Genomic DNA, 288,358 nt, shown 5'->3' with positions numbered 1-288,358 from the left:
GCTCCCAGCCCCTCCGACCACGGCGCCTGGCTCGCCTCTCCCAGCATTCCCCAGCAGCACAGGCAGGCAGGGAGACAGTGGCGCCTCTCCTCCGCTAGGGGCGCCCTCGAGCTTCCCAGGGAGGGAGGGAGGGAGGGAGACGAAGGGACCCCGGGCCTTGGCAAGGCTGCCCTCTCCCTCAGCCCCAGGCCCCACCTGGAGAGAGGGAGGGAGGGGTTGGAAGGAAGGAGGGGATGGAGGGATGGACGAAGGAAGGGTTTAGGATGGGAAGGAGGGAGGGGTTTGGGAGAGGGAGGGGATGGAGGGATGTTGGAAGGAGAGAGGAAGGGGGATGGATGAGAGAGAGGGAGGGAGAGGGAGGGATGGAAGATGGAGGGATTTGGAGTTGGGGGAGGGATGAAGGAGGGGGATGATGGAGCAAGGAGGATGGATGGATGGATTTGGGATTTGAGGGAGGGAGGGAAGGAGGAAGGGAGGGAGGGAGAGGTTTGGGAGGGAGGGATATTGGAGGGAGGGATATTGGAGGGAGGGAGATGTAGGGATGAGGGAGGGATGGGGACAAGGGAGGGAGTTGGAGGGATGATGGAGGAAGGGGGGCTGAAGGGAAGGGAAGGAGGGGGATGGGCAGGTGAGGGTGGAGGGATGTTGGAGGGAGAGGGAGCAGGATAGAGGCATATTGGAGGGAGGGGGTAGAGGGATGATGGAAGGATTTGAGGTTGGAGGGAGGAGTGGGGTGATAAGGGAGGGAGGGATGTTGGAGAAAGGGGGATGGGTGGATGACCAAGGGATATTGGAGGGAGGGAGGGGTATGATGGAAGGACTGGGGTTGGAGGCAGGGGATGGATAAAAGAGGGATGATGGAGAAATGGAGGTGGATGAGGAGGAATATTGAAGGGAGGGGATGGATGGAAGATGGAGGGAGTTGGAGGGAGGGAGGGGAATGGATGAGGGAGGGAGGATGGAGAAAGGGGGATGGAGGGATGAGCGGGGATGGAGAGATGGATGATGAATGGAGATCTAGGGAGACGCAGAGGGAGGGGGATGATGTAAGGATATTTTGGTTGGAGGGAGGGCAGGAAGAAGGTAGATAGCAAGTACATTTCTGTACCTCAGCACTCTCTAAGGCTCTAAGCAGTTTATAATCTGTAAGTCAATTGCCCCTAACAAGCTGGGTACTCAGATGGTGTGAGGTGTGTGTTTGTGTAAGAAAGCCGCCAGAAAGCAACTCATTTGGGAAGTGGCGCTGTAGAAGAGTGTTGAGGATTCTGTGGATGGTCAGGAAGACAAAACAGTGGGTCCTTAAACAGGTCAAGCCTATAATCGTCCTAGAAGCCATGATGATGATATTGAGGCTGTCGTACTTTGGCCACATCATGAGAAGGCATATATCGTTAGAAAAGACAATAATGCTAGGAAAGGTAGAAGGTAAAAGAAAGAGAGGAAGATGGATGGATATACATAATGATGGAGTCCACAGGCCTGAATTGACAGCATCTAAGCAGAGCTGTGCAGTTTAGGGGTTGTGGAGATTTCTCATCCACAGGGTCACCATGAGTCAGGGTTCATTCAAAGGCAGTTAGCAACAAAACAACAACATGTATGTATATATGTATACGGGTTGAGTATCACTTATCCAAAGTTCTTGGGACCAGAAGTATCTTGGGGTTTTTTTTCAATTTTATTTTGCATATACATAATGAAATGCCATGGAAATGGAAGCCAAGTCTAAGCATACACCTTATATGCATAGTTGTTGTTCTATGCTTTCAAGTCGTTTTTTGACTTGTGGTATCCCTAAGGCAAGCAAAATCATGCTAAAATTCTACAGCATGGACTCCCACCATATATATGGAGAAAGAAATCCCAGCGGTCCAAGCAGGATTCAGGAAAGGAAGAGGAACTAGGTACCAAATTTCAAACATATGATGGTTAATGGAGCACATCAAAGAATTCCAGAAGAAAATCAGCAATGCTTTATAGTCTATAGCAAAGCCTTTGACTGCATAGATCACAACAAAAACTACGGATAGCAATGACATGGGAATGCCAACAGTTTTGATAGTCCTGATGAAGAATCTGTACTTCAGCTGTTAGAACATAATATGGAGAAACAGAATGGTTCCTAATTGGGAAAAAGGTCAGGCAGGGCTACAATTTATCACCCTACTTGTTCAACTTGCATCCAGAAAATAACGTAAGAAGAGCAGGTTTGGACTCAGAAGAAAGAGGAGTGAAGCCAGGAGGAAGGAACATCAATAAACTAAGATATGCATGCAGATAACACCATACTACTACCAGAAAACATCTCAGACTTGGAACAATTACTAAGGAAGCTAAACAAAGAAAGTGCAAAAGCAGGCTTAATGCTGAACATTAATAAAACAAAAATAACCACCACAGAGGAACTACACAAATTCAACCTAGACAATGAAGACATTGGTCCAACACACACTGCAGAAATAATCTAGTTTGAGACCACTTTAACTGCCCTGATAGGGAATTCTGGGAACTATAGTTTTGTGAGACGTTTAGCCTTCTCTCTCATAGAGCTCTGGTGCCACCATAAACTATAATCCCAGGATTTCCTAGCACTGAGTCAGGGTAGTTAAAGCGGTCTCAAACTGGATTATTTCTGGAGTATTTTTTGGACCCTTGAAATAGTTCAAGAGGTTCCTTGAATCCAACATTGATCAGAATGGACATTGCAGTCAAAAAATCCAAAGAGGGCTAGGAATGGGAAGGACAGCTATGAAAGAACTAAACAAGACCCTAAAATACAACTGAGCACTAAATTCAGAATCGTCTAAGCCATTGTATTCTCCATTGCTGTGTACAAATGTGAGAGCTGGACAGTAAAGAAAGCAGATAAGAGGAAAATCAACTCCATTCAGATGTGGTGCTGGAGAAGGGTGCTGAGGATAGCATGGATGGCCAAGAAGCCAAATAAATGAGTTCTAGAACACATAAAGTCAGAAATTTCCTTGGAAGCCAAGATGATCAAACTGAGACTCTTGTACTTTGGTCACATCATGAAAAGACACTATAATAATAATTGAAAACCATCTGGTTTTCATGCAGCCCCTGAAAATGGTGCGAGGGAAACTGTTCCCTTCCTCTTGCTATAAATCAAGGCAGATTAAGAATGTGTATGGTGAGAGATGTGGTGGCTTAGCAGTTACGATGACAACTCTGACGATCACAAGGTCGGCAGGCTGGGAGTTTGAGGCCCAGGCGTTGTGTGATGGAGTGAGCTCCCATCACTAGTCCCAGCTTCTGCCAACCTAGCAGTTCGAAAGCAAGTAAAAGTAGATAAAGAGGTACCACTTTGGTGGGAAGGTAACAACGTTCCATGCTCCTCGACAGTTAGTCATACTGGCCACATGACCACAGAGTTGTCTTCTGACAGCACCGGCTCCCTCGGTTTAGTAACAAAAATGAGCACTGCCCCCTACAGTCAGACACAACTAGACAATCGTGGCAAAAGGGAAACATTTACCTTTACCTTACCATCAGAGATTCTATGCCTCCCTATCTTGAAAGAGTTTTTTAAAAAATAAACAGTGGGCCTTAAAAAATGTATAGAGCAAATCATTTTTTTTTAATTTTTTTTGCATTATGTTATTTATTCTAGCTGTCGGGGTTTTTTCTATCAGTCTTTGTTTTTGTTATATAGTTATAAGCCACACTCAACACTTTTTTCACTGAAGAAAGGAAAGGAAAATAACAATGAATGTCCTAAATTTTTGTCTCAACAAGGGCAATCCCATTGAAACACTGTTGTCAAGTGATTCAGCCCAAATAATGGGTCTACTCTAGTTGAGACTATTCAAAAGGATTCAGGCCAGCAATAACAAACTGTACAGTATAGCAATATAATCTGACATAATGCATATGTACATAAGATGTGTCACCTGTATGAATTAGGTTGCGATCGTATGTGCCTTCAAATAGCCTGTCAGCACACATAACAACTAGCACACACATGAGTTTCATAGGGTGTTCTTAAGCAAGGAATATTGCAAGGTGACTTGCCATTGCCTTCCTCTAATATATAATAATGATATATATCATCCATAACACCTGGTATTTGTTGACAGTCTCCTATTCAAGTACTAACCAGGGCTGACCTTGCTTAGTTTCCAAAATCAGACACGATCTGGTGCCTTTATACTTCAGAATAAAAACATGTCAGATAAAACTCCTGGGCTCATAAGATTTGTATGATAGTTTTCTAAGCAGACCTATAGCACAATTTGCTCCCACGTGTAGGACCTTGATTCTTTTCAAAACCACATTTCCCCACAAAAATATGGACATTTAAACAAACAAACAAAATCTAATCTTTCCCTCCCCCAAAAAACCTACATGGTATGCCATTCCAATGCAAAGCAGTGTATAATTTATTTTGTTGTAGCTTGAATTCTCATGTAGCTTCTAGCACAAGATTACATCATTCTGCATCATAAAGATATCTAATAACTTATCAAAAAAGGGGAAAGGAAAGTGGTTTGACATCTTTAAGAATTTTTTTTAAAAAAATACATTATTTTAGTATGATATTGCATAGGAAAAATCTTGTTTGTTTTGTGGCTGGATATATGCATGGACCTGATGCTTTCATCATATACTGGGATGCCCCATCATTTAGCCCTCATATGTCCAAATGCCAGATATGTACACACATATCTTGTTGACAATATAATGTAAAAGTCAGTGTGGTGCAATGGTTTGAATGTTGGATTAGGAACTCAGGAAACCAGGGTTGGAATCCCCACTCAGCCATAAAAACCCAGTGTGTGACCTTGGGCAAGTTACATTTTTTCAGCCTCAGAAGGCAAAAGCAAATCCCATCTGAACAAATCTTTCCAAATATCCCCATGATAGGTTCAGCTTAGGAACCCATAAGTTGGAAATGACTCAAAGGCACACAACAACAATTCTATTGAGAAAGAATTTCTTTTACAAGGTGAGATTAAAAGATGACATCAGTATTCTGAAAAGAAGAGATACTATACATCAATCAGTTACTGTATGTTATGGTCTACTGAATCAAGTTTCAGTAACTTCTCTAGTACATGTAGTAAGCAGAAGAAGATTAGGATATAATGCTAAAAGGGTGGGTGAGGGTGATCTGAAATAAGATTTCTTGTTTTTCCCCCCACAATGGTAACGATAAAGTGGCGTGCACACACACTTAAATTATACAACTGCAATGAAGAAAACTACATGGCTATGGGCAAATTTTTGTGTTCAAATACTGACCATTCAGCTCTGTTACTCAGGAAAAAAAATCCTACACTCAGAATTCAAAGGACATGTCCTTTGCACCTGGTTTTGCCTTGTGGTATACCTTGTGGTTTCTAATGAAATGCAATTAAATCCTGCAAGCCTGAGGACTATCCATCCCTAGTCATTATATTTCCATCAGATCATTTTCCTTTGGGTATTTTGGTTTTATTTTTCTATCCTATCTTATCCAACATTCTTGACAGAATAATAGCATTAACTTTACAAATGTCAATTCTTTAGCACTACTCTTCCATCTCTGTTCGGAGATTTATTAAAGTTAAGTGGGTTTGCTGACTTCCTCATCTCAGGCCCTTTTGCATTTCCTCTTGCACCAAGAGACAAAGGAGGTCTCATTGCACCAAAGCAGTAAGCTAGTTCTCTCTGCCTACCCCTACTGTATTTCCAGCAAACTTCCCTCTCCATCCACCCTGATGTTGTCCTCATCCAATCACTGTTTTGTTATCCTAAAATTAAAGCCGTCAACTAGTTTGGAATCACTTTGTCAATTCCTGGAAATGCCATCATGTCTGTCATAACACAAGATAGCACCCCCACACCCCAGAGGCTTGTTTTCAGACTTAAATATTGATCCCAGAACCTAGCCTCTTAGCACACACACAGTTAGTCCCAATTTGCACACCAAGTATGTGCTGGGTTGCCTCCAGACCCCAGTCTGAGCCACTTCTGCTTTCTGTGTCCTGCTCTTTGGACAGGTAAATATCATTCTCTTCAAACCTCTCAAACTCGTCTACCCAATTTCTATGCTTCCATTTTGACTAGCTCTGTTTGAATTATTATTATGTGTCTGATTGCACACCTGCATATTTCTTAATAAAACCTTCATAATTCACCCAAACCTGGAGACCTCCTCAGTTATGACAAATACAGTGGGCCCTTCCTTTATGCAAGGGATCCATTCCGGACTCCGCCACATAAGGGAAATCCAGCGTATGCTGGAGCCCCATTAGAAATAATAGGGCTTGGGCATGTGGTGTGGTGCAGCATGCGCACTACAAGCATGCGCTCCATTACTACTTCTGTGGTGCACGAGAGCTTTTTCCAGAGCGGCTTTCAGCATATGCTGAAAGCTGCATAAGGCGTTCTGCATATGATGCAGACACACTGTATACACAGTTGACAACTGTCCTACCCAGCCTCTTGAAAGTGTAAGATAATTCCCCCAACATTTAAAGTGAAACCAACGGTTGGTGGGGACCCTCCATTCCCCGCATCTTTCTTTAGGTAACAACTATGCTCCTTTGGCATAGAGTCTTCTGTAAACAAAGCATGTGATCTACCACTGAACTATAGGCTCTTCAAATAAATGATATAGCCACCTTATCCTTCTGCCTTGGCACACCTAATTGAAGATTCAGTAAACTATTTTTATATCCTTCTTTTTCTTAAGTATTTAAATAACTGAACGTCTGTGATCATTTCTATTCATTTCTGTTTTCTGTACATATATTTCTGAAAAATCATCTTGCTGTCAATTGTAGACAAAGTCGATTTCAATGAATCAAATGGTGTTGTTATTTAATCCTATCAGTGATATATGATTTGCCCCAACTAAAGCCAGTTGAAATTGGTTACAATCATGAATAGTCCTTCCAGAGAATATTACCGACCAAAATTATTGTTGTTGAACCTTTGCCCATCTGTCCATATAACACAAAAGCAGACTTGGGTAGATATATTTTTATTTATCTGTATCAATCTTATCAACAGATATTTCTTTAGATACTAGGCAGGAGAAAGGGGAAGAAAGTCAGTCAAAGTCACACACAGTGATTTCTCAGAAGTGTATGTTTTGTGTGTGTGTGTGTGTGAGAGAGAGAGAGAGAGAGAGAGATAGCCTCATACATGCATACTTGCACAGAGATGCATGATGGCTTACAGAGATTTAAAATGCAGTTAGGCAGCTTTCAGACCTGAGGGGGTTGCCCTGCCCTTAGCTGAGCTGAGTCTGATATTGTTTACTAGAGGGCATGAAAACCCACTACCAGGGGGAAAAAAGTGAAAAACAGTAGTGAAAATGTGTTGTTTACTTTTAAGAGAAATGACTCTTTGAAAAAAAGGTGCATACCCTTTGCTCACTTTGTTGGCAACCAAATCAGTACTTCCAGGAAGCTTCCCAGAACACAGTTCCGCTTGTTAGGAAGCCATGCCAGAAGCAAAGAAAAAAGGACCTTCTTAAAGTAAAACACTGTTGTTGTTGTTGTTGTTGTTGTTGTTGTTTGCAATGGCCAAAATGAGGGAGCAGGAGATCTTTATGAGTCTGCAAAAGTAGACAGGGTACATGTTGCCTTTGCCATATTTAAAATAATGACTATTGTATAATTAAGCTGGCCCAAATAAAATCTCAATATAATGAGGTGACAGGAGAGCAATGCTGAAAATTCTTCTTAAGAATCATGCCAGCCCATCTAGATTAAAACTAATCAAGAAGTGCCTAAAGAAGTCTTAATGAAGAAGGGAATAGGGATAATAATATATATAGTAGACTTAGAATGTTGTACTATATAGTAGGATATATGATTGTTTTATGGAATTTTAATGTTTGTAGTGTTTGAAGATGTTATTAAAAAAAACTAATCAAGAAATGCTATGCAAAATAATTTTCAAAGGGTCCTTGAATCAAAGAGAGAAAGAGGCTTCCTCAATTTCTCAAGGCAAAGGCTTCCATAGTCTAAGTGCCACTGTGCAGTGGGAAAATATAGGAAACTAATCTGTACTGTTGAACTTTAAGATTCCTGCTTTGTTCTCCCTATTGACCCTAATCTAAAGTGACTGTTTTAATAACCTTTATCCATATTGGCATAACAAGTTCATAATTACTAATACTTACAGTATTGGTAATTGCAGGTATACCTAAGTTAACAAAGTAGATGTGCTCCTGAGCATTACATCTGTAACAGAAACTTTGGTACCAGAGATGGAAATAACATGGAAAGATTAAGGTAGGTTCCTACACCACAAACAAAGGAGAACAACTTGAACATGTTTTTGTTCAATAATAATTTCAATTTTGCTGGCCAAACTTATAGATCACTGCTGCTTCTGTTTTTTAACATGTCAGATGTAGTTCACGAAGCTTATTTGTTCTCCCTTTGCCTCTCTGTTTTGCTGTTCAAGCATGCTTAGTAAAGTATTCTAAAGGCAGCTGCTGTTTACCTTGCTGTTGTATTAATTTCATTGTTTACTTCAGACATACTTATACAACCCAATACTGAAAATATGCCTATATGAGGTATGTCTTTATACTTCAAATATATCATGACTTGGGTTAAGCATCTCAGAAAAATCCTTCTCCAGATACACTCTTCTGTATTATTCATTTTGGAAATTAATATAATCTCACAAATCAATTTTACCTATGTTGAATGAGAAAAATCTCCCCTGAATTTGTGCTTAGGACAGCAGCTTGTGCTCAGGTCAGATCAGTGCTTAGTGTTAAAAGTTGTGTATCATCTAAAAAGAAAACCACTCTCTGCCCACCCATTTCTCTCTCTTCCCACATCTTTCTTCAGTGCTAAAACTGCAGACATTGGCTTTGATCTCCCACGCTTTCCTTCACTTCTAGCTCTGCTTTTCCTCTGTAGCCAGCATGACGGTTTGGATATTGAGTATACAGTACTATGGGCTCCACTTTGGGAGAAAGGTGGGATAAAAATAAAATAAAATAAATTTGGGAGATCATGGTTTGAATCTCCACTCAGTCATGAAAACCCACTGGATGACCTTAGGCAAGTCAGCCTCTTTCATCCTCAGAGGAAGGCAAAGAAAAACCTGCTTCTAACAAATCTTACCAAGAAAATCCCAGGATAGGTTTGTCTTAGGGTTGCCATAAGTCAGAAACAACATAAGGGTACACAACAACCCCAGCTGTTTCTTCTGTCCTCCCACCTTGCTTGATGAGTTGACTATCTCTTTTCCTGAGCTAGTGTGACCCATGTGCCCTCTTGGTTACATTCCCTTGTAACTCCTTATTGCCAACTCTCCTACCATTTATATTTTCTCTCCATCACATAGCCAAGCCTTTTCCTTCCTTATACTACAAGTGTAGATTAAAGGTGAAAATACCCTCTCCTTTTTCTGAAGATGGAAGTCACTCCATGGGCAGGGAGCACGGGTTTGATTTTATTCTATGAGCTGGATTTAGATACTTGCCAGTATATCTGGTCTGGTAGAATCCTGTCTTCTGTCTTCCCATGTCATAGTCTACTCCCACTCCACCTAATGCTACCTTAAGCACTGTGATCCTGCTGAAATGGAGTTTGCTATAGCATGCATGAGGCTGAGGGAGAAAAAGGAGTGTCAGATTATAGGGTTAAACATTGTAGTTCCTATAGAAAATTCTGCTAGTATATTTTACATTTTATTTTGGGTTATGATACAGAATTTTATTGTGTAATATGCTCCCATTTATGAAAATAATGTTGCTATATATACTCAAAAATGGAAAGAGGTTATTTAATGTCTTTTTAAGAAAGGCAAGGTTGATGTTCAGATTACATAAAGAGCTGGCTGTGAAATCAGTTACTGAATGGGTACTTACTTTTTTTCACCTTGCTATGCAAATTTGCCTGAATTAAGAAACCAGTGATAAAATAATATTATGTTATATAATATGCTAAATGATTACATGTTATCACAGTATATTTGCATATATACACAACTTGCATGGACAGTATCATCATATACTAAACAAATATAGACTAACTTTGTGACCCATGCAATATATACAAACACCTCATGATTCATGAATAAGTGTATGAAGTCTAAACATACACACTTTTTTATTTTTTTCATTTATTTTAGCCACCTTTCAAGACCATAGTCATCCTGAGTCACTGTAGAGCATAAAGACAACACAGTTCAACACACATCAATAAAATCAATATGAATGTAAATAACTTTAAACAAAACAAGTTATAATAAAATACAATTTCAAAATGACACCAGCAAATCCAATTAAAATCAATTACAGTCCTCCCTCTGTTCTCGTGGTCTTCAGATTTGCATCCCTTGCTTATACATGAGGGATGACTTGAGGGGGAATGAACCATGCGCATGTCTGCACATCTATTCAAGCTAATGGGGCTTGAATATAAGAAAAGTTTTTGCAAGGGAGTCCGGAACAGATCCCCGTGAAAAAGGAGGGGCGATTGTAGAAGTTAGGGAAAGCAGCCACAGATGGCACTAGCCATATATTTCTCAGATGATAATTTCATAGAGTTGGCCCTACTTGAGAAGGCCCTCTTTCTAGTGCCTGTCAGCTTCACTGGTCTTGATGAAGCGCTGGACAGGGCCTCTGACAATGATCTTAAATCAATGACTCTCAAACTTTAGCCTTCCAGATATTTTAGACTTTAGGTCCAAGAATTCCTGACCACTGCCAAGCTGCCTGAGGGTTCTAGAGGGAAGTCCCAAACACATAGAAGAAAAAGGCAGAACATGCAAAAAGGATCTAGGAGTCTTGAGGATCACAGTCTGGACATGAGTCAGCAATGTGATGCAGCAGCTAAGAAAGCCAATGCAATTCCACTAAGACACCTACATCAATAAGAGTAAGGTGTCTAGATCAAGAGAAGTAATAGCACCACTCTATTCTGCTTTGGTCAGACCTCACCTGGAATATTATGTCCTGTTCTAGGCACCACAATTCAAGAAGGATGTGGACAAGCTGGAGTGTGTCCAGGGGAGGGCAATGAAAGTGGTGAAAGGTATGGAAACCAGGCCCTATGAGGAATGAGTTAGGAAGTGTTTCACCACCACTGACCATAATGGAGCAGGGCTATCTGCAGATGCTCCAATCTGTGGATGGCTAGCCCACCGATACAGAGTAGTCTTTTCTGGATTGGTATATGCGAGTATATATAACTTTTGGCAAGTCTGCATTCTCTAATAGGTTCACAGCAGATGCATCAACTGAATTTGATAACAGGCATTCCTGGCAACTGCTGCCATTTGGACATCCACAACAATGATGAATCCAGAAGGGTGCTCCAAGCTGCCACAATGATCATATAAATCTTAGCTTCTAACTATATATCATCAATCAACAGCTGATCTATGTCAAGGAGCAGACACAGCAAAAGCTTTCACTCAGGGTCTAGACACTGGATCCAATACATTTCTACTAATGCTGCCACTTTCTTGACATTTGCAACAGCTGCCAACATACTAGTAATAACATTAGCGGAGAGGTGAGTTCTCTGTCTAGATATTCAGTCGTTTTGATATTTTGCCATATTTACATAAGAAGCTCTTATGATAGTGTTTAATATTTAGTGTCTCCACTCAGCTCACTTTTTCATTGCAGAAATAAAAATCTTTGTAGCTTCAAGCTGCGATCTATCCCCACTCACCTGGGAATAACATCTATTGACCTCAGTGGGTCAATACACTGGCATGTATAAGACTGTAGTGTCAACACCTTATCTCTACTCACAAACCTTCAAGAGTTTGAAGAAAGAAAAAAAAAGGAAAAACTTTAAGATAATTAATGTGTCAGAACACTTTAACCAAACCCTTCAGAAACCACAAGAAAATTAGAGAAGCTTTCACCTTTATCCCTTCATCACAATTGATAAAATACCATAACATTTTAGCCATTTTTAAATAAGAAGCTGTATGAAGTCAACAAGGCTTTTAAATGCTTAACTTGGGTTAGTCTGTGTTCTGCATTGTTATCAGAAGCCTTAATCTATTTCTCCTTTCTGTACATTACGACAAATAAGTCTGATAGGAAATTCTACTTTTTATCTTCTGCTTTATCACCTGCTTTATGTTGCTGAGTTAAAAGATACAGAGACATGTTGTTAAAAATTTGCTTGCAACTGCTGATGTAGGATTGTTGCTTGCCTACAGTTAAATCATTTCTTTCGCACAAGATCTCCCTTTGCCTGTGCCAATTACCTTTTAGAAGCAGCTGGTCCTTTTCATATTTAATATTCAATTAAAATAGAAAATATTAGTGCTCCTTGACTTTTTTCCCCCCTAAATAGAAATTCAAACATAAATAGCACAGAGTCACTGTGCATCTGACAGTAGCAGCCATAGGTGCCTTCTTGAGAGCTGGAAAAAAAGATCATAAAAAGAAGAAAGGTTGTACTATGAACATTATGCCTATTAACTTGGGCCCATTCACACTACAGAATTACACTGCTATTATTCCACTCTTATTGCCTTGTTTCTATCCTATGGAGTCTTGGGATTAGCAGTTTAGGGAGGGATGTTCAGTATTCTCAGCCAGACAGCTCTACTGCCTACAATACCCAAGATTCCAAAGGATAGGATCATACAGATAAAGTGCAATAAGTCTGTACTATGGTTGGCACCTGGTCTCTTTTGCTTTTTTTTTTTCAGAGCTTGGAGTAGTTACTTTTTTGGACTGCAAAGTGCAGAACGAGCTCAGGCTTGCTAGAGAGGAAGATGGAGCAAATGATGGAGCATGGAAAATGCAGCACAGAATAGGTGGAATGGTAGTACACCTATTCAGGTAGAATACATGTTTACTCTAAATAAATTCAGGTCTCCAGGGCCAGATGAACATCCAAAGGAATTAAAAGAACTGGCAGTAGTAGTCTCAGAACCACTGGCAAAAATCTTTGGAAATTTCTGGAGAACAGGGGAAGAGCAAACAGTCTGGAGAAGGGCAAATGTTGGCTCCATCTTCAAAAAGGGGTGAAAACAGGACGCAAACAATAACCACCCAGCCAATCTGACATCAATACCAGGAAAGGTTCTAGAGTAGATTATGAAACAGACAGTTTGTAAACACTTGGGCCCAAAACAGACGGACATAAAAAGCCGGCTTCCGCATGACTTAGGGGCATGGTGTTCAGATGACACATAACTCAACCCATGCAGAAGCCATGTTGAGGCCTAAGGCAGCCCAAACCCAGTGCCAAAAAGAGTGGATCTTTTCTGCTCCTTGCTGTGGTCCATTGGGACCACAGCAGGGGATGGCATCAGGACCACAGCATGCAGTTGCCATGGCCCTGCAGTGCCCCAGCCAAGAGCAGCCTGTGACTGCTCCCTCCTGCCCACCTCATAGAAAAGAATTCCATGATCACTAAAAGTCAACATGGGTTTCTCAGAAACAAGCCATGCCACATTAATCTTCTCTCTCTTTTTTTTGATAGAGTTGCAAGCTTGGTAGATGAAGAGAATGCTGTAGATGTAGTGTATCTTGATTTCAGTAAGGCCTTTGACAAGATCCCTCATGATATTCTTACAAAAAAGTTCATAAAAGGTGAGCTATTACGTAGATTTGTAATTGGTTGACCAATCAGACCCAAAGGGTATTCACCAATGGCTCCTCCTTATCCTGTAGAGAAATGAGCAGTGGGGTGCCAGAGGGTTCTGCCCTGGGTTCAGTACAATTCAACATATTTATCAATGACTTGGATGATGGAATAGAAAGCCTACTTATCAAATTTGAAGATGACACCAAATTAGGAAGAGTAGCTAATACCCCAGAAGATAGGTTCAGAATTCAAAAAGACCATGACAAATTTGAAAGCTGGGACAAAACTAACAAAATTAATTTCAAAAGGGAAAAATGTAAGGTATTACATTGAGGGAGAACTAATGAAATGCACAGTTAGAGAATAGGTGATACCTGTCTTGACAACACTACATGTGTATGGAGCCCTGGCGACGCAGTGGTTAAATGCCTGAACTACAGCCACTCACTCACAAACCACAAGGTTGTGAGTTCAATACCAGCCAGGGGTCCCAGGTAGACTCAGCCTGGCATCCTTCCGTAGATCGTTAAAATGAGTACCTAGTTTGTTAGGGGCAATTAGCTTACACTTTGTAAACCACGTAGTACATCGGTAACCGGTATAAAAATGTACTTGCTATTGAAAGTGATCTGTAGACCACAACTTGAACAAGAGTCATCAGTGTGATGCAGCAGCTGAAAAAGCCAATGCAATTCTAGGCTGCATCAATAGCAGTATAGTTTCTAGACTGAATGAAGTAATAGTGCCAATTTATTCTATTTTGGTAAGACCTCACCTAGAATACTGCGTCCAGTTCTGGGTACCATAACTGAAGTAGGATGTTGACAAGCTGGAGCATGTCCAGAGGAGGGTGGCCAAAATGATGAAAGGTCTGGAAACCATGCCCCTTGAGGAACAACTTAGGGAAGGTTAAGGAGTGACATGAAAGCCATGTTTAAATATTTGAAGGGATGTCATATTGAGGAGGGAGCTAGCTTGTTTTCTGCTCCTCCAGAGACTAGGACATGTAGCAATGGTTTCAAACAACAGGAAAAGAGATTTCATCTAAATAACAGGAAGAACTTCCTGGTGGTGAGAGCTGTTCAATAGTGGAATAGACTGCCTCTGAGGTCGCTGGAGTGTTCTTCTTTTTAACAGAGGCTGGATGGCCATCTGTTGGGAGTGCTTTGATTGTGTCTTCCTGCATGGCAGAGAGTTGGACTGAATGGCCCTTTTGGTCTCTTCCAGTTCTATGATTCTGCGAACATCCAGACTCCTCAGCCTGGTCATGCTGACTGGAAAGTTCAAGGAGTTGTAACCTAAAAAGTAACTTTTCCAAGCTCTGCTTTTATCTAAATCTTAGTGGCAAAGCTGCACGGCTTTCTACTTCCACATTCAATTGAAAGAGCTTAAAGGGGGGCTTTAAACAGTAATTCTTTTTTGTGCTCTTTTTTGGTAGAAATTATATATTGAATACTTTGAAAAAATGACGCACACATTATATAAAGTTATGATTCACTAAAGTTTTTGGTCACTTTCTCACAGAACAAGCACAGCGTGAACAGGAACCATCTAGGGAAAGCCATGATGATGACTAAAAGAACACAAAGCATCTCTTCTAGTACAAAAACATTGTAATGCTTTAAAAGAAAACTGAAAGCAAAGGGATTGAATTAAAGTAATGGCTATAACAAAAATTGAGTAGAATATTATTCTATGTTCTCTGTCTCTTTTTTCCAAAGCCACAACTGGATATGTAATGAATGAAAAGACAGGCATTTCAAATAACTGTTCTAATGGTGCCTATTGCCAAAAATCTATAGGCAGTCATTCAGGAAAAGGTGGGGGTGATGGACCGGATTTGCAGTTTGGTAGATTGGCTCATTTGAGTTGTCATGTGATGCTATTTGCAAACTTCTTGCTACAATTCTTCTGTTCTCTGCTGTTCTCTTTCCTTTCAAAGGATAAATGGTCAGTTCTGCCCTGCATTGGGAGTGGAGCACAGATGTACTGGTTGGCATTTTGTTCCCTACCACTTCTATGGCTCTATGAATCAAAATAGAAAATTAAAGGTAGGCAAGAAAGAACTTCAGCCTTATGATGACTTATAACTACCAATGAAAGGGAAGAAGAAATTTTGCCTTTGAACAAATTTCTTGGAGAAGGTTGGATAGTTCACACTTCAGTCCTAAGTAAAGTCAAAGTTCTGCTGCCCTTTCAGACTACACAAATCCAATAGTGTGATTCTACTTTAACTGCCATCCTATGGCATCCTGGGATTTGTAATTTGGTGAGGTGCTCCTAGACCTCTCTGGCTGAAAATCTAAATTCTCCTCCGCTAGTGGCAAATTTAATCTTGGAATCCATAAAATGGAACTATGGCAGTAAAAGTGGGATCATGATGCTATAACTGTGTAATGTAAAAGGGCCTGATATTAGGAGATTATCACATTGACAAATAACGTGACTGCTCCCTAATGGGATGCAGTCAGGTTGTGGGATGCAGTTGGGTATTATTGCATGTAATTTGCCACTGCTGTTGCTGGACGGCTGCATCCCAGCTGCATCCCATGTCCCACCCGTGCTTTGGAGGCCGCTTTTCAAAGTTGGAAAGTTCCTGGCTTTGAAAAGCAGCCTCTGAAGCGTGACTGGGACCAGGGATGCAGCCAGGATGTAGTTGCCCAACGGCAGCAGCAATGAATTACATGCGATAATACTCGCCTGCATCCTGAAACCCAGCTGCATCCTGTTAGGGAGCAGTTGAGTTATTTGTCAATGCAATAATTTCCTTAGACAATAACCTAATTGCCAAGATCCTGCACTGAGGAAAAGAAGTGAAACATTCCACTCAAAGACTGCATCTGCACTGCGGAAATAACCAGTTCGACACCACTTTAATTAACATGGCTCAATGCTATGGAATTCTGGGAACTGTAGTTTGCTGTGGCACCAAAGCTCTCTGACAGAAAAGGCTAAATGTTTCACAAAACTATAGTTCCCAGAATTCCCTGGAGTGGCTGAGACTGGGAGGTCTGAGGCTGACACAGAACACACACAGTCATGTATGCTTGCTATGTATGCAGAGATTAGGTTTTGAAACCATATTTATATCTAAAAAATAGCCCTAAGCAATGGGTTATATAGCCAGGTAACAAAGTCATCAAGATGCCAGTGAATTTGTGAGAGGGAGAAAATCCATCCCCATCTAGGGCCACTGACTGTGCATAACATCTTATGTGTAATTTGTCATGTAAGAGATTAATGTCTTCATAGAAAATAAAAATTCTTTCAAAATATTTGTATGCACATACAATGTCACAAGATTAAATGTAGTAAGGATACTACTACTGTATAAATCTGTTTAATACCCAACTTGTTTATTTTTGCACATTACTGGCATCTGCATAATAAAAGCAGGATTATTTCTTAAAACCCCTTGCTTATGTTTGCTTCAGCTGTAAATGAGACTGTTCTGCCATGCATGAGATTGAAAATAAATGCTTTGCAATGAAGATAACCCCTTGGTGGTGTTCTTTCTAGTACTGTGTTCTGGAATCTTTAAGAAGCAGTCCCTTAACACATATAATTTAGCATTCACTGGAGAATATTGAGTTGGATTGTTTCAGAGCAGAGGTCAAAGACTGAATCAATAGAAATGGCCATATCTGTTTTAACAATACTACTTCAAAGGCAGAATTGATTGCTGATAGGATGCTAGTTCTACTCTTAGCAACTGATTGTTCACTTTGCTTTCACTTTGCTCCTGGCTATGTATTCTGAGCCAGGAGAAGACTTCTCCTCCCCTCTTCTCATCTTCCTGAGAGCCTTTGTTTCCACATACATGAAGAGGGACTGCTTTGTTTACAACTCTATTTCTTCTAGACTCAAAATAACATGATGTTAAATACAAGTTGAAATGTACTGCCTCCATTTTTAAAAGAAAATTTTCTTCATTTTTAATAATTTTATACAACATAAACCTAAAGAAAGACATAATAATAATTGGTACAATATACCACACACAAAGATTTTGAATTAAATTAACATCCAAGGAATACACCCAGAAATAATTCATCCAAAAGAGAGAGAATTATATTTTATTTTACAGGTATTAAATTGTTCTAAATGATCTAAATGAGATTGTGGAGGTGAGTATGTCTGTTTATTGGTGTTTACAAATAAAAGGACAACATGTATAAAATTCAAAGCTGACTGTATTGTTTCTTAACTCCTGAAGCTGGCAGGAAAGTTTTTCCATCAAAACTAAATACCACAACTTTTCCCCCCATTTCAGCAATGATAAATTGTTTACTTCTTTCCAGTTTTGCAACACATGGGCTTCATGAAAGGTGAATTTGTTATCAGTTTTCATATATGAAAGGACCAGACAAAAGTGATGTAATAAAACACATAGGAGAACAATTAAGATAGACTTGTTAGACTAATCCAGCTAATTTCCTAAGAAACATTCACAATGCAGTTGGGGGAATCTTCTAGGCAGGTCTTCTGTTGTAGGGGCAAGGCAGATCTTCCTTGCCTAACACTGGGAATTATGATCTTCATAGCAGGAGATCTGTCCACAGCAGTAAACCAAAATACTCATAAGGAAGGTTTATGATACCTATCCTAATTTTGGAAAGTTGCAGTTAAGAGACTTTCCTGATAATGCAGAGGTTTCTGAGGCATTCAGCCAAATGCGTTTACAATTTCCAGATCTTGGCACTGAAGTAAAAGTCTGAAAAGGAAGCTGTTCTTAGGGGGGTGCCAATATTTGGTGCTTGCATGATTGTCCTTGCTGCTTCACAGTTTTGGTCCACTCATATTTGGGGTTACAATGTGCTACAACCAATGTATATCAAGCTTTTGAAATATTGATCCATTCCCATATGTCATGAAGACCTTGACCATTCTCTCATATGACCCAGACAGCTAGGCACACCTTCTGTTCTGTTGTTTCATCTCTCTAAGAAGATGGATTCTACTTAATAAGATCACATAATGACAGAGTTTTATAGACTTCATCACTGCTGCATTGATTTATAAAAGTCAATTAATTATTCTTCATCGCCTGTGGCAATGCTGGTGGGGGATTATGCAAATTGTAGTAAAATTAAATTAAATGAAAAAATAGGTGGGCACAAAAATGTGATCCAATTAAAATCAGGTGCACCTGAAAGCCATGAAGTCACTAGGGTTATTGTAATTACTTGATTTGACTTAGTCCAGATGATAATTTCAAAGAGTTGAGGATGTTATTCTATAACCATCCTTGACCATGTACACAGATCTCACTGATACTGAAAGCCTGGAGCTAATAAAGCATCCTTTGAGGCACATATACTAGTAGTGCATGAAGTCAGCACCTGCTTAAGGCACAGCCTTAAATCATTTCCCTAGATGACCTGAGGAAGGGGCTGAAGGCTCCTGTTGGGTGCCCCACTCGGGTCCAAAACGCCCACTGTAATCCCCCAGGATCACAGGAACAGTAGCAAAGAAGGGCATACGCTAAAGACTGACGCTATAGACGCAGAGCCAGTTTGACAGCTTTTTTCTCTCTTATTCTTACTCAAGAGGAAGAAGCAAGTATCAGTCCATGCTTGGCCATAGACAGACAGGCAGAGTCATAATTCTGAGATCTGAGGAATCCAGCACAGAGAAGTTGGGTTGCAAGGAGTTTCTGGGCCAGATGATTCCCTCCCTGGATCTGAGAAGCTGGTGAGTACAGTATGTATTTAAGGGGGCTCCCTGTTCAGCAGGACTTTACAGAGGTTGACACCCCTAACATCTCAACCCTTTGAAGTCCAGCAAATAGAGAAGAAAAAATGTCTTGGAACCATCTGTCAAACAGAAATCCTTGTTTCATCATCTCACCATCCAGAAGCAGCCATCTCTAAATGTTCTAGCACCTGCAAGGAATCCTTGTTGTTGCAACAATTCAACCTCTTTGACAGGCCATGCTCTTGCTATTCCTGTATTTCCTGAAATTCTTAACCTCTGGATTGGCTAAATTTAACCAATATTTGTCTTATCCCTTTTTGGCTTTGAGTATCAGTACTGCTGGGTTTGTGCAATGACCTCTGTGACCCTGGCCCTGCACTTCAATTTCTTGGATTACCTGTGCATGACCCAGACTGGACTGATTTCCCAGTCACTTCTTCTCTTAGGAGAATCTGTTTGTTTGGACACTTGCTGCCCATAGCCATGGGAGAAATAAACAGATAAATGAAAGCTGCATGCAAATATGCTCACTGGGGAAATTTAATATACAATGTAAAATTTTGTGCAGATCATCTACAGAAACAAATTCAACTTGTGCATTTTCAAAAGATCACAGTCTGATACCAAAGTTAGACGGATGAATTTAATCTGTGAATATATGTGAAAGTTGACACATTTAAGTACAGCTCCCTTGTTGAGTTGTTGTAAAGCCATCCTTTCAGTCTTGGTTCTGCTGGACAGCTCCCTGCCTCCAGCTCAAGCATCTGCTTCTGCCGCTTCTGTTTTTGCCAGGCAAGGCTGGCGGATTCAAAGAACATTTATATTCAGGCTAAGCGCATGGTGGAAACAGATCTTTATGTTTAAACTGGGTCCACCAGAAAAACATCCTTCTTCTTCTCTATTTTCCCCCATGGTTTTTCCCTTTAGAAATGTTCATTTTAGGTTAATATTACATTGCTTTTTAGATAGAGGCCATTGTAAATATGTCAGGATTCAAGGGAATATCTGTTGACATAGGCAGAGTCATAAAACAATAGGAGAAAAATTACATATTCCAGTTAAAAAATGTAGGTGTAAAATATACCTAATATCTTGCTAACGTTACTCACAAAACTGTTCCTTTCAGGGAAATATAAGCAAAAATATAGAACAAAGACACAAAAATTACACAAACCATTTTTTAAAAGTCAAATTTAAAATAAATATTTAAACTCACTAAAATTATTAGCATTTGTGTCAGGGCACAACTAAGGGAAATGGTATGCTGGGGAACAGACAATGGGAAGATTAGCTATAGATGAGAGTTTATTGATGCTCCCGCCCATCTCTGTCCATATACCCAGTGTAAGACTCTTCAGGAGCCTAGGAAAAGCCAAATAAAGTGTTCGGGGCAATGCATGATTTTATTCAAATGATTTTATTAGTGATATGAGGTACAATTGGTATTACTAGCTTGATGTCACCACTTAGGAAATTTTCTTCTGCCATTCTGCACTGTCAAAGATAATAGGATAATTTTGCTGCTGTAGTAACAAATTCCTAATAGAATCCATTTCCTACCAGACAGAGGTAATTACCCTTTGCTAAACTACTCCAGAATAACATAATGTGCAAAACCCTTTGTTATCTCTTCTGTAGGAATTATTCAGGGATATTCAAAGACTTTATTTATTAGGTGCAGCTATATGGAGGTAAAACGAGAGCATTGCTCTCCTCCAAATTAGAATTCTGCCTCACCATGAACTTTTCTTTCCATTCCCAAATTTATAGTATGGAAGAGAAAGACACTAAAAATCACTCACATCTACAATTCGTACAAGTGCTGTATTTGTGTTCCCTTGGAAACTTTGCCTATGCCTTTTCTTTGGAAGCATAAATTCTATTTCTAAGTGCTCAACTGAAGTTTTAGGTCACTGCAATGTTAGAATTCAAAGGTACAGTATAGCCATGTTAGTCTGTGGAATCAATATGCAGAGAGATCCTGTAGCACCTTTGAAACTAACTGAAAGAAAGAAGTTGGCAGCATGAACTTTCATAGACTTAAGTCTACTTTCTCAGATGCAATGCTAGAAATTTGGGAACTGAAGGAAAATTTCATGTGAGGCAAAATTCTTATTTAGGAGGCAACACCACACACACAAACACAGAATAGATATACCCCTGTTCATTAAAGAGAGAATGACTTCAGCTGAATTCTAGTGAGAAGTGCCAAAATGCTAGAATGTTTGGGCTTTTATCATTCCTGATCAGTTTACTGGATTTGCTTGAGCTCAGATGAAACTCTTGTTTAAACTAAATATAGTATACATGAAGAGGACTATGGGACCAGGCACACATTCTTTCCCTCAGCACCTCCAGTGGAAACTCTCACACATAGACCTGAAAGGTAATCCCAAACCTTTTCAGATTAATACTTTTAGTATTCCCTCTGCAAATAGTAACCTTACACAGCTGTTGTTGTCAATCACCAAAATGTGCTATGAATTTCATCTTCAGACCTTTACTCACAAAGACAGAAAAACTGGGGAAAGCTTAGTTTTTCAAAGGCCCTCTCCTTCCTTCACTGGATTTATACCTTCATCAAGTCACCAGTGCTGTTAGCTTTGCCTCCACTTGCTATACAGCAATAATTCCCTTTAAACTGCCTTAGCCACATTTCATCTTCTTTTGATTTCACCTGGAAAACAAATTGTGTTCAGGTGATCCTGCAAAGTAATTCTTCTATGGGTAACCCATGGTAACCAAGAGAGAAAAGATGGGACTATATTGTACAGTTGGATAGTGGTATCTATGGTTGATTCAAGTAACTATGATATATGGAAACACGGTTTGTATTAATGCTGAGTGGAACACTCCCAGTTCTTCAGATATGCTAGGTTCATATGCTTTGTTTTATAAAAATTGCAGAGGTATACTTATATGCTAGATCATACCACTGATAATTTTTCTGATGCTAATGAAAGTGATATATGTTTCTTTTGTGTGTGTGTGTGTGTGTGTATACACATTGCTTTGATGTATGCCTATAAGTATCTGCATTGTAAAGATGTGATCAGTTGAATCTCCCTGATTTCGGTAATAATTTTTTAATGTGGATTGTAATATGTTTCCTTAGATACTGAAAATAAATTCTAGGGAATTTAATGCAGATATAATCCCATATAATTTTTTGGGTTGCAACATAAACAATTAGTCCATATCCCTATATCATCATCATCATCATCATCATCACCACCACCACCACCACCACCACCACCACTTATACCACATCTGCTCCCAAAACTAGGACTCAAGGTAGCATTGCAAGAAAGCAACATTAAAATGGAATTAAGTTATAAATTATTAACCCATTAAAAAGTTTATAAAATATAATTAAAATGTTTAAAAGCAGTACAATTAAAACAGTACAGCATAAATAAATAAATATTATTTTTATTTCTATCCCACTTTTTGCCAGGCAATCAAAGCGGCGTACAACAGGTTAAAATACATCCATATATACACAATACCCCCCCCCACCTTAAAACAAGATTAAACAATGTAAGATTAAAAACTACATATTAAAACTGACTAAGCTAAATAAAAATCATCATGGGCAGAGTTCACTGGATGGGAAGTCTTATTTGTGGCTGAGCATTTTATTCCAGGAAGGCCTGCTGGAAGAGATCTGTCTTAATGGCCTTTTTAAAGCTCTCTAGATTGGTAATTTGACGGATCTCATCCGGCAGGCCATTCCATAAGTTGCTCTTACAAACCCTTTCTTTAAATACCTTCATTTCTTGGGAAGCTTGTTGGAATAAAAAAAAGGGAGGTCTTTTTTCTGCTGACAGAAGGATAGGAAGAAGAATCTCCTCCTAGCCTCCCTAGGAAAGGAGCAGCCATTGAGGAGGCATCACCACTAACCACACTTGTCAAGTTGCTGGTTCTGAAAGAATGGCTTGTCCTGTGGATCTCAGGGCCCAGAAAGCTCAAATGAGGACTCTCTAGAAAATTATCTGCACATTCAAATAATCTCTGGATCCACAAATTCCTGTATAATTGTAATTGTTTCAGTATTTTGCCTAATAATATCTTCCCACCTACCCCCAAAAATACAGCACATGAAAAGAGCACATTTCAAGCTCTGGTTTTATCTGATTAATTGTAAACAATTAATAAAGAGAGAAGGACAGTAAGTAGATCTCTACCCTCGAGAAGAAAATGAAGTTGAGGCATTTAAGAATGGCAATTTAAGGAGCAATCAACAGGCTTGTCATCACTAATCCACTCCCCATGATCATCCATTAGTAAATCAAGGAGTGGAATGTTCCTACAGGAAGCATTTAATTAAAGGCAAAAGAGCCCTTCAAAGTCTCCATTCACATTAAGCAATGATTAAAATACATTTTGTTACCAAAGAAATGTGACAAAGGAGCTTTGGGGCGGGGGGGGGGGGGGCACAGTACAACATGCTAATTGTAGAGAAAACACAAAATGTTTGACTTGACAGAGTCAAAAGAAAGATAAAGTCTGGTAGGGTGGGCTTCATGTCCTGAGGAAGCAGATCCCTTGGGAGGCAATTGATACATTCCACACTCAAGAAGCAAATGGTTAAGAAGGAACCAACAAGACAAGCAGAGATCATTCTGTAATCCAGATTCCAGAGAATGAAGGCAGACTCAGCCCTCATTGTACCAGTCTACAAGCAAGGATGGGCAGAGACAACCTCTCAGGACCCTGGACAGCTCAGTGAGAATTGACTATTTGTTCCTCCTGTCACCTCCCAATGATATACATCCTGGGGTAGCTATATTAGCTAGCCAAATATAGCAAACTCAGATACACACAAATACATACACAAACGCTGCAGTGATACCTTTATTAGGTACAAAGTGCAATACATTACACCAGCTTTTGAAGTTCACAGATTTCTTCATCAGGTATTTTAAGTTGTTTTAGGGGAACAAATATGACAATGTGAGGTCACAGAGCTGCATCTTTCTTGACATGTTACGGCTGAGCTTAAGAGGGTAGCGTAGGGATGTTAAATTCAGTTTTAATGTCTCAAGCTTTAACAACTCCCATTGTCACAGTTCTTCCCCTAAAATTACTTTTAACACCCGTGCCTCATGAGGACGCCTGTGAGCTTTGAAAGCTTGCAAAATGTATTTTGCACCTTTGGGCTGGCCTAATAAAGGTGTTAGAGTGTGTGTGTGCGTGTGTGTGTGTGTTTGTTTGAATTTTCTATATTCAGCTCCCACTGAGTCCTTCTTACCTCTTGATTCAGACTGCTTCTCCATCACTCTACTTGCTCCTCCATCCCTAGCCATCTGAGGACTGGTGTGTCTTAAAGCACCAGCCACAATACCCCAAATGTATCATTATATTTATTTCTCCATATGTTCCCACCTATACATTGCTTGCACTAGTAAACAGGAAGCAGAGAGTCTGTACTCCCTGGAAATGAAGGTACTACAGGCTTACTTCAGTTAAGAAAGATTCTGACAAAGAAGCTCCTTTTTACAAAGTCTTTATATGGGAACCCAGTCCAGCCCTCCTCTTTTTTGTCTTCTGTCAAACTGGAACTTTTCTGGCATCATTGATATTGGCAGGGCCAGTTCTAGGTATTTGGCCACTCTAGGCGAGAAATATTTTGCCCCCCCCCCCCCCCGTCGCCCCTCATAATTATTTTCACCCCTTGATTTCTGCTGTTTTGTTTGTTAAAGCTAAACATGACATTAAACCTAGGTTCCAATTTCTCATCATAGTATTGAAAATTAGTCAAAAAGCCAATTAGGTTTCTGATTACGTAATGATAAAAGACATAGGATACAGGGCGGCTGTGAGCCCCCCCCCCCCCCCCCCGGGCTCTAAGATAATGTAATAATAAATAGAGTACTCACCTAAACAATTAAAACTTCCTCTTTACTTAGTTTAAACTTGCCATAAGAATGCAACACAGTATTAAATGTACTAGGCAAACATTCAAAATAAAATACAAACACTGAAACACTATTGCATGATCACTACCAAAAATGCAAGACATGAAAACAGACTAGTTTGTTTGTGGTAAACAGTAAAGTCAAGACGACTGGCGTTCCGTGTTGTGACACCAAGGGTAAGGCAGGTGGGCAGGGAGAGGAGAGGGGGCTGTTGACCTTAAGGTTACATTCAGGGTGCATGCAGAAGGCAGATGATGTACCATGTGACCATACCATGGACACAGGGGGGCGTACATTTATGTTTTGGCCATTGTACAAAGAAACCATCATATGGTAGCTTGCTTTTACTTTGCTTGCTGTAATGAGTTTTCGTACAAAAAAAGCCTCTGCACCGCCCCAAAATTTTGCCGCCCTAGGCAGCTGCCCAGTTCACCTATATGGATGAGCTGGTCTTGGGTATTGGAAGGATGCAGAAAGAGGACTGGAGAAAGACAGACTTTCAGTATGGTGTTGCAGCAGCATGTCTGCAGCAAACAAGGCAAAAAGGCTTGCATTGGGAAAGAAAAGGATTCTACTCCAGGTGGTCCTGCTGTATCTGTGTATGTTGACATACAGCAGACAAGATAAACAGCTTCCTCCACAATCACTTACCAAGCACAAGTGAAGAGCAAAACAGAAAGAAAAGGGAGAAAGTCAACTAGCTTGCCTCACCAGCTACCCCAGCATGTTGAAAAACATAGACCTGTAAGTTTGGCCACCAAAATAGAAATCATAAGAAAAATGGAGACTGTTGAAAGAAAGCAAAAACATCCCTGGATACATTTTGAAAGAAGCGTTCAAGTGATCCATATAAGATTCACACTGTTTTTGTTTACATATACAAGGCTTACCTGATCTGGCTCTTTCATTTCTTATGTGCATATTGTTAGTTTTGGGGTGGGGGGAAATTGCTGAAACATGTTGAACTGCTCTTATTCTTTGTGGTGTAGGAACATATCCCTGGTTTTCCCCCCTCCCATATTTCTACATCTGGCACCAAGGTTTGTGTTAAAAATAAAGCCAAGAAACACATCTACTTTGTTAACTTCTGCTGGGACAATTGGCACAAAGAGTAATATTTTGTGATATTTGGCTTTTGTTCTAAGCAGCCCTGCATGACAAAACAATGCTGACTACTCCCATATGCTTGATATTTAGGGTAGGGGAAGCAAAACGTTCCTATTTATTTGCAACTTTGGAGGTAAACTGCTGTTGTGCATCATAGAGCATATGTGTAAACACATTCATATGCACTCTACATTGTGATCTCATCAAGATTTTCCTGGAGATTTTATCAAGTTTTAATGGTGCTTATGCAATTTTAGATAACTTTGGAATGTGCTGCTGTTTGGTCTGGGCACTTTACATTAAATCAAAATTGAGATTTATTAAATTCTGCATAAATGAAACAAAGGTACCTAACAGCAAAATTCTGTTAAAAGTGGTACTTTAGGCTTTCTTACACTTGAGAAAAAAGAGAATGGTGTGGCCTTCTTAGCTGAAGCATTTCAGATTTTCAGCCTAACAAAAAAGCATATTATGTATTGCTAAAGAAATCCAATATAGGCCAAAGTATCAGTAGTTCATGTGAAAAGAAGGATGCTCTATTCACTGAAGAACAGCTCGATTAAAGATCTTCTAGGCTGCAAACACTCAGGTTGCACTATGGAGAGAATTATGATGTTTCCATTTCTAGGGAAAGCTGTGTCTAATGTATTGTTCCTGCAATGAGCACTGCTCATAAGAAATATGACTATGAATATGACAGCCAGAATTGCATTAAAATAAATCAAATTGCAACACCTTTTTACACTATACATAATTCTTTGTTGGATATCAGACACTGGGTATAAAATGCAATTTTCAATCTTTTTTAATGATGTGAAAATATGTATGTAGGAGCCTGAAGAAACACAGTAACAATGCAAAATATTTTGGTGAACTGTTCTCATTTATAGGAGGAGGTGCTGGAAAACGTTCCATTAAATCTACAGGGTACTGTGGCAAGCCTTCTACATAATATATGGTTTGTCTCCGCTCCACTGCAGGAGCAATGAGTGGCTACTGACTATTCAATGATTTGCCATCTACTTAGGAACCAAATGTCTTCCAGATCTAATCTCAAAGGGAAAATACTCTATTTTGATTCAGAAGCTAGCAGGAACTTCTTGGATTAAGTATCAGGGAACAAATACTGCAAAAGAAGGCTCAGCCAACTGGGATTCTCTAGCAGCGTCATTATCAGAAAGGGATTGTAAGTCTTTCCCCCTACTTCCAAATCCTCAACAAACAAGAAAGTGTTATAATTCTTTTCTCATCGCATAACAGGTGAGCAACAGCACTCTTTCCTACTGGGAAATCACAATGGAATTCTTAAAGCAAACTCTCTCTCTCTCTCTCTCTCTCTCTCTCTCTCTCTCTCTTACTAAATTGTGTTTTCTCCTTCATTCTTCCTTTTCAAATATACTCATTCTTCCCACATATTTTATTCTGATTTTCAAGGCATCTTCACAAACATGTTTGAAATAAGTACTGTACTGTTTTAACTGGGGAGTTTCCACATGTAGAGGCCCTGTTGGTAGTGACACACGTGTATAGGTTCCATTCCATAGTTGCTGAGAACAGGGCACTTTACACGTGACACCCAGTAAATGGATGACTCTTCCCTATGATATAAGATGGGGTTTGACCATTCTAATTTTTAAGCACCTCTGAAAAACATATCTGCTTTTGCAAGTCTTCTTGACGTAGCTCAGTTTGCCCTGTATTTTATCTATATGATTGCCCTAGATACAGCAGACTGATTTTATGTATGATTCTATACTGTATGTAGAATTCAAAGCCAAGTTAGGGGTGGATCAGTATGCAAAGGGATCTTGGAGCACCTTCAACACTGATAGAAAGAAACCAGCAGGATAAGACAGACATTTGATGCATTTGATGAAGTAGATGCATGCTGTTGCATCTGATGAAGTAGACATAGTCTATGAAAGCTTATGCTATCAACTTCTTTCTTTCAGTTAATCTCAAAGGTGCTACAAGACCACTTTCCATACTGAATGGATTGTGTCAGTTTTATGTCACTTTGAAAGTCTTAACTATAAGCTATGGTTAAATATAAATAGATAAGTAAATATGTCTTCAGGTTCTGACTAGCAAGGTGAAGGGGAGCACACAGTTTTAAAAATAGGTGGTATGATATCATCTGTTGAAGCAACAGTTAGCTGATAGCCCCACTACCCATCCAGATAAGAATCCTGATATATTTCTGGACAATTTGCAGTAGAACTGCAAAGATTTCTCACTCTTAGTTATGTAACAATAGCAATGTCAAAATAGCTTCTCTCCCACACATAACTAAATTTTACCACAGATATCAAGTAAGTTTGTGTGTGGAGCATGATGAGCTCTGCTCACCTTTGGTACTAAAATAACAAATACTAATTTTTTGTCCTCATAATGATATAGTTCTAAGTGTTGTGTCTTTTCCATATTATTCTGGCCAGTAGATCAGACCTAGCAGATCTTGAGTTTTACTCAAAATCAGAGTAGAACCTACAAGCCTGAAGTCAACTCACACTTGAATTAGGCAATCTCTGTATCTCCCCACAACCACCACCCATACAGTAAGCACAATAAATAATTACAGAGGAGTAATTTATTCTTGCCTGCACAATGTCTGGAAAGATAATAGAAGACAGCCGGCAGGTGAGAGCTTTCCTCTCACCTTTGTATCTTTATGTTGATAACCTGTAGGGTGGCACTCTGCTTCATAGGGACCATCAGCTTCTTTGCAGGGCCCCTGCAACATGACGTTCTAAAGTAGGAAAGGAGCATGTATTCTCTATTCTATCCTGCTGTCATCTTGTCATCATTCCTTTATGTGTATAAGCCAAAGTGGCTACAAACTGGGACACAGCCTACCCTTTTGTTCCAAAACAGAATAAGATTCTTTCTAACCACCTGGACACATTAGAGTGTTTTTGCTTTCTACTTTTTTTCCATCTTAAAAATAAAGGGGTTGGTGCTGTTAGTCACCTCCTGGCAAAGCTGTTGCAAAGCCATCAGAAGGACTATGAAAGCAGGAGTAGCAATTTTCTTCAGAAGTAAAAAATGAGTCTCTTAAGATAATACTTGCAATCAACATCCAAGTGTGTACAACAGCAGCTTTCTGAAGCCTAATTTGACTACTTCAATGTTCTCAGCATGAAACAGAATGTTAAGGTACAGTAAGTCCACATTCATCATATTTCTATGACATCTTATGCATTGATAAGTTTTGCAGGAATGGTTTTGTGTAGTCACGCTCAGTGATCAAAACAGGAGGAAAATGCATGCAGACATATTTGAGCATTAAACAAAATCCTGTGCTGTCATCAGAAATCTTGCCCTCTTACTTATTTTATTAATTGGATGTTGCCTAAAATATTCCAGCATGCAGGGACCACATCACAGACTTCCTACTCCTTCAATCAAAATCACACCTACATACAAAATAAAGTGGAAATGAAGCAGCTTATCAAGGCAACAGATTTCTTAAAGAATACTCGTACAATAATTAATAATAATAATAATAGGTTTTATTTATATACCGCCCAATCACTGGGAATCCGAGCGGTTTACAATAGAGGGGATAACAGACAGTTCCCTGCCCACAGGCTTACAATCTAAAAGACACGACACAAAAGGAGAAGGGAATGGTGAGGGGAGAGGGAATCAGGTCCAGCATTCTTCTCTCCCTCTGAGGCCTGGACCAAGGCAGATGGACCGGAGGGAGGGCTCTTCTTCTTCAGGCTAGCCCCTGAAAACACTAAACACTAAAGAGATTTCCCCAACCATCACCCCATGGATCTGAATAAGACAGAATTACAATGAAGTCTAGCAAATGCCACTATGATGAAGAGAACTAACTGCAAGTAGGACTTCATTTGCATGAGACCACATTATACAAAACTGTCACTGTGGCGGGGTACAGACGGGCAGGGGAAGACGTCTTGGAGGTGTATTCTGCTGAATACGGAGCCTCCAGACCGACCGCCCCGGGGGCGTGGCTCAGGTGTATGGGGCTTCCACATGGGGGCAGTGAAGACGCCTCACCTGGGGCCGTTTCTGACCCGCAGTTTCCATACCGCCGCCTCGGAGGACGCTGCAAAGAGAGAGGCAGCTTCTGCACGGGCGGCCAAAAACGGGGCTTTTTTTTTCTTTTGCCGGCTGGCGGATGCGCAGCTGCGCAGCTGCGGCGCTCAGCACCAGCGGCAGAAAGCCTATGTGCACATTTAAAGCGCCCAGGCCCCTTTAAACTTTTTCCCTCGCCCTGCCCAAGAACAATGGTGGTCTCCTGCCAGCTGGTGATCAGCTGGTGTTGGCATCCTTGTCTGCTTGCACGTTGGTAGTGTCACCAGCATCATGGATGCCTCCTCTCCTTTGGTCCCCACGCTCTTGCTGAATCTGCAATGCACAGCCACAGCTGTCGCCGCTGCCACCGCTGTCCCCCTGCCATCCCCCATCACCTCCCTTGTACATATGTAAATATTTAAAGTTTTAGGGGTTTTTTATTGTTAGGTGAAAATGGCACAGGAATGTGTGTAGGGGTTCACTTTAAATTCCAAACTTTCCCCAATTCTAGCAGCGCATGCGTACATGTTGCTCTAGGGTTGGGGTTAGGGTTACGAGCATTAAAATAGAGTGCAGCTGTACTGCAGCTTCCACATCTGCATGGCATCTGACGCTCTAATTAGAGCCTCGGTGCAAACTGCGCATGTTCCAGGACCCCGACTCATTATGCAACGCAGCAGACACGGAGCTTTCAAATGGGCAACTTAAATTAGCGGCGTAACAATTCTGGCGTACCGGTGCAGCAGCTTATAGATGGAGCTGCGCAGTTGCGCAGTATATAGAAAAGAAGAGGGGAAAAGCAGCACCTTTTTAATGCCGCTTCTTCCCGCTTGGGGCGTGCGGGCGGCGTGTTCATGGCGGCATTCAGGTAAGGGCCGTCTGAAGGCTATACCTTCATGATGTCATGAACACATCCCTTTTTGCCCGTCTGTATCCTGCCAAAGGCATTCCTGCCTTACCAGGAGTTTTATTTGTGACTTGCAGTGGCCAGCAAAACACAGTAGCCGCTAGGCTGGCACTGGCTTCTCCTTCTCTGGTTTGCATGAACTTGGCAAGGGTCAGGAAGGCCAGCCAGTCAGAAGTAGTTGGTTGGGGGTGATCCAGAAGAGGCCAAGTGAAGATTTTGCCCTGGTCTGTACCCTAGCTATATAAGCCACCCTCACCCCAGTGCTCTTAGCCTCAGCTTGTGCTTGGATGTAATTCCTATCCCCACCCACCCTTTTAATGTCTATTTCAGGTATTTTCATTATGGCTTACATTAGCTGAAACCATTTGCCATGACATTTGGTGGTTTTAGTATCGAGCCCAGGGTCAGCCTGATGGAGAGGGAGGACCAAAATGACTGTCATGCCCAGCTGGGTGTCCCCTTCTGGGATGTTATGACAGGGCAAATGGGAGCATACCCAGGTGGGGGGCAGGTGGCCCTAGTCTGCATGCATTCCACTGAGAAACCATCCAGTGGCTTCCATTCATATGAATTCCTACATCTGTCATTTTGGAGTACTCGGCAGGATAAAAACTTGGCAACCAATCCCTTGTATCCACAACCATGCTGGGACCAAGATTCTTCAGCTGTGCCTGTAACCAATATAACAGTAGCCTTTTACTGCCAAAAATACTGTTTGTGCTTATTTGCCATAAGTAGAACTTCAGTTGGCACTGAGTCTGCAACTGAGAAATAAGACAAGTTTTTGAAAGAACAATGGCAGAAACTGAAATGATTACATGCAGCCTGATTTCATCCATGTTTACTCACATTTATGTTCCACTGAGTTTACTCCCTTGTTCCTGCATAAATATGCATAGGATTCAAGCCTTAGGCCTTGAAAAATGACTTTGATTGAAAATTGATTAGATCCCACCCAAAAAGCTACCACAGCAATTTCCCCCCCTCCAAACTCAGTCCAGTTTGGACCAAGAAGTATATAGAGTGTCTCTTTTCTGTTTTTATCATATGGCTGTTTTAAATTTTTGCACTAACAAGCTGTAGTCAAAGTTGGATCTGTGCTCTTTCCCTGGAGTCAATCCTATTTGTTTTTAACTGATTTCAGTTACAACAAACCACAGTCCATAGGATTTAGAAACAACACTGAAATGTAGTTTGTACTCATGTTAAATTGGAAAAGCAACAAGGGAAGGGGGAACAGGAAGCACACAAACCCAGGGCTTACCATAGTTTTTATTGCAAGTCACTTAAACCATTGTTTAGGTCATAGTCTGAAAAGTCTGTCATGTTGCTCCAGAGCTGTGAGCAGAAACTGGATGGACTCAGCATTTTATTTTGTGACTCTTCCTCTGAATCCTTTTTGTAAAATGAATTACCTTCATTCTTTGGTTTTCAGTCAAGCAATATACAAGGCTTTCATGCATCTAGCATGCATGCCTTTTTTATATGTTCAGCTTTTGGGGGTATTTAATCATCAATGTATGCAAGCAGGAGGGAGAAACGTTGGCTGACCTCAGTGTATTATTTCCTAGAAATGATCTGATGAAATGAAAGCAAATTGCTGACAAAACAGGGTTTCATGAACAGTCCATATGAATGACATGTGCATCTAATTTCCTGTTAGAGGAGCAATGTAATTCAGTGTAGCTCATTTTTCCATGATAAAAATGAATTCTGTTTCTTTTAATAAGCATTGTGCACTGAAGTTAGCTTGACAGTTCTATGAGCGTTCAAACAAGGTGGGAAGTACTCCCATGCCTCATTACCAAAGTAAGATATGCAGTGCTACTTTGGAGCAATAGCATTTGTTTGATGGAAATAACTCCCTCGTTACATCACTGAGCTGGAACAAATCCATTCATTCTTAAGGAAACATAACCTTGGCAGATAGGAGCAGGACGGATATGATATAACTCCTCAAACCCATTTTATATACATCACCATGACCTGTCTGCGTGAGGTTTTCATGGAGGCTTAACATAAAGCCTGTGCTTTATGTGACATTGAAATGTGTGTTGTTATTCCCTGAATTCCTGTGTAATTTGCTTCCAGAAAATGTAAAGGTAGAAGCTGCAACCTTCATTGTAAGATAGGGACTGAGCCTTAAAAGTGAAGTTTTTGGATAACCACTGCCAGAATCCTCCAGCCAGCATGGCCACATCTCAAGTGCAATAATATCCCATCATGAGGGATTTTAAGAGTTATGGTTCAAAAGAGTCACTTTCTCAAGTTCTGGGCAGGCTTCTTAACAGTTCCCTCTTAACACTTTGGATAGCTTTAGCCCTCTTCATGTTGTAAATCACACACATGGAAACAGATATAAAGATCTGTGTTCAACCCTGACTCTGAGGTAGTTAATTGCCTTCCTTTAAGTTCAGGGTGAAACTGGGAGAAGGGCCAAATACACTCACCCCCATAAGGTGCTATGCATGTGTGTGTGCGCATGTGTGTGTGTGTGTACGCATTGTCTCTTTAATATGTAATATTTATCTGTGAAGAGATATGTGTCTGTATGTAGTCTGGAAACTAGCTCAGTTTGAAGTCCCTCACCTCTTTTCTTTCTTTCTTTCCTTTCTTTCTTTCTTTCTTGTTTTCAGCAATGAATTATAAAATTCTCTTTCTTCATATTACACTTGCTATATGAGAGATGGCACTCCAGCAGAGAGGTTTCCCTGCTAACAGCTCTGAAGTCTCACCAACAGCAGATAGAGAAGAAAAATAACACATACATGCGCAATGAAGATAGCTTGACAGGCTGTCTTTCTCTACTTGCTGTTTACCTCTCCTTGACTCTTTTCTCTTTCTTTTTTTTTTCTTTTTTCTTTTCTTTCTTTTTTTTCCTGCTCCACTCCTGGCTCTTAGGAAAAATTTAAGAAAAGAGACAAAAAGTCTGTTCCCCTCTATGTGCAGAGGTGGCTAGTGGTTTCTATCCTAGCAAAGTGGTGAATTTCTAGGTCAGCTTCTGGAGCACTTCTTGGGAAGCAGCTTCTTCTGGCTCTAAAATGGGCCCGGAAATAGGAATGGAAAATTGCCACCTACTATCTCAAGGGGAGGGATTGGAGTGTAAAACAATCCCCAAAAAGGTTTTATTTTTTTAAAAAAATAGGGATCTTGGATGGCCTGGGACAACAAAAAGAGCCCTGTGGGTACATGTGGCAAATGGCCTGCCCTTTTGCCACCCTTCCATTAAAGTCCACATTCATTATTGTTTTAAAATAGTATGAACTGCTTAGCTCCTTATTTCTCAGCAATGACAAGAGCAAGTGCAATTGATTGTGATACGCGTATAACAGATTTCTGACCATGGTGTATGCAGATCTCCAGATTTATACAAAATACAACAAAGAAAACAAAATGTCTACATTTCTAGTATAATGCAACTGCTGATTTTACAGTTAGTACTAAATCAGAGTTTGGGAAATCTCTTTTGGGGCAAAAATGCATGTTCAGAGGCTCTCTTGCAAAAGATGGTGGACACAAAAGATGTTTTTGAGTTGAGAGGTGTTTCCCACCATGTGGTTTCTTTGGCTTGTTGTCTTACTTTACAAGCTTTAGGTAAAAATATTGCTTCCCCCCAACTGCTGCTTGGGTTTCTTTTACAACATTTCAAGACGCCAATTCATTCTTCATTCTTCATTGTTTATTCTTCATTGTTGACTGCCCATTGGTTCACATTCCCAGTCTGTCTCCCAGTGGTTCAAGTTGATGTTTTTAGCCTCTGGACTTAATAAATGTACCAAAGGCTATATTATGTCACTTATTTCAATGTTTGGTAAATTAGGGACAGAACAGACCGGCCCAAAACTGCAGGTTGGAGTTGCCCGTTTTAACTGCAGAAGGACACCGCAGCCGCCGAACCGCGAGGCATCCCTCCGCAGTAAAAAGAACCCAGAGTCATCGTCATCATGGCGGCACGCATGTGGACAGGATGCTGCCATGATGCCGCCACCCATACGGACTAGAGTTCCAGAGCGTGCGGTTGCCGCATGCTCTGGAACCTTAGTTTCGGCGCCAGCACACCACTTTTGGCTGATGTGTCTTGGGCCTTAGCCTCACACTCATCCTGGTAAAATGAGACTCTGTTTTCTGCCTCAAGCTCTTGTCCTGCTGCCCACTGCATCCCATTTATACCCTTTCTTATTTCTCCACCAAAATGTCTGCTACAGTATTAGTTTTGTTGCTAAGGTTTGAATGAAATTGTATGTTTAGCACTTATTTAGAAGTGGCCTGTCAAGTGGTGAAGGAATTCTGTTTCTCATAGCATGTCATCAGCAATTGCATATCTTTCATTTCATTCTTTGAGGAAACCCCTCTGTGAGAGAGAAAATGTGTTAACCACAAGGAAATAAATCCTCCCTATTGTCCAGATTTCTGGGAATGCTATTCTACTCCTGGCATCCCTAGAACCATGTATCTTTTTGTGACCTATTGCCACTATTGAGGGCTGTCCTCAGTCTGAGACCAGACTAATTTGTGCTCAAGTGCTAAATCAGTATATTAGTTCAGACTGCAAGCAAGTACCCATAACAGTGAGTAGTACCTCATGCAGCTCAAAAAGTTTTCATACAGAGAGTCAGCACATTGGGTAGAAACCTCGGCTAAAATAATAGCTCTTCTTTCTTTTAAATCCAAATTAAAGACTTTCTTGTTCTCTAAAGCATTATGAACTGTGTTTTAATATTGTTTTATAATTTTATATTTGATTACATGTATTAGTTGTTTTTACAGTGTGTATTTTAACTGCATAACTTGCTTAATTTTGTATCGTTTATATTTTATTACTCTTAGATTGTATGCCATTGGCAGGTTATATGCTGTTTTGATGATGCCTATAAAGTGCCATGCAAATTTGTGGTGCTATATAAATAAACATTATTATTATTATTATTAATACATGTTTCTGTAGTTAACCATGTGGGTTCTTATCTGAAGGATAAGAGTCCAGACAGAATTGTAGCAGCTGAGGTCATTTTGGTGTGATACTGCACAGGAAAATTAATTAGTAAAGATCTCTTGTATATCATACTAAGATAAAGGGAGGGGAAATAATGAAGGAAAATACCAAATGAGATCTATAAGTGAGGATCATTACAAGATTTGCTCAGAAAGATTCTTCTGAGATCAATACAGCTATCTTCTCTCAATATATAGCTTAAATGAAGCTGACAAGAATCCCACGTAGGATTCACTAGAGTCTACTGCTGTTTTTTCATTCAGGAATTATAGTGCCATAATCTTCTTTCTACTGTAGTCTCTTAATATTTCCCTCCATAGGACTGCAGACAACTCTTGCTTTTGCACATAGTATATAAACATCCTTAAATATATATGGCACAAAATATAATTCATTACTCTGCAAAGTGGTTTCACCAGTTCCTCTTGGAAACATTTATAACATATTACTGGTGATCCTTCAGGATCTGGTGCTTTCCCTAGCTTCATTCTTTGAATTGCCTCTAATATTTCCTTGGTGGAGATTTCTTTATTTAATTTCTCCCTTTGTATTTCTGATAATTGTGGGATTTTTTTTTTGGAGGAAATATATTCTTCTAAGTGATCTTTTTCTATTCTTTGTTTTTTTATATAATATCTCAAAATAATTGTGGGGGGAAATTGCATCTCCTTTCCAGGACTGAAGACTATTCTTACTTTTACACATAGTATATAAACATCCTTAAATATATATGGCACAGCCAATATAATCTCATTCATTCTTGCAATTTTGAGTCTCTCCCTGCCAAAAAAAATTTACAAAGATAGTTTGGGCTATAGAGGCTAAGCAAGTAGTATTATATCCCAAAATATTACTATAAATTATGCTTATTAAGCATCAGGAAGACGATAGTGAATAATATATGTGGCCTAATACATTCTAGTATTTCTATACTCTCCAACATTTTACAGATGAAAACTGGGACACATGTGACCAAGCACCATCAGAGTGGAATCAAGATAGCAAGAATTATTAATGAGGAAGAACAGACAAGCTAGGATCCGCTGCAGCACAGTTTGCTTTTGCATGAGGCTACAGGGAAGGGCAAGATTATACTCCCACCTACTGAGTTAACTGAATACAAACTATCTTTGCACTTCTAATTCTATTTGCAGCATTTGAAGTCAGCTGAGGACAAAGGGGAAAGTGAAAGAAAGAGTGAGAAACTGGGGTATTTTTAAAGCAGCTGAAAATGTGTGACAACAAAGAATTAATAGGGACTGTCCTTGTCAAATTGGAACAGTTGGAGAGTAGGTGTTTCTGTTTACCTGAGCAAGAATTGTAACTAAATTCACAAAGGCACAATGGATTGCAAGATAGGGGCCCTGGGGCAGAAAGTATATTCGGGGCCCCTATAGTTCATTTTTAATTTTCTTGTATTCTCTTTGGGGGCCCCTTTGGCTGGGGGCCCCAGGGCATTACCCCCTTGCCCCAGCCTAGCTACAGGCTTGGATTTCTGTGCAACCTTTGCTTGTTAATGGCATTGGTGCTCTCGGAGAGCTTTGAGAAATTCAGAAAATAAATGCAATTGATTGCACATGAAACTAGGGAGATGACATGTCCTTGAGAAGAGAGCAAACCTATTGTTGCTAAAGATTGCAGTTTATCTGTGGTGTCAAGAAAATAGACATTACACTTAACACTGTACTGCACATTTGCAGGGAATACCATCATACAGGAACACATGGGCAGAACTGAAATGATCCATAGTTAACAGACGTAAGGCCTTCCCATGCGTGCCATCAAAATTTCAGTTTCTTCTTCGAGTTAGACAGATAAAGTCATTTTTTTCACAACACTTTATCTCTCCTGAGCCCTTCAACAAAGCTCTTTTGTCCATTCAAAAGGAATATCTTGCATTACAAGTGTCCCTATATATTTCTACTCAAACTCATGTAATTCAACAGCTCCAAGGTTTGAGGACTAACAAAAGAAAATAACATATATAACTGCCATGGCAGGGGAAAAAAAACAACTTTTTTGTAGTTTAGCAGACCCATGTGCCAGTACACTGTGAGTTTCAGACAGATTATTTTCTTAATTTCAAGAAAAAAAATGCTACAGTTGTAACTCGATATCATGGCTCCATACAGTTTGAAAAAGGATTAAGTGGATTTTAATCTTTGTGAAGTCAAAAACACAGTTTAAAAAAAGGTCCCAAACCCCAAAGAGCATTTCTGGAGGGGTAGATTGTTGTTGTTGTTGTTGTTGTTGTTGTTGTCAAGATTATTTCTGTGATAAATTCAAGGTGAAATCGAAAATGTATTAAAAATAGCAAATTATGGCCAACAAGCCTTTTTTAAAAATAAAAATAAAAACTCAACAAAAGTTAATGTGTAATGCAAGACACCAGAGACAACTTTACATATCAATGGGTTACTGTTGTTGTGTGCCTTCAAGTTGTTTCTGATTTATGATGATCCTAGGGCAAACCTATCATGAGGTCTGACTGATGCAGTGACCAGGGATGGCATCTCTCCTCTAGATGCCTGTCTGGAGTCAGTAATGGGATGGATGAGGGAAAACAGACTCAGGCTGAATCCAGAGAAAACGGAAGTACTTGTGATAGGTTCCCCAGGTCCAGGTTTGGAGGTTTGTCCACCTGTCCTTGACGGGGTCACGCTTCCCCTGAAGGACTCTGTTCGCAGTCTGGGGGTGCTCTTGGACTCGTCGCTCCACCTTACATCTCAGGTGGATGCGACGGTCAGGAGTACCTGCTATCAGCTTCGGTTGATACGCCAGCTGCGACCCTACCTGGGCCGGGGGGACCTTGAAACTGTAGTACACGCTCTGGTAACCTCTCGTTTGGATTTCTGTAATGCGCTCTACATGGGGCAACCCTTGTATCATACCTGGAAGCTTCAGTTGGTTCAGAACATGGCAGCAAGGCTAGTCTCTGGATCTTCCAGGGCTTGCCACATAACACCAGTGCTTGAAGATCTTCATTGGCTGCCTATTCGTTTCCGGGCGCAATACAAGGTGTTGGTCGTCACCTATAAAGCCCTAAATGGCTTGGGCCCAGGGTACGTAGAGGACCGCCTCTCTCCATATAATCCGCCCCGCACTCTCAGATCTGGGGATAAACATCTTTTAAAGGTTCCAGATGCGAGACGAGCTGTCACCACGCAAAGGGCCTTTTCAATTGCGGCCCCTAAGCTCTGGAACTTGATCCCCGACGAGATCCGCTCGACCCCCTCCCTACCCCAATTTAAAAAAGGGCTGAAAACGTATTTGTTCAAACAGGCTTACCCCCAATAGCCCTATTATGTTCCCCTCCCCCATTGCTAGCCTGGATGTTTGGAAATGCTATTGTGTATTGTTGTGCTTTTATGCTGATATTGTAACTGTTTTTACTGTATTTTATTTGTCATTGGGATGATAAATCCCATCATAGTACGCCGCCTTGATCCCTGGAAAGGCGGGATAGAAATAAAATTTTTATTTATTTATTTTATTTTTTGTTGCCAAAATTTGTTCAGAGGAGGTTTGCCTTTGTCTGAGACTGAGGGGCAAAACAGATGGCCCAAAAAACAGCAGCTTGACAGTGGCATTTCAGCACCGGATTGGGCCTGCAGCAACTGCACACCATGGGCCCAATCCAGTGCTTTGCCAGCCCTAAAAGAAGCTGTAAAGTGCCCCTCCTTTTGGAATCGGAAAAAGGTCAACTTTGCCACTATGGGGGCACGTTCTGGTGTTCCTTTTGGCGTGTGTCATCTGAATGCTTCATCAAAGGAGCACTGTAACGCCACCTGCTGTGTGGTCAGTTGGGTGGTGTGGCAGCAGTTTAGGGGTGGGGTCAGGGCATGTGTCATGCGACCACCACACCCCCACTCCACCGACTCCAGCCCTTTTAGCTGGTCTGTTTATCCCCTGACAGAATATGATTTGGCCAAAGTCACTCACTGGGTTTCTGTGGCAGAGCAGGTATTCAAACTCTAGCTTCTACACCATGCTGTCCCTCCTCCTCCTCCTCCTCCTCCATTATACTGCTTCACAATTTATTACTGCACATAGTTTAGTCACATGATTGCAAATGCAAAGCAGTCCAACACAAACATCTTATTTTCACCCATCCCTTTGCTGCACATTTGTGAATGTGAGTGCAGAACCAAAACATGCTTACCATTCTGGAGAAAATGAGTGTAACTTCATATCCATTTCACCAGTTCCAGGCCTCATGTAGCAAATAATGTATAGCTTCAGAAGTATTTGATAGCAATGGAAGATGGATATAATATGGCAAAAAGCTTTTCTGTTAAGAATATAAGCACATAGAAACTTTGTCAGATCACTCAACAATTCTGTTCACCTACTTCAGGAGAAGTCAAAGTGTGGCCTACCGCCATCTGCAGCCCTAGGGACCTCTAATTGTGGTCGTTGAAGCTCTCCAGAAGCCCACAAAGCCCTTTCTTAAAAAGAAAAAATGCCATACTTATTTGGGGACAATTTTAATGTCTGAAAACGAGTCAGAAGCCTTCAAAGCTATCAAAAAATACCAGCAGTTTGCTTCTGCTAACCCCCCCAGCCCCACAAACCTCCTCCTCCAAAAACCCAAAAGCTAAAAAAAAGCCCCCAAATTAGCTAAAATGACATCCAAAGGTGATGTTGCATCACTTTGTGGCTGCTGAAATGCACTGGTGTGGCCCATTGGGAAGGCGTGGAGGGGATGGTCTAGTCTATGGTTAATATCTATGCAAAGTCCACCAGCTAAACATGAGGGCAAGAACACCCTCCTCCCTTTCACAGTTCCCAGGAAGTGATGCACAGAGGCATACTGCACCAGATACAAGAAGTGATATTAAGCCATCCTGCCTAATAACCAAAGATGGCCCTAGCGTCCATCTACAGTATATCTTTAATCATATTTTAAATCTGTCCAAGTTGGCAACCATCACTACATCTTATGGCAGTGAATTCCACAGTTCTGCTAGGAAAGATTCCTTCCTTCATTCTGCCTGGCTCTGGAAACCATGCCTTATGAGGAGAGACTTACGGCCTAAACAAATGGCCCTAAAGGGGATGCCACCCTTTGAACACTGGATCAGGGCCACGGCAATCACACACCGCTGCCTTGATCTGGCTTTTTGCCAGCCCAAAAAGAAGTGGCTTTTCTTGCTGGCAAAAAGCCGGGTTTTCTGCCACCACTGCAGCTTTGCAGTGCTCCTACGGTGTGCGGTATATAAAAAAATTGGGCAGGTGGCTTCACAGTGGCTTCCTACCAGCTTGGGTGTGTGTCTCATGTAAACAACATGCCCCCAAGCTTCTGGGAAGCCACCGCTTCACCCCTTAGGGAGCTGGGTATGTTTAGCCTGGAGAAGAGATGATTAAGAGGTGATATGATAGCCCTGTTTAAGTACAAGGGGTGTCATATTGAGGATGGAGCAAGCTTGTTTTCTGCTGCTCCAGAGACTAGAACACGGACCAATGTATGCAAGCTACAGAAAAGGAGATTCCACCTCAACATTAGGAGGAACTTCCTGACAGTGAGAGCTGTTAAACAGTGGAATACACTCCCTCAGAGTGTAGTGGAGTCTCCTTATTTAGAGGTCTTTAAACAGAGGCTGGATGGCCACCTGTTGGGGCTTCTTTGACTGTGAATTTCTGCATGGCGGGGGGGGGTTGTGTACTGGATGGCCCTTGTGGTCTCTTCCAATTCTATGATTCTATTATTCTATGTCCTGATTTCCACCATTCCATCAACAAATGATCTTGGGTTTTGCTATTGTGGACCTTTTTCCCCCTAAGCCAAACATCTCTCAATTTTGTGATTTTTCCACTAAGGGAAGTTATTTCAGTGGCATAATTAATGAAATATGAAGAGAATGGGATCCAAATCTATATTAAGTACGTTTTGCAAAGTGAGCATCAACAAAAACATTTATTTGGAATAATAGAGAGGCTTCACAGATACTTGGATTCTGCTTGCATGTATTGGTGCTAGAAGATACCATTGTTTTGATACCTATAGTAGCAGCTGCATTGCTTGTTGGCTCAGGACTTTTTCACATGGGGACCTATGTGCTTCCATCCTGAAAATGTTTAAAGTGTTGGCATCCTGAATAACAAGCAAATTCACTAATGCTTATCACACAGAGAGCACAACAAGGGGTTAAAAACATATTACATAGGCAAGAAAGTGGGTCGAAAGCGAATTTGGGTTTCAGACAGATGCGGACAAATCCCATTGCTAGCTTGGAAACAACTTTTTTACTCATGCTCCAAATGGTCATTTCCACAAGTGCACACACACACACACATGCTCCAGAGAGGGAAGGGAAAGCAAGAAGGAAAATCCTCTTTGCCATAGAAGCTGTTTCAGAGGAAGGAAGACTGAGGTTTCCCTTTACAAACTCCCATAAAATCACACACAAGCACCAGAGAAAAAGAAGAAGGGGCTGGTCCATAAACCTGCCTGGTTTCAGCAAGGGCTGAAACTCACAGAAGTCCTCCTTTTCCAGAACATATCCTTCATTTCTCCCTCCTGTACAGGAGAAATTCCAAAGCGTCCTCTCTCTCTGCCTTCTCCCACCAGCTGTTCCCTTAGAGGCTGCTTAGAGGCTCCATTAGAGGAGACCAGCCATGCGAGGGAAACAGGTGTGTGTGTATGTGTGTGTATATATCCCTTTAAGAACAAGGCAGCCCTCCTCTCCTTGGCACAGCAAGGAGCCATGGGAAATCTGGGAACAGGGAGAATCGGGGACATGGTTTTCAGACTGCTGCCATTTCATGACAAAAGTGAACTCATGCATGAACTGGAAATGAAAACAGTATTTTTGCAAAAATGCTTATTGCCAGATTCACCTCACTTTCTGTCTAGATTCTGACCTGTTTGTACACAGTGTCATCTGAAAAGCAATTGCGAAATTGTCCCTAATGCCCTGGATGACCCTGCATTGTGACCAGTTTAACCTTCTCTATGTGAAAAAGTCCTCAGAAGAAATAAATGGATCATGTTGAAGCTAGAATCTCTCAAAGGTTCTGTGATTTGTAGTGGCAGGTTCTGGTGACATTACAAATCACAAGATTCCATAGGATGGAGCCATGGCAGTCAAAGTGGTGTCAAACTGCATTAATTCTGCAGTATGTGGCAGTAGCCCTTGAGAGCTACTGGCAATCAGTGAAGATTATGGAGAGCCAGATAGACAAATGATTTAATATGTACATGGCAGCTTTCTCTGTTCCTATGTATGGAATTTTGTACAGGGAAATATGTTGCCTTTGGACCTTCAGGCTCTCATTTAAAACCTCCTTGATTTTAAACAGTACCATCCAAACTTTGGCCTTTCGAGTCACTGTGAAAACTATGGCAGGTTACAAACCACCATTAGGGACGTCCTGAGGACGTCCCAGTTTGAAAAAGGGGCGTCTCTTCTAGACGCCCCTTACCCTATCACGGACTCAGTCTGTACGAAATGGCGGCACCCTGTTCATACGGGCACCGCCATTTTGATCTAGCGGACGCTCTGCGTCCGCACGTGGTGCACCAGAAGTGATGCCACGAGTGCGCCCTTTGGCACTCGCGGTGCCTCTTCCGGGGCCTGAGAAGGAGCGCAATTTCCATGCTCCTTCTCTGCAGCGTCCGGGAGCTGCGCTGTTTAAAGGCTGCGGTCCCCGGACGCTGCAAGTGGAGGCAGAGCCAGACTGCTGCTTCTCAGCGGTCTGTAACGCACCTATGTAAAAGATGTATTTTTAATTCTAACCTTCATACATTAATTAGTTTTGGGATTCAAAGAGATTCTTAGATTCATCCAAGGCCCCTGTGCTAAGCTATAATCCCCCTCCCCCCATAGTTTTATCTAAAATGCTCCTTCATGCTCAAGAAATGAATTACTACACACAAAAAAGCTTGCAACCAGGAAGAAGAGTTGCTTTGCCTTGCTATTTGTTAGAATTATGCCTTAGGGCTGCTGTAAAGCACTACACAAGTTTCTGTGGTTTTGCCTTGTTTCACGTTATTTCTTCATGCATTGCCCCTTATTTAAGGTTATTACACAATTCACATTACTTGTTCATTCATTACCCCTTATTTCACGTTATTTAGGCAATTCACTTTATTTGTGCAATCATTACCCCTTATTTCACGTTATTTAGTGTGTGTTATTTAGTGTGTGTGAGGCTGTGTTTGTGCCTTTAAGTCTTCAGCTATGTGGGGGGGGGGGGGGGGAGAGAAGGAGTCCCTCCCATTTAGGAGAGTGAGGTTGTGGGGGGCCTGGCCCATTGGGAGTCCCATTGAAGGCAATGGTGCTGCCTCCTCGCCATGAGTCAGAAGAGGAGGGGGAAAGGGGAGGGGAAGCTGTGCAGGAACCAGAGCTGGCAACTAAGGCTACATCCACACTGGAGAAATAACCCAGTATGGTACTGCTTTAACTCTTTGTGGCTCAAAGCTATGGAATTTTGGGAGTTGGAGTTGGTTGTGAGCCCAGAGCAATGCCCCTGAGGGAAGAAAAACAGTCCCCCATTCCCCAAGCTGCCCCATTCCATCCTCCCCCAAAAGAGGAGAAATGAGGGAAGAAGAACTCTTTAGGGCTAATAAAAAGGGGGAGGAAGTTTTCTCTCTTTTTGCAGCCCCCTGGCCCTGGAGGAAGAAAGAAAGGCAAAAAGGTCTCTAAGGGGCACAAGGGGCCAGGAGCAGGCCCCAAGCCCACCCTTTTGGGCAGAGAGAGAGCTTGCAGGATGCCTAATGGCGAGCCTTCCCCCCTCCACTCTTTCCTGCCAAAACCAGCTGCTTTTCCTCCCAGCTGCAGGGGAAGACCTAGGAGCCCCACAAGCCAAAACAAAACGGAGGATGGTGGGAATTGATGTGGGGGGAATACCAGGGCCAAAACAGACATGCATATCACACCAAACAACATTGAACTGAATGCGAAGTAGCCTGGGAATAGGATTTGTGAATTCGCTAGTTCACTGAATTTACTTAATTTTGGATTGCTGTGGAATTGCATTCAGAGTGTGTTCCCATTGCCAGTGAATGCATGTGATAACCTTTCACGCAATAATGTGAAAATCCATGATTGCGTTTGGGATGACACTGGATTATACTTCCAATTTCCGTCATGTGATAACGACCTCAGAGGGAAAGCTGAAAGTGAAAACAGCACTTAGTGGTCAACTGGCAGCTAAAACTGTTGTTTCACAGGTCCTTTGGTCCTTAATTCTAGGGCTGTTTGCTCTGGCTGTTTTAAAACTATTTTATGGTGTTGTTTTAAGCTGTTTTAAAATGTTTTAGCTAGGTATTTACTTATTTTTTGTCTTGCACACTGCACTGGAGCCCCAGAGGGGCTTAGAAGTGATAGATAAATGCATACATAAATATAAAGAGAGAGAGAGAGAAGGAAGGAATGCGTTAGTCATGAAATCAAAAAAAGTAGCATGTGGCCAAATCACCAAAACTGTATTTAGTAGCAAGACAAATGTCACAATAACTGAAGTCACTCTGAACTAAGGAGACTGGATTATTTACAAAGGCTGGATAAAAAGAGATAGCTGTTTGCAACTAAGAACCTTATTTAGGTAATAGTATGACAAACATAATGAGGAGAAAGCCATCTAACTATGCATACCAAAATAACAAGAGGATCTCAAACCATAGACTTAAACATATGCAGAGTGCAAGACTCCACACACCAATGCACTTACACAGAGGAAATGAGGAAGTGTGTCTTTTTGCCCTCATTCTGGATCTAATCAGCTGATCAACAGGCCAAAGACCTCAAACCTTTTAGTAGATATGTATATGAAGCTTACCATGGTGGACTCCTATGAGTGGCCAGATAGCTTTCAGATGAGAACAATTGGGATGACTTTGACTAGGCCTCCACATAGACTCAGAGTTGCTGATAATGAGAATGGCAGAAGCTAAAAAGCTGTTGGCAGTAACAAAGAGGACAAAACTGTGTTGCTTTAGAAATAAGGGGGGAAATGGGGGGGAGGGTTTTGTGACAGAGCCTAACTCTGTTTTGTGATGAAGGAAAAAAAGGGTTAGATGATTAGATATCCCATTCCCAGCGTATTTCATTAAATTCTTTTAGCTAAGGCTACAGAAGTCTGCAATTTATACACTGAATAAATTTGATTTTCCACTAAGAAAGTGCAACAGAATATATTACCTTGTGATGCAAACATGAGTAGTGGTATTCATTAAATAAAGCTGTCATTTTGGTATTATATTTATTCATCTGATTAAATCTGGATGCTTCATTACTTTTTCACCAGCACATCATGTTCATAGTCATTTTTTCTCAGAATGTAAGCGCTCTTACGCAGATTCTTTCAGGAATAAAGAAGAATGCAGCTGGAAAACTCATTATTTCTTCAACCTTGCATCAATTCATGAAAGGAGAGATGATTGGTTAATAGTGTTAAATTCACAATAACTGGTGCATCTCTTTCACACTTTCGTTTACCCATTGAATTCTTCCCTCTGCTGGTGGCATTTTGCACTTGATCCTTCAAGAACCTCTTTTAAAATACCTTCCTTGTTTAAGAACTTGTCTGAGTGATGTTCAAAGCAATCAAATTAATATCATTATTCTATGCATAGCTACCTTTTATGCAACATTAAAACTAGATTTGCTCCTCTGGCTATTTTAACTGTCTATGGTTTAAAACTATATTGTCTTCTGAAAAATTTAAAATTTCCATTGGATGAGTGCCATTACTGAGCCAAGCCAAAAGGCACAAAAGTCTGTTTTGTAAAGATCACTTTTTAAAGCTATTATCTGGGCCTAGAAGCATCAATATGGTCTCAAAATAGGCCTTTGCAGATAAAATTACATGTACAAAACCCCCCTTCAAATCCTTACACAATGAGTTTTGCTGTGTAAGAGAAGGTAAATACCCCACACTTGGTTCCTAGTCTGAACAACAGTTGGATCCTGACATCTTTCACTTGCACGGAATCCAAGAAAGGACCCTTGCATCTTAGTTCTTGCCACCTGTATCCTCTGGGTCTAAGAACATATAGCACTAATGCAAAGAGACCTTGTAGCACCTTTGAGACTAATTGAGAGAAAGACATTGGTAGCATAAGCTTTCATAGACTAAGGTCCAAAACACACTGCAGAAATAACTGAGACTGCTTTAACTGTGGCCCCTTTCTCTTCGTCCCTGCCGCTGTTGGGTGTCCTTGGGGCATGAAGCCTCAAGGACACCCCTTTTGCCACTTCCCTGCAGCCTGGAAAGTGGCGGATCGGGGCCTCAGAGGCTGCCGCTGTGGCAGCTGAGGCCCCGATCCAGCGGGGAAAGGAGTGGGTACAGGCAGCCCCAAAAGGGCGGTCTGTAAACCGCCATAGAATCATAGTATCATAGAGTTGGAAGAGACCACAAGGGCCATCCAGTCCAACCCCCTGCCATGCAGGAATACACAATAAAAGCACCCTCAACAGATGGCCATCCAGCCTCTGTTTAAAGACCTCTAAGGAAAGAGACTCCACTACACTCCGAGGGAGTGTGTTCCACTGTCAAACAGCCCTTACTGTCAGAAAGTTCCTCCTAATGTTGAGGTGGAATCTCTTTTCCTGTAGCTTCCATCCCTTGCTCTGGGTCCTAGTCTCTGGCGCAGCAGAAAACAAGCTTGCTCCCTCCTCAATATGACATCCCTTCAAGTAGATAACCATATGAATGGTGGAGGGAATTAATGGGATGTGATAAGATGTTGGCTGGGAATCAGAAAGGAGATGTCATAAAATGGGCAATCGTGTGTTATAATATGTGTAGTGTGCCAGGAAATCATTGCTTCTGTTCAACCCACTATTGATGGACTGGAGCGTGTGGATACATTCCAATTCTGCTTTTTCTCTTTCTAATCTTTCTTTGTAGTTCTTTTGTTCAAAGATTGCTGTTATGAGGTCCAAGATGGAATGTCCAGGAAGACTGATGTGTTCTGCTACAGGTTTTTGTGCATTCCCATTCTTAACATCTGATTTATGTCCATTTATCCTTTGGTAAACAGACTGACCTGGTTGCCCAATGTAGAGGGCTGAAGGAAATTGTTGATTGAGGATGCCACAGAACAGTAAGAAACTGCCAATGAAAACAGAGAGCTGTAACAACAGTGAATCTGATCAAGAGGGATTTGAACTAAATCCTGGGAGGCGAGGAGTGGGGGTTGGAGATGACAGCTTAAAGATGACACATGCCCCCAAGCTGGCTGGAAGCTGCCATGAAGCCACCAGCCCAACCACACGGTGGGCAGCTTTGCAGCTAGGCTTTCCTATGCTGCATGCTGCAGGGGCACCGCAAAACCATGCAGTGGTGGGAAGGCCAGCTTTTTGACAGCTCAAAATTGAGCTGCTTTCTGCCACTTCTTTTTGGGCTGGCAAAAAACCAGATTGGGGCCAGGGAGTGTGGTTGCCCATTTGGCAAACAAATGATGGCATCAAGCCACCCCTTCAGGGCCATCTGTTTCAGCTCTAATTCTGCTATGCATAGGTTCTCCAACAAATTACTGATGTGCATTGAAGATGGCTATGGTTGATCCAGCAAATCCACGTTTCTGCCATCCTGTGTACACAATCCATTTTTATACCACCACCACCACCTTCATGTCACTTGAAAGTTCTGCCTTGGTAGGTAGTCACTTATGGAAACCTCCATGGTGGCTGAACAGATCTTAGAGAAGAGAAACATGATGAGATTTCACCTTCCAAGAAAGGGGTGCTGTCCACAACCACATAATGGGAGTTTCTGATTTACCTTCTGGTCCCAGGATTGTGTTCCCAAGATTATAGGACTGCAGCCACAGTTTACTGTTACACTGTAGCCATCAAACACAGGTGTGTTTAGTCTGAAGAAGAGAAGGTTAAGAGATGATAGGATAGCCCTGTTTAAATATTTGAAGGGGTATCATATTGGGGATGAAGCAAGCTTGTTTTCTCCTGCCCCAGAGAACAGAACCTGGATCAATGGATGCAAACTGCAAGAAAAGATATCCCACCTCACCTTTAATAAGAACTTCCTGACAGTAAGTGAAACACACTCCCTTGCAGAGTGGTGGAGTCTCCTTCTTTGGATGTTCTTAAACAAAGACTGGATGGCCATCTGTGTATTTCTGCATGGCAGGGGGTTGGACTGGATGGACCTGCAGTCTCTTCCAACTCTATGATTCTATCTTCTTCATACACCAAAAACATATTGTCTGGTCTTTGGTGAGTACCTGGGCAGGGCTCACAGAATAGATCTCTTACCAAAGTCTACTTGGAGGCAGAACAACCTAGAGGCTTTAATACAGTGGGAGTGGAGCACTGAGTAATTATTATTATTATTATTATTATTATTATTATTATTTATATCCCGCCCCTTTGAGGTCAATCGGGGCGGCTAACAATAATACAATACAATACAATATATATCAAAATCTACTTCCCTCCCCCCCTTAAAAAGTTATTAAATCAATTATAATTAAAACCAACAAATTAAAACAACATCAACACATACACACCATTACAAAACAAACAAAAACAAAACAGCAAAATGTGGCAGCATTCCACTCAAATTTCCAGGGAGGACCTTGGGGACTCTCATAGGAAGAGGGTTCCTGAGGCCGGGATTATCTATCCAGGAAAGGTCTGCCGGAAGAGATCCGTCTTGACAGCCTTTTTAAAGCTGTCTAAAGATGTCCATTGACGGATCTCATCTGGCAGGTCGTTCCATAGTCTGGGGGCGACAACAGAAAATGCCCTCTGCGAGGTAGCCAAAAGCCTAGATCTTTGAGGCTGCAGCAAATTCCTCCCAGAGGACCGGAGTGTGCAGGGAGGATTATATAGGAGGAGGTGGTCCCTGAGATAGTTTTGACCCAAGCCATTTAGGGCTTTAAAGGTGATAACCAACACCTGGTACTGGGCCCGGAAACTAATAGGCAGCCAGTGGAGGGACTTTAATACTGGAGTAATATGGTCCCTCCTCGATGTTCCTGATACTACTCTGGCCGCCATATTCTGCACTAATTGCAGTTTCCGAATCAAGCACAAGGGTAGCCCCATGTAGAGTGCATTACAGAAATCTAGACATGAGGTTACCAGCGCGTGTACAACAGTCTCGAGATCCCTTACTTCCAGAAAAGGCTGCAGTTGGTGTATCAGCCGAAGCTGATAACAGGCGCTCTTGACTGTCGCATTTATCTGATTTGTCATCAGGAGCGACGAGTCAAGGAGCACCCCCAGACTGCGAACACAGTCACTAGAGGAGAGTGTGACCCCATCTAGCACTGGGGGTTGCAACCCAATTCTTGGTTTCGGGGCTGCTACCATGAGCACCTCCATCTTGTCCACATTCAGTTTCAATCTGTTTTTCCTCATCCAGCCCATTACTGCCCGAAGACATTCATTGAGAGAAGAGACGCCATCAGAATTCAAGGCCGATGAATGAGACATGGAGAAATCGATCTGGGTGTCATCAGCGTACTGATAACACCCAGCTCCATAACTCCGAATAATCTCACCCAGCGGCGTCATATAGATGTTAAAATAACATTGGGGACAGTATAGCACCCTGTGGAACCCCACAGGTGAGCTCTCTTTTACTAGAGCAGCTGTCCCCGAGCAGCACCCTCTGGGACCTGCCCGAGAGGAAGAAAAGAGATGGTGTCAAGGAGCAATTTCTGAAAGGGCATGAAAAAAAGCATTTCAGTCAAGATTTTTCTCAAACCATCTTTTTCTTGAAACATGTTTTTGCTTGATTCCAGCAATAACTATGGTGCTCTATAGTTTTTCTTGTTTGTTTCTTTAATTGTCAAGAGTGTTAGTAAGATAATGTGAACTCATACTGGCATTTGATTGCAGAAAGCTGATTGTTCCTTTCTGCTTTCTCTTCTCTTCTTTTTTTAACTGAATCTCAATTAAGAGAATAAAAATGTGCATCTACCGGTATATTCCTTGAATTTTTGATGTGCAGCCAGGAGCAAAACATTCAAATGAAATTAGAACTGGATCTAGTTCAAGAATCACAGCATTGTGCTGCCTTGGGGTGTTATGACTGGTGGTCCTGACAAACTCTCAATCAGCTTCTGGAATGGGGAATGACCCAAGCAATAGACATAACTGTTCCTGGGTACCTCTCTTGCAACTCAGACACTTGTTTACCCAAGATGTTGGGGTGTGATGACATGGAGGGCCATGGTTTAAGCATTCATGATTAATTACGTGATTGAACATGAATTGGTACTAATCTTAGTGCCTAGTAGGTGCCAGTGATGGTGGCAAAGAAAGAATGCTTCCCCTCCAATGTATTTTATATGAGCATTTGGAAAACATGTTCCAGCTTCTGAGTATTGAGCCTCATTTGTATGGGTTGAGCTACAGGCAGTTCAAGTAGAGAAGAATCAGAAGTCAGGAACTTGATCCGGGAATTTGAACTGAAAGGCATTGCAGAAACTGGAGCTGAAGAATGAGCAGAACAGAACCATAACTGAGAATCAGCTGCATTTAGAATGATGACGTAAAATCAGGTGGCAACATTTAAGATTCTTTTTCTAAGACAACACATATCAAAGATTGATGGCACTTATAATTATGTTGCATACAGTAAGACCAATCAAAGGTTTTGTTCGGATCATATTTTAATGTTATAAATGTGATACACACTTCCTAGGCCAACGTGCAAATAATGGTATCACAGTGCGGTGTGGACTGCACAAGGTGACACATCAGAGAAGAAATGATACCTGGCTGAGTCCTTCATCTACCTTAAGTGCAGGAGAGGCGAATGTGTGGCCTTCCTGGATGCTCTGTCGCTGGGCTGTTGGGAGGAATGGGAGGCAAGGGAGTTGCCAACCCTTCCAGAATCTGGCTGGGAGGCAGGCAATTGGGTACCAGAGGGGAGACTTCCAAGATAGCAGGAAGGGGTGGGGCAGACCACCACAGCCACCTCATGTTGGCAGCCCCCTCCACCAGATGACACCATCACTGTGTGAAAATCAAACAGTTTTTTCTGCTTTCACAGTCCTCCATATTTTGTTATAAAGTTCTTGGCACAAAGATTTACCAATGTGCATAGCCATACATATTTTTCCTGAAAGTATATACAAAAATAAACATTTGATGATAAAATGCATATACTGTAATATAACAATTTATAATATAACATGGTAAAAACTTTATATCTGTGTGCACAATGTCTACAAACAAGTGTATTTGGTGAACTTTAAAAAATGCTAATATGTAGAAATAAGAGCTGATGCAGAAATGGGGAGGAATTCACTTATGAATAAATATATGAAAAATGGAGATGGCCTTAAAAATAGACTAATTCCTCTAGAATTCCACAGATTGTTCACAAGAAGTTTCTCTATGGGCATTATGCCAGCCACCTTGAGTCCCTATTTTGGGAGAAAGTCGGGATATAAATAGATATAATAATAATAATAATAATAATAATAATAATAATAATGCCAACCTTTATCTAGGCCAAATATTTCTTTTATTTTCATTCTCTTTTCTCTATGCCACTGACATGGTATTGCTATCTTGTATTAACATAATTTATTAAGTGACTTGGGCCGTTTGAAAGGAAAATAAATTACAAAAGTAAAAATGTTGTTGTATTTGAACATAAACACCCAAAAGCATTTATAGTGAAATGACTTCCATAAAATTGAACAATTTAAAGCTTATTGTTATCAGAAACTGGGATTTTCTAGTAAAGACAGCTGGAAAAGCAATTAGTGCAAATCTGTTTTAAAATGAAACAGACGGTTTCTGGTACATTAACATTTGGGTGGACTTGTGTGAGTCAACAAGTTGCACTGGTCCTAAAACTGTTATAAATAAGGTATAGTCACTGTTTTGTATGATACTAAGCTATGGGACTTTCAATAAGTAGCTGACTGGGAGATGGTTTGGTTTTTTCTTGGTTAAATTCTTAGCCATATTAGAAAATCCCAGAACTCCTCTGTCCAAAACTACAACTAGAATGCCCCAAATAAAGATGACAATCTACCTGTTTTTATTCAATTATTGGTTTAAACTAAACTAATCTATATGCCAGAAGAGAGGCTCCCAAGGTTATCATTATATGTGCAAATTCAACAAAATTCTGCCAGCTCAATTACCTGACATTAGAAAATGGCTCATTTGATTCAATGACTTGGCTTTGTTATGAATGGTTTTACAGGTTCCCAGTTGTCAGCTGCCAAACTGGAATGTAAAAAAACCCTTAGATATTTTTATGCAATGAGACCTCTTCTGTTTAGTTAATGCTAAAGTAGCATCCCGGGATATAGTAATAAGCTTCCAACAGGGCTATAAAAATTATTTGCTAGGTCTTTCTGTGTTTGCTTCTTAAGGAGAGTTTAGATTTGATTAAATGTGGTCTGCTATTAAGGATTATTGAAATTATTGTATTGGTGGGAAGGGAATTCCTAAAGCCATTCCACTCAGTGTGGTTACTGTTGATGCACCCACAAAACCCAAAATGCAGAAGGATATGTGCAAGTAAGGAAGGGCAAAGAGCAAGTATCTGTATAGGTCCTGCCACATACTACACTATACACACAATGCTCTCTAATGGCAACATGTGCAGTCTGTTCACATACACAGTCAGTATCCATCAATGAGATCATGAGAAGCTAAAGAGAAACTGCAACCAGCACATGTATGCTATGGAATCTGTGTGGTAATTCCTGTATGCATCTTCTTCCCACATGAGTGCCTGGATGACAATGTAAGGGCAACTCACAGTCTGCACCACTCCTGGATTTACAAATTTCCCAGAAATGCCATCTTTTTTTGATGACATGGCTGCAGTAGACAACCACTTCATGTCAAAATGTGTTAGTCACTAGATTCTTTATTTTAGATTTTGCTGATAAAAAGGTATCTTTATTTGCATTCTGCTCATATTTTGTATTAATTAATCTTTTTAAAAACTACTCTCACTCCATCGGTCCCTCACTCAGAAGAGGAGGAGAGGAGGCACCTGTGTTGGCTCCTGGGGCGTTGCCTCCTTTGAACTTTGATCTGTTATAATTGTTTTTTATTAATTGTGATAAAGTGTAGTTTTTAATGTTTATTATGTTATATGGATTATGGTTTTTGACATACTGTAATTGCTATTTTTATGTTTTTTCTATCAGGTATTATGTTATACAGTGGGCCCTCTCCTTACACGGGGGATCCATTCCAGACCCCCCTCCCCACGTAATGGAAAAACCATTATATGCTTGCGCCCCATAGGAAATAATGGGGTGCATGCATGTGGCGGTGGTGCGGTGTGTGTGCGCAGACACGCACGTCATTGTTTTTATCCTCACACGGATTCCACATAAGCAGAAAGCTGTGTATACTGTATTTAATTTGCTTAATATTGTTTTGATGTGGACTTGCACTTTCTATGAAAGTCGAAGGCTTTCATGGCCAGCATCCATAGTTTTTTGTGGGTTTTTCGGACTATGTGGCCATGTTCTAGCAGAGTTTCTTTCTGATGTTTCGCTAGCATCTGTGGCTGGCATGGTCAGAAAGATTTCTATGAACCTTGTTTAACTTGTAACATTCTTATGTTTTCCTATTGATTGCCACTGTATTGATATTGCTTATTGTTATTGTCTGCTTTAAATGGCTGGGGGCTGGGAAGGGATTAGTTCATTTTTTGTTGTATTTTTATTGTATGTCCACTGTTCTTAGCCGCCCAGATTCCTCGTTGATTGGGCAGGATACAAATACATTTATTATTATTATTAAAATGTAAAAAAAAATGAGACTTCTTTAAATTGACTCCTAATTGAATATGAGAGCCGAACAAAGGACATTTAAAATGGCAAAGAAAAACTTCATACACAAATATGTATAACTGTAGTGGATGTTTTAACAATCATAAGCTGTTTCCTACTCAAACAACATAAAAGGAAAATACATAAGCATTTAAGCGGGTCTGTAGTTAAAAACAAGAGGATAGCTAGAAATGATAAACTTTTGATTATTTTTCCCTTTCCCTAATTCTACAACAAAATGAGGCCTGGTCACCACCGTACGTGGAAAGCAAAAAATCTTTCTTAGCCAGTGTGTTTGCAATTATGTGATGTTATTTAAACAGATGTTCAGGTCCTTCCTGTGAAGAATAAAATCTTGAGTCTCGGGCTGCACTTGTGGTGGAAATATTCCTTGTTGAAATAAAAAACTATAGAAAGATGGAGTCACCTTTGTCAGCCAGAGAGATGGTTTTTGAAATAAAGGCTTGGAGTTTAGTGAAACTAGAGCAAAGGAATAAGGAGTGCATCTTGACCTGGATGGAAGCTGGCATCAGTAAAAAGACATAACATAAACTACTGAGATAAGGACACATAGTTGACATTCAGAAGCAAGGTTAGGAGGAAAGCCACTGAATTCCTACAGGAGGGGGTAAGGAGTGATGATGCAGTTTTAATGTATGCATGTATTTCTGTTCTGATTGTAAGAATTCTGTATGTTTAAATTGTAATTAGCCAATCAGGTGTATTGAAGAAGCTTCTTTGTCTTGAATAATATAAAAAGAGCCATTTTGTCTTGTTCGGGGTCTCAGCTTTTGGAACTTGAATTCCACTGAGTTCATTGTTTTCCTTTGTCGACAATTGGAAATAAACTTATGGATTTTCAATTACTAGGTCCTCTTGCCAATCCTTGCCAATCCTATTGCTCTGTCAGTCCTAGAAATTTAAGTTTCCTGAAATTTCTGTTACACACTCAGACATTGTTTACTTCCCACTGATTCTGAATGATGCATATCCTTATATGAATTCTTGTTTCTGTCCCAGAGTTTCAAGTGTGTGAAATTTTGATTCTTACTTTGGACTGGGGAAGAAAAATAAAAAGCCAGTCCATCTCTGCAGAAATTGTATGGAATATGAAGAAATGAGTAGGCGATACATTTTTCTAGGTAAACCTAAGTAAGTAGAAGGGAATATTCAAATAAATAAAACTCAAGTGGCAAGATAACGAAGGTGCTGTCAATATTATGGTAGAAGTCATGAATAATTCCCATTTTCACTCACTGAAACACTCAAGTAGACGTTCCTGTTTGTGACGCCTAGCTGGCGCTTAGCTTTTTTATTTTCACAGTTAGTTCACATTCTGCCATGGTTGCTAAAAAAAATTTAGCACTATACTTTTTAAAAACCTTTTCTGGCTCCTTCTTTTAATCTGATGGTATTGTGATCTTACTGTGCTTTTTACTTGTTGCATTTTATTGTACTATGACACTTTACATTTTTATTGTTTGACTTGGTAAACCACTCAGAACATTCTCTCATGTTGTGGTTTATAAACAAATCAAATAAAATAAGGTCTTTATTTAGTAGGCCTATTTTTATTTCTTTTTAGTAGGGCCTGTTTCTCATTAAGTATGTTTGCAATATTTCAGTGGCCCCAGTCTTTATCTTTCTGAAGCAATTCATAGAATCAGAGAATCACAAAAATAATGCTGTTTGACACTACTTTAACTGCCATGGCTCCATCCTATGGAATCTTGGGAGTTGTAGTTTGTTTGCTCTGACAGAAAAGGCTAAATATCTCACAAAACTACAAATACAAATTATTAAATACCATAATTCCATAGCACTGAGACATGGCAGCTAAAGTGATGTCAAACTGCATTACTTCTACAGTGCAGATGCAGCCCTAGTCTCTGGAGCAGGAGAAAACAAGTTTGCTACATCTTCAATATGACACCCTTTAAAACAGTTAAGCATGGCTGTCATGTCACCTTTTAACCCTTTCCACGCTAAACATACCCAGCTTCCTAAGCCACCTTTCATAGGTCAGGGTTTCCAGGCCTTTTGCCATTTTGGTTGCCCTTCTCTGGACGCCTCCCAGCTTGTCAATACTCATCTTGAATTATGGTATAAAACTGGACATAGTATTTCAGGTGAGATCTGATCAAAGCAGAATAAGAGTGACATTATTACTTCCTTCAATCTAGACGCTATACCCCTATTGATGGAACAGCCTACTAAGACTCCTAGATCCCTTTCACTTGTACTATTGTCAGCCCAAGTGTTGTCCATCTTATATTTGTGCATTTTATTTTTAGTACCTATGTGTAGTACCTTACATTTCTTCCTGTTGAAATTCATTTTGTTAGTTTTGACCCAGCTTTCTCTCCATATCATTAAATTCTGATCCTGTCCTCTAGGGTATTAGCTATCCCTCTTAATTTTGTGTCATCTGCAAGTTTGATAAGCATGCCCTCTATTCTTTCATCCAAGTCATTGATAAAGATATTGAATAGGACTAGGCCCAAGACAGAGCCCTGTGGCACCCCACTGGTCACTTGTCTCCAGGATGAAGAAGAGCCATTGCTGAGCACCCTTTGGGTTCAGTCAATCAACCAATTACAAATCCTCATAACCACTGAATTGTCTAGCTCACATTTTAGTAGCTTCTTTACAAGAATATCATAGGGGACCTTGTCAAAGGACTTACTGAAATCAGGATATGCTACAGCATTCCCTTCATTTGGAAAACTTATCACTGCATCAAAAAAAAGAGATTAGTCTGGTTTGGTTTGGTTTTGAGAAACCCACATTGACTTTTAGTGATCATGGCATTCCTAAGTGCTTACAGACTGTTTGTTTCATGATCTACTCTAGAATCTAGAAATCATGCTAACATTTGATTCAAGAAGTTTTTAAAACTCTTGAGCCAAGCACTATTTCCTTTAAATATGCCACTTTTGTGGCAAACTCTGAGTCAGATATTTTGGGAATGGAAGCTTTATGGAGCTGGTCATGGCAGTAGCTAATCTGCTGTTTACAGATTTAAAGGGATGTAACAAGAAAGATTATATGGGCAACTTAGTTCTGACTTTCAGTCCTCACTACCATGTTTCCATTTCTGAATATGTAATCAGGCAGCTTTGCCAAGAAAAACATCAAACAAAATGTACAAGATGGGAGCTTCAATGAAAGAAGGACATACTGTGGTGTTTACAACAGTCAAAGTGGCACAGTAATACATATATTTTTTCAAGGACTGATAGGATTCTCCAAAAATATTCTTGCAGCTCAACAAAAGGAATTGATTAAACCTTCATGAAATTGTGAGACATAAGCACATATTAGCTTCCTCACTGACAGCTTTTCAATGCAACACCTGCTTGCTTTTCACTAAAAAGCTTTTCTGAATGTTGTATTTAGCAGCCTGTACTAAAATAAGTTTTTACAGAAGCAGGTTCCTGGACTTTCCATGATGCTCACTATTTGACTTCTGGTGTTCTGTAAAAGTCATATGCTGAAGACTCGTAGATTTGTCTCATTCTGTGTTTTTCTAAATTAGTGTCACTACATAATGAGTTTTTGATATCTTAAACCCAGTTGGTGATCTGTGTGGCGTATGAAACTCATATTTCATTCTACCCCTGTTGAATACAAACAGCGCTATATTACATTGAAAATTAATACGCTTGTATGGATGTGGCTTGTTTTCTATTAATCTGCATTTTTAGCCTACTGTCCTTTGTCATACAAGACTAGAAACATTTACAATCACATATTAATTCTAAACTAGACCATGTAAAATTTAGCAAGTGTAGCTGTTTCTCCAGCCATCAGTGCCATAGTGATATTCTTTAGATCAGTGCAATTTTATGTGCCCTTCCTTTCTGACTTTTCAGTGGAAAAAAAATAGACATTAAGGGATGGAAACAATATGAAACTTCAGTTTTTTGTGGTGTTTTCTATGTGGCCGTGTTCTGGCATTTTCAGCCACAGATGCAGACAAAACTTCAGGAATAAACTCTTCCAGAACACGGCCACATAGCCCGAAAACACCACCCCCTTGCTAAAAAAAGTATGGATGCTGGCTGTGAAAGTCTTTGACTTCACAATATGAAACTTAATGGTATGGGGGAAAGGAGGAAAATGCAGCACATGGGATGCACAACCTATTCCACATAAAGTCTTTTGGAGCTGCCAGGTACTTTCTGGATTTTGTGCTTGTTTCTTTAACACTGCTCTGGTATTATTATTATTATTATTATTATTATTATTATCCTTTATTTATGAAGTGCTGTAAATTTACACAGCGCTGTAAATTTAGCAAAACATTTCTAAGACAAGGATCTTCCTCAATGAAAAATGCTTTTTCTATCTGTCCTCCAGTTACTGCAAATGTGCTTGTTAAAGCCTGTGAAGGAACCACAGATAAGACACAGTGCATCTGCACAGTCATAAAAAGTCAAGCTAATAATTTGCCATTCCTAGTTAGGGGATTTAACATTTTTATGGAATCAGAGTTTAAGGCTCCTGTACAGCAGCACCCAACACATGGTCTAAATGCATATGGCATGATGTATTATTTTGAAAATGCTAAGCAGGGTGAGTTAGGCCTGGAACAGAGGGGCTGAATGTGCCATGCTGGCGCCAATACTAGAGATAGGGACCATGCACCAACCGCACGGTCCCTAACCCTAGCACGGCATGGCGGTGGAATAATGGCGGCGTCCCATCAATATGGGTGCCACCATTTTGATGTAAGTGATGTGCAGCATCTGCACATCACCACACGTCACTTACGTTGCAAGTGCACCAGTGGCACACTCGCTACATCACTCTGGTTTCGCAAAAAGAACCCGGAAACACCGGGTTTACTCTGACAAAGCAGGGACGGGCAGTGGAGATCCTAGACTGGGACAACAAACCTTGACTACTAGAACAGAGGGTACAAGTGGGAGTGTAAGGAGAAAGAAGATCAGATAAATAGAGAGGGGCTAGCCCATGCAGGGCTTTAAAAGTTAACAGAAGCTTATACTGGATACGGAAGAGAAAGGGGAGCCAATGAAGGGATGATAATAAAGGAGAAACATGATCAAAGCGGAAAGCGGATGTAATGATGTGTGCTGCTGAATGGAAATTAAAGGATGAAGATGAGAGAGAGGAAGCCCTGCCAGAAGGAGGTTGCAGTAATCTAGTCGGGAGACCACCAGGGCATGGACCAGAGTCTTTGCAGTGGAGGTTGAGAGAAATGGACGGATTTTGGCAATGTTGTAAAGAAATAATCTACAGGCTTTGGCTGTGGCCTGGATGTGGGGGATGAAAGACAAAGAACAATAAAAAAAAACAAGACTGCGGGCTTCCTGGACCGGTCAAATAGAAATGTCATCAACAGAAACAGAAAAGGGGTACTGAAGGGTGGACTTATGTGGAAAGATAAAAAGCTCCGTCTTGGACATATTGAGCTTCAAATGCTGATCGCGCATCCACTGAGAGACAGCTGTGAGACAAGATGAAACTTGCTGTTCAAGCCCCAGAGAAAGGTCAGGGGTGGAAAGATACAGCTGAGTGTCATCGGCGTACAGATGATAGTAAAAATCAAAAGAGCTGATATGTTTTCCTAGGAATAATGTGTAGAGAGAGAACAGTAGGAGACCCAAAACAGAGCCCTGAGGAACTTCAACAGATAAGGGAACAGAGAACGAAGTCTGACTATCCGTGACCACTGCAAAAGATCTATCTGACAAATAAGATTTAAACCAGTCAAGAACAGAGTTTGAGAACCCGAGGTCAGAAAGTATATCAACTAAAAGACAGTGATGCACGGTGCCGAAGGCTGCAGACAAATCAAGGAGAATAAGAACAGAGTAAAGGCCATTCGCCTTGGCCCGCAAAAGATCATTAGAGATCTTTGTGAGGGCCGTCTCTGTGGAATGCCACAGGCGAAAACCAGACTGAAAGCGATCTAGAATGGAGTTGGCTTCGAGAAACTCAAGACAGCGAGAATAAATTATCCATTCCAAAACCTTAGAAAGAAAAGGAAGAAGAGAAATTGGATGATAGATGGACAAGGAAGAAGGTCAAGAGAAGAATGAAATATTGAATTTACTTAAATAAAACTGTTTTAACTTGATGTTATTTTCTTATAAAATGTTAAAATATGAGTATACACGAATGTATACAGTTTGACCTTGGGATCTGTTCCTGGTCTCCCTGGTACCAAAAAACATGGGACTTCAAGTCCCATTTTTCCTAATGGCTGTGCAACATGCACTCACTCGCTAGTGCAGCTGTGTGCATGTGCTACCACTGGGGACCACAGGGCTTGACATCTGCAGATGCTTAAATCTGCACATGACAAGCTCACAGATAAGGAGGTCCTACTGTATGCACAAATTATTGCTATACTACATCAAGTGGGAGGGGGAAACATTTGTATGTAGATGAAAAAGGAGTCCCTTGGGTTAAAAGTTAGGAGTACCACTGCCATAACACATTTCTTAGGTTGCAAATTATATGCACATTTACCTAGAAGTAAGTCCAATGGGCATCAATAGAATTTACGTCTCAGCATACATGGATAGGAGTATACTGTTAGCCTTTAAAATGCCACATTTTTGTTCCAAATCCCCCAACATAGCTATTGCTCTGGAATTTGTTCTCCCTCCAGACTCTGATGATTTAGGTGGCCTTTATTCTTGTTATCCTGTCAGGACCTGTCATTTATTGTTATTCAAAGCAGGCTATGCAACATATATTGCATTTTCATACAGTCATATCCTTGCTGTGGAGTAGGCTACAACTTGCTGAGTAACCTGTCCAAGGATACCTGGCAAGCAATCTGCTTTTCCCATTCTGTTTTCTCATTCTTTACATCATCACATTGCTGAATTCTTTCCCATAACCAAAAACGCAATGGAGAAATAGAAAATGGTTGAGTCAGTTCTCAAATGAGAGACTGAGAAAGCTTAGCAGGTGCTGTTTCCTTTGCCACAGATCCTAGGATTGCTCTGGACATATTTAAATAATATATATTTACTTAGACTAGAAAAACCCTCTTTCTCCTGTCTTTACACTAATATACCAAAAATTAGTGACTGAAATATTTTGTAAATCACTTTTAAATAACATCATAGTTTTCCTTTAAGTTACAGAATGTTTTTCTGCCTGAAGTGCTTGAATCTTCTGACACCTGCTGACTGAAATAAAGACTACAAGATTCAGGTACTTATTCCTGCACAAAAAAAAAAAAAAGACAGCATACAGTAAGAGAACCAGCCTGGTGTAGTGGTTTGAGTGTTAGACTACGACTCTAAAGACCAGGATTCGATTCCCAGCTCAGCCATGGATGCCTGCTGAATGACCTTGGGCAAGTCACATTCTCTCAACCTCAGGGGGAGGCAATTGCCAAACTCCTCGGAACAAATCTTGCCAGAAAACCCTAGGGTTGCCATAAATTAGAAACAACTTGAAGGCAAACAACAATACAATAATACCCACTGGGTGACTCTGGGCAAATCTCACTCTCTGAACCTCAGAGGATGGCCATGGGAAGCCCCCTCTGAAGAAACTTGCTAAGAAAGTCCTATGATAGGTCCATCATAGAGTCACCATAAGTCAAAATGCCTTAGAAGCACACAACAAATACAATAAAGAGGATCAGATCTCTTTAGTACTTGGGTAGGAGACCACCAAAGAATACCAGGTGCCGTAGGTTATATTTCAGAGGAAAAGACTGCCAAAACACATCTGAATATTCCTTGCCTAAAACAAAAACCCTATGAAATTAATGGGGCTGCCAAGTGTTCTAATAAAAAAGAAGGCACATCCACACATGCAGGCACACCTAAATTAACAAAGTAGATGTGTTCCTGGGCATTATCTCTTTAACAGAAAACTGATACCAAAGGCCAAAATAACATGGAAAAAAATAGCATAATGTAGGAATATGGTCTTACACCTCCCCCCCCCCTCAAAAAAGAAGAGCAATTCAACATGTTTTAGCAAACTTTTTATTTAGAGCACACAATATGGTCATGTGAAATGAAACAACTAGATCAGATAAACCTCGCATAACTTAGTAAACAAAAACATGTTGAACTTTACAGAGTCCACTTGAAAGTTTGTTCCAAAATGGATCCAGGGATGATATTTTAATTCACTAGCCTCCACTTTTCTTATGATTTCTGTTATGGTGGTGATTCTTACAGATCTATGCATTGCTCTGTTCTTTTCTCTCTCTTTTGCAGTTCACTTATCCTCAGTAAGGGACTCTGGAAGCAGTTGCTGTTTACATTGTCTGTTACAGGCAGGCACACACAGGATCAGCTGGAATATAAGCCCATCTATTTCCAGGTCAAGCTGGAACATTGCACTGTTTATGTAGACATACCGCTGCAATATGGCATCAAAACTTTGTGTTTCTTCAGCCTTCCTTCACCATCCTTCCAATGCTAATGCTGCTTTAAAAACCCTTTCAATTTAGTCCCTGGTAGGTGTGCATACGTATTGCTGTCTTTTCCTTGCAAATGAAATACAATTAAATATTTTGTTTACATTTTTCAAATTCATACTTGTTAGACCCATGGCTGCCTCCCTTCACCCCTCATATGATATCAGAAACATAATAAAGCATAGGCTGGGCAACCCCTCTAGAACCCTAAATGCGTACACCATCACCAGAGAATAGCTCCTGCACGTAGGCTAGCAAAAGGAGTTGCACCTCCCCCCCCCCCCCCCCGATTTGATTGATTGATTCCGAACATTCGAGAGGTGATGAGGAGACCCAAGCTGCAGGATAAGCATTCATGGGGGAGCCTTGGAAAAGCCATTTTTATTAAAAAAAAAGATCCCGCTTCCGCGACGGAAGGAAAGCAGGAAGCCTCTATGACATTTCAGAAGCACGACAGATGATCCCACCTCTGGTGCTTCTGAAATGTTTGGGAAACATTTGGGCAATGTTTGGGTAGTGGTAAGTGCCCTGTGTGATAAACATGTGTCACTTGCCACCCCCACTTGCCATGGGAGCAATTGAGGCCCTTTACAGAACAGCCTGAAAGGCTGGCCAGGGGGCAGAGTGAGGCGCAGCGTCCTGACGATGCATGCCTGACTCCGCCCCCAGGGCACTTTGACACCAGTGCTCCAGACAGCATGCAGCATCATGGTGCGCCTCCGGTGCTGCGTCCAGACGATGCAGCGCCGAAGGGGCACCATACAGCTATGCTGCTGCAGCTATGGCGCTCTTTGGAGGGCGCAAAAAGGAGTTGCTTTTTGAGGCTCCTTTTTGCGCTCTCCAAAGGCCAGATCAGGGCCGCAGCGTGAGGTTGTCATAGCCCTGATCCAGTCAGCAAAGGGGAGGTGTCCCGTCTATAGAGACCTTGTGTCCCCTTTCCATTCCCAGACCTTCTGAAATTGGAACCAAGATCTGCATAGGTAATTATCACCATTAGTGGAGCTTATATCTATTCCAACCTCCTACCTTTGATTTCTCTAGTCCTTGTGTGTGTGTGTGTGTGTGTGTGTGTGTGGTCGCTTGCTTGTGTGTGTGTGTGTGTGTGTGTGTGTGTTGATTTCCCCTTTTTAAATAAAACTCATTGTCATTGAAAATCTGCCTCTGAAGTTCTATATATTTTGGTAAAGTTGAGATTGGTCCCCAGGCTGATTTGCCCAGCCCCGAGACATATAATTCGCCTGAGAAAACACATTGACTTTGGGAGTGTGCTCCTCTCCGGACAGGCCCACATCCAGGGTAACATATAGCTGGTATCAAAATGCTTCAGCCAAACAGAAGGGAAACTAAATAAAAGGACAGCCAGAAAAATAAAATGCACAGAGAAAGAAAAAACATATGGAAAATACACAGTAATACAAATACGTCAATTATCAGCACATATCTGAAAACTGTTGTATCTCGTTTCTCTCTTTGTAGTTCTACCTATCTCTCCTGAGACTTAATTGTAACTAGGATTTTTGAAGCACATCTAAACCTAACCCTCACAAACATTTCTTGGAACACACAGAGTAAACAGTGTACAGTGCTATAAGTACTCTCTAGAAATTCTTTTTATCTTATGACCAGATCCTTCCAGTCCCATTAACTGCTTTTCCTACAGTCTCGAAAGATGCAGTGTGCTTTGTGCAATATGCTCATCTTTCTCAAGATTCTGTGCAGCTTTTCTTTGTGATTGATTTCTGGCTTTTTCCTAGGCTTGCTAATCCATGTTGTTTAGATAATTTAGATATGAAACTTGTGCTTCTTTGTTGCCTCTGACTTCTAAAACGTTTTCCCTTGTTTGATGGCTCCTCAATTAAACTAACACATTGTTTTAAGTTTTTTGAATCTTGAGCTTGACAACTTTGAGGGGGGGGGGTAGTTTTAATAAGTTTAGAGAAAGTTTTTGCTTTGTTTGTAAAAGGTGCCAGGTCTAATTTTTGACATGTCTTGGCAATATTTAGAAATATTTCTATTTGAAAGTCTAGAGCAGGGTTTCTCAAACAGGGTTCCCTTGAACTAAGGTTAATGAGACGTTGTTAGGGGTGCCATGTGACTGTGATTGGAAAAGAAACATCATTTTCTTTTGCTGTAGATACATATTTTTATGCAGGGGTTCCCTGAGACCTAAAAATCTTTTTAAGGGTCCCTCCAAGGTAAAAAGGTTCAAAAAGACTGTTCTAGAGAGCATTCAATGCCAGCCAAAATAGCACAGAGCTTGACTGACCAATAATCTGACTCATCATATGCTGTTATAACAAATGAGTCCAAAACATAGGTCCAAAACACACTGCAGAAATAATCCATTGGAGGCCTACAATTGTTGGAAACATGTTCTTATTTATTTATTTATTTATTTATTTATTTATTTATTTATAGCCTGCCCATTTTTCAGATACAGTAACATAATGATGAGAAATATGTACTCAGGGCAAGAGGTCAGTGTTAGAAAAGAATATGGAGAAAGAGAATGGTTCCCAGTTTGCAAAGGGATTGTGCAAGGATGCATTTTATTGCCCTATTTTTGTTCAACTTGTATGCAGAAGCTATCATAAGAAGAGCATGGTTACGCTCGGAAAAAGGAGGAATGAAGACAGGAGGAAAGAACATCAACAATATATGATATGTGGATGGCACCATACTACTAACAGAAAACATCACAGAGTTGGAACAATTATTAAGGTAGGTCAAAGAAGAAAGGGAAAAGGCACGCTTAATAATGAATAATGAAAAGAAAAAAAATGGCCATGTAGGCTGTACATAAATTCAGTGTAGAAAACAAGGAAACAGAAATAGTAAGAGTTCCCAGACCTTGGATGAATATTGATCAGAACAGAGGCTGCATCCAAAAAAATAAGACTAGGAATGGGAAGGGCAGCCATGAAAGAACTCAACAAGATCCTGAAGAGGAAAGATACACAACAGGAAACTAAAGTTAGAATTATACAAGTCACTGTATTCCCCATCATCACCATGTACAGATGTGGGAGCTGGACAGTGAAGAAAGCAGATAAGAATTAAAATTAAACCATCTGAGATGTGGTGCTGGAGAAGAATGCTAAGAATACATTTGATGGTTCGTGGGATTAAAAAATGAAATCTTAAAAATGATTTATTGATATTAAATTGATATTCCTTAACGAAGCCTCTTGCTGAGAACTGCAAAGTGTCTACCACTTTTGTCTTAGAACAGATTTTCCTGTTTTTGCCTAAGCAAGAGGAAGTGGCTCCCCAGCATTCCTGTTTCTCACGAGAATAATAGTTTCTGCTTCTTACTGATAAGGAATGCATGCGTTTGTGCATGGTTTATGGCTTTAGATTGTTTAGATTTATATAGCAGAGACCATCATGTGCGCCGTGACTGAAAATAACCACATAGCCTGCTTCTCCATAGATTATATTGTGACGTATGCATGTAGGCATTGTCTTGAAGGATTTCAATATATTAGCTGACACACACATAATGAAGAAAGACTTTAAAAAGGGAAATCGGTTCATTTGAGATGTGGAGCTGGAGAGGATACCGTGGATGGCCAAAAAAAGACAGATGGTGTCATAGTCCCGGTTTGGCACGTTTTAAGTGTCTTGGCTCAAGGCTATGGAATTCTGGGAGTTGGAGTTTGTTGTGGGCCCAGAGCGGAGCCACTCTCAGCCCACAACAAACTCCATCTCCCAGAATTCCCTAGCCTTGAGCCAAGACACTTAAAACCTGGAAGCCAAGATGAGGATATTGTGGCTGTCATACTTTGGTCACATCATGAGGCAGGACTACCCTCATTGGAGGGTAGCAGAAAGAGAGGAAGGCTGCATGCCAGATGGCTGGATTCAGTCAGGATTGGAAGACCAAGGGCCTGAGTTTATAGGACCTGACCCAGAGGATAGAGGGGCTTGGAGACATCTCAGTCACAGGGTCACCATGGATTAAGAACAAAATGTCCCAGTAGAATTAGGGATGGCCTAATTTACCAGTGCTCCCCAAACTGTGCCCTTTAAGAGGGTTTTTTGGACTTCATTTCCCAGAAGCCTCAGCCATGTTGGCCAATAGTCTGGGGATTCTGGGAGTTGAAGTCCAAATAAAAATCCCTTAAAGGGGACAGTTTGGGGACCACTGGCCTCTAAACCAATCTTCTGGAAGCTGAAAGGACAAGGCCGTTCCCAGGGCAACGTTGGGCCCTCCCTCTCTCCCTGCGCGCGCGGCCTTAAAAAAACCGCTCAGTTACAGGTAACACACGCACACGGCGCATGCGCGGCTCGAGGACTTATTGTGGAGGGAGGTGAAGACGTCAGCTAAGTTTAGACTCCGACTCCCACAATGCTTAGCGGGCAGAGCATGCCACCGGCTGAGTGTGAGCGGAGCTGATTGGTGGAAGGATAGGCCCCGCCCCCTTCGTCGGGCCTATCAGAGGCCATGTCATTGTGCGGTGGCAGCAACCGACGTACACAGAGCGAGAAGGCTTCGTTTCAGGCTGAGTCCTCTGGAGAGGTTGAGGGGAGTGGCGCCTGTGCTCTTGGGCTCCCGCTTCTTAGCAGAGCGGAGGCCGAACCATGAACCTCGGGTAAGGAAGGAAGGACGTTGGGGATGCGGCTCCTCCATTGGCTGCGACCGCAATGGAGAGAGAACCTATGGGTTTAGAATTACCACTAGGAGCTTTAGCCTAGGAAGGAAGGAAGACAAGCGTAGCTCATGCCTAGGCTCTATAGCAGTGCCAAAGGGGGGTTGGATTGGTGCAAGAAGCTAGCAAGTTTCATCTTGGCTTCTTGGCCGAACACACAAAGTAAGGCATTTATGTACTCATAGCATTGTAGAGTTGGAAGAGACCCCTAGAAGGGCCCTGACCCAGTCCAACCCCTTTATTCTGCCATGCAGGAACTCTCAATCGAAGCATCCCCATTGACAGATGGCCACCCAGCCTCAGCTTAAAGACCTCCAAGGAGGGAGACTCCGCCACTCTCCATTGAGGGAGTGTGTCCCACTGTCGAACAGCCCTTACTAATGCTGAGGAGGAATCTCTGTTCCTGGGGCTTGCATCCATTGCTCCAGTCTCTGGAGCAGCAGAAATTTTCCTTTGCATTCTCTTTGTTTCTATCCCTTCTCTAATAAAAATGTCAGCCAGTGAGTCTTCTCCTGTTCCTCAAGTGGGTGAACGCCTCAAGGGTTACAAGAGCCCTACCTTGTATCTTGACACAAGGCAAGCACAACAGCAATATCCTGCTATGTTCTTATTCACTTGGAAAACTTGCTTTCATCGCCACCACCGCTGTGAATTTGTACAAGTACTTTCATTTTCTCCTCAGGACACTTTACTTATTTGTCTGCCAGACTGAGCATCTGACCGCAGAAATGTTTCTTTGCATAAAATAGCCTGGTTCGTTATATTATTTTGGTTTCCCATCTTGTAAATATTTTGGCTGCAATTACTTGGATATGGCTAACATATGCTCTAAGAAACAAGAGTATGTTGGAGATTTAAATACATTCAGTGTTTGCATTCCAAGTATCCACAACTATTCGCAATGGTAGTGGTTGATCCACAAAGACAGACACATTCTCCTTCTATGTGGTACCTTGTAGTATTGTGTGGTCAACATAAAAACACATGAAAGTGGACAGGAGAGAGAGAGAGAGAGAAATCAAATATATCAATGCCTATACTATAATATCTTTTCATACTTCTACTGCTTTGTAAACTTTTAAATTACAGATGGGTTTTGTTGCTTTGTTTAAAAATCGTCCTATATTTTCCTCAAATATTATGTCAATTAGAAATAAATTTAATTTTCTGTTTATATTGCAGAGATGGCCTAAAGCTTGAAACTGAAATACTGGATGGAAAACCTAGGCTGATAATAGCTCCTTGTGGTATGATTACTCCAACATATAAAGAGTGATATTGTGTGTGTGTGTGTTGTGAGAGAGAAAGACTTCAAGTCACTGGTGACCCCATGGATTTCATAGGGTTTTCTTAGGCAAGGAATACTCAAGAGGTGGTCTTGCCAATTCATTCCTTTGAAATATAGCCTGGTATTCATTGGTGGTTTCTCAACCAAGTACTAACCAAGATTAATTCTTCTTAGCTTCTAAGATCAGAAAGGATCTGGTGCCTTTAGGGTATGAAAATGTGTGTGCCACTGACATAAATAAAAAAGGTAATATCAAAGGTAGATACACTTAGGCCTGTTACAGACTGCCAAAATAAAGCTGCTTCGGGTCTCTTTGGAGATATGCTATTTAAATGATGCACGGGTCCTAAGAGTCCAGAGGTCGTGCCAAAGCCACACTCCATTCCTAAGCACTGGAGTGCAGCTTCCAGATTCTTAGGATGCATACATCATTTAAACAGCATACCTCCAAAGAGACCCGAAGCAGCTTTATTTTGGCTGTCTGTAACAGGCCTTAGATTAGTATGGTATCAAGAGTACACATTTAAATACATTAATGAGATGATGATGATGCTTTTATTTATTTATATCTCACTCTTTCCCCAAAACTGGGACTCAGTGTGGCTTACAGTGTTAAAAAAGTACAATTAAAATCATATAAAAGTGTTACATTAAAATAGAATTAAATTATTACATTATTAAAACAGATCGCATGTTACAAGAATAAAATACAGTTTAAAAAGATAAAAGCATTTAAGACACATTAAAACAATACAGCACCCCAGACGGTTCTTTAAAAACTTTCTGTTTTAAATGCCTGTCTGAACAGGAAAGTCTTAGCTTGCCGACAGAAGGACAACGAGGAGGAGGCCATTCTGGCCTCCCTGGGAAGGGAGTTTCAGTCTCTAGGGGCAGCCACAGAAAAGGCCCTCTCTCATGTCCCCACCCCTGTGCTTGTGATGGTGGTGGGATTGAGAGAAGAGCCTATCCCGATTATATCAAAGCCCAGGCCAGCTCATACAGGAAGATACAGTCTGCCAAGTAGCCTGGGTGTGAGCCATATAGGACTTTATAGGTAATCACCAGCACTTTGAATTGTGCCTAGAAACAAACTGGCAGCCAAAGAAGCTACTTCAACTTAAATGAATTACTGTAGTTTGATTACACTGGCCACAGTCTAGTGAATAGATCCTCTTTGTCTTTGTCTTATTACATACACACTTCTTCCTGCGGTTGCTTTGTTTGTCGAAGGTCCCAGGTTCAATAACACCTCAGGTTATTTACTGTTTTGATGATCCTGGAATATTGTGCCAAAAGTGAACATTGTAACCTAGTAATTATACAGTGGGCCCTCAGTATCCACGGGGCATCTGTTCCAGACCCCCACCCCCCAGTATACCAAAATCTGTGGATGCTCAAGTCCCTTTGTCCACACCACCATTAAGGACAATGGGACAAAAATTCCTTGCCCCCCTTCCCTCCCCTCTCCTTCCTTCCCCTCTTCCCCACCTTTCTTCCTTATCTGCTTCTTTCCTTCCGCCCCAGCTTGGCTTTGGGGGCAGCGTTTGGCTCTCAATCAGTTGGGGCCGGGGTGGGGGCTTGAGTCTTGTCGCCCCCGTCTCCAGGCCCAGCACCTGCAATGGAGCCTCTGGGCCCTGAGCCCTGGCCCAGGCTCCCTCCGGCCAACAGGGCTCTAAGGGAGCCGGGGCCAGGGCTTGGGTCTCGGGCCCAGAGGCTCCATCCTGGGTGCTAGGCCTGTAGATGGGCTCTGAGACTCAAGCCCCTGCTATGCCAGGGCGGAAGGAAAGAAGCAGGTAAGGAAGAAGGGGGGCAAGGGACTTTTTGTCCCCAGTGACGGTGCAGCTGCATCCATGCCGCCATTGGGTTCAATACAGGCTTGCCATCCATGGATGGTAAGGCCGTGGATAAAGAGGGCCCACTGTACTGTCCAACTTTTTAAAAAAACTTTATATGGTTGAGATTAAAGTACAACTAGTTTTATCTCAACACATCATTGAAGCCCTGCCATATGTTCTTAAGAGGCTGGTAATGTAAGTGGGTCTATTTCTTGATTGTAGTACAATGGACCCTTGGTATTCAGTGGGGTTTGGAATATTTTCAAGCTGTGGATGGTTGAATCTGTGGATAAAGATTCTGTCAATATAGAGGGCTGACTGTACTTCTGCAGAATGAGCTCCTAACCAGTTGCACAGGTTGTTCTCCAAAATGCTTGGGGCTACAAGTGTTTAGAATATTGGATTTTTTTGGATTTTAGCATATATGCATATAGAGTGGAATCTCAGTATCTACGTGGGATCTGTTCTGGACCCTGCCCCTTTCCCCCCCCCCCCCCAATACCAAAATCCATGGCACCTCAAGTCCATTGTCCCCAATGGTAGTGCGTGCACGTAGCCATGCCACCATTAGGGACAACGAGACTTTAGGTAAGCCTCCGTTGTCCCCAGTGCTGCCACTGGGGACAACAGAGGCTGTCCCTAATGGTGGCATGACAGTGGGTGGCTTGCCGGCCACAGTGCTTAAATCTGCAGAGGGCAAGTCCATGGATACAGAGGTCCTACTGTACATAATGAGATACCTTGGAGATGGGATCCAAGTCTAAACATTAAATTAATGTATGATTCATATGCACTTCATACCAATAGCCTGGCAGCAATTTTATATATTTTAAAATAATTTTGTGCATGAAATAAGATTTGTCAACACTGAACCATCAGAAAGCAAAGGTGTGACTGTCTCAGCCACCCATGTGGACAATTTTTAATACAGTCTGTGTAGATGAATGGATAAAGTACAGATGTGTTAAAGAAAATGTATGATTGAACATATGGGGTCCAATCTTATTGACATTATTGACATTATTTTTTTTCCATGTGATATCATTTCCTCTTAAAATTATCCTAGCTCTTGTTCTAATTTTTCTTGTGCTTTTTTCTTTCACAGTGAGTAAGTCCAAACCAAATATAAAGGTAAGATTTTAAAAGTACTCTGTCTTTTCCCCATAAACAGCCATGTTAAAATCCTTTTTGCGATGGGAGAATTGTGATATAATTTGCCTTTAACATTTCTGTTGTAGAGAGATAGTTTCTAGATCTGATATGATTTATACATCTCAATAGAAAGTCCTGCTATAATTTGGGAAAATGTAATCAAGAATAGGGCTGTTATTGTTTGTTTTTTCATATCGTATCTTTCCCCCCTGAATTGAGACTCAGATTACAAAAATTAAAACAGATGAAATATATATAAGTCAAAACACTACAAAGTGTATATATTATGGTGGAGTTGTGAATCTAATCTCTGCCTTTAAAGGTTTAAATGGTTTAGGACTAGAATGGCTTAAGGAACTGCTTCTGCCACCCAGATCTCTCCAGCTACAAATATCTTAGCAGTTCTCAGGCAGCTGCCCCTGCCACTGGAAGCATGGCAGATGACAACCTATAATAGGTCCTGGCACTGTCCCTGATGTCTTTTGTTGGGTGAAAATTTTATTATTTGCCCATCTTTTTAGATCTCAATTTTTTATCAATTCTGATTAATATTATTTCCTTCTTGTCAAAGTTTTTCTGACACATTCTTTGGTAGTGTTCTTTTACAATTTTTCTATGAACTACATTTTATGCTAAATGTGAAAAGTATGTTATTCTGCTGATAATAATTGGTAGTTTATACTCTGCTAGAGGTATATTAGTTGTAGAGGTGGAATGAAATTGATCTATATACAGATTTAATAATCTGTATTGTTAGTGACAAGTACATGAATAAACTGGTTTCTAAGAGTTTGCCCATTAGAATTTTGACTTGTTTCTGTAAACATGAGACTTTTTGCATATCACAATTTGTTTCTGAATGTTCCTTTAGTTTCAAAACCAGTTTGCCATGTATCTCAGGGTTACTGTTTGAAAAAGATAAGTCTAAGGCAACCTTGGTCATGTAGCACAATATCATGAATGAAGCCCAAATATAGAACTGTGAGATAATTTACATTTCCGAAGGCTTCAGGCTTTTAAAAGAAACAAAAAATATTTAAATATGAAAATATCAAAGCCCAACCTGTCAGGGACTAGCTTCAAAACAGCAGAGTAGCAGAAATGTGCTCTTATCTAACCATGCTTTCCTAAGAACTGAGACTGGTTCTAAAAAGAACAAACACGTAGCTTGTACTTTAAAACAAATGTTTACTAATGGGTTTAATCTATATCTACATGGAAGCTATATCCTAATCTAGCTAGTGAATAGTTAAGATAAAAGACATATATTATCTCACCATTTTTCCAAAGAAAGTTGGGAGAGCAAGAAGATGGAGGACTAACAATTCAGTTGAAAATCTTTTGAGATAATGTTAGTTAGTCCCAAAGGGGGAGTAACCTAAGTCACATAGTATAGTTAGTTTGAATGAGAGAGAGAGAGAGAAAGTTTGCATGCAGGAATTCCCTATCTTTCTAAGGAGGTGGAAAGAGAATGCAAAAATCCTCCAAGAACCCAAAGGAGGGGGATGGAATGAAGATATTCAGAAGCAAAACAGGTCCTCCTTGAAATGACCCAGTGCAAAGATTTGGTGAAGGATCATACCACTTAAGAGCTACCAAGTGTATAAAATCAGCTCTCAAATATTTTGGAGGGTATTGTGGAAGTTGCTCCTCCAGAACAGTCTCCAGGTCCTTGGATCTTTGGCAGTTGATCTCATATATGTACTCTCAGGTCAGTCCTTGGTGCTGACAGTGCTAGGAATTAGGATGGTGGGATGTTTATCAGAGGTGGGAAAGATAAAATCAGCACCTCAGAGACTAGTAGAGGGAAAACCCACCCTACATCAAATACCCTGTTAGTGGAGAGTTGAATTTGTACCCCAACCCATTTTCAAGGATTCAAAGGCTTAGTTTTTACTCTGTGTAAGACAAGATAGTTGTTTTGTAATGCACATTTTCCTGCTCTGTGCAAACCAATGAAGTGTGTTGACTTCTGTGGTTCATACAACATGGGGAAAATCCTGAAGCCTTGGAGATGGTGGATGTTGAGATTAATGTACCAGCACTGGGGGAGGGGGGAGTACAGGAGATCTCCAGGAAGCCCACCAAGCATGGCTTAGGAATGCTGTTTCAAGTTTTGGAGGCTATTATAATGTGTAAATTTTTACTGTTTTAGCAGATGTGTAATAAAAACAAAATCATAAAACATACATCGAGAACCAAACTAAATGGACATGTTCTGAAATCCGTTCAAACTTCCTGCGAAAAGAATGAATGTTTTATAAAACACAAAACTGGATCAAGACTTTCAGTAACAAAAGATATTAAAACACCAGAGACGTTGATATGTACTAAGAATTCATCGAAAGAACCTTCCAATAAAGACAATGCTCTTATCATCCCAAAAGATAGCATTACTACAAAGCCTGATCATACAAGAATTTCAGTTAAGAAACCTTTGGCATCCAACAGAAAGTTTAAAAAACATCCTGTTTCTGATGAGGATCTAAGAGACAATTTGGTGTGTTTAACACAACAGCAGCTTGAACAGATTTTGATGGCTGTTAAAGAAGGAACCAAAGGAATCTCCAAGTTGCAGGATGAAAAGAAAGAAACAAGTAAGATGTTCATCTTCTACTAGTAGCCAAATTGTTTTCTAGAAACTTTAAATAAATTGATGGGAATAGTGTCTTTACATTTAAATAGCATGATGAAATAGGCCCATGTATTAAAACTAAGAAGATTCCTTTATTTTTAACAGTTTTCACTTTCTTTCACTCCTGTTAGTCATGTTTAGTGAAGTATTTGTGCTCAGAAGACTATAGTTATGCTTCTTTTATATCCAAGTTCTAATCCAATATGGTTCTTGTTCTAATTGTATCCTCCTTTGTATTTTATTGTATTGTATTTGATCCATATTTTTGGACACACCTTTTTTTGAGCAAGTACAGAGGCATCTTGCCTAGGAGGAGGAAATTTAAAACCTTCTGGCATCCTTGTTGTCATCATAGAAGTAACTTTGGAGCTTAACCTGTTAACAAAAACCCAATGACATTGGAATTGACCTTTTAAAAAAAATAAAGCTACATTTGTCTGTTTCAATGTAAAAAGAAAAGAAAAGGGTAGTTTTGTATCACCTTTAAAACTAACCAGTTTATTTTAGCATAAATTTCATGGATTACAGCCCTCTTCTTTAGATGCATGATTTGAAAAAAATTAGCCGGGTACACTGCTGCTTTGAAAAGCTTTATTTTGAACAGTCTGCTGCAGCATTGATTTTAAGAGAAATTCTTACTTTCTAGTATCGGAGAGCATAGAGAGCAACATTCCTGCTGATCAGGCTGCAGAAGAAAACTTAATGGGATTACTCCAGAAGGCTGAAGTTCCACCAGTTCTGAGTGAAAATAGTTTCATTTCAAGCAAAAAACAAGGCATCTCCAAGCATGCTGAACAAAAAATAATCGTGTACGTAAATCTTTTAGCTTCAGGATGGATTGGGAAAAGCCCTTTAGGTACTATATATATAGTATATAGGGTAAGAATCCTATTAAGTTCTTCCATTGGTGGAATTGCTTTCGTCAACAGACCAGAGAAGGCAGTAATTCTCTCCTCCTCCTACAGCTCCTTGCCTGCCCTAAAAATCTGATTTAAAGGATTAGAAGACCTTCTGAAGCAGAATGAGGGAGGGGCATGGAGATCAGTGAGTGGGAAAAGAGAAAAGAGTCATAAACATGAACAGTTCTCTTCTCACATAATATTAGATTCCATACATAGTGTTTGTCCTTAGGAATTCAAAATGGTATTTCCATGGTGTAACAACACTAGACTGTGTTTGGATGCCATGCTGAACTGAGGGGAGTACAGAGGAAAGCAGAGTGGACCCCAAAAAGTTTTTGTCCTTTCCACAATTTGGGGGAAGGGGAATGCTAAAAAAAGGAATCCTCTAATTTTTGCCCTTAAATGGTCAATAATATCCCAAACCTCTGAGTGGGGGTGGGAGCAGCTGTTGGCCATTTCAGATTTTGGGGGATTGGGCTCCTCGCAAACCAGCAAATCCAATCACTTCATGTTTGGGGATAAAAAACGCTTATGAGCCCCAAGATGCAGGGACTAAAAATAGCCCCAAAAGTTGTGAAAGATGAGAAGCTTGATGGTAATATTGGCCATTTAGGGTCAAAAATAATCTCCTCCCCCTGTCCACAAAATTGGGGCATTTTGGGATTGATAATGGTGAGGGACTGACCTCCTATGGGTGGTTAACATAAGTCCATAACCACTGGGAATTACCAGTCTCTGGTTGAACAGTATGTGTACAAATCTAGTCTACTCCCAGGCCTGCATGCTCCCCCTTCCTCTCTTCTGTCCTTACTTTTTGCTAACCAAAACTTTCTGTGTCATTCAAATAAGAAACTGGCTAACATTAACTGTTTTTCACAAGCTGAGCTCAGAAGCTATGGTTTAAGATTGGCTTGTTAAAACTCAGTCATAATTAATGTTAACCATAGTTTTTAACTGTGGGCAAACCATGAGATATTAAATGAAAAAGTTTCAAAACCCCTGCTAGCCAAAGAGAAAGAAGAGAAGTTGTATGCAAGCTCAGAAGAAGATTAAAGCATTGCTGCTCATGCACACTTGGATTAAACCACAGTTTAACACATGCAAATGTATCCCGCACATTCTCAAATAAAATGCAAGGGATCCATGCTTTGCTGCTGTAAAAATATTATGCAAATGCATGCTTGCACTACTTTAATCTGACTATTTTTTTCATTCAAAGGTTTAATCTTTCTTCAGGCGGGGTTAACTAGAGAAGGCTGTAGCAGAAATAGTACAGTAGCTCTTCAGTGTACAAAGGTGGAAAAACAGTCTGGGTCTCTGATTCATTTACCACCAAGGCAAAGAGAACTGTCAGGAACGCAATAGAATGTATGAGTCTAATGTGAGGGACTACTTCCAACCCAGATTATATCATTCTAAATATGATCAGATTACTAATTAGTAGTTCTTTTAACTTCAACAGTTGAATTTGTAAAAGAAAAAGAAAAAAACTTTGGATATTTCCCCCTGCAGGAATTCATGGAAACCAGCTGATATGTTTAGTACACTGGGAGAAAGAGAGAGAGATAAAACCTTACTAGATGCCAAGAAGTCCCAGTGGAAGAAAGAACTAGGTACAGTGTAAATTTCTGCATTTATCTATTAGTTTTTGAAGGGTGAATAGGCACTGTATTTACATAAATATTTTGTCATTCTGGTTAAATATATGTCTAAATCAGTAAATTATGATTAATCCACAAGCCAATCTTTTTAGGTTGATCTAGGGTTTTTATGGGTCCTACTAGTACGCATGTCAGTTATTGGTATATTCACTTGATACTGCTGAGTATCTCACATTACTGCACATGTTAATCAAATGAGGTTATCTACAACATATACAGTATTTATACACTTTCATACTACATGTAGGGGCTCTACAGACCGCTCTGATAGTGCGGCGTCCCACCTCCCCTTGCAGCACTAGATTGTGGCTGCAGCAGCTGCACACTGCGGCTCCGATCTAGTGCTTTGCCATCTCTAAAAGAAACTGCAAAATGCTGTTGCTTTTAGAGCTGGCAAAAAGGCGCCTTTGCTGTCTCTGCACTTTTCACCGCTCTTTTCAGCATGCAGGATATAAACGCTGCACCAAAGGAGTGTCATGATGTTGGGTGGGCAGCATGATGTCATCCAAATGCCACACCCTCATGCCACCCCCACGCTGGTGCTTCAAACCGGTCTGTACAGCCCTGTAGAGACTAAACCATAGTGTTTGTTTTTAGACTTTAGCTCAGCAGAGTGATTGTAGGTCATATCTGTCAGCTTAATTGTTCACCTATTCTACTATAGGTCTGTTTTTAAGTTAACTATATTTTATGTAATTTTATATTATATTTTATTGTATATATTTTATTTTAATTGTTTGAAATATATAATAATTTTATAGGTTTTACCTGTGAGCTGCCTTGGGTACTTCTGGACGGATATAAATGAAATTAATAAATAAATACTATTACTGAATTTGCATTGCATAATAAAACTTGTTTTTTAATGGTGGAAATGAACCTAGGCAAGCTCATGTGTTTCCCCACCTCCATTCCTAATATGCATATGGGCATGAAATCAGAAGTTTATTCTTAACTGTGTTTGGAAAGAAAAAACAGCATCAGACCGTCACAATGAAGCATAAGTAAGATTCATCACAGTTTTTATCCTGGATGTAACATAATAATTTGCAGCTAATTAAACATAGAAGAGAGCGCCTTATCTGTTTACATCAATGTTCTAGTAGAGGGGAATGTACAACTTACCTAGATTCAATCCCATCACAATAAATCATATAACATAATTCAATGTAATGTCTGAATGAAGCCATTGAACAATTCTGTTTATTGTTTTGGTCTTTAAAGATGAACAGGTAGCTTTAAAAAAAAAGCTCAAAGAAACTTTGGAAACAGAATCAAAATATTGCCCATTTTGGCAGAAAACTGATGTCATGAGAAGCTACTCAGAAAAAATGCAAATGGACCAAGCTAAGGTAAAAAAAGAAAGAATCATTCTGTGCAATGCATCAGTTGCTTCTAAAAATGTATTTTTAAGTCTACCCTATGCTATTACCTAAAATAGATGGCTGCTTTTAACTTTTCTGTTTTGTTGTGGCGGCTTACTCACATGTCCCCCTACCAATTAACTGGTGTCATCATTGTGCAGTTAATTTGGAAGTTCTACATTGAATTTCAGTTTCAGTGTATTGGAAGGTGGTGTGGCTAGAACACAACAGGTATTCTGCAGGTGGGTTCTTGTTTAACTTCTTGGCTGTTGTTTTTTGAGGTCCCTCAGGTTCTCTTGATTCCCTTATGCAGTTTAATATGCACATGAAACCAGAGTTTTAGGAGCAGGTCAAATGATACCAGCACTATTTCTCCTTTCCACCTAACTCTAAGAAACCTGTTTCTGTGAAAAAACAGTATTCGGCATCCGTGATAGAAGGGGTGATGGTAAACAAATGAAGTGTAATCCACAGAAGACAGAGGTGCTCCTGATCAGTTGAAAGGCACATCAGGAAATAGGGATTAATCCTGTGTTGGATGGGATTACACTCCCCATGAAAACACAAGTTTGCAGTTGGGGTGGGGGGGAGGACTCCTGGATTCAGCTATGAGCTTGGAGACCCAGATTTTAGCAATGACCAGGAGTGTATTTGCACAGTTATACTAGAGCCGTGTTGGCAAACCCATCGCACACGTGCCAGCACTGCCACACAAAGCTATCTGAGCAGGCATGTGGCCATGGAGGCTCGGGTCAGGGAACTAGAGGGATAGGAAGGTGCGCACAGCCAGCCCAGACCCTTGCCGTATCTCGGAGGGGTGTTGTGGGTTGCATTGAGAAGCCTTGCCCCTTCCTCCCAGAAGCACCGCACTTTGGCCCCTTTCTGACTTAGGTGGATGCTATCTTGGGGTTTCCTTGGAAGGTTTGTTCACAGGAGCTTTTGCCATTGCCTTTCTCGCTGAGGCTGAGAGTATGTGACTACCCAGAGGTATGTTTGTTGTGTGCCTTCAAGCCCTTTCTGACTTAGGGAGACGCTATCCTGAGGTTTCTCCTTGGAAAGTTTGTTCAGAGGAGCTTTTGCCATTGCCTTTCCCCCTGAGGCTGAGAGACTGTATCCTGCTCAAGGTTCCCCCACAGTGGGTTTTATAGCCCAGCAGGACTACATTTCTGCAGTAGATATAAATTCAGAAAACCAGCCATGTAGGTCTGGAGTATCCGTATGCACAGGGTGTCCTGTGGAGGACATTCAAGGAAAATGTAGGGCGTGATCAAATAAATGCTAAAAAAACCCACTCTTATAAATTCATGCTTCTTAGCCATGCTAAAAATGGAGGATATTCAAGGAAAAAGGAGGCCTGACCAAATAATAACTAAAAACACTTCTATAAATATAAATCCATGCTTCTTAGCCACGGTCAAAATGGAGGGCATGCAAGAAAATCTCAAGACATGACAAAATAAAAGCTAAGAACATTCATATATAAATGTATATTCATGCTTAGCTAATGCTCATAATGGGGGACATTCAAGAAAAATAGAGGACATGACAACATAATAGCTGAAAACATCCATATATAATTGTAAATTCATGCTTCTTAGCCATGTTCAAAATGGGGAACATTCAGGAAAAATGTATAAAAGTAAAAAAGTATAAAAACTAAAAACAATCAGAAATATAAAATCAGTTCATCAGGTTTATTTACATCTATATTACATATTGTTGTTGTGCCTTCAAGTTTTCAAAATTTGTTCAGAGGGGATTTTTGCCATTGCCATCATTAGAGGTTGAGAGACTGTGACTTGCCCAAGGTCACCCAGTGGATTTCCTTGGCCGAGCTGGAGTCTGGAAGCCAGCGTATTGTGCCAGTCTGTACCGGCCCTTAGTCACTGTGAAGCATGCCTTACTTACATACTGCTTAAATTACTGTAACACGTTCTGCATGGGACTTCCCTTGAAAAGTGCTCAGGAACTTCACCTGGCCCAAATACCTGCAAGCCAGATTGTTGCTGCGCCAGCTACAGGAAGAATATAACTCCCTTGTTGACAGTAGCTCCACTAGCTGCCAGTCCATTTCTGGGCACGATGCAGAGAACTAGTTATGACGTATGGCTCATGTCCAGGCTATCCAGAAGTATCTTACCATAGGAACCTGCCTGGGCTCTAATATCTTTTGGGGAGGCCCTTCTGTTTGGCCATCCCCTTCCTGAGCAGGTTTGATGGGAACAGGGGGAGAGGGCATTTTTGATGGCTGCTCTTAGACTTTGGAACTTCCTGCCCAGAAAGGCTGGGATGACTCTCCATGCCATTCTTCCATTGGCAATTGAAAATGTCCTGTTTTGACACATTTTTAGGATTTTACTGCAAGAACTTTTAAAGATGTTGCTAGTTTGTTAATTTTAATCATTTATCTTTTAATGGATTAGTTTTAAATTATTTTAATGTAATGGGTAGCTTACTTGCTTTTTAACAATAACTTCGAATATGTTTTTTTCCTTCTGAGTGTTTTTAACTGTATTTGTTTTCATTTTTGAAATCCACTTGAGTGTCAGTAGTGGGGGAAAAGCAAGATATAAATGAACTAATAATAATGCTTCATTTCTAGATGGCATTTTCAGATGACCTGAGTACTACAACAGAAGATAACCACACTTGTAGATGTGTAACTACTGAGGCTACCGAAGCATCACCCAGTGTTTTGAGTAGCCAAACGGAACAGTTTTCTAGTTTCAGTTCTCCTGATTTACCTGCTGCTATTCGGACAGCATTTGTATTAGGGGTAAGAACTGATTGGCATGAAGTGTTTTGTGTTTTCAGCCTTAAATTTCTGACAGTGCATTTTTCTGGTTGTGGGCTGTCTCTTTGTAGCCATTTCAGACTGTTTGGTTGGGCAGATATCATTCAGAGATGCCTTTAAGTACAGTGCACCCACGCCATATGCAGGCACACTATAGGAGCTTCCAGCTTACACGGAAGCCACGCGCCAGTTAAAGCAATGGCATGCACACCCATGGCACCCGAGCCGCAAGCACACACCCCATTGCTTTTAATGGGGCACGAGCATACACTGATTTCCCCATATGAGGGGGTGATCCAAAACGGATCCTCCACGTAAGGGGAGGGTCCACTGTAAGTAAAGTTCTACACTAGAGCAATGATAAGATTAGTTCATATGCACCTTGACAGTACTAGTGCCTTCAAAGGCTAAATTTGTAGATGACATAAACAAGTATAACTCACAATTATACCTGTGTATATGCTTTTGAATGTTAGTGAGATACCCTTTTCCTCCTTGTGAACTTCCCTTTCCTCCTGGTATCCTGTACAAGCCAATGTGTTTGTGGAGGTAGCTTCATCTGATAGGCAGCTGAAGTGCCATTGATCATCATGCACCTGAGAAAGAGAGTCTTAAATTGTTGGTGGAGTCTGCATATTCTTGTCTGGGTGCACAAGGGCAGCTGGACATCATACCTCCAGTCAGTGGCCGAGAAGATGACTCTGTAGTCACAAGCCCTCCTGATTGCTATTCCGCCAAGGAGGAATGAGAAAGTGGGAGTATCCTCTGCATTGCAGATCGTGGTGTAAGTATCCTTCTGGAGACTTTTGCTTGTGAATTAGCAAAGTGTGGTTTACTAATTCTAAAAAAAGTATATGGACACTATAAAAGAAGAATGCAGACAGACACAGTAGTCAAAAAGAAAGAGAAGAAACCACAGATGACAGATAAAATGCTACAAGCGATAAAAGAAAGAAGAGAAGCAAAACAAAAGGGAGACAGGAACAAACTGAGAACCATGAATTCTACAGTTCAATAACTGGTGCGAAAAGATAAAAGACAAATACTACAATGATCAGTGCAGAGAGATAGAGGACAAGAATAAAAAGGCAAAAAACAAAGACTTATTTCAGGAGATCTGGAAAATCAAAGGGAAATTCAGATCAAGGACTGGGATACTCTATGATGATAAAAATAGCATAATTCAAGACCAGGAAGGAATAAAAAATGCTGGATGCAATACACAAAAAAGCTATATATAAGGGATAACAAAATGAAGGAGATATAGGTCAAAGAGCCATATGAAGATGAGCCTCAAATTTTTAAAAGAGAGGTGGAAGCTCCAATTAAAGAAATGGGAAAAAATAAGTCATCAGGAACAGATGATATTCCAATTGAATTGCTTCAATCCATGCTGACAGAATCAATACCAGCGCTAACCAACATATGTCAACAGATATGGAAAACAAAACGATGGCGAACAGATTGGAAATGATCAATATACATCTCCATCCACCAAAAAAAAGACACAAAAGACTGCAGCAACTATAGAACCATAGTTCTAATCTCTCATGCCAGCAAAATTATGCTTAAAAGTCCACAACATAGGCTCCAACCATACATGGAGAGAGAAATCCCAGGAGTTCAAGCAGGGTTCAGGAAAGGAAGAGGCACTAGGGACCACATTGCAAACATCTGGTGGCTAATGGAGCGCACCAAGGAATTTCAAAAGAAAATCAGCATGTGCTTTATAAACTGTAGCAAAACCTTTGACTGCTTAGGTCATGAAAGGCTATGGAACACCCTTAAAAACACGGGAGTGCCAACACCTCTGATAGTCCTGATGAGAAATATGTACAAGAGGCTACTGTCAGAACAGAATATGGAGAAACAGAATGGTTCCCAGTTGACCAGGGGTCAGGCAAGGCTGCATCTTATCACCCTACCTATTCAACATATATGCAGAACATATTGTAAGAAAAGCAGGCTTGAAGACAGAAGGAGGAGTGAAAATAGGAAGGAATATAAACAATCTAAGGCAGTGATTCCCAAACCCTGGTCCTCCAGGTTTTTGGACTTCAACTCCTAGAAGTCCCAGCCAGCTTGGTCAACAGTCACGAATTTTGGGAGATGGAGGCCAAAACAACTGGAGGACCAAAGTTTGGGAACCACTGATCTAAGGTATGAAGATGAGATAATACTACTAGCAGAAGACATCACAGACCTAGAGCAACTACTAAGGAAGATGAAGGAAGTAAGTGCAAAGGCAGGCTTATTATTGAAGATAAAGAAAACAAAGATAATGACCACAGAGAATTTACACAAATTCAACCTAGACAATGAGGAAATAGAAATTGTAAAAGAGTTCTCATACATGGGATCAAATATTGATTGGAGTTGGGACTACAGTCAAGAAATCATAAGAAGACTAGGAATGGGGGGTGTAACTATGAAAGAACTAAAAAAGATCCTAAAATGTAAAGATATACAACTGAACATAAATGTTAGAATTGTACAAACCATTGTATTTCTTATTACCATGTATGGATGTGAGAGCTGGACAGCTAAGAAAGTGGATAGGAAGAAAATTGATTCATTTGAAATGTGTTAGAGAAGAGTGCTGAGGATACCGTGGACAGCCCAAAAAAAAAAAAAAAATCAAACAAATGGGTCCTAGAACAGAACAAACCAGAAATCTCGCTGGAAGCCAAACTAAGGCTGTTGTACAGTGGATCCTTGTGATACACTGGGATTGTAAACACAGAATTGCTCTAACACAGGACCCCCTGTGGATAACAAAATCCTTGGATGTTCAATTCCCATTAAATACAATGGCATAGCAAAATGGCGGCCCTTATATAAAAGGGAATTTATACTTTTTTTGAATATTTTCAAGCCGTGGATGCTTGAATCTGTGGATAAAAAAATCCATAGATGAGGAGGGCCAACTGTACTTTGGCCACATATGAGAAGAGAGAATTCATGGAAAAAATAATGTTAGGAAAGGTGGAGGGAAGCAGTAAGAGAGGATGGCTGCATACAAGAGTTCATGGGTATGAATTTGCAGGACCTGAGCAGAGCAATGGAGGATAGGGAGTCTTGGAGATGTCTCATCTAAAGGTTCACCATGGGTCAAGATTGACTCACAAGTGGATAACAACAAGAACTGTGGATTTTAGATATTGTTATAGGACAGAAAATATGGTTGACAGAGAGGTAGTCTCCATCCACTTTTGGCATGCATTGTGCACAGTTCTTCCCAGTGTGGAAATGGTGGCCATCTCCTTCTCCTATGCTGTTCTGTGCTGGAAAGGGATAGCATGGCTCTTGCTGTATGGACAGCAGATTGGGCCAAATTAAATCCAGTCCAGCTGCCCATACACCAAAAGAACCTGAGGTCACTCCAATTTTTCTAGGAAACACTGGGCTTCTCCCCAGCTTTGCTTAGTTGGGGAAATGTTAGGAGCAAAATTGAGTTAAGGGCCTAAAACCACATTATCTTCCCAGTCACATGGACTGCCAGCACCAGTTTCAGGGTGAGTACAGCGTTTTACAGCAGGGTAGACAAGCCTTCTAATTTCTATAGTGTAAAGGCTGGAGATAAAACAAAATGGAGTCAAATTTAATTCATCTTGCTTGTCTTCAGTCTTTGCACTACAAAAATGGGATACTTTGTACATGTCCAGCAGATAAGAAGGCCCATTTGTCTGAACCAAATTACAGTTAATGGACATAAAGCTGCTGCTTCTTTTTAGGAACCAACACCAGTAGAGCATCCTTTTAGTGCTGTCAAACGTGAACAACAGAAAAAATGGCTAGAAGAGCTTGATAAACAGAAAGAAGCTGACAAACTACGAAAAATGGAAGAGAAATGTAATTTATCAAAGGTACAGTAATTGATTTAGGAAGTGTAATTTGAAATCAGGAAGCAATTATTTTAAAATGAATTAACAATCTCTCTCATTCTCCCTTCAATACAATATCAAATAGGAGGCAATTCCTCCTTGCCCTATGGCTGTAAGTTGCCATTTATATTGTGTTTTGTAAATGTGGATCTGTGTACCTTGAAAAGAAGAAATTGTTTCATATGCCTATCACTCTGTCCCAGTTAATACAGATACTTGGAGGAGGGGAAATGTATATGAAATGAACCAGTACATGTATAGTCATACATAGGGCTGAATTGGAAAGAAGAAAAAGAGGGATATACACTGTTTTCTCCCAAGTACTCCTTGTTTTCATTAAGATCCCTTTCTTTCTCCAAGAGGTGAGAGGTATGTCTGCTGGTGGAGGACTGGGCCCTCAAAGTTCAGATCTGTGCATGGTTTTTCAAAGGTCTTAGTGAAAATAATGGGATTTCGTTTCAAGTAAACATGCTTAACTTGCAGACCAATGCTATCTCTTAGTAATAACATACTAAGAAACACAAAGCATTCATAGCGCCTTTATTTTCTTTGGGATATGCCTGTGAGCCTTTAATGGCTCTGTGTATTGTCCAGTGAATTAAAACATTCAAATCCTGCTGTTTAAGAATGTTTAAAATGCATCAGTTATAAATATTTCAATAAACAAACTTTATAGTGCTGGCTTCTTCTTATAATTTAGTAGAAAACTTTAACATAAACTTAAATATATTTTTGCTTCACATTTTATAGGGTGAAGAGCATGACAAGTGGACAATGCATTTTGATTCCTTCAGGAATCAAGCTAACACGTTTTCACAGTGCCCATTAAATACAACATATAAAAAGCAGCCTGAAGTTTTACACCCTTCCCCTGAGGTTCAGGAACCATCTCCTGTTATACCTGCATCTTCATGCCATCTAGTGTCTACAGAGGTTGAAGTTTCAGGACAAACAATTGGAAACAATGTTTCAGAGCCAACTCAGAAAGCCAGGTGAATGTTTCATTCTATTTTCCTAGCAGATTGCTGCTTGCATTTCATTACCATAATGCTGTCTATTCTTTGGAGATTATATTTAATAACATGTCTTGGTTTCAGTTGGTGTTCTGTGTTTATGTTCAGAATTATAGAACAGCAGTAGCAAGTACATTTCTATAACACTCATCAATGAACTAGCACTCCTTTAGTTTAGAGTGTGTACACCAATTGCCCCCAATAAACTGGGTTTACCGACCTACGAAAGGATGGAAGGCTGAGTGGACCCTGGAGCCCTGCAGGGTCGAACTCAGCACTTTGTGGCTGTGAGTGGCTGCAGTACCAGCATTTAACCACTGCGCCACCAGGGCTCCCTTTATAGTTTCCACTAAACTTGTATTACTGCAAAATCACTTAAATGAAATTATTGGAAGCATAATAGCTGGTGTGCTGAAACGTTACAGGGTTTTTACTCAAGATTTCAATATATCTGCTTAATTGATGTTGTATAGCCCTCTCTTTTATTTATAGTTTTCTTCGGTCAATGACTGCCCTTTTGGATCCTGCTCAAATTGAGGAAAGAGAGAGGCGACGTCAAAAGCAATTGGAACATCAGGTAGACCAAATAAATAAATAATAGTGTCAGTTACTTCTGATATAGTGTTAATTTTTATTTCCCCTTTTCCCACAGAGATAGAGAAAATATTAACATTTGACCAAAAGCTAAATATAACATGTAAGAGAGAGGTGGTGTGGCAGTGTAGTAACACCCATGACAAATGACACTAAAAATGTGTGATTCTTTATTCATTGCAGTTTGTTTAGTTTTTATCATGTGTACATAAAGCCTACTATGGATAAACCTGTGCATGTTTTTCTGTATAGTCTATTACCTAGCTGAAATCACTCTCAGTTGGTCATTTTAATTTCCTGACAGAGGAAGTGTGTTTGTGTGTAGGTGCCTTTAAGTTGTCTGTCAACTTATGTTGACCCCATGAATTTCATATGGTTTTCTTAGGCAAGGAATATTTCATCCTATTCAGTATACAAAATATTTTAATTTTAGCAACTAAAGGGCATCCTGAAATCTCAGGTTTTGTTTGGCACATTTTCAGCTGTTAACTTGTAAAAGACATATTTGTGTTCACCCCATATTCAACACTCCCTCCTTTTACACATGTACGCTTGATACACATTTGTTTAGATAGGATCGTGGAAGATGAGCTTAGAAAACTGAGAGACAAGGGGTTTAAACAACATTACTGTGACTACTGTCACTTGGGCAGTTAATCTGAAGGGTTCTCTTATACAAGTGACTGATTATACTGTATTAGCAGAAGGTTCACCTTCTAGAAGTTTTACGTACACTGACTGCACAGTGGGCCCACCATATCAGCAGGTTAGCAATCCGCTGATTTGTCTGCCTCCAGATCGCTACACCCCATATTACTCTGTTGTGGCACATGCATGTGGATGTGGTGACACCATCCGCATTTCCCCCTATCTTTTGCTGGGGGGGGGGGGGAGGAACTGAACCCTTGTGGCTGGGAAGAATCCACTCTACCAGAAAATGCTTTTTATTAGATACTGTTAATGTTGAATCCAAATTTGAAATTGAGAATGTTTTTCTAGATCTACTTTCAAGACTAATAAAATATTTTTATTCTGGAGCAGCTAACAAAAATATGGATACCCATCTATTTGTTTGATAAAATAAAAAATAATATTAAGCTATAGACCCAGATAAACACAAATGAGTCATTATAATTGGTAAAATAACTTTATTATTAAAAGCTAAAAGCCATCACAATTTGATACTGGTCCAGCCAGTAGATACAAAAGCAATGTAAAAAGATCAAAACACAGAATTTCTGGAAAAAAATACAAATAAACAAAATAATAATAATAAAATAATCTCATCAATAAGATACAGTAATGCAACAATAATTATAAAAACATATGGCAAATGAGACTTCTAATCCTCACTCCCATCTTGAGAACTAAGTCTAAACTTACTAGCAGCTAAAGCAAATTTTGCCACCATGGAGGTAATTAATACATCATTACCAGCCAAAAGCATCTGTTTGAAAGAGAATGTAAAATATGATAAAGGGATTTTTTTATAGGAGCTGTATAAAGAGGGCAATGTAAAAGATAACATTCAGTATTCTCCACTACCCCAGTTTTACAAACAATCTTAGGTGGATGGAGGTGATATTATATCTGCCTCTCAAATAGGCAGAAGGCATACATTGAAACCGTAAGGCTGTGAATGCTTTTCTGATAGTAGCCAAAGTAAGATTAAAAAAAATAATTCTCTAATCCAAATGATGTTTTATATAATGGAAACCAAAAGGAGAAAGAAGAGCTTGAGAGTGATTGTGAGTCGGCCCATTTTGCAACAAGATGGATTTTTCCTTTAATCAGTTGCTTAACTCTACTGGTGACATAATTTGGTAGTGAGTCAACATTAATCTCATAGCTCTGCAGTATCATTCTGACACTATATATCCAAGAACTTGAGGAGTTAGAAGATAATTGCTCTAAAAAGTATTTTTTGGGGAGCTTGAAATCACTCATGGTCAACAACTTCAACCAGTAAAAAGCAAGTGCAATATAGTATGTATACCGGCTTGAAGGGCAATTTGACCTGTTTCTGCTCTCAAAAAGGAGACGGGGTACTTTTAGGAACAGCCAACAGGGATCTCAAGAATGAATTCTGAACAATTTCCAAATTAGAGATACTATTATACCCCCGAATTTCTGCACCATATAATAGTTGAGGAACAATTTTTCTTTGATAAACCTCAATAGAAGGGGCTACCAATTGACCTCCTTGAAGTCTATGGAATTTTAGGAGGGAGTTTATAGAATGAGATAATTTTAACTTGGTTACAACAAAATGTGTTTTCCATGAAAATAAATTGAAATCTTAAGCCCAGATAATTGAAATAGGATTGTTGATCTATAGATTTTGCCTCTAGACTTCAGCAGTGAAGTTTTTCTTTAAACCAGAAACCACAACTTTGGTTTTAGAGTGATTAACTATTAACATTTTGTTTAAACAAAACTCACTTAACTTCTTTAAGAGTCTTCGCATCCCGATTAAAGTAAGCAAGATCAGATAACAGGACAGATGCATATAACAGGACAGAAAGTTTAACATCCTGGATAGATGCTGGAAAGAATCTTGATCCTTTTAAATTCTGGACTACATCATTTATATAAAACTTAAATAAAAAGGGGGCCAGAAGGCAGCCCTGATGCACTCCTGTCTTTAGGAATACTATTGGATAAAACTCCATTTGCCCTAAGTTGGACCCTAATGGTAGTATTACAATGTAACATTTGAGTCATTATAATCCTGATCAAGGAATATTAAAACTAATGCAATTGATAGTAGAGAAGTTTTTTAAAAAACAAAAAGCCAAATAAAAGATATCAATAGAGCGTCTTATCCTTAGAACCTTTTACTGCTTAGATGTATGTATGTAAATTTTGAAATCATCAATAATTACTGGCAATTAAATCTGTTCATGATGTATTTAATGTTTCTAGAAAGCCATAATGGCTCAAGTAGAAGAAAAACGGAAGCAGAAACAACTTGAAGCAGAACAAAGGAAACAGGAAGAACAAGAAGAAGAACAGAGGCTCAGAAAAGAACAGGAAATGATGAAGAAGCAGTTTGAAGAAGATCTGTTTAAGCAAAAACAAAAAGAGGTCAGCATCTTACAGCATACAGTGGCAGAAGTTGAAATCAGCAATCTAATTTAGATAGTGGCATTTGATGCAAAATTGTATTTATTTCCAGTTTTTGCTTCTGTTTAATCCTTGTTGAAATAGATGGGACATTATAGTTTCCCAAAGTAAGGTTTTCTTGTAGAATTCACACACAACTAGAAGGTAGTCATGCCCAAGACTGCCAAGCTACTCACCTGTTTCTCTTCATCTGCCAACAGAATACCATCTTTTTGAATGTTCCGTTATGTGGTTTAGTAGCTTCCTCCCTTTAAACTTCTCTCTTCACTTTCTTTAACTTGTATTTCTCTTACTTTTTTATTTTCATATTCTACTGCAAACAAACAAACAAACATTCTCCACTTCAGGGCTTCAGCACCTTTTGTTGCTTTTATGGCCTCAGCTTTTCATTGTAAACTCTGTTCCACCTATGGATGAAAGGTTTCTTCATCTGATGGGCATTCTCTGTGTCTTCTCTATCTTGGCGATGGACATTTAGCCCAACAATGCTTCATTTGTAAGGACTTCACATCTCAGGCTTTAAAGAATCAGGCTTCATGACTAAAACTTCATTGTTGAAAGCAGTTGCTTAAACTCATCAGTATCAGTATGAGGAGGAAGACCGTTGAGCAAAGTCTGGTTGAAGAAGCCCTTCAACCTGTACAGAAAGAGTATGCAGATCAAATGTGCTTCATACTAACAGTCTATCCATTTCAGTTGGAATGGGTGGTACCAAATGTACTTCTGTGGTTAATACCAAATCTGGCAAAGCCGCTGATGATGGTAGAGATTTGTCCTGAATCTGTTGAACAAGGTAGTGTTTTGGTTTCTTTTCTTCTTAGGTTTGGAATCATTCTTTTTCTTCAGTTCAAACTGCCCAACTGGTGAGGTCACATGCTTCCTCCCAGATGCAGAATGGGGAGAGCAGTTCTTCAATCTCTGTGTTAGAGGAATTGGTGGTAAAGAATCCCTGCTACCGGTATAGCTGTAGTCAATAGTGCCAACAGTTTGGACTATTCAGATGTGTTCAGGATCAAAGAGAGTTGATGCTAAGAGCACTTTCAATACTGAAGGTACTGTTGAGGAAGTCATAGTCATTATCATGATAGGTTGATAATAAGACAGTGAGATGACCCACTATCCCACCCTCTTGCTTGTGTTTGGCTGATTAAGTTCAAGGCACTTGGGCAGTATGTGATTGTTTATTTGTGTTAGTAAGCACATTCCAAGGCAGGGACAACAGGCTCAACAGGTTTTGTCATTTAACGGTACCAAAGGGAGATGCATCTTTGGGGTCTAAAATTTGGTAAATTGTTGTTGTGTGCCTTCAAATAATTTCCAATTTATTACAAACCTAAGGCGAACCTATTATGGGATTTTCTTGGCAAGATTTTTTCAGATGATGTTTGCCATTGCCTTTCCCTGAGGCTGAGAGCATGTGACTTGCCCAAGTTCACCCAGTGGGTTTCATGGCTGAACAGGGAATCGAACCCTGGTCTCTAGAGTTGTGGTCCAGCGCTCAAACCAGTATACCACACTGGCTTTGCTGTCTGGGAAATTTGCCCCGGTCACCCTGCACTCCATTCTACCATTTTTTCAGAAGGGAGACTTGCTTGCATCCGTAGATCTTTGAGATGCCTGCTTTTATATTGGCATAAAGCCACAACATTGCAGGTTTCTCAAGTGATTAGTGGGGCACCAGTGGATGCTGACTTGGGCGCTGTGCTACTCAACATTTTTATCAATGATTTGGATAATGGAACAGGGGGTATGCTTATCAAATTTACAGTAGCTCTCAAAGCACAGACTAGTTCCAAAGGGAGAAATGCAGTCATTCAAATAAGCTGGACCTGAGCCATATGGGGCTTTATACATCAGGACTGGCATTTTGAATCGTACCCAGACTGGCAGTGGAGCTGCTGTATCAAGAGAATTGTGTGTTACCTGTAGCCAGCCTCAGCAATCTGACTGCAGCTCTTGGGACTAGTTGAAGTTTCCGAGCACTCTTTAATGGCAGCCCCACATAGAGTGTGTTACCTTAGTTACATCCATGCTTTAGTTACATCCAGCTGGAATGTAACTAAGGCATGTGTCACTGTGGCCAGATCTGATATCTTAAGGAACTAGCACAGCTAGTGCCCAACCTTTAACTCTGAAAATACACTTCTGGCCAGTGCTGAAACCTGAACTTCCAGGCTCTGAGCAGAATCCAGGAGCATACCCAAGCAGTGGCATCCCCTTCTGGAGTGTCACCTAGTGTGTGGGATTGGGCTTCAGGGGGCAGGGCCAAAAGGGCATGCCCTCACCTCCCTGCCCGGCACAACTTTTACACATGAGTAAACCCATGCTGGCTGAGGAGGAAGGGATGCCCTGTGCCTCTCCATGCCTGTCATGGCTTTACATCTGAATAAACCCATGCTGTGCATGAAGGAAGGGGTGCCCCGGGCTTCTCTTTCCCTGACCATCATGGCTTTGCACCCAAGTAAGTCTGAGCCGAGCAGGGAGGAAGGGATGTTCTGGGAGGTGCGGGGGGGCTGCTCAGCCAGGTGTCACCCAGTGAATAATAATAATAACTTTATTATGGCCATTTGGCCAGCACCACCCAGTGAAGGTTTTCTCTACTTCCTACCCTGTTTTAAATTCCCTCCCAGGAAATAAGACGGAAGCAGAAGAACCCAATGCCAACATGGGAAGGTTCTCTATGGTCCCACTCCACTCAGCTGAATGGGACTTCTTGAGACCACCTTAATCCCAAAAGCAACTTGCTGCCACCAACAAATGATTGACCAGTTACCTCCCTAGCAATTCATTGGGATGGTGCTGAGTCTTATACTGGTAACCTACGATTAGAACAGACACTAGTCAAGCTAAGGCTATTAAAAGGAATGAAGAAGAGACAGAGTATTGAAGCAAAAGGTTTAATATGAAGTACAGAACGTTAAAAGTAAGACATGGAGGACACTGGTCCTCTATCCACAAACCTAAAGAATAAGTAACAAAATAATCATTTCAGCCAAACATACCCCAAACCTAACTGCCTAAGAACAAGCCTTAGGCCTTCTTACTCTCAACCGCCTTAACTGTCTTTTTTCAACGACCATCCAGAAGATTCTTTTCTAAATGCCCTGTGATTGGCTGGTTGCCCTCACACCACCAGTGATGTCATCACTCATCATATTACAGTACCCCCTCCCCTAGGGAAGAAGATCCTGATAAATGGAGGGACTCCCACTTATCACACACCCCTCTTCCGAGGTGTCACCCAGTGTGCTCTGCACCCCACTTGTGATGCCATTGCACCCAAACTGTAGACCTACATCTTTAGGGGGAGTGTAACCCCATCCAGCACAGGCTGAATCCCTAGTCCCTGATCTACCTTTCAACTGACTAGGAGCTCCTCCATCTTATCTGGATAAAGTTTCAATTTGTTAACTCTCGTCCAGTCAATTACTGATGACAGGCACCGGTTTACGACCAAAATGGCTTTCTTGGATTGTGATGGAAAGGAGTAATAGAAGTGAGTGTCATCCGCATACGAAGGCGCTGAACACCAAAACTCCAACTTCTTCCAGAAGTTTCATGTACAGTCTGCCCTTGTCTTACGCAGGGAATCTGTTCTGGACCTCCCCCCCCCCCCCCAATAAGGCAAAAAGCGTGTATGCTCACACCCCATTAGATATAGTGAGGTTCGTGCACGCTGCATAAGTGTGCGTGTGTGCCATTCCCCCATTCTCCTATAATGATTATACATGGTAAGTAGCATGGGAGGGGGGAGGACAAAACATAACCCATTGCCTATGGGCCAATGGCCGGGGGGGGGGGAACAGGAATCCCCCAGCACCACCTTCTGGGTTTGCTCCTCTAGTAAGGAAAAGATCCACTATAAAACAGTGCCCCCAGTTCCATCCCAGCAAGGCAATCCAGAAGAATACTATGGTCGATGGTATAAAAGCCACCGAGAAATCCAGTAGGAACAACAAGGACACACTCCCCCTCCTGCCAACATGGCTCTAGTCACTTTCTAACTTGTTTAATTTGCACTAGCTCCCTAGAAAACCAGGGGGCTGGTTTGACTTCATTCTGTGAGACCTGGACATTTCTCCATTCCAGAGGTCAAACTGGTTGACAGAGTCACATAACAAGACAGCAGGAATCTCCCCAAGAGGTGCCAAAATATATACTGTAGCCGAGATCTTGTCCATGTGAAGTTACACACTGATTTTGTGATACAAATATATTCCCCCATTTGTTTAATGCTCATTTTCTGTCTCACACTATACAGTTCTTTCCTCCTTTAAAATCCATATAAGATGCAAGTCAAATAGTATTCAATACAGCTCCAAGATTTCTTCATAGTTACCTCGTTCAATGTTCTTTTGTGTATATTTATTTTATCCTATTAGGAAATTATGGCCAATAAGACAAATGAGCTGTATCAGACAATGCAGAAAGCTCAAGAGTTGGCCCAGAGAATGAAACAGGAACAGCGTATTAAAGATCTGGCTCAGAAGGGGCATGATATTTCTAAACTGCAGAAGAATCTTTGTAGTGGTAAGTACCAGGCATTTAAGTAGGGCTATTGTACAGATATATATCTCATTGCTGCTTGATAACTACACACAACATCTGCAATTTTTGCCATTTATAATGCTTGGTGGTAGATTTTCAAAGACCCATAGGCGGGTTACAGACCGCCGAAAAGCGGTGGCCTGTACCCGCCCCTTTCTCCGGTGTATCGGAACCTCAGTGGGCAGAGCGGCAGCCGCTGAGGCCCCAATCTGCCGCTTTCTGGGCCGCGGGGAAGCGGCAAAAGGCCCCTTCCCCGCAGCCTGGAAAGGGGTGTCCTTGGATCTCCAAGCCCCAAGGACACCCCGCGGCGGTGGGGAGGAGAAAGGGGCCACTCGGCCCCTTTCTCCTCCACATCGCTGGCGCAGCTGTCTGAAGGCTGCGCCCAACGACGCAAAGCCAAGAAGGAGCTCCGAAACGGAGCTCCTTGCACTGTGTAAAGGGCGCTCTAAGCGGCCTCACGTGGCGCAAGGATGTCACGTCCGTGCCGCCTCGTTTGGAGGCGGCGCGGACGTGACGTAATGGTGGCGGCCGTGTGGAACGGCCGCCACCATTTTGTGCGCGCTCCATGCGTGTTAGGGTTGGGGGCGTCCAGAAAGGACGCCCCTTTCTAACCCTAGCACGCACGGAGCGCGCACTTTTAGGGCCGTTTGTAATGGGCCATAATTCCTTTTTATAAATCCTTGAGGCACCTTAATCGCCATGCCTTTATTGCTGAGGTAGGCAGCTGCAGCAGGTGTGGGGGGCAATTTTAACCCCTGGCTTTTAGTTGAAAATTGCAACTGGAAGTAATTTCAAGTAGAAATGTCCAAGTTTCTAGGGTTTAAGAATGGTTGGAAGGGGATTTAGTTCACTCTTCTTTGACACCTCCAGGAGGGTCAGTTAACCATGTTGAGAAGGAAGATGCCTGAAAAATTTAAACGTTTTTGGAAAGTTCAGGAGCTAAGCATGCCAAGGTTCACTCAGCCTTCCATCCTTTTGTAGGTTGGCAATTGGCTAACACTTGTACACCGCTTAGAGATTGCATAGTTCACTATAAAGCGGTATAGAAATATAGGTGCTATTGCTAAGAGGAGGGAGAGGAGAAGAACGGTGTCAGTGCAGATTTTTGCAGCAGTGTTGTCATCTTAGAAGGCTGAGGCAGTCTTGGAATGAGGTGGAGCAGAATCTGTAGTATGCATGTTTGGGTTTTGTTTTTATTTTTTAATATTCACATTCTTTCCACTTCCAAAGGATCCACAAAATCTGATGACCAATTGTAGTTAGTTCTCACATTTACCCTACATTGTTTTTGTTGTTGTTGTGCCACCAAGTCGTTTCTGACTCATGGCAACCCTAAGACAAATCTGTTGTGGGTTTTCTGAAGCTGAGAGAGTGTGACTTGCCCAAGTTCACCCAGTGCATTTCCATGGGTGAGTGGGGATTGGAACCTTGGTCTCCAGAGTTGTAGTCCAATGTTCAAATGGATGCATAACACTGTAACTGAAATTTAGTAGTTAAACAAGCAAACTGTAAGCAAATAATGTGACTTTCAGGGGTGCAGTTTCTCTAGCAGAAATAAATATACACTCACAATTCTGGAGTGGGTGCCCCCCTCCAGGTGTATGAAAAATAGCATTTACATCCATTTTTGTATTTGTGGTCAAATCTCACTGCAGAAATAATCCATTTTGAGACTGCTTTAACTGCACTGGCTCAGTTCTGTGGAATTCGAGGACCTGTAGTTTTGCAAGACATTTAGCCACCTTTGTCAGAGAGCTCTGGGTTCAAAACACACTGCAATTCACAATATTCCATAGTATTCAGCCATGGCAGATAAAACAGTCTCAAACTGGATTATTTCTGCTGTTTTGAACCACCAGGAACGCTGATTCAGTATCCTTAATGGGGCGACGGGGGGGGGGGGGGCATATTACCACTCTATCTGCATTGAGAGAGTTTTTGCTATGATGCCATGATAATCCATTGTTTGACTGGTTAGGAAGCCCTGGTATGAGATTTTGTTTAATGTTATGAATTGAGCCACAATAAAGGGAAATAGTTATGAAGATCCACCCTTCACCAAACCAAAACAAAAGAAAAAAGAAAGAAAAAAGGATGGAGCAATTTTACATCTTCTTGTAATCTTTTTCTCCCTGAAATATTTGAAGTGAAATTTCTGACCAGGTATGTCCAATGTGGGCAAAGAAGTCATAACTCAATTCTTTAATTTAAACTGTGGGCTGAAATAGATGGCCTGGTTAAGCTGGCTTCACACTGGCTTGGGGGTGTGGCATTTAAACATACCACACCACACCTCCAAACCAGACAAAAGCTGCACCAGCAATTACACACTGGCTGGCTTCTATTCAGCTTGGGGGCATGGCATTTAGATGCCACTCACCTGGAGCCGGCTCTGGAGGCAATGGGGTGGCTTTTTTCCTCGTCCCAAATATTTGGGGCAGAAGCTGGCTGGACTGGGGCTGCTTATCTGTTTATTGCAGCCCAAATGCAACTTAAAACGGGCAGCTCTAAGCAATCCATTTTTGACCATCTGTTTCGGCCCTGTGTCAATGGGTTTAAAAAACAATTGTCTGGATGCTGTGGAGGAACAGTTCACGATCACATGGTTATATCCCCATGTATTTGTCTTTCTCCCTAAAGACCTCATGCGTGGGGATATAACTCGTGATTGATGGCTCCTCTTCACATAGAACAATGACTATGGTAAGAACCAACGCATCATTCCCAAACCTTTTATTCCTGCAAAATCATTATTTAGGAGCATGAATTTCAATTAATTTGTGAATTCTGTGTTAAACTAATGTGAATGTCTGAAGCATTGCAGTTGGGAGCATTATGTAATTTTTCCCCCCTAGGTGATGTACAGTATGAGAGTTATTGTACTGATCTGGATGTCACTGATCACCACAATCACTTTTCCAAAGAAAATGGCAGTACAGTGAATCGGGATGTCAAAACTCTTCTCTCCTCGCGGAAGGACACTGCTGTACAGACAGGTATGCTTGTCCATTATAGATATATAGATATATATTTATACTTTTACTAATAAGACACTTTTATTTGGGGAAAATTCCTATGCTGTGTTCAGTAATGAGGCACTAGTTCTTCTGTAAACATATTTATGAGTGAGCTATATTCAACTTTCTTCTTCATTGTCTTTGTGACTCTCACAAATGGGTTATCTTGCACTTGCACAGTACATCGTTCAGACCTTCTAGAACTTTGTAGAAGCATTTTTATGGTAGTCCTGGCTGATTATTGTATAAATCTTGTGATACACAAAGGAGACTATATAACATAATAGGTTGTTGTTGTTTTTTACAGAAACCACTAAGACTGATGTATCCCCCAGTACTGAAAATTCTGCTGTGCAGATAGGAAGAGTGGACTGTGCATCTCCTGATATTGCCATAGAATATACTAAAGTGGACTTAAGCAGCAAAAAATGTAAGAAAGAGGCACACTGTCTAGATAACAAGATGTCAGAGAAGGAGAATATTGTCAGTTATTGCAATCTATATGAACAGTCCATACAAAAAAAGAAACAACTCAAAGAAAAGAATGGGCAAAAACCAGACTGGAACATAAACAAGCCTTGCAAGAGGTATATTACAGCATCAGAAAAATATCCAAGACGGCTGCAAAAACAAAGGGAAGAAAAGAAAGCGCGTCGACAGATGGAACTGCTTCAGTTGGTTGAAAGAAACACTCCTGGACATCTCAGTCAAAAGAGAGTCATTTCTTCTGGTAGATCCCCCTCACCTCCCAGTGATGATAATAAGAACAAGGTGAATGCAGTGAGAATGTGGTATACAAAAGCTGTTTTGTAACTTAGCTTGTGATTGTATGACAAATGTAAATGTTTGCAATAACAATCAAATGGACAAAAGCTCAGAAACAGAACTCATACAAGAAACAAGGCTCTTAAGTGTAAATGAGATGTACTTAGAGGCGACAGTATGTTTTATCCATTTGTTGTTCAAGATGCTGGGTGAGGAAATAAAGGATTCCCTGTATTCAAGAGGTGCTAGCCTCATCTGATCCAGAAAGTGAATTTTGTTGTGAGCATAAAGAAGTTTTAAAAAGAGAGATTCCCCATCCTGTTTACATAGTAAAGCCTTGTAAGCCCCATCCTTGGCTTTCTTTCTTTTTTGGCTCTTTTTTTGGCCCTTATGTAATTATATTTAAGGTAGAGCCAGTATGGTGTAGCAGTTTGAGGATTGGACTACAGCTCTGGAGACCAGAGTTTGAATCCCTACTTGGCCACAGAAACCTGTTGGATGACCTTGGGCAAGTCACATTCTCTCAGCCTCAGATGACAGCAAAGGCAAACCCCCTCTGAACAAATGCTGATAAGAAAACCCTGTGATAGGTTTTGCCTCAGGGTCACTTTAAGTCAGAAATGACGTCAAGGCACACAACAACAAGAGACAAAGTCATTTAATCCTCAGAAACTGATAGAAAGAACTGTTACATCTTTTTCAAAGAGTGTAGAATAAAAACAGATAGCTTTCAAGTAGAGAACTACTGTAGCCAGCAGTTAGGGTTCTTATTTCTGAAGAGAAAATTGAATCAATAGGAGAAATAAATTATATTACTTAATTTAGTGGAGCTTCTTAATCATAGAATTGTAGAGTTGGAAGAGATCACAAGGGCCATCTAGTCTAACCCCCTGCCATGCAAGAACTCTCAATCAAAGCATCCCCGACAGATGGCCATCCAGCCTCTGATTAAAGACCTCTAAGGAAGGAAACTCCACTACACTCCAAGGAAGTGTGTTCCACTGTCAAACAGCCCTTACTGTCAGGAGTCCCTCCTAATGTTGAGGTGGAATCTCTTTTCCTGGAGCTTGCATCCATTGTTCTGGGTCCTGTTCTCTAGAGCAGCAGAAAGCAAGCTTGCTCCCTCCTCAATATGACATCCCTTAAAATATTTAAACAGGGCTATCATATCATCTCTTAACCTTCTATCCTCCAGGCCATTGGCATTTTTAGCTGCCTCATCACACTATTGACTCATGTTCAACTTGTGGTCTACTTGGACTCCTAGATCCCTTTCACATGTAGTGAAATGAGCATGCTTAGGATTAAATTAAATTAAGGGAGTCTTACTTTAATAGTCTTTGTTCTACACACACACACACACACACATATGCAAATTTGTGTATGTCTGTATGTCCGTCCTCTCTCTCTCTCTCTCTATATATATATATATATATACACACACACACACATTTATACATACAGGGGGCATCAGGACATTTTCACAATGTTTGTAGGCCCTCCTGTGCCATTTTAGGTCCAGGAGAGACCTTTTTTTAAAGCAAAAGTAAGCAGAAGTCACTTCCTTTTTCACAAAGGGTTTCCAAAAACATGGTGAAAATGCCCACTGCAACCTCTAAAGGAGATTTGGGGACAATTTTTTTTTTAACATTTTGTAAAACTGTTCACTTGGAATCCCAATGTGGAAATGCCCTCCACACTCCCAGAGGGCTTTTGGTGGCATTTAGGCACAAAAGGATTTGTTGGCTCCTCTCGAGGAAGGGGGCTGGAGGCTGCATGCAGCCCATGAGCCCTTCTGCATCCTCATCAGAACCTTGTCCAAATAATAAGCTAGCAAGTTATTAAACTGAAATAATTATTTATGTTGTCTTAGTTAGCAATACGCCACCTGATTATTGCCCATTTATTCAGAAGAAAGCCCCACGAAGTTTAGTGGACTTCTCGGTGAGTGTGCATAATACTGAACCCCCTGTTAGTAACTTTAAGCTGCTCTCACCTACATGGTGGCTTCTCTTTCCCAAAAAAGTGCTAAGTTGCTTTTTTCAGTGAGTGATCTGTGATGGACATCGGTACATTTGACATGATGACACATAGTGAAATAAACTGCCAGTGCCCTTTCATATAATTTATTAACATAATTTACATTTTGGTTTTTGCCACACCCAGTTTAAAGTGGCTTACAATAATAATATACAGTACATTTGTGAAAAAATAAGATAGCTTTCAATAACATCTAACAGATACGGCCACCATCTTCAGTGACACTGGTTTACACTTTAACAGTATCTCCCAAAATTGGTTGGATCTAATTTCTATTCTGAGCAGAGTTCTGCTCAGAACAATCCAATCGGTGCAAAAGGGAAGATATACTCTCCACTGGTGACCTCTCAGTGTCCTTTTCCCCACCACTGTGGACCGCAGCCTCCACAGCAGATTTTCAGTGGGCATAATAGATTTCCAATATGATGGGGAGGGTTTTAAATTCAGACCACATCACCACCTTTTGCTAGTGGGATCCCAGCACTGTGTCAGATGCCTCCGACAGATGAAAGGAGGCCTTCCATTTACGGGCAGCCAATTCAGGATCTAGCCCAATCATTTGCTCTCACAGTTACATTTAAGCCTTTTTGTGATATTTCTGCAAGTCCCTTTTTAGTAAAGGCAAGGATGAAAAGGCTGGTATTGCTGGTTTTGTACTTATTAAAATGGTGGGAGGAGCCATTTTTAAGCAGGATTATCCATAGCCTTTAAAATATATGGCTGCTACCACAGAAAGTTTTTTAATTTTTTTGATGAGCCCTGGTGGCGCAATGGTTACATGCCAGTACTGCAGCCACTCACTCACAGACCACACAGTTGTGAGTTCAATTCCAGCCAGGAGCTCAGGGTCAACTCAGCCTAGCATCCATTTAAGTGATCCAAGGTCATTAAAATGAGTAAGTACCCAGCTTGTTGGGGGTAATTAGCTTACACATTGTAAAAGGCTTAGGAAGTGCTTAAGTGCACTAATAAGCGGTATAGAAATATACTTGCTATATAAAACTTGAAATACATCTATCATTCATGACATATCTTGGACCCATTCATATTCTTCAGTTCTTCAATGGTGAGAAAGTGCCATACCCTGCAAGAGAAATACAGGTTAAAAAAAGAGACAGACAGAGAGAGATGTTGGTTGAACAGAACAAATGAGAACTTAAATGTGCATTAACTGAATAATGAACTCATTTTCCAGAAGCATCTCTAAGGCTATAATCCAAAGAACCTTTAGTTGAACCTATGATTTTTAGTGCTAGCACACTGGTGAATACTTATCCACTGACGAAATATACAATTTTATATTCTACCCTCAGTTTTTCAGGTTGATGTGCATTTTTTAACAATTCAGTTTAAAAACATTTCTTGAGAATCTCCACAGGGTTTGACAATCAGAAGATGAAAGCAAAAAACTTAATCTTGATTATATTTGCAGAGTAGTCCTTTGGAACACCTCTATCCATATCAGTCTACTGGTCAGTGTAGATTGGTCCATGCCTAATAACTTAGCCCCCCTTCCGCAAAACTGTCCCTATAAACTTTTCTTAAATTCATCTTTTGGCACTTCATATACAACATAAAAGGTAATTTAAGTAGAAGGGACCCTGTAATAACTATGACTTCAAGTTTTACTGGAAGTCTATTCTACCTTGTTTCAGCAAGACTGTATAATTCTCCTTGCAGACATACTCTAAATGTTAGCTGTGCTTTTCAGTAGATGTTTTTTAATGTTGTGTTACAACCTACTTATATCAAATGCCACACAGTTCAGTTTGGGGAGTATACCAAAGTATTAGCCTAAAAACCTGCACTGTCTTAAGCAACTTTGTTGTTCTTTGCTGCCCTTGAGTTGACTCTGACTCACAGCGACCCTGTGGATGAAACACCTCCAAGATGCCTTGTCCTCCACTGCTTTGCTCAGTTCCTGCAAACCCATGCCTGTGACTCCCCTGATTGAGTCCATCCCTCTGGCATATGGTCTTCCCCTCCTCCTATCATCTACTTTTTCTAGCATTATTGATTTTTTCTAGTGATCCATGCCTTCACACTATGTGGCCATAATTGTAACATTTTGGCTTCCAAGGAGAGTTCTGGTTTGATCTGTCCAAGGACCCATGTTTGTCTTTTTAACTGTCCACGGTATTCTAAGCACTCTTCCCCAGCAGCACATCTCAAATGTGCTGATTTCCTTTCTGTCTGCTTCCTTTACTGTCCAGCGCTCATATCTGTACATGGCAATGGGGAATGCAATGGCATGTACAATTCTGACTTTAGTGCGCAGGATCTTTTCTAGTTCTTTCACACTTACCCTTCCCATTTCTAGTCTACTTTTTGACAATCACCATTCTGATCAATGTTTGGTCCTAAGTATGGGAATTCTTTAGCTATTTCAATTTCCTCGTCTAGATTGCTTTTATGTATTTCTTCTGTGATCATTATTTTTGTTTTCTTTGTGTTCAGCATTAAACATGCCTTTGCACTTTCATCTTTAACCTTCCTTATCAACTGTTCAAAATCTGTGCTGTTTTCCATCAATATTATGGTGTCATCTGCGTATCTTAGGTTGTTGATGTTTCTTCTTCCTGTCTTCACTCCCCCCTCATCTGATTCTAACTTTGCTTTTCTTATGATGTTTTCAGCATGTAAGCTGAGCAAATAGGGTGCAGCCTTGCCTGACGTCTTTACCTATTGGGAATCACTGTTTATCCAAATTCAGTTCTGATAGTGGCCTCATGTTCTTGGTACAGATTTCTCATTAGGACTATCAAATGTAGTGGCATCCCCATGTCCTTAAGTGTGTTCCAGAGTCTAACTTAACCTCATATGATTGTTGTATAGGGATAAATGTCTTTATGTGTGTCATAAAGATGTGTGTCAAGATGTGTGTCATCTTGACTATGTTAAAGGAGGACTAGATTACAAACTACTTAAAGGATCATCAAGTCTGATGTAAAGGTGGTGAGATCCCAGGCCTTTTCACAGCCCATCCCTACCCATATTTAGTATTATCCCTCATCCTTATCCCAGGCAGTATATATGACAATACCCTGAGAGAGTGGAATGCTGTCGGGAATTGAGTTTTATTTATAGATAAATGACTAACTCTAAATCAACTTGCTTTTTATTCACTTTAAAGCACTAACTGAAGCATTATCTACCATATACATAATGGTGAGAAATTAATTGACATTTATTTATTTTGGTCTTACTTTAGGAAGAACCACTTCTGAAAAACAATTTGGTTGAACTAAGGTAGGTATCTCCTCTATTAAATTATTCAAAGAATTTTGGGTATTTTCACAAGATCAGGACTTCCTAACTTTTAGAAATTACAGTACTGTAGTTACAAAAGCATCTTGACTAAATTCTAGTCTTTTAAAGGATTATCTTAAAGATATAAAAACGAACAAGTCAAGGTAAAATCTATGTACGTTTTTGACTATGGCAAAGATAAAAACATGTCTCTAACAACAGAATCCTGTTAGTAGGATATTCTGTAGTACTTCCTGCTAGGTTAGCCCCTGTTACAGTAGATCCCTTGAATCAATAGGAATCTGGTGAGTTAACACCAGATATTATGTACTGCTTCTACCTATATTTTTATTATTCATATATGTTTGTTTTAGCTGCTGTTTCTTGGTAAACCAGATGGGGGATGCAAATTAAAAACACTAAATTTTAGGCAGAGATTAGCTTGCACCCTGTTACATTTTATCTGAGCCCACTTTATCCTCTTCCATTAAATAAGAGTACCTTTCTTCAGTTTTCATATTCCCTTTTAAGATAAATCCATTCCATTGCTTTCCAGACATAACATGGATTGTTTGTGTTGTTAAATGAGTAACAAGGATCTTACAGTGTAAAATATAGCACCTTAAAATGCTAAACATGAGGAACACAGGTGTTTTCTATTCAGTCAATTTTTTAAAATTTAGTGGCTCATTCCATCTACAAACATGAAGCCTTGGCTGATGGTGTCATCCAGTTCAATCATTGCTCATTGTGCAAACTGTTACCAGTTTTGGCCTGTGAGAAAACATCTGGGCTGCCCTTGCTTTTCTTTCTCATTATGCTTTCATATTGGACTATCTGTGGAAATGTTAACTATTTCAAAGTATCCCTAACAAAACTTAATTAAAAATACATTTTTTTCTTTTTCTTCCTTATGCAAGTTATTTTGTTCTTGAAACATTTTGCCACAGAAAATCTTTGGATATCTTATTTTATTGAACATCTATCAGCCATCAGTTACTACTTATCCTAATCTACTTCATAGAGATGTTGTAAGCCGATAAAGGAAGTGAGCAGTTACATTGCCTTTGAGCTCCTTAGAGAAAAGGCAAGATATAAAGTAATATAATTATCTATACGTAGTGCTACTGCTTATGTGGCAGGCTGCTGCAAAGTACAGTACTGAATGCTCAAGTATGATAAGGCATGAAAACAATAGTTTAAGAAGTCATGACTCACGCATATCTGAATATTCAGAATTAGTATCTCAGTAGTTTTGCTGAAGATAATTCAACAAGCAGAATAAATAAAGCATTCACAGCTTGGGTTGTTCATATTTTTAAACAGGTCCGACTCGCCGCCTGTCCCAGCAGTTAAAAACAAATTACAGCAACAAATAAAGACTCCTGAGTTCTCAACTCATGATAGGATTGATGGAAGAGAAAAAACAATCAATATGAATAAGCATCAGAGTGAAAGACATCCAAGTTTTGAAACTGAAAGGCCACCTTCATCTCATTTTGTTCCCTACGTGAGAACAAATGAAGTGTATTACCTTGATCCAGACGCCCCCATGACAAGGCCTTCAACACATGACCCGCAGCATCAACAGCTGAATGGTACTACAATACAGAGTTCAAGAAATGACTACAGTGAATGAATATTCTACCATTATACTGAAATGTTATTTTCCTCAGAGCCCTTGTCCTAGTGACCTGCCTCTGTAGAAAATGAAATCTGAGTTAAACATTAAATTGTTGAGTTAAAACATCTTTCTAATAATAAATATATTCTGGTAGTAATCTCCTAATGTACAAATAAATTTAAAATATTTCTGTCAAATACTGAGACTAGAATTCAGTGGAGTAGTTCTGTTGGATATCACTGTTTTGAGATATTGCTGCCTCGCAGCAAACCATGCTTTGGCAGTTTGGGAATCCCTGGAACAAGTTTGGGTGCCCCAGGAGGCTTAAGCAGGGAAAGAGAACAAACTCTCAATTCTGTCTGCACTGGATATGGTGGTACACTATTAAATTTTTGCCTTTTTTAAAAATTGGTTGAAATTTTTAAAATTTTCTAAAAACCAATTGTACAGTGGAAATATATCTATATTATACAACAGAGAGTGAGCACACACATTGGTTATTTACAATTCAATAATTTCATCTATATTTACCTTTAGATGTTTATTATACACCGCGGCAGACACTTAGCTCCGATCATGTACGGGATCCACTTTTTAATCCTAACATGGTGAGAGACAGGCAGCAGGCCATACTCAAAGGACTTTCAGAACTGCGACAGGTATGGTATTAGTTGGCTCCATTAATAAGTATTTTAGTGTTATAATCTCAGAATTTTGTAAGTACAGTATTTTATGTTTGTTTCCTCTTCAGTTCTTTTCTCATTTTGTCCTTTAACATCCAGTTCTTTTCACACTCTTTGTTTATATTTCCTGAAAAAAAGGGGGGTAGTAAAGATTCCCTTTTAATGGGATCTGTCATCTCATGGATCAATTAGTACCACTTTTCTTTCATGTGTGTATATGTGTTTTCAAGTTGCATGCCAACTTATAGCAACTCCCATGAATTTCATACAGTTTTCTTAGGGAAGGAATAATCAAAGGTGGTTTTGCCAGTTCCTTCCTGGTATTCCTTGGTGGTCTCCTAGCAAAGTCCTAACCAGGACTTTGATCCTGCTTAGCTTTTTACCATGTTTGTCTGATCAGTACATTTATCTTTGGGGGATGTATGAATATATTTTTAGTATAAATTGAAAAATAAAATACCTTAGTAATATGTTGGCCTCATTTGTTTACCTTATCTTATTCATACACGCATCTCTTGCTTCTTGATTACTTGTTTTTCAACAACTCACTCTTTTGATGGTCCTAAATTGTACTCAGAACCCATATATTTGACATATGTGCCACTCCTTCAACTATGCGTCGAAATAATGGGTTGTGGTTATAATTTAGAATGAAAGAGCGGGTCATTAAAAAGGGTCAAAAGAAGAAGATGTGGCCTGGCACATGTAAGATGGAGATATTAAAGAGAGACGATGTGGAGTTAGCCTACAGTATGGCGACTTTCACTAACGGCACTATGGCCAAGTTAAAATTAAAAGAAAATTTAGTCCCCCAGGAGCATCATTGCCTGATGTAATTTTTCCACCCTCTTTTTTCCTCCTCATGGAGCTTCTGTGATTACTGCTTAGCTGGTATGGGGGTAGGCAGAGAAGGTGACTGAACTAGTGGAGGAAAACACAAATGCAAACACATGACGAGCAGAGCTAGGGCAGTATTCCCATTCCCACCCCCCTGCCAGTGCAAGGGAGCCACCGTAAGGTGAAGGAAAACAAACAGCAGCAGCAGAGCCAGCAGTACTGGCAGCTGTGCTACAGTGGCCGAATGAAGGGAGTGGATTGGCTGGGCAGGGCAGGGGAGATGAAGAAGCTGATGGAACCAGCAGAGAAGCTCAAACACATACACCCCACAGGATGAGTAGGGCTCATTTCCCCCATCTCTACCCAACAAATATGAGGTTAGTGTGAATAGTCAGCCTGTACCATAAGACGGGGATGGAGAGAGAGGAAAAACAGCTCCTGGGATCAAGGAAAGGGTATCGCTCTTTCTTTGTGACAGAGAGAGAGTGTCCATGTGTGTCAGGGATTCCTTCCTTCCTTTTCCTGGGAAACTTTGGGCTTTTCCTTTGGGTGCCCAGCTTATTCAACAGGCTAGGGACCAAGGCACATAATAGTTCCACATTTGATGATTTCCAGCTTTTGGCAGTGCCTTGGTCCCTAACTTGTTGAATAAGCAGGGGAGGGCTGCAATTTGTCTCTAGTGGAAGGAATCTGAGACTTGAAAAACAGTTTTCTTCCTTACAGCCCATTAGGTCTAAGATAATTTAGAAAGGTCTCTTACTGATGCCTCATATTTGAGGTCCAATCCACTAGCATTCACAGCAGGGCATTTAGTGTGATGGCAACCCCCTAAATATTAGACATATTTCAACTTCTTATTTTCAGGTCTGTGGTATCTATTTTTGCAAACCTTAACCAATGTAATTTAGCCTATCCTGTATTTTATAAGTAACATAGACAGTGCAGATAAATTTTGTGTACTATTTATATTGTATTTTCATGGCTGTGCACAATTTTAGAATCTTACATCTAGTCAGCTTAGAAATATTCATAATATATTAAATAAATGTTGCTGAACTGTGTAAGTGTTCAGCTGACCATTGGGTCATGGATCATTTTCAGTAACTGTGGCTGGGAGCCTGGTTAGGGTGAGTACACGTCTTCTTCAAAAGTCCAATAGAGATGAGATGATTGAGTAGATTCATTACAGGAGGCTTTTGTGCCAACTGCTTTGAAGGACTCAGTGTAGCAATCTTCCTGACAGAGTAGATACATTGGCTAGGATGAGTTTTTACAGCCTCACTGGAAGGCCATGTACTCGCAGTGATGAGGAGTGCTTTTGGTTAGGTGAAGTTCATCTGTGGACATCTTTGGACTGGGATACTCTTGCTACAATAGTCCAATGGACTGTTAACTTCTCAATTGAAATGTTGCAATGCACTCTATGTGGAACTTCATTTGGTAATGGTCTGGAGTTTGGAGCTGGTGGAAAGGGCTATTCCTAGGGTGGTGGTGGGCAGGAAGCATTGAGCATGTGATCCTTATTTTGAAATCTCTTCATTAGCTCTCAGTCAGTGAGCAGCTCCAGGTTAAAATGTTAATATTTTCATCTGATGCCCTTAAGAGTCAGGAGGAAAATATTTAAAGGACTGCTTCATCCAGTACAGACCCATTTGGGATTTAAGATTGGCTGGGATCAGTGTTTTTGAGGTTGGTTATCTCTTGACTCAGAAAGTTCTTGGACTCTTCTTTGTCTATTGCCAAGACACTGATATATCATGGCCTCCTTTGTCATCTCTAAGAAGTGTAATGGAGGAATAGCACAATATCCAATCCTATAGGCACTGCAAGTCCGTTACCTCACAGGCCAGATGCAATACAGAGGTAAGGCTGAAAGCTCTGCTATACAAGCATGCCCTGTTGGCAGTCTCTCAGGTGGTGGGAAAGCAGTTGCTACAGGTCATGCCATTGGGCGCTTTCCACTTCTCAGCCTCCCATTTCACCTTGATCCTCTTCTTTGATACTAACTCCATTGACACTGGTTCTGAAGCATGGTGGAGTCTACCTCGGCAAGGCTGGCTTGAGAATCAGCTGTGGACTGTCCCAGCACTCCAGGTTGATCACTTGATACTGGGGGCATCTTATTGGTTCTGTCTTCACACTCAGTATTCAAGAAGCTGAAGAAAAAGAAGAAGAATCCAGGTAATTCTACCATAATCAGTGCTTCTTCCTTACAGGCTGGGAAACAGCCTTGCCCTCAGTTCAAACAATTTCCCTTGTGATTTCAGTGACTTTGCTTAGTTTCAGTTCCAGGGTGTCCTACTTCACCACATATCTCAGATGCAGGAGTGATATCTGATTGTGAGATATGGTATTCTCTCAATATTCAGAAATCAACAGATTAATAGTCAATACAGTATACTGTCAAAGTGGTTTTCCACTGTCAAGACTGTTATCTTCCTCCTGTTCCTGCGATTTGCTTCAGTTCGTCACAACATGGGCTTCAGTCTAATAGAATCGTTCTTCATCCCATGGTGGCTGTGGGTTCCGCTCTCTATCTAGGCTGATATTATCCAGTTCCTGACATAAGTTCTTTCAGTACTCTGTAATGTAGGGAACACTCATCTCTATCCTGGAACCATTTGCCCAGATGATGACATGGACGTTGCTGTCACAACTATTATAGGAGCCAAGACCAATCCAGAGATGCTAGCTTGTATTGTTATATGGAACTTTCCCCTTATGGATTATTACTATTATAACTTTATTACAGTCAAAGGCCAGCATCAATAATAATAAAAAATACATAAAAATGATAAAATACTGCATAAAAATAAATAAAATAATATACACAATGAACTGCTTTAATTTTAAGTAACTTATGGATGTCACCACTTTCACAGTTGAAACTGTGCTTCACTCATCACTGGGACCACCACTGGGACCTACAGTACCACCAATGGGATTTGTTAATGAAGCAATCAATACCACATTCTCCAGAGCACCAGGATGGCACTATTCTCCTCAGGAGAAGAACTGACTATCAACCACCTGTGCTTCATCTGCACTGCAGATTATGGAGCACCAGCAAAACTCTCCCTCTTGATCTTCAGTTCAGTTGCTGGCATCTGCCATTCTGTCCACCATGCATCTAATCAGAGTTTCAGAGTCTACTACTCCATGTGCTAACCACCCTCAGCAACAATCTCAATCCATTTTGAAAGATGGCTCCTTTTCTGACTCTTGCTTGTCGGTGCACAGGAATCCCCTGCCTAGTGAATCCGGTGGCAGACCCTTATCCTCCTTTCCCTACTGATGATGTCTGCTCCTTTGATTTTCCTTTGAGGAGATTGTCTGGATCTTTGGGCCTACAAGTCACTCGGTCCGATGTAAGGTTGGACGATCCTATCTTCAAGGATCTCCAGCATCATCTTCCAGCTCTGCTTTTCATTGCATTCCTTCCATACCTGCTGCAGGTTATGCATTGCTCCTGCTCAACACTGTTGTCAGTTTCATCCACTTTGAAGAAATTAGAGGGGCTGTATACAGTTATGGACTCTGGAATAGATTAGTTATTGCAGCATCCAAAATCAAATTCAATTATAGTAGATGCTGCTCAGTCCAAGATCTTTAAAAAAAATCCACACAGCTCCTGCTGACCACAAAGGTAAGAAGCTGAATGCAACAGGGACAAAAGTCTATTCCACCACCTCCCTATTGAGCAGGATAGCCAACAACAGCACCTCAATGAGGGCTTATCAGAAGTTCATTTGGGAGAAGGTGTCAGCATATTTCAACAGACTCGCCAAGCAGGACAGAAGACTCCTTTCTCAAGGAGGAAGCTACTTTCTTGTCAGAGAGAAAATCAAGGTGGCAAAGCATGCTGTGAACTGCACAAGAAGGATTGTCGCAAGTGTAGCTGCAATTTGCTGGCATGCCTGGTTCATGTCCTCAGGTTCCACCACTGCCAAGTCCATGATATAGAAGACCTGCTTTTTCTTTTTATTATTATTATTAATATTTTTAAACTTTAAAATACAAATTATTACACTTTCTTCATACAAATATAAACCTACTCTTTCATATGGTTGGTCTGTTCCATGCTGACACAGATTCCAAATTGGAACACATCCATAGAAGGAGGACCACAGCTAAGAAGATGAGTTTCCAGACTCAACAACAGTTCGCTTCCTGTTCCAGATCTTACTGATGGAGGTAACATCCCTCGCTGATGCAGAAGGGCAACTCTCCTCTTTTATCCTCCCTTCATTGGCTCCCCTTCCCCTTCCGGTACAAGCTTTTGTTATTGACTTTCAAAGCCCTCCATGGATTGGCCCCTCCTTACTTATCTGACCTTCTTTCTCCTACATTCTTACTCGCACCCTCCGCTCTGGTAGTCAAGGTCTCCTGTCACAGTGTAGGACTACCACTGCCCCCTCCTGAATTCGTCCCTTCTCGCTTGCTGCCCCTTACTCCTGGAACCTTCTTCCCCCACATGCACACCTCATCACTTTTCTACCCAGTTTCAAAACTGAGTTAAAGACTATATTGTTTAGAGAAGCATTCCCAGAGGTGAGCCCCTCTCTGACCCAGGAAGCCTCCTTTTAACCATCCATTAAGAAGCCAAGCCCTTCCGCCAGTCCATCTGCCTTGGTCCAGGCCTCGGAGGTGGAGAAGAACTGCTGGACCTGATCCTATTCCCCACCACCACTCCCTTCTCCTTTTGTGTTGTGTCTTCTTAGATTGTAAGTCTGAGGGCAGGGAACCGTCTAACTAACAGATTGTATGTACAGCGCCATGTAAATTTACAGCGCTATATAAATAAAGGTTAATAATAATAATAATAATACACTGGACCTAAATGATAACTTATTTCCATATTGCATTCAGACCATCCCACAGGCATTTCCTGTGCTTCACAGTGGGTTCCTTTTCCTTTTTTTACTTTTCTTCTGCAGCAGCAGAAAGGTTAGGAGCCTTTCTGAGCATTAACTGACTGACCTGTTTAGTCTAGCTAATTTAACATAATTATTTCTTCCTTTTCTCTGCACTTTGGCATTGTTGATTGGTTTTTGGTGTCTAATCTCCGGCCTTGGAGTTACCTCATGGACATGGGTCTGGATTACCTCATCACTATCTTCACAGACTTGAATACCAGAGAAGGACAGTCATTTTCAGTGCCTCCTATGCCTGGGTGAGGGGCACAATGTGGGGGCGTGTAAAAACTGCAAAGCATTTCCCCACCCCAGGACTAAGCTTCCTATGTGTCACAGGGATTTTAGTTATTTGTAATTTGTTGCTTTAACATTGTATTTTCATTTATGGTTGTTAGCCATCCAGAGCTTTTACTGTATGTAGAAGGGTTGGGTGTGGATTAAATTTTAAAATAAATAAATCTTATTTTTGCTAGTTGTTTATGTCACAACTATTGCTATTACTTTCAGTGATATATGGGAATTATAATTTTTGAGTAACATCTGTACCACCACTTCCCCAAAAAACCCCAAACAAAAAACCAAATACTAGGTTCTGTACAGTATGGTCTGGAAGGAGGTCAGTTGGGGCGGGGGTGACACTATGAGTTACCACACCGGGCGACACCAACTCTAGTGACACTGCTGAAATTGTCAATGCCTTCCAGCAATATAAAATTGATTGTGGTAAATTGGCAGATCTGAAAATGTGTTTTAACAGTTCTCTCTCATGTGTTAAGTTTTGTCAATGGAGGAAGCTTTTTACAGGAGGAACAAATTACAAAGACAGTCCAGAATTATAGAGCCTCATTCTATACAATGTATAGACTTGACTGAGACAATGCACAATTCTCCAACAGAACCAAGGGCATGGCTAGGAGATATATACTATTGCAGACTCTCTTAAGTTTTATATAGTTATTCTAAAAACTGTAATGTTTTCTAAAAACTGTAGTGTTTTTCAATAATAAATATATGAGAATAAATCACATTGAAACTTACTCTGGGGTTTGATAGCATCAACAATGAATGTTTAGGTGTCTTTGTCTTCTGACTGTGTTTCTGCTAACTGATTTGCTGTGAAGGAAAGGAAAAATAAAAGTAAAGTCAGAATATGTAATCTATATTTAAAATAGCATGCATACATATTCTCTACCAACATTTCAATTAAAGCAGAAGTATTAATTTAAAAAAAAAATACTTTTTTGTTATACTGATTACCCAACAGGCCCTTACTTTTTATTGTTACTGCAGTCCCGAAAGGTAGCTGAGTTCCACATTACTAACAATTTATTGTTGTAATTGACAAATACAATGAAATACTCTCTGGTTCCCCCAAGAGGCCAATTCAGATATTGTAGTTTGGAAAATCTAAAATGATAGCAGCAGCAGCAGTAGTATTCCACTTCCCCCCCCCAAACCTAAGCATCTCACAGTTTGAAAGAACAATACAATTAAAAACACACAGAAAGTTCATTGAAGTAGAATTAAACTATTTATAGCATTAAAACAATTCACGCTCAAGTTAAAAGAATAAAATGCAATTAAAAAGATAAGAAGCCCATAAAAACAGTATGGCTCAGTTAAAACAATACAGCACCACCTAGCTTATTCTTTAAAACTTTCTGTTTTAAAAGCCTATATGAATACAAAGGTTTTAGCCTGCCAAGAGAAGGACAAGAAGAGGGCCATTCTGGCCTCCCTGGGAAGTGAGTTCCAGTGTCTAGGGGAAGCCACCGAGAAGGCCCTCTCTTGTGTCTCCACCAGCTGCGGTTGCGATAGTGGTGGGACTGAGAGAAGGGCCTCTCCTGATGATCTCAGACTCTTAGCTGGCTCATACAGATACAGCCTGTCAGGTTGCCAGGACCATATAAGCAGCATTTTGAATTGTGCTTGGAAAACAAGGTGGCAACAGAGGTGTTTTAGTAGGGACAATATAGTATGGCCCCTGTAACTTGCCTCAGTTAACTGGCTGCAGCTCTTTGGACCAGCTGAAGTTCCTGAACATTCTTCAAAGGTAGCCCCAAATAGAGCACATTACAGTAGTTGAAACAGACTGTGAACCAATTATTCCCCATTGCAGCATAAGGGAGGCAGTCACCCATGTCAACCTTCCTTCTCCTTCCCTCGTTGCTCAGACTGAATCATCATACACACATCCAGTGACGAACAACAGCAAGACAATTCCCATTCTGTTGAAAAGTAGGCTGGAATGCATCTCTTTGTGTGTATTCTGTCTTATGTCAGGACAGAGTATAAGCATTAAGATAACATTAGACAAATTCAATTTGAAACAATTTTACAAATTTAGTGCGCTCTAGAAAAAATCCACAACCAAGTCAAACTGAGCTCCAAAAGCATTGATGAAGATCCAGGTTTCAACTAGGCAAGGGGAAGGCTTTCCCCAGCTAGGATGCCACAGCACAGAAAGTCCTTTCCCATGTCTCCACAAAGTGTATTGGTCCCACTGGTGGGATAAAGAGGGCTCCTTGCAGAGCTCAGTGTTCACTCTTGTGTACCTTCAAGTCATTTCTGACTTATTATGGTGACCCTAAGATGAATCCATCTTGGCAAGATTTGTTCAGAGAAGGTTTGCCTTGCATTCCTCTGAGACTGAGTGAATGTAATGTGTCCAATGTCACCCAGTGGGTTTCTATGGCTGAACAGTTGAAGCTTGGTATCCAAAGTTGTAGTCCAGAGCTCAAAACACTACACCACGCTGGCTGCTCAGTGTTCATGCAAGTGTGTGTGTGTGTGTGTGTGTGTGTAGAGTCATTCCTTCCAGTAGTGATTTCCCAGGTCATTTAGAGCTTTAAAGGTCATCATGGCATTCTTGAATTCTGACCTGAACTACGTTGCAACATATCAGGAAGTGATATGTTGCAGGTAAAGGACAGCACTTGCAGTTCCTTTAAAACCAATGTATATGGTTTCTATTTAATAATCCTACCAGAAGCCTCCATGTGGTTTTTGTTGTTGTTATTGTTGTTGGCATTTCTAGGTTTTGTTCAAGGGCAGGTCCATATAGAGCACACTACAAAAATATAAATTGGAAAATTATCAATGCACAAATTATTCTGACCAAATTATTCCTGTTCAGGAAAGGCTGGAGCAGGCTCTTCTGAATTCTCACTTCATTTATTATTCTTTTTTGCTTGATGTCATTTTGTGAAGCTTCTGTTGAAGATCTAACATTGATAGCTGTTGATCTAAAGAACTAAAATAGAGAATGACAACTTTGTTTAATAGAATATTCTTTCAAAAGGAAATTTTAAGATTCCCCAGAGCTGTGTAATTAGTCCATTCAGAAGACTTGTTGAAATTTGCATCTACATTTCTCTGCCCATCATTCTATAGTAGTCACTGATGCTTGTTATGAATTAACGCATCATCTTTAATCATTATGAATGTTTCTTCAAACTGCATGGTTCACTTTTCTTGGGTTTCATGGCTTATATAATACGTATCTCCTGGAGAGCAATTCCTGCACCTCCTGATATGTTGCAGAATGTCATCCAAGAATGTCTTCTTATCAGCAAAGACTTCTAGCCAGTTGTTTCATCTGAGACTAATCTTACTGTTAGTGGTAGGTGATCAATGTAAAAAAGTATTTCAGTACATGATTTTATTTTTTATTTTTTTGCTTTTTGGTTTCCATAGTGTATCAAACCATTTCCCATTTAAAATAGTCTTCATCAAGGTGAGGAATGATTTTATAGTAATATGAGATTCTGATGCTTCTGAAGTAATCCTTGAAAGAAGTGTCTACTAATGTAGCATTCTTGTGGTAAATGCAAAGAGAAATAATCCTCTCTGTAATCTTCTGAGGTAGCCTGAAATTTATACAGAGATTCTAATGGTACTAGAAGGATCCATTTGACTTCACAGGCTATAACCAGAAGAATGGGAGCCAATGTATCTAGAGCTGTCTTGCGCCAGTACTCTCCATATGGCGTATGGATCATCAGTTTACGTTCTGATGTGTTTCCAAGGTGGTAGCAACATGTTTACCCAAAATTATGTGTATAACTGCATGGTGTCACCCAACTGATTCTACATCTCCCTTTTAGTCTTACGATGCTTAGTTAATACCTGCTTGCTTATGGCATCTCCCTGGTTGTTCACTGCTAACCTCCAATGGAGGACAAGTCACTTGACAGCAGGCTTGGTTTTAGATCTATTTTGGATCCAATACATATGTGTCTGTTCAAGTTTTTAGGAGTTTGAACATTTGGGGGAAGCAGGAAAGGAACCACTTTTTTGTCCAAGCTTTTAATTGTCCTACTCTATCCACTGTGCACATTTTAATATATTTGCATGCTATCGAGTGAACTTGATTGACCTTCATAACTCTTTCTTATATTGCACCAAACCATTCTCTTCTGTCCCTCTTTTGGGCTAGTTAACATTTTTATTATGAGCATTGAAAAAGCCCACATCACGGAAAGAGAAGTTGTGTAGGTTCCCCTAATAGAGATGGGTGGCAGTTGTAGATGAATATTTGAGCAGATAAGAGAGTGCTGTGTGGCAAACACCATGTTGTTATTGTGTACCTTCAAGTCGTTTTCAACTTGTGGTAATCCTAAAGTGAACCGGTTTCCTTGGCAAGATTGAGAGGGGGATTTTTTTTCTTCTCTGGCTGAGAGTGTTACTTGCCTAAGATCACCCAATGGGTTTCCATGGTCCAGCAGGAATTTGAGCCCTGGTCTGCAGAATTATAGTCAAACACTCAAATCACTGCACCACACTGGCTCTTTGGTAAATAACCAGCTGATTCTAAGCTTTAGGAAACTTCTATGTGGGGACAATAGTACAGTGCACCCGCGCCATACACGGGCGTGCCATACGCAGCCTTGAGCATACGCGCTCAAGCCGCGGGGCGTGCGCGGGGCGGCGCGTCCCATTGCCCGTTGGCCCCGCGCGCACCCACACCGCCGCGCCACCGCGCACGAGCCCCATTGTTTCCAATGGGGCTCGAGCATAGGCGGAATTCGCCTTACGCAGAGGGATCCGGAACGGATCCCCCGCGTAAGGCGAGGACGGACTGTATAGACAAGGAGCTCCATCCCTGCTTAAAATATATGTGCTCAAAAGTACTCTAGAAAGATTCCTTGGAATGGTTCTTTTGTATATATTCTGTCATCCATTGTCTTGTTCCTTTGGGTTTATTTGTATTCAAATCTAGGGATCTCATATTGAGAATCAGCAGGCCCTTATACAGATACCTCAAAGAGCAGTTCCAGCCTTTAAGTCTTAAGAAAGCTAACTTTATGTTAAAAGAGGTCTGCCTTGTCATAACCATCCCGAACAGCTTAGCTGGAGATGCCACTGACTTTATCAGTTCAGACGTAAGACCCTAACGGAATATTTTAAGAATAAGTAAAAAGGATGGGATTGAAACTTCATGTTCTTTGAGCATGCATTAGCAGGGCTGACCCAAGACTTTTTGTTATTTGAGGCAAAAGAAAAAGTGTCCTTTTCCTATGTACAGAAGTGACTAGCTTGCAGTTGAATCATACTTCAGTATAAACAGCAGAGCAGTATCCACTGCTTTACCTGGACATATCAGGATAATTTAAGGAGCAGAAGGCAAGTCATACAACACTCACAGCTGGGTTGTCCAACAGCTTGTAACCATTGCCTCCCAACCTCCAATGCCTTAGATGATCACCTTACTCTGTCTTATGGCAGTGTCAGCTTTTTCATGTCATCATCAAGGTCAGCTAGACTAGAACTCAGTTTGGTTTTGTTCCATGATTTCTTGCTTTTTTGGAAGCTGTTAGTCTCTGTCCTTATAAGCCTTGTACAGTAGTCCCTTTTATCTATGGCAAACATGTTCCAAGATTCCCAGTTGATGCCTGAAATCATGGATTGTACTGAACCCTATACCTATAATGTCTTTGGATCATGATTGATCATAGGTAACTGAAAGCATGGAGAGTAAAACCACAGATAAGGGAAGTACTGTACTACTTTATATTTTTCGACCATGGCTGACCGCAAGTAACGGAAATTGCAGAAAGTGAAACCACAGATAACGGTGGCGTACTATATCTTTAGTATATAGTATATCTTTCAGAGCTATTCATCATTAGCCAAACTGTTTACATGATTCTGTTAGTCCAAGTTGTGGTTATAAGAATTTGTAGAAAAAAGTCTTTTAATCCTCTTTTCAGCTATTCAGATTGACCATATTCTCTGTGGTACTTCTCATTTGGGGTTTGTTTTTTGTTTGTTTTTAGGGTAGGTGTTGAGCTTGTAATCTTTGTGCTTTTATTCTTTTCCTGCTCTTCTATATGAAATATACAGTAATTAAAGATTAAGCTAAAATATTATAGGATTATATTGTTAATACTTTAAGGGCAAAAGACATGTTTTGACTGACTTTGAAGTAGGATCTTATAGATGACCACAGAATATGTTGTGTGCCTTCCAGTCATTTCCAACTTGTGCTGATGCTATCACAAGATTTAATTGGCAAGATTTGCTCAGAGAGTGACTTTCCCAAGATCACTCAATGAGCATCCATAGCAGAGTGGGTTTTTGAACCCTGGTCTCCAGTCATAGTGCTCAAACCACTGCTCAGCACTGACTCTATAGAATATATAGATCAAGTCATTCTGTTCCATCTGGTTGTTCAGTATTGTGAAAATGTTTCTATATGTATGTATGCGTGTACACACAAGCAGACATACTTCTTGTCGCTGGTGTTATGTCCCTTCAAGTCAACCTTGGCTTATAGTGACTCTACCCTAGGGTTTTAAGGTAAGATTTATTCAGAGGTTTGTCAGTGCCTTCTTTTAAGGCAGAGAGAAAAGCCAGCAGATTTCCACAGCTAAGTGGGGGTTTGATATCTACTCTCCCAGAGTACTAACCTATTATTCAATCTGCTACTATTTGGCCACCTTTAATTCAGAAGATGTTGAAAAACAACAATGAAGCCAACTTTAATGTGGTTAGCATATGTTGTATTTACAACTGTGCTTAAAGTTGACAGTACTAACTGGAAATATGCAGTGCATGACAGTAGTGAGCTAAATCCAACGCTGTGCATTTATTGCTGCACTAACCTGATGGAATTTTGCATTCTTCAGGGCTGCTAGATGAACCCAGAGGGTTTCCCTGCCCTATAGATTTGGAGTTTGGGTTACAAAGAGGCCCACAGTGAGAACAGCATTTTGCTGTTCCACCAGCAGAGGTCCTGCATTGGATTCTGTCCAATATGGGATAGGTGTGTAGATAAAAAATAGTTCTGTCTCAAAAGATAGATGGAATATGATGGTGCCTCTTTCTACCATTTTGGAACTAAGGTATATACTCCTACAGAAATGGTTTGTTTTCAAATTCTAACTACTTGTGATTTTAGCATAATCAATTTTGCTTGAGATTTGGCATTGAAATGTTGGTTTTCATTACCTTTTGGAGTTCTTTGTTATGTACTCATAGCAACTGTAATTACTTCTCTAGTTTGAATTCCTATAAAATAGTTGAAAATGTTTGCTGTCAAGTCACTTCCAATTTATGGCATATCTAAGGTGCAAACCTTAAGGCAAATCTATCATGGGATTTCCTGGCAAGTATCTTCAGAGGGGGTCTTGTCATTGCTATCCTCTGAGGCTGAGAGTCACTTGCCCAAGGACACCCAGTGAAATTACACGGGTGAGCTGCCACTGCAAAGAGCTAATTTGTCTGAGATTAAATACGAATTGTTTATGGAAAATTGTATTCTGATGACATCTTTGTTCAAATAGCAATTACATTTCTATATGCTTATCAGTGAAATCAGCACTCTCTAAGCAGTTTACAGTATATGTAAACTAATTACCCCAACATGCTGAGTACTCCTTTTACCAACCTCCGAAAGGATGGCAGGCTGGGTGAACCTTGGAGCCCTGCCTGGGATCAAACTCATAACCTTGTGGCTGCAGTACTGATGTTGAACCACTGCACCACCAGGGCTCCTTTGTAGGCAGCATTTCATATGGAAGAAGATATACTAAATAAATTCCCATCCATCAGTATGTAGTTCACGTTCTCTCTTCTCATTGTAAACTACCTGGCAGATAGGTTAGCTAATAGTGTGCAGTGCCCTGTATGTTGCATCCAGTTGTCTTTGCTTGAGATTTTTTCTTCCTTATTTTGGTATCTTTAAAGAAGTATTGATTTGGCTTGTTTTTTCACAGCTACTCCTCTTCAACAAAGGTGGAGTCAAAATAATAAAATTGGACATGAAAACAAGAATTTATAGACCATGCTCATCTAGTTTAGCAAGGGGCTCTAGTGTATACAAAATGAAGTGATTTTTTTTTTGCACAAAATATTTATATGGGGATTTGTTTCCCTTTTATGAATTCTCAACATCCTTGTTTAAAGATTTTTTGAGGATTTAACAATGTTTTTCATATGTGATGATTCCAACAGCTAAAGTGGTTAACAACACTGGTTAGCGTCTTATTTGGGAAATGTAAGCCTAAATGCGCCATCCATTCATAACTGCCAGCCTTCAGTTTTTTGGCATTATGCCTACTTTCACATCATTCTCTGCATGCCAAGGGACCTCTTTCCAGACAGAATGCAACACCAGTCTAATCCTCAAGCGTTGAGGTTTCTTCTCTAGTATAAAGAGATTGTAATCTATGTTTTCACCACTGTTTTCTTTCATTGTGTGTATGTTGCTATTTAGAACTGTTTCAAGACTTTTATTTAAAAAGCCCTGTCATTTATCTTTCCAGGGTCTTCTCCAGAAGCAGAAGGAATTGGAGACACGTCTTATTCCAAGTATTATAAATCAAGAAGAGAACTTTATTTCATCACTTTAGGAATTCCAAGCTCGATAAATGGATATTGTTGTGTTGGCACTTTACTCTTACTACTGTAATTATGAACCAATTCTGCAGAATGTGGAACGTATTCATTCACTTGAGGACGCTTGAAATATGATTACATATTTTGTATGCTTATGATGAGCTTCCAGTAATAGAACTTCTTTAGCGGGAAACAGTGCTGTATGTGGTTTTGTTTACATGGAATAGTTATCTAATTAATTTAAATTTTGTGTGTATTCTGTTCTTAGCATGAGTAATAAAGTATTGGGCAGTTGAATGCTATTGCTGCTTATGTTTCTTTTAAAATTTTATGCATCTTATATTACCATGTGGTGAAAACCATATTTTAAAGAATTGTGGGGAGGAAAGTAAGTTACCAGTTAGCCAAAACACCTTGAAAATCAAGCACACAGCTTTTCTCTATTCATATAGAAATAATGTGACAACAGTATGAAGAATAGCTGCTAGCAACTGAAGTCAATGTAGTAAATACTATATAATACCCAAGTGTGTTTTTAAAGGTTATGCTAATGCACAGCATAATAATAAATCCCACTACATATGGAAATACTACTGTAACTGTACGCATTTTGAGACTGTTATAGTTGTGATTCCACCAGTGACATAATTGCTAGAGGAGCCATGACGCAGTCCTGTTTTTGAGTTCTGTGCTGAAATAACCTCAGAATTAGAATTCACTAGCTGCAGCTTCTGTACAATGTGAAGTGCCTTTTAACAATTTCTTTCATGGTATCAGGAAGGGTAGTGTTGGTGAGATCAGTGAAAAGGTATGTGGAGTGTTGGAAGATTTGCACACTTGTAATATAAATTAACACTTCCATTCAGATTCTGTCCAGAATTCTAGCTACACCTATGCATAGATGTCCAGATTGCTATCATCCATAGTTATTTTATTATAGGCCAGGTATAGCACCGATGATTCATTTTATTATTTTTCACGTATGCATCAAATACATCTTTTGAAGTGCATAAAAGTGGTTTTCTCAAACAGCATCCAATCAAGTGTTCATAATGTGTACTTATCTTCTACATCAATTTATTATTTAGCGCACTGTATTTTCCATCAAGTTTGTGTTACAACACTGGCGTTTTATTTTTGGAGTCCTGAAAAAGGCAGTATTTTGACAAATGGTTTGATTCAATTCTGCTGCCAGATGAAATGCTTATTGCTGTCGTAGGAACTTACTTCTCATTTACAATGTAATTAGGTCAGCAGTATTTAAGTTTGGGGAAGTTGTGCACCCCTTTTTGCTATACATTATTAACAATTAAGAATGGACCATAATGTAACACAGCTCTCCCCCCCAACACCTATGAGTAAATGGTGTGAGTCAGTAAACCCATGCAAAACACAACTGACATACTAATAGGCAAGAAACCTTATTTATTAAATCAGTGTGCAATACAATTCAATTTTAAAGCCAGTCTTCCCAGAAAATGTTGGCCCGATGTCTTCCATAACTGTACCTCTCAGAGATCTTCCACCTTGATTGAATGAGATAGTAGGTATTCCTCATACTAAACATTTTGTTTGAATAATTATAGCTATATTCAACAGTAGTTACTTGTATCTATCTATCAGATGGTAGATACTGATCACTTTAGTACTTTTCCTGTGTAAGGATACACGTTTTAAAAAGATTATACAAATCAATATACATCCATCTGGTAGCTTCTTTACAGGAGTACACACCATCATGTTTTTTCTACTTCTGTTTAATACACAGGCATACCTAAGTTGACAAACTGTCTGGGAAAGAGGCTTTTTTAAATAAAATCTCTTCATGCCTCCTTAGCCTCCCTTTCTAACTTGTCTTCTGTGTAACTAGAATTTTTAGTAGCATTGGCATTAGGACAAGGGTGAAGGAGGGCAGGAGAAACACAAGCATTTGCTGTTGGGTTGCAGGAGCAATACAATAAAGCTTGAGCAAGGAAAGAGCAAAATTCTGCTCTAGCTGATCCTGTTTTAGCCACACGTGCCTCCTTACAACAAGCAAGGTAAACAGCAGCTGCCATTGGAATCTCTTAGTGAGCATGTGTGAACAGCAAAACACAGCCATGAGCACAGCAGATAAGCCTCACCATTATCTCCAGCATGTTTAAAAAAGCATAGATCTGTAAGTTTAGCCACCAAAAGGTAAATTATTAGGAAAGTGGAGGCTGGTGGAAAAAAAAATTATTTTGTATGCATTTGGGAAGAAGCCTTGAAGTAATCTCTAGAAAACTCCAAATGCTCCCCCCCCCAAAAAAAAGAAACCCCTCATAGAATGAGTAACTGGTGTAAGAACCTATTCCTATTCTTTCCATGTTGTTTCTGTTTTTGGTACCACAGTTGCTGTTAAAGATGAAATATCCAAGAATACATCTACTTTGTTAACTATGTAGAGATCTTGTAGCACCTTTGAGACTAACTGAAAGTAGTTTATTAACTGAGGTATGCCTTTATTAGACTTCCCTGCTGAGGGGAGCAGAGGTCGTGGTGTGCTAATTCCATATAGTTGTTCTGCCAGACATCCTTACCTTATCCTCATCAAGATGTCCCTAGATGTCAGAGCTCCCCCTACTATGTTTGTCATGATGGTGACATGGAATATATTCCAAGTAGTCTTAAAAGGTAAAATCTAGTTTAAAACACTCTCCTCATGTCTTCTATTATAAGTTGGGCTGTCACACTTCTAACAATGTAATATAAGATAGTAAGAGGCAAGCCTTGAACGTCTGTTTTCTACAAGTATGCTAGATATATATCCCAGCAGACCTATTCTGGATTTGAGGAATCTGTAGAAATAGTATTATTTCGCGGGCAGAACTTTAAAATTTCTTGGTTGGGACTTAAGAGATCTCAACCAATAATCCCATTACCTAGCTATCTTAGTGGTCCTATGTGAACTTCAGTCTGTGGACTATACTGGCTAAACAGAGAGCACTCCAGTCTAATTACGGCCAGAAGAGAACAGTCAACAAAACGTAAAAGCTAACACATTTGGACTGCTGGATTTACTTAAACTGACGTCCTTCCACACAAAGTTTTTACTTATCTAGCTGAGTATAGCATTGGACTACAACAGTAGATAAATACAGAGGGGCTGATGACAGCACATCTTCCACCAACTGTTATGTGCTTTTTAGTCAACTCCAACTTGACAAGAGCTAATCAGGGATTTGTCACTGCTTTTTTTCTTTTCATTTGTGGAAGTGTAATGTGCCCAAGGTCACCAAGTGGGCATTCACAATTGAACAGGGATTCAAACCTGATTTACCAGAGTCCTAGTCCTACACTCAAACCAGTTTATTACATTTAATAGTATATCACATTATACTGGCACACTAAAAAAAAACAACAAATCAGGCAAAAGCCAGAGTAATACCAACAGAAATTCCTTCAACATTATAGTAGCAGCTCAGTGCTGCTCTGATCGGTGTAGCTGGGTCTAGCTATTTCAATTTCCATATACAGTGGAACCTTATTATACGCGGGGGATCCGTTCCGGATCCCTCCGCATATAAAAAAATCCGCCTATGCTCGAGCCCCATTGTTTCCAATGGGGCTCGTGCGCGGCGGCGCGGGAGGCGCAACGGGTGCGCGCGCCCATTCAATTGCTCAAAGCCGCCTATAAAAAGACCGCGTATGCAGAGGCTCTACTGTATGTATCCCACAGCTATAATATTATTGGGGGCATTATGGAGACATTTAATTATGGTTAGGCACAGCTTGGTGCTGGTTTGAGTATCACCATCACCACAGAATGGTTTACTCGGGCCTCCCTCAAACCACCCCAGCGTTGACCCTCACAATAGTCATCCTTAACTATAGAATCTCAAGCTCAAAATTTTCTACCATCTTGCAAACAAGTCCTAAAAGTTCTAACCTACAAAAAAGAAGTCTAACCTGGCCTACACGGGCTCAGAGTACTTCCATATAGCCTGAGAACACAAATATTTACGTATGTTACCCAAGTTCCCTCGGAAGACATCAAATTGTCTATATGATGGACATACCCATCTTGTCCTCATAAAATCCTGTGAGATAAGTTAGGCTTTAAAAAAGTGACTGACATAAACACGCCAAAGAAGCTTAATGATCGAGTATGGATTTGAAACGGGCCTCCCACGCACCCTTATTACTCCACACTAGTTTATCATGTTTCCAACACTTTCCTGCCTCAATTATTGGGAAAGAGTCCTATTTGTCACAAGTGACTAGGCTTCTGCTATTTACAAACCCATTTTAATGTTACTGTAAAATTACCCATACTTGTAAATACACACACCAAGAAAGAGCATCTGTTTGATTTCTGCTGCTTTGATTTTTCAAAAGTATATGTAAGCTCTATATGTTTGCTTTTCTCACCCTATTCCCTACAGCACTTCTGAGGAATGTGTGCCCCCTTCCACATGTCACTTGATGTCAGTTATAGCTTCTTCTATCACTCCTTCTACAGCAGTTTTTAAAACCTACTACTTTTATGTTTATATTATGGATCACAGTCCCCAGATGACAGCAGACTCTAATACCAACCCTAGCACCAACTGTTTTATCCACAATATACTTCTCAGACCACTCCACTCACTTTTTCCAAGCTCATGTCTAAATCAAGCAGCCATTACCAAGGATTGCCTTGCTTCATTCTGTCTTTCAAGGCTTTCTTTAAGTGCTCAAAATACCAATGTCTACATCAGCATTATAGATGTTAAATTTATTAGATCTGCAGCTTAATTTTATTTTCTATTATAAAGCAGTTGAAGTACTATTTTACAGCAGATGTCAGAGATGATATACAGTGCGCCTGTGTTATACATGGGTGTGCCTTACATGGCTTCCAGCACATGCTGGAAGCCCACACCAGAAGAAGCCTCAATGTGCCTCAGGCACGAGCTCCATTACTTCGAATGGGGCTTGAGTATACGCATTCTTTCCCTGATGGTCTGGAAGCGATCCACACGAAAGGGAAAAGCCCAGTGTATTGAAAACAAAAGAGGGTCGTCCCCCCCCAAGTGTTGAAACAAGCTGATTTTTTTTTTTTTACTACATTACATAGATCACAATATGCTGTGACAAGCTGCATATCGGCTGATGGGAAAAGTTCAATTTTATATAACATATGAACAGGTCAATGATTACATATCACAGCCTTGTGAGGCTGTTGAAAAAAAATCTTCTAAGTTCAGGGACACAGACTCCCTTATCAAGATAAGTCCACCAATGTTAAGGCTGCACTTGATAGTGCATTAAATTCAATACCCTTAAGTCTAGAGATTTCAGTGGAATCACTGACCCAATTCAATATAACCAGGATGGGAATGTATGGCTCTCCAGACATTGTTGGGTTTCAGACCCATCAACCATGTCAGCCAATAATGAGGAACAGTGTAAGCAGCAGCCCAACAGTATCTAGAGGGCCCCATATTCCCCACCCTTGCTATAAAGGTTTAATCTCAAAGCACTGCTAAATAATTAGCTGAGTAGCTGTCTGCATTTGAATTGTAGTATCTCTTGTAGCAAGAGAAATTTTGCTTGGCTTTGAAAAGCAATCTTATGTCACATCATGTAGCACTGGTGGGGAAATCTTATCTTATTTATAGCAAGCAAGCCAAAAAGATCTCATCAGGCTACATCTATTCCATCAAAGCAGATTTCAAAACAAAATACAACGTGGAACTAGGACCCATCAGGATGACATTTTTATTTTCAAAATCAAAACCACCCATTGGATGTTTTAACTGAGGTATGTAGCCAAAAATCCAAAGTACTTGTTAAAGTAACTATAACTGTCTTTATAGCTAGCTATATATAAAGATTCTGTACAAAACTTTCACACAGAGACATAAGAACTTTGATAAAGAAAAAGTAGTTTCAGCATCTTGTTACACTTGCCTTTAAAAATGAAGCCAACTCCTTTCACATATCATTGAAATAAACATTCAATTTACAGTAAGACAAGACTTCAAGTTGGAAGTCTCAATTACAGATGAACTACAAAAATGTAAAAACGTAAAAGTGCCAACAAACAAGTTCGTTCAAGTACATTAAATGTTTAAAAATATATATATATATATTTATTTCAAACTTCAGGTACTTCACCCGATACAGACCATCCATGATTTAAATTATACAAGAAAACATTTGAGATAAGAGACAGGAAACGTTTGCTAGATCAGAGAATAGAAACGGTTATTTCACTTGTTTGAACAAACAGAGTCCACAACAAATTATTTTAAAAGAGTTTAACTTGGCTTAATTCTGTTTGGAAAATGGCCTGGAAGAATTAGAAGTGATATCCCAGTTACTGGGAGATGAAGACTGGTCCATCTCTATATTCTGACTGTAGGCAGTCAGGAAGTAGTTCCCTCCTTCCTGGTTCTGAATTGTAGATATGGGGTACGTTGTTCCCAGAAATGTCTGATGAGTGAGAACATTAAAGTGACTGAACTGGTGGGGCACACTTAACTGTCTATTGTAAATCTGAAAGTTATTGAGAGGAACTTGTTCAACTGAATTAGTTCTCTCTCCTTCAATAGTTGCAGAGACAGGAGTAACAGGCTGTATATCCTGCATATCAGTTTTAGATGCTTTTTCTGTCAGAAGCTGGTGTCGTCCTTCAGTAGGCAACAGTGTATCACTTTGAGACTTTTGCTCACAGTCTGTTCCATGGGATGCTTTGGTCTCTTTCTCAAAAACTTCCAAGTGAGAATCATACTTTGAGGCATCAATGCAAACTTCTATTTGTGATGCTTCATCCCCTGAATCCAAAGACATGTCCTCCTCATCCTTTTCGTTTTCTATGAGAACTACATTAAGAAGAGAAAAATCCTACTCTATTGAAATAAAAAACTTGTTTAAAAATACTATGCACTACTCACACAGTTAGGCTTCAGGTCTGAAAGTCGCATATCACTTAGGGGCTGGTCTTCTGTCATTTTTGTTCACTTACTCAACACACATTTAACCCTGTGTGTGAACGTCCGGACATTCCGATGCTAAAAGCTTCAGCGAAATGTGTTCATGCTTAATGCTGGGAAACCCCAACTTCCAGCTCCAAAGGATTTAATGTCAAAACAGCATCTAAAGTTATACAGTAGGTCAGTATTTGAGGTGAAAATTAACTAACAAAATTACTGACACCCTCAATACTAGTTTTTCGAACACATCTTCACTAGCTTGACAATAACCCTTCTGCATCACATGGAAATTTCTTGGATGCCCCGCTAGACAAAGTCTGCATTTTAAGATGCCACTCATCATTATATTCCTCTTTCTATCATTCAACTGTGATCTGCAATTTGTACTCACTGCTCCTTTACTTATAATAGTAGACAGACTTTCTACCAGTCCTTCTTTCTAGCTATCCTTATGTAAGTAAAATTAAAGAAACATGGTATTACCTGACTGTTTCTCATGATCAATGGGGGGAAGAAGGCAGTTTTCTTCAGTAATCAAGTTATGGTAGCCAACAAGACTTTGCAAGTTCTGCATGAAGAAATCCACTGAAGCGACCACTATTCCTCTATCAGCATAAGTTGCTCTTACCACATTCTTCTCTAAGTACAGAGAGAATGAACAAACGCTATTTCAGTACGCAGCAAAATAATTCTTTAAAAAATTGACAATTCCAATAGTGATTTTCTACCTGTTAGGAAGACAATGTGCCTTTGCTGTATATTCTGAGCTTGAAGTTTTACAAGGCACTCTAATTCTGGAGTATTCCGAGTCTGAGAATCACAGCTATGGTACGACAGAATCTCAACCATATGTTTCTTCTGGTAAGTATTCAGAAGTGTCAGCAAATTAGTGGCATTTGCATTTTTTCTGGAGGGAAAGAGCAAGTAGTCTTCTTTGTTTAAAAGCAGGTGTGGTAATTGCATTTTTCACAATACAGGCAAGCTTAGATCAAACAAACGAACTAGATTTCCTAAAGCTTTTTTTAAAGTAAAATTTACAACCTAGAAACCATAAGACCTTATATGAAAGTGGAGCCACACACAATCAAAGGAAAATGAATCTATGACAGGTGAAAAAATAATTTTGTGGTTTTTTAAAAAAAAACAGGGGAGGGGGAACAGGTATAGATGATGTGCTAGTCAAATATGAAACAGAAAATGAAAAAAACAGAAAAAGAAAAAATGTTTTTAAAATCTATGATTGTAGCTGCAAAACAGCTGATGGCACAACAGAAACATGAAGTGATTTCAACAGAGGTATTCTAAAATTGAGGAAGTTCCAATATTTCATTATGCCTCTTCTACTGGATACATTAAGAAATAATACACACCTTCCAAGTTCCTTCAATTTTTTCTGTATTTTGCAGTGAACTTTCCACTGCCACTTTCCATCTGGAGTACTGTGCTCTTCAAGGAATTTCAGAAAACTGCTAAGTTTAGCTAATTTGGGAAACAAAAAGTAAAATGCAATTATGGTAATTAGCTTTGATCGTTTCAGAGCAGATTAGACAAATCCATGGAATAGACACAGTATTTATGTCTATGTCTCAGGATGCATTAGTAGAGTCTTTCCACAGATCATGTACCATGTAATACCAGCTACGGGGGAGAGTGGGGGAGGAGGTTATTGCCCTCAATCCATACTTGTTAGCTTATGAAAAAATGCTGTTGAGCACATGGAAGACAGAGACTAAACAATTTGGGCTTTTGTCTGAATCAGCAGGATACTCCTCAAGTGTGCTAAAAGTCCATTCAATCTAAACATTTTTCTTTTTCTTTACTCTCGTCGTAATTTCTCTCAATTCCTGATATATCTAACAAGGGTGTTGTTGCTGTTGTTGCTGTGTGCCTTCAAGTCATTTCTGACATATGGCGACCTAAGGAGAAATTTCTCACGAGGTTTCTGGAGCTGAGTGTGTGTGTGACTCACCCAAGGTCACCCAGTGGTTTCCATAGCTGAGCATGGAGTTGAACCCTGATCTCCAGAGTTGCAGTCCAATGCTCAAACCACTACACCACACTGTCTCTAACGAGTAAGTTCATAAAATTCCATTCTCCCAAGTGTATGTGAAATCACAAGCTGCTTTCCCTCTTCCCATGCAGAACCCTTCCTTCCCTTCAGGGTTTTGCTTTAACAATTGTATAATGCTACATAAGGGCCAGTGCTAATCACAACTAACATTAACAAGGATGTAAAATAACTCCATCTGCATATGTAAAACTCTGACTGATGTTAATCAGGGTTAGCAAACATGCAGACTTCTGAACCCTGCTTGGTTAACACAAGTCACAGAAACACATAGTCATACAAACAAGAGGGGACCTGCAACATGCTCTTGATCACCATGATTTAGAAATCAGAAACATTTCATGTGAACATATTAAACTGTTAGCTACAAAGAAGCTAAATAGCCAACTTGATTGCCATTTTTAACAGAAAAGTCGGTTCTAAATGCAACAAATGATAAATAACTTATTTGCAAACCTGTACCATTGAAAACTAGTGCTGCAGCTGAGGCTAACTTGTTATTATGTTTGTACAGCATTTAGATTTGAGGTACTCTGTACAACATTGATAAATGGCTAAGTAATGTTTTCACAATTAATGATATTTAGTGATGTAACCTATTCTATACACTAGTAGCTATTAATCAATGGTACTCCATCTCCCAAAAGCCTTAGACAGCATAGGCAATGATCAGAATTCAGGGATTTAATGTTCCAAAATATCTAACAAAATTCAGCGCATGTGTGTTCATCCCTTCAAGTGGTTTGTCAGTTTATGGCAACTACATTAATTTTGTAGGTTTTTCTTAGACAATGAATATTTAGAAGTAGTTCTGCCAGCTCCTTCCTCTTAAATACAGCTTACAGTACATGAAGTACTAACCAGGGCTGACCCTGCTTAGCTTCCAAGATCAAAGAAATCTGGTGCATTTAGGGTTTTAATCCCTGATAGTACAATATTTTTTATATAAGGATACTTGCACAGGAATATTTTAAAACAAAAACTAAAGATTTTTCAACAAAAGAAAAATCACAAAAGTGTTATGCTAACTGCACATCTAGAGATTACACTGGTACATTAAGGATCTGAAATTTTTTCACACTCTGTCCTAGGTTCTAGTGAATGTAATTATATCTGTCTATCTTACCAACAGTCATAGATTCTGGATTGAGAACAGATTCATCAGAGACAATGAAGCCACCAGAAACAAATAATTCATTGTAAGTGTGATTTTTAACATCATCCAGGCTGTCAACACCAGCAAAACTGACACATGGGAGCCTCTTCAAAGTTACTAGACATGGTATCTGTAAAACATATGGTTAGAATTTGACAGTAGTACAAAATACAAAGAAATTAAATGAAGGAAGCGTAGATCAGGTATTACATTTCTCCAAGACTATGCACATAACATATAAAGGCTGTAAATACAAATAAGTGAATGAATAATCACCAAAGTCTATTTAGATTTTGTCTAAGAATACAACAAATTACCAAGCCACCTTAATACATGGCAGTGGTTATGATCTTCACATACCTGATCAATTAGATTTTCAATATCTTCATTTTGAATAATGATAAGCAATTTATCCAAATCAGCTCTTCTTCTTAAGAACTGCTCAGGGTGACATTCTGTATTACCTAATTTAGTAAGATATTCCTAAACCAAACAGAGAAATCATTGAACCAACGTAATTAATTTAAAACTTTCAACAAAAAATGCAGCCAATAAACGTAGTAGGCACCAATACATTCAAGAATAATAGTGACCTAGAGCACACTTTTTGCCCTTTGAAAACTGTATTTTAATTTCAGCATTCTGACTAAACATGTAAAACTTCAAGATATTTTGAAGCCATGGGGGGGGGGGGGTACATTTTCCCTGTTTTATTCCCTTTAAAAAAACACAATTGTTTTGGAAAAAATGAAAAGAATGCAGTATTGGTGTCCTTTAATGACTGAAAGTCATTTTCTTACTTTAAAAATATAAAACATGTTAAGTATAATCTGATCATTCAGTTATACAGTCTTCCCTTCGGATTTACGGGGGTTAGGGGTGGAGGACTATCGCGAATCTGAAAAATTTGCAAATAACTGGGGGGGGGGGAATAGTGCGCTTGTGCATTTTCCTTTCTAAGCCTCAAACAATTCTAGCAAGCTGTTTGAGATGCTGGAAGGGCAGGGGAGCATGTGATGGCCACTTCCTCCTTCAGTCCCAAGGTTTGAGAGAGATCCCCAGAACTCTCTCAAACCTTGGGCTCAAAGGAAGGGGTGTGTGCTGGCTGCTTCCTCCTTCAGTCCCAAGGCTTCAGGGAGGTCAATTATTCCCGAGTCCCTAGCTGTATGCGCACACCCTCCCGGCTGTTCCCTCCATCCTTGGCTTTTCCTTCACTCACAGGGGGAAAGCCTGGGAGGGACAGAGAGGGAGGACTGCACATGCACACAGCTAGGGACTAGTGGATAATTGAATCCGTGAATCTCAAAGCCGTGAATACGGAGGGACGAATGTGTAACTTAACTATAAAACATCATGTTTGGTATATTCATTTTATGCAGAAAATAATTGCAAAATGAATTACACTGAATGCTTATTATCTGCTAGGGTTGGCATCAAAATCTGTGGATGCTCAAGTCTCATTAATTACAATGACATAGTAAAGTGTTGTTGATTGTGTAAAATGGCAAATCAAGGTTTGCTTTTTGAACTTTATATATATTTTCAATATTTGCGAGCCATAGATGGTTGAATCCATGGAGGGAAAAAATCGGTGGATATGGAGAATATGGCTGTAACTTTTTTAAAAAGAAAATCCATATAAATGGACCTATAAAGGTCCTGAACCATAAGAAATTTCTTTGGTGTTACCAGATTTTTTTTTTTTTTTTTTTGGGGGGGGGGGGGACAAAAGAAATTACCAAGATTTGCAAAACAAAATTATTTTGTCTCTACTAGTCTTGCATGAAGCAGATGTAAAGCACTCATTCTCATAAAACAACTGAGAAGAAAATTAGGACCAGAAGTTACCATAATCTGATACTGTCCATAATACGTCTCAGATTACGAGAGTACAATATTTGGGCCTACTGGCTACAGCTGTTTCATTCTTGGACACACACAGTGGACTGGTAACTGACAGTTTATGCACCAGCACTGTCTATGGACCACCACTTCAAACAGCACTGCAAGATAAGGTTTTGTGTAAAAGTGTACCTGCTACATAGTTATTAAAAATAATGTAGTGGAACAAATATACCAACAGCTTGTCTTAAATATTTCATACATCGTTCTAAATAAATCCTCCATAATCAATTTCCCCTCTGTTTTTCCACAAAAATATGGCTTCTGGGGGGAAAACTGAAGGGGAAAAAATCTTAAATTTTTCAAGTTGTTCTCAAGCCTTCACATCTCTAAGTCTGCCCACAAATCATGAGATCATTTTAAACAAACAGGCAGTTTTCCAACCTTGCTGCATCTACATGAAACAGAATATGCTTTCAAAGATCAGTTGTTATGACACACATTGTCACGGTTCCTTGTTTATTTAAGAACTATGCCTACCATGCTTGTAAAAATAGTATTTCCTTAAGAAACAACTTACTGCTATTATTATTTCTCTATCACTCCTCAATTCTATCACAATTCTATCACTGTAATCAGAATAGAAAACTACAAAACACACAACAGGCTAATATATGACATGAAGCACTTTCTCAGTGCCATGCTTCAACTTTTCCACTTTGTATTAGCTGTGCATAAATGTATTTCCTGAAATACTCAGAGAAAGAAACATACAACTTATTCACATGTGCACACAAAGACCTGGTAAGAAAGGAAAGTATACCTTTATTTCTTTGCAAAGTGTACTCTCTTGCTTTTCATGGATGTAAAATTTGACAATGTTCTTTTGTACATCTTGCATAATTTTGACAATGCTGTCAAACACCTCTGGTTTTAATTGGCTTATAAAGCCAACCACAGCTGTCTGGGTTGTAATGTTTGCATTATCTACCAGCTTTGACATCTTCTCTCTCTGTGGCACAGAGTCACTAGTAGAGACGTTTAACTCTGCTTCCAAATTCATCTCCATGTCGGCACTCACTGAGCTGTGTTCTTTTCCTGTGTCCAAGATTGCTAAATGATTCTGCTCATTAATCAATGAATCTTCCTCTACTGTACTGCATGGTTCCTCCGGCAAGGGCTCCATATCAAAGTCACACGAAAGAGGCACAGGCTCTTCTGATGGCAGGTTCAATTCAGTATCAGTAGTTGAATCATTTGCCAGTTTAGGACTGCAAGTAAACGGAACACTCTGGATGCCACGTGAAGATGACAAAATCACATCGTTGAGCTTTACACTCAGTCTCTCTACATATTCCTGGACAGCAATACCCGATGCCTGTAAACATATATATTCAGAAAGTCCCATGACACCTTCCTGGACTGAAAGAACAGGTCTGGATATTCCACTAACATACGTAATATTCTTCTGCTTCAAGATCTTCTGAATCTTACTGGTAAACACGTTGTATTCTTCTAATATTGCTCTTTCTATTACTCCACTTATGGAATCTACCACAGTGTCAGTTGTCTCAATTTCACATGGAACTTCACATTTTTCCTCTTGCCCTATATATACTTCATCTTCTACTATTTCCTTCTGCGAGTCTGAAAATGCAGAGTACGCAGGTGGATAATCAAAATTTCTTTGCCTTTTTATTATACGAGGGTCAGTTTCAGATGCATCCTTTGGTGGTGAGTAAGCAAATAATTCATCTGGAGACTTCAAACCTATACAAGAAAAGTCAATCTTATGTCATCTTTTAAAACATTCAAGTGTATTAATTAAACATTTATATTGCCCAACACAAGGAATTTTTCTTAAGTGCACTTTAATATTTTATTTATTTGGCTATTTATAAATATTAATAGAAAGGACATGTTCTGTCATTTTCAAATATAACTCACACTAATGGAGTAATAGCAAGTGCATTTAAGCAATTCCTAAGCAGTTTACAAAGTGTAAGCTAATTGCGCCCAACAATCTGGGTAATCATTTTAGCAACCTTGGAAGGATGCAAGCCTGAGTCGAGTTTGAGCCCTTTTGCTAGCATTGAACTCACAACCTGGTTTGTGAGTGAGTGGCTGCAGTACAGGCATTTAACCACTGTGCCATCAGGTGATAAAACAACAGTAGCAAAAAAAACAACTGACTGGATTCAGGCTCAGGGTCAGTGCAGCAATCATGTTCTCCCCCTGCCAAGTATTCTGCCCAGGAACCAAGCAGCCAACACTACCTGCAATTAAGCTAGATGGAACGGAAACTGCAATTCCTCCACTCCCAAAAATATATATAATTTGATATTTATCCTGTTTGCATATTAGTCTATTTATCCAGCTCTGCATGTATTGACCTTACATGCATACATCAGTTAACAAAGCCTCTAACAAAGAAGCTCATTTTTACTATGTCTTTTTACACCTGCCTAGTCCCGTTTTCCTAATAGTTTGGCTGGCTGTAAGTCTTTTTAGCAGCATCAACATTGCGAGGATGATAAAGGATGGCTGGAATAACACTGACGTCCAGAAGCTGGGATACAGCAGTGTGTCTGCACTAAACAATGCACTTTCCATTCTAGGAACGATTGAAATTTTGCTCTAGCTGATTCACCTTTAGTCCTAAAATACGCAAGGTAAACAGGAGCTGCCTCCAGAATCCCTTACAAAATATGTACCAACACCAAAACAGAGAGAAACAGAGGGAACAGATAAGCCTGCCTCACCAGTTATTCCCAACACATTACAAAAATATATGTAGTTTATGTTATCATATGTATACTGCTTTCCTCCCAGAATTAGGATTCAAGACAGCTTACAGTTTAAAAGAGAAATACAGTTTAAAATATGTAAAAAGTGAACAAAATAGAATTAAACCAGTCACAATATCTCTAGTGAATAGAATGAGTGCAATTAAAAATATTTTAAAAACTACTGAAATTATTAAAAACAGTACGGTTTGCAACAATACAGCACCCCCTAGCCTGTTCTTTTAAAAACTTTATGTATTAAAAACCTCTTGGAATAATAAAAAAAAGTTTTGCTTGCCTATGGAAGGACAGCAGGGTGGTGGACATTCAGGCTTTCCTGGGAAGGGAATTACAGAATCTAGGGACAGCCACCAAGAAGGTCCTTTCTTGTGTCCCCACCAACTGGGTTTGTGAAGGTGGAGAAACAGAAAGAAGGAGAAACTATCTGCTAGACCTGAGGCTATAGGGCTTTAGCATTCATAACCAACACTTTGAATGGTGCTTGAAAACAAACTGGGAACCAGTGGACCTATAGTGTCCCAGAAACCTGTCCCACTCTGGCTGTAGTGCTTTGAACCAGTTGTTTCCAAACACTCTTCAAAGGTCCCATGTAGAGTGTGTTACAGTAGTACAAATGGGATGTAACTAAGGCATGTACCAGATCTAGCATTTCAAGGGATGGGCACATTTGGCATACAACCTTTAAGTGTACAAAATCACTTCTAACCACCACAGAAGCTAGGCTCAAAGCCAAATGCAGGAGTACACACAAACTGTGAACCCATGTCTTCAGGGGAGTGTAACCCCATTTAACATATGCCAAATCTCTATTCCCTGATGTACCTTTCATCTGATAAGGAACACCTCTATCTTGCCTGGATTAAATTTCAATTTGTTTGCCCTCATTGCTGATGACAGACACTGGTTTTGGCCCAGGAATGCCTTCTTCAATTGGAGTTGGGTGTCATCTCCTTATCAATGGCACCACACCTGAAAAATTCTGGACCTCTCCCAGAGGTTTTATATATATATTAAATAGCATGGAGAACAGGTACTGAGTAACCAATGGCCAGAGAATTGAACAAGAGTCCCCCAGGACCATCTACTGGGTTTGCCCCTCCAGAAACCAATGGAAAACAGAGTCTCATCTCTGTAAGGCAGCCCAGAAGGATACTATGGTAAATGATACTGAAATCAGCTGAGAGGTCCAGCAGAACCAATTGGCCTGGAACCAAACTGAAATTGATCTAGTTAATCCATTTCATCCAGTAACCCCTGGAGCTAGGAAGCCACCACATCTCCCAATATCTAGCCTAAGAATGCTATGTTAGATATAGGTTTGCCCACAAAAATGGAAATTGTAAGAAAAATGGAGGTTGGTAGAAAAAGTAATCCCTGGATGTGTTTTGGAAGAAGCCTTCAAGTGATCTCTAGAGCATTCAAAATGTTTTTGTTTACTTCTGCAAGGCTTACTTGACCTAGCTATTTCATTTCTCATTTATATGTTAGTTATTAATACACAGTTTGATTAAACATGTTGAACTGCTCTTCTTTTTTTGGTTTAGGAACCAATCCCTAATCTTTCCATGTTTTTGTTTTGTTTTGTTTTTTGCTCCAGGTACTAAATTTCCAGTTAAAGAAGTAATCTGTAGGGGCACACTTCCTTAATTAATTAAGGTTTACCTGTACTTACTATTATTTGCAGTGAAATGATATAATCTAAAAGTTAGTCATACTTATTAACAACTACTACATTAGTAAAAGAAAGAGAGATCTAGCTGCTGTACTTTTAACATAAGATTGCAGTTTTTTCAATGTTTGATGGATAATAATAGTTAATGTTAGGAATGCACAGAAAGCATTAAGCAACCAAGATGCATAAATTATTTGGTACTGTTCTAACATAATGTGTAGAAACCTTGGGAGACAACCTTTGCCATAAAGAAGTAAAAACTGCATTAGAAACTTTCAAATAAATTTGCAGAACACTGAAATAAATAAATCATGTCAATGGAAGAAAATCCATGATGTAAATAACTTGAGTGACAAGTGCCCATCATACTGAACTTTGAAGAAGCTGTGTGTCAACTTTCAGCACAGAGATTTTAAGACCAAAGATGCAGCAAGGTCTGGGAGCCCTTCAACAGTGTCAACTAAAATTGTTGAGTGTCTTTGTGACCTTATTTTTGGCTTATTGGCAAATCTCAGCTACAACAACCACTGAGACAATAAAGATATCCTGGGGACGCATTGGTTTATAATTCATGAGAGTTGATTATGCAAAAGCTGCCAGCCAAAGGGGTGCCAACATGTCTGAATTCTGACCAGGAATGAAACTGAGCAATCTAATGATAATTTTGATAATTTTTTGGAATAACTTGTTACAGTTGATGAAATATGGCTATATCACTTTGATCCAGAAACCAAACAACAGTCCTTGCAGTGGCAGCACTTAGGTTCTCCAAGGCTGGAGAAATTCAAAACTTACTGATCAACAGGAAAACTGATGGCCACAGTTTTTGGGGGTAGGGTAAGAAAGATATTTTGATGACTGAATACTTCAGAAGGCCCAGCTAACAGAGGTGTTAGTAGGAGCAGAACAGTATTCCAGTGACCAAATATAAGATTTGGGGGGAGGCGGGGGTTAAAGAAATTTGAGAAATGATGTGCTAAGTGTGTCAAACTTTGGGGTGAATATGTGAAATAGCATATAAATTTCAGAGCTCTAGGTCAGTCCCTTGACTGGGATGAGAATTTTTAAACACCCCCTCATATAGCAGAGGAAAATGAGCTTCCAACACTACTATATATCATTACAATTGTTTGGAGGACTTTAAGAAAAGGAAATAAATGTTCTGTCAGACACCAAAATCATGAGTAGACATTGGGGCAATACTGCTTATAAAGTTCCTAAAAGAAGTGCCCACCGGATCTTTAAACAGCTCGCCATCTGAGTCCCTGGGCGTTCTCCTATCTCTCTCTCTCTCTCTCATCCCTCAGCCTTCCCTCACAGCCAGAGCTAACAAACAGCTGCTGAGACAAGGGCAGAGAGAGAGAGAGAGAGAGAGAGAGAGAGAGAGAGATGAGTTTTGTTTCCCCTTTTTCCCATGGCAAGACTGTGATTTTGGGGAGAGGTCCAGGGAGGGAGATGTAAGGAGGGAATTGGTGCTTTGTTTCCCCCATTAGATCTTTTGTAACATTCCCCCGTGTTTGACCCTCAACTTATCCATGTGTCATATCAAAATCCATGATTTTGGCCCCCCAAACTGCCCTTGATTTATACATGAGGTCAACTTATACACGAGTATAAACAATAGGCACAAGAGTTTTTAAAAACATGAATTATAATTGCAAGTACTTAAGAAAACTGAGTGTCAGTCACTATCCTAGCAAAGACACTTTACATATTTACGTATATGCAAGAGATTGATTACGCTTTTAAGATGGTTCTTGCTAAATTCTGTGGGCATTACATTGTTTTGAAAAACTATTTCATGTGCTACCTTTTAGAACAAAGCTCTCCCATCAAAATCAAATGATCAAGAAAACTATGACATGAAACTAAAAAAATCAAAAAGGAATTATGGCATTTTTTCACAACATTTTTATTTTATATTTGGTTTGACACATATTCAACAACCTTAAAATCCATTTTAAAAACAGAGACGTTTTATTTAATCAAGTGAAAGCCCATCCTAACTATGTGGATCTAGTTTTTTGTCAAAAGGTTTTGCAATCATAGTAAATAGCAGTCTTGTCAATAATTAGGGGAGTCGATAGCCCATAGAGTCTTGAGCTTCAAGCAAATTTTTATCTCATCACGTACTGAAGTACTTTTCCCCTGTACCTACCAACAAATATCAGGTGCTGTTGGCTATAATTCAGAGGTTAAAACCACCTCTGAGTATCCCCTGCCTAAGAAAAACCCTATGACATTCATGGGGTCACCATAGGTAGACAGGCAACTTGAAGGCACATACACACACCTAGCCAAAATAACCTCCTCCATGCCAGTTCCTAGAATGGAGAGAGCCATGTGTTGGAAGCAGCTTTTGTTCCTCCATTCTGGTTGAATGGTGGCAAAAAGCTAAAGGCTTTACATCTCCAAAGGATAAAGAAAGTAAAGCAAGCAGATAAGTAACTGGATGCTATTCTGCCTCCTAAGAAGTGGGGAGGGATGATGAGCCACACTTGCTCAAGTGTTCTCACTCTCTCGGAAAAAAATAAAATTGTGCTACCAGGCTCTCTGCATTTGGTCAGCAGGATAAGCATTTTTTTTTTTTTGGGGGGGGGGGCACTTTGTTTTTGAAAGCGGAAAGCCAAGTCAACTTGACACATTGTTTGAAAAGTGGATCCTGTTAAGACATAGCTCCACCCTAGAGGCAAGCAAGACGTTAGTGTTAGACACGCTGTGGACTGGAGAGTGTTCTCGATACAGTATCCGTAGGTCTCCTAGGACTGTCAGCACAAACAGTTGAACTCATCTCCTTCAATGCAGACCAACGCAGAGATTACATCATGGTTTACCTGTTTGCCCTTTTGTATAAAGCAGGGGTTCCCAAACCTTTTGACTCAAAAAGCCCTTTTTAGAATCAGTTTCTATAGCCGAGGCCTACCCTATGTCTTACAAGTTAATGGAGTTTAGGAGTAGTCTTACTTTTTGTTTCTTATTCTTTAATGTCATTAAACAAACATAAAACAAATTATTAAATTTTTATTTCATTCATTTTCCTGGGGCCGAAGTGGAGCACCTGGGAAGTCCACACGGAGCCCTAAGGGCTTCTCGGAGCACAGGTTGGGAGGTGCTGGTATAAAGGTTGGAGAGGGAACAAAAGAAAGACAGGTTGCATGCAAAACTGATCCACTGTACTAACCCTTCTCACCCTATTTTATAATGATAAAATCTGAATTCAGGATTTGGCCCACTCTGGAATCCATTGTAGTACTTAATGGCAATGAGCAACATAGCTAATTTTTAAAAATGGTATTAAATATATACAACATACATTTACACAACATACATTTTGTTGTTATGTAACTTCATGTTTTTTCTAACTTATGCTGGTATCACAGGGTTTTCCTGGGAAGATTTGTTCAGAGGGGGTTTGCCTTTGCTTTCCTCTAAAGCTGAGTGTGTGTGACTTGCCCACAGTCATCCAGTGAGTTTCCATAGCTGAACAAGGATTAAAATTCTGCTCTCCCAGGGTGGTAGTCCAACACTCAAATAGTTATACCATGCTGGCTCCCTAACGTACACTTGCTGGAGCTTAAATCCAACCTCTAATGTTAAAACACTACAGTGTGCCCGCGTTATACATGGGCGCACTTTACGCGGTCTCAAGCCGCGGGGCGGCATGGGGCGCAAGGGGCGGCGCGTCCCATTCAAATGAATGGGTGTGCGCGCATGGGGCGCAATGGGCCTTGAGCATAGGCGGAATTCGCCTTATGCGGCGGGGTCCGTAACAGATCCCTCGCGTAAGGCTAGGGCGGACTGTACATATTTTTTTCAGTTACTTATTTATATTAATTAACTATGTAAGCATTAATGTTAGCGGTAGAAGGCTCTCACCACACAATCTGAGTCAACAAATATTCCTTCAAATCCTCAAAGTTCTAGTTTAAGAAAGCAGATGCTTTTAATATGCCACCAGTAATTACTAACTCTAAAATTAAGAATCAAATCAACAAGTTTCCATCAGTCAGTAACATGCCTTATTCAAACCAGCATTATTCAGTAAGCTTGTTTGCCTAGCAGAAGTACTAACCTTCTGCTATGGTAAGTAAACAAGCAGCAAAATTATAACATAATAATCTTTGTTCTGTTTGGTTATACTGTTGCCAAACAGAATCTGATTTTTATATTGTAGTGTCCAAAGAGAAATCTGTGCTGGAGAGATGTACAAGATGCAGGATTGGGAAAAACAGGTTTATTTTTTAAAAAATAAATCAAAACCAAGGTTTTTTATATCAATGTTTTAATTTTTAAAAATTGAATCCTGCTTATTATATTAATACTGTGAAACATTATCTTAGGCATTAGAAAGTTTGATCAACTATGTTTAATGCCTTCTTATATTAACAATCCAAGTTATTAGGCTTTGATATGACTTGCATCTTTCAATATATTTTGGGAATTACAGTGTGCCCTTTGTTTACACGGGGGATCCATTCCAGACTCCCCCACGTAACACCAATAACGTGTATGCTCATGCCCCATTTAAATGAATGGGGCTCATGCATGCGGTGGCGTGGTGGCGCACATGCACCACGGACATGTGTGCCATTCATCCCTATGGGACGCACCACCCCTTTCTCCCCGTGCGGCTTTCACCACATGCTGAAATCCAAGTAAAGCGCATCTGCGTATGACGTGGGCACACTGTATGTTGACAAGTTAGTAGCCTATATATAGATGTATAAGACTACATCAATATAGGACTAAATCAGAAATTAAGTAGCAAAATGCAGTTAAGATTTATGGCTAATACCTCAAATAATAATAATAAGCGGTCTTTAAAAAGTGGTCTTTTAAAGCAAGTTGTTTTGATTGAACTTATGTTAACTGAAGCATTTGTTTCTGAATAGTATTTTTAGTACTATATAATAAAGTGATTAAAAATAAGCAAATAACATTGGATACTGGTCTAACAATATACAGCTACCAATAAACTGTCAAAGTTAAAAAATTTAATTCAAACTGCTGAGGTTTTTTTAAAGATGAATAATCAATTAAAAAAACCCAGGAATGTCTTTTTAAAAGTCATTAGGTTTAAATCATCATTTAAACTAGTGTTCTCCCAACTTCTGTCCCCCAGGTATTTTGGACTTCAATTCCCAGAAGCCTTGTCAAACCTAGCCAACAGTCAGGAATTCTAGGAGCTCAAGTCCAAAACATCTGGAAGACCAAAATCTGAGAATCACTGGTTTAAACCGATCAACCACGTTTTAGATGTGCTTGTCCAACTTTGTTACTCAAATTACTCTGTAGACACAACAACAGCAATACAAGAGGAAGAAACATTCAATTTGCTGGCACTTCTGCAATTTCTATCCTAAGCAACAGCTGAATAGACACAAGAAAAATCCCAGCATAACTATAAAAGGATGTGTTTTGGGTTAAAACCACTCTACCATACAAGTTCCACAAATTCACAAAGAAACTTACCCTTAAAAGAAGAGGTTTAATTCAAATCTCTCAGTACAACAACAAAAATAAACACAGAAGAAAATGAATGTGCATCCCAAAGAATTAAACTTTATTCCCCATGTAACAAATTCAGCCTCTAGATTTCTTTTCCTAATTATTTACTATCACTTCAAAACATGTATGCTCTGTCTACCTTACCATAACTTGTTTGGGATTGGTTTGACCCTTTCTGGCTTGTCTTTCTGTTGTCACATATTAAGTTCCCTTGCTAAGAATATCCACTCATGGCTCATGCATATCTGCCCCAACTACCATCAAGTATTAGAACGTTATTCTTTACATGCAAGAAGTGTTCCAACCCATATTGTCCAAAAGCAAGTTAGTAGTGCTTTATGATGAAAAGAACACTACTTTTCTGGTATTAGAACAAGGAATGAAACTCTCACTTAGGGCGCTATTTGGAATGAAATATTTACTGTTATCGACTGCATCCAAGACATAATGGACTATATAATGACAAAAGTCAGTCAGCTTGCTATGTATATGGATGTGCATTTTTATGTGCATACAGTATGAAGATAAAAACTGAAGAAAATCTGACTATGTTGGAACTTGAACAAAGTTTTGAGTGCTCTTGACCATCTTGACCAATACAAAGAGGCTAGATCTAGGATCTGCCTCCTGTGGAACTAAAGTTCCACATACAGGAGCTTCCACCCAAATTTTGGGACCTCTCCTTTCCATCCACCTGCATTACAGTGTACCCTGCTATCTGGACTGCAAGGGGCATAGGCAGTAAAGGCCAACCTTCTCACCTGTTTGGTTATCGCCATGTATTCTCAGTTGCTCTTCATGCATTCTTCCTGCCCCTCCTGAGGGAGAGCAGCAGTAAGCAAGTTTAGAGTTTCTTAATATGTATTAAGTATATCCTGTCACACACTTTATGTGTTACAAACTAATTTAAAATAATCCACTTTAAAGAATAAAACACTAATTATTGCTATTAATTAATGTTATCGTTGGATATTATGAAATCACTTTTAATTCAACTGAAGATTTGAATTGCACAGTTGATTAAATCTATTGAAACTGCAAAAACAGCAGAATGGGAATGCTCATGTGCGAAACATTTTTGGTATACTCGGGTTTGAGCTACATAATCATGATACTGCTGCTTCCACACCCAAACTGTGCCAACGACTCATCAGACTCATCATTTAAAAAAAGAGCCCCAGTATGCCAAATGTCCACTAACAGACCCAAAAAAAGCATCTCTCAGACAAAAAGCAGCCACAGCCCAGGCAAATATGAATTCTTCCTCTGAATCAACCCAAAATACACCTTCACAGTAAATATCCAATTCTCTGAGGGATATAGAGGAGGAATTCACACACAGTGAGAAATACCTGGGCCCATACCTGATCTTAAAGGTGGTAGTGGTTGCTTACTATGTAGATATACACACATTCCCACCAAAATCTACTTTTGCTGTCTTAGACCTACCAATTTTATAGTTTTGAAAGAAGGCTGTGGAAGAGCTCCTGTGAAGGAGCATCCATGAAAAGACTGTGGAAGGTGCCATGGAGTGAGAGCTGTGTGAAGTGAACTACAAGAGCCTTGGAAATTTTTCTGTGCCATAAGCAAGCACAATATATGCCTTCACCCAATGTGCAAGAGCAGTCCTAAACACCCAATACCCCAAGGAAAGAGGTGAATAGAGACAAAAGAATATATGACTTCTAAGGCTAGGATGGAGCAATGAGGTCCACCTCCACTTGCTGTACTCTGGACAGCAGCAGAAATGGCAGAAGAGAAAGATAAAGCCTGAAGAACATAGCTTGGAGACATCAAGTAAAACAGTATGTGTGCTAAGACAAACATATCCACAGTTAACTTTGCTTTACCCATAAGGGGAAATAACAGAATTCAAGGTGAATCTTGCATCTTATAAAGAAAACTCCAGTCCATGAAAACATTGCAGAAATTCTGTCATGCTGCCATAAAACACCAACTTTTTTGGTACATAGACTAACACAGCTCTAAAAAATTTCTTCTTTATAACATTTCTTTGAATGCCCCCCACTGTGCAAAAGTGCATATTCTTATGGTGGTGAAGCTACAAAATCACACTTTATTCTACCATCTGTGTTTAGCAAAATAGTTCTTTCGGCCCTGGATGAGTGTCTAGATTAGGGTTTCTCAACCAGGATTCCCTGAAACCCTAGGATTCCACAAGAGGTTGGTAGGGTTTCTTCAAGAGATTGTGACTGGAAAAAAAAGAAATAAAACTTTTCAAGAGTCTGAAGGCAGAATTTGAGCAACAGATGTAATACCTTTTGTGCAGGAGTTCCCTGAGATCTGAAAATTAGGATTCTTCCAAGATAAAAAAGGTTGAGAAAGGCTAGATTAGAGTTGGCTCCAGGAAAGCTAGTCACTCCTGCATCATATTGTCAGTATCTTAAGTCAAAGGCTCATGACTTACCAGGTTTCTTCCAGATTTATTTCCTCTGTCACAAAATCTTCATGTACCCACTTCCAGCCTGACAAACTGCATATAATAGTACCATTCAAGCAAACCATCTGATCTAATCTCTGTATTTATTGCATAGCTGATTAAATTAAAAATGAGACTCAGGCATACTTCAGTATACACAGAGTACCCAAACAGTGCCCTCAACTATTGCAAACACAGATTAAGAGTACCTTCAAGAAAAAAACTGAATTCCAAAACTGAAACAAGCAGTTAAAAATACACAGCCCCTCTGGCTTTTTCAAAACTGAAACTGAAAGATTATAATTTAAGATTTTATATTTATAAAGTTGTTACTTACCTGTGATGGGTATCAGCTTCCAGTGTATGCCAGGTGTAGAAATACTATTTGAGCCGGAATGCTGCCTGTGGTAGCTCTGTTCAAGAGGTGTGCTAGAACATGGGCTACTGCAACCATCGAAGCTACATACACTTCCTGTGCTTGTGTCCTAAACAAATACATATTAATAACAATTAACTTTAGTCATATAAAATTACTAACTATTATTTATTTTTTGTGGGTTTTTTGGGCTATGTGGCCATGTTCTGGAAGAGTTTATTCCTGATGTTTCGCCAGCATCTGTGGCTGATATCTTCAGAGAATGCTTGCCTGGAGTTGGGTATACTGTGTGACCCTGGGAAGGCAGGAGTGATTTGGGTGTGGATTGGTCTGTTGCTAACGGCAGTCCTCAGGGTGGGAAGGTCTGCAAAAGAGGATTAGTGTCTGCTTGATTAGTGCTCATTGTCTGCTGGGAGATTCCTCATTTGCATTTGTTGAATCTTCATCTTGCTATTTTTCAGGACTGGTAGCCAAACCTTGTTTACTTTAAGGGTTTCCTCTTTTTTGTTGTTGAAATTATCCAGATGTTTGTGGATTTCAATGGCTTCCCTGTGCATCCTGACATGGTAGTTGTTGGCATGGTCCAGAATTTCAGTGTTTTCAAACAGTATTTTATGCCCAGGATGGTTTGTAACATGTTTTGCTACTGCTGATTTTATTGGCTGGCCCAGTCTGCAGTGTCGCTTGTGTTCTTTGATTCTTGTTTGCACATTGCATTTGGTGGTCCCTATCAGGGCCGGCCTGCCCATACAGACAAGCTAGGCGACTGCCTAGGGGCGGCAAACAGTAGGGGGCGCTGGTGCAGTGGGGTGGCAAGGGAATCTGGAGGCGAGAGAGAGAAAGAGAGAGAGAGAGAGAGACCCTCTCACAGCCACAAGAGTTTACCGCATACCATGCAGCTGCGGAAAAGTCTACATAGGGACCATTAAAGGCACTGTGCAAACAAGAATCAAGGAACACGAGAGACACTGCAGACTGGGTCAGCTACCAGTCCTGAAAAATAGCAAGGTGAAGACTCAACAAATGCAAATGAGAAATCTCCCAGGGTCAGGGATTTCTCAGCAGACAATGAGCACTAACCAAGCAGACACTAATCCTCTTTTGCAGACCCTCCCACCCTGAGGCCTGCCATTAGCAACAAAACAATCCACATGCAAATCACTCCTGCCTTCCCAGGGTCACACAGTATACCCAACTCCTTTTTAGGAAAGCATTCTCTGAAGATGCCAGCCACAGATGCTGGCGAAATATCAGGAATAAACTCTTCTAGAACATGGCCACATAGCCCGAAAAACCCACAAAAAACTATGGATGCCGGCCATGAAAGTCTTCGATTTCACAATTATTTATTTCAATGTAAAAGTATTTTAGAAATGTCTATAAAACTACAGTATTTTATCTTAATGTAAAGGCAATAGAGCCATTTACTACCTTACTTTCTAACATTCCAAGTTACATTTTTACCCATCAGTCCAATATTGCTTAATCATGTTTGCTAACAAGACAGTGGGGACTGCAGACCCAAGAATACTGAAACCAGAGGTGGGGCAATGTGTGGTCCAAATATCACATGTAGCTCCCAGGGCCATTTTGTGGCCCTCATGGATTTTTTTAAATTAGGAGGTGTGGGGGACATCTTGCCACATTTTGGATCCCCCCCCCCCCGAACCATTTTTGGCCCAGAAAATGACTTTTAAAAAAGTGATTTACTGTCACTTCATTTATTAAAAAGGGCCTCTTCTTTGGCCTAAAATGGGCTGGGGGGTTTAGAAATATGGCAAAAACATTTCCCTCCAAACTGTTGGAGAGAATTTAGGGGCAATTTTTATTTTTTACAATGCAGATATACACCCTCAAGGAATCCTAGGGGCTAATGCTGTCTCCTAGCCTCCCACAGTTGCAGATGTCTACCTTATATAAAAGAGTAAGGAAGCACCACCTTGAGAGAAGGGAAAAAGGAAACAGTAATTTGAGAACACATTTCCTTGTAAGGCAGCAGTATCTGAAATTCTAGCCTTATTACTGATATTCTGCCTTTTCAGAGTTTGATGGCAAGCATCTTTCAGCAGTTAACATGTCTCAAAAGTCTGAAGGCAAAAATCAAGCTGTTGCTTTTCTTTTTGTCTCATCTGAAGGAATTCTGTCTCTTCTCATGGAATTTCTGCCCAGCTCCATTAAAGACTTGCTTTAGCTCTGCCTTAAAGGGACAGTTTGAGTCCCTCTTATCCGAAATGCTTGGGACCAGACGTGTTTGCAAATGTTGGGGTTTTTTACCAAACAAATTCCATACACACACACACACACACACACACACACACACACCAGATATTTTGGATATGGGGCCCAAATCTCAACATGAAATTAATATATGTTTCGCATACAACTTATTCACATAGCCTGAGAGTCAATTTTATATCTATTTTAATAATTTTGTGCAAGAAACAAGTTTGTGTATACTACACTATCAGAAAGCAAAAACATCAATATCTCAGCTACCCATGTGGACAATTTTGGATTTTGGAGTATTCTGGATTATGGAATTGCAGATAAGGAATATTGAACCAATACAATGGGGCAGAACACATCATCATCTCTAGGATTTAAATTAGCACCATATGACAAACATACCTCTAGATACTGGGGTGATGTTGGAACCAAAGCAGACTGAAAACTCAGCTTTTATTTACTCCCCATCTTGTTACAAACTTTGTATATGCCTGCCACTTTTAGTATTTTCCAGATAAACTCTGGGCCAGTGCATTTATCCACTAAGCACTCAACCACTAGAGACTCACAAGTCATAAACCTGCAGGAAGCTGCTTTATACTAAGCAATGTTTACATGCCTGGCAATGGTTCTCCAGGATTTCAAACAGAAGCTTTTCACAGCCCCAAGTCAATCACTCCACGGCATTATGCCCTTTGGAAACACTTCCCTCATTCTAATCTTCCCTAAGGAGGCCAGCATCACCTCGTGTATTTGAAAACTTCCTCTTAAAATTAGGATGGAGACCCTCCTTCTTTTTCTTTCTTCCCGCAGGCATTTCTTGGAAAACCTACATTTGTATTTTCCTTTTTCCTCTCTCTCAGATGTAAGCGGTAAACAGATATGTCTGCCACTATCCTAGTTCAGAAGAGCAACACTTTTCGAAGATGCACTGCCTAGCAGAAGAGACAACGAAATCTGATATAACCTGCAGAATCAGACACCTTCCACTGACACATACTGACAGGATGCAAGTCTGAACTACCATTTAATTATATATATAGAGAGAATATACTGTACATCGATTTTGGCTCATAATATTCTTCAACCCCAAATTGAAAGCAGACAGCCTTTTCCCACTTTAATGTAACCAAACACTTTAACGAGTATAAATACAGTAATTATTTAGTCAGCAAAGTTTTTTCACAGCAAATTATCCTTGGCTTCCTACCCCTTTTAGAGCCAAGCGGGGGGGAAATACTTTTTAGATATACAAACCCCCAAAATTCCAGCCAGCATGGCCACTGGGGAATCCTAGGAGCTTCAGAGCAAAAAAGCTACTTTTTCAAAATGTGATCATTATTACTCTACTTCAGTTCCAAATGTGCTCAATGTATCCTCCTTCTCTTATCACTTCTTCAGAAGAATTAAATGCATGTATTAAGCCAATGTAGCAGTCAAACGTAATACCTACAGACTGCAAATGTAGCAGTCAAACACAAGAGCCACAGACTGTAAGTGCAAATGTTAGAGGACTCAATTTTATAATCACAAAACGCAACCTTCCAAAATCTGGTACACTTCAGATGCTTTACAATAATGCTTCAAACATCTGTGAGCATTAGGCACAGTATCTGGGACTCATGAAAGTTGTTTGCACGAACTGAGAAACATCAGGATATGGAAGGATGTTATAGAGATATTTATTGAATGGGACGATAAATCCCACTATTGTACGCTGCCTTGATCCCTGGAAAGGCGGGATAGAAATAATATTTTTATTATTTATTATTTTAAAACTAAACTTCTGCAATTAAAAAAAAAATACAAACCCACAATTCTTACTTTTAAATGTCGCATATGATTAGTAGTGTCTGTTTCACTACTAGATACATCAACAGAATAAGGCAAAGATGGCACATCTGCTTCCAGCTTGACCAAGCTGTGGGGGTCCTTCAATGGAATATTTTCAACATGTGTAGTATTAACCAACTCAGGTTCTTCTTTAATCTGTACCGGAATTGGATTATATTCAAGAGTTTGGTCTGGATAATTTTGTGGTGAAGGTTGTTTAGCTAATTCTGCCAATGGCAAATCTGTATTACTGAAAATTTTTGAAATGAGCATCACGAAATCAGATGGGTCAAGAACTGAAGACTCAGAAACATTTTGCTGCCTCAGATCAGTATCATGTCCACCAAGACCAGCTATCACTGAATGAAGTGTTTCTGGTGCTCTGTCACCTACAGTTTTCAAGTGGGAGAAAGGAGAGAAAGGAATGAAGTTATTGTTAAAAATGTTCTGCAAATCTTTAGGTCAAGTGAAATATTTCACATAATCCACACACATAATAATAATAATAATAATAATAATAATAATAATAATAATAATAATGTTATTACTGACACTTAAAGTTACGAAATGAAAATGAACATTTGAATGAATCCAGTTATGCAGGCTCTTTATGGAAGTTCCAAGTCCACAATGAGTATCTATTGCTAGAACTAGTCAATGACTAAACCAAAACGTTCCTGGCACAGCTGGCAAGGAAACAGACTGGAAAAATTAGGCCTTATTTTTCCAAGTCAGCAATGTGGAAGTTTACCTTCATTTGGACAAATCTGTTCTAAAGAATTTACAACTGTTTCTGTGGGCTGTCTTACCTTCCAGTTTTTGTTTCAGCTTGTTTTCATTTCTATTATCTTCTGTATCAGAGTCTTGTACATTTTTCTTCTTTCTCTGGATTAAATTAATAAGTTCTTTTATACTTTCTTGATTATAATCATCTGGATGACTATGCTTTCTCTTGGCAGGCACTTCGTCACTTTTGGAACCATTTCTTTTCTTGGTTTTTTGCTTTGTGTAGTCAGATTCTTCTTCTGGGGCTTCATAATCTGAAACAGGACTGAACTGCTGAGGTTTTCGATGACCATCCACTAGTTTTTTTGCTTTAGAAACAGGGATCTGATAGGCTTCCGAACCGAAAATATAGGCACGCAAAGAACTGTCAAGATGGGATTTATTTTTGGGGGCTGGATATAGGTGCTTTTTCTCATCCAAGGTATCTTTGTAGCGATATAAAAAAAATTCTTTATATTTACTATATCGTTTCAGATAATCGATTATGTATTTTTCCACCACAGTATTTAAGTCAGACCTAGGGTCTTTACCTTTACGGGAATTAACATAAGCATAATGTAGTGACTGAATAAATCTCATAAATTCTGGCATAATCACATGTGTTTCCTGCAATACTGATGGGTTTTCATTTTTCTGTTCATTTTTGTGTGCTGTATTCAAGATAAAAGCAGAAAAAGGGAGAAAATCAGTATTAAGCAAGCCACACCATTACTAATAAACATTTATATCCCACTTTCCTCTTGAAGAGTTAAAATCAATTAAGATGGTTCTTCACAAAAAAATTATTGTCATAACAATGCAGTGAGACAGCACTAGGCTCAAGATAACCTGGTGAGTTTTGTGTCTGAATGGAGGACTTGAAATTTGGTTTGCTACATCTATATCATGTGTGAGCAAGTCCATAGGGTAGGGGAGTCAACAGCAGCATTTTTCTGGCAAAACAGTGAAACTGGTAAGGGATCTTCTCCACTGTGGTTCTCTATACATGCAAATGCTGGGTCTAAGGGGCTAGAAAAAACGTCTATGCTGCTTTGTAAGTAATGGTGGAGTCACATGTGTCTGAAACAATGGCCACTTTCAGTTTCTGTTTTAGCTGGTTTTGGCACTTAGGGAGATGGTGGAGTTTTCTACCTCTGAATCACTCCTGGTGTGCTTAAGAAGTAACTATTTTTTTCTTTTGGGGAGCTGAAAATTACCCTTCCAAAATTTGGTGTGTGGAGGACCTAAGATTCGGGGGTATCAGGGGTTGGGCCATTGAAAGTGATCCTAGATTAAACTCTGATCTTGCAACCTCAGGTTCCAATGGTAATCAGGAGTGCATCTACAAAGTTAAGGCCTATGCATCAGCTGCACCCAATTCGTGAGAAGTTAAATCTGGCCATGGTAACACATCTCAATTACATCCTGGTTGGATTAATATGAAACACTCTATGAAAGACTGCTTTTTAAGAATGTTAAGAAATTTGAACAACTACTGCAATTTGATAACAGCAACCTTTGAGAAAAGTAAAAAGTTGGGTTGTTCCTTTCTCCTGGTTTGGAAGCTTATTTTTTATGTTTGTGCAGTTTATCAGATTTTTTAAACACACAAGCACTCCCGACTTCTGCATGATGAAAAACAGGGAAGAAACATTGTTATCGGGATGCCTATTTTGCTTTTGATGCATAGCACTTCAATACCTGTGTAACTTACTGCATAATACCGTCAATTTTTTTACTATAAGTTTATCTATATAAATATACTTAGACAAGTTATCAAGAAGTCTAGGCTGACATGCCACCAGCTCTACCTCTTGTTATGAGCCCTCAACGCCACGGAACCCCACGACAGTCATCCAAATCCTCCTCAGTTCTCTTCTAGCAACTTGATGACTATGCTGACCTAGTCATCTTGGTCAACAGATTGCCTAAATACCCCTCTTGCCCACTAAAGCCAGGAAAGCAAGGCATGTTTTTCCTTATCTCTTACTTATCTTGGTTGGATGTCATGTCCTGAGCCTTCAACTCTACACATTACTACTAAACCAGTAGTTACATATTGCTTAAAAATTAACATTAACTCTATATTAAACACTGATACCTACCTGAAGTTACAACACCCGTAGGATTCCGAAATAGAAACAATGCTTGCAGAGTACGAGGCTTTCCTGTTCTGTTGTCTGATGAAAACAAATGTACATCATAGTGTAATGAAATTGCTTATTGTTTTTTTTAAAAAAAGTTGAATCTGCCACAGAAGAAAACATGACATGCAGCATACCATATGGAGAAGCCATTTGATATGGAGAAAGTAGCAATAAATATCCTCTGTCTGCAAGTGGTTTTACAATAACCTGCAAAGACAAAGTTTACACAGTATAAATTTAGATGCTTTTCATTTGAAACTCTATTAAGTGCAGAGCAAAACGTCAGGTAGCAGAGTAATTTTGGTGTATTGTCAGAAAGCACACACTGTTTTTGGAATTCTCATCAGTGGAATAATCACAAATAGTATGTAAAGAATATATACTCACTAGCTTGTCTGTCTCCAGCTTTTGAAGTAGTCCTTCCAAATTACTTCCTGATCTAGCCTTTTCCACAATTTCATAAAGACTGCAATACATTCCACTCCTGAACTCTGGGAATGCAGAAAGACATCTGTCAATAAATTATCTCCTCTGCTAGAAGCATCTCAAAGAGGACATTCCCTCCCCTAATAGTTTACAAAAAGTCTCTGAAAAGGTCACAGAAGTCCTCTTGAACCACATGGGGTGACAGCAAAAAATTGTTGTTCTCAAAATTGGACAGTTATCTTGGTCAAGCTGTGTTCTGGTTACAATTGGTGACTCCCTCCCTCTATTTGGGGCAATTTTTACCTTCCCCAGCAGTCCCCTAGTCCTCATCCCAAGTCCCTCTGACTCCCTAGAGAGGTTTTTGGAGAAACGATGAGATGGAAATTTCCCTTACAAGAACTGCTTTTTGCTTGGTCTATTCAGGATTCAAAGCATAATTATCAAACATTTCTATGATGCTTTACTATTTGAAAGTAGCTCATCAAAAAGCAACAAGAACATTTTCTCAAAAACAAACTTCTCACAAACACATATTTAAATCAAAACTAAAGTGAAGTTGAAGGTTTTCATGGCTGGCACCCATAGGGTTTGTGTGTGTGTGTGTGTGGGGGGGGGGCTTTTCTGGCTATGTGGCCATGTTCTGGAAGAATTTATTCCTGATGTTTTGTAAGGGTGGGTGGATATGGGGTGCAACTATAAGGTCAGAATGCGCAGGGCAGCCATTGAAATTGACAAACACCTGGACAACTTCAATAGGAAAGAAGAAACTATTAAAGTAAACAAAGTTTGGCTACCAAAATCGAGACTCAGCACATGCAAATAATCATCACTCAGGGTCAGGGGGTTTCCCAGCAGACAATGGGTCACTAATTAAATAAGACACAAATCATCCTTACATATCCTCCTCCCGACATGAGGCCTTGCCATTCATCAACAGACCAAAACACAGAGTAACATGTAATTCACTTCCTCTCAACCAAGGATCACACAGTATATATACCCACACATCTCCATGCCACCATTCTCTGAAGATGCCAGCCACAGATGCAGGCAAAACACCAGGAATAATTTTTCCAGAACACGGCCACATAGCCCCCCCCCAAAAAAAAAACCCCAAACTAGCAAAACAAAAGCTTTACAACTAAGATAATCTACAATACAATTAACTACTTAGTAAAGGATATGTAGACCATTGACCTGACAACTAAAGAAAGCTCTTGATGCTCTCACAAACTATGAAGGAATGACATTACATAAATAAAGTGAGGGTTCCCTGCCATACACTTAATCTCTACTGTTCCAAGTCATTTAGGACCTTCAAGCATATTATTTATTAAAACTTTAAACTGGTTAGAAACACAGCAAAATCTTTTATGAAGCAGTAAATGTTTAGTAGGCTGCTGCAGTGTGCCCTGGTATCTGTTGGGGTTTAGTTCTAGGGAACCGCACCCTGTAGATATCAAAATCCGTGGATGCTCACGTCCCATTAAATACAATGGCATAGGAAAATTATGCCCCTTATATAAAATGGCAAAATCAAGGTTTGCTTTTGGAATTATTTTTTTTAATATTTCCAAGAATTCTGTGAATGTAGAGGGCCGACTGTATATGCTTAACCGATCCAAGCTGCTGAAAAATAATTCGATCAAGGCCGTGAGTTTGTTCAGATGATGATAAACCTGACAGACTAGGGCAGGATGATTATTGGAATTCACCAACATCTGGAGGGCCACAAGATCCCCAGCTCAACCACAGATTCTGCTTTAGCATCCCAACTGAGGATCTGCCAGTACACTGAAGCTGTGAATCTGCTTTTCAAAAGCAAACATAACCCCCTTCCAATGTCATACCTTTCTATGTCCTCTGAACCATGTACAACACTGTAACCACCTTGTCTAAATCTAGTTTCACCACAGGTATTTATTTATCACTCAGGATTCCCCAGGCAAGAAACATATAAAAACAGACAAAAACACTCTTTAGAAACTAATTAAAATTAGACCTAAATTAGTAAAACAGTCCTAAAAGCTAATCCTGGTTTTAAGAATTAAAAGATGCTTGTCAGGAGCTCAGCAGGGCCACCCTGGCTTCTCTGAATATCCTCCAGTGACATGCTGCTACAAAGAAAGGATTGTATCCCCCCAAAGTAGTCTTCGGGGAGATATGCAACAGTTCCTCCAGTGAAGATTTCAAATGCCACACAAGCTGATATGAGACAAAATGGATTTTCCAGATACTATTGCCCCAAGGCTTTGTAGGTCATAACCAGCACCAGAAATTTAGCTCAGAAACAAACTGGAAACTAGTGCAGTTAGAGCAAGCCTCAACCAATTTCTTACATTCAGAAAGCTGCCTTAGATTAAGAGGCTGTTTTATCTGTAAATAACAGATGACAGAAGATGCTTTACGCTCATATCAGAATCTAACTGTACATCTGCAAAATTGTTTGTTATATAGTAACCATCCTGGACAACACACCTGTCCTTTCATGCCCAACCCTTGGTTTGACCAAGAATGTTTAGAGATGAAGAAATCGCATACCCCCTGAGCGGCTTAAGTCAAATTTGGAGTGGTGGGCACCAGTTTTAGCTGTTCTGTCCTTATGTATCAATTGGTCTGCATGTATTCCATCAGATTTGGGATTTACCATAATCATCCCAATCTTTAAAAAAAAATGGGGGGGGGGGGAGAGATCCTGCCAATTACTGACCAATTAGTCTTTTAAGTGTCATCAGTAAGTTGTCTGCTAGTCACCTTCTAGAGAAACTATCAAGTTGGATGGAGGAAGAAAATTTCCTGGAGGAACAGTAAGTTGGTTTTAGGCTTAGGTGCTAATCAGATATTAATATTACAGCATTTTATTAGAAAAATAGTCTTCCCCTGCTAGGGAGGGGGACATTTACATAGACTTTTAAGTCTGCATTTGACATAATCCCAAGAGACAGACTATAGTATAAACTTGAGGCCACCAACACTGACAGGCATCTGCTGATTCTTATTTGCAGCGTCTTTATGATAAAATGTATATGCAAAGGAGATGTAATCGCGAAGTTCATTTGACTAGATTAATACAAACTCATATTTGAGTAAAACAAGGTTGAGTTCTTGCCTCTACACTGTTCAATATTTATATTAATTATTTGGTCAAGACACTTTCTGAAATCAATTCCTAAATTGGCAAGGAGATCCATATCCCACTCTATGCAGACAATGCAGTATTTCTGTCACTATCATTTGTAGTTTTGAATGGTTATTAAGAATGCTGGGTGTCTATTGCAATACTAAACAGTTGGCAATTAATTATGAGAAATCTAAAGGTTTCGTTTTCAGTCAGAACAGGTGTAAACACTGTCAACAAATCAATGGATATCCAATTGAGCAGGTTCAATTTTATAACTATTTGGGGGTAATTTTTCCAGTGCTGGGGAGTAGTGGTGATTTTGGCGTTATTTCTTGTCTTACTACAGAATAAGATATTTTTCTTAATGTTACTCCTATTTTTGTAAAAACCTCTTACTCTTTTACTCATTACTCCTACTCCCCAGTCCTGAATTTTTCAATCTCCTGTTTCCTGGAGAGCTAAAGTATCTAATACCATAGCAAATGCACAACAGAATTATAACTTGCTTTTCTCATTTTCTTTTTGTTGTGACCTTCAACGCCATTTTATCAACCCAATTTTACAAAGTATACCAGGGAGATCAGATGTGTCTGACATTGATTACCTTTTGACTGACCAGTTTCGCGAGAGCCAAGGTAGCTAGTTTTTGTGTGGCAGCAACAGCTTGTTGGCGTAGGATGATGTGTTAATATTAATGGTATTACCATTTTATGCTGGTTTTTAATTATCATAATACAAACATTTTATATTTAATCTTGCTTTTAACTCTGTTTAATATTGTATTTTTAATGTATTACTTTGTATTTTATCAATCTGTCAAAGGGTGGAGGGGGGAAAGAGTCAGGTTGGGGTCCCCCATCTGAAGATGTTGGACTCAAAGTCCCAGATGAAGTCGCAGGGAAAGGGCAGGAATCAGATGCAGGAGAGACAGCTGGTGCCAGGATGGGGCCCAGGGCGGGTCTGGGCCTGGAGGTTAGAAAAGGGGAGGGCGAGCTGGAACCGGGGGAGGAGGTGGAGAAAGACATGGTGGGCGCACTACTCGAGGGACTTGAGATGGGCTAGGAGGAGGAGATCCAGGTATTTGTGGATTTCAATGGCTTCCCTGTGCATTCTGACCTGATAGTTGTTGGCATGGTCCAGAATTTCAGTGTTTTCAAGTAATATTTTGTGCCCAGAATGGTTTATAACTACTGCTGATTTTTCTGGCTGACCCAGTCTGCAGTGACTCTCATGTTCTTTGATTCATGTTTGACTTGTCTGCAGCTGTAGACTTGTCTGCAGCTGTACGGTATGCGGTAAACTCCTGCGGACGTGAGAGGGTCTCTACTGTCCTTGGCTGAGCGCAGTGTTTGCTGGATTTTCATGGTCAGTATGTAAATCATTTGGCAGTTATGACTCCTTTGATGTATGGTAAAAATGCCTTCCCTTTGGGTGGTTGTTTGTCTTTCCTCCTCTGGGTTTTTCTGGGTCAGCCAGCCCTTCTGATGTCTGAGCTGGAACGATTAGCCTATAGAATTTGGTCTAGGTGCTTCAATTCTTCTTCCAAGTAGTGGGGTTCACAGATCTGTTTTGCCCGGTCTACCAATGTTTTTATTGTGCTTCTTTTTTGTCCTGGGTGATGGTTGGAGTTCCTGTGAAGGTATCTGTCTGTATGTATAGGTTTTCTGTATACTGTGTGGCCAAACAGTGGTTCGATTTGCAAATAACTAGGACATCCAAGAATGGCAATGTTCCTTCCTTTTCTTTTTCTGCCATGAATTGGATGTTAGGGTGGATGTTGTTCAGATGGTTCAGAAACACAGCCAATCATCTTCTTCAAGGCTCGAAATGGTGAAAGTGTCATCCACATATTGGAGCCAAGTTGTGGACTTTTTTTTTTTGATGCTGTTTCCAGGGCTTGATTTTCAAAGTGTTCCACGTAAAAGTTTGCTATTCCCATGGCTACCCCATCTTTCTGCTCATAGAATCCATTGCCCCACTGGAAGTAACTTGTGGTGAAGCAATGTTCAAAGCGCTGTGTAAATCTACAGTGCTATATAAGTAAAGCATAACAACAACAACAACAACAACAACAGGGCTGTGATGTCTTTTGGAAAAAAATTTATCAGATGAGTGGCATGGTGTCCATTATGGGGACTTTGGTGAACAAGGAGACCACATCTTCAAGTTCCAAATAGCAATCACAATCAGGCATCCAGGGGAGGGGGATTGTAAAATTAACCTAATTAGGGCTGAGGACGGAACTTCCTCCTCAAGCATGATGAAGTAGTAATTTTATGCAAGACACACCATCTTCTTTCCCCCTTATGGCGGCCTGAAAAGTATAGTGCCACATTGGCGAACCCGTGTCATGTCTGCCATCTGTGGCACATGAAGCCATCTGAGCGAGCACGTGGTGGCCACAGCAAGGAGTGGCAGGGAGGTGTGCACAGCTGGCCCAGGTCCTTGCTGCAGCCCAGTTCTATTATGGAAAACCTAGCTGCTATAAGGAGGGACGGTGTGCGACCTTTCTGGACAGAAGCCCCTCCATTTCCGACTGGAAGCCTGGCTGTTCCGCCCAGAAGGTCTTGCATTTTGCGGTGCCTTGGTCGTCCTTGGCGGTGAGAAAAGTAAGGGCAGAGGAATGACACTTCTAGGGGACCCTTGCTGCTGTCCCTGTTTCTCCCTCTTGTGGAATCGCCCTCTGTTTGCCCCCCGTCCCCCACTTAGCCTTCCCCCACCCACATACAGCTGCCCAGGAGGCAGCTGGAGCTACAGGTGGACATGGAAAAAGGCAGTGCACTGAGGACAGAGGACTCATTTTCCCACCCAAGCATGTGAGTTCAGACTGGCAGAACGAAGAAGTTCGTCTCCACGAGGAAGGAAGTCTTAAAGAACACGGTGCCGGCTACACATTCTACTGGTCGGGCAAACCCAAAACTGAAAAACATCTTTCAAGTGTAGGCTTTATGATCAAAAACTCCATTGCCTCCAAACTCGAAACCTTGCCAACAGGACACTCTGATCGCATTATCTCCTTACGCCTCCCACATGTTGTTCTCTTCAGTATATATGCCCCAACTATGTAAGCCGACCCTGCGGAGAAAGACAAATTCTACTCAGATCTACGCCACCTTATACAAAAAGTCCCTGCAGAAGACAAAATCATTATCCTTGGTGACTTCAATGCCAGACTAGGAAAGAACTTCGAAGCCTGGAAAGGTGTTTTAGGCAAGCATGGTGTTGGAAACTGTAATGATAACGGACGCCTCCTGCTAGAGTTTTGTGCTAAACAGCAACTGACTATTACAAACACCATCTTTCAGCAGAAACATAGCTTGAAGACAACCTGGATGCATCCCTGATCCAAACACTGGCACCTCACTGACTACATCCTAGCGTGCCAGAGAAATATTTGCGATGTCACTCATACCCGAGTGATGCCCAGTGCAGAATGTCAAACAGATCATCGCCTCATAAGATGTAAACTAAATCTTCATTTTAAGTTTAAACCTAAGAGGTGTGGCATCCTAAAGAGGAGACTCCAAGCCAACAATCTTCAACAAGCTACCATGAGAGACAACCTCCAGGCAAATTTGCAAACAAAACTTGAAGACCATCCTGTAGACTCTTCTCCTACAGTGGTTTGGCAACATATCAAAAACAGCATCCTGCAGTCTGTAGAAGAATCCTTAGGATTATCCCTCAAGAAAAACCAAGACTGGTTTGATGAAAACAACCAAGAGATCCAGGAGCAAAGAAGAGAACTGCTCACCAGGCATACCTTGCCCAGCCATCTTGCCATGTAAAAAAAGCAGCCTTTCGCTTTGCATGTAGTCAACTCCAACAAAACCTCTGAGACATTCAGAACAAGTGGTGGATCAATTTAGCAGAAAAGACACAACATTGTGCACATCTGGGTGATTCCAGAGGATTTTACGAAGTTCTTAAAGCAGTGTTTGGACCTACATATCAGGTCCAAAGCTCCCTATACAGTACAGATAGTCAAACACTAATTACAGATAAAGCTTCCATTCTGAACTGATGGGATGAACATTTCCAAAGCCTCTTTAGTGCCAACCAAGCAGTCCAAGACTCAGCTATTCAACACATGACACAACATCTGATGAAGAAGGAATTGGACATAGCTCCCACTTTGGAAGAAACTGTTAAGGCCATACAGCAGATGAAAAACGGCAAGGCTGCCAGGATTGATGGAATTCCACCTGAAGCTTGGAAACATGGAGGTCATGTACTCCATGCTAAACTCCACGAGCTCCTTGTGAGTTGCTGCGAACTGCCATCAGATCTCTGAGATGCAGTCATCATCACCCTGTATAAGAAAAAAGGAGCAAAATCGGATTGCTCAAACTATCAAGGTAGAACACTGCTCTCCATTGCTGGAAAAATCCTTGCAATGATACTGCTGAATAGATTAGTTCCTGCTATTGCAGAAGAACTTCTCCTTGAAAGCCAGTGTGGCTTTAGAGCTAATAGGAGCACTACAGACATGGTATTTGCCCTTAGACAACTGCGAGATAAATGGAGAGAGCAGAACAAAGGACTCTATGTAACATTTGTCGACCTCACCAAAGCCTTTGACACCGTGAGTAGAAAAGGTCTGTGACAGATCCTGGAACGACTAGGATGCCTCTCCCCCAAATTCCTCAAAATGATCATCCTGCTACATGAAGGCCAGCAAGGTCAAGTCAGATATGGCGACGCTCTCTCTGAGCCCTTTCTAACAACTAATGGTGTGAAACAAGGTTGTGTTCTCGTTCCAACTCTATTTACAATCTTCTTCAGCATGATGCTCTAAAGGGCTACGGCAAATCTCGAAGGAGACGGCATTTATATACGCTACTGATGGTAGCCTATTTAACTTAAGCCGCCTGAGAGCCCACGCTAAGACTCTAAACTGTCTAGTCCATGAGCTGCTTTTTGCTGACGATGCTGCCCTCATTGTCCATACAGAAGCAGCTTTGCAGTGCCTAAGATCTTGTTTTGCTACAGCTGCAGAGTTCTTTGGGCTGGAAGTCAGTCTGAAGAAAACGGAAGTACTCTACCAGCCTGCACCACAGGAAGAACACTACCATCCCCACACCACTGTAGGCACATCTGTGCTTAAGTCCGTCCAGCAGTTCACCTACCTGGGAAGCATCATCTCCTCAGACGCCAAGATTGATAAAGAGATCGATCACAGACTAGCAAAGACATATAGTGCGCATTCGGAAGGCTTCACAAAAGAGTCTGGAGTAACAAACACTTGAGGCGAAGCACAAAAATCAGTGTGTATAGAGCCATTGTACTGCCTATTCTCCTCTATGGGTCTGAAACATGGCCAACAACTACGACTCCTTGAACGCTTTCATCAGCGCTGTTTACGCACAATTCTAAATATACACTGGACTGACTATATGACAAATGTTGCTGTTCTTGACCAAGCAGGGATCACTAGCATTTAGGCCATGCTATTGAGGATGCAGCTGCGCTGGGCAGGACACGTTTCTAGGATCATCGCCTCCCAAAAATAGTATTCTATGGTGAACTCGCCACGGGTCAGCGTAAGAGGGGCGCCCCGAAGAAGAGATACAAGGACTCCCTGAAACAACATCTCAGGCCAAATGGATCACCAACAATGGTCCGCCCTGGCCTCGCACCGGGAGGCATGGAGACGCACTATCCACGATGCTGCAGCCTTCTTTGAAAGCTCACACTGAATGACTCTCGAAGAGAAACGGCAACGCAGAAAGAACCACAACCTGGAAACATCACCCAAGTAGACTTTCTGCTGTGCTTTCTGCAACCAGACCTGTTTATCCAGGATTGGCCTTTTTAGTCATCAATGCGCTTGTGCAAAGGATGGGATGGACAGGTTGCTTACCTGTAACAGTATTTCTTCGAGTGGTCATCTGCGAATACATACAAATGGGTTTTACTGCGCCTGCGCAGTGCTGCTCGGAACCTACTGGAATCACTGGGCAAAGTTTACTTTGCAACATATAGAAACTTTTTGGCGGTAACTCCGCCCACCCGTTATAAGGCCCCTGGTTTCCCGCTCTTTCCCCAGTTCCGCAATTTTTCCGCCAAGCAGGCGATGGAAGAGCCAATAAGAGCAGGACACTGAGGGGATGGACGGGTGGGATTTGTATGTATTCGCAGATGACCACTCGAAGAAATACTGTTACAGGTAAGCAACCTGTCCTTCTTCTTCGTGGTCTCTGCGAATCATACAAATGGGTTTAGACTGACAAGCTAAGGTCTGCGGCGGAGGGAGTGTCCTGAGACCAAAATATGGTGAACCACAGGTAATTTTATTACAATAAACACCTTGAACCATAAAAAGAGTCAGTCTTTGTTTAAGCACAAATCACATAGCAATAGCTTTGCTAAACCTGAGAAGGGAACAGAGGTCATGCAAGACCGATCCCATAGGACGTGTGCAAATCAACATTTAGCGGTGAAAAATCGTATAAACCGTATAACACAATACATTAGTAGTGCACTCAATGCAACCCTGAAACCAACACAGCCCTCCCGAATGCTGCGTCACGGATGGCTCTGGTCTCCAACCTATAGTGTTTTATAAAAGTTAAAGGTTGGGACCAAACAGCGGCCTTGCAAACATCCTCCAAGGGGATCCCTGACAGGAATGCCGAGGACGCCGCCATTGATCTCGTGGAATGGGACCGAACCCTGCCCGGGAGAGGCTTTCCCAACAGTTCATAGCAGAGATGGATGGTACCGGCCACCCACTTAGACAACCTCTGCGGAGATACCGGCAACCCTTTTTTCGGTTCCGAGTAACATTGGAAAAGTCTCTCGGACCGACTGGATGCGGCAGTTCTGTCCAGGTAGAATGCCAACGCTCTCCTGACGTCAAGAGAGTGTAGGCGTCGCTCCTCATCCGACGCTGGATCGGATGCGAGAGTGGGCAACACAATGTCCTGGCACATATGAAAGGCAGACACCACCTTCGGCAGAAAAGTGATATCCGTACGGAGGACCACTTTGTCCTTGTGGAACCTCAAGAAAGGTTGGTCCCTCCGTAAGGCACAAAGTTCGCCCGCACGGCGGGCAGACGTGATGGCCACAAGGAAAGCAGTTTTCCAAGTCAACAGTCTCAAGTCCGCTGTGGCCATGGGTTCAAAGGGCTTGGATTGGAGCGCTGACAATACCGACTCCAGGTTCCAAGCCGGCGTCGGTACCGACACTGGAGGGTGTAGGTTGGCACAACCCCTTAAGAATCCCTTCACCAAAGGATCTTTGAAAAAAGAAACCCTCCCCCCGAACTGATATTTTGCACAGATGGCGGACAGGTAACATTTGATGGAAGTGAGGGAGAGCCCTCCATCCAAAAGCGCCATCAAGAACTCCAGCACCACTGGAGTGGACACTTGTGCAGGAGACAGGCCCTTTTGGTCAAGGAAGAGGCAAAATCTCTTCCATTTCAGGGCGTAAGAACGCTGGGTAGAAGGTTTCCTCGCAGCCAAGATCACCGTCCTCACCGACTCCGGCAGGGCAGTCAGGGCTGAATCCTCCAGGCTACCAGCGGCAGGTTGTCGATGTCGGGGTGGAGAATTCGTCCGTCCTGGATCGACAGCAGGTCCGGGCGGGTCTCGAGGCGAAGAAAGCACCGTCTGGAGAGATGCAGAAGGGATGCGAACCAAGGTTGTCTCGGCCACCATGGTGTGATCAGGATCGCGTCCGTATGGTTTAGCATCATCTTGGAGACCACCCTGATGATGAGAGGGAAGGGGGGGAAAGCATAAAGGAACTCCCCCGACCACAGGAAGGCGAATGCGTCTCCGAGGGATCCGGTCATTGGCCTCCTGGAGCAGAACTGGGGACAATGGCTGTTCCAAGCGGTCGCGAAGAGGTCGATCTGGGGGGTTCCCCACCTGTCGAACAAAACGCTGACCGTTTCCGGATGGAGCCTCCATTCGTGGGACACCGAAGACGATCTGCTCAGGCGGTCTGCCAAGTCGTTGTCCTCTCCTGGTAGGTGGATTGATTGGAGAAGAACTTGTCTCTGAATGCACCAATCCCAGATGCGGAGGGTGATCTCGAGGAGAGTCCTTGACTTGGTGCCACCCTGCTTGTTGATGTAATACATCACGGTGGTATTGTCCGTCCTCAAGAGCACCACCTTGCCTGTCACAGCGGGTTCGAAGGCTTTCAGCGCCTTTTCGACCGCGAGCATCTCGAGGGCATTGATGTGAAGAAGACTGTCCGCATCCGACCATCTGTCCTTTACGACTAGGTCGAGGAGGTGGGCACCCCAGCCCTCTAGGGAAGCATCGGTTGTTAGCGTCACCTGCGGTTGTGGTTGGTGAAAGGGCATTCCGACACACACGTTGTGCTCGTCCAGCCACCAGTTGAGGGAGGCGGCTACCGGTCTCGGCACCGTCAACCACTTGGATGGGGAATCCTCCATCGGGGAGAAGACCGTAAGAAACCAAGCCTGGAGTGGGCGTAGGCGAAGTCTCGACCATGGCGTCACGAAGGTCGTTGATGCCATGTGGCCCAAGGCGATTTGGACATCCCTGGCCCTGACTCTTCTGTGGGAGATGCAGGGTCTTAGTGCTGTCACCAGTGCTCGGAAACGGTCTGCAGGAAGAAAGGCGGAGCACCTTTCGGAATCGAGGATGGCCCCGATGAATTTGACCTGTTTGGATGGAATGAAGTGGGACTTTTCCTTGTTGATTACCAGCCCGAGAGAGCCCAGCAGTCGGGTGGCGAAAGAAATAGCCTCTTGGAGGTCCTCCTCGGAGTCTGCGACAAAAAGCCAGTCGTCCAAATAAGGGAAGACTCTGTAGCCCCTTCTGTGGAGATATGCAACTACCGGGGCCATGCACTTCGTGAAGACCCGCGGAGCTGTGGCAAGGCCGAACGGAAGCACGTTGTAGTGGTATGCGTCTGAGCCGACGGCGAAGGCGAGGAATCTCCGGTGGGACTCCCGGATTCCGATGTGAAAGTAGGCGTCCTTCAGATCGACCGTCGCGAACCACAGGTCCTGGCGGAGAAGGGGCAAAATAGAGGCTAGGGTTACCATACGAAACCGGCGGTACTGGAGGAAGAGGTTTAAGTTCCTTAAGTCCAGGATTGGTCTAATGCCACCGTCGGGCTTCGGTACCGTGAAGTACCTGGAAAAAAAAGGCCTTATGGAAAGAGTGAGGGGGTAATGGGGAAATAGCCCCTTTGTCCAATAAAGCGCGCACTTCGTCGAGAAGGGTGTCCGAGGGTGGGGTGGAAATGAAAGCTCCGGTGGGCGGGAGCTCTTCGAACTCGAGGGTATAGCCCCTACGGACGATGTTTAGCACCCAAGAGTCGGAGGAGATGGAGGCCCATGTGGTGACAAAGGGCTTAAGGATGTCCAAAAAGCACCTACGGGAGGCGAAGTGCGCGGGAAGGTCTCATGCCCTCTTTTTGGATTGGTCAGGGTCTTGTCGTCGGTTCCTACGGTACCGGGAAGACGGATTGCGGCGGCCCGAGGACGATGGGGACTGAGATGGGTACCTTTGGCGCTGGGCACCCTGCTGGTGAAATTGCCGGTCCTGGTAAGAAGACCTGTTGAACTGGCCTTGCTGCTGTTGCCAAGGGCGGAACCTCTTACGGAAGGGAGCCGGGGCAGGGGCAGACATACCATGTTTCCTCGCCGCCGCCTTCAATCTGAACTTTCGGTTCAGCTTGTCGTCCGTCTCCGCATGGAAGAGGCCCGAGTCGTCTATCGGCATGTCTTCAATGGTTGACCTAACGTTGGTGTTGAGGTCTGATCCCCGTAACCAGGCATGTCTCCTTAGGGCAATGGAGGCTGCCATGGCTCTGCCCGAACATTCCACCACGTTTCTGGACGCGGTGATGAGCCACGCGCCGATGGAGTGGGCCTCATCCCTAATCTCCGTAAGGGTCCGCTGGGCCTCATCCGGGACGTCGGGCACAATAGGAGAGATGCCCTCCATAAGGGTTTGAATGTAGGCCCCCATACACGCGGTGTAGTTGGTTGCCTTCACCGCGAGTGCTGCAGCCGCGTATGCCTTCCTGGCCAAGGCATCAATCTTTTTAGCCTCTTTGTCAAACGGGACCGCCGCTTGACGCTGAGTTGAGGTCTGTTGAGCACCCTCGACAATTGCTGAGTTCTGCCGGGGGTGAGAGGTAAGCCACGGAGCAGAAGGGGCCGAGACCTTATAGAGGGATTCAATCTTGCGCGGCGGACCCAAGAGAGAGGAGGGGCAGTCCCAAGAACGTCTGACCAGGGCTTCCAGGGACGGCATGAACGGGACCAAGGGTGTTGAAAGAGCCCGGCTGCGAACCCTGCGTTCGAGGGGGTCTCTGGCCTCTTCCTCGGGGTATGCAAGTTCAATGTCCAGGGCCCTGGACATCTTGATGACGTGTTCGAGAAAGGATCTGACGTCATCCGTAGGAGAAGCTGCTTCAGGATGGTGTAGAAGCTGTGGGGAGTCCTGGGCTGGGTCATCCTCGGCCGAGGAATATTCAGAGCCCATAGGCTCGGGTTCGGACTCCGAAGCCACCACGTCAACCTCAGAATACGGCCTGGAGTGTTGGACAGACTTGTCTGCACGCAGAATCGGAGCCGGTACCGATGGTTCTGGTCGGTCGGAGAGCTCATGACGGTGGCGGTCTTGGTCCCGAGGCTGATTTGAATCACGAGGACGATCACGACTCCGGACAGGCTTGGCTAGAGCCACCTCTCTAGGGACTGGGAGAAAGAATTGATCAGTCTCCGAGTCATAATAGTATTGAGGATCGGGTGGAGAGCGTGGAGCCAGAGAAACTGGAGATGGAGACCTCGGCGGTTGATCAACGACCTCCTCGTCGTCCGAGAGGAGGAAGGGAAGCGTCGTCGCCGATTGAGTCTGGGCTGGTACCGTCTGGGCGGCGGTGTCCCGGTCGCGGGTACTCGCCGGGGAGTGCTCAAGACGTCCCGTGGATGAGCGGCTGACCGCCATCGGTGTGGCCAGAGGGTCAACTCGGCTCGGAGAATCGGGCCGCGGGCGGTCCCGACGGGGCTCACGATGAGACTTCCGAGGAAGGGAAGCATCGACGGAGCGCCTCTTGGAAGGGGAGCCAAGCTGAGAGGTCGACTTGGGCTTCTTAGCCGAAGAAGCAGAAGTCGTCTCCGGGGCCGATAGCTGCCTCTTTTTGGTAGACTTGTGGCGAGACGGCTCATCCGGAGGGAAGAATTGGATCGGGGACTCCGAGATGGAAGCAGTACGGCCAGCACGATCCTCGGTGCGGGCTGCGGAATCCCTCGAGCCCGAGGGTTCCTCGGAGGCGGCGCCTCTCGGTGCAGGGTCCTCCGGACCGGCCCGCTTAGATGGGTCCGACGATCCGGACTTAGACTTGGACCTCTTGACAGAAGATCCCGAGGAGGTCTTTTTCTCCGGGGCCGTCTGGGAAGTCCCCGATGTCTCGGCGGAGGCCCCTTTTTTGCGGCTGGGAGCCGCGTCCTGAACCACTGACCCCGGTTTTTTAGGGGCTTTGGGAGCGGCACCACGGGCCGACGGGCGAGAGGCGTCCGCGCGCCCTAAGTCCTGTCCCAATGACGTGGAAGGGGGCGCACTAGAAGGGCCACTATGAGGCTGGACGGCTGGAGCAGAGGCCGTAGGAGCTGACGCAGGACGAGGGTCCCCCTCCCTGATTTTGCCCTGGGCGATAGCGGACGTCAGCCGCGACTCCCGATTCTTACGAGCTTGGGTGGACATCGACTTACAGAGGCTGCATACCCTGGGGTCGTGGTCTCGGCCCAAGCAAAAGAGGCAAGAAGAATGGGGGTCCTGAACAGGAACTTTCCCGCTGCAGATGTCACATTTCTTGAATGGAGGAGACATCCTGAGTCAAGAAATGAAGTCCAAAGGCAAGTCAAAGACGGTCCGAAGTCAGGGGGGGGAGAAGACAAAGCCGAAGTGAAACAGTCCGAGTCAAAAAACACCAGTGAAATCCGAAAAGCGAGAGCGAAGTTCCAAGCAGCCACTAGCACGGCGGAAAAAAGGAACTGGGGAAAGAGCGGGAAACCAGGGGCCTTATAACGGGTGGGCGGAGTTACCGCCAAAAAGTTTCTATATGTTGCAAAGTAAACTTTGCCCAGTGATTCCAGTAGGTTCCGAGCAGCACTGCGCAGGCGCAGTAAAACCCATTTGTATGATTCGCAGAGACCACGAAGAAGAAGAGTCCTTCCTGAATCTTCATTCGCGAAGCAAAGCCAGAGAGACAGTTGACCCTTGTTATAGGCTGGGGTTTGGTTCCAAGATCCCCCGTGGATAACAAAATCCATGTATGCTCAAGCCCCATTAAATATAATGACATAGCAAAATGGTGTTCCTTATAAAAAATGGAAAATCAAGGTTTGATAATTGAAATTTATACTTTTTTTGAACATTTTCAAACCATGGATGCTTGAATCCATTTATAAAAAATCTGTGAATAAGAAGGGCCAACAATACAATACTCAATATAGACAATCCTTACAAACAAAATATATACATAAACAAACAGAACAAATATACACAAAGTCTAAGAAATGCCATAAATTATACACTTATAACACTTCCAGTAACCTTATACTACCCAGTCCCTTTGAAGACAAAGGGGAATCTGTTAGGAAAAGGAGAGCCCGGGGTTTGCAGGAGATGAGCTGACTCATCATCATTCCCCGTTTGCTGCTGCCCGACACTTCAGGTGTGTTCACAACACATGGGTCTCTGCTGTCGGGGAAAGAAAGAGGACAGTGAGAGAGGGAGGAGGATGGAGGCACTTCTTGCTAACAGAGTAGAAAGGACTATCATTCAGTCCCATTGCAGCTTCTAAAGGAGAGAAAGGGAGTTGGCAGGACTCTCTGCCCCTTCTGGGCAGATGCCCACAAGACACAGTCCCTTAGGGGATACCATTACCTTCTCCTTCCCCTCCTCCCATACATGGGGAGGGGTGTTGTGTTTCTTGGTAAGCTTCAGCAGAGGAGGTTTGTCACTGGTGTCCTCTGAGGCTGAGAGAATGTGACTTGCTCAAGTGGGTTTCATGGCCGAGCTGAGAGAATGTGCCTTGGTTTGCTACTGCTTTCCCCTAAGGCTGAAAGAGCGTGACTTGCCCAAATCAGTTTCATGACCTGAGACTGAGAGAATGTGACTCCTTGTTTACAACTTGTGGTAACCTTAAGGCAAATCTAGCCTGGGATTTTCTTGGCAAGACTTCTTCAGAGGAGATTTGCCATTGCCTTCATCTGAGGATGAGAGAGTGTGACTTGCCCAAGGTCTCCCATTGAGTTTCATGGCCAAGCTGGGATACAAGCACTGGTCTCCAGAGTCACATGGTCAAACCACTGGCTCTCTTTGTTCTTGTCATTGTGCTGTGCCTTCTGTGCTTTATTTTGCTTTTTGTTGTTGTTGTTGAGTGTCTCCAAGTCATTTCCAACTTATGGGCCCAGACCACATGCCTCCCTTCCAAGCGCCAGTTCCTGCCAACCCTAAGGTGAAACTATCATGGGGCAAGCTTCGTCAGAGGGGGGTTTTCATTGCCATCTTCTGAGGTTGAAAGAATGTGACTTGAGTGTGTGGTGCTTTCAAGTTGTTTCTGACTTGTGGCGCCCCTAAGGTGAAACTATCATGGAGTTTACTTGGGAAGTTTCATCGGAGGAGGGTTTGCTATTGCTAATCTGAGGCTGAGAGTGTGCCTTGGGGGTTTCCCCCAGAAGGTGGAAGTCCCACTTCCAGAGGTCCCTGCCGCCACTCCCCCAAAATGCAGGTGTCCCACCCCAGAAATGCAGCCCTGGCACCCAGTGACCCCTGGTGCAGGAATACTACTGAGTTTGGGCATGTGGTCTCTAAAAGGTACACCATCATACATGGGCCCTCTCCACTGTCCCACAACTATGCCTTCTTTGACTCTCCCTTAAACTGCCTCATTGCAATGGGGATTAAATTTTATTATAATTTTATTGTGATTTTAATAACTGATTTTTATGCTGTTGTATTTTAAATTGTGGATTAGGGATTGTGTTATTATTTTACTATGTTTTATTTTGATTGTAAACCACCCCGATCCTCTGAGGAGAGGCAGGCTAAAATATTATTATTAATATTATTATTGTTGTTGTTAATGTCTGGCCGAACTAGTCAGTCAAACAGATAAAATTGTTAATTTGCAAAGATATGACTGTAGCAATGACCACACACTGATTTGTACATTACAAAAGAAAGGGAAGTCAGGAATGGATGGGGGTTCTGGTAGCACAAGCTATTGGATATCTTTCAGCATGTTAGGAAACATGCAAAATAAAAATGCTTTCCTCATGAAGAAAGCTCACTCCCATAGAAAGTTACTGAAATAATGCCCTGGACACAGAAATTTCTTAGAAACACTCCCATGCCCCCTTCATTGTAACTAATCCATGTATCAAAACATGGTTACAAGAAAGACTACAATATCCAGCCATGGAAGGATTGACCTCCTTGGTCTGACACTTCTGAAGGGAATTAGGACGATACCCATGATAAACACTTGGTATGGAGAGACATAACTGGTATATTTGTTCCAATGCATCAAAATGCCACCCTGGATCAGACAGATCTTCAAAGCAGAGGCTCAAACCCAGAGAGATTGCAAAACTTCATAAGTGCAAGGGATCAGTTCAGAATGTCATTACCAACAAGACACTTCAGAAAGAGCAAGAGGGTGATGTCAGTTATCATAGTATAGTACCAAGATTCTATATGGGATGAGAAATGGAATTGATAACAAGCCCTATGTAAGGAGGGGTTGAAACTTCCCTATGTTGCCTGTACACAAGAGTGAAGAATAATACCAACAATTGGTCCTCAGTACAAAGCAACCAACCAGGTGCATTGATGCCAGTTGAAGTGAAAAAACGTTACCAATTATCCGTCTTCAATGTAGGGAGATGGACTCATCCTTCTGTTGTTCCATGTACAGCTAAAAAGGAAAGTATTCAATGATTTGCCCTCCGTATGGGGAGACCAATCTGCTTTTGTATGAAGCAAGAGGATGGTACCAACAGTATGTCCTGGTATAGGATAATAGCTCCTCAGTTTAGAGGGGCAAATGCTTCTCTGTTTCCTCCATAAGGTATCAAATGACGTCCTCAGTACTCAGGGAGCAATCTGTTAAGCTTCTTCTATATGGAGTAAGAAGTTGGTAACAACAATCCACCCTCAGCATACACGCATCGAAGATATGCCCTTGGTATAGAGGGATTAAAAGCCTCTTCTTTGAGTGAGAAGATGGTACTGACAACCATCCTTCAGCACCGAATGATTACCCCTCAGTATGGAGGGATGAACCACATCATTTGTTCTCGCAGTATGGAGGAGCCTGTATTGACAATCAGCCACTCAGTACCTCTCCTCCCTAAGGAGAGGAAGGCACCAATGTGAGTTAATCGGGACAGAGGAATCACAACATTTCATGATCCCTCTGTATGGAGAGAGAAGACGGTACTGGTGATCACCCCCCTTGGTATAGAAGGACAAACAGGACTAATTTGTTCCATAGGGAGAGAGAAAATGACAATAAAAGTTCCTCCATAGGGAGGAGTTAATTGTTTTCTCTATTGCCTCCGTATGCAGTGCAAAGATGGTACTGGGCCTCGTATGGAGGGAGAAACCACGACCTCAGTCCCATTTGTAATGAGTTTGCCTTTGCTGGTGACTTTTGCTGGGGGTATGAGCCTGGACTCCGTGCCCCTTTCTGCCTCAGACAAGCTGCTAGTAAAGTCAGGCATACACCTGGACTCTTTACCGGTTTTCTTTATGGCATATACATTTTATTGTCACTCTCACTAGAGGGGAGAAATGTTTTCTTTGATGTTTGTACTTTATCCTGGCCAGAGACTAACTGTGAAGCGGGTCGTCTGGGTTTCTTTTGTCATTTCTCTGTTTTTCTTTTGTTTCTTAACCGCTTGACAATCCGTCTTTATCTGTTTAAGTATTTATCTTTGAGAAGAGGCTGCCTCCGTCTGATCTACGAGAAGGGGGTTGAATCCTAACTGAAATTAACTAACACAAAACGTAGACTCCTGCCTTCACGATCATCACATGGTTAGAACCCAGATGTCATGGATTGATATACTCTGCCATCCTGAGAATGACATTAATAGAAGTTCCTCCATATGGTAGAACTAATCACTTTCTCTATTTCCGCTGTATGGAGTGCAAAGGTTGTCCTAGGCGTCACATGGAGAGGAAAACCACATACTCAGTTTAGTCCATAGAGTAGGTGATGGTACTGGCCCTCGATATGAAGGGAGCAACCATGTCCTCGGTTTCATCCTTACAGAGCAAGAAATGATACTGGCCCTCGGTATGAAGGGCACAACTATGTCGTCGATGTTATCCTTATGGAGCAAGAGATGGTACTGGTTGTTGGTAGTAGATATGATGACTGGAGAAATAACCACCAAAACTGAAGACTATCAAGCACAGAAATTGAAGTCTGACAGGAAAAATTAAACTCTGAAGAGTTCCTCAGATGCTGCTGCTGCAGCAGACAAAAAGGAACTGCAGCCTTGGGCGGGAAGCGAGCCAGTAGGTTGCTTGGAGAATGGGAAAGGCTACCGCCAAAATACTTGTAATACCTCTAAAAGGTTCCAAAGATGCACTACACAGGCACAAGATAACCTAGTTGTGTGATTCAGAGACCACAAAGAAGAAATGGAGTTGCCATAAGTCAAAGTCAACTTGACAACAGTCAACAACAAATTTCTTTTTATTACACAGACTTTCCTCAGTATTACCCTTTATCCCTTAGACACAGTTTGATCTTTTGCCTTCTGAAAGCTCTTACTAAGGTCTAGCATTTTTACGGTCAGTAATGAGATTCTGTGAACTGTAGGCATCCAGCATGGGTAAATAATGTTTTTCTTTAATCTGAAGATGTCTTACCTTCCCTTTCACCTGAATATGTTTCTTTCTGCAGTACACGTGTTGAGACATGTTGTTTCAAATTTTCAATGCTCATAACCATGTCAACATCAAGTTTTTCTGGGCTAGAGGTCAAAGAATAAAGAAATCAAAGTTTCCTTAGCCAGACATTAAGCACAATTTTTTTTTACTTCCAAAATTATCTTTAAGTAGAACCAAAACTATACAGACAAAAGACTAAAAAACATTCTAGCAAGCCACAGAAATTTCAACGTTCTACACTCTGACACAATCTTGTCTAACCAAGACTGATTTTAGATCTGCTTTTCAGTTGTTAATACTTACAGTTTGCAGGGAAGCAACGGACGTGTTTCTGATTTCAAAGCAGCATGGCATACAAGTGTCCCTCGGTTTAAAAGCTGCCCATTCCATAAGGTGTAACTTGTCTTATCTACATTAAAAATATAATAGTGGTATTTATAATACTACATCTTGAAATTTCACTTTTAAAATGAGATTTAAGATAGTTATCATACAGGAGTCAACTATGCCCCAAGCTTGATACATAACCCATTGAAAGTACCGTCCATTAGATCCAAAATAAAACTGCTTACCTGTAACTGTATTTCTTCCAATGATCATCAGCAAATTCACACAAATGGATTATTGTGCGCCTGCGCAGTAAACTTCAGAAACTTCAGGAATCACTGAGCAAAACTTTGTTTGCAACTTTCTGGCAGTAGCTCTGCACATCCTCTTCTAAGCCCTCTAGTGTTCCCGCTCTTTCTAAGTTCAAAAAAATACACTACACAGCAGCAATAAAAAGGAAAAAATGAGAAGGACATGACTGAGGGGAGGATGGATGGGATTTGTGTGAATTCACAGATGACCACTCAAAGAAATACAGTTACAGGTAAGAAACCTGTCCTTCTTCGTAGTCTCTGCGAATTACACAAATGGGTTAGACTGACAAGCTTCAGTCAGTGGAAGAGGGAGTGTCACGATACCAATTGTAAATTCAAACCATAAAAACCCTTAAACTTTAAAAGGAGCTATCTTTATTTGGAACCACAGCAACAATGACATGTTCCCATTACAGAAGCTTGCAAATCACTAGTAATTTGGTTGTTCCAATCAGAAAGAATTTTCTCCAGAGAAGCTTATATGTCCCTTAGCACTGCTCATCGATCTGTACAACATGCCTATATAATGATTGATTAGAATTACATCAAAGAGAACAAACCTCCTTGTATTGTATAAAAATCCACGAAGAATAATAAATGAGCACACAAAAGATTCACTGGATATAGAAGTAAGCTTTTTTTTTTAACTGCTCCTGCAGTCTCTCGGGCTGATGGTAAACAGAGAGAAATCCGACCTGACCCCATCAAGGCAGGTCAAGTTATCCGGACCATCCTTAACGCTGAGAATTCCATGGCCTACCTACTGTTAGACAGGTTTCAAGCTCTCTCTGAAGCTGTTTGCGGCTGCCTGCAGCACAGGCAGATCATCCCACACTGCGCACATAGCCTTGGGACGCATGGCCTTGACAACTTAGGTCAACCCATGGGCTAGGCTCTGTCTCAGACCATTTCAGTCTTGGTTCCTCTCTGTCTTTGATCCCATGGAAGCGCCTCCCACCAAGCGGCTCATGGTACTGAGACCCGAGGACACATCTCTACGCTGGTGCTTTGAACCCAGTAACGTATGCATCGAGATGCCCTTTCTACCTCCTCAGTTCTATCCCACTCAGTTCTGTTCTTGGACTCTGTAAAAGTGGCATAATAGAGGCAAGCATTACCATGTGAAAGCGGTGGTAAACAATAAAGTAATTTAAATGACACAAGTCCAAAATGGGCTGGAGACCAGAGTCCTTTTTAGGGATGGTGAAATAAAAGGATAAAAAACAACGGTGGGACCGACAAGGATCTATGAGTTCGATTGCGCCCTTTTTCAAGATGATGCACATTTCATCGAGTAGGGTGTCTGAGGGGGACGGTGGACATATAGCTCTAATGGTCGGGAGGTCTTCGAACTCAAGGGCATATCATATCCCCTTCAGATGATGTCTAAGACCCACAAGTCAGAAGTGACTGAGGCCCAGATATTATAGAAGAGCCTCAGTGTATCCCCAAAGGGGGTCAAAACGAAGTGCGGCTCTCCATTTCACAACCTCCTCTTGCCTTGATCAGCATCTCTCTTAACGGTAGCCTTGTCAGTACAAGGGTTGTGCCGGTTGGCAACAGTCAGAGGAAAAAGAGGAAGATTGAGAGGGTTGCCGTTGTCTGGACTGATCTTGAAGCTGGTTCTGGCGCTCTTGGGGTTGGTAAGGCCTCTGCTGGTACAGGTGATACCAAGGGCCCTGGCCTCCACAGCGGCGGTGAGGAAACTGAAGTGACACTGAGAACATACCATGCTTTTTTGCCGCTGCTTTCATAAATTATTGAAAATCAAGTTTCTCATCCACCTCTTTATTAAAGAGGACGGAGTCATTAAAAGGCATGTCCTTGATTGCAGATCGGGCCTGGGGATTCGGCCTAATGATCGCAGCCAGGCGTGCCTCCAAAGGGCCACTGAAGAGGAGAGGCTCTTGGAATCAAAGTCATGGGGGTGGCATGCCAGGATTATTTTTTGATCACCTACAGGGTGTGTCTCGAATTGGATGGCCAGGGGTAGGGCCTTCTTCTCACCAGGCGCATTGTCCAGAAGGGGTCCTAGGTACTCAATAAGATGTTGAACATATGTCCCCATGCATGCTACGTAACTGGCCACCTAGTCCATCAATCTTCTTATTCTCCATTTTGGTAGGGGAGGAAGAAGTGCTAGCATGATATCATGGAATTCTCCATGATAGCAGAATTCAGCCTTGGAAGTTGAAATAGCCAACCAGGAGCTGAAGGAGGGGTGTAATATAAATTCTCGCTCTTCCTTGAGATTGTGGCTGGGGTTGTCCAGGAGTACTTGACGATCTTTTCCAATGTGGGAAAATAGCCACTGTAAGGGGGAGTTGATACCTTCCCATGTATTCTGCGCTTGATTGACTCTACCATGTCATCATCAGTACAGGTGACCTCTACTTCAAGGGCATTAGCCATCCGGACTATTTGGTCAGCAAAGGTCTTCACATCATCCGTGGGGGAGGCAGGGTCCAGCTCAACCAGGTGCTGTGGTGTCAATGTTTTCTCCACATCTGAGTCAGGTGTTGGGGAGTGTGATGCTCTCGGGAAGCATCCTGATCGAGGAGAGTCCCTGGGGATCTTTGGCAGAGGTCTATCATAAAGAGATTCACGGCGTGGAGAAACTAGTGGTAGAGTCGGGGTGGAAGCTCTGATGACTTGAGCTTTGGTTACAACCCAATACACTGGAGTTGGAGATGGAAATCTCAGAGGTCGAAGGTTGGAAAGAAGCCTGTCAGCATCTACCGGCAAGAGGTATCGACCACTGACATAATCATAATCATCATAATAATTATTATTTATTTATATCCCGCCTCTTCCAATTGAGATCGAGGCAGGTAACAACAAAGAAAATACAATATACAACAATAAAAACAACAACAAGCTTCACATAATCAAAGACCAGGTTGAGATAGTGTTGAAGATACTCCTGAAAAGAGGATTCCATGTCCACAAGGGCGATATCACTGGTCTCGGCCCCGAGAGTGGCCCAGTCCCATCAAGGAGGTAGATTAAGGGCTCGAGTCTGGGGGTACCAACTCCAACATGACCTGTTGGGTTCAGAGTCAACATCGGCGGATCTGTATCCTGAATCTCTCCCTCCGACCCAGTATCAATGTTGAGGTAGATGATCTGACACTTCACCTGATGAAATCAGGTGCGTCTTCACCCTCAGAACGATCGATGTTGAGGCCAATTGATCAAGATCAGCACCAACGGCTGTGTATGGAGTTTTGGCCTGATTTGTCAAGGGGAGAAGCAGACTGGGCTCTTTTCGAAGCTGAATGGTCAGCTGATCTATCCCCTTTAGAGTGGGGAAGACCTTTCAGACTACTTCCATTTGGAAGTCTTTTTGGATTCCTCACACCCGCATTCTTTATCCACCTTGGACGTCTTATCTTTAGATGACTTTTTTCTGGGTCTCTCCCCTTCCTTCTCCTTTTCTTTCCCCCTTACTGGAGGCAGCAGGGTAAGCTGCCGAAGAGCCTTCAAAGGTGGGAGCAGAGGCCGGTCTGAGAGCTCGCTCCCAAAGAGCCGCCTTAAGCTTGAGGTCCCATTTCTGAGAGCCTGCATAGTCACAGACTTGCAAAGAGGGCAAGTTTTGATATTATGGGCCTATCCTTAAACATAAAACACAGATCAGGGCAATCTGAAGTGGGGATTTTCGAGGCGCATTTACCACAGCGCTTAAAACAGGCTATTCTCGAGCAGAGTTGGGGGTCACAAATCTGAAGGCACAATCGAGGTCAGATGGTGTGAAGTCAATTGATCAATCATCAGTAGCCAGGCCCAAATCCAAAAGTGGTCAAAAACAATCCATTAGGTCAAAACCGAAAGTAATTAGTACAAGCGATTCCAATAACAAAGTTCCTTCAAGCTGCTAGCGCGGCGGACGAAAGGAGCTGAGAAAGAGTGGGAACACTAGGGGGCTTATAAGAGGGTGGGCGGAGCTACTGCCAAAAAGTTGCAAACAAAGTTTTGCCCAGTGATTTAAAAAGTTTCCAAAGTTTACTGCGCAGCTGCAGAATAACCAATTTGTGTGATTCACAGACACCACAAAGAAGAAATTAATAGTATTCAAAACTATGTAACTTCAATTCCAATGATAGCAGAAAAAGTATGTTCTGAGGAAATAGCAAATTTAAGTTAAGACCCTAACATCTGTTTTTCCAGAGTATTGTAAGATAACAATTTATCATAATAATAAAGACTCAACAAAGGGGGAGACACAGGAAAAGGAGGACTCTTGACAGGGGGCTCTGGAAGCACCATGTTATAATCTGAACCAGTAACCCACAGCTTTATTTAGTAATTGTATTCTTACCAGTGCTCTTATCCATATTAGAAGTCTTTGTTCTACAAGCAAAATAAACAAAGTTAAAATCAAAAGCCTATAAACAGTACTCCCTATACAAAACTTCCCCCTCTGATCGATTAATGAACTGTCATACACCTAAATACCTCTATTATAAATGTTTGCCCTTTTAAGGTAACAATGCTTAAACACAATTTATACAGTTATACAATAAATTAACATTACTTGTGCAGAATATGGGGTTTCTTAAGTAAATGGCTGTATTCACCAGAACTGTAAAAATGTACTGAACACATTCTGTGATATACTTTGCTGATAAACTTTAGATTCAGAAGATATTTTTACATTCCAGTTATGCCAAAAAGTGGATTATGTCCTAGCACAGAAAGTCCAGAATCCTGTTGGTGAACTCTGTCACAGTGGTTACCTCAGCAAAGGGGGGAGTGTGAAAACGCTGAAATTAAATGAAAGAACTAAGGTGTTGGCATATTCAATGCTGAAGGTTTCTGTCTGCCTTCCCCCACCACTGCTGCATAACTGTGGGAAAAGTGCAAATCTAGTTCACTCACAAGATTTTGATCATTGTGGTCACAATGATCATAAATACAACTTAATTATTAATCTCAAACATTAAAAACAGATAGTAATATGAGCAATTAATCTCAGAGAATATGCATGCTTAATATACTACCAGGCTTTCACAATTATGCACAGATACTCACCAATGCAAATACGGCACTATCCTTTAGTAAACAAGGTAGGTGACAAGCCTGCTTTCCAACTATAAACTACACCTATGCAGCAAGCTCTGTTGCACTCCCTGCTCCAAGGCTGTGACAAACGGGAAGGTAAGCAACTGTGCCAACAAGATGCTCAGGATGCCTTCACCTCACAGGACTCTTGGGTGGTGGCAGGAATTTCTTGGCTACTCCAAGTCCTGCTATCAACCAGCAATAGAAGCTAGAGACCCTCTTTTCTACACAACAGGCGAAGGGGATTTGTTTCAGTTTATCCTTCCAAAGTGGTTCTGGGCCTCTCTAGTGACTACAATTCTTGGTTTATCAGTAAAACTAAAAAGACATTGTAAACCCCTATGTGTGTTTCATTATATGTACTTAAGATATAATGAGGTGTCTTTCATTTGGTGACCAATCGTTTTTCTCTAGTTCTCATGATTCACGACTACATTTGTAAGCTATCTTTATTTGGAACCACAGCAACAATGATATGTTCCCATTACAGAAGCTTGCAAATCACTAGTAATTTGGTTGTTCCAATAAGAAAGTATTTTCTCCAGAGAAGCTTAAATGTCCCTTAGCACTGCTCATCGATCTGTACAACAAGCCTATATAATGATTAATTAGAATTGCATCAAAGAGAACAAACCTCCTTGTATTGTATAAAAATCCACGAAGAATAATAAATGAGCACACAAAAGATTCACTGGATATAGAAGTAAGCTTTTTACTTTTTGTATTATCAAATTATATTACTGCCATGTCACTGATCTGAAGCTGTATTTCCAAAATACGGACCAAACTAACTCTTCTCTACCATTATCTGCCCTGAGACCAGCTCCATCAGGCTTCTTATGTCCTTGATTTTCCACGAGTTTCATTAGACTGCCTCCGAAACACTTCTACTCAAGCGTGCCCTTATGTAAACTGTGGCAGGTTACAAACCGCCATTAGGGACGTCCTGAGGACGTCCCAGTTTGGAAAAGGGGCATCTCTTCTAGACGCCCCTTGCCCTATCACGGACTCAGTCCGTACAAAATGGCGGCGCCCTCTTCATACGGGCGCCCCCATTATGACGTAACGGACGCTCTGCGTCCGCACGTGGCACACCGGAAGTGACGCTATGAGTGCGCCCTTTGGCACTCGCTGCGCCTCTTCCGGGGCCTGAGAAGGAGCGCGATTTCCGCGCTCCTTCTCTGCAGTGTCCGGGAGCCGCGCCGTTTAAAGGCTGCAGCTCCCAGACACTGCAAGCAGCGGCGGAGCCAGACCGCCGCTTTTCAGCGGTCTATAACCTGCCTATGTAACCTTTTCAAAACTCATGATTGAGTTTGGTTCTTATTGTTTTGCATACAATATAAATTTTGAAGGTAAAATCTTTCTTGCTATAGAATCTAGGCATGTTTTAGGAACCTTTTTGGCTAAATGTGTATTGTGCCAATGTATTTATAAAAAACAAAACTTGTTTACTCGTATTATCTAGAACAGACTTACATTCTGAATTCTTCATCATAAACTGTAACTATGCATGAAACATGATGATCAGGAAATAACAGTAAACTGAGTATGTTAACAAGTCAAGCACACTAAATACTACTTTTTAAAAAGTCAGCCTGTAACTTACCTTGTTTGGGACAAATAGTTCTGTACCTTTTCACCCTTGCAAGAAAATGATACAACAGCATACGGACATACATGTCTTGGTCTTTGTCTGATCTCATCAAAGCCGTATTCATAAAAATAATACTGTAAACAAATTAATGATAAATCAACTTGACTATGCAGATAACTACATCACCAGTTGTTTACTAAGTTTATAAATATACTAACGGTACCAGATCTCATCAGAACTTGGAAGATATGGAGTGTCAGGCCTGGTTAGTATTGGACGTAAGACCTGCAATGAGTATTAGGTGCTGCAGGATGTTTTGCAGAGGAAGGAATTGGCAAACCACCTCGTAAGTATTCCTTGCCTAAGACAACTCTATAAAATTCATGGGGTCACCATAAGCCAACAGGTGTGAAGGCACACACATATATAGTCTCAAACTCCCTATTTGACTACTGAAATTACACTGTAATGGTAGTTATACTAAACGTTCAGCATCTGTCTGCATCGACTTTCAAGACAAATCTCTACAAAAACAAGTGCTCAAATTATACATTTTTATAATATTCTCCACATCAAGTAGTTTTCAGCAACAAACCTCATTAGGCTGGGAAGGGCTACGTTTTGACTATTATACAGACTCTTCAAAGTTGACTGAAGTATATTAACAATTGTATGTAAACGTATTAACATAACTGTCACTCTCATACCTGTGTGCGTTCAAATGCTCTATAATTTAAGACTGAAGTAACTCTGTTTGCATTCTTTGAAATGTGGCACTCATACTTCGGTGTAGGGTCTAATGCACTTTTAACCGTTGAATCCATTGGATTTCCTGCCAGATTATCATATATAGTTTTTGTTCTCCCCTAAAAGGTCAAAAAATGATAATGTGAATGGTGAAAGGTACAACACACTGCATCTACAATGAAATTAAGATAGGATCCAACGTTAATTGTTGGACCTGTACCAATCTGGTCAAAATTATGGATTTAAGAATGCAGGAGCCATGCCGGTTCAGATTGAAGGCCAATACAGTCCCACATTCTTTTCACAGAGCAGCCACTCAGTTGCCTATGGAAAGCTCATCAGCAAAGCATTACTTGTGTTCTCCAGGAACTCATAAACAGAGGCATATTGTATTTTATTCCAGAGATTACTGATAGTCACCCTAATTAGCAGCCACTGATGGCTCCATCCTCCGAAAGGAGAACAGACAAATCACACCAACATATCTTTGGATACAGAGTTTTACAAAGGCAAATGTTCCTACATGCCACAAGGTGCAATCTGATATCACATTTAAACCTGACTCTTCCAGCCAGCAATCTCCATCTTGAGACTTAGGTTTAATACAGATCTAACAGATAGCCCAGTTTTAGGATCTTTCTGTTTTCACTCCACCCTAATTACAAATTTTTATGATAGCAAGCATGACAGAAAGTTTTAGCCAATTTAAAAGCTATAATATCATCTATAACATATTTGTGGTCCTGTTGTTTTGTTTTATTTACTTACACAACACAGCTGCTCTTTTCAATTCTAGGATCTCTGCCTATATAAGTCACTTATCATACAGAAATTATGCATATTCACTCATTAGTAAACTTTAACATATTGCAATTTGATTTATATAGGAAAAGGCTGATATGTACAGAAAAGTGCACCATATGAATGGATTACTATATTAAAAAGAAATTATATTCTTGCAGAGATTCATGAAAAGCATAACCAAGTTATCCTTTGTGTACTGGGAATGAACCTAAACTTACCTTTATTATTTTAAATATAATAATATCTCCAGTTGCTTTACCTTCCAGAGGATTAGCTTGCAACAAATCAGCATACCTAGAAAGATATACACCTGCAAATGCACAGAGAACAAACATCAACAGTAGAATGGACATGTAAGAATATTTTCTAATGATGTACAAGAAATACTAGAAGCAATAGTGGTAAAAATAAAATCTGAGCCATTGAAACATTGGATTTTGTAAGCATCTTCTTCATAATAAATTCAGAAAACCTACTATCAAGAGTACATATCAACAAATTGCTTTAAAAATCAGATTTAAAATCAGAGGTTCAACAAAAGCCAGAATAAGCTGCTGGCCAATGTAACTGCATTATACACACCATCTGCTACACCAAAAGAATGCATTGCATTTTCCTCCTTATGAACAGAAGCAAATTCCTAAGGATTAAAAATAATGAAATAATCCCCAAGGTGGTGTCAGTCCTTTGGACTTCTATGTTGACAAGACTGCCATCATTTGGGCCTCACAAAGAGTCTTTGTGTGCTAACCTTCAGCAAAGGACTGCTCCTCTTGTTACAGCACTTCATCATCCATCCATTTCGCTTACAAACTGGGCTAAAAGACCCTCTGTCTCGAATTCAAGCTCATTATGGGCTTTGGCTGCATTATCTGTCTTTCTGGCTGGTGTGCCATTTGAAGACATTTGCTGTGCAGCTACCTGCTCACAGCCCATAACTTTCATACATCACTACAGAGGGGACTTGTGGTCACGTGCTGACACTACTTTTGGAAAAGCTGTACTGCATTCCAATTTGCCTTGAGTGTACTGTGAAAAACAGGCAGAATTATGCCAGGCTAGCAACAGCCAAGCAGGAGTCAGCTGGTGATAGCCAAAGGAATGTTGGCCGGTAAGAGGAGAATTCCATTGCTGACAGTTGGAGTCAGATAGGGTTTTGGTTCCAGACAGTTAGGGTCTGGTTGTGTAAATGTCCAGAGGTTAGAGACTGTGAGAGGTAAAGTTTGGAAGGAAATGACTCAGCTCTATGTCAGAGTCTGATAGGGAATAAGTTCAGAAGTGAGGGACTTGGTTCTAATACAGTACTTCAAGTGAGGGAGTTGCTGTTCTGATATCCTGAGGGATCAGGTTAGCCTGAGAGCCAGTATAGAGATAAAGTCAGAAGGATAACAGTAAGTGAGGATGGTGTGAGGGTCCTAAGTGAGAGTAACTCGAGTTCTCTAGAAAGAGAGAGAGGAGTAACAGAGTGTAACTACGAATGAGGAATGTCGTAAGACAAAAAAAATGTTGGTAAAAGCACTGAGGGTTCTAAAATTAAAGGCCAACAAGGAAGATATGCAAATACACCTATATATAGCTCGGTTGAGGAGTGACCAGGAAAAGAGACATAACTATTATATATCTCAATGGAAAGAACTGGGTCACGCCGCTATAGAAAAAGATTCACAAAAATTCTGGCATATTATTGCACGAGCAACCAGAACGACAGACCATTCTTTAGAAGCAGTAATTCAAAGTAATGTATGAGAGGAATATTTTGTAAACATGTATAGCTGTAAACTAACTACGTATCTCCATCCATATTTTCCTCAAATCGCTGCCTTCCCAGAATGGCCAGAGGTTACCCTTGAACAGGGTAAAAAAAAATGTCCAAATAATCTATTAATAAAGCGCCCGGGGAAGGCATGATTACCATGGAATTATTTAATGTAAAATCAGATTATTGGGCACCTATTTTGGCCAAGTTATTTGCATATATAAATAAATCAGGACACATCCCCGAGGGATGGAGATCAAGTATCATCACCCCCATACATAAAAAGGGAGATTAAAAAAACCCCTGCCAATTACAGGCTAATTACTGTTTTGAATATCTCCTCCAAACTGTATACGCGTACCCTATTGGATCGTTTAGAAGATTGGTCTAAGAGACATAATTTAATACCCGAAGTCCAAGCTGGCTTTCAAAAGGGGAAATCTACTATTGATTTGTGTTTTGTATTAAATTTTTTGTTCTGTAAATACACCCAAAACATGAAGCAAAAGCTGTATGTTTGCTTCATTGACCTAAAGTCAGCTTTTGATTCAATCCCTAGGGACTTGTTGTGGCAAAAGCTAGAGAAGGCAGATATCGACCCCACTTATTATATCTAATTAGGACCTTATATACTAACACCTCGATACAGTTCAAAGTTGATTTGGAGGGCCATCTTTTCCCCAAAATAAATACCTATGCTGGTATGAAACAGGGCTGTATTTTAGCCCCCCCCCCTTTTTTTTTAAAAATTTATATTAATGATATTGTCAAGGAGTTAGAGGGCTTACAGTATGCCCCAGTTACTATTCTGGATCAAAAGCTTACTCTGTTAATGTATGCTGATGATATTATTCTCTTATCCAGAACCCAAGTGGGATTAAGACGTTTGCTTGCCAGATTTTCATTATACTGTAAAAAAAATGTCCTGACAGTGAATTATAATAAAACTCAGGTTGTAGTGTTTGGCAGGCGCCCCAAAACACACTCTTGGCATTTAGATGAACATATAATAAAACAAGTTAAATCCTTTAAATTCTGGGAATTTTCTTTTCTGAATCAGCGTCCTGGAAACAACACATGACAAACATTAAAATCCAAGCTCATAGATCGGCTACAGCAACCTTGAGCTTTGCTGTTAATAAGGGAGGCAATTTAGTAAACCCTGCTGTAATGGTCTTTAAAGCTAAAACTCTGGCACAGATCCTTCATGGGGCAGAGATCTGGGGCATACCTAAGGCTCCAGGTCTGGAAGTGCCTCAGAATTATTTTTTAAGGGCATTACTAGGATTTCCTAGGGACATTCTAACTGCTATGATTCGTCTCGAAACCTCTGTTCCAACTTTAGAAAGCCAAATAGCTAAAAGGATCTTATGTTATTGGTTTAAGATCCAAGAGATGCCAACCTCTAGATTACCAAAAAATGCCTTTAGGAACCTAATAATGGATTACCAGATTATAATTGGGTTTATGGGGCAGCCCAATTTATTACTAAGTATGGGCTTTCAATGAGTGAACTGGTAGGGTTAGATTATCCTGCAAGGAAGGTAAAAATAAATAATACAATATCAGAAGTTATTACCCTTGCAGAATTACATACTGTCCATGAATCTCCATGTGCCCCTTTATATTATAGCCTCAGACAATTTTGTGATCATCTGGATTATTTTGACAATCTTAGGCCTGTTACAGACTGCCAAAATAAAGCTGCTTCGGGTCTCTTTGGAGGTATGCTGTTTAAATGATGCATGCATCCTAAGAATCCGGAAGCTGCACCAAAGCTGCACTCCAGTGCTTAGGAATGGAGTGTGGCTTTGGCGCGACCTCCGGACTCTTAGGACCCATGCATCATTTAAACAGCATACCTCCAAAGAGACCCGAAGCAGCTTTATTTTGGCAGTCTGTAACAGGCCATACTTTTGCGCAGTTGCGTAGAGCTTTCACAGAACTGAGGCTTAACATGTTTGATTCAGCTGAAAAGATGGAAGGCTTAAAAAGGTTCCGAAAAACGAACGGAGATGTATTGTTGGCTGCCCATATCCAGAGGATTTGGTACATTATTTATCCTGTTGCCCTTTGTATAAAGATCCTAGGGAGTGTTTTGTTTTACCCTTAACTACTAATAAAATCTTTTCAAACTCTCAAGAAAAAGTACTTTACCTCCTCATGGACACAGATAAATGTGACCTAGCACGTAGCACTGTTTGCTCTTGCTGCTAAAAAGACTAGAAAGAAATACATAGCAGAGATTGCTGTTCCCTGTAATGGGGATAACTTGATCCAAAAGGGTCCAACTGTGAATTTTAACATATTCATGTTATGTAAGCTGTCCACAATTGTTAATGCTAAACTTTTGTTATCTGATACAATTTGTTGTATTTTGTTTTTACGGAATTTTTATGTGTATTGTTTTATTATCTTCATTTTGCAATGGCCATTGGCCAAAAGCAATAAAGTATGTATGTATGTATGTATGAGTAGAACTTAGTGCAACAAAGTAAAACACTAACAAGCGAATGTACCAACTGAACAAGTGTAACATTGTTAAACTGTTTTTTAAATAAAGTTTTATTGTTAATTATGTACAGTGCGCCCGCGCCATACGCGGGCGCGCCATACACGGACTTGAGTGTATGTGCTCAAGCCGCAGCGCGCGCGCGGGGCGTCCCATTCAATTGAATGGGCGCCCGCGCCCGTTGCGCCCCACGCGCGCCCGCACCGCCGCGCACGAGCCCCATTGTTCCCAATGGGGCTCGAGCATAGGCGGAATTCGCCTTACGCAGAGAGATCCGGAACGGATCCCCCGCGTAAGGCGAGGACGGACTGTATAAGTTTGTCTGGGTCTAAAATAAGTAACCGTGCTACTAGGTACCATCTGAAAGTAAATTCTAAAAGGAGAAAATAAGCCGTTTTGGTGGTTCTTGTCACATAATTTGGTGGCAGCGGGAGGATGACAAAACCTATGGGGCTAGTACAATAGGAAAATAGATGAGTGGGACTCATTGTGACATGTATTTTTGACTTCTGTACTGTGTTTTCATGTTTCAGGATGGTTAACTTCTGTACTGTGTTTTCATGTTTCAGGATGGTTCTGTTCCTTGAAACTGCTTCTAGACCATTGTTGCCTTGTATGGGTGGGAGGCATGATGCTCATGTTTCATGCTTTGCATTTTACTTAATGCTCACTAAATTTTTCACTTTTTGCAATGACACTCCCATCTCCTTGTTGTGTGTAGCATAGTAGTTTCCCATTTTTGTGAGGCACAGAGACAACAAAGAAGGAAGTCAGGTCACACACCTGTAACCATAGCTCTTTGAGTTCTGTGAACTCACACAATCCCATCTGTCCTTCCCTTATCGTGTCTTGCTGGTCCTATGAATTACTGCATTGGCATCCATGGAACTGGAGGCTTCGGTAGGAAGCCCCTTATCTAAGGTACCTGGGGGTGGGCAGGGCTACTTCTACTAGATTCTAGTAGGTTCTGAACAGTCCACTGTGCAGGTGCAGGATAACCCATTTGTGTTAAGTGCACAGATGACCACTTGAAGAGCTACAGTTACAGGTATGTACCCTGTTATTGTTATTATTTATTTATTTATATAGCGCTGTAGATTTGCACATTTCACTTTCCTGTCCATTTCACTTTGCTTAAGAACAGAAAGAAGTGATAATACAGGTACCTTCCTGCACATGTGGTACGATTGTCCAAGCGTATTTGCAGGGAGGTGGACTGGATGGTCCTTGCAGTCTCTTCCAACTCTACGATTCTATGATTTTGGCATTCAGTAGTTAACTTAGTTTCGGAAATCACTGATCAAAAAATTGTCCCTTTCCAGAACTTTTACTGCTGTCAGTGTTTATTAATGAAAACAAGACATTACACAATAAAGATATTATTGCATTTTTGTTGGCATTGGCCAGGACTGAAATTGCTAGGGGTTGGAAAACTGGAAAGGTCAATATGACTGATTGGTGGTCTCGATTTTGGAATTTTTGGTTTATGGAAAAGCTCATTGATCAATCTAGAAGGTTGCTCATCTCTGTGTTCTGAGTCCATCCCTGTTTTTATGTAATGTTGCCCTTTTACATCCCATGTGACCCTGAATCTTTGAAGTTGGTTTTTAAAGATCTATATATTCGCATGTTTTTGTTTGTATTTGTTATTGTTTTCTGCCTTTTTTGGTAAGAAATAAAATTTAATTAAAAAAAAAAAAGAACAGAAAGAACAAAACTCCTACTGATTAGAAATAATGAATAAAAACTCTTCCATAAGACCCCTAGAATTCTGTAAGCTGCAAATGTATTGATAATAAACTGGATAATTACCTCGAGAAGGGCTGCCAAGGACTGTTATTTTGGAATGACCCGCTTGCAAACCATTTTCACATATGTTTTGCACCTACAATTAAAAATATAGTTTAATATCCACTGACAATAGACACAGACGACATTAGATACCACACAGCATTTAATTTCAACTAAATGTTGATCTTATAATGCATTGTATTTGCAGCAGTGAATGGATTCACAGCACTTACAGTGGGGCAAAAAAGTATTTAGTCAGCCACCAATTGTACACGTTATCCCACTTAAAAAAAATTAGAGGGGCCTGTAATTGACATCATAGGTAGACCTCAACTATGAGAGACAAAATGAGAAAACAAATCCAGGCAATCACTTTGTCTTGATTTGGAAAGAATTTGCAAATTATGGTGGAAAATAAGTATTTGGTCACCGTCAAACAAACAAGATTTCTGGCTCTCACAGACCTGTAACTTCTTCTTTAAGAGGCTCCTTTGTCTCATTACCTGTATTAATGGCACCCGTTTGAACCCTTTATCAGTATAAAAGACCCCTGTCCACAACCTCAAACAGTCACACTCCAAACTCCATTATGGTGAAGACCAAAGAGCTGTTGAAGGACACCAGAAACAACATTGTAGACCTGCACCAGGCTGGGAAGACTGAATCTGCAATAGGCGAGCAGCTTGGTGTGAAGAAATCAACTGTGGGAGCAATAATTGAAAATGGAAGACATACAAGACCACTGATCAACGCCCTCGATCTGGGGCTCCACGCAAGATCTCACCCCGTGGGGTCAAAATGATCACAAACTTCCCAGAACCACACAGGGGGACCTAGTGAATGACCTGCGGAAAGCTGGGACCAACATAACAAACGCTACCATCAGTAACACACTGAGCCGCCAGGGACTCAGATACTGCAGTGCCAGACGTGTCCCCCTGCTTAAGCCAGAACATGTCCAGGGACATCTGCAGTTTGCTAGAGAGCATGTGGATGATCCAGAAGAGGATTGGGAGAATGTCATATGGTCAGATGAAACCAAAGTAGAACTGTTTGGTAGAAGCACAACTTGTCGTGTTTGGAGAAGAGAGAATGCCGAGACGCATCCAAAGAACACCATAGCTACTGTGAAGCACGGGGGTGGCAACATCATGCTTTGGGGCTGTTTCTCTGCAAAGGGACCAGGACAACTGATCCGTGTACAGGAAAGAATGAATGGGGCCATGTCTTGTGAGATTTTGAGTGCAAACCTCCTTCCATCAGCAAGGGCATTGAAGATGAAACGTGGGTAGGACTTTCAGCACGACAATGATCCCAAGCACACCGCCCGGGCAATGAAGGAGTGGCTTTGTAAGATGCGTTTCAAGGTCTTGGAGTGGCCTAGCCAGTCTCCAGATCTCAACCCCATAGAAAACCTTAGGAGAGAGTTGAAAGTCCGTGTTGTCCAGCAACAGCCCCAAAACATCACTACTCTAGAGGAGATCTGCATGGAGGAATGGGCCAACATACCAGCAACAGTGTGTGCCAACCTTGTGAAGACTTACAGGAAATGTTTGACCTCTGTCATGGCCAACAAAGGATATGTAACAAAGTATTGAGATGAACTTTTGATATTGACCAAATACTTATTTTCCATCATAATGTGCAAATAAATTCTTTCCAAATCAAGACAAAGTAATTGTCTGGATTTGTTTTCTCATTTTGTCTCTCATAGTTGAGGTCTACCTACGATGTCAATTACAGGCCCCTCTCATCTTTTTAAGTGGGAGAACATGCACAATTGGTAGCTGACTAAATACTTTTTTGCCCCACTGTAAGTAAAGGCATACAATATTTCCATCATCCCAAATTCTCAGGGAGCACAAATGTCAGGATATCTATGCTTACATTAAGAGTTTGCCTACTACCTCACTTTTGCTAGGATCAAGCACAAGAACTGGACAATACTTCACAGTCTCCCTCTGACTCTCTGCTGGAGTGGAAAGGCAGCCCTTTGTTTACTTTTCTCGGCATCTACCACATGCTTTTGGAGCATTTTCAATTACAACATTGGTTCCCAGCCCCTGGACCTCAACTCCCATAATTCTTTACCGTTGGCCAAGCTGGCTGATACTCTTGGAATCTGAAGTGCAAAACAAACAGAGGACTAAAACTTGAGAACCATTGAATTAGTGGGAGAAGATGTAGGAACAGGAATATGTCTTTATTCTTGCTGAGGTCTTCATGCCCAAGAAAGCTAGCAGACTCAAATGTAGAGGAAGTTGACATGCTTCCATCTTCCTTGCTCATATTTGAGCTATAGGAGGAAGGCAGAAATGGGTCTTCTTATGAGTCCACTAGCAGTGTACTCAGGCAAAACGAGAATATTTATTTTTATTATTTATTTATTTATTTATTTGTTGCATTTATAGCCTGCTCTTCAGAAATAATCTTAGAGCAGCAAATTGGTAATTAGATCATTCCCTGCCCCCAGGATTACAATTTAAAGGCACAACACACAAGGAAAAGGGATGGCAGTATGGAAGAGGATGATGTCTGGCAGAAACTGCCTTTTCTTCTCTCTCTCACCCTCCGAGGCCAGGGTGATGGCAGTTAGAATGGAGGGAGGGCTCTTCTTCTGAAGCAGTGCCTGCTTCTTCTTCTCTCCCTCTGAGACCATGGTGATGGCAGTTGGGAGGGCCCTTCTGTTTCTGGGCTAAGCATAGTGGAGCTGTACCTGCCTCTGCTTCTCTTCCTCTGAGGCCTCCCTGTTCTCTCTCCTCCCCAAAGGGAAGCAACATTGATGGCAGCAGGGGAAGAACATGGAAGTGTGCAGACAGGGAATTCTACAACGGGCCCTTGTTACTTGTAATCACAATATTTGGTTTAGCCACCAGGATGTATGAGTCCCTATGTTTGACTCTTTACACAGCAGACAATATTTAGCCTACTAAAAGGCAAAAATGTATTCAAATTCAAAACTCAATTTTTGCATGCATTCTACATAGCTCAACTACACATAGCAGCATTTTCCCCTCAAAATTAGCACAGATTTTTTTTAAAAAATTGTTTGGCAACTGGGACCTATCTGTTCAATTGAAAAAGCAGTGTAAGGCAGAACTGATCTAGTTGCTTAGAGTTTACTTCTAGAAGGAACATCAAAAAGCTGTTTTGTACAATTATGCTGAAATATTTAAAGGAAAATACAATTGATGTCTCTTTCAATAGTATGTTTTTGGCTCAAAGAGCCACTCAAAACTATTTCCAACCTTTCCAAAAAGAAAATGCATACTAAGCACCTGATCATGTACTTCATTTCCATAAAGAGATGTCATATGCTCAAGTTTTGCATACATTCTACATAGCTCAACTATACATAGCAGCACTTTTCTCCACAAAGAAGCAAGTCTTCAAAATAAATTCCCTGTATAATTCCAGCCCTTAAGTGTTAATCTCTCAACTATTGCTATGAATGGAAAACAAGCAGAGATGTGGATTCACTATACGGTTCAATCTAAGATCTAGATCACATCAGGGCTGAAGGGTGGAGTATAAATACCATAAATAAATAAATAAATAAATAAAGGTTCGGGTTCAATGTGTGAGCCAAAATGATTTCTTCTTCCCACATCCACAAACACACACAAACTTTGACTCTGTTTAAAAAAGGGCTGGAATTCAATTGATGCATTATGCTAGTGCAGATGCACCAGCATAGCAATTGACAGAATATCACAGGCATAGCAAGTGTAAAGGAACAAAGACAAAATCATCAGCACTGTTGTGAGAAGGCCATTCATATCAAGCAGCCAAATCTCTCCATGTTCTCACCTCAAAGCCCAAGGTGTTTTGACATGTTTATCTTGAAAAAATCACAGATGCTGGTTATTGTCCAACCCAGGCTTCCCAGAACTTCTTGGTTTTGTGCACCCACCATGAAGCCACACGTCAGAAGAGTTATCAGAGCCAGTAGCCTTCCTCAACCAATGACAACTACCATATATACTCATCTATAAGTCAAAAAATTTATGCCAAAAAACTGACCCCACAATCCTGTGTCGACTTATGTAAGCATCAATACAGTAATACTGCTCAGAAAGAAGCGCCGCCCACTACCCCATTCTCCTTACCTCAGCAGCTACTGCTCAGCCAAGCTTTCCCTGGGAACGGGAAAGAGCCAGTTGCCTTTGCAAGGTATGTATGTGTGTATACATGTGTTCCTGCTTTCCCAAGGAGACTGCATGTATATGTGTGTGTGTGGGAGGGAACTTTGTCATGTACATCTTTTGTCACATGACCCTAAGTTGTACCTTTGACTTATCCATGGGTCATATCAAAATACAAAATTTTGACCCTAAAACCTTCCCCTGACCTATACGAGGTTGACTTCTACACGAGCATATATGGTATGTCTTTCTTTGTTACCACATGGTCTGAGAAAAGGTGCAACTACCTTAATATAACATTAATAATTATTCCATAAAAATAAGAGTCTCACCAATTCACGGTCGACCTTCAGAAATGCATAAGTCTCAGCTAGCTCTTTTTCTGATCGGCCATCACGTTTCAACTCTCTTCGTTTCTCTATGAACTTTCAAGTAACAAAAGGTTTATTTTTAAACATTTAAGGGTATACTCAGTGAATAAAATCATCTAATATATTACAACAATAAAATCTGTATCGTGATGATTTTTATTTCAGGGAACTGGGCCACTTCCAAATGATTTGTTTTTCTTATCCTAAGAGTTAATTATCATAATATCTGAACAGACTAAGATGGGATTGAGATTCATGATGTTGTATTCATGGATTCAAAAATGGAAGCCATTTTTCAACAAAAGGATCATGACTTATTAGTCACTTACTAGTTCCTTATATTATCTCACAATTTCTCTAAATATCATATATCCCATATTCTCTTCTACTAGACATCTAAGGAAACATTTCTAGTTTTCCAACAACTAGTGATTTCAATTTCAGGAGTAGTAATGAGTCAAGCAACTACATTTCTATTTCGAGTCACCATGCATCTGAGGAAGTAGATTTAAGTGTATGAAAATTCAATCTACCAGCTTCTTTCTTTCAAATACTCTCAAAGGTGCTGCAAGATCCCTTTGCATATACATTTATGTTTCAAATGTCTATTTCCTTTTGAATAGATAAATAACAATAAGGTAATATTTTATATCTGGCCTAGTAATTAACACAATTTGTTTTAAAATATTAAACCACAATGACTTTATGTTGGAGCAATCTAACCGAATATGGTTGGACATTTCAATGACCTCACACCCTCTCCAACATTTTGGTGATGCACTGTTCCCTAACCTTGTCAATCTAAGGGGGAAATATACCATTTATGGCAATTTTAAAAACATTTTAATTAAGGCAGACCAGGATTTAAAAAGGGGTAATGACCACATATTATTTCAATCTTTTTCTGAGATTGTTATTCCCAGATCTGATTCCCAGGCCATTTTAAAATAGTGAACTCTCAAACACACACACACACACACTATTGTACATTACAATCTAAAGACTAGGTATATTCCTTGCTTTTAAAAATGTGAGTTCTGCAGAAATAAAGGGAGCACTTATAAGAGGGCAATTTTGTGACCAGAATAAGTTATTAACGTGTTCATTGATTACATAAAGTATTTTCTCATTATATAATTCATTGCATTCTTTTTTAGCTATGTTAAAGACTCAAGGAGCTAACCAAAAACATCCCAAACAAGGACTGGAGTTGATTGCATTTTTCTCCACCCTTTCCAAATAGGCTGAATTCCAAGCTTGTACAAGAAGTCTCCTGTTAAGAGATGTCTGTTACATTTTAAAGCCATTTTATATAAGATGATGGATGCAAACTATTTTATTTTAAAAGGTCTTTTAAAGTCTAAAAGGCAGGATAGAAATCAAGCCATGTCCTCTCATTTCCTGACATAACGATCCTCTGGAGACTGGAGATCGTCTCAAACTGCAGTAGTTGTTAATCTGCAGGGGTGGGATTGCATCCAAATGGAATATGCCACACACAAGCAAGGTAGGCTCACAGTGATCCCTCAGTTCAATTTGGGGCATCTCCCCATGCTACAGCCTATAACATTCAAGAAGATCCCCTGTTGAGGCTTTTCATGGGAGAGAGGGTACTTTGTTTCAGCCCATAAAATATGAGGCTTTTGAGGGAAGATGAAAGAGGAAAGGACTTCTCTTGAGCACTCAGCTTAAATTTTGTACCCACTCTAATGAGGGCAATGTAAAGAATGACTACTTGCAATTGTACAAATGAATAACGGAATAAAAGTCAACCAACCAAGCACTCCTCTTTGGCCTTTCTGCCAATCCTAAGCATTATCCGCATGTTTTCAAAACATCAAGACTAAACTTGTCAAAATTAGAGTTTGTGTCCTTTTAGTTCCTACATTGAGAATAGGACATGGAATATTGTATCTTACAAAGTTTAATTTTGTTACAACTTTTGACAAATGCAAAATTTATTTACACATACATAAAAACAAATACAAAAGATCAACAGAAAGAGTACTATTCCTAGTTTTCTGTGGGTTTTCTGGGCTATGTGGCCACATTCTGGGATAATTTACTCCTGATGTTTTGCCTGCATCAGTGGCTGGCATCTTCAGAGGGTGGGGGCATGTTAGTATATGGACTTGTGTGGCCCTTGACTGGGGGAAGCGTTTTACATGTTAATTTGTCTGTTGGTTTGTTGAATAGCAATGTCTCAGGGTGGGAGGATATGCAGGAGGATATGTGTCTATTTAATTAGCAATCCATTCTCTGCATAGAAACCCCTTGATGCTGGGTGGTATTCATTTGCATATACTGAGTCTTCATTTGGGGGTTCAAGATTGGTAAACAAACTTTGTTTACTTTCAGGTTTTCTTCTTTCTTGTTGAAGTTGTCCAGGTGTTTGTGAACTTCAATGGCCTCCCTGTGCATTCTGACCTGGTAGTTGCTGGCATGGTCCAAAATTTCAGTGTTTTCAAATAGCATTCTATGCCCAGGTTGGTTTATGACGTGTTCTACTGCTGGCCAGCTCAGCCTACAGTGTTTCTCGTGTTCTTTGATTCATGTTTGAATACTGCGTTTAGTGGTCCCTATGTAGACCTGCCCACAGCTGCACAGTATGTGGTAAACTCCTGCGGCCATGAGAGGGGTCTCTCTTGACCTTCACTGAGCACAGCATTTGATGGATTTTCTTGGTCAGTCTGGTCTGTAGATCATTTGAAGGTTGTGTTTCCTCATCAGTTTCCCTAGTCTTTCCATTACGCCTTTGATATATGGTTTTAAAAAAACCTTCCCTTTTGGTGGTTGTTTGGCTTCACTCTTGTGGATTTTTTCTGAGTATGGCAGCTCTTCTGATATCTGACTGGAGTAACCATTAGCCTGTAGAGCCCAGTTAAGATGCTTCAATTCATCTTTCAGGAAGTGGGGTTGACAGATCCTTTTTGCCCAGTCCACCAGTGTTTTTATTGTGCTTTTCTTGTCCCAGGTGATGGTTAGAGTTCTTGTGTACGTATCTGTACATGTGTATAGGTTTTCTGTTTATCATGTGGTCTAATTGTTGGTTCAGTTTGCAGATGACCAGGACATCCAAGAATGGTAATCTTCCCGCATATCCTCCCACCCTGAGGGCTTGCCATTCAACAACAGACCAACACACAGATTAACATGTAAATTACTTATTCCCAACCAAGAGTCACACAAGTATATATACCCCACATACTTCCATGCCAGCATTCTCTGCCACAAATGCAAGTGAAACATCAGGAATTTTCTTCCAAAACACAGCCACAAAACCACAGAAAACTATGGTGGTGAAAGCCTTCGATTTCACACAGTACTATTCCTCTTTTGAAGACTTCCATTTCTTCAGCGTCAAGCATGCTTCAACACATACAATAAAGAAAATAAGGCAGTGATACAATAACAACTGGATTAACCATTGAAGATATTTTTCATGTTCTTGAACATCACATGGCCAATTTGATTGAATCAACGGGCACTTGCAGATTAAACAATCAGTGCATTTTCAATTAATAAATTTCTACACAATCTTATAGGCATCAAGTGGATAGAATATAACTAAGGGCCAAAAGAGACTGAGAAAGCAGGGTGGGGTCATGGCCCCAATCCGGCCAGCTTCCACCCCCAAAAAACTCGGCTCTGATATGGGGCAGAAAAAAAGCTGCCCCTTTGCTGCGCTGGAGCCAACTTTTTGACAGCTCTGGGGGGAGTGGCGTCTAAATGCCATGTCCCCGAGTCGTCTGGAAGCCAGCCAGTGTGTAATTGCCGGAGTAGCTTCTGGGCTTCTCGGGGGGGGGGGGGGGGGTGTCATGTCTAAATACCACACGTTCAAGTTGGCCAGAAGCCAGCTTTACCGGGCTGTCTGTTTCGGCCCTAAGGCAAGGAAATATAGGTTGAGTATCTCTTATCCAAAATGTTTGAGACCAGAAGTGCTCCATATTTTGAAATACCAATATTTCCATATACATAATGAAGCATGATGATGTTAAAGACTGAAACGGCAGAAGGTGTGGATTATTTCCATTTCACAGATTCTCACATATCTCTCCAGCCTACAATACATGGACAGACTAAACTACTTGTGTTGTAAATCAGAAAGCTTTAGATTTTGCAGTACTTTGTATGTTGGAATTCTGGATAAAGGATACTCAACTTTTACTGGTTTTATGCATTTAGATATTTTATTTTAATATTTTATTGTTGTACATAAATAATGTTACTCACTTCTTTTTCAAAAAGTTCATTATGAATCAAACTAGCTTGTTTGTAGATGAAATTGTCCTTTGAATGGATTTCCAAATATGACGAATGCAAAATGTTCACAACATCTTCAAATTCACGAGATTCTTTTGCTAGAGGCTGGAAAAGAGCTGCAGAGAAAGAAAATGATCATTTCTTCAACATTCAAGAGTATGCTGCTTGTACTGTTAAATGACCACATTTTACACATAATGAATTGCTGGATTACTCTGGTTCATCATGAACAGGAAGTGCAGGGATACATGTAGGTCATTCTTTCCTCCTTCATATCCCTTTCTGTGCAAATATGTAAAGCAAATTAAAGATGGAAAATGTGTGTTGTCCAAACTGGAGCTCATGATCTGCTTCTCCTAACTGGTGACACAGAAACTGGTTAGCTTTCTATATCATTATGAGTGGGGTTTATTCTTTTGTTTGTGAATCCTGACTTATTTGCGACCAACACACTAGGAACCAGGTTCTAATGTCATACAGAGAGCTTCCCATTTCTGGCTTGTCTACCTATTCATTCAAACTAGAGTTGAACAAATGGCATACACAAGCTTGTCGGTAGTTTACAGTAAGCACAATAAACCAGCAATTCTGGTTTATCACTATGTGAACACACTCCCAGAATTAATAATGGACAAGATTTACAGTTGGTCCTTTATTTTCCGGGGATCCGTTCCGCCCCCCCCTGCAAAAATGGAGGGTCGCACTTATTCAAGCCCCATAGGCTTGAATGGGGCACGCCCGCATGCGCACCAATGTAAATAATAGAGGTCGTCCCTCCACGCACATTCAAGGACGCAGATCTCAGATCCACGAGTTAGGAAGAGGCGACTATAAACAGTCGTAGTAAAAAAATATTGAAAATCACTTGGTGACAGTAATCTATTGTTATAACAAACTTTAAAGCCCACAAAATCCAAAGTACAGGTATGCTTCTCCCCCCCAAAAAAAAATCATGAATAAAATGGCAGTTGAAAAAATTTTTCCTCTGTCCTCAGATGAGTATCAGTTTGCTTTAACAAGTTTGATTTACATTTAGTAAGCAAATTCAAGTCTGGGATGGAGCAGACCAGCATAGAAGGCACTGTGTGCAGATGACACATGCCCCCAAGATGCCCGGAAGCCAGCTTCAAGCTGCCCGCCTGGTTACACAGGGGCCAGCTTCCGGGTGCTCTGATAGTGCAGCGTTCATATGCTGCATGCTGCCAGAGCACGTTAAAGCTGGCTTTCTGCCATGGTGGAGTGGAAAAGCTGGCCTTTTTCCAGCAAAAAAGAAGCGGCTGTTTGCTGCTCCTTTTTCGGGCAGCAAAAATTGGACTGGGGCCATGGAATGGAGCAAAAGGTGAGGGGCAACTGAAAAAATAAATCATCCAACAAGAAAACTCCAGGAAATATCTGTCAAATACCCTGTCAATATTTTCGGAAAGGTATCTCTGGGCAACTAATTTGAACATCTCCTATCCAACTTTTTAGCTTTTGGAAATCCAGACTACTAGCACCTTCCCAAAGAGTTGAATGTAATTTGCATTAGGTTTTCAAGTGGCATGGTTAAACAAGTACTAAGGAAAGATTTTGAAAGGTAACATTTACAATTACATGAGCTCTTTGTTTTTTAAAGCTGGTATCTGTTCCAAATGAGTATTCTACAGAGGAATACTACATATGGTATGCTTACCACAGTGAAATCAGTAAGCATGAGCAGCTTGCTCTTAATTATACTTTTGACCTCAAAATTCCTCTCGACTTATACATGAGGCTTATTGTCAAGCACATAGAGCAATTAGGAAAAACTGTCTTTAATGTTCAGCATATACTGTAAAAGGTCAAATATCTAGGCATTCTGATCACAAGCAAGAACTCTGAATTATTATTTGCTAATAGCTATAAAAAACATGGGGATCAATAAAGGAATAACTCAAAAAAAGGAAGGATTTGAAACTATCCTTAGGATTAAGGAGCCCTGGTGTGTGAGTGGTGCAGCCACAATGTTGTGACTTTGATCCCAGAGGGCTCCAAGGATGACTCAACCTTCCATCCTTTCCTAGGTCAGTAAAATGAGTATCCAGCTTGTTGGGGGCAATTGGTTTACAGATTACAAGGATAAAACTAAAATACCTGCAGAATACGAAAGAAAGAGGGGACCTAGCCTTCACAAATCTCAAACTGTATTATGATACTTGTTATTTAATATGGATAAAAGCTCGGGTATTATTGAAAAATAAAAAATATTAAAATTATAGGGTGCAGATTTGAGATTTGGCTGGCATGCCTATCTATGTGTTTTATAACGAAGAAAAAGTAAACTGTCATTTTAACAATCACTACATAAGAAACTCTGGCCCAAAGCCACCAGGCCAAAAGGAGCGGCTTCCAAAAAAAGGCAACTGATGCAACTGGCCTCTATACAGACCAATGAAAGAAAGATATAAAATGGAAAATAAGCAAGGTGGAGTAGGGAAAATTGACTCAAGAGACAGAAGAATACTATTATCAAATAAAATGTTATACTGTCCAAAATATATAAATGTCTTTTCAAAATGTTCACAGAAGAGGAAATTGTAAAAGAAAGTATGACAAAATGATCATAAAACTTTGGGTTAATTGAGTTAAGTCAATGGGAATTAATTTGGGAAAGGAGGTTAAGATAGACTTTGTCCCAAGACCTACAAGAAAATTGCTACAAGATATACTTTAGATTGTATTTAACACCTGAAAAATTATGCAAGATCTTTAGAAATTGTAGTAATAAATTCCTGAAATGTTCTAAAGAAAAAGGATAGCTTTCCCACATTTGGTGGACATACGTAAAAGCGAAGAAGTATTGGGCACAAGTACATCAAATAACAAATGTAATTTTATAAGAAAACGTAAAAAGGAAACATTTTTGTTTAACATGATGAAAAACTTGGAGGGAATTGGGGGGGGGGGTTAGTTTATATGTTATCTGCCGCTAGACTACTTACATGCTCAAATGTGGAAGCAAGAAAAAAATCCATCAACAGAGAATTGGTTAGTGAAGTTATTCAACATACTAGAAATGGATAAATTGACCAGAAGTTTACAAAACAACTACTAAAAAAATACTACTTTGAAAACTGGAAAAACATTCTCGACTAACAAACTCAAAAATGGGAAAAATAGTGACCTGGACTAAAACAACGTAGAAAAGGTGTATATGTGTATGTATACACGAAATCTTAAATGTAGATTCATATGTGGCTTAAAGTTCAATTATAAAATGTTTTGGTATGAGAACCTTAAAGAAAGTAGGAAAGAAGACTGTGAGATAGCCTTTTATAGAAAGATTGGAAATGATAAAATACCAAAAAAACTGTAGACAAGGAAGTAATTAATTATGTTTTGAATGAATGAATTATTGTATTGTTACATTGTTTTAATTTATGTGTAAAATGAATCTGTTGCATAACTGTTTTTTTAAACAAGGGACTGAACCTGGACCTTTTTGTACACAAAAGTATGTGCTGTACATTATGATGCATCCTACAAAAACTGGACAGTATGCCCTCGCTTTTCAAGCCATGATATTCTCTACAGAAAAACAGCATTTTCAAGTTCGTATTCAAAAAACAAAATAGACCTCAGGACACTTGTTGCAACATCTTATAGAACCATTATTGTACATACTGGTGGAAGTGTATTATTTAGCTGATTCCTTAAAAATGGAAAGCACAGAATGAAAAGAATTAAAGGGGGAGAGGATATCTCAACCAGAGGTTTGATCCAGAAACCTGATAGTACTTGAGGGAACACCTCTAAAAGAAAATGAAGGTATGCTATCCTGTTTGATGAAGAGTAAATGATCATGTTAAATAATCTCAAGTGTCTTGACTTTCTACCAATGACCTGCTCACATTTCCTTTCTTTAAGAGCTATTGTCTAGTTCAGTGGTTAGTACCCCCCAACAGATGTTCTAGACTTCCAAGTCCATGACCTCTTGTCATGATGGCCAGATGGTTGAAATACTGAACACCTGGAGGACCAAAGGTTGAGAATGCTTGCTGTATTCATCTTTCTGAAACAAACTGCAAAGTTTCCCTGTTAGTCATGTTTTGAAAGTAATTATCTCCAAGGAGTTATGACTTGCTGCAAATAATCAGTGGGTAAACTTCTTTTTGAGTCAAATGGTGTTAAACGCATGAGCCAAATAAAGCGGTTTCCAGCCACTTTGGAGGTGTGGCATTTAGATGACACATGGCCCCAAAGCATCCAGAAGACACGTTGAGGTCGCACTCCAGTGCAAAGGACCGGATTAAAAAGGAGTTGATCTGAATTGACTCCTGTCTAGCACAGCTTGGAACTGCAGGGGGCAGCCTGCTTTGAGAGCAGGCCATGCAACCACCATGATCCCAGCCCCATCGTGGCCAGAGGCTGCTCTTTAACGGCCGTCTGCTTCACCCCACACTCTCCACTAGTCTCTGGTTCCCATATCATGTTCCATATATTATTTACTAGAATTTAGTACTATGTACGGTAGCAATAAGGTACAGGAAGATGCCCACCATTTAACTAAAGCTTTCCTTCTAGTGTTCTGATTAAATTAATTTTTAAATCCTTTCCTAAGCATATCTACAAACCTTAAGTTCATAGTGTCCTTTTAGAGAGAAGAGGAACTAGCATTAGAAGAAATGTTCAGCTTGAGTGCTCTAACGACATCCAAGATAGTTCTAATTCTGAAGCTAAATAGATCAGTATCTGATCAATACCTGGATAATATGACACAAAAAACATCTCTGAGCTTTTCAGAGAAAAGTCGAGCTACAAGTGTAAGCAAAAAAGCTGGTTATTAATACATAACCTGACGCAGACACGGTATAATTCTTGTACTGCATAAACAAAAAACCATGAAAGCCTTCCTCGGGCGTTTCTGTAAGAGGTCATTTTGCTTTCAAGGTGTTATATTTTCATAAGCAGTATGTATGCTTACATTAGCATACTCTTTTTTGACCTTGTACCATTTTGCAATGGCGTCTTTACTGAATAATGGTATCTCTTCAAACAATGTGGTTACTTCTAAAAGGGACACAGACCGAGTGCCCCTTGACAGACACTCCGAAATCTGAAATGTTTCAAAGTTCAAAATTGTGTGCTTCCTCATGGTTCAGTGTACACAAACTTTGTTTCACGCAGAAAATTAATCAAAAATAATTATCTTCTGGCAATGTGTATTAAAGAATATATGAAACAGAAATTAATTTCATGTTTAGACTTGGGTCCCATCTCTAAGGTAGAATCATAGAATCATAGAGTTGGAAGAGACCGCAAGGGCCATCCAGTCCAACCCCCGCCATGCAGGAAATCCAGATAAGGTATCTTATGCAGATGCAAAAAACCCAACAACACTGAGCTGGCAGAGGTGATAATGGGTTAAGACGATTACGCATTACAGCACATGGCAACTGGCCATCAAGGCCTGAAGGATATAGTTGGCCTACAATGTTCTATAACATGAAACGATCAAGAGACTTCTTGGTATTTTTAAATGTTAACTTTAGCATGACGGGGAAAAAACGTAAGAAAGAGCAACAAATTCTGAGGTAAGCACACTTACTCAACCAGAAACTAACCCATGTGCTTCAACCAATAATGTATATTACTTGTATCTTCAGGAAACTACTGGAATCACTGTATTGCTGTAAATGGTATAGAGAACAAACAGGCAACAAATAGCTTCTCCACGTAGCTGAGTACGTACCAGCTTTTATAACTGATCTGATTAGAAGTCATGAAGTTTACTATATTCCTGAGGTTAGTAAGAACACAAAATAGATTTAACACTTTGTTTACCTCCATTTGATAATTCTCTTCTGTAGAAATGGTTTTGGACAAACCATGTGCTCAAACTCTGCCTGACCTACTACTATTTTACGCACCAGAATGTAACGACGAAAGATCCTCATCCTATTAGTTCAGTCGACTGGTCTTTTTGGGTTGGCTGCAAGGATGAGCCCCAGTGTGGCAGAGTGGTTTGAGCATTGGAGAAGGACTCTGGAGACCAGGGCTCAACCCCAGCTTGGCCAAGAAACCCACTGGCTGGCCTTGGGCCTCAGAGGAAGGCAATGGCAAACCTCCTCTGAAGACGCCAGCCACAGATGATGGCAAAACGTCAGGAATAAACTCTTCTAGAACATGGCCACAGAGCCCAAAAACCCACAAAAAACTTGCCACAATAGGTCAGTCTTAGAGCTGCCATGAGTCAGAAATGACTTGAAGGCACACAAAGATATATCAGCTCCCTCCCTACAGAACAAGGCAAGCCTTGCTTTAATGTTAAGCTAAGAGTAATGGAAACTGGGTGACCATCACAAGGCAGGGCTCCTGGGAACGGCTGCCCCAACCTCCCTCTTCCGATGTCAAAGAGCGAGGAGGGCCCTTCCAAGGGGAAAGAGAGCCCTGGAGAACTCCTAAGAGAGAGGCCTGCCAAAGGCAAAGGCATGGTGAGAGCGGAGGTGCTCAGCCTTTGGGCCTCCAGATGTCTTGGGACTTCAGTTCCCAGAAGCCCCCGTCAGAAGCTCACTGCTCAGGAATCCTGGGAGTTGAAGTCTCAAAAGAGCTAAGGGACCAAAGGCTGAGAAGCCCTGCCTTAGCAGCACAAGGCCAAGCAGAAGGAAGCACTGCTGAGGCCAGAAAGGGAGAAGCCAGCCACCGAAGGGACTGACGGCAGGGAGGGCGGGCCAGCGGTCCCTTCCCTTCTTTCACGAGGAAGGAGGCGCAAGAAGGGAAGAGCCCTTCCAAGAGCCCTCAGCAGAAGGGAAGCGTTGGAAGAGCTCCCAGCTGCGGGGAGGCGCCGCCATCTTCTCCGTTTCCTGGGCCTCTTTTCCGTCTCTCAGGCGGCGGCGGCGGCCATTTCGCGGCGTTTCGTGGTTCCTCTTCCTCTCCCTACAAAGAAGGCAGAAGGGGGAAGAAGCGCCGCCTTCGGCCGGAGGAGCGGGGCTTTTCCCAGCCGAGCCCCAGGGCTCCTCCGGCTCTCTCTCTCTCTCTCTCTCTCTCCGCCTTTTGCATGCAGTGAGAGGGCGCTGCCTAGGAGCGGAAAAGGAGGAAGGAAGGAAGGGAAGGGAAGGAGGAAGCACCTTTCTTTTCTCGGCTCTTCCTGGGGATCTGAAAGTTCTTCTTCAGAGGGAGGTCTCTGGGGACCGAGGAAGAGGAGGACGGGGAGAGGGAGGCGCCCTTGCGGGGCCCGTTGCGCGGAGAGCCCCGAGCCCCTTCTTCTTCTTCTTCTTCCTCCTCCTCCTCCTCCTCTCCGTCCTCCTCCTCCTCCTCCTCGCAGCGGTCGCCATTTTGTGCGAAGTCGTCTTCTTCCTCAGAGGCTCGCCGAGGAGGGGCAGCCCCCGCCGCCGCTTCTGGCGCCTTCTCCGTGGCCGCGCTGGAGTCCGCCATTCTTCCCAAGGACCGCTCAAGGCCTCTTCTTCTTGTCCTTCTCCCCGCCCGAAGTCCCTCAGAGCCAGGCACAGCAGCCCTCCTCCTCCCTCAGCCACCGACCACCGCAGCCACGCCCTCCACTCTCTCTCACTCTAACATGGCGCCCGCGCGTCACTCGAGGGGAGGAGCCTAAGCCCTCCGCCGCAGCCAATCAGCGCCACCCGCCTCTTATAAATGCCAGAACGCACGTTCGCCTCCAGCAATTCGAAGCCTAGAGGCCTCCTCTGATTTTTACCTCAGAGCAGACAGAAAGACGGTTTCTTTCCTTTCAGTTACGAGAATTGTTTAAAGACCTCCAAGGAGGGAGACTCCACTACACTCTGAGGAAGCAGCCCTCACTGTCAGGAACTTCCTCCTAATGTTGAGTGGAATCTCTTTTCCTGTAGCTTGCATCCATTGTTCCGGGTCCTGTTCTCTGGAGCAGCAGAAAACAAGCTTGCTCCCTCCTCAATATGACATCCCTTCAAATATTTAAACAGGGCTATCATATCACCTCTTAATCTTCTTTCCTCCAGGCTAAACATCCCCAGCTCCCTAAGTCATTCCTCATAGGACATGGTTTCCAGACCCTTCACCATTTTTGTCGCCCTCCTTTGGACATGCTCCAGTTTCTCAACATCCTTTTTGAATTGTGGTGCCCAGAACTGGACACAATATTCCAGGTGGGGCCTGACCAGAGCAGAATATAGCGGCACTATGACTTCCCTTGATCTAGATACTATACTTTTACTGACACAGCCTAAAACCACATTGGCCTTGTTAGCTGCCACCACTCCACTTGAACTTACCATCCTCACCAATGGCATAGATGTGTCTGTGCCTGAATTCCACTCTACCAACTGCATCTGAGGAAGTAGACTGAGGTCTACAAAAGCTCATGCTGCCAGTTTCTTTCTTCTATTTAGGCTCAAAGGTGCTACAAGATCTCTCTCATAATGATTCTACAGACCAACACAGATGGATCTTTGAATTCCGACTGAGGAGAAAGGAACAGAGTGTTTCCTGGGTCTAAAAATGACATTTGACAGAAGGCAGTCTTGCTTTTTGTGTCGAGTATTAAAGTTTTCCTGAGGTCCAACCCATGCTGCATAAGTAATCCAGTTTGAGACTGCTTTAACTGCCCTGGCTCAGTGCTATGGAATCATGGGAACTGTAGTTTATTGTGGCACCAGAGCTCTCTGGAAGAGGTGGCTGAATGCCTCACAGAACTGCAGTTCCCAGAATTCCCTAGCACTGAGCCAGGGCAGTTGAAGCTGTCTCAGACTGGGTTATTTCTGCAGTGTGTTTTGTCACTTAATTTCCTTTGCATTTTAAAACCTAGAGCAGACCTAACCTGTGTTTCCTTCCTTCCTTTTCTAATGGCCCAGGATAAAAAGAACCGCAGTAGTTATGTCCAGCTTTCCCATTGAGGAGTACTGTACTTATTTAATTGGTAGGCTGCCCTTCTCCCAGAAAGGGGCCCAAGGCTCACAGATAAAAACATTTTTTGTTAAATTTACAATAAAAATGTACTGTAAAACCAATTAAAACCATCTAGCTAAAAACAGTGTAAAAATACATACAGAAAAAGCATAGCTAAAACACATACCTCATATAAAAGCCGCCTTGAGAAGGAAGCATTGTACTCTCGCATGCAGTTCTCTGGCAGCTCACCTTCAGTGTCCTGGTTCCTCTCAAAGTACACTATCCAAAACCCATAAAACAATTATCCCTTTACTGGCACAACCAAAATGCACAAAATACACGATGCAAGCTTTTGAAGCTCCACTGGCTTCTTCATCATGCAAAGCTCTTAAAATCATACAGGTGAATATATATATATATATATATATATAGAGAGAGAGAGAGAGAGAGAGAGAGAGAGACAAAGTTAGTCACAGAGACATGCATTTTCTCAAGGTGTTGTTGTGTTGTTCTGTGAGGGGATGTCAATGCAAGCTGGTCTTTCCTTCTTCGGGAACTTGTGGCACTGGGAACAAAGCATCCCAAAGTCCAAGAGATAAAATGTGAATTCCTTTGGCAATACAAAAAGGTACTGTTTGTACAGTGGAGCCTCGCTATCCATGGACTTGCCAACGGCGGATTTAAGCATCTGTGGATGGCAAGCCCCATTGTCCCCAGTAGTGGCTCATGCATGTGCTGCCATTCGGGACAATGGGGCTTCACTTTTATCATACTTTTTGAGCATTGTTTTAGATTCAGGACCACTGATACATGCCAAAAAAGAAAGCAAATCCCCATTTGACTCATGGTCACTGCAAGCCATGTAGCCACTTGTTCACCTGAAGTCCCATTGTCCCTAATGGTGGCAGGGCTATGTGCGCGTGCCACAATTGGGGACAATGGGACTTGAGGTCCCACAGATTTTGGTATCTGCAGGGGGGTCCGGAATGGATCCCCCATGGATACCAAGGTTACACTATGCTTTGCAATATGGGCAATATAGCCACCCTTGAATATGTTTCCAATTACTCTCAAAACAACTTGCAACAGAAGCAATCGCTTACATGTGTGTGTGTTTGTGTGTCCGAGTTGCCTGTTGACTTACAGCATTCTCATGAATTTCACAGGGTTTTCTTAGACAAGGAATACTCAGTTTTGGCAGTCCCTTTCTCTGAAAAATAGTCTATAGCACCTGGTATTCCCCCATCCAAGCACTACCCAGGCCTGACCCTACTTAGCTTCCAAGATCAGATGGGGATCTGGAGTCTTCAGAATATTTAGGCACCAAAATTGTTCCCATAATCTTCTATACTGCCTATAAATGGCGTGGATTTGCCCTCCCTTCTCATATATAGTGACTCTGCATTTTTTACTTGTTTCTTTTAAGATTCCATACCTCTTGAAGATGCGTGATTACCAAAATTAACTGAATTTTGTTCATTAAAATGTTCTGAGCCAACATGTTTTCATTAAGGCATTTTAGCTACCATTTTTCTTAATAGAATATAGGCTACATCCACACTGCAAAAGTAATCAAGTTTGACACCACTTTAACAGCCATGGCTGAATGCTAAGGAACTCTGGGAATTATATTTTTGTGAGGCAGCCTTCTCTGTCAGAGAGCTCTGGTGTCGCAACAAATCAGTGATCCTGAATCTAAAACAATGCTCAAAAAGTAAGATGAAAATTCCAAGTAATCTATATCTCTGATTTGATTGGATGTACAGAACATCTGATCTCATTATTCCATTAGTTTTCTATAGTAATATCTGATCATGGAATGCTCCAATAATAATAATAATAATACATTTACACTCAAATCTAACAGAGGAGTCACAATCCAATTTGACTTCAAAGGGTTTATCCAAATGATTACAAAACGTGCAAACACTTCAGCTTTTCCTTATAATCAAATTATTTCAACAAACTGATAACTTTAGTGTACCTGTTCTGTAACTTTTCTAACTGTACAATATCTTGTTGGAGTTAGACTGAACAAACAGAACACAAAATGAGTCATTTCATAGCTGTGGACTCCTGTGGTGGCAGCGAGCTGAATTAGATGTACCTTGGAATCACATACAACACTCAAATTCTATAATGTGATAGATTGACATAACAGCTTTATCAGGTTCATCTCCCAGCATCCCCATTTGACTTATAGTCACTACTAGTCAATTATAGCCCTCAACTTAATCTGCTTCACAAGATTGTTGTTAGGATAAAAGTGGAGTTGGGGGGAAATAGTGTTTAATACCATCAGTTCCTGAGGATAAACAATTTAGTTGAAATACATAGGGGGTACAACTCTATGATGAACATATTTCCAGAAGGCTTTAAAGGAGTCTCCCCTGATTTACAATTCCATACAGGTTTATCTAATAGTAAGTATCACAGAACTCAATGCATTCTGAGCATATATGGGTATAATTGTCTTGTTAATAAACAGTGGGCCTTCTACATTCACTGGGGGTAGGGGCACAGGGCTCCCATGAAAGCTACAAATAAAAAAACACTATAATAGGCAAAGGGGTCACGCAAGGCTGCATCCTATCCCCCTACTTGTTTAATTTATATGCTGAAAACATAAGGAAAGCAGAATTAGAAACAGAAAAGGAGGAGTTAAGATTGGGGGAAGCAACATTAACAACCTAATATATGTGGACAACACCATAATATTAGCAGAAGACATTCAAGAATTAGAACAGTTAATAAGGAAAGTCAAAGATAAAAGTACAACGGCAGGCCTGATGCTGAACATAAAGAAAACAAAAGTAATGATCACAGAAGAAACACACAAATTCAATCTACACAACAAGGAAATTGAAATAGTTAAAGAATTCTCAAATCTAGGATCAAACATTGACCACTGACAAGAATGGAGACTGCAGTCAAGAAATAAGAAGAAGACTAGGTATGGGAAGGGCAGCTATGAAAGAACTGGAAAAGATACTGAAGAGCAAAGACATACAACTGAGCACTAAAGTTAGAATCATTCAGGCCACTGTATTCCCAATTGCCATGTACAGATGCAAGAGCTGGACAGTGTTGAAATTCCATAGACTTCAAGGAGGTCACTTAGTAGCACCTACTATCGAGGTTTATCAAAGAAAAATTGTTCCTCAGTTATTATACGGAGCAGAAATTTGGGGCTACAACAGTGTCTCAAATTTAGAAACTGTTCAGAACTTATTTTTAAGATCCCTGTTGGCTGTCCCTAAGTGTACTCCTGTCTCTTTTCTGAGAGCTGAAACAGGCCAAACTACTCTTCAAGCTGGTACACATACCGCTCTTGCCTTCTACTGGCTAAAGTTGTTATCCATGAGTGATTCCAGACTCCCCCCAAAAATGTTTTTTAGAACAAATATCCATTAACTCTCCAAGCTCCTGGGTATCTAGTTAGAACAATATTGCAGAGCTATGAGATTAATGTGAACTCACGTCCAAATTCTGCCATCCGTAGAGTCAAGCAACTAATTAAAGAGAACATTTATCTTACTTCCAAATGGGCCAATCTTCTTGCACTCTCGAACTCTTCTTTTTCTTTTTGGTACCCATTGTATAAGACATCGTTTGGGTTAGAGCATTACTTTATTAATCTTACTCTGGCCCCTACTAGAAAAGCATTTACTGCTCTAAGGTACCAATGTATGCCTTCTGCCTATTTGACGGGCAGATATAATAACACTCCTGTCCATCTAAGACTACCTATCTGCAAAACCGGGGAAGTGGAGAATATTGAACATTACCTTTTACATTGTCCTCGGTATATATGTCCTAGACAAAGGTTTCTTGAATGTATTTTAAAATCCTTTTCCGATAGATCTTGCCTTCAGCAGATTTGTGTCCTTTTGGCTGGCAGCAATGTATTTGTTACTTCTATGGTAGCAAAATTTGGTTTAGCTGTTAGCAAGATTAGAATCAGTTTTCTTGATCGGAATGATGGCTAGAACAATTCTAGTTTTATGTTTATATTTATTTTATCATTTATGATGTATTATTTTGTTGTTGTTGTTGATGGGTCTCTCATACTAATTTTACCATGTTGTTTATGCCTTGGTTTTTTTAATACTGTTTTTGTATTTACTGTTTGGATCTATTTTATATTGTGACAGCTTTTAGCTTTTAACAATAAACTTCTATTCTTCTATTCTATTCTAATAATAATAATGATAATAATAATGCATATTATCTCATATAGACAAACCCACACAATTTAATTAAAATGTTAACTCATCAACTGGTTGAGATAGTAGATTATTTACTCTCTTCTTCTTTTTCTTTTTCTTCCTCCTCCTCCTCGCCTCTCCTCAAGATGGGGAATGAGGTGGGGAACAACAATAAATCAGCAATGAACAACATAAATTAAAACACATTAATTAAAACACATATAACAGTTTAAAAGGACAAATAAGGCATATACAATTAAAAACAGTCCACATTTAAAATTCAGCAAATTAATTAAGAACAATAATGATTACAGTTACCTAACTTGAAAGCTGGTAGTGAGGACATCAGAATAGCTAAGAAAAAAAATGCTATACCTTGGCCAAGTAATTAATCAAAATGGAGACCGCAACCAAGAGATCAGAAATGACAACTTTTAAAGCATCTATGAAGGAACTAAATAAGATCCTCATTGAATAACAAGGTCAGGATTATCTATGACTTGGTATTTCTGATTTCTCTGTATGGTTGTGGAAGATGGACAGTAAAGAAAGCTGACATGAAGAAAATTAAAAATTTGCAATGTGGTGCTGGAGTTTTGCAGATACCATGGCCTTCCAAAAGACAAATAAATAGATCCAACCATAAATCAGGTCTGAACTCTCCCTAGAAACCAAAATGACTAAACTGAGGTTAATATACTTTAGCTATGTCATGAGATAACATGACTCATTAGAAAAGGCCAACTGCACAAAAACCGATGGTCACTACAGAAAAGGTATCCAATTACACAGCATAATCTGTGATGCAATTTCCAAAGTCTAAATTTATAATGTAATTGATTTGATTATTGATATTGTAATTTCATTAAATTCTTCATATAGATTATACTAATCTGTTCCCTTTATAGAACAGATCTATTATCTTAGTAATAATCTACTTATTTTTGTAACAATCGTAATTTAAATATTGTGTTTAAAATATTTAATTGAAGCCATTTAACGACAACAAAAACAAGCAGATTCCCAAGCAATGTTGAAGCTTTCAAAACCTCTCCAAATTGCATCATAATGGGAAATAAATCTAAAAGAGGGATCAGCAAAATGTGGCTTTCGGATGTTCTACTACAAATCCTAGGCATCATAGCCAACAGTGAAGAATGTTCTGAGTTGCAGTCCAACAACTTGTCCACAAGTTGCCAACTCTGACATATAGCGATGCATGCTTTGGCAAACAACAGACACCAACAACAGTAACTTATCTATAGTCTGAACTGACAGTGACTTTTTAGCAAAGATATCTTGCCGTGAAAAAAAATCAACAAAAGGACAGCTCAGTCTTAGTAGTTGTTGAAAAAGAAAATTCTATATAGAGCATAATTATGAAAAGCACCGAAGAGACATAAATGCCAGGAATATGGTAGTCTTCTGTTAAGTCTCTGGTATCACCCTTTTAGTTTAGCTATATGGTTCTGGAGTACTCTGCTTGGTTCTTGGTATGCCACCTTTTAGAAATGACATTCTGTTCTAAATTGTGCACTACAGCAGATTTTGCAGTGAGCAGGGTCTACATTAGATAATTTCCAAGAGCTCTTGGCCTTGTAATTCTGTGGTTAGGAAAACTGGCATAAAATGTGACCACAATGAGCAAGGGATTTGGAGTGGCTGCTCAGGAAAGGCTGAATCGTTGGTGACTATTTAATTGCGGGGGGGGGGGGGGGGACTGCTGGAGACATGATAGGGATTTATGATGCATGATGGAGAGAAAGAGAAGAGGTTTTTGTCTCATATGTAATACTAGAACTTTGGCTCATCTAGTGAGATTGATTGGTAGTAAACACAGAAGAGAAAATAAGACTTTTTCACATTACCTACAACAAGCCAGTGGCTCAGCTAGGCAATTTTAGACCCTGGGATGGGGTGAGGGCAGTTTTAGGTGGCCAAGTTATAACATCTTCTGGTAACATTTTTCTTCTCATGACTTCTGGAATTAACTGGTAGTTTTTGTATACAGATAAACACTTTATTATTTGGAGCTGAAAGAAGTAATTCTTTTAAAAAGTAAAAAATAATTTTAAAAAGAGTACAGTATCCATACTTAACCTCCCACCCGGTTATTGAGGCGGTGCCACTGATCACTTGCTAGAGTTTCCAGGCCTAGGAGCTTTGGTGCCAGGCCCTAGCCCACACCAATGAGGGGGATTTGCTGCTAGAGTCTCCATGTGGCTCATGGAACCAAACCAGTACTACCTTGACTGTAAAAAAAACTCCTCTTGTTTAGAGAATGTTGTTGAACTGCTGTTCTACAAAAAGTTCCTTAAAGTAGTTTACATAGTAAAATGGGGCCAATAATTAAAACACTACCCTACTTTCAATTCATTTTTTTTTTTTTTTTGGTCTTTTACTCAACAGATAATGGCACTCTGAAGGACAATGCCACCTTGAATCTTCTGCTGGGAGAAAGGTGTGATATGAATTAAATAAATGTAGGGAATACGCACACTTAGAACACACTTTTTAAAAAGTAAGCAAATTTGAAATGTTTTCATGAACTAAAATGGGCAATCTAAAATATTAAACAAAACAGACAGCAAAATGTATTAAATGTTTGAAACCTGACCAAAAAAAAGGGGAGTATGAGGCAATACAGAGCAAATGTTTTCTTTATACTTTGCACTAAGAAGCTATACTGTACTGTTTTGATATGGGGAGTTACACAAAGTAATGTAACTTTTGCCTATGCATATCCCTTTATCCATTATCTAGATACCTTAGCACAGTGATGGTGAACCTTTTAGAGGCTGAGTGCCCAACCTGCAACCCAAAACCCACTTATTTATCGCAAAGTGCCATGTCCCTCTGATGTTCTAGTAACAAACTCTGGCAAACTCCATGTTGGGGTGATGGCACATGTGCCCACAGAGAGGGCTCTGAGTGCCACCTCTGGCACGCGTGCCATAGGTTCGCCACTACTGCCTTAGCATATTCATCATGGATCTATTTTAATTTTTCTTAGTTTTGTATTTTGTTTTAAACTACATATACTTAAGTATTTGAGTAAGCAACAGTTAACTATTTAAAGCATGTTGAAATGTTAATTTAAAAATAAATTTAGTCGAGCTAGTTATTGAACCAGGAATTATTCTCCCAGCCACCAATCATTTTACTCTTAAACAGTCCCAGCAGATGGCAGCAATAGACTAACAATAATCTGTATTTTCCTTTTTGTGCATATTACTTTTGACAGTAAAATAAATTATTTAAAATATTACTTAAAACCCAGATGTAAAGAGATTCTGAGACTTATGGAAAAGGACTTTTCTAGCTTAGTGGAATCTTTTTACTCCTCCTTGGTATATAACATATTTTTAAAGTCTCAGTTCAAAATTAGTTTTTCATTGAATATGGGAGGTTACTCGCCAGAAAAAAATATATTTAAATCTCTCATTGCAGTCATGAAAGTACTTCCATGATTTTAGATCTTGGCCTGCATCATTTATTATTATTATAATTGTTGCTGTGTGCTTTCAAGTCATTTCTAATTAATGGCAATCCTAAAGCAAACTTATCACGGGTTTTTCTTGGCAAGATTTGTTCTGAGCAAGTGTGCCTTTGCCTTCCTCTGAGTCTGAGAGGGTGTGACTTGCTCAAGATCACCCAGTGGTCAAGCAGGGACTCAAACCCTAGTCTCCAGAGTCCTAGTCCAACATTCAAACCACTACATTATATATATTACACTATATGTTATATTGTTGTTTTTCTTATCATGTGCCTTCACATTGTTTCTGACCTATGGTGACCCTATCATGGTTTTCTTGGCAAGATTTGTTCAGATGAGGTTTGCCATTGCCTTCTTCTGAGGCTGACAGTTGCGACTTGCCAAGGTTGTATTGGTTTTGTTTTAATCTGTAAGCCGCTTTGATTGCTATTATAGTAGAAAGGCAGGCTACAAATAAAAGTATTATTTATTATTATTAGGTTATAAAACCCATATTAATTGTTTTTTGTGGGGGTTTTTGAGCTATGCAACCATGTTCTGGAAGAGCTTATTACTGACATTTTGCCAGCATTGGTGGCTGGCATTTTCAGAGAAAGCTGGCATGGGAGTGAGTGGGGTATATAGCCTTCGACTTCCCATATTAATTTAGTTTCAAAATGGTGTGATTAAATTATATATTGGAAGAATATTCTTGAAAGTCCATTTTATGTATTTACATATATCCTGATTTTTCTACAAATCATAAAGCAGTATGCAAAGGTAGTACCTTTGAGACTAACAAAGAAAATAACTAGTAGCATGAGGTATTGTAGACCTGAGTCTACTTCCTCAGAAGCATGGAAGTAGCCTCGTCTACGAAAGCTCATGCTACGAGCTTTATTCTTTCAGTTAGTCTGAAAGGTGCTACAAAATCAATTTACATACTGATTTTCCAGACTAATATGGCTACATCTTTGGATTTTATTACCAAAGCAGTTTATATATAAAACAAAAATTAACATATATATTTAGCTCGTAATTAAAAACATCACAATAAAATACAGCAGACTGCAGCAGCAAGATAACTCACCAGTTACAAATAAAAGCCAAAACTGCAAATTAAATGTTGGACTTTAAGGTCTTATTAAGCAGTATGTTTTGAGTTTTTGACCATATGTCTCACTCTAAAAGCACAGAGGGACTCAGTCCACGTTGGACATTTTATACCCCATTTCAAGATTCCAGCTCTTAGTAGACCTACCCAGGTAGAAGGGATACAATGAGAAGGGCCCCTGAAGCTGATCTTAAAAGCTCAGGGACAATTGTAGGGAGGAAGGTGACTTATATTGTATCCTTTTCCTGGGCTGTCTGGGACTTTAAAGCAGGGCTGGGCAAAGTTTCTCGCCAGGTGTTGCTCATCTGTAACTTTCAACATTCCTCATCTTTGGCTGTGGTGACCAGGGCTCATGGGAGCAGCAGTACATCAGGAAGGAAGCATTTTGCATAGCTCTGTTTAAATGTCAGTATCAGCACCTTGGACTCGATACTTAACCACTGACTGAATACTTAACGAGTGCATATTGTGTACCACTGGAGTTACATTATCCAACCTTATGTTAAATTCCTTGCTGAATTACTAAAGACCAGCCAGTTTTCCAATTCTCTTCAAAAGGAGCCCCTCACAGAGAACATTCTAAGCTAGAGATAACCAAGGCATTAATGATCATGAGATCCTCTGAAGACGACCAGTTACCAAATGAGCTTGTGCTGGTAAAAACTTCCCCTGGCCTCCAATTATAGCTTCTGGTCTTGTATATAGGAGAGGGGTTTCCTCATTGTAGTATACTGGAATTAAAGTCTGTAAGTGAGTGCCTTGTAATCACATGCAGTGACCATCATCTAGAAAGCATAAAACAAAGTAGACATCAATCTACATTGAGTAGTTTGTAGTAGCTGAAACAGCCATCATTGTAAATTTCAAGACTACCACCACCAACAAAGGGGCTCGACAGACTGCCTGGGAAAGGCAGGCTGGAACCACCCCTTCTTGCTGTGCAGCATTGCTGCAGCAACTAAACGACATGGCACCACTGCACAGCAGAAAAGAAGCCGCTTAGAGAGGCTCCTTTTTGCAACGTCGTAAGAGGTGCATCACAGTCCTTACGACACTGCTTCTTTTTAGAGACGTGTGGGCGCTGAGACACCCACATGTCATCAATACGTTCCCTGTGTGGGTGGTGCCGCTCAAAAATGGCACCGCCTGCACGCAGTAGGGCTCAGGAGCATGTGGTTGGTGCACGCTCCTGAGCCCTACTATCATTGCCAGGACGTCACTTCCTGGCAGTGTGTACTGGGCCTCACTCTGTGGAAAGGGACATTAGCTAGATCCAGCAAAGTGACAAAAAGATAACTAGATTACACAATTAGATACAGGATGTATAATACTAGCCACTGGGAAATGTGCAGTGGTCATAGATGAACTCTCTTGAAGGCTGAAATTATCTGAAACCCAAAGGGAGCTATTTTCTATAGAGTTATTTTTTTTTTTTTTGGGGGGGGGGGTTCGGGCTATGTGGCCATGTTCTAGAAGAGTTCATTCCTGACGTTTCGCCAGCATCTGTGCCTGGCATCTTCAGAGAATGCTGGCATGGAAGATAGACAGCTACAGATGCTGGCGAAACATCAGGAATGAACTCTTCTAGAACATGGCCAAATAGCCCCCCAAAACACAAAAAAACCTATGGATGCTGGCCATGAAAGCCTTGGACTTCACATTAGAGCTATTTTCTCTTTGGCGGGTTACAGACCGCCGCCGCCATTTGCTCCGTGCGGGAGCCGCAGCAGCCACACCGCGCGGCTCCCGCACGGACCGAAAAAGAAGCTCCAAAATGGAGCTTCTTTAAGCGGCGCCTCTATGACGTTGCGAGGTGCCAGGGGCGGACTCACGGCGTCAGACGCCGCGACACGCGCGGATGCACAGCGTCCGATACGTAAATATGGCAGCAGCCATGTGGAACGGCCGCCGCCATATTGTACGTACAGAATATGTACTAGGGTTAGGGGGGTGCGGAAGCACCGCCCCTTCCTAACCCTAGTACGTATTCATTACGTACTAAATGGCGGTGTGTAACCCGCCTTTCTTTTTATTTTTCTCCTTGTTTCTTTTTTATAGCTCTTTTCTAAACTATATGTGCCAACTGCCCCACCATGGAACTACCTGGTAAGATTATGTGCTCCTGTGAGGTTAGAGGGTATGGCGGTGGTACTAGTGCTTTTGCTGAGGAGCCAAACTAAATGTGCCAAATGCTTTAACATGATTTATGGAAGAGAACCATACCATGGTTATGGAAGGCTCTGTGTGACACTGGCATAGAATCTCCCAGAAACAATGGTGGAGGCACTTTAGCTAACTCTGAAAGAGTCAGTATTGAGAAGATGAAGGCAACGGTAAACCACTCCAGGATGTCTTTTTCCTTGAAAACCCTATGATGAGACAGTCCAAAATGAAGGGAAAATAGTGCTGTAAGATGAGACCTCTGGGTCTGAAGACTCTCAACCAGCCACTGGGAGAAAGCAAAGCACAAATAACACTGTGTCACACAAATGGACTCAAGCTGAAACGCCCTTCAGCAGCTGACATGCTCAGATGTGAAAAGAAAGTCTTAAGCTGTACAAAATACACAGTGCACCTGCTCCTTACATGGGCGCGCCATACACGGCTTCCGGTTTACGTGAAAGCCGCGCTGTAATACTTTGAATGGCGCGCACAGCCACCGCATGCACAAGCCCCATTCACTATAATGGGGCTCAAGCATAGGCGTAATTCACCTTACGCGGGGGTGGTGGTGGTGTCCCGGAACGGATCCCCTGCGTAAGGTGAGGTTCCACTGTATAATAAGCATGTAAAATGTGAGAAGCAAGTGATAGACACCAACAATAACCACTCACCTGTATTCTGAAGTGGCAATCACTTTTCAGGAAAGATACCATGCCATGAAATAATCTACAAAAACAGAACCCAGTCCACAGCAGAATGAACTCGGATGAAATTCCCATAAAATTTTTCATATAGATTCTTTTAATGTTTTTTAATAACAGATCTAGTGTCTTATTAGTACTTTAAACCACCATCAAGCATTAATTTTTGTAATTATAATTTAATTAATTAATTATGTAATTAAATTTGTTATTAAAACTGATGTTGAACTACTGTGGTCAAGTCTGGAGAATTATATATATATAATCCAGAATAATACGATTTAACTTCTATAAAATGTAGGATTTGTCAGAAACCATTAGGAGTTCTGAAGGCTCTACCTTTACATAGTAAGCAATTTTTTAAAAAAATAAAAAAACACTTTAGTGTAATTTATTGAAATACCTTGAGAAAAGCGTAAGGCAGCATGCCAAAAAGATGAAATCAGTACATACGTTACTTTTTAATAAATGAAGACAACCATTCCCCCAACATTTTGGCAAGTTGTTGTCTTTTGAACTGATTACATCCTTATTGTGCAGCCTTGTGAATTTTTACTGAAAACAAGCAACACTGTAATCAGTGGGAATTATGCACAGGTAAGCGTGTACAGGAATGCGGCCTCATATACCTTCTATTGCCTTTTGTAAATAGTTCTACTGATCCAAAGTGGATGCTAAGCCATATTTCTCTTGTTCTTAATATTCAACTTCCAAAATGAAGCAATTTAAATAAATTACAACACTGAAATACAAAACAATTATCCCATTTAAATTCTGTGCATGCAGTAATATGTTCTAAAGAGGAAAATTAGCTTAAGAATTTTATAAAAATAGAAGTAAAATGACCTATGTTATATTGATTCTCTCAACATAATGACTGCAACACAATGACTCCTCTAACATCCAGCAAAACATGTACAAAGGAATGTTGATACTTTATTTTATTTCCCTAATTTTTCAGTAAACATGTAAAATATTTGAAATACACATTTTGGCAATATTTTATGAATAGTACTGCTTGCACTGAGGTTGGAATCTTATACGGCATGGAAAGTAAGTAGTAATAGTAGAAAAGATCCTTTCAGTACACTAAACTGTACGTTAGAGGCGCATGAGCAAGAAGTAGATCAAATTAAACATTTCAGTGTTTTTCAAACTTTCATTTAAAAGTTTGACCCCAAACTACTAATTTGATTGGCATTTCCCCAACTTCAAGGGTGCAGAGCTAACCAGAGATGTCCTCCAAGTATCATAAAAGAATAAGCCTAACACTTTTTGAGATGTAACGGAGTTGCCAGAGTTGCAGTACCAGTGGATACACAGACAGTTGTCTCGGGAAGCAAACAGGTTTCTCAATAAGGCAAAATTTCTTTGGATGTCTTCTTAGAAAAAATGAATGTGAACCAGAGCTTTAAATACAATTTGCAAATAATCATTTTCTTATTTTAATCATAATAAATTAACCCTCTTAAAATCTTAATAGTTAACCTTCCAAATTGTCGAAGGTGACTTCTCTGAACCGTGAATAAATGATAATTTTGTGAGCATATCTGGTGTGAAGTCCCATTTTTCAGGTTTTCATAAGCATCTCAAATAACGCAGAAACTGCCTGGCCTGAATCCTGGTTCTTGAGAGGGCACCCAATAGATTTGTTGTGGAGGAGGTCAGTAATAGTGCCCAATGACATAGCAGTGGTTGTTGTGGTCTGAGCAACTGGGAATAAGGGAAGAAGGAAGAGTTTTAATGCCATGAATAATGTCCCAAACTCTGAATGACAATAGATGCAGCTAAAATACTGAAATATTGAAATGTAAATGCAAAATATTATTATGGATATTAGAGATCACCATTTCATACACAACTCCTGGCTGCGCACTCAGGCATGGCTGCATGAAAACAAAACTACCAGTTTTAACTAAGGACTTAATCACACAGAAAATTGGGGGTTTAAACAGTGAAAATCATGTGGAAATCACATTATTGCAATTAACATTTTCACACACATCACGATTAAAGAGCCATTATCCCAGGAATAAACAGGCAATAAACAGCAACAAATCATTCACGGGATTTTCCTGAGAACGATTTATTGCTGTTTATTGCCTGTTTATTACTGGGATAATGGCACTTTCATCGAGACGTCATATGAAAATGTTGATCGCGAGTGCATGATTTCCACACGATTTCCACTGTATGATAAAGTCCTTAGTCATTGGGGTGTATCAGCTTTACTTTTTTCCTGGAGGTTTTCAGAGGTCTTATTACAAATGAGTTAGAAAATTCACTGTGACCTATTTATCTGCAAGAAGATTCAGCAGCGGTAGCACCATCTCCTTTCAGATTGTTTAGTTTGCATCTGGGTACTAAGGGGATACACATACTGCAATAGCCATAATTTAACTGTTAGATACATTTCTTTGTAAAGACCTAAGAATCATTCTGCATTTTAGGATTGCTGCTGAGCTGATAGCAATACTGCTATGTTAGCTTACCCTGTAGGTCTGGTTCCCAAATACTTGTACGTTGCTTGATTTCTCAGTGCTTTGTGAACAGATTCTACTGAAAACATGTCCGAGGTGATGTGCAAGTCCACTCTATAATAGCTCATGCACACTTGCAAGTAGTCACCTGATGGTGTATGTCAAGTCACAAGGTAATGAACCATTTAATTTTAGCCTTTTAAGCTTTCTGAAACACATTTCAGACTTTGACAACCTTTAGAGATGCCTTGCATTCAGCTGCTATGTGAGAGGTCAAAACTGGGCACTTTATGAACAGAGACATCCATTGTATAATATGCATAAAAACAGTAGTATAGAGAATATATCTACCAGCAGGACATTTTAAGTAATTGGTCAAGTACCTCTCTCAGCCACTGAGACATTTATAGAATATCACAGGATTATAGTTGCCATACATTCCAAATTACGCACACTGGCATTTACAGTACTGTGGTCACAAGGTACAAATATAATTGTGGCTGAGTTGACATTGTCACAAAAATATTAAAAAGTGCTTCTTGCTCCATATATGGAATGCTGATACTGTACAGGTAAAACATAGAAGACCTCTATGAAGTTTTTGTCAGACATTGCTTTCTAGATCTTGGTCCTTCTCCCATGAGTCTGTCTGTTCCATGTGGTCACAGTCAATGCTGATTTCGCTGGTGTCCATACTACAGTCAGACCCACTGTCTGACTGGTCCATTTGCTCAAGTTTTGATTCTTGCCGTGATACTCTGTTCCTGCTTGAGGATGTTAATAAACGTCCCTCAGAATCGGATAGTCCACCCTCTCCTGATGTGCATAAGACAGATTCTTTGGCTTGACGGATACAGTTGAGCCACTGCTGTTTGTTGAAGGTGTCATTTGCTTGTAATGAATGGGACTGGCTCTGAGATCCATTTTTGAAATTGACTCTGAAAAAATTTTTGACTGAAAGAAACCAGGCTTGTTAGTAAACAGGAACATGTTGGAAAGGATTTATATAGTATGTTAACAGTTGTGTTTTTTTATTTTAAAAAAATACTGTCCGAAGTGCAAATATTTGGTTTGTATCTTCACATCAAGTACTAAGGTCTGAAAGATCTACATGTTATCTGACGGTTTCTTAAAGAAAATTTATTCTACACAAAATCCTAACAACAAAAAACCCACAATTTTTTTCTGTGCTAAAGATCTATCTAACTAGTTAGTGCATATTTTCTAAAACCTTGGACCCACCATGCGTAAGCCAGTTCCATCATTTAGTACCTCAGGCTCATTCATCTGCACAACACCTATTTGACAAAAGTGCCACATTTTCATTCTAAAAAACCTTTAATTCTTAGTTTCAATATTTGGTAATAAATAATTGAAAGGGTTCTTACTTCTCTCATTGTTGCTAAATGCACCACGTATGGATCCACCTAATCGCACCTCTCCATCTTGCAAGTCCTCCAAAACAAGATCCTTCACAGGGATGGGTTGACGATACAACTGGTAGCAGAGTTGTTCATTATGTGTAACTGTTCGAGTAATTACTAGCACTTCTTGGAAGAGAAAGACATGCAATTTCTGATAGCAAAGGGAAAAACGGAAATGGTCACTTTCAAAAGTTTTTCTGTTCACATTGCTTAGTACAGTATATACAATTATTTTTTTAAAAAAGTACTCTTTTTAATTTGCTTTAAAAGCATCACATCTTTCCAAATTTTCACATTAACCACATGAAACTATGGTATTTACATTTAGGCTGTGCTTGTGATATTTAAAGGTATAATTTTAATTTTACTAGTTGTTTATGTCACAACTATTGCCATTATATTCAGTGATATGTAAGAATTATGATTTATGAGTAACATTAGTACAAAATATAATACTATGGATGCTGTATGATGTGCTATGGGAGGAGGTCAATGCAGGGGTGGGGTGACTTTATGAGTTACTATACCGGGTGATGTCAGCCCTAGCGAATCAAAAACATGGCAAATACCTTGTTTCATAAGCATCTGCAATTCTAACCTCATGCAAATATAGATTTAAATATCCTGCATGGGACATCTGAACAGGAAAGCACATACAATCAAGTTTAAGAGAGGCTCTAGGGTAATACAATAAGCCATAACTTTGTAAATTGCTAATTATATGAAAAAGTACAGCCTCTTTCTGAGACACTATAAAGAGGTTCCATTCAGTTATTACTGTATCTCTGCCTGCCCATTTTAAACTCTATTCAGGGTTATAAAAATTGCAGTTTTATATTTCCAAATGTGCTGTTCACTTTATAAAATATCTAAGTATAAACTTAGTATGAACGGAACTGGAAAAAAGAAGCAAGCCACGATTGCTTGTTTTGAAAATGAATTCCTTACCACTCCTCTGTTGTTCTTTAGTTCACCGTGACAACACACAACACGTGACTCATCTATCAGGGAGTCCTTTTGGCCTTCATCAAGATATATTAGCCTCTCTTTATAATACTGACATTCAGATTCACCTGTCTTCTTGTTGATTTCTGCCACTATGCCTTGGACAATATTAATCTGTGAAAATGACCATTAAAAATAAATCATATTTTTTCAGAACAATTTCATTGATGGGGAAAAAAACTGAAGGTGAACAAAACTTTTATTTGTGGTATTTTTCTTATAGATATTAGAAGAAAATGCAGAATATATAGAGTTAGGTACTTAGAATCATAGAATCATAGAGTTGGAAGAGACCACTAGGGCCATCCAGTCCAACCCCCTGCTATGCAGGAAATCCAAATCAAAGCATCCCCGACAGATGGCCATCCAGCCTCTGTTTAAAGGCCTCAATTCAGTTTTAGTACTGCAATTTTGTTTTTCATTTTATGTTTTCAAACTACTCCACATGTCATATTTCAACACATGATCCATCCATGCAATGTACGTATGTGCAGAAAATCTATATACAGGGAAAACTGCTATGTTCTATCTACAGTATGCCACATATATGCAGTAAAAAATCAATTGAGTGAACAGAGCACCTTTATCACTGAATATTTTCATTCAATGTATCTAATTCAACAGCTTAAATCTGCAACAGTTTATACCTGCAAATAAACAATGGAGCCCTGGTTCCATAGTGGTTAAATGCCTGTACTGCAGCCACTCACTCACAAACTGCAAGGTTGCGAGTTCAATACCAGCCAAGGGCTCAAGTTCGTCTCAGGCTTGCATCCTTCCCAAGTCACTCAAATGAGTACTCAATTTTTGGGGGGCAATTAGCTTACACTTTGTAAACCACTTAGAGAGTGCTTAAATGTACTGATAAGCAGTAAGCAGAAATGTACTTGCTATTCTGCACATTTTTGACAGTCCTCAAAGGTCACTTTCACAAGTCTGATGCTCAAATTGACACAATAGTGGGGGGAAATAAAATTTATTTCATATATATTGTAAAAGAAGCCCTACCATAATGCACCCACTCTCAGACAGTTACAGTGCTGCTGGAAACACTGGCAGCCTGTAAACATGGTATGTGCACCTTGTGGCCTGTGAAGAGAGCTATTAGCTCCTGAGAGAAGGAATGTACAGGACTTCTTTTCACAATAAAAATAAGGGGTAACTTTCAGGCTATGAGGCCATGTTCTAGAAGAGTTTATGCCTGAAGTTTCACCAGCATCTTGAAAGAAAGCCTTCACATAAGGGGAAAAGTTTAATTTTTGCCACTATTGCAATCATGATGGTCAAATGTAGCTTTCCCCAGGTTGGGATGGGATGCTATCTGAAGAAGTTGCTTGTTACGGCATTAGAAATCTCTTTTTAGTAAATTACTTCATTTCTTTCCTATATAATGCCTACTAAATGTAATGGGCAAAGATAGTTTTAATTACTATTAGATAAGGAGCACATAGCTATTTTTATTCTTTATATCATGACAGTTAGCCTTTTTCCTTTAAAAATTATTTGGAGATACAGTGGACCCTTGTTATACGCTGGGGTTTGGTTCCAAGATCCCCCATGTATAACAAAATCCGTGTATGCTCAAGTCCCATTAAATATAATGACACAGCAAAATGGTGTCCCTAATAAAAAATGGAAAATCAAGGTAAATTTATACTGTTTTGGAACATTTTCAAACCGTGTATGCTTGAATCCGTGTATAAAAAATCAGTGTATAAGAAGGACCGACTGTAATTTGATGGTAATGAAGGGTTACAGCACGCCCGTGCCATATGCGGGCGCGCCTTAGGCGGCCTTGAGCATACGCGCTCAAGCCGCGGGGCGTGCGCGGGGCAGAAGGGGCGGCACGTCCCATTCAATTGAATGGGCGCACGCACCCGTTGCACCCCGCGTGCGCCCGCGCCGCCGTGCTGCCGCGCACGAGCCCCATTGTTTCCAATGGGGCTCAAGCATAGGCGGAATTCGCCTTACGCAGAGGGATCCGGAACGGATCCCCCGCGTAAGGCGAGGACGGACTGTATTTACTGACGGCTGTTTTTACTTATACATAATCTCAGTGAAAAGATATGGTGGGGGTCTTTCTTAATTACAATAATGTCAATCTTACAAACAAATTAAGAATAAACTTAAGGAATGCAACTCTGTTATGGGTAAGAACCTTGAGCCAGCTGAGGCAACCTTTTATAGATTGCTGTTAAACATTATTTAGATGGTAATATCATTAAACACATACAGCTTCTTCAAGGTGCTGTTGGTCTGGATGATCATTTGGTGTGTGTCTCAGAATCTCTCTTAGTAGCAATGGGTATTTCACCAGACGGCTTCTTGGGATGTCAAGGAAGTTCCAGAGGTCCAGTTTGCGACTGAAAGGTGACTCTAGGCAACGTTGTAGGAAATCATGTACTCGATGGTCCTGTTTTTTATGATCCAGCAATGCTTTAGCAGCTACTTGGTTGCTGCAATAGCTATCATAGGAATTCAGGCAAGGTAGCTAAAGAAAAATAAATGAAAATTATTTGTGGGGCATGCATTTGGAAAGGGTTTCTAATATATTCATCTTTAATTTATGTGCTCTCTTGTCCTTCTCTCTCTCTCACACACACACACTTCTCTGTTCTAAAAATACACTCCTTGCATAAATTGTTTTTTACAAATTAGAGTTGGAGGGCAATAGTTCTTGAACAGAAGTTGTTATTTCATGAGCTGGCAGAAATATAAATATTTTTGTGGCATTTTTTAATTATCAGACAATCAAGGACATTGCATTTATGGATTGAGCATCACTATTTTAGGAACGTACATCATTGCCAGCTCTGTGGTTGCAACAGTAGATGCAGCTCTTTCAAGGCACAGAAACAGGAGCTTGTACATTTTTAGCACAATTTTATTAAAATTAATAAAACAAAGAAGAAGCTAGCTGTAACACCTGGGAAGTGTCTTTTGGCCTTGCCAATGTGACACAAATACGGTTTTGATAAAAAGTTACATTAAGTGATTCTACACAAATATTGTTAGTACATTTGTGAATCCTAACATCACTGCCCATTATTTCAACATTTTACTAGAATCAGATATTATATGATACCCAAGTACACATATTACCCTGCTCTAAACTTTCTAATGATGGGAAATAGTAAAAACAAAACATATTAATACATCTTATGCACACGTTCCATACCCAGCTCACAAGGATATGACCAACTGAATCTGTAGATCCATCAGGCTTCCTAACTTCTTTCAGTCTTCTAAGAAGGTCTAATGAAAATGCAAAAAATGAAACAAACAAAAAGTTACTCAAAACCCCTGGATTGTAAAGACATATAACTAGTGAGGAGATTTTGGAGACTTTCAGTCCCTTACCTGTGTGCATCTGATTTTTTTTTTTTTTGGGGGGGGGGGGTACTACAGGGATAGAGATGCCTGTTCTTTCTGAGCAATGCCCCCCTCCTGATGTACTTTAAAACCCCAAAACCTCCCTATACAGGCATTCCATACTTCAACATGAACAAACAGGATTACTAGCAGGATTACTAACTTCTGGCACACACACCCCACAAGCCAATGCACAATGACTACAAAAGTGCTGGAACCTCTGGAGGACCACTGAGGATCTCAGTGCTGATGTGAATTGTTTTGTGTCTGGCTATGGAAGGGTAGCCAGACCGTTTCTGATCCTGCAGGTTCATGTTGAAGCACAAAATGCCTATGTGAGCAGACTATGGAGTTTTAAAGTAAATTGGGGGATGGTCTATGCTGAGGGGTTGATACACTGAGAGGATGTTGAACTGAAGCCACAATCTTTATCCATATTTATCAAATGTTCCTCACAGACGCTGTTGCCAAATTGCCATCTTCTGAGCTGTTGCTAAGCTCACAAAAGACAAAAGTACCACCACCAGTATAGTGCATGTATTTATCTCCCCCCTTGGAAAGGGGACACTTTAGCTCAAAACAAGAGAAAGAGTTAACTTTTTCTCCCTATTACCACTGCTTCAGTTAGAATTAGAGCCACTTGCATCCACCCAGCAGTTCCTATTAGATTAAAAAAAAAAAAGGACCAACTATTTTAAGAGATCCAATGTATAGCTTTTCTCTCTTTGGCTGAATCTACACATGGGCTGTATCCCAGCTCCACTGTGTAGTATCCCTGCCCTGGTTTGGCACATATGCTAGTACACACACCTGTTTTAATCCAAACTAAAATCAGTTTGAAAAATGACACAGAGCCCCATTATGTAGCCACATTGGTGCAAGGACGGGTTGCTTCTCTGTGCACACACATCTGATGCATCAGTTTATGTCTGGTCACATGACCACAGCAGTTGCAGGCATTTTTTTTTTTCAGGTGGGGATTCCCATAACACATGAACATATTTGATATTTGCTTAATCAAACAGCCTCTGTTTTCCCTTTGTTCTGTCTGCCCTCCTGAAGGGGGAGTTAAAATGCTGACCTGCAAATGTGTGCAGTGAAGCTGGCAGAGAAGAGGCAAGTAAAATACCGATCTCTGGATGTGTGCATACAAACACCAAATCCCACTTCCAAAAAAACAACACTATCTTTTCCAAATGCTGATACAAACAAAGGAGCTACCCTTCTGGGGTGGAAACCATCAAGTAATCTAGGTAACTACCTACCAACCTGGCCCTTTCCCCCGTGCAATCCTAATGGGGAGGGGGAGGCGTCAAACCACATATTTAAAAAACTGGGTCTTCCCAAAAACAGTGGAGTAAACTGGAGCATTTAAAAATTGCCTTAAAGCCCAGAGGTATCAAAAAGAAGTGTTTTTGCATCAGAAGGAGAGGAACATTGTGTGTTACAACAGAACAGTCTAAGATAAGGATGCATTATTTAGTCTATAGATTCAGCCTTTGTCTCATTCACTAGAATTAAATATTAAGAAGCTGAGATGCGTACTTTTTAAAAACATGTCTATCAAAAGCCCTGATATATTGAGAACAAGTTTCTCTTATACTTAGATATCCAATTCTACACACTTTTACAACTTGCATTTTACTGGGAACATATAATAATAATAATAATAATAATAATAATAATAATAATAATAATGCCCCGCTCCTCTGAGCAATGCAACTGGAGCGACTTACAACATTAAAACATACAATCCATATCCCACAAACCCACCCACTCATAAAATACAATTAAACAATTTGCAATATAAAACATAGCTTAAAATAATAACACTGACAAACAATGACTACAACAAAGAATCAGGGATAAATAGGTTAGGCTTACTTCTGGTGGTCAGGTGTCTATTCAGGAAATGCCTGCCAGGAGAGATCTGTCTTAACAGCTATTATTATTTTACTTTTTGTTTTACCATTTAAACCAGATATGAAATGCAAACTTCTGGTAAATTCAACTTCTGGTGACATTTAAACCCATTCTCAGATGCGGGTCAGTACTAACATTTAAAACTGGCAGTTGTTTAACTCAACAAAGCAATATCAAATAATCAATCCATAATGTCAATAAACAACTAATCTTCCTAATTTGTTAGGGAATATTCCTGTTTATTTCAGCTCATGAATGGTTTTTTCTGCTGTAGCCCCTTATAAAATTTGCAGCCCTGTGCAGTTATTCCAACATTTGAATAGAAAGAATTATACCTTCATGTAGAGGAATTAAAGAATCCAGTGTTCCAAAAATTTGGTTCAGCTCTTGTTCTGACATTATGGAGAGCTTAAGCATTGGGTCATGGTAAGCCTGTAAAAACAAAGAAGTCATAAACACTTGTTTGAAATGGAAGGCGAGTGATAATCTTTAAACTCTGGAATTTATAGCTGAAGCTTCAGTTTAGAATTCTTATCTAAATATGCAGGTGCTAAAAATGACCATGAATACATTCAGAAAGAAGGATAAAATATTTAAAAGCACAATACCTTCTTTGCTAATTTCAAGTCTTCTATCAAATCTTCTTCTCCTTGTGAAAGTTCAAAAATAGCCTATAAACAGAAAATAGTCTTGAGAAATTTATTAATTCCAATGGACTTAAGCAATTTCCCCAACATTTACCTTGTTTTAACTTTTTATAATGTGTAGGTTCCTCTAGTTAAAATAATTATATTTATTATATAATTTGTTTCTATATTTCAGGACAGGATATAAACCAATGAATGGAAACAAGAAGGTGAGATGTGCTCCTCGTTTACTTTTAACTGGGTTATGACTTTACTGTGATGTTTTGACCACAGTTATGTTGTGATGCATAGGTAAAAAGGTAAATGTTTCCTCTTGACTTTAATGTCTAGTCGTAATTGACTGTAGGGGGTGGTGCTCATCTCCATTACTAAGCTGAAGAGCCAGGGGATGTGGGCTGTCTCAGGTGACATCCTGGGGGCGGGTGACACCAATATCTAAATTTAGAATTTTAGTTTGTATACATTATGTACTGTTTAAGTATTTTATTTATTTGCATGTGTAAATTGTTTGTGCATTTTATGTGTTTTTATGTAATTTTGTAAACCGCTTTGATCTTTTTGGAAAGGCGGTATATAATTATTATTATTATTATCATCATCATTATTATTATTAATACTCCCCAAACAAAGAAGAAGAAGGCCCTCCCTCCATGCCAACTGTCATCTTCTGTCCTGGAAGGAGTGAAAAGATAGGCCCAGTGCCATCAGGCCCGGCCTCGATTAAGAAGAGCCCTCCCTCCAGTCCATCTGCATTGGTCCAGGCCTCAGAGGGAGAGAAGAACTGCTGGACCTGATCCCCTTCCCCATCACCATTCCCTTCTCCTTTTGTGCCATGTCTTTTTAGATTGTAAGCCTGAGGGCAGGGAACTGACTAATTAAATAATAATTGTAAACCACTCTGAGAGCCTTTAAAGTGAAAAGAGCGGGGTAAATACCATAAATAAACAAAGATCCACTTTTGGGTAGAAATGGGCTGTGGCATTCACCTAAATCCCTTTAAAATGCTGGAGCTGGGGGGGGGGGGCTCAGTGGAAGGAGAAGGAAGAGGCCTCAGGGTTTTTTTTTACATATAAAATTAAATTTTTAATTTTAATTTTTTGAAAAAAAATCTTAACTTTTTCTTTAAAAAAATCTTACCTTACCAAACATTCACTTTGATCACATGAAACTATGTACATGTAAATACATTCAGGCTGTGCATATGATATTGTAATTTAACAGTATAATTTTAGTTCTGCTAGTTGTTTATATCACATCTATCGCCATAACATCCAGTGATATATGAGAATTACAATTTATGAGTAACATTAGTACAAAAATATTACTTAGGATTTTCTATGGTATGGTATGGGAGGAGGTCAATGGGGAGGGTGATGCCATGAGTTACTGCACTGGTTGACACAACCCTTGTGATACCACTGTCTTGAGTCCCAGTGCTGTTAGCTGGCCTTCTGTTATATTATGCTATATCAGGTAGAAGCAATCTCAGAGGGCAAATGCACTTTCAAGGAGTTAAATATCTGTTTGAAAATCTTCCCATAGTCGAGGAAACAGAATGAAGGGAATGTGAGGACTTTTGCTCACAGAAAGAAGACAAGGAAACTTCAGGGAGAAGCATGAAAGAGAGGAGGGCTTAGGAAATGTGCAAGCCCTAAGCAAAATGCATCCCTGGGGCCTCACGCAGCCTCAGTTTTTATGGCCCCTCACCTTTCGAGACTTCAGACAATATCACGCTGTACCATTATAGCACTATTATTCCACTTTAATGGCTATGGCTGCCTCCTGTAGAATCCCCTCCTGGGATTTGCAGTTGGGGGGGGGTGTTACAGTTCTCAGCCAGAGAGCTCTTAGACTCCAATAAACTACAAACCCCAAAATTCCACAGGATGCAGCCATAGCTATTAAAGTGGAATCATAGCATTATAGTAATGTAATGTGATATTGTCCCTTCTGGCCCAGCCTTTTCCTGTCCAAAAAATGACAAACTGCCTCTTTTGAAAACTCAATGAATGGTGATTTATTTGCAGAACTAGTAAAAGAACCCCCAGTTCCATGACAATTACCATCCTTGGCTTAGAGAAATGGACCTTTACTGTTCCTAAGAATTGTGACATGGAAAAAAGAACTGGTCTGGCATGGAAACTGAAGGCCTGAAGTTGAATGGGAAGCAGGCAATGAGTAGCTAATAGGTGAAAATGCTAAGCAAATAATGAAAGCATCCAAAATTAGAAAGAGAGACTGTGAAAAACTCTCTCGTCTGGGAGCATACTAACAAACTTGTATCTGCTGTTGGAGAGCCAACAGTGTAGTGGTTGGAGTGTTGCACTAGGATTCTGGAGTCCAGGATTTGTAACCCCACTTGGTCATGGAAACCTGCAGGGTCATCTTGGGCAAGTCACACTCCCTCAGCTTCAGAGGAAAGCAAAGGCAAACCTACACTGAATGAATCTTGCCAAGAAAATCCTCATGATAGGTTTGCTTAAGGGTTGCTAAAAATCTGAAATGACTTGAAGGCACACAACAACAACACATCTGCTGTTGACAAAAGTTGTAAGAACATTTTTGAGGCTGGGGGCTCTGTCTAAGCTCCCAAACGTGGTAACATAAGGGAACACGAAATGCAGATACTAACCAGCTAAACCTTTGAACAGAAGTCTCTAATCAGAGAAATCATCAAGGTTTGGTATAACTGGGAATATGCCAGGGATCACAACTTGAAAGAGGGGCCACCATTGACTGGAGACTCTGAAATATGCTTCTCACTGCCATCTTTATTTGCCTTGTACATTGGTAAAATGTTGCTGTTCTTGTTGTGTACCTTCGTGTCATTTCTGACCTATGGTGACCCCAAGGGGAACCTACCACAGGGTTTTTTTGGGCAAAATTTGTTCAGAGAGGGTTTGCTTTTTCATGCACAAGCCTATAGAGACTAACAGCAGAATGTGGCTCAGTCTCCCTTTGAAAACCAGAAGAATAGCCAATAAGCAACAGAGGATATATAATGATGATTGCAACAGTTTTAAATATGCAAAGTGGTGTTCATTCTTTAAGAGACGTTACCATTTCTGTTTTGCCTAGGACATGTGACTCTATGCAACCAGATATCTGATTCTCCCCATAGAAATTCAGTCAGCAAGTTGTGCCCTGCAGTCTGCAGATCACAGACATATGTAACACTAGCATATGTAAGACCCAAGGATCATTACACATCCTCTGTTGCTTATTGGCTAAGACTTTGGAGTTAGCAGCCCAAGTAACTATCTCCTGTGGAGGTAACAGATCTGCCAGGAGAGTAGCTTGTTCATGAGGCGCTAAGTGACCCACTAAGTACCTGCTAAAGTACCAATTCTGCTTCTGCTAAAGTGAGATACCAGTCTAAATTAACTGCCACAGAACAAAAATCCAGCATTTGCTCCAGCTTTCATCATTTTTGCACAACTTGGATGGCCTGAGCCTATACATCACAAGAAGAGACCTACCGTATTGAAAACATAGACTGTTTCACAATCCCATGAGTCTTTAAGATAAGACAGTCTTCACTTAATATGTGAGAAAAAGGCAGGTTTTTGCCCAGTTTCTTTCTGGCTTCAGGGGAAAAAAATGAGAAGAAGGGGGCAGAGAAGGCAATACTTTTTCTTCCTCCATTATTTTACTTACTGCTATGGAAGTGTGGGTATATGATCCCACACCACATTTTTTCCTCCCTTGGTTCTAACAATTTGATCCTACTTGCTTTACAGTGATTCCCATTAAACACAGCAGAATTTAATTCTAAGTACTTTTCTCAGAAATGCAGTCTTAGAGGTGTTGTGCTGAACAAGTAGTGCGTGTGTCTATTTAATCTCTAGCTTTAAAAAATTTAGTGGGTCTATCTATGTCATTTTCTTTCTGTTTGCTCAGAACAAATTGGTTTGTAATGTTTTTTCCCCAAAAAAGATGATGATGGTAGGAGTCTGTTTATTTAGATGAATTAACATGGTCTCCCTCACTCCCCTGGCTTGGTTAAAAATGGTTCTTTTTTTCCCTCTGGCAGTCTAAAGTATATTGATGGGTTCCTGATGTACATGGGTAGGGAAAGTGTGTTGAAATTTGAAATAACTCCTTTTATTTCCAGAAGAATTGTCGTGCTATCTGTTGAACCAAAAATAACAGGCTTAAATTTTATTCATGCGTACCTGAGAGTAAGACTCCATGAAATAAAGAGTGAGGAAGTTACATCTTGGTAAACATCAATAGGCTCAGTCCAAATGGATGAGTCTTGTAGCTATTCAAAGGCTGACACACAACCCATGTGCATCGGACTCAGGATGTGAGTTTTATTTAGGTATACACATAAGTCACCTCTTTTCAGGTCCTAGTGCTACATTGCTTCCCATAGTGCTTATTGTTTTCAAGCCTGGATAGCTTTGCTCAGGTAGTGGCATATTTAGGGTTGGTGTCAATCGGTGAGGTAACTCATGCTGTCACCAAAAACATGGGCACACACATGTTGCGCTGCTACTGAGAAGAATAGGACTTGAGGCCCCACAATATTTAGCATCTGCAGGGGAGGGGGGCTCCAGGATGGAACCCCTATGATGCAAAAGGCAAACTGTATTGTTTCAGAATCTATTCTTCACCTTTCACATTATACTTTTCTTTGTTCTGGTTTGAGAAATACAAGAAAACTGGAAATACACAGTCATTCTAGAAATTAACTGTGAAAAATATACTTTGCTTTTGGTATTGAAAAGGAGTGACTGAACACTGGGATTTCTGGAAATTTTAAGTCAATTACTGTCAATTACTGTTGTGTTATTTTCTTCTTCCACATGAGTGTAAGAATGTCACAGGCCTAAATACCCTAAAGGCACCAGATCCCAAATCATCTTGGGATTTTATCATGTGCGGCTTTTAAACTGCCATAAAATAGTAATGTCTTTGGATAATAGTGCCCTTGGTGATATGTATCACACAATGCCGCTTCCCTCTTGTCATTGCTTTGTCCTCTGACTGTGGTTAGAGGGCTGAAGAGAGCATAAGGAGCCAGCGACAGCCCAGTTGTGCTAATGAAGGGACGTACAGTAGGGAGTGCTCCCTAATCTAGTATGTATGCACTTCCCTTCATTAATGCGATCCTGACGAGAATGGAGGTGGTGTGATAAGGTCCTCAGAAACTAAGAAGGGACAGCCCTAGTTAGTACTTGAGTGGAAGACAACCAAGAAATACCAGATGCTGTATGTTATACGCTGTATTTCAGAGAAGAAAAGCTGGCTAAACTACTTCTGAATATTCCTTACCTAAGAAAGTGGTATGGAATTCATGGGGTTGCTTTAAGCTGACAGGCAACTTGAAGGCATATATATACACAAACACACATAAGCATCTCAGACTGTTAAAATGATTTTCAGTTTATTTGGTTTAATCACCTCTGAGTTTACTGCCTTATTAATCTTATTCTGAATCCAATAGAAAGTATTTTATTATACCATTTATCTAAAATCTATTTCAAAGTGGTGTACAATCAATCATATTACAAAACATGACAACAAACCTCAATTCTCAACAAAACATTAAAACAGGTGCAGATTATACCAGTTATCCAGCTAAGGAAATTGTTGAACTGACCCTGGCAAGAATAATACTAATAAAACATAAATTGCTGTTGTGTGCCTTCAATTAGTTCTGACTTGCGGTGACCCTAAGGCAAGCCTATCATGGGTTTTTTCCTAACAATATTTGTTCAGAGGGGATTTGCTTTTTTTGAAGCTGAAAGAGTGTGACTTGCCCAAGGTCACTGAGTGGGTTTACATGGCCAAGTGTGGATTTGAACCCTAGTCTACTGAAGTCCTAGTCCAACATTCAAACCAATGTATCACACTGACTCCCAAAACATAAATATGTTAAAACATAAATATGTTTTAATTACTTTAGATTTTTAACTTTAGGTTTTTAAATCAGCGCTGAAATGTGGGTGTATACTGTAGAGGCAGTATTAACCAGGGAGCAAGGATTTAATGGTTTATTGACCAACCCATCATGAGCTGCAATTCTATTTAGTTCTGAGCACCAAAGTCATTTTATTATATACATCCAACACATCCTCATCAACACTGCTAGCAGAATTTTTCTGATTATATTATTGCTTCAACCAAACCTGACCCCCCCTCCCCCCATGCAGACTGATTGGTTGTTGATACTATAATTTAGCTAATCTCCTGAGACATCCAAGTGGGCTGCACAGAATCCTTATTAGCTGACTGAGGTTAAGGAATGGACTTTGCTTTCCAAACTGGTTCTGTCCCTACTTCTCAGTCTATCTCACTGAGCCCTGGAGTCCTGATTATTATTGAAAGCATTTGAACCCTTTCGTTTGTGTGCCTGGACATTACAGTGTAATGCATCGTGGGTGTATATGTTATTAATGATGACCTGACTAAGAAAATGGCAGATGTTTGGGGAGAGAACATAATTTTAGAAACAATCAGCAACAGCTATTCAAAGCTATTCAGCTAAAACCTATTCAAAGAGGGCAATTTACCCTCTTTGGTTTTAAGCAAATGAAAACATTACATTCTACCTGATCTTTCTACCAGGACAAGGATACTAGGCTACATGGGAAATGCTAGCTGGACCTGATGTAGGGCAACTCAGATGTGTGATGTTGTTCAGTACAGTGATGAGACCAGCTTGAGCATGAGTCTTGCTAGCAAACTCATAATAGGATATTGTTGAAAGAAGACAGTAACTGTTTCGCCCTTCCTTTTAACCCCAAAATCTATTTTGCGTGGCAAAGCAATGCCAACTACAATGGACCCTTGTTATATGCTGGGCTTTGGTTCCAAGATCTCCCCTGTATAACAAAATCCATGGATGCTCAAGTCCCATTAAATATAATGACATAGCAAAATGGTGTCCCTTACAAAAAATGGAAAATTAAGGTTTGATATTTGAAATTTAACATTTTCAAACCATGTATGCTTGAATCAGTGTATAAAAAAGTCAGTGTATAAGAAGGGCCAACTACTAGGAGTCATGATGAAAAAAGACCAGACTAGAGTCAAAGCAGAGCAAGAAAAGAAAAACAATAGGACTAGCTCTTAAGTCTTCTTTTTTTTAAAAAAAATGCAGGTCTTTACTTAACAGCCTTTCTGTAAAACAGACAGCAAACACAGAGTTCCCTATCAGACTCCCATCAGGCACAGTGCAGATCCAGACTTGTATAGCTTCGACAGGTTGCTGAATCATGTACCTTCAGACTGTATACCTCAAGGCCTTTTAATCAGGATTACTTGTAGCATGCAGAATACTATGTTATGCAATGCATGGCATTTCCTTCATTTCTAAAATATTTTCTTCAATTTCACAGCCTAATTGCTATGAATTCTTTTATCCAAGAAAGATATAAAACTATTTAACCCTACCTCCCACATTTTAGGAGAAAGTATTATTAGCTTCTGCCATCATATCTCCTGGGTCAGGAATACACTGTGTTCACGAGGGATACTTTAAAAGGCTGGAACACCTGTGCATGTCACTGTTCTCATTTACTCTGTGCAGGCCAAGGAGATACCATGTTTTCCCACGGTATTATTTCCCAAAAATAAGACATACCCATAAAATAAGCAGTAGCAGGATTTCTAAGCATTTGTGCAATATAGGCCATATCCTGAAAATAAGAAATAGTGATAGGTCTAGCACAGAACGGAAGGGGGCAGGAAGGAAGCGGAAAGATTGGGGCCAATAGTTCTAAAGGAGGAGAGGAGAGCCAGGAGACCCAGCACAAAGTGGAGAAAGAGGAGAGGACAACAGGCCACCCCACCACCCCAGGAAAGAGATGTGTAGTACCTCCTGCTGCATGCTCCATCTCACCTGGTGGACTGCTGGCCTCAGACTGCTTCCTGCCAGGACCAGGTACCCAGCCAGGAACACCTGTTCCCTTTTGGAAGGGGAAAATGGATGGGTGCCTGCTGTGGCGAGCCCGCTGCTGGCAGGGTCGCCCCTTTGTGGGAGCCGCTTCGGGGGGGGGGCAAGAGCAAGGGCCAATCCATCCTTGGAGGGTATATTTTAATATATTTTAATGTAATTAATTTAACTGTATTCTGATGTTAACTGTAATTTGATTAATTTAACTGTATTTAGTTAAGGTAAGGGGATGAATTTTTAGTTGTGTATGTGTTATGTAATTGTTTATGCATTTTTGTAAACTGTTTTGATCTGTTAGAAAGGCGGTATATAAATAAAAATTATTATTGTTGTTATTGTTGTTGTTATTATTATTATTATTATTATTATTATTATTATTATTATTAAAGGAAATGGAGTCGCAAGAAATTCAGGATGGAATTCCGGGTGTGAAGAGTTATGATGATGTTCCAGAAGAAGACGACTGAACTATATTTGAATAAATGTAGATTGTTGTACCATACTTAATAAAAACAAGACATCCCCTAAAAATAAGCCATACTGTGTCTTCTTGAGGAAAAATAAATATAAGAGAGTGTCTTATTTTTGGGGAAACATGGTAGTTGACTGTTCTTTTACAGCCTCAGGAAGTGAAAAATGTTTGGATTTTTATCCAGTGACTGCTTATGTGTGCACACATGCATTTATATGTTCTTCTGAATTCCTTAATTGAGGGAGAAAAAACTGTTAAAAAATAGAAACAAACCTCTTGGCGCTTGATTTCTTTGGATGTGAGCATCTGATTGACACAGACATCAAAGGTCTCACTCCACAGTTTGCTGTCTCTTCGCTTGGTGCTAGCAGGGGGTACATTTCTAGTCCAGGGACGTGAAGCAAGCAGATCAGGACGACTGTCACTCCGGAAACTGATGGAGCGCTATAAAAATAATAATAAAGTTTTAAGTAGTTATACATTGGCTCACATTTTATTTCAATTATTGGGTTTGATGCAAATGGCATAAAGCTCACTGAGGGTCCTTGGAATGGTCACTATCTTTCACCCTAACTCACCTCATAATTGTCATGAGGATAAAATAGGTGGGACATTGGAAGAATGCACACTCCCTTGAGCAATTTGGAGAAAAGGTGGGACATACATGTAACAAGCAAGTTGTTTTCAGTGGTACAGTTATGGGGGGAAACTATCCCTTAGTCAGTATTATATCTACAGATATGACACTCATGCTGAAACTGAAAGCAAAGCAAATGTTCCCAGGGAAAAAAAATAGTATGAGTCAATGCACACAGTAATATCTGGATCATATTCTAACATAGACCTTAGTAATATAAATTAGCAACACTGCATAAAGCAAGATTATGAAAAAAGAACTACTGTGTTTAGTCAAAGTGTAATTCACTTTTTACACTGGGCAACTGGATCTTCTGTTTCAATTACAAGAGCCTCATCACATTACAAAAGTAAGAAGAGAGGCAGTGTGATAGAAGCAACTTTCTGTTGACCTCTCCACATGACCTCAAAGCACTTCCATTCTATTTTTGAAGGAGACAGTTGTTGCACTTTTGTTGCACTGGAAAAATCAGCTTGGCAAAAGGCATGCATTTACAACCACCTCCCTCTGGAGGGAGAACAGAAGTGCAGAGAGGTAAACAGAAAGCCACTTCTCTCTCACTGCCTCTCAGCTTACTTTTATAATGCGCCAAGGCTCTAAGCTACTTTCACGCAGTCAATCGTCTTCTCTTTTCAAGTTTCCAGGTGTGTCCTGATGCATTCTCTGAAGATGCCAGCCACAGATGCCGGCAAAACATCAGGAATAAACTCTTCTAGAACATGGCCACAAAGCCCGAAAAACCCACAAAAAACTATGGATGACGGCTCTGAAAGCCTTCACATTGTGTCCAGACAGTTATGGCAAAGTACACTTCAGAAGGCAGGAGTCATATGAATAAAATAGTATTGAGCGAAAATAATGGTGCTCAGATATGAAGTAAAGAGACATATGATTCAATTTTCTATATGATGTCAATGCAAAAGCATACTACTTTTTAAAAAGAAGAAAATGGAGAAGAAGAAAAATGCTGTTTCTATATCTTCACAGATAGCACTAAACTGGACTTTCATTGTTGACCACAGTGATTCATAAATTGGTAATTTTAAGACTGGGCTATTGTAATGCGCTTTATGTGATACCACCTTTGGCTTTGGTTCAGAAGCTGCGGCTAGTAGCTGATCATTAGGACACCTTACCAAGTTTATCCTGGATGTCATGGTAGCAGGCCATAACCAAAGCATTACATTTTGCTTATATTTATTTATTTATTTATTTATTTACATTATTTATACCCCGCCCTTCAGCCCTAATGGCTCTCAGAGCGGCTTACAATTATTATTTTTAATAAGTATATATAGTCCTAAACAGCTCAGGACCATGCTATCTGAGACCTCACTCCAATTTAGACCAACACCAGTCTTTATGCTTAACAGAAGGGTCTTACAGTGGGACCTTGTTATCTACTGGGGTTTGGTTCCTGGATCCCCCATGGATAACAAAATCTGTGGATGCTCAAGTCCCATTAAATAGAATGGCATAGCAAAATGGTGTCCCTTATACCAAATGGCAAAATCAAGGTTTGCTTTTTGCAATTTATACTTTTTGGTATATTTTCAAGGCATGGATGCTAGAATTGGTGGACAAAAAATCAGTGGATAAGGAGGCCAACTGTACTTTACATATTACAGCCTAGTAAGATTTGTGGTGCAGAAAAGGACTTATTTCATGATGTCACCTACCATGTGGAATGGTCTCATTAAGATCCAGCAAGCCTCCAATAAGGGGTGTTTCCACAGCTAGCTAAAGAAACATTTATTTGCTCAGGTGTTTCTCTGATCACTAACCCATACCGCTATCCCCAGGGATTGTGCTGTATTATTTTATTAATTGATTTGATTGAATTTTATTAACATGGATTACTGGGAAACACTCTGATATTTTTTAGTATAAAAATGAAAAACAGTATAAAACTATTTATAAATAAATAAAGGGAGAATAATGGAGAAAACACAGGAGGGGTACAATTGGATAGCACTCTCCTGTGGATGCATGAGAGAAACAACAGAGTCATATTGCACTTTAGAGAATGGTAAGTTTTATTTGACATCAACTTTCATTTACAGCATTGCACCTTCCATCTGAAGAAGTCTGTCTTTTTACTGCAACAGAAAACACCTGTGGAAGTCTCGTAAAATGTGTATACAAAGAGTGTTGATCCGGGGGTAGTCCCCTTGCCTGGAAGCAGAAGCAGGCTGGCATTTATATGCTTCCCAAAAGCCAGACACTTTTGCAGTAATAATGCAGCAGTTCACTGTCTAGACTCAACAGGAAAATTTCCCCTTCTCTAAATGTTTTATTTGTATGCGAACAGTTGTACTTTACTAAGCACATATGTTGATCAATCAAGAAAAAAAATTGCTTTTGTTCTACAAGTTTCTCTTACCTGATCTCTAGATACATTATTGTCAGACTCAACTGTTGAGGATACTGTCTGTGATATATGTAAAATGCAATTATGTAAACTGTAGGTTTAATATGTATTTTCAAATATTTATTTATTTGATATTTTTCTTAAAGGCTGTTTCAGCAGGATGACATTTTACACAAAGAAACCATTTCTAAATCAAGAACTCCATAAATCCCACATTTGAGGGTGGAAGCTTATCAGTCTTGGATTTTTGGGTCTAACACTTTGATCAGGCTCAAGGGGGGGGGGGGGGAGCCAAATACAAACAGTCACAAACCCTTGAATCCTGGTCTCTAACTGCCAGTTGACCTGGCACTGGTTGTTACATCAATGTTTTGTATACATTACCTTGGCTACACACTGAAATGGGCACACATTTTGTCTCCTCTCCACAGGTTGGCTACTCGTATATTGTATATACTCATGTATAAGTCTAGAAATTTTAGTCAAAAAACTGACCCCCCAAACCATCAGCTTATTCACAGGTCAATATAAATACTGTACCTTAACTGTTATTAAAAAAAAAGAACCATCCCCTGGTGGATGGCTTTAGGAGGAGCACAAACAGTTATGCTTGCTGGAATTTTGTAAGTTCTTTGACATTATTTTCCTTTAATTTTCCCTTTAGATCCTTTGTTACATGCCCCTAAGTTTTACTGTCAATTTATCCATGGGTTGTATCAAAATCCATGATTTTGGCCGCAAACCCTGCCCTCAACCTATAAATGAGGTCAACTTACAGTTGAGTATATATGGTAATACATTGGCATCATATACATATGCTATGGACTTTATGTTACACCTATGTTCAGCAACTACACAGACTGGTAATAAACCTCTTTAAAATGCTGAATCAAAATATCCCTCCCCCGTGCAGCCTTAATATTCATTAGCTCATTCTATGGTAATTATATCACAATCTCAACAACCTTTTCAAACATACATGCTTCAAAAAGTGTATATTAGAATGGGAGATGTTTGTTGTTTCATATCCATATTTTCCTATATTGAGTCATTTCAATTCAATTCAATTCAACAAAAGTAGTGATGCTGGAAAATTAAACTTATTTTGATTACAGTATTTAGTAATTACACCATCAATCAACATTGGTTCCTCCTTCAAGTTCAACCTCAGATCATAAATACCATGATAGGTTATTCAGCTATGTGTATTTTTAGGCAATATATAGCAATCTGGAACTTAATTAACCCATAACCCCTGTAGGTAAATGGTATTTTTCAATGAGTATTTTAAAATGGAGCAGAGAGCAGCAATTAAAAAAACTGATCACTTGGAGGTAGAATATGAATGTGGGAAGCTATCTGATTCAATTGGGAAATATTATATTAAATAGTGCTATTCCTGCATTTTAGGTTATCATTTCAAACTGTTAAGATTCCCAGAAAGATTATATTTCGAGGGGGGAAACCCACAATTTGCTATCTTGAATTGTTGTTGATAACCAGTTGAAATAATTATTTATGCATGTAAGAAGGTTAAAAAAATATGCTTGCACTTCCATCAGAATAATGGGGGAAAGGCATATTCAGGTTATTTCCATGCAAAGAGGCATGACACCAGAATGATAAACAAGCAAAGAGGTTTACCTGAAGGGTCTGACCAAATCGCTTCAAAGGAGTTGCTCGGACAGGAGGAATTAAACTTGCTAGTGACGTCACTCTAGAAAGAGGCCTGACCCGCTTATTACTTGGCTCCTGTAAATTTCAGGCAAAATAATTATATGTTAGAATCATAAATTAACACAGTGATTGCATATACAAGAAAGATTCACAATAAGATTGTTGTAATAGTATCAACAAAAGCTATTCTCAGAGCTTCTGCCAGCCAAAACCAAGAATCTGGTTATACAATTTGAGGCTCATGGAAAAAGAGGTTTCATGTTAGTGAAAGCAAAGAGGATAACTTTTTTTCTTTCTCATCATCTTAATTTTCTTCTGATATGTCATGCTGAAGTGAGCCAGTGTGGTATAGTGGTTTGAGTGTTGGGACTATGGCTCTGGAAATGAGGATTCAATTCCCCACTCAGCCATGGAAACCCAATGGGTGACCTTGGGCAAGACTCACACACTCTCAGCTCCATAAAAACTCATGAAAGGTTCACTGTAAGTCGGAAATGACATGAAGACACACAAAAAAGCTTAAGTGCTCAGATCAAAGTCTAGCTGTTAAAGTCCAAATGCTAAAGTGTTGTTAATTGTTTAATCATATTTTCCCTGCTTTTTTATGTAAAACAAAGCTCTTAAACAAAAACACAACATATATAAACCAATACAAATTAAAACAAAAATACTAGATACTAAGAATAACACTATCTAAGGAACAAAAGAGCATCCATCTAAACAAATAGCATTAAAACCAGCCTATCAAAAGGGAAGGGGGGGGTCTCTATTGGGTATTCAGCATGTTTAAGATGCTTACCAAACAGGCCCTATCACTCTTGCACAGTCTCTGATGTCTATCCTCATAGCTTCATGAGAGACTAGATGATTTCTTAGGATTGTTATATAGCTAGGGGTGACAGGGGTTCCTTTTCCTTTCTATTTCCCCCTCCTGTACAGTGCAGGGAGGAAGAGTAACTTCATGGTGCATATAACATCCCACAACCTTACGAGCTACCTCCAGGAATCTGTAACCTGTTACAATATCAAGCAACCTTTTAACTCTCCTGCTATTCTTCCTACATACACACGAACACACACACTTTCATTCTCAGCATTCCATTATCTCTCTGCCCCAGAGGCCGAGAGCAAAGATTCTTTTAAACATTTTCATTAATTTGCAGATATCCTTCTGCATACCTGGGTAAGTCCTCCAAGTAAGCAAAACCCACTTTATTTTGGCAATAGAGTGATTCAGACAGCAATAAATGAACACAACCAATTCTCATGCTGACAATCATGTTTTGTTTTGTTTCGTTTTTGCTGAGTATACAATACATAGCTCTATCAGACATCTGAAGTTTACAGGAAAGATGTTATGGAAGGGGAGAAAAGAGGCACAGCATATGTATGAAGCTTCTCTCTCACAGACTGATAGAGTGGAATCCTATTGTTTGCTCTTCATGTTCAGTGGGTTCCAAGTAACTATGATCAGGACTGTACTTTTAGCCAGACATCTTTACACCTACATCTAATCAATTATCTGAAAAATTCTGACCAGCTGTAATAATGTAAAAGGTCCAGCAGCTATGCTTGTCATGATGACCTTGCCACTGAAGGGCATAGATGCAGTTTAAAAACAGAAATATTTGGCTTCAAATTTTTCTCCCTTTTTATAGACAAATCATTATACATTTCTGCATTCAATAGATCATATATCCCAAGAGGCACAAAATTAAACAGCTAAAAATTACAGTACTATATCTAGAAAGGTCATTTGCACATCTGATCATATATACCTCTCTCAAAGGTATTATATTATATATATGACACAAAATTCAATATATATTTAAATGAAACGACACATTAAAGTGTAATAAGCACCTAGGAAGACAGAGAAATGGAATAACATCTCATATAGTATTTAATCCCTTGTGTGCCAAAATCCTTATAAAATCTAATGTTCTGTTGCTGCAGACTAGAAAAAATGTACACAAAATTATGACAAAAGAGACAAAAAAGCAACAACAGTAAATAATTTTTAGTTTACTATTACCCTTGCCTTCCTAATCTCCATCCGACATTGACGGGATCTTGGGCAGCACATGTAAAAGGCAAGATCGAATAGAAAATCCAAAATCTTCCAAGTGGTATAAATGAAATTGACCCAAAAGTCCAAATCTTCCAGGAGATGTAAATAAACCCACCAACAATCATATTTCAAGTACATTCAAAGCCTGTTCACCTCTCTTTTTCAGCCATGATTTTGAAGTTTGTTTATGCACCTCGTAACTATAGCTTGTCTAGAAAAACCCCTGTGAAAACAAAGGTGATCTTACTACAATCTTCCACATATTAGCATATTCAAGTTAACAATTCTTCATATTAAAAAAAAAGTCAGAGCAGCAGTGGCTTCATTATTATTGGTCAGCAGTATTATTTCCAGCACAGCTAGAGACAGGAGAACCAAAACTCAGATACATATTAATTTTCTCCACAAATAAAGCTGAAATCCATTAGTACACTAAAATATGGCATAAAAATGGTTAAAAGGCTTGTTTAAATAAATTGATTTATTCATTTGTGGATCCAGGTAACATTACAAAACAAAACAAAACAAAAAAACCAGGCTGCACCCTCATCTTCAGCAAAGGTACATTCAGCTCCTTTTGTCTTCAGCAGCAGCTACTTGGCTCAGCCTTTTTAAAGGTACATTTATTTTTTACGCCACTGCAGCATCACTGGAATACTGAACACAGAAAAAAAAAATCTTTGAGCTTTCACTATAAATCTCCTCTCGATGGCGTCTCATCCACCAGCTGTTTCTTACTTAGCATGCCAATGCTGTTGTGTCACAATTCTCCCTTGGTAGCAAGAAGCTTCTCATCAATCATACTGCACTGCAGTCAGAAGACCCTTAAGTCTCAAGTGTGCAGGCTAGAGTGGCATTACAATACACCAGGCTAATAAAGCTCACCTGGTTATATATTTCCTCTGCTTTAATGCCTCCAGAATATAATAACCTATTTAATAAATATATTGATAACTGCTTCCATAATTCAGATTCAAGGGCCATCTGAGGGTTTTTATCCTGAAACTGTAGAATCCATGTTGACACCAATAAGATGTTCCAGGATATTTTACAGTCATATCCTGCTACTGACTATCTTAATTTCTCCTCCTCTCACTCTTCCCAAGCAACCTGCTCTTGTGTGTGTATGTGTGCCTTCACCTATTGATTTATGGCAACCACATGAATTTCATAGCATTTTCTTAGGCAAGGAATCTTCAGAGGTGGTTCTGCCAGTTCCTTCCTGTGAAATGCAGCCTACAGCACCTGGTATTTGTTGGCAGTCTGCCAACCAAGTACTAACCAGGACTGAAGCTGCTTAGCTTCCAAGATCACATAGGATGTGGTGCCTTTAGGTTATTTAGGCCTTAACCTGTTCTGGTAATCCTGAAAGGGCCCAACGTCTTACTTAGCATGCCAACTATTGATCTGCCACAAATACAAGGTACATTTCATATATTCTCCCCAAACATTGGAAGATTCGTACAAATGAACAGCAAAGAACACACTACAAAGAAAAGCAGGTTTAGGGGATCTTTTTTTTTCTTTTGAAATACAGTGGGCCCCTGCTATCCACTGGGGTTTGGTTCCAGAACCCCACATGGATATCAAAATCTATGGATGCTCAAGTCTCATTAAATACAATGGCACAGAACAATGGTGTTTCTTGTAAAAAAAAATGGCAAAATAAAGGCATGCTTCTTTGAATTTATATATTTTTAGAATATTTTCAATCTGTGGATGGTTGAACCTGTGGATTAAAAAAAATCCATGGATACAGAGGACCAACTGTACTACATTCCTTTGGGATCTATTGGGGCAATACTTGGTTGAGACTCTTTTGCCTTTTTTCTCCCATGTTTTCTTTTCTGTTTCTTCAATCAGTGATAGGGACAGATAATTTCTGCCAGTCCGTAGTGCAGCTAGGCTTCAACCTCAGGACAGAAGCTCAGGATCCTGCAGATGGCTTTGGGGGGGAGGGGGGAGAAGGAAAGTGATGTAGACAGCAGTAGGACCTGGACCAGTATGCACATGTTGGGACTCATTAGAGATGGTCCTACTCATTAAAGCACAGAGTCTTTTATCTCATTAAGAAACATATAATCAGAGGGCTTGCAGACTAAAATACACAGTTATAGATGTTCATCTTTTTATTATTATATACGATATTACAATGTATTTCCCTCTTCTAAAGCAAAATTGTGCTTATATCCAAGGAAACATATTTAGCCTCAAGGCAGGAAAGTAAACACCATTTTATGCCCGTAATCATGGCAATGCTATGATATGAGTTTAATATCCAAAAATACAGATGCTCAGATTATTTCTTATTTTTCATGAAAGCTTGCAATTTCTTGTTGTTCTTACATATCAAGAATGCAGAGGCATCTGCACGCCTCCCAACCTCTGTAATACAGATATCTATCTAAAGGATTTATTTATAGGCAAAACATAATTAAATCCCATTACCTAGGTCTAGTATCACTTAGCTGCCAGTGGTGTCTTGTGGCTTCCATACCAGTGAATGAACTTTGGGATTTAATCCTGACTTTGAAAGAACTATCCAAGATGCTAGGCCCTGTCCTGCAAATGATCAATCTGGAAATGACATGATCCAGCCACATAAATAGGACCCAACTGCTTTGCTTTTTCATGCAGAATCCGTACTCCAAGGCAAGGCTCAGTCTGGAGCAAGCTTGTTTTCTGCTTGTTTTTAGAGACTAGGACATGGAGCAATGGATTCAAACTACAGGAAAAATGATTCCACCTAAACATTACGAAGGATGTCTTGACAATAAGAGCTGTTCAGCAGTGGAATATGCTGCCTCAGAGTATGGCAGAGTCTCCTCCTTTGGAGGTTTTAAACAGCTCATCAGATCTCATGTTGTTAACTGCAGTTAAGTCAACTTCAACTTATGGTAACCTTATGAATGAGAATCCTTCAAGTTATCCTATCATCAATAGCCCTGCTCAGGTCTTGGAGACTCAGGGCCGTGGCTTCCTTGATTGAGTCCATCCATCTGGAATGCAGCTTTCCTCTTTCATACTGCTTTCCACCTTATCAAGCATTATTCTTTTTTCTAATCAGTCATGACTTCTCATGATATGTTTAAAGTACAACAGCATCAGTTTAGTCATCTTGGTTTCTAGGGAGAGTTTGGGCTTGATTTGCTTTAGGAATCATTTATTTGTCTCTTTAGCAGTCCATAGTATCTGTAGAACTCTTCTCCAGTATCAGATTTCAAATGAGTTGATCTTTCTTCTCTGTCCAGATTTCACAATTATACATAGAAATGGGGAAAATGCTGCCATGGAAAATCCTAACTATATTAAATGATATATCTTTATATTTGAGGATCTTCTCTAGTTCCTTCATTGCTGCCTTTCAAAGGTCTAATCTTCTTGACTGCAGTCTACATTGCAATTAATGACTGAGCCAAGGTATGGAAAATCCTGAACTATTTTAATGTCTTTTGTCTAATTTAAAGTTATGTAATTAACTGTAAACCTGCCATTGCATTTTGTTCCTTGACTTTGTTGTATCTTCTGGCATGATCTCTGGTTTTATTTTGGATTGCTTTTCATTCAGACAATCAAAAGAGGGTTACCATGGCTCTTTCAGCACTAACAAATGTTAGCTATGCTGCCACTGTCATTGTCTCTGAGAGATCTTCACCAGTGTCATCCCCTTCCTACTGCTGCTGCCCAGTAGCTGTTTGGCCATTTAGTCCACAGCTCCTCAATAAAATCTTATCTGACATGGGAGACCCTACCAGCCATACTGATGATATCAGCAGAACATCTTGCCTCAAAGAAGTACACAATCCCACCACTAGGAAAGGTAATGCCATTGAATCTTACACAGTTAGAAGAATATCTAAAAGGCACTCAAATTAAATAATGATGTGAATTCACACGTTATCAGCAGAATACCATGTCATCTAAGCTTGACAGAGGCAATGAGAACAAAAAGGGGCTCTTTGCCACAAATTATGATGCCAAAAACCTCAGTTTAGGATAATCCTATTTTCTCCAATGTGGATACTAGCCAGGTACCCTAAAATATTCTGTCATCTTTGCTCCCCATTTTTTTCAAAAAGCATACATACGCAACTTATCAAGTTTTGGGCTGGATGATATGGCCATGTTCAAGAAACTGGCAGAATTAGTGTTTACTCAGGCAGACATTGGACTAGGACTCTAGAAATCAAGGTTTGATTACCTGCCTGGCTATGGAAACTCACTGGGTGACGTTGGGCAAGTCACACACTCTCAGCTCCAGAAAACCCCATGATAGGGTTGATTACAGTCACTATAAGCCAGAAACAACTTGAAGGCAAACAACATCAACCAGTAAATTGAGCACACACCTGCCAATTGGCTACTAATACAAAACTTTCAGTCTCAGAGGATGGCAAAGGTAAACCCCCTCTGAAGAGACTTGCCAAGAAAACCCTATGATTGGTTCACCTTGGGGTTGCCATAAATCAGAAATGACTTGAAGACACACAGCAACAACAAAAACTAGTGCAGCTACTTCATGTAGTGTCTAGAGTGTAAAATTAGAACAAGGTCCGAAAAGCAAATTTATTAAATATATGACATTTAAAAGAAAGGTCTGAACCCAATTTTTATTGAAAAGGTTACATTACACACTTTGCTATGACTGGAAAGCAACTGCACGTTGGTTGAAATAAGATTTTTATTTCCAACTGGACTGGCAATATGCCATCTTCCTTGAGAAACCAACATTCTTCTGCAGAAACATCAAAGTGATGTCATTCATCTCTTGGTTCTTTGAACAGAACTAAACCCTATCTGCAGGCCTATATACTACGTTTTGCCCTAATAATGGTGGAAGGTGACAAAATCTGCACTCTGGTATTGCTAGAGTGATGTTTATCTCTACTTATATATTATTCTGATTTTCTTCTAAATGTATACACATTTTCTAGAAAGCTACTTTTTGGCATGTTTTTGTACTTTTCTGTATTAAAGTTGTATATAACTTAAAGTAACCTCATAAATGCTGTTCTTCAGCAAAGTCCAATGCTGACTGCATAAAATTCAATGAATGAAATGTATATTCTGGCTGGTATCCAATCTTTTATGACAAGTGAAAAGTCTTATTTGCCAGACCACATCAGACAACTGTTTCAGTTTTCAGAATGTTCTTGCTCTGTAACTGTATCACTTAGCAGTCTAGAGCATGATGAACCTCCTTCCTGTGCATATCTATTCTCTCCTTAACAACAATAGATTATCTCTTTCAAAAAGAGGTAAATAGTTTCTGGTAACAAAATCAAAATGTTGACATTTAAAAATACATCTGAAATTATCCCTGTTTTGTTCCCAAACAATAATTAAGCACTATGAACTTGTTCAGATAATCTTATATGGCTTCATAAGCTGGGATATGAATTAACTTTTTGTCCATGTTCTCACCCTCTCTTCATGGTATGCCACAATTAAACCAAAAAGTCTTGAATGAAGTGCATTTTCTGTTTTGACCAAAGCAAGAAAATCTGGTTACAGGTCTGGAAAAAGTATGAATTAAAACCAACTTGAGACCATGGTCTAAGATCTGGGTTTTTAGAAGTAACAAAAAATAGCTACCGTTTCCCAGTTTTAATGAAATGGAAAACTACATTTAATTAGGGGGTTCCTAGTTTAATTGCAGGTTGCTACGGAAGGAGCAGCAAATGGCCTAGGACTGGTGAATGTTTTAATCATAGCATGATATGCCAGGAGGTGCAAAGAGGGTTCTGTGCTTGTATCTGGTTCACATCTTAGCTTTTTAAGTCATGATTGTTTGAAAACATCTATGCCCTGCAGTCCACAGGATGGAGCCTTTACCCTTTTATAAATGGCTAGGGTACAGATATTGGCTATTCACACTACAGCTCATGTACAAGAACAAAAATAACAGAATAGCTTGCTGAAGGAATGGGAATTCCTCTAACTTCAGAAAAGGATTGGCCTGTCAGAATAAGTTAATTCTATATCACAATACTGATTAGCTTCCTTTGCAGTTCATCCAACAAGACCACCCAAAGGCTCCTTACCTCATTCCAAAGAATAAAAGGAGAAATCAATTCAATTTTCTTAAGAAACAAACAAAAAGCAATCGGCCAAATTTCCCCTATTGTCTTTAGACTGACGGAGGCAATGACCTGAATAATAAGTACTAGAAAACAACAACGTTGACTGAAACAGGTGCAACAGACTGAGGTATTTGTCTGTGGGTTTTTTGTCTGAATAGGTTATTTTTAAGAAGATAATTAGTTTCATCCATAAAGCAAGTGTGTATGAGGGAGGGAGGGAGGGAGGGAGCGCTTGTATTTGAGGAAAACACATAATTTCTGAAGGGACTGTATAAAAAACTGAAAAACAAGCCTTCAGAAAAATATTCCCGAGGGTGTATTGTATGTTAACAGTCACTAATGTACCCTGCAGCCATGCATCCACTGTACTCACAGTGTCAAGATATTCTTTTGGTCATTCATCATAGCCAAACCTTATAGTGACCTACAAAGTGAGAACATTTAAAGACTGCGGTCTTATGTGCATTTATTTGGGAATAAGCCCCACTGAAATCTGGGGACTTACTAAGTACAATTATAGGGCTGGACTGAAAACCACCTTATACACAATGTCCTGAAGAAAATCTGAGTTAGAAAGCATGACAATCATAACTCATGTATTTTAAACAAGATTCTCCCAGCAGTCCAGTCATGAAAGATACTGTAGTACATAAATGTATTCACAGGGCATAACAGTATTTTACAGCATGGTGCCAGTTTGAGTTGTACTTTGTGAATATACAATGCTGAGCAAAGCCAACCACTTGAAACTGCCATAAACAAAATGGAATTTATTTTATGCAACAATGACTAAAAGAAGAGAAATATTACTATAAACACTATTAACCTTATGCAGCTTTTTCACTGATTTTAAAAAACAAAGGGTTAAATCCACAGTAACATCTATCTGCTGTTGTTGTTGCTGTGTGCCTTCAGGTCATTTCTGACTTATGGCGACCCTAAGATTAACCTATCATGAGGTTTTCATGACAAGTTTCTTCTCCATTACCATCCTCTGAGGCTGAGAGGGTGTGACTTACCCAAGGTCACCCAGTGGGTTTTCATGGCTGAACCAGGATTTGAACCCTGGTCTCTAGAGTCACAGTCCAACACTCAAACCACTATGCCACGCTGACTCCTATCTATAGGAGATAACTGAAATCAATGTAATTTGTTATTAGCAAGTCCCATTTATTTCAATGGGTCTACTCTAGGCAAACCTAATGTTGAACTTAGTCCACAAATACCACTGATGAGTAAAAACCCAAATCAATTTAAATATAAATGAAGTAATATTCAAAACAGCATATCTTTGAACATGGATAAAAATAAATCATCTGCACAAAAATCTCACAAATGATTCAATTACACGAATCATTATACTGTATTATACTGAAATTAGATAAACCTGTAACACAGTGATTCCCAAAATGGGACGTATGCCCCCTCTGGGGGGTGGGGGTGGAAGGTCCCGGGAGGTGGTGAAGGAATAGTGGGGGAGTAGGAGGGCAGTGAAGTGGAAAGGGGGAGGGGGTCTTCAGTCAAAGTATTGGTGTGCAAGGACAAAGGGAACCAGCGACCTTTAGGACCATTGTGGGGATAAGAATTGCATGAAACTTCATTTCAGGGTCCTCAAAAAACCACCACACAGCCTCGCTGATCATCTTGTGTGGTAGTTGGTGTCTTCTGCTCTTTGCCTGCCCATGTGAGCTCACTCCCTTACTGGCATCTTTCTCTAGTAGTGGCAATTGGGAAACTCTCGTGAAGCTTGGGCACAGGGCATCACTTCTGTGGCTTGGAGCAGCACCATTTTGGGACAGACTGGTGCAAAGAGTTAGAGCACAAATGATAGTGAGGGAGAAGTGGTGACAAAAAGGAGCTTTCAAATTTGGGGCCCTGCTTAAGCTTTGTGAGCTTTGCTGGGACTTGGCTAGCAGGTTGGATTTGCACTGTTGAGAGAAGAGGTAGCAGGGGGGGAAATTGTGGGACAGTGGACACGTGAAGCTGTGTGGGGAAGACATGTATTCTGCTCTGAGAGCATTTCTAAAGAGTGGAGTATAAATACAAATGATGATGATGTCTCTGAGGAAGGAATAACTGCGCTCAATTACTGGAAAGAGTCCTTTGTCTTGGAGCGGCTCCTGTAGTTAACACATATCTCCCTTTCTCAGTCCACACCAGTCTCCAGTCCAGAGCATGTATCCTCTGTAAACCCCTACATATGCACCAGCTGCACCTTTCTCTGCCCTTGTGAAGGATTGAGAGTTCCTCCTCTCTGGGGAGAAGTTTCTCTCTTGCACCTGGTCACCCTGGGAGCAGCAGCTGAGAAGCTGGCTGAGCAGAAACCAAGAGGCCTCTTATCTGCATTGGCCTTTGCTGCAAGGCTAGCATGGGTGAGAGACTTCTTGGTCACTGCTTAGCCAGCTGTTCAGTTGCTGTTCCCAGGATGACAGGGTGCAAAGGGAGTAGCAACTGAGCAGCCAGTCAAACAGTGACCAAAAAGACTCTCACCTGTGCCATCTTTTACTGCAAGATGGGCACAAGCAAGAAGCTTCTCAGACAGCTGTTTGGTTGCTGCTCCAAAGACAACTGGGTGCAAAGGGAACAGTGACTGAGATTGGTTGTTTTGTTTTTGCAGTAGAACAGTAGACCTAATATCAAAAAATATGCCTGGGGGTGGGGCGCTAGAATTGTTGCCCAAGAAGAAAAGGGGTGCTAGCCCCAAAATGTTTGGGGACCACGGCTGTAACATATCAAGTTAAATCCAACTAGGTTTGTCTAGTCAAGATGTGTTGTGAACATGAGGTTGGGGCCCCTATACAAAAGAGTGCACACAGTGTTGTATGTCCACTGCATGTGCATTTGTTGTTGTTGTGTGCCTTCAAGTCGTTTCCAACTTACAGCAACCCTAAGACAAACCTATCATAGGGTATTCTTGGCAAGATTCTTCAAAGGGGGTTTGCCACTGCCATCCTCTGTGGCTAAGAGAGTGTGACTTGTCCAAGGTCACCCAGTGGGTTTCCATGGCCTATCTGGGATTTGAACCCTGGTATCCCAGTTCCCTAGTCCAATGCCCAAACCATTGCACCACGTTGGCCCTCTATGTGCATTATGCTATGCCAAATATCCAGATGTGTGTACTATAAAGCAGGAATAAGGAACATGTGGCCTACAGGCCTTGTCTAGTGGTCAGGAATGAAGGGATGTAATCCAACACATACAAAACTCTGATTGGAAATAGACATTACAAATAAAAATGGAGAAACAAGAGAAGCAGCCCCAGTATCTGATGGGCTTCACCCAAAACTAAAATAAATAAATATATAAATATATAAATAAATAAATATTCAAGAATACATAAAAGTTTGGCTGTTGGGCGAGGAGGCTGGTGTAATATTATTTCCATAGGAGTAGAGCAATAAGAAGGATATTGTCTGGAAAACAACTTATCTTGCACTTAATAGTATAAAAGGACATTCTTAAAGCTGCACAGTATACAGTCTTTGTTTTCCGTATAAACTACCAGTCTATAACGACTAAAATAAAACCAGACCACTTTGTTTCAGGCACCTTATTCCTGGCACAATTTCTATACACATTTTCTTTCAAAGTTACAAGTTTGGTCAACAGTGTAGGGTATGTCAACATTTGTGATGGCAGAAAGCCTAAAAATATATTATTTGCATTAGTCTGCTACTGACTGAATTGGCACTGGATAAAATATGTGTAATAAAAAAAACCCAAGTACTGAGAGGAAAATCACATTAGGAAAAACCACATTTGAACTCTGTTCCAGGGGATGTTACCAATATTTAGAATGGGACAGTGTTTCCTATGTGGGTTGGGGATATTTTCCAAGAAATGCTTCCCTGATTGTAATCCTATGCACACTTCACAAATAGTAAATTCCATTAAACACATCGGAAACTGATCTTGAGTAGATATCTATATGGGCAATAAGCCATATTTTGCACTCTCAAAGAAAACTTCTTCCTTTATCATAGGAAAAAGAGCTAACAAGAACTGAACAATTAGTAAGGCTAAACATTTATATTAAATGTCCGATATAGTTATGAAAAACATATCCATTAGTTTAGTTACCTACTGCAGAATTAAATCAGTTTGATACCACTTTAACCGACATGTCTCTGTCCCACAGAATCCTGAGATTTGTAGTGAGGTGAGGCATCAGAACTCTATGACAAATCAGACTGAATACATCAGCAAACTATAAATCCCAGGATTCTATAGGATAGTCATGGCAGTTAAAGTGGTGTCAAACTGCTTTAATTTTGTAGTGTGGATATATACCAACTAAAGTCTTTGGAGCAAGACTAGATTTCTGAAGGTTGGTTGAGTTTCAAAGACGGATGTGAATTTATTTTTCTTTTGGAAGGGCTGATAGAGTAACTACATTTTTAAGGTAATGCTGAGAATGTAAATTACTTATTACCTTCCTTATCTTTTAATCTGCTTTCACCATAGCCAGAGTGAATTAATGTAAATAATGTCAGGGAAATTCTTCTTCAGCTGTTTTTGAATTATGGAGTTTCATCTTGCAAAGTCTGATAAATCTAGATGTGAGATATCTTTGCTTTAGACTAAGGGTCAGGATTAAATGGTGGTTTTACACCAACCCACCCACCCCCTCCCGGCCACATACTGCCTCCCTTTATTCTGTCATCAGAGGGCTATGGAAGAAAATTGAAAGCAACAATTTTTTTAAAAAAAACAACCTAGACCAGTACTGTAGTTTCTGCTTTTTCAGTGCTAGACTGTGCAAATAATGGCATGGTGAGTGCCTTTACTAGACAGAGTTGGGTAGCATTCCAGTTCCTGATAAGCTCCCAGTGTCCTCAGTATGACCCCAGATAATGAACAAAAGGATATGGCTGTGAACACCTTCAGATTGTTGCCAGTACTCCTTGAACTCTTAATCAGGACATTGGGTTAATCTTTTCTTTTAACAAGTGATTTATGCTAAACTAATCACAGGGCTGCAAAAACATAAGAGGGATGTCTGATGTCAAGTGAAAAAGGAAAGTATTTTGTAGCTAAATTTTTATAATTCCTGTCATCACTTTTGAGTTATATTCAGTTAAGCTATTGGAAATAAATGCTAGTACTGCCATAGCACTTTGTGAAGCAATCACTTGGGAACACATAACAATGGACATTTTGCAGAAACTAGCATTTGGTTATACAGTCGGCCCTTCTTATACACGGATTTTTTATACACAGATTTAAGCATACACGGTTTGAAAATGTTCCAAAAAAGTATAAATTTACCTTGATGTTCCATTTTTTATTAGGGACACCATTTTGCTATGTCATTATACTTAATGGGACTTGAGCATACACGGATTTTGTTATACACGGGGGATCTTGGAACCAAACCCCACCGTATAACAAGGATCCACTGTAGCATCATACATAGGATTATAAATTGCCTATATCACAGTAATCAGTTTCAAATTTACTTACAGCTATTTAACATCCATCTTTTGCAACCATGGTTGATAAACTAATTTGCAACTGTCCCCAACAAGATATGTCCACTGATTAGCTTTTAAGTTTCCAATACTGATACTTTGCCCATAATTTGAAATCTTACCATTGGAACAACCACATAGTCATCTTCTGGTTATTCCTGCCTTTCCTTCCTGTGTTGTTAAGATGGCTAGAATTAACCAAAACAATACCATATAAAACACAGTGTGTGTTCTGTAAGCAAACTGAAACAATCAGAGTTCCTAATATATAAAGCTAGGGCCATAATATCTCCCCCCCCCCCCAAATAAATAAATAAATAAATAAATAAATAAATAAATAAATGAACCCCCAGTATGTACTTCATAAAATGAATGGGCAACATAAATGAAAAGATTAAAACACAGATAAAGGTAAAGGTAGTCCCTTGACATGAATGTCTAGTCATAACTGATTGTAGGGAGTGGTGCTCATCTCCGTTTCTAAGCTGAAGAGCCAGAGTTGTGCAAGGACTGCTCGGACCGAGGAGTGCAGTCATGTGGCAGCATGACTGCACTGAATGCTGTTACCTTCCCACTGAGAAGTGGTACCTATTTATCAACTTTCATTTGTTTGCTTTCAAACTGCTAGGCTGGCAGAAGCTGGGACTAGTGACAGGAGCTTACTCCATCATGTAGCACCTGGGCCTCGAACTGCCAACCTTCCTATCTTCTGATCATCAGAATTGGCATGTTAATCACTAAGCCACTGCATCTCTCTAAAACACAGATAATGTAACAAAAAACATAGATAACATAACAAAAAATTACTCAGACTTGGGTTTTCTTGCTGCCAATGCAAATCAAGTAACATAGGTATCTAGTAATCCTGGCTTCCAAAAGAACAGCCATATTCTGCCATTAGTAGTACAACAGATAAGCTTCACGATGCAGAATAATCTTGATGGAAGCACAGTGATGTGCAGGAACTTAGGCTTGGCTACACTATACAGGATCTGTCCTCAATACAGTTTTCCAATCAAGGATTTTGAAAGGGGAAGGTTACCTACATGATCTAGTACCACCAAATGCTTATGAAATTTCACAAGGGAGAGGGGAGCATATGGCTTGAAAGGGAAGAAATCATGTTATATTCTGGGTGGAGGAAGGTTCTAGCCCTTCCTCCTCCCACTGCTTTTTACTAATTCCTCTATCTCCTGTCAACAGCAGCAAACCATTAAATGAGGGATACTTCACAAATCCTGAAGGGGTCTGTCTTTCTGTCATAATTTGTTGTGGCCCAAAAGTTTAATTAGGTATATCAAGGTATGTCAACTCCCATTGCTCATTCAGGGCATGCATGTACCTCAGTGCTGAATGGAAACAAGGAACCAACTCCAGCCTTGTACATTTAGTGAGCACATGCTACAGACCTGTTCCATAGACTAAAATAGTAACATTTACAATTACATCCTCTTAGTAGCATTCATCCAACTTCCATGCAGTGAGGAGCATGTGGTTTTGTTTTTGTTTTGCTTTCTTTTTTAAAAAACACACCTATTCCCCCCGCCCCCCAGAAATTACTTCACCTATTAGGAAATACAGGTAAGAAAACCAGGAAGAACCTAGTCTGCAAGAATATCATGAATAAGAAAAGGATTGCTTTTTAAGATAAAGGTCTCCAACCTTTTACTTTTGTCACCTCTCCATAAGTTTCCTGTTGTTTACTTCCTGGCATCTACTGCCTGTTCTAACCTCCTGCTGTTCATCACTTGTATACTGTGATCAGGTTTATAGCTTTTTGTTTCTTGTTCACAATTGCTGAATACAACATTTTAGAAACCAGGATACCTCTAGCTGGGCTGGGAGTAGGAATAGAGTATTTTCCATACTCTTTCAGTTCATTCTGTAGCTATTTTGCTAAAATTCCTTCTCATTTGTTGTTGTGTGCCTTCAAGTGATTTTTGACTTACAGCACCCCTAAGTTTGCATTGAAAGTACTGACTTTGTTCTATACATGTTGAGACACTGTTCCTGTGGAACAACAGTCCTGATTCCATACTGAAAATATGAAAAGTGTACACAATTAACAGAGATAAGAGGAAACATATCCTTATTCTGAGAAGAAAACCTTGTTACATTTTTAACTTATTTTACCAGATTACTGTAATAAAGTGTTTTACATGAGGCTGCCGTTGAAAATAGTGCAGAAACATTAACTGGTCCAGAAGATAGTTGCTAGATATTTGGCTGCATTCAATATGTATTATACTGTACTTGGACAGTAAATCTTCTCACACATTCTCAGCCCCCAAAAATCTTGTGATAGGTTTACCTTACAGTCAGAATAAGTCAGAAATGTCGGGAAGGTACACAAGAAGAACAACAGTTGGAAATTAAATGTAATCTGTAATTTTGAATATATAACAGCAATTTTAACAGAACTGCATTGGATTCCAGTGCATTTTTATATGTCCAATTCGTCTCTTATACTGACCTGCCCAAAATTTAAGTTCTGTTTCAGGTACACTCTTTTGGGTGCTCACTGCTGGGTGACCTTAAGAGGATGACAAGGAGGCACAGGACCACTTAATTCTGGTTTGCAGAATGCCTTTCCCTGAGAGAGAATATTATATGTTAGGTTGTTTTATCCCTCCACTCTATTTTATCCCCCCTGCTTTAATTAACAGGTAGTGGTGACAGAAGAAGGGCATGAGACTAAATTTGGTAAACTAAGAACATAAATGACACAGACGATTTTATTAGAGTCAAAATAACAACCATCTCACTGGCTATAACTATTAGAACCTTGGCACCACACAGGCTAAGGATCCAAACATTGGCCAACCCAACTGCTGAATGATGGCTGCAACATCCAGCTTGCCTGCTGAGAAACTACAGCATGACAGTATATGGGATCCACATGGGTGTCAGTCCATGTCTCTGTGCCATTGGCAATGGGTAGTTCCTGAGCTCAGCTTCCTCTTAAATGTCTAGACCTCCAACTTCGCTTAAGGGAATCTTCAAAGTAAGGGAGACCAGCATGCAGGCCCCATCTCTCACCCTCAGTGGATCCAGCCCTAAAAGTACATGAACTGAGGGAAGAGATTCATACAGTCCACAGAAGTCCTGCTTTAATTCCTTCTTGCAGAATGCCTTTCTTGGCATATTAAATAATATGTTATTTATCCCTCCTCTCACATTTAAAGTTTTAAAATAATCTGTCATCTCTTGGTCCTTCTTACTGTTGTTTGATATTGATATACTTTGGGCGGTTGGTACTTGTAAGCCTCTCTGAATATTACTTTTAGTAATATCTATCAGGGTTCAAGCTAGCAAACAAGTAAAATGTTTCATACATAAGGAAAAGCAACAAAAGAGTTCTGCATCTGTGTTGTTAAGAGCAAACAGAATGATTACACAGCATGATCTTTCATGGACTATAGCCACTTCTTCAGGTACAGGTCTTTTAAAGGGGATCATTTACATTTTGTTAAAAAAACAAGATGATGGATTGGGGGGGGGGGGGAGAACCACACATTTCAAATCTATTCTGGATGGAGGTATGGGCATGATATAACAGGTGGCCATAACAGTCACACACAAAAACACAAATCTGCAGCAAAATCTATTTGGTCAATGATCCATGACTATACTCATGTCTCTTAAAAGCCACTGACTCTCCCCGCTCCAGGACAGGTGCTTGGTACACTGGAAACCACTGCCTCAATCACCACCTACTTTTCCAAAAACACTTCTGTGTCTCAGATTTCCTCAGAATATTAGCTGTTGAGTCTATATACAAAGAGGGAACAGAGAAATTAACCAAGGCCCTAACCGAAGGAGAAGCTATAAATATTTATAACACAGGATGTTACTTTTTTCCTGTTTATTTTCCTTCCTTTCCTTATAAGAACTGGATGTTTGAACTTTTAATGCTGAAGAAACAATGCCAGTGAACAAACCTGTTCACAACAAAGTGGTTTGCTGCCTAATGTGCATGCTGCTTAACTTGAAAATAAAACCATGCCATTGTTGTTCCATACACAGCATGAATTTCTGGAAAGGAAATGCTTTCTTGTATATCCTGTTTACCGGCTCAAAGATGCTTGCCATACCTGCATCATATGCTCTTTAAGTGCTTCATGAAAAAATAGAAATTACAAATTAAACTGAGCCAACTTTTGAAAGCGTATGTTGTAGGCTCCTGTTTGAAATCTTGACACCAAAGAGCATATGTGGCATAGAATGAGCAAGGCCATGGCTGCTAGGAGGGATGAATGGTTGAGAGGAGGATTTTCTTTTTTTAAATGATGGCTGAAAATGGAGAACAGAAAGGTGGGATTGAAAAAATGTGGTTTGATGATGAGGAAATCTTACTGATCATCTGAGTCAAGAGACAAGATGAAAAGCTATGCTGACCAGTAGCAGTCAGAATGGCTATGGCAGGGCATTAGACAGGCCAGGAGGCCCTACTGCTTGCAGAACAGACAGGTGAGATAAACCAGTCAATGGACATGTGCCTGTAGTAACAGAAAGTGAGGAACCACAAGAGGAAACAAAGGAGACAGTGGAACACACTCCCTCAGAGAGTGGTGGCATCTCCTCCTTTGGAGGTTTTAAACCAAGGCTGGATAGTGCTTTGATTGTAAATTCCTGCATGGCGGGGGGTTGGACTATGGATGGCCAGTCTCTTTCAACTCTATGATTCTATGATTTTATGACTGGTATTTAACTATAAACCCCACTTTTTTGCCCCCCAGAATCCACCACCAGTCCTTGTAAACCCTCCAAATAGTCCCCAAATGGTATTTTTGGTGCAGTTTTTTCAGCTATATACCAGCACAAATGGTGACAAGAAGGGACATTGCAAGTCAACAGCTGATTTGAAGGCTAATATACACATAGATACAAATATTAACAAAGAGAGAGAGAGAGAGAGAGAATGACCAATATATTTGCTGCTTTGGCTGATATATGGCCAAACAAGGAAGTAAAGTGGGCTCACTGTATCCACAGAGGTTTGGTTCCAGGACCCCACATAGATACGGAAAAATGTGAGTGTTCAAGTCCCATATTATTGAACGGTGTGACACTGAGTCATAGTTGGTGGAATTTGCAGATCCAGAGGACCCACTGTATTTGAGAGCCCTACTGGATGGGTGCAACCTGTGGGGGGTACAGTGGGGGATGGCACCCAGCCCTGTGTAGGTGCCAATTCTTGCTATAAAGGGAGGAAAGGGCAAACATATTGGTCATTTACTCTCTCTCTCTCTCTTTTAATATTCATATCTATGTGTATATTAGCCTTCAAATCCGCTGTTGACTTATGGTGATCCCATGAATTTCATATTAACTTCTGTTTTATTTAAAAGCAAAAGAAACCACCCTCACAGATCTTTTATTTAAATAAACCCATAGCCCTATTGCCATTCATGCTTAAATTATTTCCATAGAACTGCAGAGGTGCAGACTCCTGAGGAACATGAATTTCCATAACTAGAAAGTCTTTTGCAACAAGCTTCTGAAAATGTCTGCATGAATAGCTTCTTGGTTGCTGGTAACAACAGGTTATCTGTCCCAAAGTCAGAATACATTAGGGTAGACCTATAGAGAAAGGGAAAATAGCTTTAGGAGATTATTGCATTAGCTTCACTGCCGGGATAGACCCAGGATGTAACCTTCTTAAGGTGAATCTTATCGCATTCACCCATTGCCGGGCAGTATGCAGACCCTAAGCAATCCAGGCTTCTCTTGCAGCTTTTCAAGAATGGGATTTTCCCATTCTTGAAAAGATGCAAGACAAGCCCAAGTTGTATACGGGCTGCATACTGTCCAGTGATGGGTGAATGCAATAAGATCTGCCTTAAGAAGGTTACATCCTGGGTCTATCCCGGCAGCAAAGCTAATGTGATAATCTCCTATGTCATCTCCTGACATGTCACAGCAGTGGTGGAGGAGTATGACATTAAAGGCTGTCTGTAATATTTTGCTGAGAAGGTGCAAAATCTCTGTCTAAAGGCCTTGTAGCCCATGATAGTTTGCTTTGTGAGGTTATGCAGGGATGAGAAACCTGTTGCTAGACAACAAATTCCAGCATGATATTGGTTGGGCTGAAGAACAGTGATCATAAACAATATAGAGAGAGCACAAACACTACTGCTGAAGCAGGAAGTCAACTTTCTTACTGGGACTGTTGCACCTTTGCTTTCACAAAACAGATTAAGTAAGCAAGGATATTAGTCTTCATTTAGTTTTTTTATCACCAGCATATATCTAAATCTGAACATGTTCATGGTTTTTAAACTGTTTTAACTTCCTTTAAATTGTTAAATTGCTTTAAATGCATTAACCAATTTTTATTGTTTTAAACCTTTTAATTGTTTAAATATGATTTTATTCTATGCTGCTCTGAGATCCTATGACATACGGCAGGATATAAAAATGTTAACAAATACATAAATAATAAAATAAATTTAGACAGTTTCATGTGACTCCTACAAAATTTTAAAATCTTTAGCTCTCAAACAGCAGCTCTCCTTAGTAGTTATCCAGCTGGTTCAGCTGGATGCAGTCTTCAGTATTAATTCCAGTGGCTAAAATATGCAGATCCTTTGCAATTACTTTGTTTACCTAGTCTGCATATCATTGCTTCTTGAAAACTGAGTGCTGATGAAATTAGAAACATGAACATTCATTACTTTAAGTACTACTCAGATTCACTTGACTCCCACAATTGCCACTTCCTCGATGCACAACACAGTGTAAAGCTCAGTTTTTTAGTCTTTATCCCATTACATCACACAGTTCAAAGTTCTTGGTTTTAGATGGATTAGCCACGGCTAGACATTGCTGTGTTACATGATTAGTTGGTGCTCTTTTACTGTACATTGCCTGGTGTAGCGCAGTAAATACAGCAAAACAAATTTTAATGCCCACTGCCTTGGAAGCTTAGTAGGCAGAGAGACACTATTTTTCAAAGAACTCTAAGCAAAGTTGTTAATTAGATTAAAAGCATTATGGATAACTAAAATGCAAATAGGTGTTTTGTTGACTTTTCCTGACATAGTTTAAGAGTTTTAAGAAAAAGCAATTGGTTAATTCACAGTTTGGTGAATTAACAAATTTTCTAGCACAAATAAAACAAACTAGGCAGACAGAAGAAAAAAAATTGGCAAATCAAAGGCAGCTAAAACACTACCAACAACAACACTCCTACATAGATAGAAATATTGCTGTTGTTGTTGCTGTGTGCCTTCAAGTCGTTTCTGACTTATGGCAACCCTAAGGTGACCTTATCATGGGGTTTTCTTGGCAAGATTTGTTCAAGGGTTTTTTTGCCACTGTCTTCCTCTGAGGTTGTGACTTGCTCAGTCACACGGTGGGCTTCCATGGCCAAGCGGGGATTCAAATCCTGTTCTCCACAGTCATAATTCAGTGCTCAAACCACTACACCACACTGGCTCTGTAGATAGAAAGTTTTAAGGTAAAAGTAAAGGTGGTCCCTTGACATGAATGTCTACTTGTAACCTACTGCAGGGGGTGGTGTTCATCTCTATTACTAAGCCGAAGAGCCAGCATTGTCCGAGGACTACTCGGGTGACTATGTGGTCAGCATGACCGCACCGAATGCTGTTACCTTCCCACCAAAGTGGTACCTATCTTGCATTTGCATGCTTTTGAACTACTAGGTTGGCAGAAGCTGGGACTAGTGACAGCTCACCCCATCATGCAGCACTCAGGCCTTGAACTGCCAACCTTCTGCTCATCAGAATTGGCATCTTAAACACTAAGCCACTGCACTGCTTACAAGTTCCTAAAAGACTGCCACATAATATGGATATCAAATTAACAGGTTCCCAAAGAACTATCTCTTCAAAAAAATAACAGAAACTGTAGAGCATGACTTGTGTTTTTAGCAGTTCTGCCCAAAGTCCTTTTATCTCTCTAATTAGGGCAAGCTGTAGTCAAAGTGGCCCACTAGAAAGTATGAAGCACTGTCTGCAGTTGACTGGACAGAGTACTGCATCTCTCTGCCAACAAGGAGTTGCTAACAGATCCTCATCCAGCCTTTACCTAACTGCCAACTTCAATACACCCAAATGAAGAGCACTTTCTATCCTTTCTAGAATGGAATAGCACAGTAAAATATTATTCAGAGTGTTGCAATCTTTGTTTAGTCTTATTTTAGGCACAAACATATTTTGTCCCTCCCTCCTTCCACAATTTCAGATGTATTTTAATACAGAACACTCTCACACTAAACACACTCCAAACTTTTATGGGCAAGACTATTGCCAAGATCCATCAATTTTTCTGCCAGTAAACGTTCCATAAAAATGTAATGCCATATTAAGATTGCATAGATGAATTCGCAGTTGAAGATCAGACTATGCATGTTTGGCTTGATCTCACAAAGAAACACCAATGAGCAACAAAAGACAGGAAAGATTTCTGCCACTCAATATACACCAATCCTATGTAATAAAACAGATGTTGTAATACTTCTCATTAGATATATACACTCTGGAGTACCAATCTGTATGCAGAATGAAACATGAGGAATGAGTGTGTTAATGTCAACTTTTACCACTTAATATGTATCAATTATTTTACTTCACCAATATTTATTCAGCTACCAAACTAATAACATATTAGCTGACAGTGATCTCAACCAGTGTCAGTGACCTGGGTCAATAAGAAGCAGAACCTTTTCAGGGCCAAAGATGGGTGATAGTCAAACGTGCTTTAATACTAATATTGGACAAGCACAGTATGATTCACTCGTGGTTAGTGTGTGAAATTATGTGACATTAATCTCACTGTTATTCTGGCCACATTTGGACAATCAGACTAACTTGGGTTATGCAGAATCTTTGTGCACCTGTAGAGAGTCACTTTTCTCTCACTTCAGACAAGTGAGCAAAGAATCTAGGAAGCTGCAGTTAACTATTGTTACAGCCAAACCAATAACTAAGGTGGATGACTTGTGGGAAGAGAGAAGTGAAGTAGCAGCATGTGGGTACAGGAGATTTGTGGGTATCTATCAAACTGAGATTTGATGATCAAAAGCATGTCAGTATGCATATACCACACCCATAAATATTTGTCAGTAGTATTTAAAATGGCATTTTACTCTCAGTATATCTGAGTGTAGCGTTTATTAATTCATGTTTAATAATTCACATTTATTAATTATGAAAAAGTTTACACTCCTCAAGAGGAGACCTGTACAACTGCTCTTTTAACAAGAACAGTAAAGTACATTTTGTATCATACAGATTTATGTTTCTCTAATATTGTATATTCTCTTATACTATATATGGGCATAACAAATCCAGAACTACCAGTAATATGACTTTAAAAATTAGATTTTCATAAACTGAACTGTGTTGATTAATAACTGTATCCAAAGGATCAAGACCATGATTAGTGTGACAGAATTTACAATATGTAAAAACAGTATCAGTTACAACTGATTTGAACAATCCATTAAAACTTCTATTAAGTGTATATTCAAGAAAAAAGTTCTGAAAACTTTTATAATCTTTCATTATACTTCTATTATTACTTATGTAAAACAGTCCAATGATGCCTAATTATTGTCATTAAGATAAGATTCACATACTAACCACCTTACAAAACAGTCAGGAATATTGAGATTTCTACTTGTTTTACAAATAAACAATGGATATTTTAGAGGATTAGCTATAGTTGTATATTCAAGCCAGACCACAAAATCTTCAACATACATCTCTAGAAATGAAATCTCATCTAGATCAGTGGGATGCATTTTCCTAAAAAATACAGTTTGGACCAATGTGGAATTTTATAAACCTGACAAAAGTAACTAGTATTGAAAAGTATTAGAATACCATAATTATGTTGACATAAGCAATCTATGAAACATGCATGAATTCATCTCCTTGTTAGAAGCAACTTATTAATTCCACCTGTGAAAATTGCAAGAATTTAAAATAGTGCTATTCAACAGATCATTATTCAGATCCTAAAAATATTGCCTGTTTTATCATTAACTGTTTTTGTTTTCATGAAATGCCCCAATTCTATGAAACAAAATTCATTTATATTATGCATTTGAATGCAGTATTGTAATACAGTTTCCTAAACTGCTTATTCCAGAAATAAATCCTATTTTACCAAGTCTGACATTAGACTTACCTGAAACACCTAAAAAAAGCTGTGCAGAACCGCTCAGTATTTTGTAGCTGCAATTCTGAGTTTTTATTCAGCCACAGCTAAAGTAGATTCTTTAGGTTAGGAGAAAAAAAACTGCAGTGCAGACTCTCAAATATCTACAGACCATACCTCTGTTTCTCTTCCTGAGATGCTTGCTGCCTGTACTTCCAATCCCCAGTTAGCTCTCTTAGCTGTGAGATAAAATGGATAATCCTTTGCCACCATTGTGGCTGAAGGAGCAGCAGTTTTGGATGTCACCGCTGATTCTGTGTGTCTACACAATAGGAAAGCAAAGCCGCCTGCAACCTCTCTGCCACTCAAAACCTGGAGAATGAGAGCGTTCTTCTGCAGCTGCACTAGGCTTCTGAAAACATTACCTAAGGCAACACTTGTGCTCCACTGAAACAGGAAGCAGAAAAGCTCTTGAGTGTGTCAAGCAAGTGTAACTGAATACTGTTCATTACTGAAGCCCGCCCACTGATACCGGCTGGGAGGCGAGTGGGCGAGAGACTTCAGTACAAGTCAGCTCAACACAGCAAATTATCTAAAACTCACTGAGAAACCAATGGAAAATACTTGTCTATGAGAAGTACAAAAAAAGGAGAAACAAATCACTGTCTTTTTTTTAAGATATCTGATTGCTAGCTATTTGCATTTAAATTAGAACATACATGTCCCAGCAGCACTTAAATAATCATCTCTGGCATTTGATTTGTTCAGACATGTGAATCTCTCTCACATCCTCCATAGCTGGGACCAAAGCAAGGTTTAAGGGGATTTAAATCATTGATTTAAACTGTTTAAGTCTTTGAAATTTTTTTATCGCCACACAAAACCATTTGATTCAAATCATGGATTTATATAGCTACCACTGATACTTTTGCACATAAGTTTTGAGCAATGGTGCAAATGTGATCACTAGAATACGTTACAACATCTAGAAGAGTGTAGCTTGTAGCAGCTTAAAAAAACACTTTTTATTTATTTTGGAAATAGCAGTATAAAATATATTTATCACCTGTGGCAAGCTGTGGATGCTACACATTAGGAATGATAAAAAAGTAATATCACTCACAACATGACAGTTAAGAGTATAATCCAAACTGGCCAGGGGCCTGCTGAGCCACCACTCAGGTGAAGTTGTGTCAATCCACCACTCTCCAACCTAAAAATGTTGGCAATCACTTACGAATATCCTGGCCTAACTTTGTGCCAGCATTGTGCCCACTGAACCTGGGGAGGTTTGGACCTGGCATAAATTGGGTCCTTCCTTCCTGAATCCTTCTCCCCTCCCTCTTGGCTCTTCCGCTAGCAGAAGCCTTGATTGGCAGTTCCTTGAGATCCGCTAGCACATCAACACTTCTGCTGGCAACTAGAAGGAAAATATTTTTTGCACTCACTTGATGGACCCATGCTATTGCTCTTCTTTCCTTTAGCTAATTCCTCTGCCATGCTTGGCCCGACTCCACCCATCTTTGTACAGCACGTAACTTTCTCCTGCTGAAAGGCAAGAGCTGGTAATTACTGTTCAGTGCTGGACAGACCAGAGCCATTTTGATGAGATGAAAAAGATTAAGAAATGTCCTTGTTTAATTATAGGTAACTCAGTGTATGTATGACTTCAACAGAGCTACTAATTAATTTTTATGAGTGTAAGTATAGGTCTGTGTTAGCATGTTCATGATGAGATTTCATTTGACCTATGATTTTAAAATGAGAGACAAGAGAGATGTTTAGTATTCTATTTTTTAATTAAAAATCAATTTAAAATCCCCTCCCACCAAAAAAATCTGATATTTTAATACTTTTTTTAGTTATCCAGTTTGGACAACACTGGCTATGTCTTCCTTGCATTTGGTGTTTAGTTTTAAATACAGAAAATATTCAAACATTTATTTCACTCACATCTTTCTTGAAATGGAATACAGTAATCACAAGGCCTTCTTATGTGCTTTTTGGTGGGCATGAACTTTTTCCTATGTAACATGCAAGTTACAGAGGACATTTATGCAGGATATAGGATTAAACACCACTACAATGATAACTTCTTTCTGAACTGTAGCTATTGAATCAATTTGTCTAGAGAAAATTCAGTTATTATTAGTTCACACTGTTGCCATTTGGCCCCATTTGTAAAAGGAAAGGTTTGTTTTTATAATTAGGCTGTGCTTCAATCACTAGACAGACAGCTTCCTCTTCTTTGTCTTTTCCAAAGGGTGTAAAACATAGCAACTGGAAAAATAGCTCTATGTGATATGTTTCCATTCACAAAGGCAAAGGATTCTTTCACCTGTTTACAAATGTACAAAAAGAGGCATAAACCACTCTAGCACCCTCTTAATGATAAAGAAATGTAAGAACATATGGAAATGTCATTTTTATTTCTTGTAGGTAGATATTTGGATTTTAATATGCAGACCTGAACATTTTGTTTTCCCTTTAATAAAACAACTTTTATATCAACTTATATCAAAGTCTAGCCTGTCCACTACTTTGTATTTTACTTTTTTTATTTCAAAACAAAGTGAATCTCATTAAAATTGACATAAGGAAGGTTTAATATTACTGTCTGCATCAGAAGAATTAACCTATTTATATCCAAAATTGCAGTGAGCAGCTTACCATGTTATCCTTAGCTAATGCCAATTAATTATTTTAGCAAGAATATTGAAAAATGGAGCCACATGCTACAGCATAAGAATACTTATTAGTAATTAGGTTCAACTGAACTAATGACTAACTTTTCAGCAAGCATATTTAGGATCAGGCAGAACACATGCAGACACATAATATCTTCTCCAAATAGGTTAGAAATAAAATGTTTTAAGCATGTCAAACTCCTTTGAACTCAACAGCCTTCACCAAACAAGTGAATGTCTATTACAAAGAAAGTTCAGAGAGTTAACAGGTTCTGCAGGTCAAACTGTAATCATATCTTGAATCAAGAGAGGGCAAAATAGCCTCTGACGTCTGGGAAATCCATCTATGGAAACTGTCAGAAAATTATGATGATATCCTATGCTCTGTGCCTCTTTCAATTATTCCAAGCAAAAAGGAAACTTCAAAAGAAATGTTAAGATCATAGAGATAGATACAGCATGTGTAGGAACACCCACACACACAATCAAATCTAAACAGCATTAAACAGATCTGAAATGCAATCAATTTTTCTTCTGAAGAATGAATATGGTAATGCATTCTTTAGGAAGCTGCCTCTACAGAATGTCTGGAAACTGCAGCTAGCGCAAAATGCACTCACCACATTATTTATAGGAACAAGCAGTGTGAGGGCTAGAATAACAATATCAAGACAAATGCATCTGTTTCTAAGTGATTTCTAGGCCCCCTTTAAAGTGCCAATGTAACTGTCACAGCACTAAATGTTTTACATATATCCACATGCTCATCTTTGGTTACTTTCTGTACAGTATGGTAAGTGATTACACGAGGGAGGACCTTTTCAGAAGCAGTACCAACATCTGCCAGCTGAAGACATTTTTATTTAGGCAGGTGTTTGGTGGGTGAATTTTCTTTGAATAATATGGTGTGCTGGTTTATTGTTTTAATGGCATTTACCATTTTAACTATGTTGTTTTAAAACTATGTTTTAAGTCTGGTATTATTTAATTATTTTTTAACTTTGTAATCAATGCTTTAATTTTGTCCTTTTAAAATATTGTAACCCACCTTGAATCACATTGTGGAGAAAGGCAGGATATAAATCCTGGAAATAAATACATAAATAAAAATCATGGAACTCCCTGCCTGGTAAGGTTCACTTTTCTCCTTCCTTGTCATACCATCAACCTTTGGAGTCTCCAACTATTCTGTTGTATTCATCTGCTGATAGCTTGATACTTTGTCATGATACTGTGAGGGATTTTCCCCTCCTACCGTTGCTGGAAGAGCCCTGGTGGTGCAGTGGTTAAATGCTGGTACAGCAGCCACAAGGTTGTGAGTTTGATCCCAGGGCTCCAAAGTTGACTCAGCCTTCCACCCTTTCATAGGTCAGTACAATAAGTACCCAAGCTTGTGGACAATTGGCTTACAGATTGTAAAGCGCTTAGAGAATTCTGAGTTCACTGATAAGTGGTACAGAAATGTACTGTAAATGCTATTTCTAATGCTCTTTGAGGTAGTGGTGGTGGTAGCAGTGGTGCTCAATGTGTTTAAGAACTGCACTGGCATTTTAACTAAATATTGTATTTTGAATAGAAAGAAGATGACCATTCTGATAATATGTAAATACTTCCATTTTTCAAAACAACCATGGGAGAAGTATAGTTTACTTTCAGGATTCTTGCCTCAGGTCCAAAACACATTGCAGAAATAATCCAGTTTGAGACCTCTTTAACTGTCCTGGTTCAATGCTAAGGAATTCTGGGAACTGTAGTTTTGTGAGACATTTAGCCTTCTCTGTCTGACAGTTCTGGTGCCACAATAAACTACAGTTCCCAGGATTCCCTAGCACGGAGCCAGGACAGTTAAAGTGGTTTCAAACTGGATTATTTCTGCAGTGTGTTTTGGACCTCAACCAAGCAGGATGCATTGATCATGTTGTCAACTGCACACATTGACTGGACAAATGGGGGTATTTAGCTGTGAAAACTAAACTTTAGAGAAGGAATTGACTCATGTTTCAAAGTAATTTGCTTTATCATCACCTATTCTGCCCAGAGGTATGCACAGGTATCCCTTGGGAAAGAAGCTTGCTGGGAAGTCCTAAAAGCAGCAGAACTGGAAGCGTAAGGGCAACTAAAAGTAACTTTTTAAAAAAAGTTGCCATGATCTACATTACCTGACCCTCCAGAACTCACTTTGTTTCCATACATATTGGAAAGCATAGTCATAAGCTGGCAACGACCCAGTCACTATCATTACTTCTCATCTCTATTACTTCTCTCTTTGCATCTCTTTTTCATGGCACTTGCACACTTGTCTCTAAAGAGCAAAGTATAGGACTAGGCTTGAATCTCAGCACTAGCCAAAAAAAGCCTGGTTTATGAAGCTGGACTACAAACAGACATCAAAATCAGTATATCCTTTTTCTCTTTGCAAGCAAAAACTTGCTTAGGCCCTTACAGTACATGTCAGTCCTGTTAAACTGCACACAAAGGGATATGCATCTGATGCAATATAAACAAGAATCTTTGCTCTGAATGTATGTTCCATACTTGCAATTCATTGTAAAGCAATTAATTGTGCCTATGTGATAAGATCTCTCAAGATAGCAGATGAAGAAGCTATTTTGTTGATCCCATGGATTTGCCAATAAGGCTACCATTTGACTTAGGTCAGAATCATGAAGTGAAGTACCACACTACATGTAATACAAGATTATCCTCTTCTTATACACACTTTCTCCCAGCCTCCACAGAGCAACTCAAACATCTGTCCAGTATCTTTCTGCCTAGTTTTTGCAAACATATAAGGAAGAAAATTCTATTCCCTTATTGGGTAGTTTATCCCACTGAACTGCTTTTAGAGGTTAAAAAAAGTTCCCAAATCGGTTACCTTTTTAAAATACTGTTACCTATCTTAAGCTTTGCAGTCAAAATGAAAGAGAGACAGAAGAAAACTACTGTCTTGTTTCTTACTGACACCATTGTAGAAAACCACGGGTCCAAAATACACTGCAGAAATAATCCAGTTTGAGACTGAGCTAACTGCTATGGTTCAATGCTAGGGAATTTTGGGAACTGTAGTTTTGTAAGACATTTATTCTTCACTGTCAGAGAAAACTGGTGCCACAATAAACTACAATTCCCATAATTCCCTAACACTGAGCCAGGGTAGTGAAAGTGGTCTTAAACTGGATTATTTCTGCAGTGTGTTTTGGTCCTACAGTTAGCTTATCCTTTTTACAGTCCGTCATCTTTGGGTCTCATCATTTCCACTTAGCTGGCGTCCCTCTTGCACCTATGTGCATTCAACTAAATCCAGCTGGACTTGTTGTTTCTTGTTTGTTTGTTTGTTTAATCCACATCCCATCTTTCTCCAAGAATGGCAGGATCCAACATAGTTTTAAAAGTAGTTGCAGAAAATTACATATTAAAATACAAATCAGTCATACTATTAATCCTATTATTAAAATACCAATTAAAGCAGTTTAATACTCCACACTAATGAGAATTAAAATTCAAATGTTTAAAAGTCCATCACAACAATTTAAAACTTTTGACTGTAACAGACAGGCATTCACTGAACAGAAAGTCTTTGCTACAGAAAATAAGTGTGTGTCTTTTTACACCTCACTGCTAGATGATTTCATATCATCAAAGCCCAAATTCATAGATGTAGTCTTCTCTTGCTTTTTCCTCTGTGCTCTTACATTAGGAGATCTGCAGTTTCAAGCTGGAGAGAAAGCAGATCCCACCATCTACCTTCTGTAAATTACCAGGAAGTGGCATCTGTTATTTGTAGATGTGTCAAATGAGATGTTATTTCCTTCATGTGCTTGAATTCCCATGTCCTCTCCACATTCAACAGCTTACCAACAAACTGAATATGGAAGTCAGATTTTCAATGAATTTGTGAATTCATGGCAAAAACTGACAAAAGAAAATGTATGCAAGTTGCAGATGGGCTGTAGGGTGTAGAAGGCAAGGAAGGATATGCCATCTCTCTTCTTTTTCCACCATTCTTTCATTGTGTATTCCTACACAGCAGGGGGATTAAACTAATTGGCCCTTGCAGTTGCTTTCAACACTTTGATTCTTTGTTGCAGTTTTACCAGGTACAGCCCACAAATTTTCAAGCTTTACGATCCCTATCAAAAACTCAAAGGCCTAGACTAGGGATGCCACATCCTACAACTCAACAAAACTCCCCGGGCGGCACACAAGACCTGATGACAGTAAGGGAATTTTAAAAACTGGAAATATCTAAGGTTACAGGTAAAATATCAGAAAGCATTTAAATTGATTTTACCTGATCTACTACCATTTCATTCAGTTAAAAAAAACAACCATGCAACTGGAGTAGGAGGGGACTGATCTATAAACCAACATGCCACTTTTTATTTAAAAAAAAATATTGAACAGAATATTGAACTTCTGAGACGGTAAGCATAAGGTGATAAATAAAATAACTCCTATAAAACTGAAGTTATTTCAAATCAGACCTAATTCTCAAATCAGACCCAATTCTGATACTAAAGAGTTGCTTTTGTAATTCAAACCAATACCACATTTAGTTGAATGTTCTCTTTCCAAAAGTAGCCACTACTTTAGTTAACATAAAGTGAAGCTTTACACTATTTCTTAACCCTTTGAATTTTACCATGTCCCCTAGTTACTTATCTTTTGAACTTATCTTTTGAATTTTGCCATGTCCCCTAGTTACTTATCTTCCCAAACCTGAACTTGTGTCTCACATAAAGTATCTTAAAATAGGAGACAGGCCTCCCTGAGACACTTGCCAGAGCAGGCAAGAAGTTCTTCTTGGCCTCCTTCCAGAATCTCTAAATGACCCTGAAAAAATAAGGCCCATCCCATCAGTACAACAGAGGAAGAGGGGTGTACCTGACCTGATACACTGATCCAGTCATTTCTTTGAACTAATCCACTGAGAGATTGTACATATGTAGTGTGCTTCTGTTTTCTCTTTCATTTCCAGTTTGCACATTAATTGCTTCTTCTCTCCTACTAATGAATTAACTATACAGCTGACATATGGATATTCTTAACACAGAGGTATGTAAATACACAAATAGTGCAAGAAAGACAAGGGTTGCAGTCTCTTCCTTACTTTTACTAAGTCCTTTTACTTCTCCCTCCCAACGCCAAAATGTACATTGTACACACCACTCATACAAACTAGCCATGCTGGATAGGGCCATCTAATCCAGCATTCTGTTCTCACAGTGGCCAATCAAATGCTTATGGGAAGATCACATGCAGGACACAAGCACAACATCCTTTCACTCTAGGTCACTACTAGCTGAAATTTATAGTAATTTAGGGCCTGAACAGACAGGCCAAAATAAAGCTGCTTCAGACCATTTTGGAAGTGTGCTGTTTAAATGATGCGTCCTAAGAAGCTGGAAACCACACCAAAGCCACACTCTAGTCCTAAGGACTGGAGCGTAGCTTTGGTGCAGCTTCTGGCCTTTTAAGATGTGTGTGTCATTTAAACAGCATACCTCCAAAGTGACCTGAAGCAGCTTTATTTTGGCCTGTCTGTTTGGGCCCATACACAGCTACTAGAGGCCTAAATGCCATAAAGGCACCAGATCTGGTCTGATGTTGGAAGCTAATCAGGGTCATACCTGGATAGTACTTGGATGGGAGACCACCAATGAATACCAGATGATGTAGGCTGCATTTCAGAGGAAGGAATTGGTGCAACCAACATAAGTCAACAGGCAACTTGAAGCCACACACACACACACTGCTATTATGACTAGCAGCCACTGATACTATTATCTTATACAATTATCTACTGACTTCCACAAATTCTCCCTTTCTTCTTGTTGAGCCTTACAATTAACCATTTCAGTGGTATTTTCAATCTCATTTTCTATTTCTTCTTAATAAATCTAATTTTCTGGAAAAGTTCTGACCTGGTCTCTTTTGCCTTCCTGTAGATACCTTACACTGTTTTCCCTACTTAATTATCCCTGATGCACAGAGTTTATTCTCTGTGTTTTGAATAATGATGAGTTTTTTGAGGCCAACAGCAGTGTTCCTCCAGCAGAACAAACCTAAGATCACACTGAAAAAAAAGTTCCCTAGACCACATTTGAGCTAAATTTCCCATTATTGTTTATGTTTCAGCTAAAGAGATTGCTCCCTGAACATGTAGAGGTAATCTGCTCACATGTTAATAATATAAAGTCTCTATGTAAAACAATACAATACAATAGTCAGTATGTTTAACTGTGGACGAAGACGAACAGCAGAGCAAGAATTATTTTAAACTAAACCTACTGTGCAAGATAGGAAACATATCAAATGTGAAGTAAAACTAAAGAGCACTGCTTGTCATGCAGCAAATTGTGTGTTTTTTGGAGCATACAATAAGATGTGACCTGAGTTAAAACACTAGATCAAAATAATTAAACTGGAATTAGCTGGAGTCCCCCCCCCCCCTTTTAATACAATTTGTTTAGGTTTGGCATTTCATACTTTTTCCTCTTTTGTTCAGAACAATTTAGCATTGGTAGCAGAATAATAAGTAATTACTGTTACCTGCACAAGTACATATAAACAATACATGCATTTACATTTTGCTGCCCTTTGGAATTGAAGGTATGTTCATTTGAATTTTTTCATACGAATATGCATTGTGAAACAACTTCCTCCAGGAAGAAAATTTTTCAATAATTCAACTTCTATGTTTTGTATACAGCCCTTACATCTGTTTAAAGGCATCTAAGGTGGACTGTCCCTCCTTGGAAGTCTTTAACAGAGGCTGGATGGCCATCTGTCGGGGATGCTTTGATTGAGAGTTCCTGCATGGCAGGGGATTGGACTGGATGGCCCTTGGGGGTCTCTTCCAACTCTAAGGTTCTATGATTATAGAATTCTTGGACCACACAGTCTCAAATACTGTTTGCACCAAAGGTTAATATAAAGGTATCCTCACTACATATTACTGTAGTTATTTCCATTTTAACCCCTTTCATCTGAGTGATGCCATGGCTAGCCCATTGAGAACATTACTGACAACCTGATGCTTCCATTTTCACTTAACACAAAAAACTACTGACCTTGGTGGTTCTTCACTAGGGAATTTATGGAGGTGTGATGAAGCAGGGCCAAAATATTCTCTGAAGAAGTTAGATCTCTAGCAAAGCAGTATCTGCATAATAAGCTCTATTATTTAGAAATTATCTATAGCCAAACCAACTCTGCAGTTTATTGTCTTTTCCTCCAGATTCTATGTCAAGGATTAATTTTAGTAGAGTATGTAAGTAGTAAAGGTAAAGTACAGTCATTCCTTCGTATCCATGGGTGATCCGTTCCAGACACACACACATCCTGCAGATAACAAGAAACACGAGACCTCAAGTCCCACTGTTTCCCATAGTGGCACGATGTGCACATGGCTGCTAGTGTGGCCACGTGCCTTCATTAAAAACAATCAGGCTTGCTATCTATGGAAGCTCAAATCTGCGGATAGCAAGCTTGCGGATAAGAAGAGCCCACTGTATGTGCCTTCAAGTCACCTATCAACTTATGGCAACCACATGAATTTCATAGGGTTTTCTTAGGCAACAAATATTCAGAGGTGGTTTGCCATTGGCTTCTTCTAAATATAGCCTATAACACCTGCCATTCTTCGATTCTCCCCCATCCAAGTCTGACCCTACTTAATTTCTGAGATCAGACAGGATCTGCTGCCTTCAGGGAACTTCAACAAACTACAGTATGTAAGAATCTACCACTTAGGCCTGATACAGACAGCCAAAATAAAGCTGCTTCGAGTCACTTTGCAAGTATGCTATTTAAATGATACATGCGTCCTAAGAATCCAGAAGCCACACCAAAGCCACACTCCAGTCCTAAGGACTGGAGTCCAGCTTTGGTGCAGCTTCCAGACTCTTAGAACACATGCATCATTGAAACACCATACCTCCAAAGTGGCTCGAAGCAGCTTTATTTTGGCTGTCTGTATAGGGCCTTAATGATAGTGACTCATCTCTTTTTCCCCAGTTAAAGCTGTCTAGCAAGAGAATCCTTAAACTCATTCTTCAGAGCCTTTCAAGCATAGAACTGTCGCAACCCTGTTATCTAATGTTTTGAAAAGAAAACTGCAACACTATAGCTAAGCTATCACTGCTGCATAAATCCCACAACAATTCCTTGCAATCACACTAAAAACTATTTATAAATATACAAGTTGTGCATGTGTGGGCAGGCAAGTAGCCAGAGAGGCAGTGCCAGCTGATGTTAATTCCCACACAGAATTGCATGCAACTCCCACGGCTGCCTTTTGCCACCTGGTTACAAAACCTAAGACTCCTTTGTATCTCATTAGCATCATTCTATGACAGGACCCTCACTGAGCAGGTACAGTGTCCACTAACTAGGGTGAATCTATTGTGAAAGGATCTAATCCAAATCAATCAATCTAAAAAAAAAAAAAACCAGAGCAGTCTTTCCCTTTCTGATGTGCTCCCAAAATACTGTATTGGATTACAATTCCTATAATTCCCCCACCATGTCTGACACAACTGAAGAACACTGAGGTAGAATAACTAGACCTAGACAGATGGCCATTTCCTCATTTTGCTTGACTATAACAGTATTTAAACTGTAAAGAAGAGATTCAATGTAATTTGTTTAAATCATACCACCAGCAAGATTTTGACTCTGTCGTATACACAGGCATTTAAATATCCATGCTGCAAACAAACAATAAAGAGAAAATCAAACTCCATGTAAAATAATCTTATTGTGGCAACCATGGAAAACTCCTAAACCATGGTTTTGTAGCACAAGTTCTTTCTATGGATGGTCAGAATTCCACACACAGTATACATATCTTTTACATTTACCCAAGTTGATGGCATACACAGACTGGAAAGTGGGATTTACTTGGTCTTTTTATAATTCCCTCCTTCTCAATCAGCTACTTGCATATGCAGATTCCTTCAGCAATTTTGGGCAAAAAGGAACTTGGCCCAGAAAAACAGACTGCTCCTTGCACATACAAAGGCAGGTGATGGCAAGTGGGAGGAGGATTACATAATGAAAAATCCATATGTTTCTGTCCTTCAGTATTTTTTGAACGGAACTTTCCAAACCAGTAACATAAAAAAAAACTCAGACTACTTGAAGGGGACTTTAAAAATAAATATTTGATATTTGATATTGGATATATATATATATATATATATATAGAGAGAGAGAGAGAGAGAGAGCGCAAAATACAGGCAATTTATCAGCAATCACTAAGCTATTAACAGCCCAGTTCCCTTTCCCTTTTTGTATTTAAAAGTTTTACAAATGATTGCACATAAGGTAATATGTTACTATCTTTGAACTACAATTTATTTTATGTCCTTAGATATTTAATAATAATGTACATTTGCTACATTAATAATAATAATAGGATTTATTTATATGCCGCCCAATCACTGGGAATCCGGGTGGCTTACAACAGAGGGGATAATAGACGGTTCCCTGCCCTCAGGCTTACAATCTAAAAAGACAACACAAAAGGAGAAGGGAATGGTGGGGGGAGGAGGGAGTTGTGACTCTGTTAAATCAAGTCCATACTGATGAATTTCACACTTTATCATGAGCAATTTAGAATGACAAAAAAGCTATTAACAGACTCTAACTATAGTGACTGCGTAGGAGATTCAAGTACATGATGCCAAGCCACACTGACAATTTCAATCTCAGGCTTAGTGGTGTGTGTGTGTGTGTGTGTTACTAGTCCACTCAGCTATAAGTCTGCTTTCCTGGACTATGCCACCCTCACGCTTTCCTCTATTTTTAATTATTATGAATTTGAACACTACCTTTTTAACCTTTACAGTGCTTTTGTGGAGTTTCTTTTGCTGAGATTAATGAAATTATATGATTAATTAATTATCTGACTTGAAAAGTTATGGTATCCTTCTGGAATATTTGCCTGACATGGGACTTGGGGGTACAGTTTTTCCATGGTTCCAGTCTTTTATGGAAGAACATTCCCAGTAGATGGTATTGGCAGCCTCTTAGATATTAGCTTGTGTGGTCCCTCAGTACTGCCCCCTATGATTTTTAATATCTACATCAGGAGCAGGTGACTGTGAAAGCTTAGGAGGCCACAATAGCCACTTAGGAGACTTTGGAGGGCCGCACTTGATCCTGAATGAATGAATGAATGAACACATACATATATAAAATTGAAATTTGCCCCCAAACACTTCTAGGAGGTATGCATTCATTTTCATCATGCTTTGGGCTTCAAAAAAAGGCTGCTCCTGAGCCTAAATTGGCCCAGGATGTGGTGGAAATGCACCCCACACCCACTACATGAAGATGTTGGGGAAGATCACTGATACTGCCCTGGTATCTCTCTCTCTTTGACAGCTGATACCAAGGAGGCTATGCAAGTCCTGAACCATTTTCTGATTCAGGTGAAAGATTAGATGTGGGTGAGTAAACTGAGGCTCAAACCAGACAATACAGAAGTACTGCTGGTCAGTAGGAAGCCTAACCTGGGTTTGAGATCACAGCTTATTCAGGATTGAGTTGCACTGTGTCTGAAATATCAAGTTCAGTTTGCAGATGATTTTGACTCAGCACTGCTCCTGGGATGCTGGGTGGTTGTAGTGCCTTTGTGATCAGAAGCTGCAGATAGTGCAAAATGTGGCAATTAGACTCTTATCAAATGTGCATTTTAAGAGATCATATTGACACTGGTATAACAAGAAATGCATTATCTTTCCATTTGTTTCTGAACTCAATTCAAGGTGATGGTGTTGACCTACAAAGGTGCTGGCATTGACTTACAGAGCCCTATGGGAAAACAACTGATGTTGCTATTTTGTCCAAAAAAATTACTGTACTCTGTTCCCCTTAGCCCTCACCCCAGTTACTGATCAAAGCACATGTCAAACTAATAAACTGCAACTGAAGCAGAGTTTTTTGTAGTGTTTATTTTGTTCTAGGAAGTAATTACAACAGGAGCCAACCTGCATACATTGTGGAAATTTACTGGCTTTTAATTGTGCAGGTGCTGTGGGGATCATGACATCTAACGCTGAAGTTTATTAATCTGTTTTTCCTTTGTTACATGCAATTCATGTGGTTAATGCTAAATCAAATTTACTTTCTTAATGACTCTAGACTTCTCTATGTTTCATAATCTGCATTTCCTCACCAGTACTTTTAGGTCTAGGTGCAGTGGTTTGTTGTTGTTGTTGTATAATTTTAAGTCAGGTATTCAAAAGTGTCTGACAATTTATGAGAAAGTTCCCCAAAAGTGACTTTTCAAACTGAACATGCTGAAACAAACACTTGATTGTCTTGACCACAAATCATGGAAGTGACAACTCCGATAGCCTTGTTTAAATATTTGAAGGGATGTCATATTGAGGAGGGAGCTAGATTGTTTTTTGCTGCTCGAGACAACAGGACCCGGAACAATGGATGAAAGCTACAGAAAAAGAGATTCCACCTCAACATTAGGAGGAACTTCCTGACAGTAAAGGCTGTTCAACAGTGGAACACACTCCCTCGGAGTGTAGTAGAGTCTTCTTCCTTAGAGGTCTTTAAACAGAGGCTGGATGACCATCTGTTGGGGATGCTTTGATTGAGAGTTCCTGCATGGCAGGGGTTTGGACTGGATGGCCCTTGGGGTCTCTTCCAACTCTATGATTCTATGATTTTATGATAGGAGATGACACATCTACTGCAGTACAGATATAGCACATTCACCTACAAAAATTGCAATCTAATTGTACTAGTATTATCAACTGTGAGACAGTCCTGAAGGAGGCACAGGTTCCTGAACTGTGCCTAGTAAATGGCTCTGTCTACTCTCCACTCAAGTGTTCAGGGTTGACATAAGTTGATAGTGCTGAACATCTTTAGGACCACTGCATAGGAATCTTGGATATAGCAGAAGATTTTGCAGCACCCTTTTCAAAGAGTCAATCCATAAGTAGAATGTCTCTGCTCTGTTTGCAGATTGATCTTGCTATATTGGAACACATACTCTTTTGGGAGCCTCATGGCAGGCATATCAAATTAATCAAACCATTTGTCATGAACTGAGTCATTACTAAAACATTGTGAATTCATCCCCATTATGACTATTTCTGATGTCCAAAGGTAACAGAGATTCTATGCATGGAACTATTACCAGGGGTGGGGGTGAAATCCTCCAAATTTTAGTGAACCACAACTAAAGCATCTTGTTAAAAGATCTCACAGTACAATCCATATGATTCGGTAAGACTGTTTTCTTCCACAACCGTTTTAAAGAGACCACTGCAGTCTGATTTGTAGCTATCATTCTACTCACAGTAGCAATTCTTGTGTTATTTGTAGTTGTGATCACCCAACGTATGTTTCATTTGCAACTTAAGCTTGTTGTTTTTTAAAATGTACTGTATATACTCGACTATAAGTCAACCTAATGTATAAGTCAAGGGCAGGTTTTGGGGCCAAAATTATGAATTTTGATATGACCCTTGAATAAGTCAAGGGTAAAACTTAGGAGCATAATAACAAAGGATCTAAAAGATGAAGCAAAGGAAAACAACCGTCTGTGCTCATAATAAAGGCTGGATGGATAAGGGAATAGAGGGAGGTCAGTGCTTCCAGGACAGATTATATTCTTGACCAGGGGGATAGTTCCTAATTTTTAATAAGTGAGGATACAATACTTACATTGAAATTGACCCATGGATAAGTCAACTAAGTTTTTTAGAGTCAATGTCTTTACTTAAATTTCGAGGCTTATATATGAGTACAGTGTGCCCTTTTTTTGCGCGGGGGATCCATTCCAGACCCCCCCACGTAAAAAAGTGTATGCTCGAGCCCCATTGAAAGTAATGGGGCTCGTGCATGGCACGATGGTGTGGCGGTGCGGTGGCACATGTGCGCCACGGGCAGGCAACCCATTACTTTCAATGGCATGTGCCACCCCTTGCACCCTGTATGCTGAAAGGCGCGTATAGTGCGTCCACGTATGACACGGGCACACTGTATATACAGTAAGTGATTTAAAAGGCTTGGAGTAGAGCTCCTGGTGTAAACCCATTAATCTGTATGAATGATATCCAAGTATTTATCTGCTATTTAAATATCACAAAACAAAATCTAGTAGCATAAAAATTACAACATCCATAAAAGAAACATTGGCCCGGTACAGACGGGCCCCAAAGGACACCCTCGTCACGTGCGAGGGGCACTCCCCTCACCCCTCACACATGACGAGGGTGTCCTCGCTGCGCGGCACTGAATAGACGGCACGCGTAGCGATGCCGTCACTGCTGTGTGGCCTCCAGATGGAGCCGCGCAGCAGCGACGTGCTTGCACCACCTCCAGCTGTTTGCAGCGGCACAAAAAGGAGCCTCTTTTTAGCGGTCCTTTTTTTGCATAGTCACACCGTGTAATTTGGTTGCTGCGGCACAGCTACGCAGCAGAGAGGTGGCTCCTGGCCGCTCTTCCTGGCGCTCTGTATCGCGCCACTAAATACATAAAATAAGGACTGAGGTCCTGTGATCTTTAAGAAATAATCATCAGTAGTTGTAATTATAAAAGTCCTTGAAAAACCAAACCTGTATCCAGAGACTTGACTGTTCTGGTTATTCAATATTTAGAACTACTGAAAAAATAAAAATAAAAATTAATGTCTCATTCTTTAATGTCTTGTTCAGCTGTGGAATAGCTTACCGGAAGAGATCCGTCTTATTACCACTCTAGATGCCTTTAAGAAGGCACTTAAGACGGATCTCTTCCAGCGAGCCTACCCACCCGACTGAAAAATCTATGTCTCCACTTCTGGCTATGATTGTCTGATTATTGAATGATTAGAACTGAATGATTAGATGATAATTTAGTTTTTTATTGAATTAATAGTAATTTTAATATTCTATTGAGTGTATTTATGTATCATATAGTAGTATTTTATTGATCTATTTGTATATGTATTATAGGTTTTTATTGATGTAATCCAGCCTCGATCTGTGGGAGAGGCAGGAAATATAAATATAAATAATAATAATAATAATAATAATATGAATTGTTTTTTAGAACGTTTGTTGCCATTTTTGTGATATAAAATTTATTATGGTATTATATTTGTTCTTCAAAAAAGCTATATTTGTTATGTTTTTAAAAAGAATCCTTAGATGTCAAATATGTTTATTCCAAATAAGGTCTTGTCAGAATCAGGACCTTTTTGATTTAGCTAATGCCTTCTGCAATAGAAGGTGTTACAGAGGTCCATTTAAGTCCTTATATGTATCAAGCAAGCACCAGACTGTAAAACTCAGGAGAGAAGTTGGTGATTTTCTTGTACCTTGATTATTCCATACATTGTTTTGTGATATTAGTGTAAACTATATATTGTTTACAATAGTGTATTCTTAATCTTCTATGCTTATTGTGATAATCTGCTCAGATCTGAACTTCTAAATGGCAAAACCCTCATGTGTGAGGCACAGAGACCACAACGAAGAAGGTAGCTTTGATATTCCCCTCCACAGTGTACATGTGCCTTGAAACTATTTGAATTTTTGTCACTAGTGAATTGTAAAATATTTGAAAAACCAAGTGGGACTAGTTTAAGCAAGGAAGAAGTTATTAAATAAATAACAGGTAGATGCATTACCTTGATGATGACTGAATTTTATTTCATTCCTAATAATTCAATCCATGAACTCATCCTGCATAACCTCTAGAGTTTTTTTTGTTTTGTTTTGTTTTGTTTTGTTTTGTTTTGTTTTGTTTTTGCTTTTAAAGTGTCTCTTCTATAGATCCTATCCATATTTTTCTAGCAAATTTGTATTCGTCTACCCTATCAAGACCTTCCAGGTCAATTTACAAATAATTATTGGATTACTTCTCCCCACTATGCCATTTAGCATGGTTTTATCTGTCTTTTATTCTTATTTCTGGGTATCATATATATATGGAACAAAAATCAATCTGTCAAGTCTAATCTATCTTTTTATCAAAAGGAATTGAAATCTTTCCAATTAGTCCCAAAGTAGGAGAATATCCAGTTTAAAAAGTATTGCCTGAGGCAGCATCAGTTCCAGTCTGTTATGAGGGAAAAGGGAAAGCCTTTTCACAAAGAATATCCAAGAGGAAAATAAATAAATAAAATTATTAGAAAGAATTCTAAAAGCCTAAACAGGTTGGGGTGAAATATCTCTATTTGTATTTGTTGCTTACTATACAGTAGTTTTTGCATTTGTGGTATTACCATTATATGGCAGTTACTCACCAGTTTTCCCTCTCCTTTTTCCAACCACACCAAGCTCCTAGATCAAATGTTAATAATATTCATTCTTTTGGTTCATTTATTTATGCATTCCATCATTCCACTGTTTATTTCTAGCACATATACCCTGTTTTTCTGTCTACACTTGGAAGCCAAAACAAGGAACTAACATCCAGTAAGGGATTGGGTGCAGAATGTAGCTATTTGTGCATGTGTGTATATCATTATTATTATTATTAACCTTTATTTATGAAGCGCTGTAAATGTACACAGCGCTGTACATACAATCTTTTTAATTAGACGGTTCCCTGCCCTCAGACTTACAATCTAAAAAGACATGACACAGAAGGAGAAGGGAGTGGTGGAGGGAAAGGGTAAGAGGTCCAGCAGTTCCTCTCTACCTCAGAGGCCTGGGCCAAGGCAGATGGACAGGAGGGAGGGCTTGGCTTCATAATGGATGGTTAATCTTCTTCCAGGGAAAATACCTACTCTCAAGTTACATGTTGACTTATGGCAACCCCATGAATTTCATAAATTTTTCGCAGGTACGTAACATTCAGAGGTGGTTTCCCAGTTCCTTCCTCTGAAATATAGCCTACATCAGCTAGTACTCCTTGGCCGTTTCCCATCCAAGTACTATAAGCCTAACGTACACAGCATGCCATCCACAGATAAAGCACTTAAGTATGAAAATATCCCATTCATATCTAGTCATATTTAAATTCACTTACCACACAAGCTGACCCATTCACATCTTCCATTACCTTGATACTGGGGTAGGGAAGCTTTGGTCAACCTGTTTTGGACTACAATTTGCATAATGAGCTGGAGACTAATGAAAGTTGTGGGCTAAAACTTATGAAGGATCAAAATTGTCCTATTCGTCCCTTGACAGATGACCCTATTAGTGCAACTGAAATCTATACAAACTCACCATAAGGTGAGTGAAAAACTGCACAAAACTAGTTATTTTTGTTGCCTAGCAACAAACATGATCAGTCCACTTAAAAATGAAGATTAGGCACAGTAAATCTAGACTGAGGCTTTTAAAGATCATGAAAGAGTTAAACACTCTGTTCCAAGTGAAAAGTCAGTGCCTACAGTGTATAAAATTGCTTTTATCCATTTTAAATCCCCAGCTGTACAACTGATGAATATGAGAGCATGGCTAATGTGCAGAGAGTATATATTTTATAGCAGGCTTCACATTATGCGGGCTGTAAAAAAAAGGTGATGGCATGATAATAATTGGTTTTTAATCTCAGGCATCTGCACTGGGACAAGCATTTTCATGCTTTTTCATAAATAATATGGAAATAATATGGAGTAAGGTGGCTCAGTTTGGTATTAGGGAAGTAAAAACAAAAATGGATTGCAAAGAGCTTCAGAGTTAGCAGTAAAATAGCAAATGAAATTAAATGTAAACAAGTTTAACATAATGCATAATGGGATGGGGAAACCCCACCCAACATCATCTATGCACTGATTAAATCTGAGTAGGTACCAACTGACTAAGAAAGGGATCTTGTGAATTTGATAGACAGCTTAATGAAAATATTGATCAGAGTGTAGCAGATATTAAAAAGCCAAAAGTAATGATGGGCTAATTAGAAAGAAATGAAAACGGCCATTATACTGCCTTTATACAATTCCATGGTGAGCCCATATATGAAATACCATGGGCAGTTCTGTTCAGTATACCTAAAAAGGAACTGGAAAAGGAGCATGAATGGAACATCAAAATTATCAAGGGGGTGGAGCAACTATTCTACGATAAAAGATTACAACATTTGGGGCTCTTTAGCTTAGACAAAAGCTAGTAAGAGAAGACAAAATAAAGGTTTACAAGATTATGCATGATGTACAGAAAACAGAAAAAGCTTTGCCCCCCACTCCATAATACTGAAACCAGTAGAAGATTCAGGATAGGCAAAAGAGTGTACTTCTTCACACACCACATACTTAAGCTGTGGGATTCATAGGTAAAAATATGAGGGGGGGGGGGACTCACCACCACCACCACCATCATCATCAATATCATTATTATTTTGTTCATTACTACTCACATTTCTCCCAATAATTGGACTCATGATGGCTAACAATGTATTTAAAAAAATACAGATTAAAAACTATACAAAAACCTCAATAAAAGTAAATGTAATCGTTATTTTAAAAGCAATTCAACAATTTATAAAGTTACAACGTTAAACATTAAAAATATTAAAACATTATGAAAATAATAACACAACACAACAGATTATTGGATGCCCATTTCCTTCAGTATCTAAAAAGCCTAATGGCACAATAAAATTTCACTTCTTGATAGAAGCAGAGCAAGGAGGAAGCCTTCCTGGTATCTCTAGAAAGAGCTGAATATACTGTCCAAATTTAAGAGCATTAAAGACCAGTCTCTTCCAGCAGGCTTATCCAAATGATTTTTAAATTGTGAATTTTAAATATAATTATTTTAATATGTGTACATCTTATTTGTCCTTTTAAATTGATGCCATCATCCTATTCTGTTCTTCATTGTGAAAGAAATAAAATATATTTCTCCATTCTGTTAAAAAGGAACAAAGGCGGGATACAGACGGGCAGGGGAAGATGTCTTGGAGGTGTATTCTGCTGAATACGGAGCCTCCAGACCGCCCGCCCCGGGGGCGTGGCTCAGGTGATGGGGCTTCCACATGGGGGGCATTGAAGACGCCTCACCTGGGGCCGTTTCTGACCTGCAGTTTCCAAACCGCCGCCTCGGAGGACGCTGCAAAGAGAGAGGCAGCTTCCTCACAGGCGGCCAAAAACGGGGCTTTTTTTTTTCTTTTGCCGGCTGGCGAATGCGCAGCTGCGCAGCTGCGGCGCTCAGCAGCGGCGGCAGAAAGCTTATGTGCATATTTAAAGCGCCCAAGCCCCTTTAAAACTTTTTCCCTCGCCCTGCCCAAGAACAATGGTGGTCTCTTGCCAGCTGGTGATCAGCTGGTGTTGGCATCCTTGTCCGCTTGCACGTTGCCAATGTCACCAGCATCATGGATGCCTCCTCTCCTTTGGTCCCCGCGCTCTTGCTGAATCTGCAATGCACACCCACAGCTGTCGCCGCTGCCACTGCTGTCCCCCTGCCATCTCCCATCACCTCCCTTGTACATATGTAAATATTTAAAGTTTTAGGGGTTTTTATTGTTAGGTGAAAATGGCACAGGAATGTGTGTAGGGGTTCACTTTAAATTCCAAACTTTCCCCGATTCTAGCAGCGCATGCGTACATGTTGCTCTAGGGTTAGGGTTAGGGTTAGGGTTAGGGTTACAAGTCTTAAAATGCGCTGCAGCTGTGCTGCAGCTTCCACACCTGCATGGCAGCTGACACTGCAATTAAAGCCTGACTGCAAACTGCGCATGTTCCAGGACCCCAACTCATTATGTGACACAGCAGACACGGAGCTTTTAAATGGGCAACTTAAATTAGCAGCGTAACAATTCTGGCGTACCGGTGCAGCAGCTTACAGACGGAGCTGCGCAGCTGCGCATCATACAGAAAAGCAGTGGGGAAAAGCAGCACCTTTTTAATGCCGCTTCTTCCCGCTTGGGGCGTGCGGGCGGCGTGTTCATGGCGGCATTCAGGTAAGGGCCGTCTGAAGGCTCTACCTTCATGACGTCATGAACACACCCCTTTTTGCCCGTCTGTATCCCGCCTAAGACACACTGGGAAAAGGTTGTAGTCACTATTAATAATGGAGGGGCAAAACAGACTGCCCCTGACAAAGCTGCACAACATGGCCCCAATCCGCATTTTTGCTAGCCAAAAAAGAAGCAGCAAACAGCCTCTCCTTTTTGCACCAACAAAAAGCCAGCTTTTCAGCCCCACCACAGCCAGAAGCCAGTTTTAAGGCACTCTGGCAGCAGGTGACATCTAAACGCTGCGCCGATGGAGTGGCCAGAAGCTGGGCCACATGTGAGCAGCTGGGCGGTGTGAAGCTGGCTTCCGGGCATCTTGGGGGCATTCATCATGTGTATGCCATGTCCCCAAGCCAGCTGAAAGCCAGCTTTTTATGCTGGTCTGTTCCAGCCCTAAATTAAGTTTAAGTGCTTGTTTTATGTTAAATTAGAAAATCTTGCTCAGGAGAGTATATAATCTTTCCAAATACTGCAATACTGATGGAGCTTGATCACTGTATCACAACTAGTTAAGGTCTGTGATGACACAACACAATTTGGCACAAAGAAACAGGGCAATTCAATTGGTGTGACATTCTCATCAAGCTGATACATAAAAATTATGTTTGCATCAGAATAGCAGTTTGAATAATCTTTTCAAAGCCAAAGGTTTATGGTAATAAGAAGGACTTTGTTTGGCCATGATACCTTCCAACATACTATAGCTAACAATAGATCATGTAAATACGAAATTAGCAGACAGATATAATACTGAAAAAGGCAATTATACTGTGAATGCTAATTCTGGGGTTATACAGAGAGCTGATTATAACACTCTTCATGTTTCACCATATATCAATGTATTGTTTGGTTTTTACATATGCTGGATTTTAGCTTCATGAAATATTTGCAACTATCCCAGGATTACACAATATATCTAATACTGCTGTTGTTTTAGTTTAACATTCAGGTCCTTAAAAGGCCAGGGATACATCTTTGTACTCTGGCTATTTTTTTAAAAAATTATTTCTCTGAGGAGAAATACATCAATGTAACACAGACCCACACAAGCACACAAAACAGTTCCTTCCTTAAGCTGATTAACTTGGCCTCAAACACAAAATAGGAAATAACTATAAGTTCCTGAAGAATAAGGAAAAAGGGAAATGTGATTTTTAATTTAATTTAAAGGTGTTGCTTCTTCCTTTTGAATGCAGTCATGCATATTTTAGTTCACTGACAGACATTAAAGCAATATATACACCCCAAAATGGATGATTTAAGAGTAAAAGAACCATTATTATTATTATTATTATTATTATTATTATTATTATTATTGCACAGTACGATTTACACAGTGGTTTACATACTCATACAAAGAAGGTAAAAATAAAATAAGACCTGCCAGTGGCTTACAGTTTAAAATCACAAAGCATAAAATTTTAAAACAGACAAATTTACCATCAAGTAACTACAACTGTGAACTATGGAGCAGCAATGTACTCTTAATCTAGCCTGTCCAAATATCAGGCTGAGATCTGAAATGCCTCCATAAACAAGGATGTTTTCAATTCAGATTTAAATTTAACCAAGAAAGTAATTGTCCGCAGATGTTTGGGGGAGTTGGTTTCAAGAGAAAAGGGGCAAATCCAAGTTGGAGAAGAGAGAAGCCTTAGCTGGGACAGAAGTCCGGAGCCACTGGATCATAAAATGCAGTAGGGTGGTAAGAGGAGGTAAGACCTGACAAATGGTGGGGGGGGGGGGGGGCGTGAAGGGCTTTAAAGGTTGAGAGAAGAATCCTGAAAGGTATGGGGAGCCATTGAAGAGAGGTCAATAGAAGGGTGATATGATCAAAGCGTCAAGCCAAAAAAAA

The 288,358-nt window shown here is 40.2% G+C and overlaps 4 protein-coding genes across 27 annotated transcripts in view; 1 reads left to right on the top strand and 3 right to left on the bottom strand.

Moving 5' to 3' along the window:
- ERC2 (ELKS/RAB6-interacting/CAST family member 2) overlaps positions 1–34 on the bottom strand; it is a 741,540-nt gene extending 741,506 nt beyond the window's left edge. For all 18 annotated transcript variants that reach the window (XM_089522554.1, XM_089522416.1, XM_089522425.1 and 15 more), the window contains exon 1: positions 1–34. This exon is cut by the window's left edge and continues 247 nt beyond it. The gene's annotated coding sequence lies outside the window, so the exon portion shown is untranslated.
- A 67,819-nt stretch (positions 35–67,853) lies between these two features.
- Positions 67,854–121,097, top strand: CCDC66 (coiled-coil domain containing 66). Of its 2 annotated transcripts, none has more exons than XM_089522394.1 (19): positions 67,854–67,975; positions 69,215–69,279; positions 72,261–72,286; positions 74,466–74,904; positions 75,589–75,751; positions 77,357–77,457; positions 78,730–78,857; positions 81,472–81,645; positions 85,398–85,529; positions 86,298–86,539; positions 87,053–87,137; positions 90,080–90,241; positions 94,663–94,810; positions 97,684–97,824; positions 98,153–98,616; positions 103,862–103,899; positions 105,226–105,497; positions 106,061–106,182; positions 120,728–121,097. In XM_089522394.1, exons 1-19 carry the CDS (start codon positions 67,965–67,967, stop codon positions 120,812–120,814), a joined length of 3,000 nt encoding a protein of 999 aa, XP_089378520.1. In that variant the 5' UTR covers positions 67,854–67,964; the 3' UTR covers positions 120,815–121,097. The 2 variants fall into 2 exon arrangements, with proteins under 2 accessions (XP_089378520.1, XP_089378512.1); XM_089522386.1 differs by having other exon boundaries at positions 74,463–74,904.
- TASOR (transcription activation suppressor) lies at positions 100,721–204,214 on the bottom strand. 4 transcript variants are annotated; one of them, XR_016281019.1, is made up of 27 exons: positions 203,812–204,214; positions 196,697–196,842; positions 192,425–192,517; positions 187,969–188,041; positions 182,107–182,198; positions 181,045–181,203; positions 180,350–180,471; positions 178,001–178,032; positions 173,345–173,450; positions 173,021–173,124; positions 152,969–153,072; positions 152,716–152,788; positions 152,540–152,614; positions 150,479–151,105; positions 149,661–150,058; positions 145,572–145,719; positions 143,556–143,612; positions 133,631–134,577; positions 131,326–131,448; positions 130,936–131,095; positions 129,112–129,220; positions 128,470–128,648; positions 128,225–128,380; positions 112,998–113,072; positions 106,055–106,333; positions 105,434–105,500; positions 100,721–101,734 (listed from the first exon to the last, which is right to left on the bottom strand). XR_016281019.1 is itself a non-coding variant. In XM_089522353.1 (24 exons), exons 1-24 carry the CDS (start codon positions 204,116–204,118, stop codon positions 127,077–127,079), a joined length of 4,944 nt encoding a protein of 1,647 aa, XP_089378479.1. In that variant the 5' UTR covers positions 204,119–204,214; the 3' UTR covers positions 126,511–127,076. The 4 variants fall into 4 exon arrangements, 3 of the variants coding, with proteins under 3 accessions (XP_089378479.1, XP_089378489.1, XP_089378497.1); XM_089522353.1 differs by lacking the exons at positions 100,721–101,734; positions 105,434–105,500; positions 106,055–106,333; positions 112,998–113,072 and adding an exon at positions 126,511–127,630; XM_089522371.1 differs by lacking the exons at positions 100,721–101,734; positions 105,434–105,500; positions 106,055–106,333; positions 112,998–113,072 and adding an exon at positions 127,540–127,904.
- A 13,211-nt stretch (positions 204,215–217,425) lies between these two features.
- ARHGEF3 (Rho guanine nucleotide exchange factor 3) lies at positions 217,426–265,257 on the bottom strand. 3 transcript variants are annotated; one of them, XM_089522328.1, is made up of 11 exons: positions 265,070–265,257; positions 241,107–241,214; positions 236,728–236,898; positions 228,038–228,100; positions 227,765–227,861; positions 225,313–225,389; positions 224,368–224,625; positions 222,078–222,248; positions 221,094–221,280; positions 219,718–220,659; positions 217,426–218,938 (listed from the first exon to the last, which is right to left on the bottom strand). In XM_089522328.1, exons 1-10 carry the CDS (start codon positions 265,163–265,165, stop codon positions 220,310–220,312), a joined length of 1,578 nt encoding a protein of 525 aa, XP_089378454.1. In that variant the 5' UTR covers positions 265,166–265,257; the 3' UTR covers positions 217,426–218,938; positions 219,718–220,309. The 3 variants fall into 3 exon arrangements, with proteins under 3 accessions (XP_089378454.1, XP_089378434.1, XP_089378445.1); XM_089522308.1 differs by lacking the exon at positions 265,070–265,257 and adding an exon at positions 243,175–243,589 and having other exon boundaries at positions 217,427–218,938; XM_089522319.1 differs by lacking the exons at positions 217,426–218,938; positions 265,070–265,257 and adding an exon at positions 243,175–243,589 and having other exon boundaries at positions 219,363–220,659.
- Between the last annotated feature and the right edge of the window lie 23,101 nt (positions 265,258–288,358).

Source organism: Sceloporus occidentalis, unplaced genomic scaffold (genome assembly GCF_023333645.1).
Source record: "Sceloporus occidentalis isolate IW3139 unplaced genomic scaffold, rSceOcc1.0.p SCAF_1, whole genome shotgun sequence".
Taxonomy (NCBI): Eukaryota; Metazoa; Chordata; class Lepidosauria; order Squamata; family Phrynosomatidae; genus Sceloporus; species Sceloporus occidentalis.
This window is presented reverse-complemented; position numbering and strand designations above follow the sequence as displayed.

Bases quoted from the DNA above. Each gene is read 5' to 3' on its own strand.
- CCDC66 (XM_089522386.1), top strand. The intron at 81,646-85,397 runs GTAAGAACTGAT...GCTTCTTTTTAG, and splicing joins GGACAGCATTTGTATTAGGG to GAACCAACACCAGTAGAGCA. The intron at 98,617-103,861 runs GTGAATGCAGTG...GTCTTACTTTAG, and splicing joins GTGATGATAATAAGAACAAG to GAAGAACCACTTCTGAAAAA.
- TASOR (XM_089522353.1), bottom strand. From the start codon at position 204,118: ATGGCGGACTCCAGCGCGGCCACGGAGAAGGCGCCAGAAGCGGCGGCG. The intron at 173,125-173,344 runs GTAAGTATTAAC...TTTGACCTCTAG, and splicing joins CCGTTGCTTCCCTGCAAACT to CCCAGAAAAACTTGATGTTG. The intron at 127,631-128,224 runs GTAATACCATGT...TTCTTAATGTAG, and splicing joins TGATCATGAGAAACAGTCAG to TTCTCATAGAAAACGAAAAG.
- ARHGEF3 (XM_089522308.1), bottom strand. From the start codon at position 243,348: ATGTACTTGAAATATGATTGTTGGTGGGTTTATTTACATCTCCTGGAA. The intron at 241,215-243,174 runs GTAATAGTAAAC...TGAAATTTACAG, and splicing joins TGGAGATTAGGAAGGCAAGG to GAGCCAAGTAATAAGCGGGT. The intron at 220,660-221,093 runs GTAAGAACCCTT...GGTTTCTTTCAG, and splicing joins ATTTAGCAACAATGAGAGAA to TCAAAAATTTTTTCAGAGTC.